This window comes from Haliotis asinina, chromosome 1 (assembly GCF_037392515.1).
Source record: "Haliotis asinina isolate JCU_RB_2024 chromosome 1, JCU_Hal_asi_v2, whole genome shotgun sequence".
Taxonomy (NCBI): Eukaryota; Metazoa; Mollusca; class Gastropoda; order Lepetellida; family Haliotidae; genus Haliotis; species Haliotis asinina.
The window spans coordinates 58,227,920-58,516,277 of record NC_090280.1 but is presented as its reverse complement, the minus strand read 5'-3'; the positions used below and the strand labels follow the sequence as shown (position 1 = coordinate 58,516,277).

At 39.1% G+C, this 288,358-nt stretch overlaps 6 protein-coding genes across 11 annotated transcripts; 2 read left to right on the top strand and 4 right to left on the bottom strand.

Moving 5' to 3' along the window:
* Nucleotides 1-15,759: 15,759 nt before the first annotated feature.
* LOC137281446 (potassium voltage-gated channel protein egl-36-like) lies at nt 15,760-68,877 on the bottom strand. Of its 2 annotated transcripts, XM_067812682.1 has the most exons (3): nt 68,298-68,877; nt 35,804-36,739; nt 15,760-16,210 (listed from the first exon to the last, which is right to left on the bottom strand). In XM_067812682.1, exons 1-2 carry the CDS (start codon nt 68,814-68,816, stop codon nt 35,804-35,806), a joined length of 1,455 nt encoding a protein of 484 aa, XP_067668783.1. In that variant the 5' UTR covers nt 68,817-68,877; the 3' UTR covers nt 15,760-16,210. The 2 variants fall into 2 exon arrangements, with proteins under 2 accessions (XP_067668783.1, XP_067668792.1); XM_067812691.1 differs by lacking the exon at nt 15,760-16,210 and having other exon boundaries at nt 35,740-36,739.
* Nucleotides 68,878-101,640: 32,763 nt separating this feature from the next.
* Nucleotides 101,641-149,091, bottom strand: LOC137295101 (switch-associated protein 70-like). 2 transcript variants are annotated; one of them, XR_010957560.1, is made up of 10 exons: nt 148,921-149,091; nt 134,325-134,924; nt 127,756-127,902; nt 114,416-114,527; nt 109,534-109,718; nt 108,138-108,200; nt 107,644-107,810; nt 105,363-105,561; nt 103,964-104,368; nt 101,641-103,176 (listed from the first exon to the last, which is right to left on the bottom strand). XR_010957560.1 is itself a non-coding variant. In XM_067826397.1 (9 exons), the coding sequence occupies exons 1-9, from the start codon at nt 149,014-149,016 to the stop codon at nt 104,156-104,158; spliced, it is 1,782 nt and encodes a 593-aa protein (XP_067682498.1). In that variant the 5' UTR covers nt 149,017-149,091; the 3' UTR covers nt 101,641-104,155. The 2 variants fall into 2 exon arrangements, 1 of the variants encoding a protein (XP_067682498.1); XM_067826397.1 differs by having other exon boundaries at nt 101,641-104,368.
* A 5,679-nt stretch (nt 149,092-154,770) lies between these two features.
* LOC137281435 (electron transfer flavoprotein beta subunit lysine methyltransferase-like) lies at nt 154,771-161,506 on the top strand. 2 transcript variants are annotated; one of them, XM_067812661.1, is made up of 4 exons: nt 154,771-154,851; nt 158,006-158,523; nt 159,791-159,921; nt 160,891-161,506. In XM_067812661.1, the coding sequence occupies exons 2-4, from the start codon at nt 158,021-158,023 to the stop codon at nt 161,232-161,234; spliced, it is 978 nt and encodes a 325-aa protein (XP_067668762.1). In that variant the 5' UTR covers nt 154,771-154,851; nt 158,006-158,020; the 3' UTR covers nt 161,235-161,506. The 2 variants fall into 2 exon arrangements, with proteins under 2 accessions (XP_067668762.1, XP_067668770.1); XM_067812669.1 differs by lacking the exon at nt 154,771-154,851 and adding an exon at nt 155,205-155,324.
* Nucleotides 161,507-162,834: 1,328 nt separating this feature from the next.
* Nucleotides 162,835-175,612, bottom strand: LOC137295108 (uncharacterized). 2 transcript variants are annotated; one of them, XM_067826424.1, is made up of 5 exons: nt 175,393-175,533; nt 175,114-175,205; nt 173,124-173,467; nt 169,556-169,829; nt 168,451-169,260 (listed from the first exon to the last, which is right to left on the bottom strand). In XM_067826424.1, exons 2-5 carry the CDS (start codon nt 175,144-175,146, stop codon nt 169,078-169,080), a joined length of 834 nt encoding a protein of 277 aa, XP_067682525.1. In that variant the 5' UTR covers nt 175,147-175,205; nt 175,393-175,533; the 3' UTR covers nt 168,451-169,077. The 2 variants fall into 2 exon arrangements, with proteins under 2 accessions (XP_067682516.1, XP_067682525.1); XM_067826415.1 differs by having other exon boundaries at nt 162,835-169,260; nt 175,114-175,612.
* A 4,249-nt stretch (nt 175,613-179,861) lies between these two features.
* On the top strand, nt 179,862-217,808 carry LOC137295088 (p53 apoptosis effector related to PMP-22-like). Of its 2 annotated transcripts, none has more exons than XM_067826384.1 (4): nt 179,862-179,999; nt 207,661-207,832; nt 208,577-208,714; nt 208,985-217,808. In XM_067826384.1, the coding sequence occupies exons 1-4, from the start codon at nt 179,961-179,963 to the stop codon at nt 209,215-209,217; spliced, it is 582 nt and encodes a 193-aa protein (XP_067682485.1). In that variant the 5' UTR covers nt 179,862-179,960; the 3' UTR covers nt 209,218-217,808. The 2 variants fall into 2 exon arrangements, with proteins under 2 accessions (XP_067682485.1, XP_067682477.1); XM_067826376.1 differs by lacking the exon at nt 179,862-179,999 and adding an exon at nt 203,029-203,111.
* Nucleotides 217,809-220,442: 2,634 nt separating this feature from the next.
* On the bottom strand, nt 220,443-221,447 carry LOC137274018 (beta-1,3-galactosyltransferase 5-like). The gene has a single exon (XM_067806975.1). It carries the CDS (start codon nt 221,445-221,447, stop codon nt 220,443-220,445), a length of 1,005 nt encoding a protein of 334 aa, XP_067663076.1.
* Nucleotides 221,448-288,358: the final 66,911 nt, after the last annotated feature.

Here is a 288,358-nt window from a genome sequence, read left to right as displayed (position 1 = left end):
AGTGCATGAATTTAGAAGGTAATGCCTATACAGCAAAGAGGGTACTTCTAGATAGCGAAGACGTTGAGCGCGATGGTGATAGGAGAGCCTCCGTGCCCCATATTTACACGTAGAAAGAAGTATCGCAACATGCTCATTTTTTTATAGTGAAATAACTATACCAAAGGAATAGGTCTAAGACTCAACTTAAGCTACCGGATATATTGTCACTAGGGGAATAATAAAAAGGCAAATGTAAACGCAAAAGGGCCGAAAACCCTTAGTTCATTTATAGCTGTATACAATACAAATAAACTGACTCACTTTCTGGTTCTGATGAGTGTAGTTGTATGACAACAAGTGCGGTCATCTTAAAGATTCTGGTATACATTCCTCAGCAAATAACATACGCGTCAAACACCGAGAACAATGTCAATACATGGTGTAACGTCTTTCAACTGTAATAACGTCCACAGACTTTACGTTGAATTTGACGTTGCGGCAATGCGTTTGATTCTTGATTGCGGGCAGTGCCATGATCATATACTGGAACACCTCTCAGGTGTATTCGGCAAGGAGTAATGTCCCAAACATATTCCATGGGATTGATATCTTGACTCCTGACGGGGCGAGTTTTGATGTACGAAATATACAAAATACTGAGGTCACATCTCTCCACAAACAAAAATCCGCATATAACACAGTTATTTGACCTGCAGTATATATGCTTTGGGGTTTCTGTTCACATGGTTACCATTAGCTAAGAGCCATAAGATAACATCCTTGAATATTGCCAAAAACACTATTTTCAGCGACTGTTTACTCACCGTTGTCATGGTACGTACGCCGTGTGCATCACCCAGAGGCGAGCGTACGCTAAACAGCATTCGGAATCGTTCGGGTACGTACTTGTTCGAGATAAAAAGTTCAAACGGTATGTGCGAATGTGCACTTTCGCGATTTGGTAAGCTGTGTTCTGATAGGTCAGTCTCAAGGAGACCTCCCATAAGGTTTTGTTAGACTCAGTAGTGGAATGTAACGAAGAGTACAGAGGATAAGTTTACTTTGACTGACATCACAAAACATGATTATGATATTACGGATATCTGAAAACATGACACACTCGTTGAGATTTTGCCCCCTTCTGTATACTTCTGTATACAAGTTGTTCTAATATACTACTTTGGATTACGGGGGTACTTTAATGAAGGTTATCACTGAGTGTTTTTGGATGGTTAACATTCGGCGGTAGGAAGAACATACATAGTATTTAGCGAGCCTAACACTGGAGCATCTTTAGAATTCAGCACCACAATTTCTTGCGAGAACCTTCTCAGCCGTAGGTCACATGTCATTGAGACAGGCAACCAGTTTGTGAGAACCCGTCAGACGCGAACCCGCGACTTTTTGATTGTTAGTCCGACAGCTAACCGACTGAGCTACGCCCATATTGTTGCACATTGTGCAAATTTAGCTAGTCATTCCTGTGACGTCACGGAAATGAACGGAAAGAATCGAATAGGTTACGGACAATTACGAAGGTTACGTGTAGACTTGGTGTCTCGTGCTTTCAATCTTCTGACGGTTTCCGAATGGCCCCGATACCATTTGGCACAATCGTCCTTATCCGTAATCTACAAGATACCATTTTTGTGGAATGAGCCGATATGGTTCAAACTGAAAATGGTTGTTGACGTCAGGCGTCACACGTCGATTTCACGGTGCATGCATGAATGACGTGCTTGTATAAAAATCATTAGGTGCTTTCGTGACAGAACACAGAAGTGTTGTGGGGAACACAGAAAGGATAATGTGGATCTCGCTAAGGAATGAGTGAGACATGGGCATATCTGGTGAGGGCACGGGTGTGTGTGGATGGGGGGAGTAAGACTTCGAATCATTACTGAAAATATGTAGCTCTAGATATGAAAGTGGCTGGAATGCAAGTTCAAGGCCGATTAGCCCAACATTTCTACATTAAAACATTTCATCGTTTATTTAAAGGTCACATGCAACGTAAAACACAACTTTGCAGATTCTGGTACCTTTCGGTGTGCACTTACCGAAACAAATCATAAAAAATGCCAATTCAACCTATAAAGTTGAAAAAAACGCAATGAAAAAAAAAGCCCGCGAAATCGGAGTTCAAACGTTTCACTAAATTCCCCCCAGCGCTGGGGGGGAAACTGGTTTCAACAACTGTGCTGCGCTGCGTCTATAACGCATGCGCAGTGAATAGTTTCGCGGAGCTTGGAACAGTATGCATGCCCAGGGTCTAAGGTCGTGAGCAGTAGTCTAATCTTGGTTGTGTACACAAACAAGTAAATAATCTACTCGTTACGCAAAACAGCTTGTTGATTGTGGTAAGCAGTCTCTGTCACAGAGAAAGCTCAGTGTCTGGTTTATTTACACCTATATGTCTATCTGCCTGTCTGCTAAAGACAACATGCAATACACAGCTTCAATCATTGACCACGTGCAATTTGAACTTAACACCTATCAGACTATACGACATAAAGAAAATGAGTTGATTTATGACTCGTGCACCCGAGTCCCGTGTCTGCCACATTATGTAATTAGGCACGTGTGATACACATGACAGGTTTTTATGTCTGTGGGTTGCAAACAAACTACATGTACATTCATTTTTCTCGGATGACTGGATCTGACGGAAACTGGTGCAAACTCTTGTCAGTTTCAAGTCCTGCTTTGTACTTGACGAATGACAGATTCCAGCCATGTAGTAGTTTACCATTTCTACTGACATGTTTTTTTATTGGATCGAGCGCAAATTCAGAGAACATGTATTTTCCAAACCCAACATCTCTATATACATTCTTCATGGATAACGACTTCTTTTCGTGTATATGATTTTGTTTGACAACAGTATATGAATCCATACTGAAACGACGCATCAAGTACACAAAAAGAAGTTGTTATCTGCAAAGGTTCTTACTTTCTTGTGACTGGCTATACTTCTAAAATGCCCATCAAACAGATCATCTTTCTGTACACACAATGAACCCTCAGCATATCAGCAAATGAAACAGCCAATCGGAAGCCGTCGTTACACTTGAGTGCATATCCACCCGCTATGACTGGGTTCGGTCTCCCGAGGGCTTCGTTTCGGGGGAAGTAAGCCCAAGTACAAAATATTGCACTTTTGAATCGCGATTGTACGCTTATAATTTTGTTTATTTGTTTTTTTAAAAGCAGCAATGTATATTATATGTCATGAATAAGTGATAATTGTGTTTTAATTATGTTTGATGTTTTGGTTGCATGTGACCTTTAACTTTTGCCGTTTTTGGTCTTCCATTTTGTGAACAAAGTATTACAATGCAAAAGAAAAACAAATGGTACTCATGCATCTACCTACTAAATTGGATTAGATCCCTAACCCTAAACCTAACCCTAAACCTAAACCCTTGAAATAATTCTCATAAGTAGAATACATTGACCGAACAGGCACGAAAATGGCTGACGTGTTCAGTGGGCAGTGTAATGCATTCTTACCACTTAAATAAATACGAATAAACTCCATTTCAGTGTAATGGTGCAAATTACTGAATGAAAAAAAATATTAGTTTACATTTATAATTCATTTGATCCAAGTTGTTACATTTGAAACCGAAATATAAAATACGGTATATTTAGATTATTTAAATTGACCAAAACTGCGAATAGTAGAATATGGCAAACTGTGACCAGTGTATGTAATTCTTACTAAATTTTAGAAATACAAAATGTAAAAATACACAAAAAATAACACCTCAGCACCTCTTAATAAAAGAAATGTGTAAAAACGAAACAAAATAATTTAAAACCGGTGTTTGCGAAAAATTGCGCATGCGCCGGTGAACGACTACTGGAAACTCGCAGCATCGGGGTTTATGCAATGACATGGCTGGTAGAGATGAAACATCAGTGAGCGGAGCTTATACGCATTTGCTGAGCTTGATGACCTGATTGCTATGCCGGCGTCATGGGGCATTGTTTCGAGAACGTGCTTTTGAACAAAATCATATGCAATTACGTACAAGAGTATAATGACGTGTTTTTAAAGTTTGTGGTGCTGTATTCTAAAGGTAGGCCCCAACACTGCGCTAACCAGGTCCTCCCCGTCCTCCCCTCTAGTGTCTCCCTTCCCAGGATTTGATGGCATCTGACGTTTGAACAATGTATAAAGTAGACAGTACAGACAAGGTATAAACATCAGTTGAGAGTGAGGTGGTTCCCCAAAATCAAAGGGGACAAGCGTCCTTCGACTTCAGATCAGCGTGTATCAGTGGAAATGTCCTGTGACTGAATAGTTTTAATGGATGATGTTTTACACTCACGACCAAATGTACAAATGAAGGCTGTTCAGTATTTATTGTTTTTCAACTGCTTTTCTAAAATGAGCGCCTTATCTGTTTACGTGCGTTAATGGACGTAGCAGTAAGAAATCGTCATAATAATAGAAGTCTGTGCGATGCGATCTGGTAATGTTGATAGTCTTTTGTATTGTAAGTTTTAGTTTGTAGATAGTATAATACGCCCGCGTGCTGATGTATGTTTGTTTTAATGTTCGACTTGTACTATTTTGTCGGTGGGTAACTTTGTTGGAAGGAATTGTCCAGTTGAACATTTTAAACTTAGCAGCAGTATATATGTACGTCATCCCACCTGACGTCTTCAATTCGCCTTCTAGAAGTTGGATAGAATAAGGATGAAGACTGTTTTCGGTGGATGTACAATTTCTGTATTCTGTAAATACAATATACCGCCCTGTATAAAACCTTGATTATTAAATGGTTACAATACTGCAACAAACGTGGGATGTGTTGCTGTTTTGGCAGTGGGTAGCAGTGTATGACAGTGTGTGGCAAAAACAGGCACTCCTACACGGCACATCCGATTTCCATGGACAAAAACAGGCACTCCTACACGGCACATCCGATTTCCATGGACAAAAACAGGCACTCCTACACGGCACATCCGATTTCTATGGACAAAAACAGGCACTCCTACACGGCACATCCGATTTCCATGGACAAAAACAGGCACTCCTACACGGCACATCCGATTTCCATGGACAAAAACAGGCACTCCTACACGGCACATCCGATTTCCATGGACAAAAACAGTTCTTCTCGTGTTCAAAAACAAAACAAAAACAAGTACAACTGGACCAGCTGTGTGGATTACGTTTTTTATTGTCACCATTCCCAACATGGAACAATAACCAAATTCTCGAACATAAAACCAACATTGTTCCCTCATAATGCCCGTCTAAATGTTTCAGCTTGTTCAAATTTGAGATTTGAACAAGGTCAAAGGTAACTGAAACCCGTCACGTAAAACCATACATAAAAAAACCTTTTTTTGAGAACAAATTCAATGTATAATTCCTTAGTCTGTGTGTATCTTCGTCATCTTACACAGAACAGAAGTACAAATGCATGAATGCATGTTTCGAAGTTTTTATGTGACTTGTATTTCAGACATCTTACAGAAGTACATGGTCTACGTATTTGACAACATCTGCGTGTATCTTGCAATCTGACACCTTGGAGAAGGACGCAGTCAATGTATGTGTCACAAGTCTGTGTACACACTCAATGTATGGGACTTAAGACGGTGTATGTCTTGCACACCTCACACCTTACCAAAATACACAGTCAATGTATGTGTCCCACGTATGTGTGTATCTGTGGAGGTCAGTGTGTCCTGTACATCTCACACCTTATAGGAGTAAACAGTCAATGTATGTATCAAAGTGCGTGTGTATCTTGTAATCTTACAAATTGCATAAGTAGATACTCTATGTTGATGTACCAAGTTTATGTGTATCTTGTATAACTGACACCATACAGGTGTACACAGTGAATGTCCCAAGTCTGTGTGTATTTTGTAAATTTCACACCTTAATGAAGTACACAGCGTATGAGTCAAAGTCTGTGTGTTTTGGACATCTCACACCTCGAAGAAGTCCACAGTCATGGTATGTGTTCCCAGTCTGTGTGTATATTGTACATCTTACACATCGTGAATGTATGTGTCAACATGTGTGTGTTTCATGTATAAATGACACAGTGTGTGTGTGACTTAAGCGTGGGTTTGTCTCGTACATCTCATGATCACATTGTGTGTTCACACTGAATGTTATTGACTTAAGTCTGTGTGTCTTGTACATCTTGCACCTTACAGATGCACGTAGTCAATGTATGTGTCCCAAGGCTCTCTGTATGTTTTACATCTCACCCCTCACAGAACTAGAAAGCGAGCGTATGTTTGAAAGTTTGTGTGGACCTTGTTTATCTCACACCTTACAGAAGCACACAGTCAATGCATGTTACGTTAGTCTGTGTGTGTCTTGTACATCTCACGCCTTACGGGCGTACACAGTCTATGTATGTGTTCGAAGTCTCTGTGCATCTTGTACATCTTACTCCTGACAACAGCACATGGTCACTGTATGTGTCCCAAGTCCCAGTGGGGCTATTGATCCAAAATGTTACTGGCCCATCATACACCTCACGGGTCCGAATAAATCATGATAAAATATAGACAATAAAACAACGCATGTGGGAACATTTCGAGTATTCCTTTTCACTATGTAATTGTTTCTGACCATTCACTCTTAGCCCCTGACATGGATGGGACACACTCTAAAAATGCCCATACATTTTCAAACACGGAGATGAAGTCATCAGTATCCCACACAATGGCAAAATACTCATCATGAATATGCCTAGTTATGATTATGTCAGATGTTTGGGCGCGACAGTTAAAGTCGGCCTTGAAACGGATATTGGGTAAACGCCATACAAATGCACCGTAATCAATATATCAGAAACAAAGAAATCACTTGGGAGAGTGTGTACCCTTACAGTGCCAGAAACCAAATTTCCCTCTCTCACTCAGCTACTCGTCACTCCGCGCTTTTTATGAAATGTCGCAGGGTCGCATTATCGCGCGTCGCGCTTTGTAAAATATTGACTACAGCAGTGTATTATAACCACAGGGGTTGTTTGGTCTCTCTTCGATAAACATCAAGAGTTTTTTTAATGACTCGGAAACAGAAAACGGCTCAGTCTGGTTCCCAGAGTCTGCTGCGCTGAAGCTTCGACACTGAAGAGGACATTTATTATTATCATCTCATTCTTTTTTGGTGTATTATGAGGAAATAACTGATAGAATTCAAACCATTGTTTTTTACCTGGGGTGTACTTGTAAAATAGCCGGCTTTCAGTAACATAATGCAGAAAATATATTCCTTGAGTTACATTGGTACAAAATTTTGTAATAAAATCTAATAGATTCATCAATGTACACACTTTTCTTCAAAGATTGTTGTCTGAGTCGGTTTGCAAAACACCATGAAAACCTTTTACCGGTACTATTCAGAAATATTTATGATTATATTTCACACTGGGAATCAGACGGTCTGAGCACAATTATACTGCTGAATACAATGGATTTGACACACTCTTTTGCTAAGATAAATACATGTATATAAAATGCACAACATGATCGGCATGCTAAGACACTACCATAAAAATACATGCAAGGCCTAAAAAGTCGAGTACTGTAGTCATTATGGCTTGATGCCTGTATCGGGATGCACATTTATATTAATATTTTAGCATGATAACCCCGGTGATATTAGAATAGATCTGATGCTTGATTGTTAATACTCGTATAATTTGATATCAACAAATATTAGGCAGTTAACATGTTTGATTAAATTCTGCAATGGAGTCTTTTTGTATTATTTATTATACTTTAGGGCTGTGCGTACAGACAGTTCAACATGTAATCAGTGACTTTACTGTGAAGTTTTGAGAATGACAGTGCTCTAAATTTGTTGACCAGTGCACTATGGATATTTTTTTCAAAAAAAAAAATTGATTATATGGAATTAAAACTGGAAAATGTTTCTTTTATAGATAAATGAGTGGCCAAAATAAATACGACTGCAAATTGTCAAAATAATTGTCAGTCTGTTTGAAAATAGCTGAATACCCATCTCTCGAACACAACATTTCTATTTTCAGTAAACACGTGCACTTGCATTTCGTATTTTGTGAGAAAACAATTTACATGATAAAATGGAAACTGTGCCGTATCAAATTAGGGTATGGGAGCTAAACGGGTTTATTCTCTTACACCATGTTAATCGGGTGAACAGCAGAGCAGAGGATGAGAGCACTCGGTATGTTACAGATGGAACAGACACAAGAGCTCGTGGTTAAGAGCATCCGAAGATTTGTCACACGTCTACGACAGACTGGCAGTACTGCAGGCCAAAGAGGACCAGACTGAAGGTCTCTACCTAACATGAAGAGCGGTATTTACGGTTGTTACACCTGACGAACTGATACGTCACTGCGACGTCATCAAGTGCCAACAGCACTTGGCATCCAGTCAGAAGACAGAGTGTGACCAGACGACTGTGCCGGTCGACCTTTCAAGGGCATGACGTTGACGTACCAGCACCGACGTGCCAGACTGAGATGAACCAGGACTGTGCCATACTGGCAGCAGCGAAACTGTCGTTTAGTGACTAAAGCAAGTTCCAGTTCTTCAAGATTTGTCCCCACCTTTGGGAATAGTCGGCTCGTCTTATTCCGAAACGCCCAAATCGGCCATTGACGAGGAACGCTTGGGCAGCTGCCCTGTACACGAAATGGCGTCGGATCCCTAACCAAGACGTCAGAAGACTCACCTACTTAGGTCGACGCCGGATTGGGACCTACATCCCCGCTAAGGGTGGCCACACCCGGCACTGAACAATAATATGTGCTGCCCAGAAACATATAATATACATTGCTGACTGTGGGAAAACATACAAACAAAATCATAATCATATATCACATATCTTATGCTGGTGTGCAGAACATTTAGTTTGATGAGCACTGCTTCATTGTTAAAAACCATTGGAAGTGTGGAATAGAGTATAACTATTCCTGCGCATTCGTACTATAACTGACTTTCTACGCATGCGCACTGGTAATCAAAAAGGGCGACATTGCGACATTTCCATATGTCGAATTGTCGCGTGTCGCGTGTCGCGATTTAGTAAATGTTTAGTTTTTTTCTTTACACATCTTAGATAGGGCGACAATGCGACGACGCGTTTTGACCTTGAAAATTGGAGGAACAGTGAAAATGTTATTCAAAACGCGACAGGCGACAAATGGGCAAATGCGAGTGATGACAGAAAGGTCAGTCACTGGCCTAGACCTTGGTGTTGTGCTGACTCAGATGAGAATTAAGACTCGTGCACATTGAGTACCTACGTTGTTGTCCTGAAAAACAAAATGTTGGTCAACGGCCGTACGAGACATTGTCACAATGCTCTCCCGACAGTACTGGTCTGTGCCACTCACTTACACAATATGCAATGGGATTCGCTCAGTCATAGTGATGGCACCAAACACCAACTGTACAGCCCTGTGACCCTCCCGTATACAGTATGGGATTCGTTCAGAAAACGTGCAAAGATATTCTTGAATCGTGTAAAACCATACCAAATGATTCTCCCGGTTTCGACTTTTGCACCAATGATTGTTCTGTGATGTTTATGTGCCGAACATGTTGGACACGCCATGTGACTGCCCCGGGTCGAGATGCGAAGCATGTCGACAATTTCTAATCCTTTGACTTGTACTCTGTTACCCCGATGAAAGCATGCAGCGAACTTTGAGTTCGATTTCAACACAAAAAAAGAAAGCGTTCAGGTCGATCGAGCCTGTAGACCTGTGGAAATGGTAAGACGCAAAGGAGTTCGATACCCAACACGAAATGCTAAAAGCACTAATGCATGCCTGAAATAACCTTTCAAAAGCAGAAACATTTTCTGTCCCGCTTTGTTCATTTCAGTAGGCACATTGATCTAAACAAATTGGTTGTTGTCTGTTTTGTTTGGAAACCTTTAGTGTATAATTGAACTGTAGAATGAAAGAAAAATGTTTCTCTTACGGATCAGTAATAGTATAAAGGCCTTAAGAGTCCCAACTGCAGATACGTGGATTGAACTGGGTCGTAACTGCTTGTCAAGCTTAAGAAATTAAACTCGTCACTAGTACATTCGTCAGAAGTGAGTGAGTTTACCTATCTGCCTCTATGTTCTAGCATTACCACGGCGGAGGACACCAGAAATTCGTTTGACACATTGTAACCATGTGAGGAATCGAACCCGTGTCTTGATCGAGATTCTCTGCACCACTAGGTTTCACTAAGTCTGAGACCTGACTACATCCGAGCTTTCCTTTAGCATCAAACAGACATGCCTGGATATAACGAGAAGATGAGGGTTAAAACTGGTCTTCCGCAACCCATGCTTATTGTAGGAAGCGACTAACGGGATCGGGTGGTCAGGTTTTGTGACACATGTCATCGACACCAATTGATGTCACCAGACTGATGTTGATCCGCAGCCATATGGATGGAATTTTACTAAGTTCAATACAGATGGTCCGGATAATCACCTGTGGTGAAATTTCGGTGTACAGATCACATTTAAAATACAAAGAAAATTGTTTTGAAATGGTACTATCCTCAGCAACATGTTCAATTGTCAGGGTACTATGTTCATATCTTGAAATAATTTAATACCGTCTTGTGTTAATGCAGAGATTGTTCCAACTGGGAACCAGCAAACCTGTCGCTATGTTAATGTACCACATTTGCTTGTAGCAACGTAATTCCGTGTGGGTTTCTTCTGACAACTCATTAATAAGCATGGTAAATAAATAGGAGGCGATTGCACAGCCTTGACTTACACCAATGTTTCATTAAGCCAAGTCAAGAATTACATGCTATATTTTACTCGAGAACGGAAATGGATAACCTGAATTCACGGCTTAGATGAAAACACCTGTCTCGGTTATGTATTCCACAATTATGTTCTGTCGAAAATTGCTCTGGGTAAAATATATATCTTAGATCTCGGTGTCCAAAGATCTTCTGAGCAGGAAATTGTATTGCAAATATATTATCAATAGTTAAATATTCACAGCTACAATATGCTTGTCAAACGATTATTCAACCAGGGAGATACGTATTGCTGAATATACTTAACATAGTATTTTTTGTTTTACTATGAAAACTTGCTATCCATTTCATAAGGAGTGTAACTTCTGCTCACCCATACGGTGACTAATCCTCAAGCATGAAAAGGAAGTAAAAGAGGCTTTGAAAGGCTACATGCAGTTTTACAACATTGTTGTGATCTGTTGTTACAACTGTGTGTCTAGAGCACGGACGGTGTGTACCCCTCTAATAAGTGCAAATTTTCACCCCAAAGACTGAAAGCAATGACTACACAATGTCATTTAGAAAGTTTTCAGCTGTAACATATGTAAGTGTTTCTGACTGGTTGTCGTCGGTTGTATAAAGCCAGCTCGCAAAGCTACCCTTTAGATTCCCGGCTGAAACTATATGTTTTCTCCGATCCGTCCCAATCATTTCATTTATACCAGACCCCACACTAGGAACAACAAGCACCAACGTGTAACGTCGTGAATAACCTTGGAAAATAATTCCTGACCTTTCGACGTGACGTCTCGGTATGTAGTCTGTAAGATTCGCCGAGTGTGTGTAGAAATAGGGTTATTCAGTTTTAATTGTTCATGGTTCTCTAAATGTAAAAATGTTATGGCAAACGTCAGTCTGAAATTAAATTTAAAGATGCAAATTATTATCAGTTTACTGATAAAGTAGAAATAATTCACATCAAACAGCCTGGCCCCAGTTCATCAGGTGTTGAATCGGGGATGCACATGAACATAAGGAAGAGACATAACAACGTTTGGTATGGATTTACAATGTCTTTAGTATCTACAACACGCTGGGCTTCTAATTGCCTCTTCCATACCATGCGTTGTTATGTTGCCTTACCGAAAATTCTAAATGCCCATCGTCACGATATGGCTGGAATATTGCCGAAGTGACGTTAAATATTAACTCACTCACTCTAAATCCCCCTCAAGCATCAGATAAGGAAAAGAGTTTTTATGGATGTCAACTATATTATGAGGAGCACAACAAATTTGGAGTATATCCTTACTCCTTCATCAGGTAAATGATTGGTATGAAGCAGAGAGCATATATATATATATGTATATATACATGTAAGAAAAGCAATAAAAGCAATAAGACAACAAAAAGTGAATTCTAACCAATGAAAGGCAGCAGTTAACTAGCGTTGATGCCTGAGTGGCATAGGGTAAATGGAAGCCAGGACTTTACAGGTGATTAGCGCTGAACTTTCAGAAAGCTGCCGTGTTAGGAAGTCTTCACGAGTTGCTTATAGCGCTGATGTACATGCATGTTTACAACAGGAGCTCATTTAGAGATGATGACGACGACGACGACGACGACGACGACGACGATGATGATGATGATGATGATGATGATGATGATGCCATACACCTGATCATAATTTAAGCTTTAACACAAGTACTTATCCCGTCGGTACTCCAGTTGGCACTATCAAACCATAGATGATCATTTCATTAAGCTTTTTCTTATGTATTCTTGTAACATACCACTGGGTAACTTCAACATATCCCATGACTGAGTAAGTGGGTTTTGTTGTACACCACACTCAAATTTATTCCAGCTATATGGCGGCAGTCTGTAAATAATCGAGTAAATAATCCGACAATACAGTGATCAACAACATGTGCTTCGTTCTACGCAATTCTGTTACGATGACATGTGTCAACCAAGTCAGCGAATCTGACAACCTGATCCCGTTAGCAGCCTCTTACGATAAGCATGGCTTACTGAAGATGAATTCTAATCCGTATCTTCACGGGTATATGAAGATATAAAGACGAAATTCCCGGATATTAGTGTCTCAAACTGTTTATTCAAAAAATACATATTAAAAGGACAACAACGCTTCACCATGTGGAGTTCGTGTCATAACTGGCTAACACTCAGTCAGCCCTGGTGTCTATAAAGCAAGGTTCTATTCTATTCATGATGTAGTACCTATATACCAATTGCCTTCTTGTAAAGGTGAGATGGGTTTTACACCACTTTTAGCAATATTCCAACAATACCACCAGGAATGAGTTTCAAAAATTGTACCCATGTGGGAATCGAACCAGGACCTTAGGTGTGATGAACGAACGCTTTAATCACTATGATACCCATAACCCATGTTAACATGCATATGGGCTCACTCATATAGGTCAGTAAACCGATACTATCGACGCAGCCAAAGACAATTTAACCCTATCTTGAAGTGAATATTTACTAATTCAGGTCGGACCAAACTTCATTTCCTGAATGCCACTGTCCTTTATATCTCTGTTAGAGTGTGGTCGTCATCACTATTATTAGCAACAGTACTTCAGAGACGTTAAGAAATGAACGTCTCTTAATATAAGAAAGGTCCCTGTTCCATACACTGGCCGTGGTGAAGACCTTTAGTTAACGTGTTCACTTGCTCCGCCTGATACCTGGGCTTTAATCCCAAAAGGGCTGATTTCTGATGACGCTTGTTCTACGTTGGGACTAACTTCCATATTTAGCGCAGACTTACGACAGCCATATCTCCAAGAAACCTTCCTCGTAGACCCTAACGTCTACGTTAACTAAAATATACTGAAAACCCATCTCATTAAAAGTAGTGTCGTGCGTGTTGTCTTTCAATAATTTGTTTTGAAAGATCGTGGTATCAAAATGTATTTTGCCGTTGTAGTAGGATACGCTGACCTAGTATCATCACTATTTCATAGTGATTCATCAACGTCCGTCGTATCGCATTGTGTCAGTCACTGCATTGTGTGGTCCAACATCGACTATTTCAAAAATAAATGCACACCTATGATATGGTCAGTGTAACAGTGTAATCTACGCTACTTTTAGCAGAGGTTTCTTGTGGATGTGGAAAATGTTTTGTCGCTTCTGTTCACCATTTTATGTCAATCAAAGGGGACAAATGAGGCTTTTGTTTAGATTGGCTACCCGAAGGTGGACAGGGTGGACTCCGGATTTACACCTCTGTAAAGGGAAAATATATAGAATTTCTTCATTGGAGTGACACATTGTGGATATACGTGAATTCGCTGAAGCATTAAGACAGCTTTCAAAGGGATAGTGGACGTTGACACAAATGAAACAAACATCACAATTCCGGTCAAACACACTGCGTCAGCATATCAAGTATCGTTTCTAATGATGTGTGTATATAAAAATATAATTTACATATCAAGTATGATATGTACCAGTGCATACACTAACACGTTTGCTGTATTGAAATGCAATAACAATACAATTATTATACAATACATTAGTATTGAAATACTAACAAGGTCGGTATTGTAATCAAAATAGATGAAGTCAACAAGGCTGATATATTGGAATCACGATAGTGAAGGTAACAAGGTTGATATAATGCAATCAAGTTAGATGCAGATAACAAGGTAGATATAATGAAATCAAGATAGATGCAGCAAACAAGGTTCTATGAGGATATACTGGAATCAACACGGATACAGCCAACAAGGTAAATATATTGAAATGAAAGTAGATGCAGTTAACAAAGTTGGTATATTGGAATCAAGACGGAAACAACTATGAAGATATACTGGAATCAACAGGGATACAGCCAACAAGGGAGATACATTGGAATCAAGATAGATACAGCTAACAAGGTTGGGATATTAGAATTAAGACGGAAGCAACTATGAAGATATACTGGAATCAACACGGATACAGCCAACAAGGGAGATATATTGAAATCAAGATAGACGCAGCTGAGAAGGTTGGTAAATTATAATCAAGACGGATGCAGCTGACAAGATTGATATTGGAATCAGTGTGGATTAAGATTGTAACTAAAAAAGAATATATATAGACGAAAGAAGTTGATGTATTGGATTAAGGAGGAAAATGCCATCATAGTAGATATATGATAATCACGCGACGCACGAAAGAAGATATACTGCAGTTCTGTGCTCATATAAAAAAGACGAATGCCGTTAAAAACTCAAATGTCATGAGGTCAAAAGCAAATATCTCATATTTGATATGGGAACATGTTTTACGCTAAAGTGACTGCACAGATAAGAGTTTGTATGCCAGTGGTCAGTGATTGTGACTTTTATCACAGGAGAGTGGAGATATGTAGTTTCTGTTCGTTGAATTACAGTCTAAATGTCATAGCAAACCTGTTAAAGAATTTCTCATATGTAAAGTGTGTCTATATTTTATTGATTTCCTTTTCTTTTTGCTATGTCGTGTTTAACCATGTCAGCTGCATACTGCAGTATGAACACTGATCACGACGCGTGTCATGCGATTAGGAAACCATTCAGTCGTCTGCAAATAAAGCATTGTTTGGATTATGCAGAATAGTGTAGTCTGATCGATAGGCTTTACAAAGCATTAAAACGTAGAAAAGCCTGCACATGAATACAACAAGACGGCGGCAGAGACGAAGTACAAAGTACAAAGTAACGTATGACAAGAGTAAACTGAGTGAACAATTTCAGTCTTTTTTTCATGACAAGTACATATTCTCCACGGAACAGATTACACTCGATGCGAGCAATATTTGTTTGGTGTTACGGCAAAGAGAATACACAGATTATACACAATCACAATTCTTGTGTAAATTCTTTACACATCTTTGACTAAACTTTATAGCAAAACTTTCAATAAATATCAAGGTGTTATGAAATAAATATCACTTCAACGTCTCATCGGCAAGAGTAGGTGAGACTTACTCCTTTTTTAGCAACATCATTACAAAATCAGAGCGCGGACGTGGGCATCAGCATCAACATGTTTGCAGAGATTCTGTCTTAGAAAACCACTTGTCAGAATAGGTCGTATTTACACATTGTCAGGTTTCTATCATACACATGACAGCAGAGGGACAGTTGTTGTTTCTGTCGACCTGCTACCATGCCATGAACAATCATTCGTCTGCCATCCAGTTTCGTTGTGCTTGCTGAAGGCGATGAGAGTCGCAGAACGAAGTTCGTACTGTGGAATATATACAGACTCGTCATTTGCACAGTCAGTCTTTCTTGAAACTGTTGTCTTGAAAACATTTGCCATCAGGTATCCTACAGCAAGCTTTATTCTGCTGTAAACACGGGGTGAGTGATAGGAAAGGCCATGGAATCCAGTTGTCATAGCAAACGAACCAGAGCTTTTGTCACAGCAAACGAGCTTCCGTGGCACTGAGCTTCCGTGGCACTGAGCTTCCGTGGGTATACTGAAATGTTAGATATGATCGACGTAGTAGTTAAACTTGATAAAGAGAATTTAAAAGTCGAATACATCATCTATTCAAATCCCCACTGACTACATAGCTGGGTCCACAAAAGACAGTTTAACAAATATCACTAACTGCAGACATTTATTGTCGACAACCCGTACCTTTAAATAATCTTTTCCTACATACTATCCGGATATGTCAAATAAGAAAGGATTATGTTTGCCTCAGGGTACGGGAAAAACGCAAACCGTTTTAAGCATTTGCGGAGAAAACGGGACAGGGATGTAGGAAAGTAACAAATTAGAGAGGAAGATGTGATCAAACATTTGTTTACGTCCATCCATATTAGTAATGGGGTCCATTTTGCTGTAGATTTGGTCTTGTCTCCAGATCAAAGTTTGATGTGGTTATATTTTATTAGCGGTATGGAAATAGTCTTATTGTAATATAAAGCTTGGTTATTATAAAAATGTGGATTTCATGGATGTTTAACTTTAGGTCGCAAGAGGAAATGATTCATATTTAAGTCTAATATGTTATACGTTCTATTTTCGTAACAAATTTTAATTTGTCGGCAAGAAAAAAATAAATGTAACAGTGTTGTACTTTCTAAATGGCAAATTGTACACAGTTTATCCTTTTTCAATCCTATTTTGTAAAGAAATTATTTTGATGGTGTGATACGGTGGATGAGTTTTTATCGGGAATAAGAACTTAAATTAGCATTTAATTTGAAGTTGTTTTTTCAAGACATTGAAATCTTTTAAGTGTCCTGTCTCAGTCATTAGGTTTTATACCTTTGTAGCTTTAGATCGCATTTTTACAACGCTCTTCGAAAATGTCAAGATAATGGAAGCATAGTCAAGGTCTGTGAAGGTCTATCGTGAATCAGTGTTGACTAACTGGAAGTTTGGAAAATGTTTCCAATCACAGTATAACCATTTGACGTCTATGAGCTGGAGAATCCCTGTCTGCATTTAACGTTTTCACGTACACCTGTTACTGAGCTCGGTATACCCGCGTCAGGCCAATAACTGGTAGACCAAGAGCCATCTCCAGTGCACAGCATCGCTACATCAGGGTCTGTCGCCTGTTTCAAACGCCGAGATAGATTAAGGGTGGTTACCGACGTCGAAATGAAGGTTTGGGGTCGAAATATGTTCAACTGATCAACATGTTGAGCATCGGAAGTGTGTTTGTGGGTCTTGCCAAATCCAACTCGCGGTGATCTAACTTGGTCGTGGTTCAAGGGGACTGACGACATAACGGTATAAACACACAGATAAACTCGATACATATGTACACGAACGTCTTCGGATCTAAACTAGAGCATCTCTGGGATAAACTCGATATATATGTACACGAACGTCTTCGGATCTCAATTAGAGCATCTCTGGGATAAACTCGATATATATGTACACGAACGTCATAGGCTTCAAGGCCTTCGGATCTTATCCCAGAGTATCTCTCGGATAAACTCGATATATATGTACACGAACGTCATAGGTTTCAAGGTCTCCGGATCTGAACTAGAGCATCTCTGGGATAAACTCGATATATATGTACACGAACGTCTTCGGATCTGAACCACAGCATCTCTGGGATAAACTCGATATATATGTACACGAACGTCATCGGATCTGAATAACAGCATCTCCTGGATAAACTCGATATATATGTCACAGGCTTCAAGACCTTTGGATCTGAACCAGAGTATATCTGGGATAAACTCGATATATATGTACACGAACGTCATAGGCTTCAAGGTCTTCGGATCTGAACCAGAGCATTTGTCGCTTACGATCTATAGATATGCACATGAACGTCATGGAAGTCCAGATCCTTGGATGTTAACTAAAGAATGTGTCGGTTAAACGCGATGGATGTGTACATGAACGTCTACACTCTCACATCTTTCCAGCGTGTTGCAAGAACAGTGGATGCAAATTCCATAGCACATGACACTATTAGTCTGCAACATGGAGGAGCTAAACACTCATAACTGTGGTCACACCAGGTTCTGACCTCTCGTGGATGCACTCTCGTGGGCAATCACTATTTCCTTGTAGTAATGACATTAAATGAAGTATGCACACTAGTAGTGAATCGATAAGTTTTACATTGTTGTATATCTCAATATATCACTTCATATGGACCACGATGTATCGATGTTTTACTTTGATTATTGCGATATCTGTTAAGAAGAAAAGACTTACGTCTCTTTGAGGATTAAAATAAATTCTTACATATTTTCCTTACATACATAAACGTTTTCTCGGAAATTCTTGCGTAGTGTGTGTGTGTGTGTGTGAGAGAGAGAGAGAGAGAGAGTGAGAGTGAGTGTGTGCATGTGTGAGAATGTGTGAGAGTGTGTGTGAGAGAGAGAGATCGTGTATGTATGTGTGTGCGTGAGAGAGAGAGAGATAGATAGATAAATAGATAGATGGCATTGGCGTTTTATCAACATTAAGATTTGGTCCGCGCATAAACTTAATTATCACTGATCCGAATGAACATTGAACAAGCTTGGCGGAATTTGACGAAATGCATCAAAATTGTTTTTCTGGTGATATTAAGGCTTTTCATAGGTGGTAATAATGATAAGAATTCAGTAGATTAGTTATCTACTTATCTACAAAACTCCAGATACTTGGTGTCTGCTCATGGCTCATTAACCTATTCAGGCAATGACCTACCTTTCAGCCGATCCGAATAGTTTCGTGTGAAAGTGAAACTAGACACCACAAACACCTCTGGTTACAATTCCATTCCTAGTTTCATAAGAAAACTATGAAACAAATGGTTACAAATGAATTTTGATTTCAAACTCAGCAGTATATCTATATATACTATAGATAAAAAGTAGTAGGTCTTCATTTTTATATTTACAATTAAGAATATTTAAGAGATTTATGGGAGCCAATCAATGTTGATATGATATTATTGAATGTTTTGAGAGTGCATCACCATTTGCACTTCCTCATAACCATAGTTATGTGGAATGTAGTCGCTTTTGAAAGATGATTGGTATACGGTATACAATTTGCAGGTATACGATTTTCATTTAAAATCAAACGACTAGAAACAAACACTAACAAATGTGTGGTGCAAGATGAGTGTCAAAATTAACGTTCTAAGTGAATTCTCGACTTTCTTGAAAAACTTCAAAATCAAGAATGGGACCCCATGCACGTGTATGGGGCTACTGCGTTGTGCACGTGCATATCATGAGTTGTGTTTAGGGGTGGTAACAGAGGGAAATGGTGGTGCGTTCATAGGATGTCTGTCCTTGAAATGTTTGTTAACGTTTACACTTCCTATCCATATTGAAAGTTCATTATGCCCTACTTTTTTTTAAAGAGTATATGATGTCGAGGTTTAGGCAGCATACTTTATCTAGGAAATCACAGACTGCCCCTTTTTGAGGAAGTCATAAAATAATTCACAATGCATCGGACATACTGGTAACACCTGTTATATGTTTTTGCGCTTATTCAAAGTAGTAGTATATACAATGACAGTTCTGGACCACTTTCAAGAAATGTCTCTACAAAGCCTTATTTAGTAAATAAGGCTTTGGTTGGGCCATTAGCTCTTGCTACTATTACCCCTACTACTTAACGTGTGTTGGAGGTAACACTGTGCCGTACGGTACGATCAATAATTCTTCTCTTACAAACCCCCTACCCGGCCCATCCCTCAAGTAGTATAAGTTAGGTTCGTCGGCTTTCATATCCACTTTATCTATGTTGTAAGTTTTGACTGACCATATAGGATCGGTGGCTCGCTTACGGCTATCACCCTCGTGTTCCCCCGGCTGGTATAGATACCTCACTAGGGCCCTATCTGGTATCTGTTTCTCCTTCCCACGCAATGGAGCGGCCGACTCTGCAACTATTGATTTTAGTTTGATAGCGTCTGCCGGTTTCTTACCGGTGAGACGGGTGACTTCATGGTTGATTGCCGACACCACCTTGGGTAACCTCGTGACCCATTCAGTCGATCGTTTTCCAGGGGTGGCCATCTCCCTAGCATACTGATGGCCGAACAAGCGCTCAGCCAAAGTCCTATTAAATCTCTCAACTATGGCTTGGCTGCGATGGGCTCCGGCCATGCCACGCCTGACCTTTGTATCGTGTTTGGCTAGCAGTTGTGACACGGCACCCATGAACTCCCGTCCGGCGTCAACTTGCAGCTCTGTTGGCCACGTCAGCGGACTGCGTTTGTATATGCGTTCGAATCCTCTGGCTACCTGGGCCGAATCTTTCGTGGTCAAGGGTTCGGCTTCCTTGTAACGACTGGCTACGTCCACTACGGTTAAGGCATACTTGTACCTCTTGTCGTGGGGTAGGAACAGTAGGTCTGCCTGGTGAACGCTATTAGGTGTGTTAATGCCGAACCTCCTTCTAGGCACGTAGCGTGGTGCCGGCAAATAGATCTGCCACAGGGCTTGTTTTTCAAGCCACGCTTTGGCTTCCTCCGGGGGTACTCGCGCTATTTTAGCTAGCTTATCTACTGCGCTAGCTCCTTTCCAGTACCCACGCGGGCTGTAGTAAATAGCCTCAAATTTTTTCATGTCCATACGCGTATGTGTTTATCCCATCAATAGCTATCCAACGTTTCGTGTCCATAGGCGACAGGGACGTCTTGTTTATAGTCAGTCCGTATATCTTATGTCCATCACTTCTAAGTGTGTTCATTTTATGTCTAAAGGTACGGGTCTTGAACAGGGCTTCCTTGAATCTGGCGTGTTTGATGTGTTGTTTCACCACATACTTCTTAACCCCCTTAGCCTTCCGGATCTCACTATTGTCGGCTTTCAGTATGGAGTACATCTTAGGTCTCAAACCTATGTACTCGGCTATGGGCGTGCCAGCACACTCGTCCTTCATCTTACCTAGGACCTTTTTATTTACCGTACTGTGTATGGCATGGGTCTTAGGGTAGTTGCTGGTGTCGTATAAATCGAGGTGTTTTTTCATGTCCTCGTACACGTCCTCGGTTCGAATCTCCATCAGCAGGGAATCCGTGTCAGTGTACAGCACTTCACACCTGTCACCGTACTGTTTCTTGAGCTCGTTGTAGTAAAAGTCGTACATCAGGTGTTTGGATAAATCGAGGATGCTCATCCCCACGTAAACAGGCCGGTTGAATTTTATGTGGCTTTTCTTCATGTGTAGGGCAACCAGGTTGTCTGTGAATATCTTACTACGGTTGAATGCCGGACTGGCTATCAATCTCCTGAGCTTGTCTTCCTCACTTGACCAAACCAGCTTCACGGTCACGCGTTTCCTCAGGTTCTCCATAGTCTTACCAAACACCGAGTTGTTCATGAGCTTGTAGAGATTTTTCTCAAAATCACTGGTGGCTTTTTTCCGTAGGTCTGTGTTCATTCTGATGTAGGGCTCCATCCATGGGCTCTGGTCGAACATGAGCACCCTGTGTATTTTGGTCAGCCTCATACCCAACGACACGTACAGCTGTAGGTTGCGATAGTGAACGATGTATTTGGTCTTATTCATTAAGTTAGGCACGAGTTTTTCAACGTCTGTCACACGCCCACCTGACAAGTTATGTTGGTACTCAGACATCCAGTCTGGGTTAACCCTCATACGTTCGGGGGCCAGGGGGTAGCTGTTATGTGATGTGTGTAATTCCTTGGTATACTCTAAGTCAACCTCGAGGATATACCCTTTGTTCGAATCTGGTGCAACCCCCATAACATCAACGTGGGGTACCCATTCGAATCCCCCTGTAGGTAGATACTGACTCATGGCCCAGCCGTACAGGTTGTTTGCGTCGAGGTAGAGAATGTGATTGGTTGGTTTGTTAGGATCGTAACCTTTCACGTATTGATTATTTGCTTTCGCGTATCGTTTGGATGCCATGGAAATCCCACCTCGCAAGCCTTTCTCAATGAATAGGTGCATGTCGTAATCTGTGAGCAATTCCAAATTAACTCCGGTCTTTTTAAGCAAGGCGTCCCACGACAGACCTGGGCTGGTGTAATACCATGCGGGGTCGAGTTTATACTGCTTGAAACACGTCCGCCTAAACGTTTCAAACACGTCGGCTAACAGCAGTACATCTGTCCTCAAGTACAGGTCGTGATAATCACCCAGGTTCTTACAACCCAGTTTATTCCATACGTTAGTCGCGTGCGAGTAATCATCTCGTGAGACGGACGCCACATTCAGCTTGCTATAAAAGCAGTCAATAGGGGGTAGTCTGGTCTCGGTGAACTTGGTCCAACTATCCATGTACTCATAGGGGTACACACCCTTTCTCATAAGCAGGGGTCTAGTCTCGGCGTCTGTGTATCGATCGGTGATAGGGAAGGTATTGTTGGCCTTGACCAGATTGTCGAGTGACGACAGGAGGAACTGAAACGAGTCAATGAACCTAAGTCCGTTTAAGCTGAAGGAGATGTATCTCTCCATGTTGTTGGGGATGCACGTTATATTACCATCGATTTTCGCGATGGCCTGCATGATCAAGTGTGAGTCGTACCCTCTCAAGTTGTGAAAGACAACGGGGATGTTTATTGTCTTAGGGTTGATTTTAAGCTTGAGGTTGCACGCGTTGTGAGCGGCGCCTCTATACTTACCAGTTATGTGGCAGTGATCTCTCACCGAATCACCGTTAAGTGGTGAGTCACACACGTGACAGTTAGTGCTACTAGCGTGAGCTAACTTGTCGTCTTGGGTCAGACGCATGGGAGCGATTTTATACAATACATTCCTAATAATTTTTTCTTCCTCCTGCAAACACTTTAGAAACCTTTCAGCCGCGTCAGGGCCCCTATACACTACCGGAGCTTTCGTTTCCCCGTCACAACGGACGACAATGTATCCAAACGAACAGGCTTTATGCTCGTGTGTCTTGTGGGTGAAGCTACCACTGGGGGAATCCCCACCCACAACCAAGGCTTCGAAGTCGGCGTATATGATATAAGGCACAGACATTTGGTTCTTGTGGTTACTGAATTTTAGGATATTATCACCTTCCTTAGGCATGTCGACTCGTATGGCCGTCTGCCCCACACCTTGACAATCATCCCGGTGGGATTCTAATAAATCAGCTCGACTGAAACCGTGTAGGCATCGTACACAAAAGTGTTTTTCCCCATCGTGTTTCGACTGGTCGTGCAACAACCGGCTGAGATGTTTTATCCACGTGTAGTGATACTTTTCACCTCGTTGGATCATGAATATATTGATAACTTGGCGATCCTTCACCGGGCTGACCCTGTGTACTATTGTTGTGTTACCTTCGTGCCCAAAGACATTTATAGCCAGATTATTCTGTTTTTCTACTTTAGTGATCTGGGATATGGGGGTGGGTTCATCTATACCATCCCAGTTGAGCCCATCGTCTTGGGGATAGCTAGAAAGCCTATCTGAATGAGTGCCAGCTGGAAATAAGGCTGACCTGATAGCTAACCTCAGGCAATCGTTTCCTCTATTCTTAACGTTTACTATGGCATGTTTGTTCCTATAGTAGGGAGGCAAGGCTAGGTATGACCCGCCTCTGAACGGCACGTAGTTAGCTATGTCTAGATAAACATTATCGATTTTATCTACAACCCACCCGGACCCCAAGTGTGTGTAGCGTTCTAGGTATTCTCGTATCTGCTGAAAACTGGTATCGATTGATGTATCAATGGTCTCTGTATGTGTGACGACCTCTTGTTGACCTCGGAAGTAAGGCTGAACATATTCAGTGGTACTCCCAACCTGCTTATCGAGCGACATTTTCACTGTGATCTGAAACTTGATACTTCCTAGGTTATTTAGTTCCTGGTTGACCTTATCAGCTATCAGAGGCTTGATATCTGTAATGTCTATGTTTCTATCAACGTGCATGCGCCAACCTCTCAAATAGTTGCCTACAGCGCGCTCAGTGCGCACGAACTGTAGGTCAATAGCTCTATTCTGTCGTAATAATTCTACAAGCTGTGGTTTTCTCATACGGGAATACCCGCCTAAACCCAAATCGTGTGCCTCGGCTTTCAGTTGTTTTACAGTGGGAGGTTTTGCTACGGGGGCATGTGATAACAATGCGGTTAACCCGGCTCTCCCCAGGTTTGAATAACCCGTGTATCCAAGCTGTTTTGCTTGAGCTTTTAATTGTGTTACCGTAGGAGGGGCTTCTAAACCTAGTAATCTCAACAATGCTGACTTCCGCATTCGAGAATACCCGATCACACCTCTCTGTTTTGCGACCCGCTTGAGCTCGCGTACAGTAGACATAGTGTTTACACCTAAGAGAACCAATGTCTAATTGGTTCACAGTAAAGGGAGATAACCCTTTCACGCATTGGAGTCTATCTTGAGCAGTCGCCTACGTTCTTTTATGTAGCCTTTTTTATTCTCGTAGATGAGTTGATGTCTGACTACGTTCGCTCCGTGAGCTTTACATAGACAGTAGTGCCCTTTAACCCCGATACCACACACAGAACACGTGTAGTTAGGACTTCCCATATGGAAACAACAGAACCCCTGATTCCTGCATTTCCTACCACAGGCCTCGGTCTTCCCCATAAGTATGTATTCGCATCGGTATGGAGCGGGTCTCATGTTTACTTATATAGGTATTTTAATTTAATTGCTTCGCAACCAACGCAGTAGCTGCTATACCCAACACTATGAAGCCCAGTTCACGATTCATTTGTCCCTTGGATGGTGTGTAGTACTGAGCGAGTGTGGGTTTATTGAGCGGTTCCAATTGTTTACCAGTTAGTAGGTAGTATTCTTTCATTGCTTCATCAACATCGTTGAATGTTTGAACGGCATGGTTTTCACGCTGGAGTTGTTCATTAATGAAATCGATCCTCTGGAGGCGTTTTTTAGCGTAATCGGCCTGTGCTCTTTGTAATTTCTCAGTAGCGAGATCGTGCCGCTTCCTTTCTTCCTGTATTTCAGCCGCGTGATCATCTCGTAGTTTCGAGAAGAGGAAATTACTCCCGGAAAATGCCAGGGCATTCACTAACGCCCCACCGACCATCATAGCTATCGTGGCCATCCCTATATTTATTTCATTATATTTTCAGGTATGATCCCTTGTTTTACTAGGATGTCTTTTGTGGCCATCGCCATACCAAGGTTCATTATGAGCATACCCATATCCTGCAGGTTGAAATCTAGCTTGATAGTTGGTTGTTTAAGCACCATTTTAGTCAACCGAGCGTACCCTACAGCTAGACTGGCTACCACTGTGGCGTGGTATGCGTCGTTGACGAACGTTTTCCCCTCAGACATTATGTATATGATATAAAATATTAAAATTATAACATGATATGCGGGTCTACCGTGGGGGTGGGGGGCTCACTGTTGGGTGGGGGCTCACTGTGGGAGGGTACCCCCACGTATAACCACGAGATAGCCAAGGCAGCAGTTACACCTACAACCAACAACAGTCGGGTTGGGTTGGTCACTTTATGTTGGTTACACCACTGTTTTTTACCGGCAGCTACTCTCTTAGGATTCTTCTGTCTGGTTACTGTTTGTGAAGGGGTCACTTCCCTCACTGTGGGGGTTTCCCCCAGTGGGGTTTCCCTCACTGTTGGGGGTTCCTGTGAAGGGGTCACTTCCATCACTGTGGGGGGTATCACCTCGGGAGCAGCATCCATCTATACTATTATTATTATTTTTTCTCTCAAATTGACAATGTTTTGCCGTGATAATCGCCGCCGTCACTGGAGCCAACAACATACCATATTTGTGGTACAGCCCGCAGCTGATAGAGCTCACGGCGTGTTCGATAAAAGGGTCTTTCTCGAGGTCTTCCCACAGGTAAAGTCGGCGCTCTGGTGGAATGGGAAAGAAGTATGATACAATACCGGTGTATATCTGGGTCATAGCCGATCCTATTGTCTTTGTCATTTCTGCTCCGAGCCGGGACTCGTATCTAGCGTACAGCTTATCGATTTCTTCGGCTGACATTTTGTGACTTTTATCCGGAGTGTAGTCTCCAAAGTAATGTTTGGCTTTGCCGCCAACAGCCAACGCCACCAGTTTCTCTCGCTTGTCATCAGTGGGGCCTGCCGGCGGCGTGGGGGAACCCTCCACAGACAATTGTTCGAGCAATTCCTCACACTCCATCTTATAATATAACAAGTAAGATTTAGTTTTAACTATATAATACCCGATGCAGACAAAAACACAGAGAAATGAAGGTTAAGTTGCACACGACAAACACTTCAAATATCATAGCTATATACTTAGCTTTGCTTAGCTTTGCTTAGCTTTGCTTAGCTTTGCTTAGCATACTATATATGCTACTGGTTGGTCGGTCTTTAGCACGAGCTTAGCGTGTTTAGTTTCAGCGAGTTGTTTCTTCACCCGTTCCCGTTCTAATTTACTCATCACATCGTTCTCTCTCAAACACTCCTCGAACGAATCCCTGTCCTTGCAGTGAAATAAGGCCACCCATCGCGTCTGCTCCCTGAGGTCTTTCAACACCGAGTTGAACTTCTGCGTTAGCACCCAGACGCTGTGATTTGCATGCCGGCCGGAGAAGGCCAGGTACGATAGCATGTCTCTCTTTTTTGTTATCTCGCGATTAGCGCTGCAGTCGTCCAGTATGAACAGCGTCGGCTCCCCTTTAAATTTCTCGTGAAGAGCTTTCAACCAGTCCTGCAGGCGTGTTCCAGGGTCGATTTTGTGTACGTCCGGGTCCGTCATCACCCAAGGTCGCGCGTACGTTTTATTCATGCTCAGAGTAGGGCACATGATAACGATGTTATCGAACACATTCTTGTAGTAACTCTCCAACATATCCAACACGAAAACGGTCTTCCCACAGCCAGTCTGCCCGCACACTATGGCGCAGTGTGGGTCAGTGGGTAGTTGTGGCAGTTTATTGTTGGGGGGTGTGGGGGGGTACCCCCCATCAGTAGATGGCTTGCACGAATCTCCCATTGTCTATATTAAGTTGCGCGTCCATAATAACGTACAGATATAATTTCAACTTACCAGCGGGTTGAGCCTTCTTAGTAAACTGGATGGTTATCCCTTCGCTGCCGTTATCTATACGGCGCCCGCTACCGTGCAGTTTATCATCATCCGTGGATCGCATGTCCAACCATAGGGCGTACTTGGTGGTCAGGTATTCACCGATCTGCACGGAGCCTAGGTCCAGGTCCTTTGTTATGTAGTCCCCCACTGGTAGCTTTTTTATCTCATCCCACTGCTGGTGTGGTCTCATACCATGACTGAACAGCTGGTTGGGCACGCCCTCGATGGTAACTTCCACCTTTTCAATCTCGGGGTTGAAAAACTTCTCGCTGTCCCTCCGGAATGGATCGTAATACTCCACGGGGACGACCAGGATACCTTTCATCGATCGCGCCGGCACGTTCAGGTTGATATTCCACACAGTGTCGCTCTTATCTCGCACGACTGATCTATGCCTCAGTACGCGATCGTACAGGATAGCCATCTTCCCAGAGTACTGGCTTCGAACCTGCCTGGCCAGCTCCGGGCTAGTGACCATGTCGAACTCCAGAGAGATGTTGTCTATGGCATAACTGGCCTCATCACCGTTCGGCGTACGCACTACTTTGCTATAGTCGTTAAACGTGAGCTCGTATTCGAGCCTATCACCCAACGGCGCGTGTCCCGTGAGCAACTCGAAGTCTAGCGGCACGCAGAATCGATTCCCGTATGCTCGAGCGATGGCCTTTTCACCGTCCGATAGCTTGTCTAGCTGGTCTTGCGTGAAGGCATACCCTATGCGCGACCGGGTTGATTTGCTGATACCCTGGTACACATCATTGACTCGTTCTCCCTCGCTTTTCCAGAGATCCCTGTAGCAGTGAAACACGTCGCTGTCGTCGATGCTCAGCACCTCGTTACCGCTGATCTTGACGGTCGTTTTCTTGATGATGGCTCGACCCACGTTCCGCACTAGCTCGCATTTGTCGTTGTTGGAGGTCAACGTGATATTGAACGCCAGTCGAACAGTGCCTGGTACAATGAGGTCATTCTCACCAAGGTTTGGAAATCTAACCAGCAGAGTTTGATTCTGGTCTATCTTGCTGGGATTGTTGGTGATGGTCACCGACTGTCGCACGGCTCTGGCCCCTAATGGCTCTCTCAATCTTCTGAAAGGATCTAATTTTCTACCGTACATTGTTATATAAATGAAATATATTTTTAATACTAATGGATGAAGACATAGATATGACGGAGATGTCGGGCGATAGTGCCCAGGCATTCGATGATGACCAGGAGACCTCATTCAGTACGGGCCTACAGCCGGCTGTCGACGCAGTTGAGACCTCATTATCGAAGCAAAGGGCCGAACTCATTAAGGGCGCCGTCGACGATTATTACAACGCAATTGAAACTAGAGACAACATCAAGCAGCCGGGAAGGGAACATTCCAAGTTTACCCTCATCAATAAAACGCTGCGTTTGAAGGCTCACCCGGATGCCGATCTCGGGAATAAAAGCACGGGAAAACCGCTTGCCTTATCAACATTGGCCAGAAAATATGGGATTGACTTTATCCGCGATAAACTAGGCTTAGAATATTACGGTGGCACGCGACCTAAGATTCCTCCGGAGTTAGTTCAAAGTCTGGAAGGCATCAGGGACGCCCCATCGGATCAAAACATGACTTATGATATTAAAAAGGTGTTGGCCGACTACGAGAACGAGCCCTTCCCGGGGCTCAAAAGTACCTTTAGGGAACTGCGGGGGTTGGACCTGTTAATGCAAACCATTCGTGGTCATCTCTGGAAAAGCACGGCCAAAATGAGTGAGATAGACGACCACATCGCCTATGAAAGGAAAAAACTCGGTGAAACTGAGGACGAGGCTCTGAAAGCCCCCATCGAGAAACGAATACGTGATGTGGAAGAGGAAAAGAAGGTCTGGCTGGAGACAGCATTCTCCTTCAAAGAAAAGCTTCGATCCCAGGTCAGCCGTATACGGGAAACCATCAATCAAGTCCTCCACCGAGACACCACGTTAGCAGACAGGATTCGGATATTATTCCGGGAGCAAGGCATCACCATCGCCAGTATTCTGACTTTGGTTTCATCATATCAACCCTGGTGGTGTCACTGGTGGGAGGAACCCCTGTGGGGCCTGCCGGCGGCGGGGGAACTCCAAGTGGCGGTGGGGGTGTTAAAGACTGGATAAAAAAACTCGGGGAAGGCCTAGCTAAACTGGCTGGTAAAGCCGCCGAAGCCCTTCCCGGCATCCTGGGTAGCATCGTCTCGTGGTTGTTGAGCGCTCTGTCTAAAACTGCCATGTGGCTCAGTCAAAACCTGTGGGCAGCCATCGTCGCCGTGGCGGGTCTGGTGTACGTAGCGGCTAAGAAATCTTTAACCAAATAAGTCCCAAAGTTACCCCACCAACCACCAGGGCCGTTTTATTATCAATATGCTGCTGATAGGGGGGTACCCCCACATGTATATGGGGGTGTGTTGGGGGCACATGAACTTTAGACTCCGGGGGTGGCGCCACTATACCCTTTTCACGTGGTGGGATGTGTGGGATATAGGGGGTGTTAATATCGGGGTTGATACCCAACTTTTGGTCCGCCGTGGCTATGACTATTTTGTTGTTATAACCCACCACTTTTTTTATTCTCAGTTGCATATCACTCGGAGCCATGTACAACCCCACGCCGAACACGTAATTGACTTTCGATCTGGCGTATTCTAACACGTTTTGGTAACGGTCGATGGCCCTCGGGAGATCAACTGGAGAATTGATAGCATCCTCAACGTTGGAAACGAATTGTGTCTGAGCGTCGTAAGCAGTTCCCTTACCGAGGATGTTGGAACGCGTCATCGACTGTGCACCCAACAGCGCCCACACGTACGTTCGAATCGAGTCGTTCAAGCGTATTGTACCAGCACGAGTGAATCCTTTCGATGTTTTTGAGATCATTTTAGTCCAGGCTGTGGCTGCATCAGGATTGGTTTGCTTTATACAGCTGACATGGATCTTTTCATTCGTTGTGGGGCCTGTAAATGTATGACGGTTTGGGTTGTATGAACCATCTTTAGAACCGGCATAATATGTTCCGGACCTGTAGAAGTACACGAGAACTATACCGAGACCATGGTTCACACCAGGAAGGCGAAAGTCTTTATTCGTTGGAATCTCAAACTCCCCACAAATACGTTCATAAGCGCGTCTATCATAGCCGTTATTCGTCATACTCCACCCTATATCTTGGGGAAGAGGAGCCTTTATTTCCTTTAATATTCGTCTCGTTTGATAATAAATATGAAACAAAATAACTGCCTTACTCAGTTCGTCTATACCGTAGTCTGGTGTCACACCCGACCCTGTCGTCGCACACCACACAGCAAAGTTGAGTTGGTTCTGCCAAAACTGCATTGGGTTTTGATTCCAGTTTACCACCGCCTGATCGTTATTAACGGACACGATATATTTTTCAAAGATATCAATAAAGGTTGTTTTAAACCCCGTACCATCTGCATTCACCACGATTTTCAAGTGTGCTAAATCCATATTATAATATATAATTCATATATTATAATATGTACATAACACTTCCAGGAATAACGAGCGGTGAGGCCGTTCAGCTGACGCACGCGATCGATAACACGTCAGGTCAACTCGAAGTCGCACTCTGCGATATCACCTACCTACCGCAATGGACTAACATTAATATCAGCAACAATAAGCTGTTCGTTAGTGGAACTCGCAGCCAGATAACTGACGGCTACTACAGCGTGTGCTCTCTAAACGACGAGGTCTTCAAACCCCTGGGAGCCGAACTCAAGATGAACGACTCAAACGGTACAGTGGTGTTAATCAACAACGGAAGAAACCCCTTGAGGCTCGGCCGACCATTAGCGAGGATACTCGGTATGTCTCCTGACGAGATAAAACCAACAACAACCGTCACAGGCACGAAGTTACCCGACCTAGTACCGTACCGAGAGCTGTACATTCATCTCGATCAGGTGAGCACAACGTATAACATTCAAGGAGGTCACCCTTCCACTATACTGAGAGCAGTGCCGGTGAAAACTGAGAAATACAACGACGGTAGAACCGAGTTGTTTTCACCACGACAGTATAAGAGATTAATCCAGGGAAACATACCTGAGCTGACAATATCGGTGTTAGATATAAATCATAATCCTGTAAATATAGGATACCTCAGCTTAACGCTTCATGTAAAATGACCAGCGCACAAGGGCCCGGAGTGAAAAAATGCGTCAATATCGGGATCTCCGACCTTGGAGACACGCGCGGTTTCGACGCTCCCGGAGTAGATGGTAAATCGTACGCCTTGCAACTGAAAAACAACATTTACAAACGCGTTGAAATCCCCTCCGGTGGAACCCTAAGTGATATAGTAGATACCACAAGAGCAACAGTCAACACTAAGTACGCCCTTGTCAACACCGGTAATAATAATTGGATAATATACCCATCGTTCGGGGGTAAACTGTTCGACTTAGACGATGTTGAGAGCACTACCGTCGTCCAAAACAAACCATATATGCTCGTCTTCACCGAAGATGACAAGTGGGTGTTGTTACCCAATAATGACGACTGGTTTCTCAATATTAGACTCGTCTCTCCCTACGTGTTTACTGATAACAAAGACAACCACCTAAACAAAGTCGTGAACAATGGAACCCTGCTCATGGCTTACGTCCCAACTCAGAGACGTAGCGTAGTCGTCAGCCCACTCAACACTATGGCAGCCCACATGCTATCGAGTAAACCAGCCATACAAAACGTGAAATTGCAGTTGGTGTCTGAATTCGAAGGTGTGGTCACTATACTAGAGAGTCTACCGGCAAACTCAACACTGATCATCAAAGTCTACCTAGGGGAACCATCGGGGAATGATGTCGAGATCGTGAAGGGGATCAAACTCGGGTGGGTGAAACGACACCAGTATCAAGTTTGCAACGTTTACGTGCGGGTGGGTGTCGGCTCAACACCAGTCTGCAGGGGGTCAACGTGATCGTGGAAAACAAGATATCACTAATCAATATCTTCCTGCCTGACAACATACACTTCATGGGTATGAAGTTCACCCCTGAATTATTATCAGAAAACCAGTTGGAAATTATATCGTAATAGTATAATAATGACCAGTCATCGTCCCAACACTACGCTTAACGACTTAGGAGATACGGAGGGATTCGATCAGCCTGGTGAGGAAGATGAATTATACATCCTGCAATTCAAAGACAACGTGTACAGACGGATGTTGTTATCAGATTTTAAAGAGCCCAAATGGCTGATCAACTTAACACTCACCTCACCTTATATCACATTAACCGAATTGGGGCGTATCTCTAAGATTAGGAACAACGGTATCTGGCCCGGGGATTTCATTCCGGAGAGGGGATTAAGAAAAACTTACAAAAATGGGTTAACGTCTTCATTCGAAAATAAATTAACATTTAGTAATCCTGAAATAATATTCCCCCCTTTCACACTCATCATAGAAGTCTTCTTTGAGTATTCAGACAATGGAGACCCCCCAATAGTACACCAAATTTTACCCGGGGTGTTAATGAGCTGGTTTAGCATACACAAAGGCAAATATTGTCGTATTGTTATACAACAGGATACCACGGGTCCTATAAACCACGTAATAAGCCTCCTGGGGGTTTTTATTACAACAGAAAAATCTATTAACCTCTCACCTATTACCCTGAGTGGTAGTTTAGAACTTATAGACTTCAAATTCATTGATAGGTTTTTAACTGAAACCCAATTAAAATATCTTTCAAAATATACATTATAGGATGGGTCTGTACCCAGTCGTAGAGGAAGTAGCGAAGACGCTGGAAACCGTAGATGGCTTCCGCTTGAGGCAGTTATGTGATGTGAAACGTCAACTAGAACAAGACCGTGACACGCGGAAAGCACTATGTAAAAAGTACAATAGAGCTTTCAATATCGTGGACGGGCTGACACTACCCTTATGGCAACCAGCATGGGACTAGGGGCGGCAGGCGTTGGGTTGTTAGCTACCATCGTGGCTGCACCTATAGTGCTAGGTATTGAAATAACAGCTGGGGTGGCAGGGTTAGCAGGATTGGCGCTTAAGTTAGTATCACGCAGACTTAATCGTAAGGCATTGAAACACGACGAGATCAGGGTTCTGGCCGAAGCAAAGCTGAACACAGTGAGTGAGCGTATTTCCACGGCACTCTCTGATAGTAAGATCTCAGAAGAGGAGTTTCGTTCAATCCTCTCTGAACTCAAAAAATATAACGGAATGAAACAAGATATTCGATCCAAGTCTCGTAAGTCTGCTATCAGCGAGGACGAGAAAAAAAAGTACATAGAACAGGGGATACAAAAAGCCCAGCAAGCCTTTATTATGAACACCAAAGAGATCGTAGGCAGTTCACGTTAAACTGTTTCATCGATATAAACGTGACATAGGCACAGACGTTAAGTAGTAGGGGAACACGAGGGCGATAGCCGTAAGCGGGCCACCGATCCTATATGGTCAGTCAAAACTTACAACATAGATAAAGTGGATATGAAAGCCGACGAACCTAACTTGTACTACTTGAGGGATGGGCCGGGTAGGGGGTTTGTAAGAGAAGAATTATTGCTCGTACCGTACGGCACAGTGTTACCTCCAACCAATACACGGTAAACTGTTTCATAGACACCCAACCTTTTTGTAGTAGGGGTAATAGTAGCAAGATCTAAGGTCCCAACCAAAGCCTTATTTACTAAATAAGGCTTTGTAGAGACATTTGTTGAAAGTGGTCCAGAACTGTCATTGTATATACTACTAAAGTAGAAAAATCTATTAACCTCTCACCTATTACCCTGAGTGGTAGTTTAGAACTTATAGACTTCAAATTCATTGATAGGTTTTTAACTGAAACCCAATTAAAATATCTTTCAAAATATACATTATAGGATGGGTCTGTACCCAGTCGTAGAGGAAGTAGCGAAGACGCTGGAAACCGTAGATGGCTTCCGCTTGAGGCAGTTATGTGATGTAACGCAGAATACGATTGCTCTATTATTATTTCTGTACCAGACCGCCAAGCCTTTCAAGCGGCAGTGCCTCGTTTTGAGATTTTGTCCATTTCCAGGTTTCCGTTTGTCGCTGTACGACAGTGCACGTTGTACGACGTGTTTGCAGGGATTGGAAGGAGCGTATTGTTGCAATATGCAAGTGCTTACATATACCAAATCATACTGATTAATACGTATGTATCCAGTTAAGTGAATTAGTCTACAAAATCTGGACTGGTTATCGCACTAAGTGGCGCAAATGGACGGAACCCAGTAAACAGGAAACGAGACTGGTCTGTAATCAATGTTTTGACTTCCACCACACCATGCAGACACACATACCACGCCACACCATTCAGACACACACACCGCGGCACATCACACTATACACACACACCACACCACGCCACACCACAAAATACACACGCGTTACGCCACACCACACACTTTACCATAAAGGACCCACACAGACCACGCCTGGGGATTCGTGATTTGAATTCGTTTTCAGCCTATGTTCGTCGTAAGAGTGAGTAAGTTTAGTTTTACGCTGCACTCTAAATATTGCGGTTATATGGCGGCGGTCAGTATATATTCGAGTCTGGACGCGACAGTCCAGTGATGAACAGCATGAGCATCGATCTACGCAATTGGGATATGATGTCATGTGTCAACTAAGTCAATGAGTCTGACAACGCGATTCGTTAGGCGCCTCTTACGACAAGCATGGGTTAATGAAGATCAACTCTAACCCGGAATTGATTACCAGAAACATCGAGTAAAGAAGCTTGTGTTGTTACATCGATGATGAATTTCTCCACTAATTCGGGGGAACCAACTGAAAAAAACATGTAGATGAACTGCACGAGCTCGAGGGTGATGCATCAAATTGCTGAAAATCATGTGCAAATATTTTGGGTTTTGTTTTGTTATGACTTTGCCAGTTTTCTCTGAGCTTCATACGCCAGTTCATGAACGTACACAATACCTTCAAACGGTAAGGATATTTTGAAAAAGCTACTTTAGAACAGCGATTCAAGTTAGTGGCTGCATTTACAATAGTGAGTCTAAACACTATTTTATTTAGTCCTAATTATCCTCTCGCTATGAATGAAATATTGTCGATGTGACGCAATAATTTAACTCATTCACTCTCCCGCTGACTAATATGAGAGCACACTTCATATGCTATTTTGACGACATTTAAATCAGATCTGTCCTCATGACGACGTAACTGAAGGCAATACAACCCTTTATACTTTACATTATCAGATGATCTCTAATAATTAAGATGACTGTGTTTATGAATTATTATCAAACAGTGATGTTTACGAACAGGTGAGCATGTCATGTCCCACCATAAGCTGTCGTCACAAACGCATGCAAAGGCTGATCAATTATTCAACTGGAAACATACAGAAACACCGCGTGTTCATGTGAAAACGGGGATGGCAGGGTAGTCTAGTGGTGAAAGCGTTCATACGTATGTTTTCGGGAGATCAATTGATCCGTTGTGCACGGGAAAAGTTAGAGAACTGGATCAGACATCAAAGTATCGTTTTGTATACGTCCCGTCAAAACTTACTCAATAGTTCCGGTTCTGTGGCTTCGTTGTTATCATTTTTATCTTGGCCTTTGTTGACAGAGAGTTGGGATCCATTGGATTGGATGTGTACTGGTGTATAACAGGAACGTTTGCCATCCATCCTATCTTCTTCAGAGGAGTGTTTTGGTTCCCCCTTTGCCTTTGCTGTCGTTCCTCGTTTCGAGACTGAAAATTGTTGAAATTGGCGGCAATGATAGCGATGGGCATTGACAACACTACCAAACCGCATATAGCACAGAAAGTCCCTATAGTGCGCCCGATACCAGACAACGGGTAAAAATCACCGTATCCAACAGTAGTCATCGTAACGATTGCCCACCATATTGAAACAGGGATGTCGTGGAAAGAGTTGCTGTGAATCTCCACCACGTAGATGACGCAACCGTAGATGGTGGCAGTCAAGAAGAACGACATCACCATCAGAACCAGTTCGTTAAGACTTGCCTTGATTGCAAGGACGATAACGTTGAGAGACGAGTAACGTTGTGATAGGCGAAAGAACCGGAGGATTCTGAGAACAAGAAGAAGCTTCAATGTCCCGTATGTCCAATAGGTGTAACCCTCCCCGTCCAGAAGCTCATCCCCCATCGTCATTTCCATAACGAATGCAGCCCATGCTACCAGAACAAGGATGAAATTGATGACGTTCGTGAAGCTCTTGTAGAACCTGCCTTTGTCGGGTACACAGATGAGATAGAGGAGAATCTCAATAGTGAAGACCACCACACATGCCACGTCCAACCAGTACAGCTCTGGGCGCATGTTTGTCTCGTGATACATGCGGATCTTTGGGTTGGTGATGTTGCGCATGTTGGGGCTGACATCGGTCCTGGCCACTCGGAATGTAGGATGTGACTGGGCGCAGAAGAGGCTTACTGAGATGAACACCAAGAACATGTAGAAGGTACTCCAGATCTGCAACAGACAAGGAATGAGTGACTGTTCATGACATAAAATATCTTGTTTTGTTTTGTTTCTTTGCTGTTTAAAGGCGGACTCAACTATCATATCTAACGAACCAGGGAATTGCGGGTTTTCTGTCCATAGTGAATACATGTCGTTAAGACCGACTGTTGTAACAGTGATCAACTGAACCACCTTCCAGAACGCCATCCTATAAATTTGTCGAAATCAGTCATGTAGTCATCGCTAAATGAAGAATACAGAATTTAGTGTTCACCAGACTGAATGTTTTGTCACCAAATATGCCAGTTTCTATATGCGCGCCTCGCGTTGTAAAAGATAGTCTATTAAATAGTTTGGATAGATATTCGATATCTGGTACGGAACACGCATTTAAGTCATTCAGAAGCATTAAACATGTGATAAAGACTAACACTTTTAACAAAATTAAACATGTGTTAAAGACGAACACTTTTAACAAAATATCGACACACATATACTAGTATTCACACACAAGCTCAAGTCGTCGCCCAATGCATGCATCCTTGTACTACTTTACCTGAATACATGCATCTCCGCCCTCTGTCCCACCTAACACACATACCTAACCATATGAACACATCTATGCCAAACGTCGTGTGTCCCTACACAGGACAAACCTGTCACACTGATACTAACACTTTAGGTTCTCTATTTATTTCATTAAAACGCATTTATTGCATGAAAATATTAATGACCGGCTTGGACAACGAGGAAGGTCATTTATAATATCACTGTTGATTGAAAAACGTTGGGGACAACACAGACCCTTGGTATATACCACTACGAACATAAAGTTCGTCAATGAAATGACCGTTTACAGAGTTAATAAAAACTCCTAACGAGTTAGGTTATTGGTGTTCCCTGCCACAATGACGAGTGTTTCCGTTACGTCAATGTCTAAAACACAGGTCTGGGTAGCCTCGCCTACGAATCGCTTCCATTTGTTGATCATGAAGTACAATGTGTAAATGTGTTCCTCGTTTTCAAAGAAGTTTTTTGAGATAGGCTAGGGCTAGTGGAACGCTCTGCGTCCATATACTTCGAACCTTTGTTATGGGTACATTTGGGTATTGAACGTCTCTTGAGTAAATGTCTGTTTTTCGTATAGCATAGACATTACATTTTGTTAATCATGATAATTACAGGTAAAAGATTTAATACCCATAGCTATGATAACAAATCGCCGGCGTCGATGTGTGTCCTTTCAGTGCAGTCGTTTGTTATATCGCTGATGTGCTTCGATGTGTCCCTTGAGTGTCCCATACATAAATCATGTAGTACATTACCTTGAATTCAGTTGCCACGGTGAACGACCTCTCAAGATCAGCGCTTTCACTTCTGTTCCGTTCGCTCATGCAGTACCAGGATGTTGCCTTCTAGTCGATATGAATTGCGTTTGAAGTCATGGAAAAACGCAGATCACAGATATAACTATGGTTAGAATTATTATGGTCCAACGGCAACCTCATTGTCAACTGTCACGACTGGGTCCTTAACACTGTTTGATAGTGGAACAGTGGTTTCGTCAAAGTGAAACGACTTGATATTGGTATGTTCCCGGCGAGGTGTAGAGGACATTCCGTCTTGGCCTCGTTGAGCTTTGAACAGCTTGTTGGTGAACATCCATGACTTGCAGAATGTCTGTCAGATGGATTTAGTTTGGAGCTGTTATATGCATCCAACTGGCTCCAGACTTGAAGATGATCAATGGGAGTCCCTAGATCTTTTGTGTATAGGATGAAAAGGACCGGTGCCAGTACCGATTCCTGGGGAACACCATATTGCAGATGAACTTTGTCAGAAGAGCTACCATATATGAAAACAGCCTGATGGCGTTCTGTCAAGTAAGATGTGAATCAATCCAGCACTAATCCTTCAATACCAAAGTCACTATCGTTACCTATAAGCTCACAAGATAGAGATTCACTTTACAACTCAGCGTTTGATATAATTACAGAGTGCTTTGAATGTTAACACGTTTCTAACTTTGTTATCTGAAAATTCTTTTTTGATTCAGATCAATAAAACATGCATTGCATCTTTATAGAAACATTAAATTAGAATTCTCAGATAAAACGGAAGTCATAGCTAATATAATCAATGTTTCAAAATGTACATTTCCTTTAAAATGTTTATATTTAGCCCATTTCTCTTTATCAGAAGGAGAGTGTTGGAATAATGAACGATATTGATAGTTTGATTGATCCACACATTCTGTGTTACAATAAATGACATTTCTGTGCACACCCAAACATGTTTATAGAGCATTGCTTGTAAACTAGTGGGCAAAAGACAGGGAACACCCATATTAATGATGGATAAAAACAAACGCAAACCATACGATGTGCCTTTAAGTTATACTACATTTAAAGAAGCCAGCATGTGGGACAATATCCAAAAATGTCTGTGAGAAAGTCATCACAGATGAAGAACAGGTGTCATGTAATTGACAGATGGGTAGGGATAGCACATTTCACATGTACAACAAGAGTCAATCATGGAATGTCTCCGTCATATCAAGTCTCTGGCCAAACAGTAAAGAGTGTACCACCTCTAGCAAACAATCCACCATACTCGCCGTCTCATCGATGTCATCAGCTGACGAATGATGTCTTTCGGAATCCTATTCCACATTTCCTGAGGGCGTCTGTAAGTTTTTGTCGGTGCGCTGGGGGTCGTGGTTGTCTTCTCACCTGGGGATTCAGGTGATCCCACATGTGCTCTATGAGAACTACGTACGATTAGCGTGCTGGCCATGCGAGAAATTGGATATTCTTGGCGTTCGAGAAGTTCTGGACAATTCACGCTGTGTGGGGACTGGCGTTATCGTACAAGTGTTCCCTGCTGTTGCCGGGGAAGAAATGGTTTGCCACGGGTTGACATGTACATCTCTGCATGTCCGAGCGTTCCGGTTTCCACGTATCATGACCAGTCGTGTTCGTTGATTCCCACAAATGCCAGTCTGGGACCCTTGTAACATGGCTGTTGTTGGCGCCCATCTGCCTCATACCTATGGTCCTCTTTTTCTTTCTCTTGCCTTGTAAGCCGTGGTCTTCTGTCAGCTGAGATGTATGGCCTTTGTATACCAGTTTTCGACAAGCATTTTGCAAAACCTCCAAGATGCACGTTTTAAGCATTTTTTTGCAAGTCCACATGCTTCTACACAGTCAAAATGCAGCATCTGGGCGCATGTTTAGTCAGTGTGACATTTAATTTGTAATCTTGTATGGTATTACCATAACTTATAACTTGACTACCAATCCGGTTCTCACTGACATCTGAAATCACATCGTAAGAAATGTTACATGAGACCTAAAGGGGTTTGTTGCAAGAATTTTACTCTCTCTTGGTTTTATAATCACTGAGAATTGTGCGGGCATGCTTCAGGTTAATGCTGGCAGATTAGTGGAAATAGCAAATAATGTCGGTTGTCTTGCGCAATGCCGAAATAACATGATTAGATACAATGTACTACTCATAATGGTTTAGTGGCTTTTTGGGGAGCTTTCTGGATATGTAGAGTTCTGGAAAGAATCAACGTTGAAACGTCATGTAATCATAAAACACCCACAGATTAGTCATAAATGGGATGTGTTCTAATTTATCGGGCTTTGTTTGTAATTGTACATCGTTGTGTCTCAAAATTACAACTTTGCAATAGGTACACACCAGTTTGCTCTTTAAGATTTTCGTAAACGGTATTTTTGATCTGTAGCTGTCTTCTCTATACATACGCATATCGCAAGAAACTTCGTTAAGTGATCCCTTTTGCAATGAACTAGAACGTGTAACTCAAAGGATAAGTGTTCATACTTTACTGATTTCGGTATATTGTTTTACTGTGATTTGTAAACACGTTCATTGGTTTAGATATTCGGACTGTGGATTCTGTAAATGCTCTCTTTTCTTCTGAATCTGTAATCTGTATTATACAATGGAATATAAACTGAACACCAAAACAAAAAAAATGAAATTCCATAAAAGTAAACTTTCATGTTTATGCATGTCTTCTATTTAAAAACTTGACCAAAAACTTGCGGGATCGGCTGGTCAGGCTCGCTGGCGTGGTTGAAACATGTCATCGTACCCCATGTCGATGCTCATAATGTTGGTCACCATATCGTCTGGTCGGTCCAAACTCGATTTTTTCCAGACAGCATCCATATAGCTGGAATATGGCGTGCGGCATTAAACGAGAAACATTTCGTAACCATTTATGGTTTGTTTCATTATCAACCACCAAGCATGATCAATACTCTTTTTCTTCGTCTTTGCCGACAAAGGTTACCGAACCAATTCTAACTCTGAAATGTATGATTGAATGCAATGAATTTGTGCATGATTGAATGACGAAAAGATCATATTGTTATGCAGGAATCCTTAATTATTCAAAGGAATTGGTTGCCATGCCTCTTCATACCACTCGTACTTGGGCATTATGAACATCGATATCTAATCGCTGTTCTCTTTTTCTGTTTTGAATGTTTTTATCATGTATCCTCCTATTTATTGCACATTATGGGTTTATGTGGTCTTAACGATACTGATGGAAACGGCAACGCAGCATTATTAACTTGTTCTTTCCTAACTTGATGGTATCCGTGAAGACGGAGGTTAGAATTGATCTTCAGTAACGCACGCGACTAACGGGACCGGGTGATCATCGTATCCCAGGTGCACAGTTATATAATAAACAGAGAAAGTAACAAACTGACAAGTCATCATATCCCAACTGCGTAGATCGATGTTTATGCTGTTGATCACTTGATTGGAGCAGAATTGGTTATATACAGACCACCGTCATATAGCTGGAATTTTACTGGACCCTGAACAAACATCCGAAAATTGTGAAATTCTACAATTCGTATCAGAGTCAATTTGACAGCGAAATAACATGAAAGAAATAGGGAGTCACCAGAATCACAGAAACAGTTGCTATTCAAAATTAGAAGTAACCTCAAAACTAGAAGATCCTCTTGTGAAACTAGTGCTTTCAGTTCAAATATGAACTGTTCACATTGCTTGACGAATGTTTCCCTTTGGGTTGACGGTATTTCAACGTCAATAAGTACAGTAACTGATTTTGGTATAGCGGTGCTTTGAATAATATTCCAGTTATGACATGGGATAAATGAATGTAGTTTTAGCAACAGGTTTCACGTTACATGCGGGTGGAATTTGTAAATATCACAGTCTAACCGGCCCCGTTCCTCTGTTTTATACCTGCCAAGGACCACATGTGATAACTCCGCTTGACAAATGCTGAGAGCAGCGATAAACAAGAAGAAGAAGAAGTGATCACCAGCATTAGACGGCTATCTCTTATTATGCTGCAGACTGCCGCCATATAACCGCCGGATTATTGCTGAGGCTCACTCACTCTTATTATGCTGAACTGGCTAGCTGTTCTCGAAACGTTCGTAGCCCTGCAAAGTTCTTAAGCCCATTCTTAACACATTGGCTACGATCAAAGTTAAGAATTCTTAGGGCTACGGACGTTTCGAGAATAAAGGCCGAGGTAGAGTTGAACTAGCAGATCCCAAGTGTATATATATGCATTTAGGGCAACGTTTATATCCGTTTATGTTATTCACAATATAACGTGTATTTGCTTCTGATGCGGAAGATCATATATGTTTTACCACCTTAGTGAGTGAATTTTACTATTGCATTGTGTTAGAAATCTGAACTGCCATTCCTTGTAACCTTGTTTCAGATTTATTCAGTGATTTATGCATCAAAGGGAACTCTTAAACATTTTGTCACGACAAATTATCAACCGTAAAAGTAATTACATGTATTAGAAATTTCAAACGTTTCTTGATCAGTGGTACATGATGCTGATATTATTTGTCAGCTATTTATTCCCACGGCGGGAAGCACTGCATTAGTCTGCCAATGGCGATTTGTTGTCCCGCTCCTCGTGCAGAACCTGGCCAAGTTCCGATAGTCGGTGACCTATGCCTTAACGCACAAGTGTCCTTGCCATATCCCAGATATTTTATAGACAAATTCTTTAAATGGGGCCAACGCTTTCTGAAACTCGAAAACATGGACGCGAACACCTTACAAACGGGGCCGCAAATGGCGTTTTCCTTCCTTCGGCAAAATGGAGAGGAGTTTGCTAGTCACAGTGCAATCTCAATGATGAAAATAAGTAAATCTCCACATCAGTTTTAATACACTTGGCAGGTATAATTATTCGTCCTCTCTTAAAAATGTCCAAACCATGTCCAGACTCCTGTAGGGCTGCTGTGGTTTCAGTTTTTATAGACATTAGCGTTCTTGCATATATGTTTGTGTAAACACTTTTTTTCTAAAATTTTATATTAACATCTATGTTTCATGATCACGTACTTCTCCAGAAGATCATGCTTGTGATATTAAGGTATTAATGCCTATATAGGTAGGCATCATGTGTAAATCACTCCCACTAAAAGTCACGAGTCCATTTAATGTTGTTTTTTCATTTTTAATCCGAAGGTCTGCCAAAAGAAGACAAAGAAATCGGTAGTGATAATTAATAAAAAAAAAACCCCAAAATACATCAACATTCTTTATGACAGTTACCTCGGACAAAAACTTATCACAAAACGATTTGTTCATAGTACATCGGTGGTTATCATCAGTGACGTCACATGGATCTAGTTGCCATGGTAGTAGAAGCGACAAAAGCATTTCCATAATCAAATGATCTGAAAATACGACCCAGCATTGTCATATGATCATTGTAATTGTGTGATTGTAGTGAAACGTTTCTTCTCGTTGCTATACGTAACTTGTTTTGTATCAGCAAATTTTGACCCGCTGTTCACCCTTGTACTGTAATACAACCCCAGAGCACAAAAATCGTTTTGTTTCTGGTCATTGTTTTCTATATTTTAGGACAATAAGTAAAATTTCATTGCATTTCCACGTATCTTCGATCGAAACTCCAAGTGACAACACGGTACAACATCGATTTACAAAGAATGCAATTCCCTTTTGATAACAAAGTTAAGGTCTTGTAAGGTGAATCCGTGTGCCAAATACTATACGTCCACAAAGAGGAGCTTCCATTTGTTGATTAGCTTGCATTATATAATTAGCTTCACACAAAGTCAGAGGCTATAAAGAAAAATCACACAACTCGGTTTCACGAATTTACGGGTTGTTCAGCTTGACCTGAGATACTCTTCACATGCATGACTCGGGAGGAAAAATGGCACAAATGACAAGTCGAGTTAACGTCATTAAATAGGGGAGCAGAGAATGTTATTATTGTTGCGTTCGTGCGAAAGATGCATACATGAATTTGTTACAGACCTTGCCCCGGAAAACAACTCGTCTAAAAAACGATCATTTCGTGTTTTAATTGAATTGTTTCTTTACAACATTAAGTCAGTTACTCTACTACTTTCACTCAGATACACTGCTGCTGCTCGCCGCCTGAAATCCCGAATAGGAAACATTAAACCATCTGTAATTAATTGGTCAAAGAAAGTCAGGACATTCCTGACGATTTCTCGACAGTGAGATGTCAAACGGCGACCTTGTCGTGGCTGTTCCGACATCTTGACAAAGGCGCACCCGTTCAAAATTATAGACCCAACCAGTTGTTACACGCAATGCATAAGTATACACTTGATCAGGTCATCCCGAACAACCTGTGTATCCCCAACGAGAATTAAGTCGGTATGGTTGAGTTGCAATGTGAGAAAGATTGTGTTGGCAGCACAAATGAATTTTCGATCTTCTCAGGAACTAGAAAAAATGTCCATGCAGTCAATTGGAAACCTCCCAACCCTTGGGCAAATGCCAATATGTGTCTTCTCAAGCGACTACTTACAATAGCTGCACTCTTCATCTTTGCTAATCTATCGGGCATTACTATAAACGTGTATTCTTTCTTTATTCTACAGAAATAATCCATCAAAGACAAAGGCTAACTAGGCTGAAGAATGATACGCTATGAACCACAACCAAATATTTTGAAAAGCCAAGAAATCACAATCACAAGTTGCGTTTCTGTTGTTGTTCAGTATGTGACGACCGATCTACTGGGAACTTTGGTAACCCAGAATTGGGGCGGGAAATGCTCTCTTTATAACCAGCTGTCAAATAAGCAAAGAGGAAGAATATGTGTTAACCAGTATCTCAGTCTGGACCAAACAATGGCATGGCTTTGGGTACGGGCATGCTCAAAGCGAATACAACATAATGTCCATGATGTACCTGGTTAAGAAAAGCTCGAAGGCTAATCGTCACATCACTGATCCCACTGGGTACCCATTCACAACTGGCTTAACAGAGTACGATGAGGTCGCCAAGTCTGAATACCCTATGCGTCTAGTCGCCCGTGACGATGACCCTTGCTCGAGGGGATCTCCCTGAATGTTGATTCCAATTAAACAATAAACTTTGCCTCTCGAAATTACGCTAGGGAAATTTGTCCCTTCATTTGATACAAGACATACTCTTATCATTGCCCACTCATGTAAAACAAGGTCAGCTTAACCTTCCTTTGCCTACATACAAAGGGACTCGATCAGTGTGGTAATTATTTTATAGACTATTGCCAAGTGATCTTGATTTTATTTTTTCTTGTGAAAATCCTTTTTTCTAATCTTCAGATTCTTTCACGGCAACAAACAAATAAAGATCCCTGCTATGACTCGCTGAAAATTTGAACACACGGTGACTACTGTGTCAGCCTTTTCGATGGCTGACGGGGGCGGTGGGGTAACCTAGTGGTTAAAGCGTTCGTTTGTCACGCCGAAGACCCGGGTTCGATTCCCCACATGGGTACAATTCCCGGGATCGATTCCCCACATGGATAAATGTGAGGCCCATTTTCTGGTGTCCCCCGCCGTGATATTGCTGGAATATTGCTAAAAGCGGCGTAAAACCAAACTCACTCACTCACTCACTTCAATGGTTGACGATCCTGAGGGAAAAAGACACATTGCTCTACAACCGTGAAAAATTGATCTTCAACAACTCCTGCTTGACGAAAGATGCTACTAACGGGATCGAGTACTAAAGGTCGTTGATACGGTCATTTTCAGCCCAGCTGCGTTAATCGATGGTCATGATTTCAATCCCTGTATCGTCAAGCGACCCGACTAACAACAGATCGCCTAGTGTGACGTCAAACAGCGAACAACAGAACACATCATTTCCGTCGCGGAACAAATGTCTGACACAGAGTCGCTGAGATTTGCCCTACAGACACAATTTCATGAAATGTGTTTGTTGAACTCTAGTTTGTGTGGATTATCTATTTCCTTTACCATTGTTAATAGGACAAACCTTTTAATCACTTCCAGATTGTTTTGTGCAAGTATTGTTCTGCGTTTTATAACACAACGGATGCACTAAATATTCTATATCTTAAGACTTCCTGTCACGTGATCACGCTGCATTGTCCAATGGCGACCCAGTTATCGATCATCCCCATCAAACACGTCATTTCATGATTAACCAATCAAGTCAGTCCAAACTTGTGGCCACATTTCGGTTACAATCCGTGTGACGTTTACGACAATCTGGACTTTACGATAATCGTAGCATTAATCACGACACACACAAAAAACAACTCCGAAACAAGTACGCAAGGTAACATAATGGTTTAACACAAATTTGTAAACGGGACTTCAACTGTTCGAACAGAAATCCCGTTTCCACAAAGACAGTCTCTCATTTTTCACATCTATAAACTGATCAGCTGGATGCGTGTGTTGTCACAACAAACAAGATACACAGTGTTTTCTGAATTCCATTAGAAATTACCTTTACGATGTAAGCATATCATATAACACACAAAAACAGTGTGCATTAAGTACGCTTGTGGTACCGTTACTCATTAATTGACACGATGCGTGATATCCTCTGAGGAAACTTTTGAACCTGACAAGCCAGTGACCAACAACACGAGCATCAATCTGCGCAGTGGGGATCCAATGACATGTGTCAACCACGTAAGCGAGACCGACCACCCGATCACTTTAAGTTACATAAAACATATGTTCAGTTCCGCGTGAAACCGGAAATTCGCCATGCTGTTAACAAACTTGTCCATGATAACACTGTTTGACATTGAATGTTCCGTACAGAGAACCCGAAAAAATACAAAGCAAGCGAGTTAGAAGTTTAAAATGTCCAAATATTCCAGAAAGACTAGACTCGGTCCTACTGGCAGCTAGGCAAATCAGTTAGGTCAGTTTTCAGTAAGTTTAAAATATCGACACTCAACTAACAAACTGGTATATAGCTGGAATAGACAAACCAATAATGGAACATAATTTGAGATGAACAATAACGTTATGTAACTTTTATAGTCTATTTGATTTCATTTGAGACCGATGTATTGCTGGGACAGCCAGGTGTCCAAGTTGCACGTGTGAAATAGAAATTTCAGTACACACTCTTGTAGATCACCTGGAAGTTCTGCCAGCAAGTGCCCCTGGTTTCAGTATCATCGCATTTGTTAAAAACAGATGGTAGACTCCTGTACACTGTAAAAGCAGATATAACGAAGCGTAATGCACCAACGTAATCTGTCTTGGAGCACGATGCATGATATGTGAGCCCAAGACCATAGCAATGACAAACTTCGAAATGCAACCTTGACAAAACTGGCATTACAATGAATTCGTGAAATGACTTCATTAAACAGAACTCCCTTTGAAAGAAGGGTGCAGTTCTATATCATGATGTTGTTGTTTTTTTTTCATGAATTACTATAAAACAATACTTTCACAAGGTATATGTGAAAAGGTAAGCGTATCCTGCTCAACCAGTGGTACCCATCACAAACACATGCATAGGTAAGTCAGTTACAAAATGTCTCACCTGGAGAGACGGGGACTATAAAACTCAACTTACACTTAGGAAAACACGTAGAAGGGTTGCCGAGGCGATTACCTTTCTATACTATCGATAGCTTATGGTATTTTCAATACAAATCAAGTAAAATATGTAAGTAACGTATATGTCATGTTTCTTTCAGCGCTAAGGTTCATAAACCACCACTAGCCTCTATTCTAGTCCCATTTTACAAAGGTTATCTAACAGACCAAGCAGACACATTCCAGTCCCATCTGACAAGGGTTATCTAATAGAACAAGCATACACATTGTGCAAGTATGCAATCCTTTTAGTGGAGAATGTGTTCGAGAAAGATTGTTGCATGTGTTTCCATCAACAGGCATATTTGTACCTGATTACATTTTCGTGAGAGCAAACACACTAGCATATTCTTGACAACGTAAATAATCCTAGATACATAAACAGAATTGCAAGCTTTTCCAGTAGAGACAATTCAAAGTACTTCAAACATGGCAACGAGCTGTTACATATTCGAGTGGTGCTTGGTGGTGAATATCACTATATGCAAAACATATGTATTAGCGACAAACGTCTGCAAACAGTAAACGGGGTGAAGGAGAATGTTGACAAAGTCTACCAGTGTATATAGACCGCATGTATTGGTTTCCACAGGTATACTATAAATCCACGAACCTAGGCGCCAATGAAACTAGGCAGACGCGAATATTGACAAAGTATTTTTACCAAAAGAAAAGATCGATCTCCGTCCCACAACAGCTGTGAGTGCTACATCAAGGTGTTTGAAAACTGAGAACTGAGAAGCTACCAAGTGATTTGCCTTGATATCATTCAAACACAATACCTTACTTCAATGACCATCTAACATCATCACTGGTTGTGACTAGTAAAACATGACCATGATACAAAAGGATCGTACAATATGTTGCTTTTAACAGATAATTATTGGCAGAACTGAACAATGATGACGTTACGTGAATGGCTACGGCATAACATTTCACTATTTCAGTAGGAGAGTGACATTTTCTGTTCGTACTTCTTGGCATCCTTGATGCTGAATACGAGTTCTCGAACACCGGTGACCTTTCTCAGAGTGGCTTATGAATAATGGCTACCATATCGCCACGGAACTGACAGTATATGTGTGTGTGTGTGTTGTGCCAATCCTATCACCCTTGACATCTACTTCCACCTTTCAGACACAAATAGGCATTTTACATGACGGATAGTAGGTGATGGTTCAATAATACGCTACCGGGCTGCAATTGTGGAACTTGGCATCAATTGTGGTAACATGAAAACCAGATCACCGGTATTCTCACATATTGACATCCATTGCTTTCGAGGCAACCATTGTGCCAACTTGACAACCATTGTTGCAGCTTCACAATTATCGTGACTTGACAACCATTGTTGCAGCTTCACAGTTATCGTGACTTGACAACCGTTGTTGCAGCTTCACAGTTATCGTGACTTGACAACCGCTGTTGCAGCTTCGCAGTTATCGTGACTTGACAACCATTGTTGCAGCTTCACAGTTATCGTGACCTGACAACTACTGCTGCATCTTCACAGCTATTGCGGTAACTTGACAGGAGAAGCAAGTTTCGAAAAAATGAAATCTCCTAAATATTTATATCTCCTATTTAAGAACGTAACTAAGACAGAATTGCGTATCTTCTACTGTTCAGTGTCTACTGTTGTACGTTTATGTACACACACACACACACACACACAGAGAGAGAGAGAGAGAGAGAGAGAGAGAGATATCCCTACCGGCTATGTATACAGTGATATGGCAATAGCGTTAGGACTTTCTAATATGCTATTATACTATACTTCTTATACTATTTTCTGTTCAGGTGTTTGCCGATTATCATATCAATTTTAAAATTAAAGGATTAAACAGACTGTGCATTGCATGTTTGTTGATACGTATCTCTGTTTTCTTGCCAGAAGTGCAAAGGAGAGCATAACGTGCGCGTTAGTCACATATTATGCATCTCTACATCTCTCCAACTAAGCCAGCACACATTAGAAAGTATCTCAGAAAGCAGGTAGAGGATAGCGTTCCATAGATGAAAATCGCGATGGTAATGCAATGGAAAAGATTTGCCGCTTTTAGTAGGAAAACTTGAGTGGTTTGTACATAATTGATTATAGGTGTGCTGACACTTTTCCATTTGTTTTCTGAGTAAATCATGATACCTTGATCACAAATAGATATCTCTTTCGCAACAACGACCTTTCAAGAAGCCTGTTCGGTGTACCCATGGGACGTAACTCGTGGGCATCCGTGCCGCATGGATGGTCGGAAACGGCTGTTTCTTTACCTTCAACATCTTTACTTTGAAGGTGCATGCATGCGTTGATAGCATACACATGTACATATACATGTGAGTGACAGGTAATATTCCAGCAAGATCACGCGGGGCAGCCGCAATGAAAATGACTGAAAAGGACATTGGAGTTAATGTTTAGCATTTGCAGAGCGAAGTACTAGGTACCAAGCACCAAGCACCAGGCACCAAGCAACACGAAACAAGCATCAAGCACCAGACACCAAGCACCAACACGAACCAAGCACTAGGCACCAGACGCCAAACACCAAGCACCAGACACCAAGCAACACGAAACAAGCACCAATCACCAGACACCAAGCACCAATACGAACCAAGCACTAGGTACCAAGCAGCACGAAAGAAGCACCAAGCATCAAGCATCAGGCACCAAGCAACACGAAGGAAGCATCAAGCACCAGGCACCAAGCACCACGAAAAAAGCACCATGCACCAGGTAACATGAAACAAGACCAGGCATCAGGCACCATGCACTAGCCACACACATACGCACACACAACGCAGCAACACGTACACCGCAACGGGCATCACACACGCTATGCCGAGAGCCAAGCACCAGCCACCACACACAGAGAGACACCACCCACAAAGGGGCAAGAACCAGGCACAAAACATCATGCATAGTGCACCAAGTATCAAGAACCATGAACCTCACACCAACCCTGAAAGAACAAACCTGGCGTACAGCGTCTGTGTATATTATGTACATAAACACATTTCCACAGTGTGCATTCCACTATAAGACTTTCTGAGCAAAATACTTCGGTTTTTTACCTGATAAACTGTGAATAATTAATAAATGTTGAATTTCCAAATAAGAGCATGCAAGACGGTGAACACCTCTACATGGTCTAGGGTAAAATCGATTTATCATTTCCATTATAACAAATGGATGAGGATATATTTGGGTAGCTACTGAAAAACAGACTATAAAATATGCATATTGTTGCTACCTCCACGTGTAATTAAGTGCGTCTGGACAAGCCAGTGATTGATATTGTGAACAATGACTTTTTCCGTCGGGCACAATGACAAGCAGCGAGCTGGACTCTACCACAGTCATATTGTATCACTAGGATTGGGTGGTCAGGCTCGCTGACTTGATCGACATATGTCATTCCTGTGCTGATCGACCCCCATGCTGCCCAATACTGGATTGTCTAGTCCACATGCATTATTTAGGCAATGAAATACTGCCGTACCGACTTAACATAATGACTTGTGAGCCATTAATGTATAAAAATTTAATGTTGTCATAATGGGGGCCGATGTTGGCCTTTCGTATTAAACGACATGAAGGCACTGTTTTAAGTAATTTTTATTCGCGTCCCCCAACACTACCGTAGTGTGATGGAATGCTCAATAAACAATCAAACAATCAAAAACAATACTCATTCCTGATGCATGAAATCCGTGAGGATCGTGGTCACAACTTAACTTCAGCAAACCATGCTTAAACTAACTGGAGCGGGTGGTTAGGCTCGTTGACTTGATTGATATATGTCACTGTGTTTCGAATGCGTAGATCATGCCTATGATGTCAGACTCTAAATTGGTGTATGAAAGGCATATACATGGAAATTCTAAGATGCTTCGGTGAAAGATCAATGGCGCCGACAATACTTTGTCAGACGATAATATGCACTTTTTGCATTACGTCACAATGTGTTGACGTCAATGCGCCGTTCCAGTCTGCCCCCTCGTAATCGAACTTTTTCGCATTATGTCACAATGTAACCGACGTCACGATGGATGTCAGTTGCCATCGCCTCGTACAGGCTTCCACAGTAAACTGCTTCGTCGCATCCCGTTTCTTGGTTTGCAGTTGCACCACACAGCTAACATCACTGGTGGAAACATTACGTTTATGTTTTATATGTTCCTGTACAATTCAATGACTTTATGTTTTTGCAAGATTTTCTGGTTTTCTGACAAGACAAGACTGATTTGAATCGATTCGAAAATGGGATGTAGACTGGGTATTTTATTTGATGCTGACTTTAACGAAATGGTAGTGAAACTGAATTACCATATGGATTCTAATGAATTCTCTAAACACATAGACAATGAAATGAAGTTATGTTCAATAGAAACAATCGGTAGAAATGAAAATACACTCCTTAAATATATTTTATCAAACTTGTTTCAGATTTGTTTGGAAAGACAAGTGAGGTAAAATCAAATGAGGTGTGTTCTCTATGCCACCCCAATAGGGGGGATTTAGTGCCCCACCAATATCATTTATGCACATATCATGGATTAAGAGAATATATTCCAGTAACTGCAAATGGAAAACATTAGTTTCCTAACTACAGAATACTTTGGATAGCTGATCCTGAATATGTAGAAAAAACACATAAAACCGTATGTAAGAAACCCTTTTAGCAGAGATGAAATCTCTGCATTGGGATCATATTTACAAAAGCCATACATTAAACTTAAAATAAACACGTTAAACCAGTTTATTTGGTTTAATTGCATGTTTGACATAGGTAACGAGGCAATATTTATAAATTATTGGTACAATGTTGGTATACGCTTAGTATATGATCTAATGAATCATACCACTGGGGAATTCTATAGTCATAAAATACTGCAAGAAATATATCAAGTGAAAACAAATAGCATCAGATCAGTATTAGATCTTCCATAATTGCCTGGTCAAAGAGAAGACAAATATTTTCCCCAAAACACTACCATTTTCCCCAATACTACCGTTCAATACATCAATATATCAAAACTTAATCTAAATGTTAAAGGTTCTAAACCCTTTCTTTCCTCATTAAACCCACTTTACAATAAATGGTGTGTGCATAAAAAGGGGAAAGAGTCTTTGGAATACAGTATGACAATATGATGTTACAAAACGTATATATGATGACAGGGCGATATACAAAGAGTAGTAATTTGAAATGGTTACAGATGGAGATACCATACGATATTATGCCTACATTTTCTTTTATAAAATCGGTGTCAGTGATACGCATATTTGTACATTTTGTTCAAAAGAACTATAAACAATTTTTCATCTATACTGTTATTGTTGTCATGTTTAAAAGATTTGGGAGAGTTTGACCTGGTGGCTAGTGACTGTAACTGAACTTCAGTTACAGTGTGGCAACAATGATTTTACGCCAGACAACATCTTACTTTCATTTGCATTGAAACATAATAATGTTGTAAACGTCGAATGTCTTGTGAAGCAAGTAATATGTACACAGAAGATAAGAGAACACGTTCCAAATTTAAAGTGTGTAGTAAAGGAAATACTGAAATACCAAGAGTGTTTTCCTGTATTTCTGTATTCTGTGGTGACTCTGGGTCAGCTCATCAGTTAAACAGGGGTGACAAAACTTGTACAAACTGAAAAACCTGTCCCCCTGAACATTTACAGTGTGACTAGGATAAACACTAATTCTAGACTAGCAGATGGATCTTTGGATGTCCACTTGCAGCAAGACCCCGTAAAGATGCAGCTTGAATTTGGTGTGCGAGTAGCGATATGGAGTGGCCCAGTTTCTCTGGTTTCGTTGATGCATATCATAGTTGGCTCAGTTGTCAAGTTGGATGCTCATGGTGTCACTCACGGGATTGTCTGGTCCAGATTAATTTCAAAGAATATATCGGAGTTGTACAAACCTATCGCACATGTTCTACTTCCAAGAACAGAGATGACATATGTACACGTAATATATAAATAAAGGTTTGCGGACACATTGGAGTGTAAGACATTGCGCTTTCTAGTTAGGTCGAGCATGTGATCTTTATAAGTGGTCCAGTGGTCAGCAGCATGAGCATCGATCGGGGCAACTGGGAACCGATGACATGTGTCAACCAAGTCAGCGAGCCTGACCACCCGATCCCGTTAGTCGCCTCTTACGACAAGCATAGTCACCTTTGGAGGCAAGCATGGGTTACTAAAAGACTACTCTACCCCGGGACCTTCACGCTTCAGTAGGAATATGCTAAGCAGTGAATAGCGGCACAGTGAGTGAGTAAGTTTGGTTTTACGCCGCTTTTAGCAGTATTTCAGCGATATCACGGCGGGGGACACCAGAAAATGGACTTCACACATTGTACCCATGTGGAATAGCGGCACAGAAGGTAACACTAATTTGGGTAATGTTGATTTGGAATTGATGCCCAAATACCGATGCTCCACGCAAGAGCCGGCCATTGGGATTGGATGGACGGGTTCATTTGTCTGGTTGACTAGGTGCCACTGTACCCCGGTGGCGTGGTTCGTTGCTCACAACATCAATCACTGGGCAGCATGGACTCAGCTATTACAGGTCGCTACCATATAATTGGAATATGGTGGGTGCAGAATTTACCAAACAAACAGATAGGCAACACTTTCAATATATACTGAGGGAAACAAATAAGGAAGTGTTCATGGAAATTATCCTTTATTCCTTTTCATATTCTTCCCGATATTGAAAGCTGGAGATCAAAATTATGAAAATACCAAAGGAACACGTTCCTTTGTTTATCATGAACTCAAAGAAACTGACTGAGCTAACATGATTCTGTAAGCTACATCTTTGTACGCAGACTTTGTTAAGCAGGTTTTAGTCCCCAAGGAAATTCGTCTTTTCATGAAACTGATACCAGCCAACTTAAAATGTCTACACATGAATATAGATGGAAATACACACAGAAATATCATATCCGGGTAACGAAACCGCCAAGAGGAACTTTGCCTTCTCAGTAAATATTAATGTGAATATTGATATTACTCTGGGAACTGACTGAAAGCAGAGGGACCTGAAATGGAAACCGGTTGTATTAAACCTATTGCCACCTTAGTTTGATTGTCTGTTTGCAGTCTCAGTTTTGAGGTTTTTTATTTTTATTATTATTTTTTTTTATATTATCATTATTTTCATTTTATTTTGTGATCGTGCTTGTTACTTTGCACTCAGCAATATTCTAGGTATATGGTGGCGGACTGTACGTAATCAAGCCTGGAACAGACAATCCAATGATCAAGATATGAGCATCGATCTACACATGTGATGGCATGTGTCAATGAGTCTGACCACCCTCTTGCGGCATGCATGGTTCCTGAAGACCAATTCGAAACCAGATCTTCACGGATGGAGACAAGCCAGGGTTACTGAAGACCAATTCTAACCGCATCTTCACAGGTCTCAAGAGCCAAGTGACTGATGTCATGAACACAGATCGTAACCAATATCACAAATCAACCGAGTCACTGACCCTGACCACCCCTCGGTTGTCCCCCAATGCCATGTGTTGCTTATATAGGTATTTATATAGCGCTGTAGTCCATCCCATCTATGTGCATGCTTATGGCACATCGTATGTTCAGTCTGAACTCCTTGGGTATCATACAGCCTGTGTAGCCACTGGGCGCAACCGAGTTACTGTCACAGTGTGTTTTCCCTTCCTTACGAGGCATTCATTCACAACTGGGAGGACTCGGATACGCTGCACACAACTAGGCGTTCACACGTATTTATGTGTCCACCATCTAGTCATTTACCAACTTATTCGTGTGTTTTTTTACATGCACAAGGTTGTGTACTGTTCACTAGCGGTTGTGACAACACTCACTGAAGGAGACTGCACAAGAAGCTGAGTAAAGGATGACTAACGGGTGGGCTCGATGGCTGGATAACTAGCCTGGCTGGACAGCTCGCCCACCACATGCCCCTGGGACTAGATTTTCGAAGCTGTCGTAACGGTAAGATAGTCGTAAGTTAATGCTAATGTATGACACTTACGACTATCTTAGCGCTAAGAGAGCTTGTAAAATCTATACCCTGGGCCTAGATTTACGAAGGTCTCTTAGCGCTAAGATAGTCGTAAGTGTCATACATTAGCATCGTACGACGATCTTAGCGCCACGAGAGCCTCTAAAATCTATACCTTGATCATTACATCTAACGGGATCTGTTGATGTCACGGGCGCAGTCGGTTGTGTTAGGTCGAATATTGATCACGTATTGTTTCTCATTGCCTGAAATGGTGTTTACGTAAAATGTGACGCTGAGCTTGACTGAAAACCTGCTTCAAAACTGACACTTTATCATGAATTAGTAATCATACACGGCCTGCATTTGGCTTGAAGTAGTATTTCACGTAACCAAGCTCGATACACGTAGCCATGCGAGTCGTTCATATTACGTAATTGACAATATCAAAATTGCCTTTAGTATTCAATGGTTGGGGTCAACTTGGTGCTTTTACAAATATACAATATCAAACTGCATTTAAGTTCATAAAATCCGTCTTTGCACTGTCTTTTCAAATGCTGTTTCGAAATCTGCCAAGACTGATTCCATCCCTTTGACTTTCACATTCAACCACACAGCTGAAATGGTAACCGGTGGTACCACAGAGCAGTGCTTGTGACAACGGTTGTAACCATAGCATTAAAAGACATACCTTGTTTAAAATGTGAGATTGGTATTCGTACCATACCAGAAACGTCATCGAAAATTGTAACCCATGCAGATTAAGTACCTATGGCACTTGTACGAACTGTACTTGGGAAGCTTCTGGACAGGCTTCACGGGAAGTGATTGTGCTACACTTTCCTACAAGTACACTTGGAATAAATATTTAAACGAACACCATTACCATACATATCATCACAAGCTAAACCTGCACATTGTTCTGATCGGGACCTACAGAACCTTTTTCCAGGTAAGAAAGAAGATTTTTATGGATATCAACTTCTTTATGAGAGAACACAACGTTTCGGAGTTAATGCTTACTCCTTCATCAGGAGTAAGCATTAACTCCGAAAAGTTTTGTTCAGGAGTAAGCATTAACTCCGAAACGTTGTGTTCTCTCATAAAGAAGTTGATATCCATAAAAATCTTCTTTCTTATGTATTTTCACTTCTAAATGACATTCAAAGACTTTTTCCAGGTGTTACACGTGAGGGAGTTCTGTTGACATTCATAGAACATGAAAACCAAATATAGAAATATACCCAGAGTAATAGAATGAAGTGGCTGAATAAAAAAAGGGCTACAAAGCCTATAACATGGTCAACCAGCTAAACACACAAACACGTAAACAAACAAACACACAAAGACGTAAACACGTAAACACCCAGAAGTGAGGCAGCCAAACACACAAACACACAAACATGAAATGAGTAAGCAAACTGATCTGGAGGCTAAGAAAACGACGGGTTTTCATGTGTCTGTCTTGTACACTTGTACAATAACTGAATAAAAGTAACCCACGTCACGACTCACATAAGCTCAACCCATCACCATCTGTCGACTGCAAAGTATTTGGAGATACGCGCCTACCAATTAAATGACAAGTAAGCGCTATTTTTCAAAACAATAACTTAAGGTCTCCAGAATTTTGTAGGACGTCATCAATCACGTTGGTAACAGCCACAGATGACCTTCACCTTGATATTCAGAGCTTCCTTGTGTTGTATGTGTGAATCTCGCTTACGTGCCTAGTTTAAGCAATTTATAATTATCTATTGATATCGTGCTTCAATAACACCCGGTAATTGGCCAACACATGATGTTTATCTCCTAAGTATAACTCCCAACGATATGGCCAACGTCTGTATGTTGACGGCTAATAGTATACTGTCATAAATCACACGTTATGTGTGGAATTGGAGTCTTCTATCTGACCTGACAACACTGTGCCAGCTGATCTCACCGTTGTGCGGTTGAAGTAATAGGTGCGTTGGAAACAACCAATCGCTTGCAAGCGATGTGCAGCGATTCCTCAGATTCCTAACTTTCAGCCGCTTGCAGTCGGACCAATCGCTGTATGAGGTCGCTTGGTTCTCAACCAAAAAGGCTGCTTGGAGAAAATTGAATTTGACGACTAAACAAGAATTGTCAGCTGGGAAATGGGAAAGACAGCTTACATCCCAGCATTCTCAGCTTGTCCCACAGGTTCAGTTTAGTCATCAAAAATCACTAATTCATCAGCTCGTCGTCGAAACTATTCTTATACCTTCTTCATTAAGGCCAGCGAGCACATGTTAACCGCTTTGGAAGAGTGAGAAACGCTTCGAGCTGCTGCAAGCCTGGGTTAAGTGATCCATTTGCTTACGCAACGCACCTAATGGTACGTTAAACGTAACGCATTCACGCTTCCGTTCTGTTGGGGTCTGAAAGCTTCTCGAAGCGCTCCTTCCGGTACCCGGCTCTTTTAGTGCACGCCAACTTGCGATTTGCGAGACGGGGCCCAGCTACTTCAGGTATCAGATTTCCGGTGACCAGCGTATGTTCAAGAACCAGTTCTGGTTCCAGTTTGCGCGAGCGCCTAATATGACATTAGTAGACCGAACCAAGTGTGCGTTTGTTTCTCAACAGGTCTCACTAAGTGCCATGGCCCTATTCAGGTGAAGCACGCTCCAGCAAGAACAGTGGGCGATTCAGGACTAATCAAACTAACAGTTTTAGTCATCTAACGCTTGAAGGGTCACGGTGCATGATAATGGCCATAAACACATGCACACTGTCTTCAGTTCAACTTTTCATCATGTTTTCATGTTGCTATTTGACAACAGCCTCAGTTTAAGGTAGAAAGCGAAAAGTGTTTTTTTAATGAATTCAGTTCATCGTGAAGTACAATCTCACTAAATGAAAACGTTGCACAATATATAGTACAGATACTGTTGCACGGCTTTGTTCAAATTACTGTGGGACGGTTTGTGGCCTAGCGGTTAAAACGTTCGCTCATCACCACGATGACCCGGGTTCGATTCCCCACATGGGTACACATGAGTGAAGCCCATTTCTGGCCCACCATATGGCTCGATTGTTGCTGAGTGTGGGGTAAAACTAAAATGATTCACTCACCAGTTTTTGGTGACCCCCGTCCTGATATTGTTGGAATATTGAAACAACGACGTAAAACAAAACTCACTCCCTACGAGTAGTGTGGGCGTTAACCAAATACAGTCTTGGTGAGGTTATAGAGCAGGTGCTTCATACGCACCTTTCACTGAAAACAACAGTTGCACCAGATGATTTTTCACCCTCGTTAGGGCTCACAAACTTCTAGAGACCCATGCAGGTAGAAATATTATGTATGAATTATGCAATACAGTCAGCGCAACGGGAGTTTGAAACAAGTCTTGATGGGTCTGTGTAAGCATCTGTATCAAACGGTCATTTATTTCTGGGAATATATTCGGGTGTCATTAACGCGTGAATGCACGAGACTGTGAAAAATGAATAATTTTGACACCTTGTCAAGCTATTTCGACAATAGTATGGACTGTAATATATGCACTGGAGCATATGCACTCACTGCTGCTTCCTATAACTTCAACAAACGACTTGATATCCCTACTACTTGACTGAAATCGATCATCTAAACTTCGAGGCGGACAGCTTCCACACAGATACTACTTGCCATATGTCGAATGTCAGCAACAAGTCTGTACATCGAAAACCTTCGCATGTGGTGTTGTCGCACCCGCCTAAAGCGTTCAAATGGACATAAGTCCGTGAGATTTGGTTCGGGTGGTAGAGGGTGCGAGAGTCAATGTAATGCAACGTTGCATTAATTCAGTGGAACTTTTTAATTTCATATTGAATTCTTAATAGAATATTTTCGGAATATATTAGATAGTAACTTCGCTGGGAACATATAGTTAGTATTAATAAGAGAAAGGCAATATGAATTTCAGAGAAGAATGACGTAATATTGTGCCAAGGTGCTACGTTCCACTTCACCCTCAGTTTTGGACTCAAGGTCTGCCCAACGTCTAGTTACGGGGGCCATTTATCGATGTATTTCAACTGAAAAGAAATCAAAACCCTTTGTGCATTGAAAATCTATGGGAATACGTGCGTTCATGTGTTATTGTGTCTATGTTTCTTAAACAATCGTCTTTGTTTAATAATTGACAAGTTTTCTGCATTGAAGCTGGGCGTGCAAAAGGACACACGGTGCAATGTACTGCGGAACAACGTCGTAACGTGTAGCGGAGGGAGCCCTCAACTATTAACCTATGGCATCTTTGTTCAAGCCAACCCGTAAAGAACAGGGTTACAACTAGTCTTCAGAAACCCATGAAAGAGGCGACTGATGGGATCGGATGGTCGGGATCGCTGACTTGGTAGACACATGTCATCGTATCTCAACAGTGTAGATCGATGCTCATGATGTTGACCACTGGCTTGTCTAGTCTAGATTATTTACAGGCCATATTGCTGAATACGTCTCTGTTGAGGGATAGGACTTCCGATCAGCAGCTAACGTCGTTTTATACAAAGGCACCCAGGTCACAAAAGGAGAGGTCGCTTCGTGCTAATCGTTCCTTCCATACTGAAAGAGTGATCTGATTATCCAGTCTCATCTAAGCACAGCCGTGCAGCTTAAAATTAAACATTTAAAAGCAGTATAACTTCATATTTCGATTCAGGAGGTAAAATAAGATTTATTAACCGTTTAAGCTGGTAATTATGCATATTTTGATTCCTGATGTTCCGCCAAAACATCAAGAGTAACGGATCCATGTTATCCGTCAGTAAAATATGTTTTTTTTGGGTAGGAGCAATGACGTCATGACGTCATGACGTCTAACGTATCCTTGGTTACAGTGTTTTATCATTACTGTGAGTTAATATTGGGCATTATCATCGTCAGTTATCGACAGAAGAATTTTTTCATTTCAATCAATGTGATGAATAAATATATACTATTTTGTGTGGAGACATAACTCCAAGATGATGCCACCGTCACTTAAGCACCACCCCAATCCCCATCCCCACCCCCATCGCCCCAGTCTAAAATCATCAAACAACTGAGAAAGTCGAATATGTTTACACGTGTCATTAGACCGATGAATGTAGAACTGGTCACCTGCTTGTCGTAAGAGGAGAGCTAACGGGATCTGGTGGTCAAGCGTGCTGACTTGGTTGACACCTCCCCCACAAGTCCCACTAATCCCCTTAATATTATCGTTGATCACTGGAATGTCTGGTCCAGACCCGAATATTTACAGACCGCGGCAATATAGTCGGAATATTGCTGACTTTTGGCGTTGTACAACAAACAATTATGATTATGACCTCAAAATTACCTCAAAATTACCTCAAAAAGCCATGCTGCAAATTTGACAACCCGTACGCACCTGACTTCCTATACTGACCACGTGAGCTCTGTTATGATGGTTATTATTATGCAAATAACCATATGTTACAGAGAAGTCTTCACAGTTTTAGGACTACTGAAACAAGCTTCTTCTTTGTCGAAATAATTTAAGCACTTTATTGGCATTCATATACATACTGCGCTAAAAAATAATTTTGCGTGCGTAGGCAAGATCTACATTTAGCTTCGTGTTTTATATAGAATATTAATCTGATATGCTTGCGTGATGAACTTAAATCAATTAGACGATTAGGCAGGAAATTTCAGCAGGCATGTAGCCAGATATGTATTGCTGATGGGAACCGACAAACGGTCTCCAACTGAAACAACACTCAACAACAATGTAGACGTGACATCAAGTGGATGAAAGTTTCCCATCCTTCCACCCCATACCATCCCAACCCCTCCTCTCCCCATTCCATCCCTAACCCATCCACCTAACCCAACTTTGCTTCGTTACAAGTTGACAGGGAGCTTTGAATATTATCCGTGGTCAAAAGACCTCTAAGTGTCACAAGTGTGTTTGGTTGGTTGGTTGGTTGGTTGGTTAACGTTGTACAAGTAATATTCCACATATGCGACGGTGGTCTGTGAATAATCGAGTCTGGGCCAGAACATCTAGTGATTAACATCACGGACATTGATCTACGCAATAGGGATCGATTACATGTGTCAAGTGTTACGGTTAATAATTTACCGTGACAAAAGGTATAAGAAATCCGATCAGGACCGGTAACATAGAACACAGACAAGTCTAAAATATTCAATAGTATGTGCTGAGCAGACAAGAGCAGCATGCAAAGATTCACAACGGAGATTTCAAGTACAATGCAACTGAATCAAATCTAAAGTAATGGGTCACAAACATAATTTCAACCCACCGAAGTCTTGGTTTTCAGTGGAAAACAGTTCTACTAAATCTTTTAGTGAACGATCTTGAATGTAGGTCAGGCTTGACGAACAGGAAGACAGATGCAGGTAGGCCGAATGATGGCACAACTCCTGTATAAGTCCATGAATGTGTTCCGTCAGCACAACAACCACCCTTATATATACACAGTCACCGATTCTTGAGCATTCCAGCTCTGAGTCAAAGCACACAAAAGGGAGGCAACTCTAAAGCGCTACCTTAAAGGCGTGCCTGTAAAACACTATTACCGATGATACGAAATGTGACCTATAATAACCATCACTCAAAACTCTAAACATTGTGACCCAATAATAACTATCACGTAATGAATAATAATACAAATTACAGAAAATACTCTCTCGTAACACAACCCAATCAACGAGCCTGTTCGCCCAAACCCGTTAGTCGCATCGTATGACAAGCATAGGTTACTGAACATCAATTCTAACCCGAATCTTCATGGGTCTGTGCCGTATGGATTTTGACATAATGCGATATTCCGTTTTCAATAACTAGCAATTTTGTTATCCGTAGGAATGACATTGAATTTTGAAATTAGTCGCCAGCTGCCTGCGAATAGTTACACATAAAAACAGGGATACATCCCATTCTGCCTACAGTCCCAATTTGATTACATCCCATTTTGCCCTCAAAAACTATTGTGGCAGATGGGAAAGGATTTTATACATATGGTGGAAAGGAGATAAACCCACTGTGGTGGAAAATCAGAGGTATATAACGAAATTATTACACCTCTAAATATTTTATTGAAAAAAGAAAGCTTAGAGCTATTATAATGTCACCATATACCTCTGACACAGTATGTTTATATTCTAAATGGACTTCTCATTCAGCATGCAAGGGCAGCTGTTCTACAACTGGATGCTTCAATCTACAACGCATCACAACTACACCCCATTAGAAAGAACATTCAATGACTACATGTATATGAAAACCACATGGGCGAACTATTAAACAGTCTATCTTGTGGGAATCTGGACACATTTCGGTTATACTCGGTCCAGCACGACTAACCATATTCGCGGCATATTGGCTTTATTACATTCCACTGAACGAAATGCGTTTTGAAAGGAAAGAGATGCCTCATTCCAAGAAACACCATTTCTTTTCCCATTTTACCTACAATTGACTTTTGGTCAGGTTCATTTTAGTAAACGTAGAATAGGTCATCACATTAACCTTACTTCTGTTTACTGGACTGTACCATGTTATTTTAACGTGTTGACAGAATGGGAAGAAACCGAAAATAGCAGGTGTGTTCAACGAGGATTCTTTGCCAACCCAAAGTGTGATAGGTTTACTTCAAATGAGGGAGCTCAAGAGATGCTCTCAATGTCGATAAGTCTTCAAACAAGATTATATCTATTTCTTACTGAAAACAAAACATTTCTCCAAACAAACACCACAGCACATATTGGTCTCGACCTTTCAATATAATGTTGGGTGTTAACCATCGTATCTTATAGATAACAAAGTACCTCCTTAAAACTAACATATTGTCAAAAATATGTTGAGACTGCTCCGGGTTACTTCTATGAGCTTGTCACAAAGCACAAGCCATCCACGTCTACGAGAACTACAAATAAATATCTATTGACAATTCCGCGGGGGCAACTGAAATCATGGTTTGCGATCATTCTGCCGTGGAGCACCGAAACTCTGGAACCAACTGCCACTGAGCGACGACTTTCCCCCTGTATTGAGCTTTCAACAGTTAAAAAAAAGTTTTTAAAGAAAATGTTACAAAGTCTAATGTAAACCTATCATCCTTCTGTGCACTGAAAACTGTTCTATTCATGTATATGCCATTCATAGTGAAACACTGCACATTGTATAAGACGATTCAGCCTAAATAGTATAGCGTCAAGGGTTTACATTCCGTTAACTTGATACACTAAGGGATGACAATGTGCAGACGTTGCATGAAGTCTTGTAATGTAGGAATAAACGCCAACTGCTTGTGCATGACGACCTCGGTGCACGGCCGCTCGATGAAGGACTGGAGGTTGCTGCAACTCTGCTCAGCTCATGCATAACTGTTCTGGAAACTCCGCTCATTGTGATAATGATGTCAGTGCAGTTTTCTGTTTATTTGTTTCGTTGTGTGTTCACTAATCCGGAACAATTATGCTGAAACTCCCCTGAGAACTAACCAAGCCCCAAGAGAAGTCACTGCATGCTACACGACAGTCACTAACCAGACCTTGATAGGTGTACGTGTGTGCAATATACTTCTCAAAGTTGACGAAGGATCACGCTTAAAATGTAATAGTCAAGCAGTGTGCATCTGCTGAACAATTGTTGAACATCTGAACAAAGGTCAGCGTTCCGCGGGTCAACTTAACAGAGTAGAAACGTTAACGGCAAAGCGTCCCATAAGCGTCATCGGGTTATTTCAATCTCTATTTATATATTCACGTATTTATGGACGATATATTCAAAAGTTCAAAACCAGGTCCTCACCAACATTTGAATAGTATCCTGACCATGAAAAGAAAGGCAACTCCGTTTTTAAGAGTTTTGTCATTTTTTGTTTGATTTTTTGTGTGTGCTTTTGGGTTTGTTTGGGTTTTTTTATTGGTTTTTTTGTTGTTGTTGTTTTTGTTTTTTGTTTTTGTTTGTTTGTTTTTTTGGGGGGGTATTTATTGTTTGTTTTTGTTATTTTTGTCTTTGTTATATATATTTGGGGTTTTTTTAAATCTTTTTTCCTCTTGTATTTGGGTTTTGTTTTGTTTTTTGTTTTTGTTTTTGTTTATGGTTTTGTATTTTTCTTCGTTTGATTTTTTGTTTTTCTTTTTGTTTTTGGTTTTGTTTTGTTTTGTTTTGTTTTTTGTTTTTTGTGTGGTTTTTTGTGTGTGTTTGTTTCGGGGAGGAGGGGGGAGTCGAGCTTTTAATTACAAAAAAACATAAACATGAACGCTTACGTTATCGAATCTCAGTTTTCTTTTGCTGTCAAGCATACATTACCGACAAGATCGCTTGACCTTACTTTCTCCGTCATTTATTTATCTTTTCATATGGTCTTACTTCAATATTCATACAAAGTGGCGTGTACTGCAAACATTGCCGTGCATTAAATCTAGCGAGACCACAAAACCTTTTCACATATGCTGATAATATCAAATAGCAAATCAATAAAATTTCTATTTAAGACAATAGCATTAACCTAAACGACAAGTCGTGTTTCATACACAGTGTTATAAATATCAAATGGCCAGTGACAGCACAGGATTTGTCCGGGGCAAGACGCGTTGCTTTGAAAACATCGAGGCAGCAACCGAGTATTGAAAATACCAAATGATGATTACGTCAACCAAAGATTTGAAAACATAGTGGGTGAATGAGTGAATATGGTTTTATGCCGCTTTTAGAAATATTCCAGCAATATGACGGCGGTGGATACCAGAAATGAGCTTCATGTATTGTGCCCACATGAGGAATTCGGTCAAGCGAACGTTTTAACCGTTAGGCTATCCCACCTCCGTCCCCCACCCTCCTCACCATATAAGCTAGCATTACCGACTGGTACAGTTCCTGTCGTAGGCGTGACATGTGTCATCCCAGTAATGTTCTAAGGATCATATGGTCATCTGTTGCTAGGGAAATGATGACCATGGGAGTGCAGCAATGTTCTGTTGTGTTACTTTACTTGTCGCAAACAATGATTATGTGCTTTCTGACTATATTTGTGAAGCCACCACATACATACCACATACATACCACATACATACCACATACATACCCATACATACATCATACATCAACAATTCCACTCCCAACATGATGACTTCGACTAACGCAACGGTAAACGTTCGCCTCGACCTTGGTAGAACCTGTAACATCATCTATGGAATACTCTAAGGGACATTCTCTCGATCTCGTCCCTTACAGTATTCCATAATCATCAGAGCGGCTCAGATGTTAATTTGGCGTTGTTTAACGTCGCACTCGGCAATGTTATGGCTATATGGCGGCGGTCTGTGGATAATCCTGTCTCTACCATACATACAAATTCATGGGTCCTGCTCCTGATGACATCAGTCTTGTCTTCGTGACCTAACACGACCAGTGTGACGGTCACATGGAAAAACAACTCGACGTATGAAGGTAGGAAAATTTGCTCCCGTAAAAGGTTATGTAAAGATGTGCAAGGACTGGTCTCAGACAAGGAATCGTAATATTGCAGTTGGGTGTAGAAGAGCCAATGGATGTCTTGCAGACATGGCGCAACCATCGGTCCGTGTCGAGTCAACACGCTGTACAAAACGTGTCAAAAGAAATGATATGGTGTTCCGATGAACATTGAAATACAAGCGGCACACTACGGTGCGTCCATCTTGATTTCATCAATCCATGGTCTCATGTACGATCAAACTATGTGATTTTAAGAGCATCTGAGAGGTAACAATCTTTATGTGTTGCTGACATTCAAATTCCACATGTTTTAGTAACAAATACTTAAATGAATACAATTCCATGAAAAAGAGACATTTGTTATGAACTTGAGACATGTATATTTCAAATTCATCTTGGTGTTTTATGAAGTGTGTATATTTCTGAGACATAAACAATTAAGACGGTATTAAAAAGTTAGCATTAAACAAAACATAATTTTTGAATTACATCTAATCGATCTCTTTTCTGAGGCATTTGGAATCTAACCTGAATCTTTTTACCGAGATTCAAGAATGGTATGCGTGCCGTACCAGTTATTGAATAGGGACTTGGTCTGCTGCTAACCGGTGCAACATCGCTGATGGTTGATGTTTGTCATTGCATACACAACAAAGTAAATAGATGTTCATCATGTCCCGTATTAAATCTCAATTATTACTAAGTGTGTAACACCAAAACCCGAGTACGACCCAACCGATCCAGTGTTTGTCATCATAAGCATCGATCAACACAAATGGAATACAATATCATGGTTCGCTCAGATCAGTAACACATACTGCCGTATCTTTTCACGGTTTACGTGGATTGCTAAGGGTCAGCTAGTGACAATGTATATGCAAAACCAAAATGTATTAAGAAAATCGATATTTGAGACATGCCACGTAGAATTCAATTTAGAAAATTCACCAAGGGAATAAATATTTTGTTTTAGACTTGAACTTAAACTTGCCTCTGTGATAACTTTCTTTTCAGACGATGTCTAATAACATCTTTGTGTAGCCTGGATGTGAATTACAATATTAACAAACGTTATGGATAACGTCTTTTATTTCATAAGTCTCACGTAAGATATAAGAGGTTGGTATCGATAAAGTTTGTCAATATTCAGTCTAATAGTCTTATTTTGTTCTGTGAAAATGAACTAATTTCTTACTGTTTAGGGGAAGTTATTCACTGAAATAGTGTTTTGAATAGTACAATTTTAAACTGCTTTATGGTAGTCTCAGATACCTGGATAAAGAGGTTATAAGATTTGACGCATCAGTGACAAGACTTGTATGTTTCTGTCTTTTCCCGGATCAACAATAGCCTTGCCAGCTATTCATCCACGTGTTGGAAAGTGATCCTTAAATGTGATGCATGATCATGATGCATTATTTAACGATCGACTCTGATTCTATTACAGATTTTGTCTCTATTATTTATTGAAAAAAAACTGCAAGGACTATTTCAATAGCCTTTTGCCCCTTCCTTATTTACTTGAAGTGATACTATCATTATATGAGCCCTTCAGGCGAACTGACACAGGTGTTATTAAGCAAAGGGAACCGGTTGCCATGCCATTGCATTCCAATTTGGTTACCTTCCCCAGGTGTGTCAAGGGCATGATGAACGCTAATGGGAACACCATCACTACTTGGGCTCTAAGAGCTCCAGCGGGTAGGGCCTTTCCCTAACGTTTAGCCGACATGACCATCATAACCGGATTAATGCCTAACGCATTAAAGCCTTTATCCATAACTGTGCATGGCAATATATCACTAAATACAAGGAAAATACAAAATATAACACTCTCCAAAAGACCTGGTATGGTTCTGTTTCATTGGGACATTTCTTGTGCTCTTGGTGAGCAACGATGAACTGGTACACATATTGCTCAGAATGGCTTACTAATGAACCATAAGTCGAGATAAGAATATCTAAGGTTATAACTAAGTAATAATTCTGTAGTGGACCTGGTTCAAGAAGGTTAACTATATCACTATCTTCCCATTTAAATGGAATGGAATTCATTATGATTTTAGGCAGAAACGATGCAGTTCATATTTGCTGTCAAAGATTTTCAAAAGAAATAAATTCATTAAATCATTATAAAACTAGAACCTACCTTCGCTGCACGAGATGAGTTGGGTTTGTCCAAGAGGAGCCATATTCGGTGCATCCAAAGTTCCATGCCATTCTTTCCTGATTCGCTCAGTCGCGGGTCCTTGTCAAGGAAGGAAAAGGTCTTCTTGAGGTTTCGGAATATCTGATTGTCCTGCTCGGCGTTGAAAAAGACTGTCCAGCAGCACTCGCTAACCAGACTTTCTGGAATGCGCCAGAAGTTGAGTTCCTCGCGAAGGTAGTTGCCGCAGAGATGGTCCGGAAAGTGGAGAGAGGATGTGCGGTAGAGATTCAGGATACACCCAAACGCCACTGGATCCCTGTCAAAGAAGTACTCTCCTGTCTCACCATTATACTCATCAGCTTGAGGATGAAGCGACGCCAAACGGGTCCCAGGGAACTTTTTAAGCGTCAACGATAATGTTTCAAACTTCTTTCCCCCAATATTGAGTTTAACGATAGACGGTGCAGCATTCGACTTGGCACCTGCTTTGCCACTCATACTGGATTCAGTCATTTTCATGGATTGGTTCTAGTTTCACCGTAGTGATGTGATAGCTGTCATTCCAGTATCTGCGGCTACCCCGTGGCCAAATACTTACTATGATATATTCAATCACTCGTCCTGTTTAGAACTAAAAGCCCACCATGTCTATTAAGAACACTATTCCCTCAGCAGAATCTTATCAGGGAATTGCTCCTGTCGACTACGACGGTGGACTAACACGAATCCAAAACATTTATCCACCCTGAACAAAGAGCAAAGACTTGCCACGGGGCCTCTCTGCTTCGCGACAACACCCAAACATGAGCCTCTGTCAATGTTTATGAACTGTGTGCGTCCAGGAGACACAGCACCCAGACAGCCAGCTAACCAGTTATTCCACCCTCATTCAAATGTCTTTACACTAAAGTCGCTGTGAAACTCACTAGAAGTGAATCAATACTGATCGCCGGTATATGCCGGATGCAGCTACGTCTGTAGGATGTATGTACATGTACAGTGTAACCCCTGGCGTAGATGAAAATGTCAGTACATCGATTCTTCTCATTACTTAATGTTATCTTTGAAAGAAGACATGCTTTACTGCGGTTGCGTTTTTGCAATATCATCCTATTGCTCCTAGTCCAGTAATATCCAACTACCGGGTAAATGTATTTTGGAGTCATACCCTGATTACATGTACAAAACATTTACTGTACTGACTGCAAGCAGAACAGTGTGTAGCACTGTTACTTATGCAATGATTTAATGCTCCGTTTCATGTAGAAACCATTTCTTGCTAATAAGCAAGTCTAATGGTAGCGAGCATAATCAGTTAAAACATGGGTTAAAACTGACGCTTGTCTAATCAGTTAACACCCTGTCTGTTGATCCAATCAATTGACACCTGTTTTTCCTTCCAATCATTTGGGATCCGTGAACGTCAGGGTTAGAATATTGGCCTTCAATAACCCATGATTGTAAGAGGCGGCTAATGAAGTCACGTTGTCAGACTGGCTGAATTTAGTTGACACATGCCATCGGTTCCAAATTGAGCACATCGATGCTCATGCAGTTGATCACTGGACTGTCTAGACTCCATTATTTACAGACCGCCGCCATATAGCGGGAATATTGTTGAGAGTGGCGTAAAACTAAACTCAATCAGATCAATTCCAATCGACTGACACCCGACTGCTCATCCAATCAGTTGACACCCCGGTTGCACTGCTAATCAACTGACACCCAAGCTGCTCTTCCGATCAACTGACACACTGGCTGTTCTTCCAATCAGCTGACACACTGGCTGCTCTTCCAATCAACTGACGCCCTGGCTGCTCTTCCAATCAACTGACACACTGGCTGCTCTTCCAATCAACTGACACACTGGCTGCTCTTATAATCAACTGACACACTGGCTGCTCTACCATTCAGTTGACACACTGGCTATTCTTCTAATCAAATGACGCGTTGGCTGCGTATCTAATCAACTGACATCCCGATTGCTGTTCCAAACAGTTGACAGTCCGCTTTCTGTTCCAATCAATTGGCACCCCTTTCGTTCTTCCAATCAGTAGATGACACACTGACTGCTTGTGTTCTAAGACGACTATAATTTCAATTTTAAGATAGACCTAGGACAATCGTGGAGCTGAGACTTAACGGAAAATTAGCTAAATTAAATTATAATCCGTGGACCATATCCAAATAATTCCTTTCAGGATGCATGAGCATAACAATCGATCAACAGTTACCGACATTTGGAAACTGTGTATGCAAAGCATGTTCCTGAAAAATTCATTAACGATATATTTTTACTTGAAGATTAGCGTATGGTAGATATTTATACACGCTCTTATACAAGGTAACTTTTCGTAGACAGGTGTGACATTTAGATGTTACTTCTGATTATCGATCACGGCAAATTAGGAGCCAAGAACAAGGCAATAGATTATACAGCTCTTAGTGAAGGCCACACATGACGATGGGCAAAAGCACGTGTATTGGTAAGACCGGTACCATACGTGTGTTTGAGTTAGTGCACACACGTGTGTTCAAGAACCAGTCTATATATTCTGCTGTATTGATGAGGGCGATAGGTATTGATGAGCTAAGGCACACACCTGGGTATAAGAACTGCTCTATGTATTCTGTTGTATTGGTGAATGCGATGGGTATTGTTGAGCTAAGGCACAAACCTAGATATAAAAACCTGTCTATATATTCTGCTGTATGGGTGAAGGCGATGGATATTGAGAAGCTAAGGCACACACCTGGATGCAAGTATCAGTCTATATATTCTTCTGTATGGTGAAATATTTATGAGGCACACATATGTGTACAAAGAGCAGACAATAAACCGTCAGAAATAACATTCGATATGAATAGGTAATAGCATTATGATCCGTTTACACAAATGCTGGGAATATACTGTCCTTGAATTTCAACAGCCAGTTAAGTAAATGAAACAACAAATGTAATGAATTGCTCTCCACGTTTAGAGAAAACAGTAGTTCAGTTTTCATAGGTTCACTATTTCTGTGGATCATTAATCTAGAACGACACTGAGAACGTCACTTTGAAAAACGCCTTCATTAAACAGTTTCATGTGATAAATGTCTTGTCTTTGGCTTCATTCAAGGTAACGCCCTGTTGACATTTATATACAGTGTCTCTGATCTGCTCAAGTTATCAGCTACAACAGGAGACAAGTTTAACTCCAGCCGGTACTTATGAATAGCAAGGCATGTAGGCCACTGCACGGCATGTGATGCAGGATGTTCATCTCTATGTATCGTCTGACAACGTTGGTGTCAGTACCCATGGCCTTAAACAAATATTAATTATTCTGTTGCAAATCGAAACTGCTCGGACGTATATTCTTAAATGTTTCAACTGCTTTAAGGATTAGAATTAAGCGCAAATTTTTTTCTGATATCTCCTGAATGAGGATTGTGAAAGGGTAACATACACGGCCATTAAGGCGTAAAGACCTGAAGCTGTATATCTATTCAGTGACATTAATCCCGCTGTCTGCTCATTGAAAGTGAACTTGACGGATTGTATTCAACCTGAATACCAGACTGCTTCAGTGGCATTCAATCCTGAAGCAAACAAATGATAATCAAACTAACTTTTATTCAACCTGCTTTTTACAAATAAAGTTCATCGTGGAGATATGATAATATTTAACATGATGGATATAATCAAGCCTGGATCAAAGTATCCAGTGATCGACGATGATCCTAGGGGGATGAGGGGGAAAGATAGCCGGAAAATACTATATCTGCTTATGAGTTAGTGAATGTAGTTTTACGCCGCCTTTAGCACTTTTTTTAACAATATCATGGCGAAGGTGTTCACAAATTGTCCCTTTGCGGGGAATCGAACCATGATCTATCTTAGAGAGTCACAATAAACTCGGTGCCCTTAGTGGCAGCAAGAGTTGTATTCTCCCGAGGGAGTTGAGATTGCTAATTCAATGTGACGTAGAGATTGAATCCAATGATCGAGGGAAACAAATGCCAGAGCCTTGAGGAAGTACTAGTTACATGGATATGTGCGCTATATAAAAATTAATATGCTACCCCGTCCTATGTGCGGTGTGGAGAGCGAACGTTTAAACTACTAGGCTACCCATCCGCCCTTCTTTGTTTAAAGGAGAATTGGTCGCTTCGCTTATCCAAACAAGGATTTTTCTCATATGTTATATAACCATGATATAGAGATAATATACTATCCAAAAAAGGAACTCATAGACAAGAAATCTGTCGCGAAAATTTTGTATTTTCAAACATGTATAAGTTCATTAAATTGTACACCAGTTTAGAAGAAGGTCAAAATATTTCTATACAACTAGATACTTTTAGATACTGGAGACGCTGAGCGCGATTGTGACGACGTAACATGTCCCCGGTGTCTGGTTTCCTGGCTCTCAGACCAATCTCTTTCAACCTGTTCCGTACAGTTTGGCCGGTGATATCCTCGGAAGTCCAGCCCCCCTGGCCGAAATTCTCTCACCCATGGGAGTACGATCACGCAACTGTAGTACCCGGATGTACAGACCTTGGGCTGCAGTGGTAACTCAAGGTCTGCCTGTCACTTGTTACACTTGTTTGGTTACAACGAGCTGCAAGCTCAGACTAACATTCTGACCTGACAACATTGGTTACCTCCAGCATGCTTTCGTTCAATGGCGATGTTCAAATGAAGACGTGACGAAGTGATTTGACCTTGAAACTCCTTCAAACCTAATGCTAATTTCTGAAAGTAATCTGGGTTTTTATTGCCAGAGTGTGAATGTTCTTTGCTGCACAGTTTCAACTGGAAGGTGATTTCTGTTGCGTTGTGACGATGTCTTTTTAATCCTTGTAAGAAATCTCACCAGAATCGACATTTTCAAGTAAAGTCAACTTTTTTTCTTGTCCAATTGTGTAAAATCATGTTATCAACCCTTCTGTTACATACAAATCGCCCATGCGTTTCTTTGTGGGGACAGTATACGTGTTCTCGAAAAGCTGGGACTATTTAGGACCACCGGTGGTATTCGTCAGGAATGTGAAACGTCGACAACCAACAGTCCACAGTCGTGCCTTGGATCGTGTGTTCGTGTAGTATTCGTGTCCTTTTATCCTTCCTGGGACTTTTATCATAATATCAATCAACGGTTCGTCAGGTCGGGGTTTGAATGACCACCACAATCAATTGTAACTTCGAGATACCCGTGTATTCTAGATAACGAAACATTCGAAACACTGGGGTTTAAGATATCATTGTATGGCCATATATTTGAAAATGTAAACGTGTTTGTAAACTAGCCATACCTCTAACATCGCTACATTTTGATAAGATAAAAATCGAAATTTTATTATATCCAGTCAGCAATAACAACTGCACAAACTCTGCCGTTGACAATAACATACAGAACTGTCCACAATTCAGAGATATCGTAAGGTTGACAAAAGAAGACAGCCAGAATGCTTGACTATTTCTTTGTTCTAAACATGGAAACACATGCTTCAAAAATATCACTTAGCCTATCGGTTACTGCGGAATCATGTATTTTATCCATGTTCCACCAATGAAGGCAAATGTTAAGGGCTTTGTGTTTGAGAATATGGCTTTTAAAATTCGAAACTGTCTTGTTATCTACGGTTTTTAGATTACTAATCGGCTCCCAATAAGATGTCATTTTCATTATAGTAATAGGTATTTAAAACCGAAGTAGAGTACTAAAGTAGAAATTCATTTATTATTCGCTCACCCTTTGCTTATCATCGAAGTTCAGCTTCAAGTATCCTGCCATAAAGCATCAAGATATAAAGATTTAAAGTGTTCTATCGAACCATCAACACAGCATTCAGTACCCTGTACGTCTACTCGCGGCCTTGAACTTCGTGTTGTAGTAGCGTCCCCTGGCGGCAGAGGACACTAGTTGGAGTGATTAGGATAATGAATTGTGTTTGAAGTTGATTTGAACTGCATTCCACTTATCCACTTGGCGTGTCAGGTAATTGTGGAAGACATGCCCGATGTGATAACCTCCTTCGTCAAACAGACCCGTTCCTACAAACATGATAGCAGACCCGTGAACATTGAAGGGGCACAACTTTGCGCAGCGAATCGTGGTTACATTTGACGATACACGGGTGACAAAACAAACTGGACACTCTTTACTGTTACTGTTTATGTGCCCGACTGGTTTGAAACAAATTCTCAGGGTGTGTAAGAAGACGTAATAAAAAGGCAGTGTTACAAATCTGAGTGTACGTTTTCAAAGCTGTCTTAGCGCTAAGATAGTCGTAAGTTAATATATGGCCGTTACGATCTTAACACTAAGGGAGTTTCGAAAATGCAGACGCTAAATCTGTTCGCATTCAAAGTTTCTGGATCTTAGCAGCGTCGTTGGATTGATTACTAAGTCTATTCTCGGCATTTACAACGTTGATACATTTCATAAAATATGTAGAGTCCAATTTGTTTAAATACAGTTCAGTGAAAGGCCCGGATTTGCATTTTATCGGTTGGCTGTTTAACGACGAGCTCAACAACATGGCTATATTGTTTGTAAATAATAGAGTCTGGTTCATACAACCCTGTGATCAACTGCACGATCATCGCTCTTCGCAATTGGCATACTGAAGAAAAATAAAAAGGGATCACATGAAAACACAAGTGTTTCTTTATTTGTTCCAATGGTTTCTAAACCAGAAAAAGGGAACACGTGTTATTTCATGTGTCATCTTTTATTTTTGTTTCCCTCAGTACATGTGTCAACCTAGATAGCGAGTCTGACCACCCGATCCCGTTAGTCGCCTCTTACGACAAGCACGGGTTACTGACGAACTCTGACCCGGATCTTCACGGGTCGGGTTTGATTTTAAGAGACTAACATTTGATTATTATTATTATTATTATTATGCAGTAAACGAAATACTAAATGTTATCTCCATCATAGCTGTATGAATGAAGTAATAATGTGAAACACCAAATATTACCAGCCTCACTTATTAACGCCCACTTGGGTTAGAAATGTTACACGGTAAATAACATTCAACATATAAGTCCGACATAAAATATTGATATACTATTGCATTTGGAGGAATTACTTTTGGTATCTACGTTGGTCTACCACTATCATCTTGCCTAAGCATATGTCATAAAATCACGGTGAACTTGCAACCTGCCATGGAGTTACGATATGACCTATCTATTTTAAAATACGTTTTACAAAAATCAAGTCTTAGATGCTCAATACTTTAGTAATAAGAATTCCCCCACATTTCTAATTCATACTATTGGTGTGATCAGGGAATATTTTATTAATAAATCTGTACAATTAATTTTTTTACGTACTTATCAGGTAAGAAAGCCAACATTGCCCACTTGATTGGTGCTTACTCAATCTTTCTCATAACAGTCTACATGTAAGTATAAAATATGACATTTAATCAAAAATGTTATGTTTTCCAAATATCTTCGGAAAATGATTACCTGATAGAATTGTCTATCTGGTTTTGAGATGCTCAATAGAATTGTGCCCTGGACAAAGGTGTTTCGGTGTAAATATATTGCCTTATATTTATGAAAAGATGCAGTTTCCCCATTAAAGTAACACATTTCATAACATCTAGGGCGTCGATGTCTAAGAACAACAACTTTCAGTCATGTGTCTTTACAAAATAATTCAAGGGCTTTCATCCTTTTTTCTGCAGTTGAAAACACAAGAGCTTAAACATCATTGACAACCACAATGTTATAACAGCGGAAATAAATATTCTCTTTATACCATCTTGGTGCTTAACTGGCCGTAATTGATTAAATATACGCGTGATATTCGAGGGCTGAAAATGCATCTCTGAAGGGTAAAACTTGGCAAGAAAATTGTTCAGAAAATCCCTGGGGGGTTCATACAGTCACAAGTGAATTATACCTATAAGTATGAATATTTAATAACTTTCCGTCTAACCCAACATTACGGAGAGCGTTAAAAGTTCATCATGGTTAAGTGTCTGAAAAGCTTGGTAAAATCCTTAAAATATGCATGAATATTTTTCTATGATAGAGAGAAGTGTACAAGTGTGGTCTGTTATAAGCTAGATTTCCCTGAAACCATCCTGATGTTCACAAATGGCATTATCCAATGTTAATCTTTTATTTAGAATTGAGGTAAATAATTTACAATAGGAAATAATGAAGGATATACCACTGTAATTGATGCCAGATTCTAACAAAGGTAAAAATGCCATTATTCCAACTCAGAGGTAAGAAGCAAAAGTTTTAATTAAAGTTTTATGAAAAGAACATTTGGAGTAGGAACAATGAAACGTCTTTACTCCTTTAGAAACGCTTGTGCAATTCCGTATAGATCAGGGGCTTTACTATTGACAAAGAGAGAATAGTTGTAGATATTACTTGTTCGGGGAAATTTCGGTTTAAAAAAGAATGTATGTTGCATGTAGATTGTGAAGGTGGAGGGAAATGTTCTTGTATGTTTTGAGGAGTATTATAGGATAAAAGATTTGAGAAGTAACGTCCAGTATCTTGATAAAAATGAAAAGAAAGGAATGAAACTTCAATCAGGTCCACAAAATTCAAACTTGAAAATTATGGAAAATGCTTACTCAAGTGAGTAAATGTGAACGTGTATGATAAAACTGACAGTCTAATTAATGCAAAACACAAAACTATTATGAGAGGACTGACTGACATCTACTACAATGACTATACTCTCCAGAGAGTATTTATATAGCGTCACTGTCCCTGTAATTCGAAAAGGACGTCACTCTAAGCACTTAAGCATTGTATTCAAATTTTAGTCCATGGGCTTCAATACAGAAAGAAATCTCATATTTTAGCCCACGAGCTATGTGCATTACGGCGCTAGGGAACTTGAGGGACTTATCGACTGTGCCTACATAAAAATGGTCGATGAAAGGAAATAATAAAGAAGAACCTAACATGTTACTAACAATACTGCAACCTTATCTACCATTTCAGACAAAAGTGCAACGAAATTCACCAGGTTTTTTCATGGGGAAGATCTACCCTTTCTCTGCTATATATTTTTAATGCCAGCTAGTTCTATCAATATTAATATTATTACTACTAGATGTTTATTACACGGTGACATTTTTCTTCTCTCTGTTCCTGCAAAGTACTATGAATGTACCATGTAACAGTATTCTTGCAATATCCTTAAATAACATGGTATACCTGCTGCCACTTTTTGTCATATGGGATATCTGTTACGGAATGACTTTCTTTTACTGCACTTGAAAAGTACTATAACTTTTCAGGTAACCATTACTGTGTTAACCTTTGATAATCATTCGTATACCTGGTACCAGTGCTTGACATATGTGAAATTTTGCAATGTGGCTGTTTTCATCTCTGTACTTGTAGAGTACTATGAATGTATCAGGTAATGGCACAAACAGCATTAATATTCCGGAGTGAGTGAGTGAGTGAGTTTAGTTTAGTTTTACTCCACACTCGGCAATATTCCAGCTATATGGCGGCGGTCTGTATAGAATCGTGTCTGGACCAGTCAATCCAGTGATCAACAACATGAACATCGATCTGCGCAATTGGGAACCGATGACATGTGTCCTTCCGGAGACACTGATATACCACAATCTAACATCTGTAATATTTATCGTTTGTGGATATGGTTTCTCTCTGTGTTCGAAAAACACTACAACATGATCAGGTACATGTACTACTGTATTAATACATCATTCCACCCAAGGAATTATAACCTCCTGTCGCATTCCCGAATGGCCTGGGAAGTCTCGGTTTTTACGCATACTTTTGACGACAAAAACATGAAGCACTCTTTCCGAGCAGTAATATTGCCAGAAATATTATCAAATATAGCAGTACAACTTTGTAATGAACCTGTTCTTTATTAAAGGAAATAACAACTGTGTCCATGGATATTTCCATCTTGAACCAACTGTACCCCTGGTGTACTGAAATTAAAAAATGAAAAAGGTAGAAAAGGGAAGGACGATGTGTAAAAAGCCAGTCAAGTTCACGTGTTTGCTCTGTATTCTGAGGTTAAGTCCAAAATGATTTTTGAGATGACATGATACAAAATAAGTTATGTACCACTAGGTATGGTCCGTATCCATCCTCCAGTTTGAAGGATTTTTGTCCACTCCTCTTGCAAGGCCAAGCCCAGTAAATTAACGCTATGGGTTTTTTTAAAGAAGAACTGAACCCCTGTGCAGTTCTTGTTGACTTCAAAGGTCCTTTTCATTTTGTCAGTAGGTCCAAATTCGGGCATATTTATAAATATAGGTGCTGTATGTGTGTTAGTCTATCTGTTTGCTCACAGAGTCTGCGCCAAGGATTTGTGTTGAGTCCATTGCTGTTTTCTTTCTCTGGTAATGAATTACAATTACCACCTCCTGTTGTAGGATTATCTCTTATACGACCTGTTCATTGCAGATTAAGACTTGCTGAAGGAGTATCTAATCCAAAAAACGTATTAATGTTTTAGAAAACTTTTGTGAAAGCTACCTGTAAAGAACACATATATATGTGCTATTTTGAAAAATGAGAAATCAGTTTGTTTTTAGTGAGAATCGTCTTTAGATTGTAGCATCCCAAATACAGCATATGTAACATCTTACAAATTGTTAGGCGTTTTGTTTTCTAAATTCTTGTCATGAGACACACATGCAAACAATGGAATATTACAAGTGGAAACGATGTGATGTATTGTTTAAGGCATTGTACACTAAAATGAATTCTATTCTTCTCTATGATACACACTCATGGACATGGGCGTTTCTTCATGTAAAGGTGATGGTGTAGCTTTGTATTTTAAGCGTCTGCCCTTTACGTAGACCCGGGTTCGATTCCCCACATGGGTACAAAAATGGGTACGTAACAATTTGATTTGTTCAACACGCATTAGCTACCACTTTTCAGTATCAAATTGTGAAGTTAAACGTATTCTTTACATAAGTAAATGTTGCCAAGTGTGGGGAAAACAGGTGTACATTTCTATTGCATACATGCGAGTTCCGTGACAAGAATGTAGAAAACTAAAAGCCTAACAATTTGTTACATGTTACATGATATATAAAATAATTTATTATTTTCAAATACAAGTTTAGTTGCTATTGTCTATGTTAACAATTATAACTTGGAGGTTTGTTTTACAGATTTGATGCATAAAGTGAGCCTGTTTTGCATACGACCCCGGATAGAAACTGTAGATATAAATCCTTTGATATTTATTTCATATTTCCCTTTAGCTTAGAAGGGTGCTTCACGAAAGCTCAGTGTATCAAAATTCAGAGCTACATGGGCTCAGTTATGATGCTTCTCATTAAAACAGGTCTATGTACTAAAGAACCAAGAGATGTCTTGCAATCAAATAGCAATACATTGAAATGGATACAAATTATTTAGTGCGTAGTGTATACCGACCTTTAGATCTTAGTGTTTCTGATACTTTACATAAAGTTAACATTATAATGTCGTATTTAACAATGTTTATATGTAATCCGATGAGACTTTAATGGTTATATGTACATGTTAAGATATGATCGGTCCATGCGTAATTTAAGTAGCTCGTCGTGCTATCTCTTTCGTAGTCATAGGTGTCCAAAACAGCGAAATAAAAATTCTGGAAAAATGTGAAAGTTGAGAATGTAGCATTTGTTCATCCTACTTTTCACAATAGTACATACTGTAACACAATCAGATTTGATCAATAATAAATGAAGCATGGACCTGTGGCCTCCACTATAACAAATAAGGATGGAATAAAAAATGTGTAAGTTGAGTCGGGGACCATATACAATGCAAAATTATTGTCTTCATGAACCACACGCAACGCCACGCCACCCCAGGCCACGCCATCACACCAGCGTCCTATAATAATTAATACATAAACAACATTTCAAAACTACAGTATTTTCATGCCTCCTCCTTCCCCTTTTCTGTTTTATCAATGTGTAATGTGTATCAAAATTTAGATCCTGCTTTACATAAATTTAACATGTAAATTCAAAAACAAAGCAAGATCTAGAGATGGTGTATGTAACATGGTGAGACTTAGATTGACATTTGCACGTACCTCGTGGTTTATTATAGAAGTACTATATGGGTCTATGAACACCACTACAACGAAATGCAAACAGAATAGGAAATGTGTGGTTTGAGGCGGTGATCCCCATAATGGTGAACCATTTGCTCATGCAATGATAATATACACATGTTGATATATCGTTTCAATCTGCAACTTGATATGACCTCTTTTACCGTGAATTATCAAAGATGATATGCCGAAAGGCAAGATATTAAATAGGTACAAGGTATACATTGTTACCTTGACAAAACTGATATCTACAGTAATGAGCGACTAAATAAAAGAGAAAGTGACGTATACGTTCTCACGGGTTTAGCGTTTACAATACAGTTTTCTCACTGAATATACACTCTTCAAAAAAAGAAAAGCAAAATGAAATTAAAAAATGATACTTACAATTTTGTGCACATATCTAAACTCAAACTTTCCTTAGGGTTGCACACTGTTTCTGGAACGTTTTAAAAGATCATGCTTGACCAAACGCAACCAAACATGATTTTGAACGGTTTTATCAATCAGGATTGCCATGATGTGCGTGGATGTCATGCAGCCTGAATATCAGGCAAAATAATTTTCTCTCAAAACATGAGGATAGCATGTGGCTATAAAAGACCCGAATGAATCTCACAATTTAATCCACGATCTTTGCAAGTACTGTATACGAAAATGGGACGTCTCAACGCTGCCGATCGAAAGCATACAATTGGACGATTGTGGGGTCGAGTTCGTCCAACAAATTCGCCAAAGGGCCGTCCAAGATCAGGAAGACCTAGTGTCACCACACCTGCCCAAGATCGGTGCATCTGGGTAACCCACCTACGTTACCGTCATCGTACCGCACAAGAACAGTTTGGAGCCCGGAGCGTCTCCGAGAAGTAGGAATATGTTCCAAACGTCCAAAAGTTGCCCCCTCCTTGACATGACTACATCGACGTCGACGAGTGAGATAGTGTAACACGGCGCTGTCATGGAATCTGGCAAACTGGAGGCACATATGGTTTAGCGATGAATCCCGTTATCTCCTCAGGCGACATGCTGGTAGACACCGTGTCTACAGACGACGTCACGAACTTTATGACCATTTTGCTCCTAACTGCATCAGGCAGCTGGACAGATTCGGTGAAGTGAGTGTTATTGTGTGGGGAGAGATCTCATACACCCGCAGATGGGAACTTGTGTTTGTACAAGGCAATCTGACGGCCAATCGATACATCGACCAGATTCTCCGTCCGCACGTCCTTCACCTTGTTGACCGTCAACGGCATCTCTTCCAACAGGACAACGCCAGGCCCCACACAGCACTTGCCACCGTGGACTACCTGGCCTATAGCAACATCAATACCCTCCCCTGAACCTCCAGATTCCCGGATGTAAACCCAATGGAACACCTTTGGGATGAGACAGATAGACATGTACGTCGACGTCGTAATCCACCACAGAATCTTCAACAGTTGTTCCACATGCTGCAAGAGGAACGGAGAAGGATTCCACAGCAAAACATCCAACGACTGATTTGATCTGTACCAAGGAGGTGTCGGGCAGTGGTAGCAGCTGGAGGTGGTCATACGAGGTACTAACTTCAACACCGCCTGGCGGACAGTAATAATGACTGTGATAACTGTTATTCTCGTGAAATATGGACAAGATAGCAATGCATTGCTCCACAAAATATCATCCATGTACCTTTGTTTTCCGCTGGTGTACACGTCCTTAAATAACACCAAAGTTTCATTGATATTTGGGTTTTGAGGGGGGTTTTTTTGTTTTTGATTTTTGTTTTGTTTTGTTTGTTTTTTTGCAGAGCGTATGAATATGAATATGAATATAGTTTTACGCCGCAATGTCCCAGCTAAATCACGAGAGGGAGGGGACCAGAAACTGGCATCAAACATTATGCCATGTAGGGAATCAACAGCGTGACGGGCGAACGCTTCAATCACAAGCCTACCCCACCACCCATTCGCTCTTAATAGCACTATTGTTTAAACATTGATTTCGTGAGGGGTATTTGCAGTCATCTTAATTGAACACACAGACATTATTTATTTACACATCGTTTAACCAACGATGTTCACATACACAGAGATACATTCATTCATTCATACATTCATACATTCACTTGCATCACAGACATGCTGTACAATATAGATTTGAGAACACTATCAGCATAATTACTGTACTTCAGCGAACCAAATCATGCCGAAGAGTCTGGGCGTTATTATATTACTTACTATTTTGATACTTAATAATGTATTGAAATATTAGTGCTTCATGGTCTAAACAATCATACAATAATTGGATAAATCACTAGCGTTCTTAACTGGTCATGCGTAATTATCTTCACACAGATATCAAATAATAACATATAATGCAATCAAAAACAGAAAAGCATATTTCAAAAACATGCAACAAATGATTTGTTTGAACTAAGCAATGTTAAAAGATCCAGTGATCAAGAGCATGACCACCGATCTCCGCAATGGGAGTGGACATGTGCTCATCAAGCCTGAGAACCCAATCCCGTTAGTTGACTCTTACGAAAAGCACGGGTCATTGAAGAGTAATTCTAACCCGGATCTTCACGGCTGCACGCGTGAATATAGTTTTACACATTAGAGCAATATCACAGACACCAGCATTGGGCTTCACACATTGTGCGGATGTAGGCCAGAGCTCCAGATAAGGCGCGTATTTGCCCTAAACCCGATAGCTCTAAAATACCTTCCGTACTTTACTCAGTGAACTAAATTGACTTGGGTGTGATAATTTGTTGTGGTGGTCAACCTCTACTGCAACATTAGCAAATGTTAAGTGATGATTATATACACATATACTGTTATGGCCGTAGTCACTCTACGGAGTTTACTGTACTAGTCACGTGACTTCCATGCTGAGTGTTTGAAAATGGCTTCCAAATATTTGGCAATACAAGAATTACTAAATACTTAGGCCTATTTTGAAGCATTTGTATTTATGCATTTAATAGTGTTACTTACCCAATAGGGATAAGTAAAGCTGTGTAAAAGTACCCAATTCTTTAAACTAGTGGGAGTACATTAAATGTTAGTTACTCCTCAAAACATGCAATTATTCATACATAAACAGACATGCGAGTAAATACCCAATTGCTTGAAAAATTATCTCGAGGACTGCTGTAGGGAATCGAACCTGTGTCTTCAGCGTGACGAGCGAACGCTTTAACCACTAGGCCACACCAACGCCCCATACAACATATTAAGTGAACCGGACTTAGACCGTCATCTGCCAGTGACTAGGGTACGGATAATCTTTGTTCAGATCTGTGCCCCTGAGGGTATCACATTCCTTTCGTCGTGGGGTCTCACATACAACGCTGCCCCCGATTTTTATCAAAGGTTTGCCAGTACTAAACCTATGTCCCTGGCTTCCATCAAACTGCTATGAGTCAACAGATATTTTGTTTTCCCTGGTATGGGTACACAGGTAGGGTAGGACTATACAGTGCCGAGTTTGGTATGAAAATACCTTATGTGTGTTCCAAAGACTCCTGCGATTTTACTGTATCATATAACGGAAAACGTGGCACAACAATCCTTAGGGGTACCATAAAACTGCATCGCGGGAAACGAAGTGCCACAACAATCTGCTGTAGTGCAGGAAAGTTATATCGAGAGAAACAAAGTGCCACAACGATCTGCTGTAGTACCGTAAAACTATATTGCGGGAAACGAAGTGCCAGAACAATCTGGACAGGACAGGCTCTCTGGCGTGGTTAATACACATCATAGTATCACAAATGCGTAGATTGATGCTCATAATGTTGACCACTGGATTGTCTGGTCATGAAGTCAATCATATTCAGACCATAATACAGCTGGAATATTTCTGAGAGCGTTTTTTATCAACAAACAAAACTAAAAAAGGGGGTATCAAAGTGCAGTAACATTCAGTAGTGATACCATCATTCAATACCTCGAGAAAATATAGCAACATGCAAATTTACTGAATACCGAACATCTTTCTGAGGTTGCGAAATGTTTCATCGATTGACAAAGGTAGTTTTCAATCTGTAATTTAATGCATGTAAAACGAGAAGAAAGATTAAAATTAACAGCTTTAACCATCAGGCTACCCCTACCGCACGTTTTGGATTATTATCGGCTTTACCATCTCTTGGGTTATAGTGCGCTTTTATCATCTTTTTGGTTATTTGGTTATTATCGGCTTGTATCATCTTTGGGGTTTCAATTGTTTTTTATTATGTTTTGGCTTATAATCGACTTTTATGATCTTATAGGTTATAATCGACTTTTATCATCTTTTAGGTTATAATCGACTTTTATCATATTTTGGGTTATATACGAGGGGATGTCAATACGTTTTGAGCCTTGAGCATTTTTCATACCCAAGTGTCACAGCCTATAGTACGACATTGAACCTTGGGGTGGGGCTGATGTGATATGTAAGTTTTGGTATCCTACTCTCAGAAGTTATTGAACAGCTCACATTGACAGAAAGAGCTCCCCCCTCACGGCAGTGAAAATGAATAAAATTGAGTATAGAGCAGCAATTAAGTTTTCAGTTCTTGAAGGAAACTCGGCGAAGAACAGTGAAGAAAGGCTTTCAGCAGTTTATGGAAAGTCTTCCCCTTCATCTGCTAGCATCAAACGATGGGTCAATGAATTTAAGCATTTAGAGAGAGTCTTGAAGATGACCTCCGTCCAGGTCGCCCAACAACAAGCACTAGTCAGGAAAACATTGACAGAGTGCATAGACTTGTGCTGGAAAATCGTCGAATCACACTCCACCAGTTAGAGGAGACCACAGGTATTTCACACGGATCCATCGAGACAATTCTTCATGAACATCTCGTCATGTCTAACGTGTGCGCAAGATGGGTGCCAAGAATGCTTACAGCTGAAATGAAGCAAACAAGGGTCACCATAAGCAACTCCATGCTAACCAGATACAACAAGAATCCAGAAGATTTTCACTTTAGGCTAGTATCCTGTGATGAAACCTGGATCCACCACTATGATCCTGAGAGCAAACAAGAATCCATGGAATGGAAACATGTCACTTCTCCACCAAAAAGTTCAAAGCCTCCAGATCAATGCAGAAGGTAATGGCGACAGTCCTCTAGGATAGCAAAGGCGTCATCCACATAGATTACTTACCAAAAGGAAGAACAATGAATGGGGAATATTACGCTAACTTGTTGAAGCAAGTGCGACAGTCAATCAAGGAGAAGCGCCAGGGCAAGATCAGACGTAGTATTCTTCTACATCAAGACAATGCTCCAGTACACACCTCTCGCGTTGCAGCCGCTGCTGTCCAGGAATGCGGGTACGAAATCTTGCCGCATCCCCCCTACTCTCCAGACCTGGCACCAAGTGATTACCATCTGTTCCCAAATCTCAAGAAACACTTGCGTGGTCGTAGATTTCAGGATGATAATGAGCTTATTGCTGCTACTGAGGCTTGGTCTGAGGACCAAAATGGCGCCTTCTACAGAGATGGCATCAGCGACTGGCAGAAAAGATGGAACAAGTGTCTTGACTAACAAGGGGACTATGTTGAAAAATAAAGGTGGCTCAAACCAATATTTTGTGTTTTTCTATGCAAGGCTCAAAACTTATTGACATCCCGTCGTAATTGACTTTTATCACATTTTGGTTATTATAGAATTTTATCGTATTTTGGTTATTATCGACACTGGTCATCGTTTTGCATATAAACGGCTTTTGTCATCTGTTGGCTTTCATCGCCTTTTATCAGCTTGTAGGTTTTAATCGGTTTTTGTCTTTGTGGTTATAGTCGGCTTTTGTCATGCCTTGGATTGTAATCGGTTTGGTAACTTGTGGTTCATAATCGACTTATATCACGGCTTTTTCTGTTAAGATATGAACGGAGATGGAAAGGACAACAATGTGCCAGTGGTTTACCCTAACCTGTTTCTTGAACAAAAACGTTGCCTACTTTTGACCAAAGTATTCTATAGAAGATTCTCCATATACAAGATGTTGGTAGATGTATTGATACTGTTTGAGAAATTAGAACCGTTTCAGTGAGATTTGAAGTGACCTTATTCTTTCCACAGAATGTGCCAAAAGAACTTCATATTTCTGTGGATTGACTCCATTGTATTAAATAATTATTTGTACCGATTGTATTTTACTCGTGGTTATTGAATTGTGAGAGACCTATTAGATTCTTTACACCGTATGGAATGTTTCATTAATGAAACAGATTTGGAACCTTGCGACATCTTATACAAGACACCATAATGTTGTTAAAGAAAAGGCACAATTTGTGATAAATAATATAGCTCCTTCTGCAGTAGTAACAATTAGCCCTCGGTCAATTTTAACCAGTAATTTATGACTTATAGTTCTGAATTTGAAATAGAAAAAGATAGTGAAAGAGCATGAGGTACTTTAGAAATGAAAACTGATTCGAGTCAGGGTAATGCGATTCTTCGGAGCTTCAATCTGCTGATGAATTTCAGATGTTAAGAAATAAACATTATCTACCATAGTGGTCAGCACAGGCGTGGAACGATCCGATTCAATTTGAAAGAGCTGTGATAGAGAGCAGTTATTAAATACATGGTTAATAAACTGTACGGCTGCTTAATTCACTACTCTCCTATTTGTGAAATGTTTACTTCTATTTTGAAAAGACGCCTTCAGAAATGGTATGATGTTAAAGAAATTATTTGTCCCAAGGAGGTTTTAGAGCTACTTGTTCTACAGCTGATCATATATATTCCATCCAGGCTTTAATTCACAAATAGTCTTGATTTAATTCATTTATTGCAGCAAAGGGGCCCCATTATATTGTGCACTGTACAACAGGATACTGATGGAGCGCCGTACAGTCGGCAGGTGATATATCAATAATCATGGTCATGTTGGCCACAGAAACAATGTACGTGTCTTCAATGCAAAAAATAAATGCTTCCCTAAAATTTCAATGATACGTGCATTGACTGATGTTAAAAGCAGATATAGCTTATATTCTGATGAATATTTCCAATGATATCTTGGTATCAATGATTGCCTTAATTCGTGATAAAATGGGCATTGTAGTGTAATTCTGTTTCTGCAGCTGGAACAATACATAACGGACATAGACGTTCCTCTCTCTTTAACCCCAGTTTCCGCCTCATGGCAATCATTGAGCAGTGATTAAAACATCTTAGAGAACAGAGTGCAGAACGATAGATAATCACTGATATACTAGACAGATAACCCTAAGATAACAAAATTCACCGCAGTTTTGACTGACCGATATAAAGACAATTTAGAGCACTGATTTAAACTTTCGAACCACCGCTGGTTATCAATATCAACACACCTGCTTGAATGTATGTATGTATGTATGTATGTATGTATGTATGTATGTATGTATGTATGTATGTATGTATGTATGTAGGTAGGTAGGTAGGTAGGTAGGTAGGTAGGTAGGTAGGTAGGTAGGTAGGTAGGTAGGTTGGAATATGTAAGTCAGCTTACACACACCCCTACTTTTACCATGACCCGGAAGGAAAATAGGAGAATATAGTGCCTTGTTTAAACAGGCAGATCTGTGTGTGCTAATGTTTCATGTATAACTTGTGGTAGCTTAAATGAAAGATCAGACACTGTACTCTATCTGTACATGGTAGTGATACCAACCTACCATGATGTGACCCCAAATTCAAGGTTGTTTGGCGAGTATCCGTTCGAAACTTCCGGTGACCAATGTTGACCATTGCTGGATACAACAAAATTGAACTGGTCAACCCAGTGTGATATTTTGCTGGTTAAGTGACAAGATTCATGTTGGTTAGCATGCAGTAGGAGAACAGCCTATGAACGATATTAATTATGGTGGAATTAATTATGGCATGTCACAGTAGATAGCAAAGAAGGAAAATAATTGTGGTCTGAGGTCGTCTGTCTATATTGCCAACCTCTTCATGGAAAGGGGGCGGTGAGGTAGCCTTGTCATAAAACCTCCGCTCGTCACATCAAGGACCCGTGTTCGATTCCAAACATGGGTACAGTATGTGAAGGTGATTTTTGGCATTCCCCGCTATCATTTTGCTGGAAGTTGCTAAAAGCAGCAAATATTAAACTCATCCACTTTTTAATATATTACTAAAATAATCCATTTCAGAGACTGGATGTTAATCTACCATCAAGATAGGGGGGATGAAGGAGTAAGCATTAACTCCGAAACGTTGTGTTCTCATATAAAGAAGTTGATATCCATATAATCTTCATTCTTATGCATTTCACTTCTAAATGCCCTTCAAAGACTGATATATTAAGACGACGAATGATCAAGTTGTACTTGTACTAGCTCCCGATAGAATCAAATTTCAGGGTAGGCGGGAGATAAGAAAAAGGGAAACAAAAGCCGGCAGAATTAAAGGTCACATATACTCTAATAGGGTACAAATGCAAAATCACTTGCTGACATAGTTATAAATGAAACCCCGTCATTAAGGCTGCTCATTTCGATCTTTAATTACCTTAGATCGACCTTTTTGTCAACAGTGCACAATTCAAAAGAAACATCACTTGGGAAATCTGAAGATGAATTATATATCACTGTGGATATTGATGGATATATTCCTCGAACAAGGTAAGAGCCTGACATTACTCCTATAACTTTAATTTGGTTTAATTTTAATATTTGCAATTTAATATTCTGTATCTTTCAACAGAATCATTGTTTTCTTCGTGAACTTGATACAGATGATACAGACGACATACACTAGGGCGTGCGTGCGAATTATATATATGATTCATATAGACAAACTTTAAAATGTCTAGACATTACATTCCTGTTATACATTCGCAGATTGCTTCTTTCTGTTAAGTTTCAAAACCCATACAAGATTCTAAAGTAATTAGGATCATGAGACCAAAAATAAAGACGTATATTAACAAGTGTATACAAACCAAGTACATTTAGCAAGTGTAGAAATTTATCACGCAGTATTTTCACGTCGACCTCAACCTCGCTTATGTTACGTTACAAGTTATGTCATGCAAACCCCTTTTGGCCATGACTCAAATACATATTTAACTACTAGTAGAACGTAGTTTCGAGTTTCTAACTTGATGAAAACAAACCATAATCTCATTAGTTTAAATGGACTCTCTGGCGGCTCCCTGTCTGAGAATGAATGCTATTTAAGTTTGTTTTCATCGACTTACAAAATCAAAATTACTTTCTACTGGTAGTAAAATATGTATTTTATTGATGGACAGTAGGATTTTGCATGACATTGCTTATAACATAACAATTTTACTCTTGGAAGCGAGGTGGGGGCAATCTAGCAATCTTAATGCCACATCGACCCCACCTTGCTTCCGTGGAAGAAGTCGTTATGTTACATGTTGTGTCATGCAAAATCCTTTTGGCCATGATTAAAACTACTGGGAAAAAGAAGTTTGGATTTTCTAACATGATGAAAACAAACCATAATCTCAATAATTCTAACCGACGTTTAGCCCGTGACTTCACCATTTTCAAAAATGGCTGCGCCCTGTCTTAAGATAAATGCTATTTAAGATTACTTCTCACTTGTAGTAAACTATGCATTTTTTTATGGGCATTAGGATTTTACATGACAATGCTTATAACATAACAATTTGACTCTTGGAATCGATGCGGGGGGCCGATATAATATCATTTACGTTAATATTGGCACTTCCAACACAACCCCGAGTCCGACGAAGAAAGCGTTATATTCATGCAAAACTCTTTTGGTCAGCAATGTGTAGTAAGCTGTCTTTATCTTATAAACTCGATGAAACTTGAACTCCCATTTTCTATCCTGGAGGCGTGGTAGGGGGCGAACCATCCGATTTAGTATATATAACAGGATTCCACAACGCTCGCTTCGCACACACAAACAACCAATTTAAGCACAAACTACGGGGTCCGGTGGAAATCTGTGCATAGTGACACCATCACCCAACCCCAAGGAGCAATGGACGGCAACACAGCAATTCGGCATGTCTTTGGTGACGTCGAGAAATCAGCAAAATGACGAGCTTCCTACACATTTTCTATACAATAAACTGGAAATCGTTCCTTCTATTACGTCAATTCCGCTTCTCTGGCGACAGTGTTACGTAACCTGTCTGTGGTTTCGTGTGCGGTCGAGAGAGAAGCAGACGCCTTTTTAGCAACTTTTAAGAGCTTGGTATTTATTAACCACAATTGTTTTTAAGAAAAATGGTGTTCCGTTTATGACTAACATAAGTCTTTCATATGCAGTGATAAAAAGAGTACTAAAAATTGAGTTTAGTGGTCCTTTAACCTTGAGGCTCAGTTCGGAGTTCGGTTATCAGAATTCAGACAGTCGTTTTCAGAATGAACGAGTTAATGGAATGTACACCGCATTCAGCAATATTTCAGCAATATCACGGAGAAGAAAATGGTAAAACTGACAAACGCATTTCCATCAAGTACCTATCCCATAGCTCCCACGCAGATCCACACTCGCTCTGAATTATATATTGACCGTGTGAAACATGATTCTAATTATACAAGTCTACAAGACTCAACCAGCCACAAGCATTCGAAGTAACGAGAGTCGAATCAGTTCAATGAGCAGTGTCATTCAATTACTGGAAATACACAAACTTTAAAACAATGAAACATGTGTTGTATTCATGGTGTCTGCACAGGACGTCGACCTTTGGGTAAAATGTCACGGTTGAGGTAAGAAAAAAGGTCGACGTCCTGTGCATTTGACCAAGTACCAATTAACTTAAAGAAGACAAAGAAATAATCCCGTGTTTTCACAAGGGGATAATCCGGATTTTGCGGTTGAAAGCGCATACAACAGGAAATAATACTATATGTCGACCAACATATTTATTGATCAATAAATATCATCCCACATGAAGAAGGTGAGATGCAGCATCTGCATAATCTCTCGTGCTCATGAGTCCATTCCCGAGGTTATGTCTCAGAACGTCCAGGCGACGTTCCAAATCCCTGTACTTCCTTTTCTTCTAGGGACGTTTTTGGCCACCGGTGAACTGCAAGAGACGGACTTCTGTGTGGGTCTGCTCCTTAGCAAGAAAATTTATGATCTCGAGTATATTGGGATGTGCCTTTCCCACCAATCTCTTCAGTCGAGAATGCCATCCTTCAAGGTCACACAGGCATCGGACAGAAACCTGAACATTCTTGTGTATGTGTCCTCTCTCTTGTCTGTTAAGAAGAAAAACACGAGGGGAAACATGTGTCCATCAATCATGGCATGGATCTTGTACAGTTGGTGAAAAATACCAGGTGTCACGTAGAATGTTCCGTCACAAAAGATCGTATCAGCCTCACTCAGGTGATGAAGGTTTCCTGGTGTTGTAAATCCGAGGATTCGTTTGGCAGTTACATCGTTGATCAGGAGGAAATCCTCACCAGATTCAGTCTTCTGGAAATCTTCTGGGATGACAAGATCGTCTCTTCTGAGGGGAAGTCGAGGCAGAACGGCTCCTCTGGCACGATAGAGGAGGGTTCTGGTACTATCGAATGTTGGCATTGATGAAACTAGGGCTTTGTTGTCATCAGTCCAGGGACCTTTTCTTAAACTGCCTATTTCTTCTTCATAAAGGGAAGGCATCGGGGCGAGGGTGGATGCTGCTTTCACTTTAAGTTTGTCAAGGGTTTCCTTCGCCTGTGAACAGGTATCAAATGTTAGCTACGTAAAACATGACTCAGGTCTGATATATTTATGGCACATTTATATTTTACTTTTTAACATTTTCATATTAGGGATTGACAAAATGCTCACCGTTATGTCTACTTCGACATTGACTATGGTCACCTATCACCATCGTAACGATGTCATTGACGGCTGATGCAGTGGCGTTACAGTTCTTCTGTGTACATTTCCATGATATCCAATCTCGCTTCCTCTTGTTCACACGGTACATAAAGCCACCAACACACAGACATCTGCCGCCACGAGAGGTAGGAAGAAATCGTTGATTCAACTGTGCATTCGCCATATCGAAACTGAATGTAATCTACCTCAAGTTCTGTCCTTATATATCAAATTTAATGAAATGTGTTCATGATTGTAAAAAAAAATCTCATATGATAACAATGATGACACTGATGACAAGGGTGACATTTTGGGTGAACAACGTGGGTGAACTATGTTCACCCTTATGGTACGGTACCAATGGGACGCCCAAGTTGTCGACAATCTTAAAACAACACCCACTAGCGGATTAGCGTGACTCTAACAACACCTTTGACATCAAAGTTAGCCGCAGGTCGACTTCGTGTGCATAGCAAAATTTCAAAAGGTCGACTTCGTGTGCATAAACCGTATTCATCCATGAGTCCCTCGAAGTTGAAGGCTAATTGCCGAGTTCGCAACGCGTGCGTGTAGAATATAGTCTTCCGTCAGATCACTGTCATATGACTGCTTTGTTCTAGGGTCAGAAGCATGTCAGCTCCTTTTGCAGAGTTAACACTTAAAGACACGGGTTGCGCATCAACCGATCCAAGCGCATATACACGGCGTTTCTGGTTCCGCAAGTCCGTTAACGAATGTAATTTGTCCGTTCTGTAAAGATGGTTTGAAGAAAAATGTCATGTGCTATTAGTTTGCCCTCTATGCCAAAACATTAGAGAGAAGTACATACCACCCTATTACTTCACACACCACGCTAGACTTAATTTTACAGTCTAATCTGTATCGTTTAGTAATGTTATCTATCTGACCCGTGAAGGTCCTGGGGCAGAATAGGCCTTCAGCAACCCATGCTTGCCATAAAAGGCGACTATGCTTGTCGTGAGAGGTAATTAACGGGATCGGGTGGTCAGGCTCGCTGACTTGGTTGATACATGTCATCGGTTCCCAAATGCGCAGATCGATGCTCATGTTGTTGATCTCTGGATTGTCTGGTCCAGACTCGATTATTTACAGACCGACGCCACAAAGCTGGAATACTGCTGACTGTGGCGTAAAGCAAAATTCACCCACTCACTGCTATCTATCTGGCCAAAGTGTTTACACTTGCGAAACTATGAAAGGACATACTTGTCATTATGATTTCCCCATAGGCCTCAGCGGCCATCATCTACGAAAGTAAAGAGTCTGGGATTCTGAGCCTTTTAAGTACTGGTGTTATTGTGTCTAATTCGGGCCAGTCATCGTCCAGATATTTCTAAAACCCGAGAACTATGCAGCCAAGCCATGTGAGACTTATTTGTTACCATTTAATCTGCATTCGTGATCTTTATCACTAACACGGTGTACAGTGTTTTGTCTGTCACCCTTTATCACTTCCATTAATTGCTGTATATTGCATTTATTGCCTTTATTGGTCATCCCGCTTGGCTGTGTCTGTCAACTGTACAAGGAAGTGCTATTGTTTCTGTGTCTGTCCATTGTTGAGTCTTTGCCTGTCTATTGCAGTTTAAAAAGTTATATTTGCTCACGTCTATACTGAAAACGTGGCGTCCGGTATGTAGACTGTCTGTAGGAACGACCGCGAGCAGGATTATGCCGCTCAAAGGAAACGCCCTGGGGTTGAGCTGAAACTCCGCTCGCCTCATTCATGTATACTTGTTTGTCATGTCCTGTGTAACCAACTGAAGAAGTTATGAGCTTTACGGTGAATTCGTCTTCGTCAACGTATTAGTCGTTTTGATTAGGAGCTAGTTCCCCAAAGACACATATACACATTGATACTGGAAACAGACATTAAACTTTATACAATGAACCATGTTGTGTATTCATCCGCGAGTGCCTCGAGGCTGAAGGCTGATTTGCCGTGTTCGCAGCGCGTATAGCATATCATCTCCTTCTGGTTACTGTGACATGGTTGCTTTCCTCTGACGTCAGTTAACCCTTAAAGATCCGGTTAGAACTGGTCCTCAGTTTCTCGTAAGAAACATGCCATCGTATCCCATTGCCGAATCGATGTTCACGATGTTGATCACTGGATTGTCTGATCCGGACTCGGTTATTTACAGACCGCCGCCATATATGTGGAATATTGCTGTGTGTGGCGTTAAACAGCAACCAACCGATCTCAATGTCATACGAGTTAGTTTGGAACAATAATATTTAATTCATAAACTCAGGACAGCGATGAGCCTCTTTCCTTCAGACACCTAAGCGTGGGAACTGCCTGCCTGTACAAGATAGGCCGAGAACAGAATAACGAAATACCAAGATAATCATTGAAAGAGAGATACCCGCACAACTGCCTATAACTGCTCATTTCCACTTGCACTATGCAACAGATAAATGCGCATTGACTATGTTTATCGCATTTAATATAGATTTTTCTTGAAAACACATTTTGAAATTTATTATTCATGCCATTAATGTAAATAATAATCTTTGGAGCTTGAATTATAAAGAATTTTTCTTAAAGAATTAAAGCTTATACCTCATTTCTAGTCAGAAGAGATTGATTGCAGTGGTCTTAAAGGTTCTGTTTTGATCTGGAAACGATCTCAACTACTTATATTTATTTCGTAAACAGGACCCTTATCAATTTGTTGTCTGATGGCTAATACAATACAAACATGTTTAATTTATTTTAATAATGTGTTGTATTGTGCGAGACTTTAGTAAGTAATCTCTCTCTCACGCTCTCTCCCTGCCCCCCCCCACCCCCCCCACCCCCCGCTCTCTCTCTCTCATTCCCTGCCCATTCATCATAAATAAAGCAGTGTTATTGTTTAACCTGTAAGTGTTTTCATCCATAAAAACCTGAGTTGGGCTTTCCGGCCTTTCGTGTTTAATAACGCACATTTTGTATTTCTGAAGAACGTTATTTTCCCATGCCAAACGTACAATTTAAATACTATATATACTGCCCGTGACGATCCGAGATAGAATAGGTCTTCAGCAACGATACTTGCCACAAAAGGAGACTATGCTTGTCGTAAGAGGCGACTAACGGGATCGACTGGTTAAGCTCGCTGACTTGGTTGACACATGTCAACGGTTCCCAGATGCGCAGATCGATGCTTGTGCTGTTGATCACTGGATTGTCTGGTCCAGACTGGATTTTTAACGGACCGCCGCCATACAGTTGGAATATTGTTGAGTATGGCGCAAAACCAAACTCACTCATTCACTATACGCACTTTAGTTTTGTATAAGCTTCAGTTCAATTCAGCATTTATGATAGTATGGATGTAACTATGAAACGACTTACCTAATTGGGTGTTGGGGATCGCTGATTTGATTTACAGTTTTCATGAAACATGTATTATCGTTTGTTGATGGTGTACACAAAGTTATACTTAGATGTATACTGAGTCAAAAAAACATTCTTTCTTCAGGGCATTATAAAAGAACAAGAGATTTTAAGATGGTAAAAATGTTATTATTTCATTGCTGAGATCTGTGTGATGTACTCGATACACTGACAGTGCCAAAATCAGTTCCATCAGGCTACACCGCCGTTCCAAAACGTGGGTATTCGAAATTTCTCAGTTCAGTATTGTGTATGTATTGTGTATCGACTGCCTGATGCTTGTGAACACGTGTTTGGGGATTCTGTGCCATTGCTCTTGCAACGCAGCGCCAAGTTCCTGCAAATTCTGAGGTTGGTTCCTAAAACCACGAAGCCTTCTCCCAAGTGCATCCCACACGTGCTCTATTGGATTAAGGTCAGGTGACCTCGATAGTCAGCCCATGACGTTGATTCCAGCTTTTTTAGGGAAATTTCGTGTCAACACCGCGGTATGCGGCCGAGCATTATATCATGCTGGAACTGTAGACCTGGGCCATGAGTCGTCATGAAAGGAACGAGTTCAGGGGTGAGCACTTGGTCGCGGTAAGCAGCAGCTGTGAGGTGTCCACGGATGACCAGAAGTCGGGAACGGTTGTTCCAACAGAAAGCAACCCACACCATGCAACTTCCCTCGCCGAATCTGTCGACTTCTGTACACAACACTAGGCATACCGTTCACGACGTCGTCTCCAGACTCTATGCCTGCCGTCCGCGAATCTGAGGGTAAACCTGGATTCATCGATAAAGACAACTCGATTCCAGTCTCTCTTGGTCCATCGGAGGTGACGCTGGGCCCACAGCAGACGTTGACGTTGATGAAACGGGGCAATATTGGCCCACGTTTTTTTTCAAATCTTGAGGCCCATGCAAACATGTGCAAATAAGAAAACTTCGATGCAAAGATCACGTGATCGACTGCATGTGCAAAAGCTGATTTGGCACAAACGTCATTTGCACGATGAATGGATGGGTTTGTGTGGGTTTTGCTAACATTTTTCTAGAGTCGAAAAATAGGGATCGCATTTCGGATACATATATGTATCATAAGAGAAAAAGTATTCGTTATTTTTAAAAATTACATTTTGTGAAGTTTCTTTTTTGACTCAGTATATATCTGTAAAATGTCTGGTTCAAATTTGCATATATACAGACAGAGACCGAGACTGACGTATAGACAATCAGGATTTAACAACAAACAAAAAGAGAGGTGAGGTGAAACGGAATTTAACAGTGAACTTATCTGCTCATATGACGACCTGCATGAGTGTGTGTGGCTGCTTGTGTTATCAAAGATATTAGCCCGTTTTATAGTGCCAGCTCACTGACATATTATGCTGCTGTTAAACATGAATTCCCTATTCAGACACATAAAGAGACATGAATGATGTGACGTATATTTAAAACGTGCCATAAAATAACACAAACAAATCATCACTTGTGTAATGTTTAATGCTTAGACATAAATTGCACAAAGCCGTGAAATACATAGACACCACAAGAAGAAAGCTATCTTGTTCATTTCTCTAGAAACATTTCCACACAAGACATTATTCTTTGTACAGGTATTATTATAACTCACAGTGTCAGGAGTGTTAATGTTTCAAGAGTTCATTATCATTATTATCCTCCAAGATCAATAGCTGATTTTCAAGTGTCATCAACCCAAGAATGCTGAAAAGGCAATGAACAATTCTGACCATGTCACAGCGATTATGTATGGCATTTAGAAGTGATGAAGGGGGAAAATCTATCAATGTCAGCTTCTGTATTATGATGAAGGATGTTTCAGTGTGTATTGATACTGTCACAAGAATTAATGTTATCACTATCACCAGTCAGCATGTACTGAGCTCTGCTAATCGTACCACTTCCATTTTTCACAGTTTTTAGCACTATTTTAGCAATATCATGGTGGGGACACCAGAAATCGAACCCTGTCTTCGGCATGACAAGTGAACGCTCTAACCCATATGCTCCCCAAGAACTCTTGTTTCACATGAACATATACAGCTATTATCTCCTCAGCCTCCATGCATCTGATGATGAAATGAGAACGTACTCAGAAAGCTAGCATTCCTCCATATTATCCTGACATCTGACATCCATAAACATTCCTCAAGTGAAGGAAGAGACGTATTTAGCTGTGGAGATTGTCTAAAGAGTTACATAACTTTCCACTTCCATTAATTTCTGTTTTCTGAGTAATTAACCATAGCAAGGATAAGTAAAAGCAAATGTCTCTTCAATACAATAAAGTTGAGATCTTACAGTCTTACAGTTGTGATCCAATTCATTGAAATAACTGACAATTGGTCACGGTGACTACATGCCCAAGCAGCAAGTCATGTTTTCTCATGAGTCATTCTCATTTACTTTTTGTGCTTTAGAAAACGTAACAAGAGAATTTGACAAATAATGCTACCCTGTAGCCATCAATGATAAGATCTTAACCAATTCCCAGCACTACTATATAACACTCTACTCAGGTATGTGAGTTGCAGCCCACTGTGATCGAGGTTGATCATATTCACTAAACATGTTGAATATTTTACAGACTAAAGTACTGTGAGTCCCCAGAGAAGGACAGTCTTCTCTCAGAAGATGAAATTTTATCTTTTGAACTGATAACTGATAAAATATTATCACTACAACACTCACACTTGCCATTTGTTAAATGGAAAGACCTTTGCAAATTTGGTAATCTTATTAAAAAAATCATATTAAATTGCTCGCTTGAATAACAATTGATTTTATTGTTGGACAACAGTCGATCTGTCATGATTTGCAGTCTTCCAATTGTGGGTATCTGCAGCTTGTTTTGTGGTATACTTCAGTGAATCATGATATAAATCATCATCAGAAATTTTGTCATTATGGCAACAGAGTTTGAAACTGTCACAGATGGTCACAGGTGTTAAATAAGTGATCAACCATTTTCCCACCTGTCAGTGACAATTGTTCCATAATTAGTGAGTGGACCCATGAAGAATAGGCCTTCCTAAATGAGTGAGCTGGGGTTTGTGCCGCTTTTAGCAATGGTCCAGCAATATCTTGGCAGGGACAACAGAAATGGGTTTCACACACTGTACACATGTAAGGAACTGAACCAGGGCTTTGGAGTGATGAACAAAAGCTTTAACCACTGGGCTACCTCACCGTCTGTTCAACAACACATATCATGTATTTTCAAAAGTTAATATCATGTATTTTCAAAACATGACATGACATGAGTCAGTTAGTTTTACAAAGCCTTAAGCAACATTCCAGTAATAATATGTTGAGGGACACCAGAAATGGTCTTCACACATAGACCCATATAGGAATTGAACCCAGGTCTTCAGCATGATGACTGAATACTTTAACCACTGGGCCACCCACTGACATTTGGCTGACATTTGGCTCAAGGTTGCATCAGTAAAAATACCTAGCATGAAATTATCAATTTACATGTTCCTGTTCCAGTAATAATTAATGTTGTTATTTCACCGAGTCGACTTGTATTTCGCTGATAACAGAACCAACAAGCACAAAAAGGTTTTAATTCACAGTTTCGCTATAAAAACTCAATGCAATTTTAAAAGACAGATACATTAACAAAATATCAATGTAATAAATACTAGGACGTAAATATCAAGATCATATTTGGGTTTTTCTTTTTGCAGTCTCCCTCAAATCTGAACTCAGGTGATTATCAACAAGTTGTACATTCATGAAAGATGGGTTGATGAAGTGGTCCTGTGGTTCAATCGCTTGTTCATCACGCCAAAGACCTGGGTTCGATTCCCAATGTGGTTACAATGTGTGAAGCACATTTCTGGTTAACCCGCCTGATGTTGATGGTAAATTGCTAAAAGCTGGTTAATAAACTTATATATAGGTGGGATGGGTAAGAAAACTGGTATCATGTACCCATTACTTACCCGAATCGGAATCAAGTACCCGGAAATGTAAGAAATACAGCATTTTGGACAACTTTCTGAATATTCAATCACAATTTGAGGGAGACTATTACACAAAGCTTCAACGGGAAACATTGAAACGAATCTCAGGTTATTTAATTACTTGCATTATTCTTTTAAACAAAAACTTTTCATTCCTTCTGTTACTGCAACTTCACTACTCACTGATCATCCACAGATAAATTACAGTCGATAATAATAATATCCATTAATCGAAGAATACCAATGATAAAATTGTGCATTATGTCAATACTGACAAAAAGTCAAAATATTATCTGACCTTGTCATTACAGAGTTATCTCCTTTCCTGGGTATTCGATTCCTAGAAATACGACTCAATTCCAGCTGTACCCGACCCGGCTTCGAGTACCTGTGCACCCATCCCAGCCATTGTCCTATATTAAAGAGGGACGATGGATCAGATCTCTCCACAACTCACAGATATCTCTTTTCTTTCAGGTGTTTGTAACTAGTGAGTGAGTAAGTATTTTTTCATACCGCCTTTAGCCATATTACTGCAAACTGATGACATGGGACAAAATGGACTTCACACATTGTACCCATGTGGGGAACTGAACCCAGGTCTTTGGCGTGATGAGCAAAAGTTTTAACCTCTAGGCCACCTCACCGCCCTGAGTAGGTAGAACTGATGTGATGCTGTTACATCTACAGACCACTTATAATGGTAAAGTGAGAGAATTTGATGATTTAATCCCAAAACACATTAGACCAAAATACTTTAAAAGATGGTACTTCCCTGCCTGGTGCTAGATTTGGGATTTAAACTCAACTGGATGGACTCATTAGGGGATATGGGTAGAGACTGGGGGTAAAGTAACTGTATGTAGTATGTTGGAGAGTGTTGGAGTGTGAGGACCAGTATCCCTGATGTGTTGAGGGCAGTGTTTGCAATGCTTAAATTTGACAGTTGGACATCAGTGGAAAGCCACCACAATCTACAGATCCTGAATGAAATCTGCAGGCCCATTTTCTCAAACCAATAAAAACTAAATAGACTGTACAGTTTTACACTGTTTCTACAAAACCAATTAGCAAACCCTTTGGCACAGAGACACGTTTTTATTTGTTAAAAAAATGGTTAAAAATATTTCTATGGGCAAAGCGCTAAAATGCCAGGAAGTGAAACTACGTTATCGGAACATGATGGATCATAGATCATTACCAAACGTTGATAAAAGGGAAAAAAAACAAGGAAAAGATTCCAGTTGCAAAAATGACTGATAATTTACTGAAGACCACAAGGGCCTGCAGATATCTGAAACTGCCAGCCCAATACAGTAACAACCATTGCTGGGCCTCCGGGCTGGCCATCATTTTCAAAGCTGGTAGTGGGGTGAGAGTCGGTATGTGTGCAAAGAGGAGTCAAATTCAGGTTGAGCAAAGAATCTCACATCAACCATTCGTATAAAGGATTTGGTTTTCACAAGAGCGAGTGAGCGAGTTGGACTTGACTCCTCTTTCAGCAACATTCCAGCAGTATCACAGCAGGGAACACCATGTGTGTAATCGAACCTGGGTCTTCGGTGTCACAAGCAGATGCTCTAACCACTAGGCTACCCCACCATCCATTCTGACAAGAGAGACACTAATAATGTTGACTATGGTAAGGACGTTTCATATTATGTGTAATGTGTCCTTGATCAGTGGCTGTTATGTCCTGTCATACAGCTGATGTTTCTCATGTGTAATGGGTGTCAGTGGTGTAACACAGGCAACGTACCTCTCCTCAGCTAGTTTTTATGAGATTCAAATCATCCCCAAGCTTATCTGATCTAAACTACTTAACACACTTTACATCACAAATTATTGTCTTATATTTAAAAATTATGCAAATTATTACATAAATAAATTCACTTTACAAAGAAAATATGACTTCCCAGTGAAAAATCAGTTCTGGAAGCACTTTGTATCCATCACCATGATCATCACCATGGCGATACATCATCATGATCATCATCATGATCATCATCTTCGTCATGATCATCATCATTATCATGACTTGGGAAGATCAAAACACTGCAATGACAATGCGGAATAACTGCATATCTGCACAAATGTGACATAAAAACTCATTTTACATTATAAAAAGATAAGTCCGTCAAGCACTGTACAAGACTAGTGTCGCAATAAAAGACTGTTCAGACAACTGGTTGCCATTGGTTCAGATTGGTTCTAATGTACAGCATGCATGATATAGTCAAAGAAACTAGCACCCAGTGACAAATACAGCGTATACCCCCAGGGCCATTACCACGGTGCTATCATGCATACAATCAGGTCATTGCGGGTTGGTCATTTACTACGGAGGATGGTGAGGATAGGAAGGGTTGTCATTAAATAACTGATCTAATTTTTTAGAAAAGAATAACAAGATCCTGTGCAAGGAACTGCGCTCCAAGCCGCACAGGAATGCTTTAAGCGCATTGTGGACATTTTAACTCCACTGACTCAAGTTGCCTGTGAGACACTTGAAGGTTAATAGTCATTACTTATCCCACCAGGTACCCATTCACTGCTGAGTAAACAGACGCAATTTTGAACAAACTCACTAGCCCCTTGAAGCTTATGTAGGGATCTTGTGATAGTTATTGGTGGGAGACATGAAAAATGCTGCATTAAATTGGATGACACAATCCTGAAAACAATCCCACTTGTCAACCCACCCCTATAATAAATGACCAATCCCAAAGAATGAGATGCTAAGATGAGTACCTTCAAAAAGAGGCTAATTAAAAAACATACAATCATAAGATTGTTTCCCAGTGTACGAATATCACACATTGCAACATATGCCAAATGGGAAACTTCCCATGCTTATTGAAAATTATTCTGAACATTCACAAAAGATCCTGTTTCATGGAAAAGTGCTTGAAATTCACTTCTAAAATATTGAGGGATCCAAGTTTTCAAATCAAAATAGAAGATTCAACCAGATAAAAATCTATGTAACCAAGGAAAAAAACATCATTGACCTTTAATATGTTTTAGCACTTGGGAAAATACAAACTTGCCCCATTAAGTACTTGTGCCTTAAAGGACCCTGTGGCATTGTGGGAAAAATTATCAAAATTAAACCATAAAAATGTTGACAAAACATTTGAAATATGTTTGGCAATCAATAACCATCATGCATATCACACATGGGTATCCATACAGATTCTATTTACATAGCCATATGTATATAAACATGTCCCAGACATCATACAGGCTTAATGCCATATTATCTGTAACAGAGCATAACAGTAAAAAATATATAAAAAATAAAGTCATCACAAATGCTGTATCCTCAGCGTCCACAGACTAAAAGCACATTTGAATATATACAGCTTCATTAATCATCATCTGTTCCGGTGGGCGGGATTGAAACAGGTTATATTCACATCAGAGATTCTGAGATGAGTGTCTTTGAAAATGTATTTACCTTGGCATCATTATTGTGGTCTGTTGTGTTCTGATGTATCTCCTAAAACTGTGTATTGCCCTATTGTGTTCTGATGTCTCAACTACAACTGTGTATTGGTCTAAGGTGTTCTGATGTCTCTGCTACACTGTGTATTGGTCTAATGTGTTCTGATGTCTCTGCTACACTGTGTATTGATCTAATGTGTACTGATGTTTCTATGTTCTGATGTCTCTGCTACACAGTGTATTGGTCTAAGGTGTTCTGATGTCTCTGCTACACTGTGTATTGGTTTAATGTGTTCTGATGTCTCTGCTACACTGTGCATTGGTCTAATGTGTTCTGATGTCTCTGCTACACTGTGTATTGGTCTAATGTCTTCTGATGTCTCTATGTTCTGATGTCTCTGCTACACTGTGTATTGGTCTAATGTGTTCTGATGTCTCTGCTACACTGTGTGTTGGTCAAATGCGTTCTGATGTCTCTGCTACACTGTGCATTGGTCTAATGTGTTCTGATGTCTCTACTACACAGTGTACTGGTCAACGGTGTTCTAATAACTATATCTGCTATAACTGTATTGGTCTACTGTACAGTGTTCTGATGTCTCTGCTATAAGTGTGTATTGGTGTAAGGTGCTCTGATGTGCTACAGCTGTATATTGGTCTGTAGTGTTCTGATATATCTGCTACATCTGTGTATTGGTCTACAGTGCTCTGATATATCTGCTATAACTGTATTGGTCTACTGTACAGTGTTCTGATGTCTCTGCTATAACTGTGTATTAATCAAAGGTGGTCTGATGTCTCCACTACAACTGTCTATTGGTGTACAGTGTTTTGATGTCACTATTACAACTTTGTATCAATCTAATGTGTTCTAATGCCTCTGGTACAACTGTGTATTGGTCCATAGTGTCTTGATGTCTCCACTACACTGTGTAATGGTCTACAGCGTTTTGACGTTTCAGCTACAACTGTGTATTGGTCGGTGTTCGATTGTTCCAACAGACAACCAAGAATATGTGAGGTGTATTAACCACGTCCTGTTCCAGTGCTCATGTGCCACTAAACCCACAACCATTTTTTCCAATGTCTCTGACATTAACCTGACAAGCATCCTCTACACTATAGCTGTGTAGTGGTGGGAGTAATGTGGGCTGTCTTGGCCTGGAAGTCTGCCTCTACAAAAGCACCTTTCCCCCTGTGTGTGGTGAAAGGGTCGGGATCAGGCACACACATGGGTCTGGCTAGTCCGATTGTTTTAGATTCCTTCACTTTCAGCCTCGCCTCCAGCTTGACTCTCTCCTCTTCGGCAAGTCGTAGCTTACTGGTAGCTTCCTGCAACACAAAGGAGACCAACAGTAAGGAACCTGGAAACAACTCCTTTTTGGCATTTTCGGGGTGATAAGGTGACATTCTGTTGGGACTGGGAGTTGGAATTTGCATTCCTGAAAATGCTCTGATAATACAAAGTACTTTGACCACTTCCTACATCCCAGTACACCTGGAGCACTCAGCCAGTCTCTCTGCATCCCTTCACACACACAACTGTAGTAGTGTTGGGAATTGGTTGAAATGTCATAACTGACGATTGGTTCATTTTAACTAATCAATCATTGAACAAACTGGTTATCATTTTTCATGTTTTACTCTAAAGGTTGTTTCTACAGACAAAATTGTTTAGAAAAAGAAATATGGTTCTCTGTTTCCCCATATTTCTTTAACAACAGTACAAAACGCATAATTTCACATCAACTTCTAATGAGGCTGCTTGCTACTTAAAAGTGATGATCAAAATATAATGAAAATAGTTCTCAAGAAATATTCAACAATGCTTGTCAGTAATTGAAGTGAGTTCTCTCAGAACACACGTTCTCAGGCGTTACTAACTCATAGGTCAGATGCCACTGCGACCAATCTTTGACCAATTCAATTCATCAGAACACCACTAAACTTATCAACAGTATTCCTTCTACATATCTGCAGTTTGTAAATAATCATATCTGGACCAAATAATACCATGATCAATAGCATGAGCATCAGCTTATGCAAATGGGATATGATGACACTGTCAGCAAAGTCATTGAGTCTGACCAGCTGATCCACCTTCTAGTATTGGTTGCTGAAGACCAGTGCTAACCCAGATCTTCACAGGTTCAAACAGTAGTGTAGTGCACTCTGTCCAACTCAGAGACAGTATTTTGTCTCCAACCTCTTGACAGGGAATAATTCAAGCTTCAGGCATCGATATAGGAAATTTCTGTGTACTTGTACTGCTGTCTATTTCTGACTTTCTAGTTGGTCCTAATTAGACAGGGTGCACTGTACTCACCAATAGCTGACTCTCTGCCTGTTTCCCCTCCAACTCGAGTTCCTTCAGCCTATCCCTGGCCTCAATTAGCTGATGGTCAGACTCTTGTCGGGCTTTCTCCATCCCAGCCCGCTGTCTTCGCTCCTCCTCTAGAAGCTGGTCCTGTTGCTCCTTCAGCTTCTCCAGCTCTGCCCTCTTCTCAAACTCTTCCTCCAGAATCCTGCAACAGCCACACCAGCCACATCAGGGAGGGACCATGCCCAGGAGGTGTTAACCCATAGATACCACATACATGCATGTACAACTTCCACCCATCACATGCTACTTATCTGGAAATATATATATGCAACTATTTACTGACATCAACATTTGTATGAAAAGAATGTACTATATATGTATGCTAAACACAGACAACAAATATGCCTTGAAATAACACAGTGCAAGAAATATTTTGCCTATTCTAAACATTTTTTAATATTGAACTTGATTTCATTGTTAGATACGCCTTTTATTTTTGACTGAACCAGATTTGATTTGATTTGATTACACACAAATCAATATACATGTCTATGGCTTAAGTGAGATGTTTGCAAGACTCAGATAGCCAGGTGAATAGGAAACTCAGTTGTATGATTCTTAAGCAGTTACTAAATACAAGTACATTTGAATCATGCAGATACACAGATGCACTAAATAGTGTACTATTAATGATTTACAGTCTTTCCCCCATAAATACATAACTATAATTAATGAATACATACATTTAACATGATTTAAGACTTGTCTTCACAGATATTTATGAGTGTGTATTTCCATGTGTGTATGAATCCATGTATCATTCTACGTAAACATCAATCCATGCATCTTTACAAGGTGGTATCAGTCCATGTATCATTTTATGTATGTATCAATTCATATATCCTTTGATGCGTGTATCAATCTATGCATCGTTTTATGTGTGTTTTAGTCCATGTATCGTTTTGTGTATGCATAAATAATTCCTTGACATGTATAATTCCTTGTATCCCTTCATCAATCCATGCATCCTTTCATGTGTCTCCCAATCCATGAATCATTTTATGTGCATATCAATCCAGGTATCCTTTCATGTATCAATCCATGTATCTTTTCATGTGTGTATCAATCCATGCGCCATTTTGTATGTATCAATCTAGCATCATTTTAAACCTATCAATCCATGTAAAATTTTAAGTGCGTATCAATCCAGACATGTATCAATCCTTATAATATTTTATTTGTATCGATCCATGCAGCATTTTATGAGTGTATCAATCCATGTATTTTTTCAAGTGTATCAATCCGTGCATAATTTAATGTGTGTATCAATTCATGCATTTTTTTAAGTGTATCAAAACATGCATAATTTAATGTGTGTATCAATCCATGTATTTTTTTAGATGTATCAATCCATTTATTTTTTTTTACGTGTATCAATCCATGCATCATGTAATGCGTATAGCAATCAATGTTTCATTCTGTGTGTGTATCAATCCATGTATAATATTATGTGTGAGTATCAAACCGTGTTTTATTCCATGTGTCCATTATCCATTCATGTAGGTATCATTCCATGTGCATCAGATATCATGTATCATTCCTCTTCAGTCTCGTTCCATGATTCTATCATTCCATAGATGTCCGTAATGTTTCATGACTGTCTATCTAAAGTCTATCATCCCAAGGAAATGTATTTCACAGGTGTCTTCATTTGTCAATATGTCTGACGCCTTAGATGTTTGCATCATTCAGTGCGAGTCTGTGTCACTGCATGTGTGACAGTGTCTCTGTCTTGCAATGTGTGTCTTTATCATAAGAAGTTTTTCTTCTAAAGCATGTCAACAAAAATAAAAAATACACTAAATGAGGACCACATTACCACATATATAGACACAAAACAGACATAAAAAAGAAAAATATCCAAAATATTTTCCTACCCATGAAACAAAGACATGACTATATAACTACATCACACACACCATTACACACATTGTTTCCCAAATCTACCCATTGCAATGAAGAAAGTGTGTATTTAATCTACAACAGTGTACAATAACAGTTACACAACGGAGGCATGTTGTCACACTGCTTTCTCCTCCCTTTCTTCTTCATCTCCTCAACATTATCTGGCTCATCCTCCAGCTCCTCCAGCTCCTCAAACTCTCGTCTGACTCGCCGACGCCGACGTGGACGCGGCAGTATGTCAAGATGAGAACTCTGACCCCCTTCATCCCATCCCCTTCTCCCAGACTTAATGGGCAGGGGTACAGCTCCTGGTGGGTACCTGGCTTGTAGGTTGCGGACAATCTCCTCATCCCGCTTGGCCTGGCGTTCCTCCTCAAGGAGCTTCTCCATCTGTTGTCGTATCTCCTCCAACTCTTTAAGTCGCTGCTGTTCTGCTTCTCGGAGCGCAGCCTGCTCACGAAGCTGAGCCTCGATCTCAGCTCTTGCCTGCAATGAAATTGTGAGGTCAAATTAGTACCTTAAAGCTCCAAAGATAATCACACAACAGGGTGTGACATTCAATGATGTCTGGCCCCCTGACAGGAGCATGAGCAAAGTCAATTCAGCCTGTTACGTTATGCTCTCGCCACGCTCTCTCATCTCTCATCTATCAGTCTTTATTCTGTCATCACTCACTCAAACCCTCAAGTCATTCACTTGTCTCTGTCTCTCACTCATAATTCTCTCATCACTCCCATTACCAATCCCTTGTCCCTCTCAAATCACTCAACACCTTCTAGTAACTTTCCCACCAGCACTGACCCCAACACTCACCTGTCTCTCTGCCTCCAGTTCTTGAAGATGCTGTTCCAGAAGAAGACGATCTCTATTGTTCCTCTGGAACATATACACTTGCAGTTGATCAAACCATAAAAAAACACCTAAAAATCCTCATACATCTTACAGATGTTATTACCTGGATAATAGGGATGACATATGTCATTATATTTTTATAGAACTTGACATAATCAGAGAACCTGTATTTTGATACTACCCATCAAAAGTTTAGATTCACTTAGAAGACTCACTATACATCATGTATGAATAAAAACAGTTACAACGAAGACGGATTTCTCCTCTAGCTTAGGGGAAACAGCTACATACTTTACGCAGATCAGTTACAAGAGAATCATGCATGAACATGCATGTGCAAATATCATGCATCTGAGCAGCTGTGTTATGGTGGAAAGTTTTGATAAGAATTCACCATTTTTGGCAAAGTTTCATCATTTATTGAACGTGTGACAATAATCTTGTCAACATTATGAATTTGTTTTACAATACACCAGTTCATGTATAAACAGTACCTTTAAACAGTGTGGATAATGATTACACGATGCCATTTAGAAAGAGGTCAAATGCAACATATGTCATATTTGGGATTTCACTTACTTAAAAAAGTACAAATTCTAGTACTTTTTTCGGTTGAGTCCCATCCAGGATTCGAACCCGCACCCTTAGAGTCAGGCACCTAATCGCCAGCACACAAAGTCAGCCGCCTAGCCCGCTCAGCCACCGCGACTTCCACAAAAAAAACAGGTGGGTGGGACTCAACCGAAAAAAGTACTAGAATCTTTACTAAGAAAGTGAAATCCCAAATATGACATATGTTGCAGTGTGGATAATGTTGCAAAATCTAGTTCAGAACAGTTGACTGAACTAAGTAGACACAGTTACACTAGTGACTCTAATTTTTTGATGGGTAGTAGACAAACACTACCAAAGACACATACATATATGATGCTATCCTGCACATGAAATTATATTGCCTTTGATGACTTGGCCAAAATCCACCCCTTAGGCTGCAAAAAAAAATTAAAATGTTTCTCGACCACATTTCTTTCAAGAGTGATGAGGGCGATAGGACTTTATTTTTAATTTTTTTTTAGGAAAAAGTGACGAGGGAGGAACAGATTTTATTTTTCTCTCAGAAATATAGTCAGGAAAGTTTAGCCTGTGTTAATGAGTAGTAGATTCAATGACATCCGTTCCTACAGACACTCATTCTTATAGTGGACAAATGGATGGGCGGGACGCGGCGATGTTAATTTGTTTTTTAAAATGGCAATAAAAAATTGTTACCCCCCCAAATGCAAGTGATGTGCCCACTCCTGAGAATCATAACACTTTTTTATTTAGCTTTAGATATGAACATTTCTGGATCCCATACCTCTTTCTCTTCCTCCAGCTCCTTCTGCTGCTTCAGCATGAGCTCCTGCTCTTCCTTCCTCCTCTTCGCTTCTTCATCAACCTCTTTCCTCCTTGTGGCTCGCTCCTTCCTTCTCTCCCACCATGACAGCCTCTGAATGGACTCGTCTCTGCTGGCATAGGAGTGGTCTATGGCCTTCTGTATAGCTGGCGGCAAGAGAAAATGAGCCTGTGAGTCCCTGAATGTGATCTGTACTTACACTGACAAAGGGTATCCATTCATGGTATTCCATGAAAAAAGGTTATAGGTTTGCACTGAGGAACAGGACCTTGGTCTTCATAACCCATGCTTGTTGTGTGAGTGAGTGAGTGAGTGAGTGAGTTTAGTTTTACGCTGCACTCAGCAATATTCGGCAGCCCACAGGAGCTATATAATACTTACTTTCTGATAACAAAACAAAGCACCCAGAACATACATTAGAATGTGAGTATTGCGGTTTAATTAGCTGCACATGATACAAATGTTTACAGGTATGGCAACCAATGGCTAATGCTTATGAGTAGTAAGCTTTATATGTTTGACATTCTGTTCTGTTTTATTTTATCTTTTTTGTTTTACTTATTGATTTTGCTTCTTAGTTCTGGTAAGCATGGGTTGCTGAAGGCCTATTCCACCCCAGACTTTCACAGGTCTCCATATTTAATACTAATAGGAACCTGCAGGTTAAATTATGATAAAAAAGGCGATTTCCACCAGTTTGAGAAAAGAACAATCAACTCCCAACTACTTAAGTAATGGTCAATCCCACCTCTTCCTGAACTCTAACCAATCATCTCAAATAATTCCTTATTCGTCCAAATTCTTGACGATCATTAAAATAATCATGTGTAGCAGTCAAACATTTCATGTCATCTTCTTCATAAGCCAATGATGGACAAGGCAATCATTTCTAAGTTTGAAATGAGACATTTGGCATTATTATATATCAATGTGAAATGTACCCACTGAGTAATAATTTTCACATCTGAAAAATTCCCAGACCTATTAATCCAAATATACAAATTATATTTAATAATGTATGTATTACCAGCTAACTGAGAATCATGAGGCAGCTGAGTATGGTGAAATGACATTCCTCATGTGTCATTTATCCAAATATCACTGCTTTTCTTCATGAAAGTCCATCTGGGTCTTGAAAACACTTCACGATGTCGCTGTTTCGACCAGCAATCAACTGCCATACAGCTGGAATATTGCTGAGTGTGGTGTAAAACTAAGCTCTCTGAACTCACCAGCAATCAAACCATGACGATCTGGGATAGTGTTCAGGCTCACACTGACTGGTAGACACATGTCATCATAGCCCAGTTGCATAGAGTGATGCTCATGCTGTTGATCACTGGATTCTTTGGTTCACACTTATCTAAAGAAGCCACTGCTGGGGTTGGGTGGTCAGACTAGATTAATAACAGGCTGCTGTTCATTGCTGAATTATTGCTGAGTGCAGCATTAAACAATAAACAAACAAGTAAGTAAGAGGGAAGATATCACACTCATATTCTCTTTCACTCAAAATATGTTGTAGAAAGGTGACATTAATCGCAAACAATGACATCAATTGTCATTTCAGGTAAATTTAGCTCCTGACTACCATGATTGTGTAATAATACCAAATAATTTTTTTACAAGCACAGATATAGTTATGGCTTGAATAAAAGTATGTTTTAGGCAGGATGCTTACATAACTACCAGACTTTGATTTTCGAAGTTCACTTAGAGCTAAGACAGTGATAAGTTTCAATGTATGGCACTTATGACATCTTAACACTAGCACAGCTTAAAAAATCTAGGTCCAGGGCATCACTTTTACTGTTACAACATTCTTAACTCTGTTGTATAATGAACTACAAAAGAAACGTGAGCATTACAAATTTTTAAAATTACGGAAAATATGAAAGAAGTGGTGTGCATTGTATGCTCAGGTAGCCATTGTTTTCTGAGAGGGCTCTGATGATACCAAAGTGGAGGCTAATGGATTCAATACTCAACACTGAAAAGCCATAACCCAGGACTCTTTTGTACAATCCTTCATCTTATGACATTATCACAAACAAGTCTGGTTATAAATATACATCACTTGTTAGGGTTTCAGCTCTCTAGTATATACCAGATTTTGGCCGTTAAAAATCAGGATCGATAAGTAAGCTATCAGTCACTGTGTCTGGTGAAAAAAAAAAACTACATTTTTCCCTCTTACAATGTTATCAAAATTAAAATAAAATTGCTAAATTAAATCTCCAATAACAGCATCAGTGACTTACGATTTGGATATGAGATGAAGTTTAGTTCTAAATTCATTATGCTATGCGCAATTTGATTGACAGGTTGACAGTCATTTGAAGATTTGTTGGTGGCATGTGGTCATGTGTACAGAGCTCAGGTCACGATTAGGAGAAGTTAAGCAACGCTGACCCGGACAGTGCTCTGATGGGTGATCATCATCTTGACTCCTGAGAGTTTCTAGGACTCATATGATCCATGGGGTCTCACCTTAGGCAAGTGAATTTGTTCAAAATTGTCTCTGTTCTCCCAGCAGAAAATGGGTACCCAGTGGGATAAGTCATGTGACTAGCAGGCAGATTGGGTTATCTGGGATAATAATATGCCTTGCTTCGACTGTTACATTCACCTTGTGAACGGAGTTTACCGCAATATACAAGCACATACTAAATGACAGATGTATTTATTATCTGGTACATAGAAATTTCATGATAACTGCCTGTGTGGTAACTTTGCGCACTCACATTGTTTTCAGTGATTGTTTTCATGAGCAAACATCAATTAGTACTTTCACCACAGTATCACGGTTTTACATGGCATGCATTTCTTTTGGAATTGAGTATAGTATGGGAGTTATGCACTAAGATCTTATGTCTTGTGATCAATTTTCCTCTTAACATTTTGATAACAGTACTTAACATCTAAAAAATGACAAAAGTCAGAAATTTATGTTACTGAGATAAGTTTGCTTTGAATTAGTCATCAACAGTTCAAGTATTTGAGATTGCCGATCTTATTAGCCACATGAAAATTCTCACAAACCACTCGTGATCGAATCAGTTTTATGGAACGAAAAATATGGCTATATTTCTGAAAATTGGTGTAGGGAATAAATAAACTAATACATAATCAAAACAGATTTGAACTCATATTTTTCTGTTTGCTGGTTTTTGCTCTTTTCTGTTTTATTTTTTCTATTTTTGGAAAAAATTCATCATGATGATAAAGTGAAAACACAGATGTTTTGACATTCTTGTGCATTCTTGTGCACTCTCTCTGCATATTTGACAAGGTGACTTGAATGCATGACGTTATTCTTTTGTTGATTTCTATGTAAGCACAGAAATAGAAGCTTCAGTGAGTGAGTGAGCGAGTGAATATAGTTTTACGCCGCACACAATATTCCATCTGTATATGGCATCGGTCTGTAAAGAATCGAGTCTGGACCAGACAATCCAGTGACCAACAACATGAGCATCGATCTGCGCAACTGGGAACCGATGACATGTATCAACCAAGTCAGCGAGTCTGACCACCCAATCCCGTTAGTCGCCTCTTATGACAAGCATCATCGCCTTTTATGGCAAGCATGGATTGCTGAAAACCTATTCTACCCCAGGACCTTCATGGGCCCAAAAGAAATTTAAACAATCAATGGAACTTTGCATTCATAGAGAACCAATACTGTATCAACAGCATCAATAGACCCATTGTATCAATAAAGCGCTGATTAATACACTGTACTGGTACATAACTAACGGTAGTTGTCTTACGATGATAAAAAATAATACAAAATCAATCGAAAGAAGGATCAAAAAAGGTAATCAATTGTGAAAAACATATTGTTGATTTATCAGGATTTTGTTGTTTAGCATAACACACTTGATTGAAAAGAACTCAGTATTAAATTTGACGAATATTCATGAACAAAAATACGCTCAAAACCTATGCACACTGTAATAATTTAACCACTTTTATTGTTCAATTACAATTCCTATGTCCTTGCTTGCATACGTTTCATTGCATGACAGTATTAGTTCTAAAAAACATAATTAGAAAAACCCTGGGGAAAAAGGCTCTTGAGAGGCATCTATGACTTGGTGTTCACGTCAAAGGCATTAAGAACATGGTTCAATTCACCTGTAGAAATGGCAAGGAATAGCCCAGAAATGTGACATACAATAAAGAAGTCATCATCCATATTATTTGCCTTTTAGCTGGGGAAAACCCCTAAAATTGGGGACTACCTTGAAAAGTATACACATATATATTTTTATTATAATCAATGATCATTTAACGCAAGTCTCTGGTGGATTTGGTTCTGATTCCCATTGCTAACCAGCAGATGTTGTATTGATACAGCACGAATACGACACACAGACATGTTGCATTAATACAACACGTACATGTATGTTGTATCAATACAGCATCAATAGACCCACTGTATCAATAAAACACCAATAGATACATTGTATTGGTACAGTGCAAACAGACACATTGTATTGATGACACACTGTATCAATACAAGACATACTGACACACCGTATCAATAGAGCAACCATAGTTACATTGTATCAATGCAACAATACATACACATTGTATCCGTACAGCATGAACAATGTATCAATACAGTATCAGCAGATACATCGTGTCAATACAGCATCTGGAAACACATCTCATCAACATATCAACATTCTGAAGTGGAACATAGTTACAGAAGGGTGAGCAGATTGACTATTAATTTTTTTAGTAATAAGATAAAACACACTGCCACTCTGTCACCAGGGCATGCTGACAACACATATGACCACTGACAGCTCAGCATCATTGCAAATCATTATACCTGAGATCCATTCGTTTCGGGACTTGAGATCAGGGGCAGACAACTCATACTGTTTGCCAGAGGTGTTCAGGATGAAACGGTTGGTCTTGGTGCCGATCTTATCTGGCAGGGGCTGGCAGAGGAAGAAAGTGCATGCAACATCAAACAACATTCATGCATTTGGAAACAACATCGAAACAACTCAAGGAAACATGTGACAGAACAAAATGGCAATGTAGCTCACCTTCAGCTAGAGCACCCTTCAAACTTTGTTTTTGTAACATTATTCTCTCATTTGAAATTAAAGAAGAGTGAGTTTAGAAGTTCAACTGTAGTAAATCATCCTGTCTCAAACCACAGTTCGAATCAAGTCTGGACAATACCAGAACTACAATAGAACTATAAACCGGCACTCACTGGGACTGAAGAAATAATCTGATTTAGACAAAGTGCTGGAGCATAGAGTTGATGATAAATGTACAAGCATCAGACATGACTGAGATTTTATGCCAGTGTTGACAACTTGCCGGATTGGACAGGTGCTGGTTTTGACTGCTTCCACTCTACATGGAAATCTGTTCTAAATCTCCTCCTTAATGACTATACCACGGCTCAAGTAAAGTCATATTGCTTATCTTGACTGACTTTTGGGGATTGCAAGTGATTCTGATGGTTCTGAAAAGTCTAAACTATCATATGATTATACCTTAAGAATTTCTCAACCAGTTACCTATAGCTCGGAGAAATAACATTAAAAATTGTGCATTGAAATTTCATATTTTTAACGTGTTTAAAATTATAGGTTTGGGTCTCTTAATTCAAGGATAATACATATCTAAATGTACAAGGACAGTGGGGTAGCCTTGTGGTCAAAGCATTCCCTCATAAATCTGAAGATATGTGTTTGATTCCTTACATTGCTGCAATGTGTGAAGCACATTTCTGGTCTCACCCATCGTGATGTGCTGGACTATTATAAATAGTGATTTACACCTAAATTCTCTCAATCAATCTAAACGTACCGGATGTTTACCTATTATACTGTGACCTCATATGTTACGCTATTCCAGCAATGCTCAGCCATAGGATGACTGTTAATAATTTAGTCAGAACCAGACTTATCCATAATCAATAATTTGGCCCTCTTTGTTTTTTGTTAGATTTGGATACTTATTTACAATTAACACAATGTCCATAATAAAAAAAACGTGGGTTGGCTTAATTAAGTTATTGTTATAGTGTAATATTACAAAAGCTATAATGGTTTAACCTATATGACACCGGTATGAACATAACCAAGTTTGGGCCAGACATTCCAGTGATTGACATCATGATTATTGATGACATGCATCAACCAAGTCCTCAAGACTCACTGACTTGGTTGACACATGTCATCGTATGACAATTGTGTAGATTAATCCTCATGCTGATGATGACTGGATTGTCTGGTTGGACTCCATAATTTACAGACTGCTGAAATATCACTGAGTGGGGTATTGAACTACAAACCAAGCCAAAAAGTCTAAGCAATCCTCAAACACTAATGAAAAACCATGAAGACAAACATGTTGGATATCCACCTCTCTCAACTTACTGCCAACATACTGTACATATTGCAGCACCTATAGAAGAAAACTGCACAGAAAACAGCACTTCCTTGGAATGTTGAGCCTCTCAACTTAGTTGTAACAACAAAAAAGGACATATAATTGATTTTTGTTCTCGACCCTACCTTACCTTATGTGAATCAACTTACAAAAGCATGGAAACAAGAATGTTCCATCCTGAGATCCGATGCTGCCTACTTGAGTCACATATATTGAATTTAATAGCACCAGTTTACAAGATTAAAAGCTTATTTTTCATTGACCGTGAAACATCATATTATTCTCATCAGAGGGTACATACTGGGGCAGTAGAAACTACGAGCAAGGATCAATTATAGGGTTTATTTGTTTGTTGTTTAAAGCTGCACTCAGAAATATGCCCGCTACGTGATGGTGGTAAATAATCATTAAGCGAGAACTACACAATCCAGTGATCAACAGCATGAGCATAAACTTACACAACAGGGATAAGATGACATGTGTCAACCATATGGCCTAGCCCAACCAACTGGTCCTGTTACTCGCCTCTTACATCAAATATTGGTTCTTGATGACAATTCTACTGCAGTGTGCGAAATTAGCACTGGACTGCTAGCTTGTGGCTAGTAAAAATCCAGTCAGGCCAGTAAATCTCCACAGTCACTGGTCTGGCAGGCTAGTGAATGTTCATGGGGATATTTTATAAATATATTCCTCTTTCCAACTTGTTAAATAATAAAACACATTTAAATCATGCAAGATTTTGGCCTGATAAAATGTTTATCACATTCACAGCTTAATGATGAAACCTGTGTCACACTGACAATATCATAGTCGTCTATTTTTGTAATATTTGGTATGATCCATCCACACAATTTTCAACACTACAATGTAGTTTTCTTTCCTCCTTAATGTGTTTCAGTGGATGATTGTGTTCTCTGTCACTGACGTTTGGTAATCAATTCAAACAATTTTCAACACTAGTTTTCTTTCCTCCTCCATAATGAGTTTCAGCAGATGATTGACTTCTCTGTCAGTGACAGATTTTTATCAAGTCTTAAAAGATGGTGATGTTTCTGCCAAAAGAGAAAAACAATGGAGTGATATCAGAGCAGCTCACCTGTGTGACAAGATTTGCCCTAATAACAAGCTTCTAAGAACCAAATTACACTTTATACTCATTGGTTTTACAACATCAACATGAACGACTCAAGGGTTGACCTACGAAGATCTGAGTTAGAACTGGTCGTCAGTAACCTTAGTTTGTTGTAAGGGGAGACCAGGATCAGGTGGTCAGGCATGCTGACTTGAAACAGGTCATTGTATCCCAGTTTCATAGATCAATGCTTATGCTGTTATTCACTGGACTGTCTGATCCAGACCCGATTATTTACAGACCATCGCCATATAGCTGGAATACTGCTGTGTGATTGTGAAGCTTATATATTCTATTGCAACTAAAAACTGTTCCAAACTCTCCAAAATGCATTCACATAGGACATAAGTGTTAATGTTGCAAACAAGCTATCTCCATATAAATAATATATGACTGTATTATTTATTTACGAGTCGTTTCATAGTAATCCATTTTGTGTCGAACCATCTGTTACTACTATTGGACTATTTTCGGAGCATGATCTGGAAAATCCATTACAATGACATTTAGACATGATTCTTTATGCTTCTATCAATCATCATTTTAAGATTCCTATATGTATCTGGCTTCAAACTTAATGTGTAACAACCCAGAAACCAAGAAATCGAGTGTGGGTAGAGTGAGCGAATGAGAGGTTTATTTGCTGTGTTCAAATTTTGGGGGAAAAATATTCTATGCGAAAAGCAACAAAATAAAACCTGCACAATATATAATATGTTTACAGTACATTACATTACAGAAAGTACAATTCAAAATCCATTTAAGGATGACACAGCCATACATCTTATCTTTACAGTACACTACATATGAAAACAATCAAGTTTATACTGAAATCACGGATTTAAGAAACTTGGGGGGTTTGCCTTAACCACTTGTATATTTAGGTTCAAATGTATAATGAATTACAGTTGTAACAAACTAAAATTACCAGTCCCTACAATTTTTTCACAGCAACTGTTTACTGTCGAAATTTTCTCCATGAAAGTAGCCTCACATATAAATTAAATATGAGGAAATAACAATTGATCCAGACTGAAACTGCAAATGCCTTTGAAATCTAAAACTGAAGATGTTACTGTTGTCAATGGCAACACAACCAAACACTTAATGATAACAAAGCTGCTGAAGAAGCAATTACATCATGTCAATATGATGAGGAATAAGAGCTTTAGTGGAAAGAGCATCCCTCCCAGCAGACAACAATGACTGGTCCCCAGAGGTTCAACAAGTTTGTTAACGGGTATGTTCTGTTTGTTGGATCAAATTGCTCACACTCAGGTTGTTCAATTATTCAGATGTAATCTTGAGTCCATAAAAAGTTTAGAAAAATGCATTGTCACTAAGGTGATATAATCCCCCGGTGCAAATTGCCAAATCAAACTTAAGAAGTAGTGAAAGTGTGTAGTCTAAGAAATGAAATGTCAAAAAATCATGATCAACCAACTGACACCTTCCCAAGATGATGCTTTGCGTCACATGTGAAGAAAATACAGAGAATGAGATGTCTCACTGACAAGGTGAAAATCTAGGTTAACAAACTGAGACATTCAAGGTGTTGCTGTGACCTTGAACAATAAATGAAGCTGACCAAAATCAGCTGGTCCCTGCACCTTCCCTAGATGAAGCTTGCTGTCATATATGACAAGAACATGAGATATCTCACTGATAAGGTTAACATGTAGGTTTACATGCTGAAATCTTCAATGTGTTGATTGTGACCTTGCAATGAAGGCCATACACCCAATCTGACTCGGGCCTTTCTCACACAGCGAACCTAGATACCAAACATGAAAAGAATCTAGTTAATGGTTCTTATGATATTCCAATTCGTACAGATGGACAGTCAGCCTAATCCCATATATCCCGTTCCGCGCTTAACACATGATGAGAGATAACAAGAGCGATCAGAACATGGAAAATTTCAAATTCTGTCACCTCCACCACATGCCTGCCAAAGGTCCACAAATTTGAATGGACAAACGCTTTTCATAAGAATAATAACTAGGATTGCCTCCTGGTGGCAACAAAATACTGATGGTCTTCAGACATCCCCCCTTACACCCACCGTGGCTTTCTTCACTTTCAGTTTCTTTTGACGACAGCAGGACCGTCCACTACAGTGTTTTTTAGATTTATTTGGCATTGGAAAACCAGTAAGTGGGTACTGTTGCTAATTTTCACTGGTGCTTCCTTCAATTATGACCATGACAATATACAAAAATCTGAATGTCTTTGTGTCGTGATTGTAGCATAATTATTGACTTTTACATAACCATCATGTGAAGCAAAGATGCTCTCCATTCAGTTATCTACAGTTTAGTACCTTGAATGATGAAATCCAACGTCTTTTTCCAGAGTTATGTCATTTTTATGAACCCTATGAAAATGCGTCTTGGAAAATTTTACCAACTTTCAAGGGCAATACCTCCAAAACTCCATCAGTGAAGGTGTCATATGATCTTTCTTGGACTTGAGGCAGACCATGCGAGCTGCTGAGTTCTGCAGTCTCTGAAGTTTCTGATGTTGAGATGAACTGATGCCAAAGTGCAAACTGTTGCAATAGTCGAGTTGAGAGTTGCGATTCCAAAGACAAACTGGCATCAAAATATACACAAAGATCTTTAGTGGCAGGCGAACGTTTAATATGAGATGAGGAAATCTTCACATTGCAGATGGAGGTATTCCGCAGCTGTTTGGGATTTCCAAGGACAAGTTTCCTTGCGTTTATCAAGGTCTTAATATGTCAGAAACACAACTGTCTATGATCTGTTGATAGCTTGTAAGGGATCATGTTTCTCAAACACAAAATTGAGCACATCTTTATATTGATGAGTCATTTTGGCTACATCTCCTGTACCATCACATTGAGATAACAGGTGTGACAAGTCACTCGAGAAATTCTCATGGTCAATGGCTTTCACATTCCTGGATGTGCTTATAGGGCTATGGAGTTTTGGTCTCTGCATAACTTGAGTGGACCTGCGAACACTATGAAGTGATCTGACAGGAGCTTGTCTTCACGACAACAGACTGAATAAGATAAATTTAGAACTAAAAATCCAGTCTAGAATGTGTCCTGACCGATGTGTTGCAGTGGATACATGCTGGTGCATATCATCAGATGAAAGTAGTGTCTTGACTACAAATCCTCATGGAATTCGTAGAATGTAAGTTTGTTTTTGGAGGACAGGGTCAGGACAGGATGGTACAGGCACATAATCTTGGCTGCAGTGTTAAAAGATGATAAAGTCACATCACTATGTTCAAACGATGTGAATACAGTATCTGAGTTCCTAAGACTTACACACATAATACACTTTTAAATATTTGCTACACCTTCACCTCTACCATCCAGTGGAAAATGTTTGCAAAAAAATACATCTGGCATGATACCAGCCACAAGGGTATCATCACCAGTTGGATGAAACCAGGTTTCAGTTAAAAACAGCATGTTAACATTCTCAAGATAAAGTCAGAAATTTCCTCTAACTTGAGAGAATTGCTATCTGACATTTCTGCCCTGTTGACCTAACATTTGTTGACAGTATGCGTAGGTGAGGGACCGTATGTGTCTGTGTGAACAAACTATTTGTCAGTTTGATCACAGTAAGTTGCTTTCATCACAGCAGGAGTCAGTGTTATCACAGTATGTGTCATTAAGAGGACAGTATGTGTCAGTTTGATTGCAGTATGAGTCATTAACAGGACAATAAGTGTCAGTTTGATCATGGCATGTATCAGTTTGATCACAACATTTGTTAGATTGATAAAAGTAGGTGTCAGTTTGATCACATCATGTGTCAGTTTGATCGAAGTATGTGTAGGTTTCATGATACTATATCATTAAGAGAACAGTAGGTTTGACCACACTATGTGTCAGTTTGAACCATAGCATGCGTCAGTTTGATTACAGTATTTGTCATTAACAAGACAATATGTGTCAGTCTGATTACAGTATTTGTAATTAACAGGATAATATGTGTCAGTTTGATTACAGTATTTGTAATTAACAGGACAATATGTGTCAGTTTGATTCGAGAACGTGTCAGTTTCTTTACAGTATGAGTCATTAACAGGACAATATGTGTCAGTTTGATCGCATGTGTCAGTTTGATCATCATATGCGTCAGATCAAAGTATGTGTTTTTTTAAATCATAGTGTCATTATGGGCACAGTATGTGTCAGTTTGACCAAAGTATGTGTCAGTTTGATCATAGTATATGCTGGTCAGGGGACAGCATTTATCAACTTGATCACAGTACGATTTAACCTGGGTACAGTATGTGTCAATTCCATCTGTACAAGATGACTACAATGAAATAGTAACTTCCACTGTGTCGGCATGGGTGATCAATAAAGACATAAAACACCAGATCACACATATATACTTGAGAAACTGCATGCACCCAATCGATAATCAAACAATGCAAACTTGGCTGTGTTATTAATGTATTACATAACAATATAGTTGTTATTGCAACATTACTTGGAGACAACACAACAATCAGAAATTCCTTTAGTTTCCTAAACTATGTTTGTCTTTACACTGTTGTCTTTGAAAAATATTATCATAGACTCAGCTGCCTTGTAGAATGGAGAAACAGTGATATTCCAAACTGTTACGTTTATGGAGGATTTTAATGGTTTCAATCAGAATCAATAAATTTGTGTTAGGTAGAGATGTTTAATTAATTGTTTAGTATATTCAATGTTGACCTATTCACAACTGATTCTGTTTGGTAGCAGGTATGATTCAGCAAATTTCTACTTAGAAGAAATTATACAAATGAGAACTGTAATAAATTAATTAATTTAATAAAATAATTACAATTGTTTGGTTCTTTTCATTTTATGAATGCTTCCTTCTGGAGGAAGATATTCACATGTATCAATAGTTTTCATGAAAACCTCAATATCAAATTTGGACACAATATATGTCTAATTTTCATGACTCACTTGTCCATGCCTTATGTGACCATGTGTTATTTGATGGTGTTATTTGTCCATGTGCTTTTTGAACATGTTAATATCATCCCATCTTAAGGTGTTCTTGTGAGGAAAGACTGTATGTTTAAGAGTGTTTTTCACTTGGAATTAGTTTGTCATTTATCTAAGTCTGACTAGCAAAATGGAATATGTCCAAACCATGCAGACACGTGAAGGTACTGGTTAGAATACTGCTCTTCAGCAACCAATGCTTGTTGTAAGAAGTGACCAAAATGATCAGGTTAACCACTGACTTGGTTAACACATGCTCATATTGATTGATGCTCATACTGTTGATCACAGCAATGGCTGGTCCAGACTTGATTATTTTCAGACCGCCACCATATAGCTGGAATATTGCTGAGTACATCCTCGATATCTCCAGGGTCTACGTTCCGAAAAGTCTCCACCATACCCTGGACGCATCTATGGCTCATCCCGATAAATTTATTACCTCCCTTTGCTGACTCCGCTTTCTCACAGTAGCCAATCAGAGTGGTCGCCGTTATAACCGAACTTGCCAGTGTCAACAAAGGTAGCAGTTGCAACTGCAAAGGTGTGCTCGCCGTACGATTAACAATTTGGGGAAATCATACATGCAACTTTATAGGTCCAAAACCTTTTTTAAAACATATGCAAGAAATCCATCTAATACTTTCAGAGAACCTACGCATGGTTTGTTTGCCAAATTTGATCGGTTAGAGAATTTAAAAAGCAAAAGTGAGTTGTGATTGGTTCGCTCAACTTCCCAGCGCAGACACCTTATTGGATAAAAAGCCAGCCAAGGGAGGTAATAAATTTATCGGGCTGAGCCGTAGATGCATCCAGGGTATAGTGGAGACTTTTCGGAACGTAGACCCTGGAGATATCGAGGATGTGCTGAGTATGGCGCAAAACTAAACTCACTTACTCCAAACCATGCAGTTGCATAAATTGTGCTATCCTTAGTAAAACGGGCCCACACAGCACTGTGACATAGACCTAGATATGTATGGATTAATATTCTTTAACCTTTTAAAAAAAACTGACAGTGTTGGCAATAAATGTTTCAAAGTAAGCAAGTGCATGACATGTTTGTTATTACAATTTCTACGCGTGAACCATAAGATTTTAATCAATAAATATTTTTGTACATAACCACATATTCATAAAACATGTCATATTTGCTTCTTAGTATATTCATTGCAGTCCACGTATACATAATAAAAAGAGATGTACCAGGAAATGATCCGACCTTGTTCACACCTTCTATGTTCACAATACAAGTACCCTGTTTTATACATAGCAATATTTGGGATTATTGGCCCCAATGTAGCCTGAACAAAACACTGCTGAGACTACGGTCCAAACATGACTCTAAGCATTATTTTTAGGCAATATTAATGCTATTATGTGGTTTAATATATCACTACATATCCTTCAATAACATCACTGATATACTGATATACAGATACATAGATTAGCATACAATATAGTTCAAAAGGCACACCTGACAAGACTGGTCTTAGCTCTGATATGCTCCTTAAGTTTGGATGATTTTTTATGAACACGTGGTGTTGTCATCTCGGACTTTCAGTGGTCCATTCATTTTCACAGCTATTTTACATCAAGTGGAACCTGTTTCTGAAAATATTCAAGACTGGGTATTCTTTTACCCAAGATTTGATATATTTCTTTCCATGTGAAATGGGGCAGTGCAGAAGCCTAGTGGTTAAAGCATTCGATCTTCATGCGAAAGACACAGGTTTCATTCTTCAGGACGGCACAGTGTGTTTCTCAGTGTCCCCCGTCATGATTTTGCTAAAAGCAGCGTAAAACCATACTCACTCATACTCTCAATAAATCCCTCACTCCATGTGACACAAAAATCATTGTGTATGTCAAGTGTATATTTACATACATCTATCACAACTATCTAACTACTGAATATACCTATCATTCGTGAGACAAATGCGCAAAGAGTCTTTTAAAGATTAGCGCTATGTAAATGCTATCCATTACTATTAGTAGTATCACTATATCAGAGTTTACCTGACCCAACAGAATGTTGATAAAAACAGGCTTCAAACCAGGACCTAAGTCACAAACTGATAATGTGATCCATTATACATGATTAGATATGCTGTAAGTAATGTAGAGCAACAGACTGTCATTTGGCCACTAACCCATATATAGAAAAGGATGTTTGTGTCCACAGACAAACTCAGGATCCACTGACTGCTCATTTATTTACGTCCTTCCTGTGTCAGTGCTGAGAGAAGTGAATGAGCAGCTATGCGGACACAGTCTGTAAATAATCGTGTCTGGACCAGACAACCCAATGAGTGATCAACAGCATGAGCATCAGTCTGTGCAGTTGGGAAGTGATAACATGTCAACCAATGAGCAAGCCTGGCCACTCGATACCCTTTTTCGCGTCTTGTGACAAGCATAGTTTTGTGGAAAGTAGGGTTTCCACACTTGACCTTCACAGATCAGTGCTGAATGGAAGGCTGAATGAGTGAGTGAGTGAGTGAGTTTAGTTTTACGCCGCACTCAGCAATATATTCCAGATATATGGCGGTGGTCTGAGAATAATCAAGTCTGGACCAGACAATCCAGTGAACAACAACATGAGCATTGATCTACGCAATTGGGAACCGATGACATGTGTCAACCAAGTCTGACCACCCGATCCCCTTAGTCGCCTCTTACGACAAGCTGAGTCGCCTTTTATGGCAAGCAAGGGTTGCTGAAGGCCTATTCTACCCCGGGACCTTCACGGGTCTGAAAGGCAGCGTTGAGGACAAGTGAAAAGACTCAGTGCAAGGAATTAACATTCTTCTTTCATCATATTTCCATTATTAATACACTATCATACATTAATGAGAAAAGACAACTTTTAATGACCAAATGTCCAACTTTGTTCTGGTTCAATCTTTTTTGATGTTCTTTGATACTTTTCTCAGTTGTTCCCTGCTGCTTTTGCTTACACTGCGCAATCTGTGTTATGGATCCAAAATTGCAAATTTATCAACATAGAAAATATTCAATATGAAAAAGAATAATCAGTCTTCACTATCCTCAGAAAGTAATTCTGTTTGGTGTAAATGGGAAAACATCTGTGGATGTTACATGACTGGACACTGAAAGCGTGTTCTCCCCTACTGGTGGCAGCTGATGTCATAAAATTTTCTATAACTACTACATTTTAAAATTCATAAATAAGTTAAGTCATATTTTGTACAAGATTCCCATACGCACTCCTAAACGGGCAAAATAAGTAGAATCAAACATCTACTCCTTTAGTCATCTTTCTGATGTAGAAACAATCAAATAAAGATGTTTCAATTCATGGCTACATGAAACACATTCGGCCAGTTTGCCAGACAACATGCCTCAACAATTGCTCACATGAACCCATCAGTGCAAATAAGCTGAACATGCAATGCACAAAACAGGATACAAAATGATTTTCACACAGATTTGAATCATCATTTATGACCTTTAACTGAGTTTTGTTTAGTTCTAATACTATCAAACAGATAATTTCTGCAAACAATGTATTTGCATTTCGAGGTAGTCACCTCCGACTCACAATTACACTCTAGGATCTGACCTTTTGTTATTCAGCTATAGGCTCAGGGGATGGTGGCTGGGGGTAGGGGTGTGTGTATGGGTGGTGGATTAGGTGGTAGTTTGGCTGGGATTGAAAAAAAACCATAAAATAGTCCCAATAAATTCCTGATGCAGACTATTATACAAAGAGCTTGTAAATAACAAAAAGTACATTAATGCCAGAGGTTTTATAGTCATTTAGGCTTGCTGAGAGAACAAGTATATATGGATGACAACTTCTTTAATCCTAGAGCACAAATTATTGTTCTAGAATGAAATAGGCTGTCATCGATATATACTCGATCTATTGGACTTCAAACTTCTCAACATGCCACTCAAACAAGGCTTATTAAGAGTCGTAATTAATTAGAAATCAGGAGTTCAAAAATTACCCCGATCAAAAGACAATCCACAAACTTAACACTTTCCTTTTCTCTAGAAAAGCAAGTGTTGAACGCTTAAATCTGTGTAGTTCAGTTTGGCAGTGTTAATTCAGCCTTTCACTAAATCACTAAATGTTCACTTCAGCTGACAGACCATTCTGTAACTATACCTTTCTTCATAGTCAAACCAAAAATACAACAAATTTTAAATGTGTTTTTCTCGGTCAATTTTACTGCCTTGCAATTACTTTTAACACAACTGTGCAATGCACAGTCTAAAGAGAAACTTCAAAGACAGCATGTACATGTAAGATATCCCTTTTTTAAAGATCAGTATTTTCAAGAAGAGGATGTTTTCTCTGATCTAATGTAGTTTTCAAAAGATAGTAGAAATGTAATTGAATATGCTTAACTGTCTGAATTGTGTTAACACACAGTGTTTTATATGTACTATCAGCAGTGATCACAATTATGAAATATTCACAAACTTCATGATGAATTACCAACTGTTTTGCTGTATTACGTTGACAAAGACATATCACAATTTTGTCAAACTTCAAACTGCAGGATTTCTGCACCATGCAAAACTCAAGTCAACAAAAAAGAAAATAATACAAATCTACTGTCATGAAGGAGCTCATTAGCTCTGAAATGTCATGGGAAAGAATTAAAAACCCACTCTCTAAAAAACTTGTCATGAATTTGCATGCTTTTGGATTTCACGGACTTTTCTCTTGTGTTTCCATAAACATCAAATTCACAGCAAAACAATATCTACCTGACAGAAATGCACAAAAGAAATGCTCCAAACCAAATGTTGCATAAATCATTCTGCATTTCCAAACAGTGTGAATTAAACTTGGTTTCACAGTCCACAGATTCATGTTATTTTCTTGTTTTCTTAAACACAAGAAGACAAGGTCATCAATATCCCACACAATGGCGGTATACCCTTCATGAATATGTCTGGAAGGAGAGTGCTGAAAGTTTTGAGGATTGAAAGGACCACCAAATTCAGTCGAAGAAAAACTTGTTGGCATGGAAACACAAAAAAATATTTTATTCTGAATTCCAAACATACCAAAAGCCACCAAAAGACCATCAGACCTATCTATGTGCCAAGTTTGGTGAAGAAATAGTATATGGTTTTAAAGTTGTGCTTTGGTAAAGGCTGAAGTCAAACTTGATGCCATGGAAAACCTAAAACAAAATATTTTATTCAGAATTATAAAACTACCAAAAGGTACCAGAACACCACCAGACCTATCCATGTTCAAAATTTGATGAAGAAATAGAGTACTGTTTTAAAGTTCTGCTCTGGAAAAGAACACTAACCCCAATTTTAGTCAAAATCAATCTTGGAAACTGGAAATGTAAGAATGTATTCTAAGAAACATCCAAAACTACCAAAAGGTACCTTTGCACCAGCAGATCTATCCATGTGCAAAATTTGTAGAAGAAATAGCGAAAGGTTTTGAAGTTCTGCTCCTGAAATGACAAATGTGCATGAACGGACACACAGACGGATGCATGGACGGAACGCATGTTAATAAAACCCACAAAAGATGTTGCAGGGGATAATTAGTATTCAAAATTATTTGTGGTCCGTACCATGTACAAAAATGGAATGCCTGACAAATGTCTGTTCTTACCTCAACCTTGCAGGACTTGCTGACGTCTATGGCTCCTTTCAGTTCCCTCTCGTCACACCCCGTGAAGTATCGCAACTCCTGGGCTGTCAGCACAAACCATCGCTCCTTCCAACTGGTCAGTCTGTTGCCAAATTTGACCATGTGACCCTGCCAAAGTAATCCAGTAGACTTTTTAAACTAGAGAAGCAACGAATATACTATGTGGTGAATATGATATGTATCATGAATATTGGGTCACAAATACGAATAATTATTCACAAATACAATATTCTAGTTAAGTGATTGATAAACAATCTGGAACCCCCATGTTGACTGTTAATTTGCCGCAATTATAATAAGTGATCTGACATGACACTCAAATTCGGTATGTAATAGACTAGTAGTTATCGTCCACAGTACCATGTGCAGCCATTGCAAACTATAATTACTTAACTGCAAGGCTAGTACATATTCCATTCTTGCCTATCTCACCTTGACAAAAGTACATAAGGACTCAAGTAAAACATTCTCTGTTAAAATATTGTAACTGTTTATTCATATTCAGTTCTGGTAATCACAAATAACAAATTGAATTCATGAAGGGTTACAGTTCAATTTATTAAATTTGTGAGTGTATTGTAACAGCCTAAAGATAAACCACATGTGAAAACAAACAAAGTGAAGGAATGTAGTTTTATGCATTCCAACATTCCAGCAATAACACAGTGAGGGACACCGGAAATGGGTTTCACACATCGTAACAGTGTGGGAATCAAAGCCAGGTTTTCAGTGTAAAAAAAACAACTGTTTTATCTACTAGGCTTGCCTACCGCCCTCAAAGAAAATATCATAAACTAACTTGAGTTATATGAATAATTTTGAAGCAATATTTTATCAGTAATACCCTTCGCAACAGAAAGAAAAGGGTAAAGTTGACAAAAAAATGAATGGAAATTGGAAAATTGGAAATAACAGCTTTGACAGCTCCACCCATAAGTATTCAATGTACAATTTAAAAGTCAACAATTTTGCAGGGTATCATAAAGCAAAATCAGCTATTGCCATGGAAACTGAAACATATATTTATTAATAAAAGATAACCATGATTTTCTAGTTTAGGTCTGGCGATTGTTTAAACATATAATGTTAAATGTTACATCTTCGCAAATGTGACTCAGATATCATGGACAACCAATCATGGATAACACCATGCAGATGGAATCAATACCACGTTATCTTCCATTTGTTATCAGTGACATGCTAGCAACCTTTACAAATAGCTCAAGGATTTGTTTACTTTTCATGACACCTTTATCTGAGATGATCAAGATGATGACAATTCATGAAATGATATTTAATAAACTGTTTCAAACATCAAGATCAGATGTTAGGATCAAGTGGCCGTATTAACATGTCCAAGTCCAATACTCTGTCACGGTCCTTCTGATCAAAAGTCGCACGCCTTATGCTCAAAATGGAATGGAAGCTCAATGTCTGGTTTACTGACACTATAAATGTCTGCCTGCCTGTCTGCTAATGACAATATCCAATGTGCAGCTTCAATCACTGACCACATGCAATTAACACCTATCAGGCCTCTAAGCCATAAGCAAAGAGCTGGCTAAGCATATTGGCAAATGAACCAGTGGCCGGCTCTGACTGGGTTCGGTATCACAGCGGCTTCACTTTTGATTTGTGATTATACGCTCATAATTTTGTTTTTTGCATTTTCTTAATCAGCAATCCATTTCATATATCTTGAATAAGTGATAACTGCATGTGACCTTTAAGTGGATAACCCTTTTGGGCATGTGAATAAGGGTCAGGACTTTGACCAAGCATGGGACTTGGACAGAGTCTGCTTATCACAATCAACATGCTTTTTTATGTAATGGGTAGATTATATACTTGTTTGTGTACAAAAACCAAGATTAGACTACTGCTCACGACCTCATACTCCAGACAGTCATACTGTTTCAAGCTCCATGAACTTATTCACTGCGCATGTTTTATGAGCACAGCTGTTGAAACCACTTTTTTCCCCAGTGCTGGGGGAAAATTAGTGAATCGTCTGAACTCTGATTTCGTGGGCATTTAGGTTTGTAGGATGAATTGGCATTTTTGATGACTTGTTTTGTAAGTCGATACCAAAAGGTATACAATCTGTCAAATTGTATTTTATGTAGCATGTGACCTTTAAGCATGCCAGCATGGCAGAGCAGGGTACTGAGACTTATTTTGATAAAATTTCATATAAAAATACTCAGCCCCCATGTAGGACCCCAATGTAGCGGCCATAAAATTTCCAAGTCCAAAGACCAAAGACCCAGGATCAAAGAAATTAACCCTGTGAGCAAGCTGACAAGGCAAGGATGTTACTTGTGGGATGACTCCACGCCCTGCTACAAAAGGAAGATGGGTTTAGATCATTTGTGACCTCACTTACATCAGTGTTGGCTCAAGAGAGGGTTTTGAAGTGTTTTGACTCAAATTCAGTGAGGACCCCCTCTGTTTTACATCTGCCCATCTAGTTAACATTGGAGGGGGTCCAGAAACATTATTTTCATCAATTTGGACCCACTCAAAATTTCACCCAAATCTAACACTGCTTACATATCAATGTCAACAAGAAGGCAGTGGGGTAGCCTTGAACCGTGTGCAAAGTAGCCACAGGCCTGCCAGCTAGTATTAATAAATATTCTGTCAGGATAGTAAATCTTCAAATCACTGTCACGACTGGCTAATGAACTTCCATGGGACCAATTTTTAAATATATCACTCTCTCCAACGTGTTAACAATGTACTTTTAAATCATGCAAGAGTATGACCTGATAAATCTTTATTAAATAATGCTTTAGTTTCTACATTTAAATCTGGGGCTTATTAAGTGAATTATTTTGTGGGCTAGTAACTTTCAGGCATAGTTAGCCTGAACGGCAAATCAAATTAGTGAACTTTTTCACACACTGGCCTTAAAGGTAAAAGCCTTTGCTAGTCAAGCTGGAAATTTTACATGCACACATTCTGCCATGGCAGAGTTCCCAGTTTGTGTTTGTTTGCTGGTTTTAGGTCTGTATACAAACACCTTTATTACAACATTTGGTGACCAATACCTAATGTTACCTTTTCCAGCTGATTTCAGGGTTGTTTTTTTAACATTAAAGAAGCCTGTACTAGGTTTTTCAGTATTTTTCAAATTGGTGGAAAACAAACCTGTAACGGTCTTATGGGTATATTCCCCTGCACACAGTAAGCACAACTTCCGTCATCTAACTTCCTAAAGTCCATGGAGAGACATGACTCAAGGCAGCCATTTTGAAAATAAGATTACAACATTTACAATTTTAGATGGCATCATAGTGGAGATAAGCATGGTCCTTTCATTTCTGCGGGGATTATTTTACAGTGCCAGGAAATGACTTATTGAAGAGTTCAAGAGCATGAACAAGGTTAAAAGGTCAAGGAAGGATAATGAATTAAAACACTGTGAAACACAGACTGTCAAACCACATATATGCTAGATTAAATTACAGGATGATTATGTTTTCAACAAAAATGATTCAGTAGTAGTTTTAAGTTTTGAATATTGTCAAAGATCATAGGTCAACTTCTAAATTATTGCAAATTATTGTGGGTCCAAATAATCTACCAGGTACCCAACCCCGATTACTCTACCCTACCCAGCTCTGAGGCTAACGTTTTGAGTTTTTCAACATATTAACGATGTATTATGTTAAAAAAAGTGACTGTAAATTTTGTCTGAATCTTCAAAGACAATACAACTTTTTAATAATGAAAGAATAACATATTACATTGTTTAATCTTTTAGTCACATGATCGTAATGGGTCAAGGTCATTACCCTCCCATCCCAGGTATTTGGGTTACCTGTCCCAGTCATACAAGAAACAGACCACAGATGATAAAATTCACTGTAGAACGGCTATAAAATATGTCTTTTGATATGACTAGCACTGTAGGCATTATTAAACATGTAATTTCAACCACCTGAACAAAATGGGGTGTCACTTTAGTATCAAAAGCATGATGCATTAGCTTAATTAGCCCTCTGCCTTCAAACTGTATCTAGTTCATAATGCCAGGAAATGAACTCAGGCAAAGTTTAATGGTCTAATGTATGTTTAAAAAAAATATAGTGAAAACCTCAACATATGTATAAGGCCATGAAATACAAACTACACATACTAAAAACTCATTCCAGTTTAACATACATTTCAGAGGAAAGGCTTTTGGCATCTCAAAAAAGCAAAAAAAATTCAAAATTCACACCAATTTGTTTACGCATCACTAATAGCCCATCAGTTTGCCAACTGTTTCGATCAAACCAAACCTCTTTCAGTCAAACACTAATTGAAGAATGAGGACAATTTTCATAGCTATAGAAATCTTTTATTCTGTAAACAATAGGCGACATTTCAACATAGATTTTAATGTTGTTGTCAAGCATATGGATGACATTAGACTATGTCAAACATTGCCTATTCAGAATAATGAAGTTTATGTCCATAAAAACTGTCTTCATTCTTCATCTCCTCAACTTAGAGACTTGAGGACTTCATTTGACTCCTTGCACACTGACCACTTATCTACAGTTGTGAACATCACTTGTGTCCCTTTACTATGTACTACGGGAATAGTTTGATGTTGTAATCAGTCAGAATATGTGATGATCAGCTGATGATTTTTTCATCTTTTGATCCATATGTGTTGTAGTGAGTGGGTGAGTGAGTTTAGTTTTACGCCGCACTCAGCAATGTTCCAGCTATATGGCGACGGTCTGTAAATAATCGAGTCTGGACCAGAAAATCCAGTGATCAACAACATGAGCATCGATCTGCGCAGTTGGGAACCGATGACATGTGCCAACCAAGTCAGCAAGCCTGACCACCCGATCCCGTTAGTCGCCTCTTACTACAAGCATAGTCGCCTTTTACGGCAAGCATGGGTTGCTGAAGGCCTAGTCTATCCTGGGACCTTCACGGGTATCCATATGTGTTGTAAGGTGTGTTGTAAGATGTGTTGTAAGCTGTGACTTTGTACAACTGATAATACTGAAGATGACACAGATGAAACATCGGTTGAGAAGAAATATAGTTAATTCATGTTGCTCTTAAACAATGCACATTTACATGAATTTCTTCCCTGATATGTACAGCATAAAGTAATGCCTGTGTTGAAGGCCCCCTTCTGAAATCAACCATCAAGGACAGAACAGTTTTATTTCTTGTTTTACGGATTTTTGTCCTCAGATAGCCTAAATGCAGGATGGAAAAGAGAAATAACACCAGTCAAAGTAATATTCCTTTTAAATACTAAAAGTATTTTACCTCTGAATACTAAAAGTATTTTACCTCTGAGTGTATATGGGAAAAAACTATCACAATAATTTTTCTTGTATGTTTACATTTTTGGCCATAAAAAACATAAGGATTATATTTTTTCAGACATGAAAAGAGATTTTTTATTTATTTTTTTTTTTGTCTGTTTATTGCAAAAACTGAGAAAGAAAACTGAATTGTTGGTTTCTCCCCTCCTACTAAGTGAGTGAGTGAACGAAATTAGTTTTGCGCTGCTTTTAGTAATTTTCCAGTAATATCACAGAGTGGGGAAACCCGAAATAGGCTCCACCACCAACTGGAATGATTTTGGATATGCAACATTTCAAAAGTTTTAGTCCAAACATAATGCACTTTATCATCCAAAACTGTGTTCCACAGAAGATATCACTTGTTTGAGATCAGACAATATCTCCTAGGAGATATCGCTTTGACAATAGATTATGCATGATACCCTGACAATGCTATGATGCCATGAACTGGATGACGTCACAATGCTATGACATCATTGCACTGCAAATCTAATGCCAGTGCTGCATTCAGAGATGTACATTTTCCATTGAAAACTAATGAAGAATGATTTTGGATGATAAATAGAATCTTGTGTCTACTGATATCAATTATATCAACACTCGTTGATAAAGGTATTTGTTATTTTATCTAGGTTTAGAAAAAGACAGAAGATATCTTGAACTTGTTAACAACTTGTTGACCCAAATCCGACTTACATTATTTTATTAATGCCTTATACATGGGGATTTGAACCAGGGTCTTCGGCATGATGAGTGAATGCTTTAACCACCAGGCCAGGGGTTCAAAAAAACCATTGCCCGAAGCCTGGGACAAGTCAGTTTTCATTTCGGGCAATCAAATAATGGTACCTTACTTGTTCATGGACTACCAGATAATTTCCACTTATGGTTTCGAACTGAAAATAATCTTGCATTTAATTTCATGTCTGTTCATAATGAAGCTATTAAAGTTCACAATAATAATAATAATAACGTAGAGCTAGTAGAGAGTGAAAATATCACTCTTTGATAAATAGTCCAGTAAACATTAATATCACACATAGTACCATAAATTCAGGGCAAGTGGAATATTAGTCCAGACAAGTTATTTTCTTGAAGTCACTTGCCTTGTGGCAACTGGCTTTTAAACATATTTTTGAACCCCTGTAGGTTACCCCACCACCTGTAAAACTTTCACAAAACAAGGAGAAAAAAGTTACATACCTTCTTCAGTGTATCTCCAATAATCATATCATGCACTTCATGTACACCTTGTGAAAGGTCCATTGCACTCAGATCGTGAAAGCAAGCCTCTAGTCCATCAAGAAAAGCAGGAAAATCTACCACCTGATCACCTAGCTGTGGATTATCTCCCTTCCTGGAAAACTCTCGCTTGCGGTCGGCAGAGAGCCCCAGACTCCGGGACATGATGTTGCACACATGCTGTGCCTCCTCCACATCAATTGTCAACGGGAAAACTACCTTCCCATCATCCTCATTCACTTCCACACAGAAATTAAACACTTTGACCAATTTGAAGATTTCTTTGTCATAGAACTTCTGCACCTGACCAGTGTCGTTGTTGTTTTTTTTCATGTATTTTGTTTCACATAGCATCCAGCAGATATTGTCTATTTGTTCCAAGATGTGTGATGTGGAGCTGCTACTGAGGTTGCCGTTGAGTTGAAACAGCAAGTTGTTTTCAATGACCTCGTAGAACTGTGTGAAGGTCAAGGACTGCCAGGGTGTTGAGTATTCTACGTTGTCCAGCAGTTCCTCCGCCTTCTCCAGATCAAACACACGGCCGATATTGTTTGTTAACACCTATAACAAAGTAGTTGATAAATCAGTCATGCTTCCTGATTCATGAAACTCAAAAGAAGTTTAGAGTCACGACAGATTACCAAACACAAAAGAAGTAAGGGACCGTCCTTAAGTTTTGGCATGGGATGAGATGATTATTTTTATGTAGAAGCATGTACAATGAGACTGACTCCTCCAAACATTTATGTACAAAGCAAGTGACCCCCCTGCATGGTATGTACAATATCAGTGCCCTCCAACCCCTTCCCAATTCCCATATTTTTTAAAGCATAATTATAAAATCTTATGTACAAAACTGATGATCCCCCTTACCTCCCCAAAACAGAACAGGTGACCCATCCACACTTAAAATCATCATCACTCTCCCTTGCCAAAAATTATGAATGGTGCCAGATTGAATATTTTAACCCCTTTTGGTCATGACAGATTAACAACAGTCATTTCATGTTCTATAAATTCTTTCTTGTAGTATATAACCTTGCTAATCTAGACTTACTTATGATATAATCTATAGTGAACTTGGTCTAAAAAGTCAGAGCACCATCAGAGCTGATGGTGTGGATAAATTCTTTGCTGTTTGGTGCATGTGCATGTTTAAGTCTGCATGTATCACTCAGCTAGATTCCAGCTATTTGACAGCCATCTACATAAAGTCCATTTTCTTCCCACCAAAGTTACTCAAACCATATCTTCCTGCATCAAAAAAAAACTGGAACCTCCTCCCTTGCATGATGCACAAACGTTTCTATTAGACAAAACTCAGTCATGTAATGGCAGATCAATGGTATCTCCATCATGCTCTTTGACAACAGATTCTCAAATTCACCTGCCCAATGGTTGGAATAAAATTTAGATATGTATATGAAGATATTTTGCTAGCAGTATGTTTTGCTCAGGGCTTCAAGTTTTAAATTTGACCAGCTCTGTGGTCTGGGTAACATTTTTTAGGAATTTCACACCCTCCTTTCCACCAAAAGAGGTTGCAGAATAATTGTTTTCAAACCCAGAATCCCAAATTAATTTTTTATCCATAAATATCCAAGATAATCATGGTTTCCTATATCTTAAAATAAGTTTAAAAACCATCCATTTTTTAGGACTATGGTTATTCTGATGCAATTTTATCTTTTTAATGCCAAACATATATCAATATTTGTTGGTATGAAACAGCGCCATAAAGATTTCGAACCACCCACCGGCAATTTCAAGGAAGGTACTCTATCCATTAGTCTAAAGCAGTCTCTTAAAGTTTGCGATCAAAGCAAAATCCTAATATTTTTTGTAACTGCTGCTGAGAATAATGATCCGTCAATAACATCAAGACCTATATGTAATGAGTGCAAACAATCTCTACTGTGTGTACATAGTGCCTCTGGTTAAGTTTAACTTTAAAGAGTAATCTCTCATCTCTTGTCAGTTACCTTTCTTCACATACAAACCCACGCACTGTATCTCTAAGTTAGTCTAACACAGAGCTTGTCACTGTCAGCAGTGTTAAAGCACATTCATAATTTATTATCAACAACTGCACCCGAACAACTTCACTGAGTGGCATTTAAAAGTTGGTGTGATGAACAACAGGGGGAGTTACAAGGACATTACAACTTCATTATTATTAATATAGTCAGGATAAAGGAACAGAAGTGCATTTCAGTCTCGTCTCTACCATATTTCCTCTAACAAGCCCCCACGTGCTTAAGGACTTCCATACCAGTTGTCCATAAGAGGCATGTCGCCTACTGACGACACGGTGCTTTTTGTGCTTGCTGGGTGTGCTAATTATTAGTGAGCATTACGTCAAAGGGATCATTCCTTTATAAATCTATGTTCAGAACAAGGGAGAATACATTTATCAAAAACATACCTACAGTTTATTAGAGACCAGGTGCTTATTAGAGGCCCAGCTTTTATTTCTTAAACTACTGCTTATCCACGGTGCGTACTAAACGCCTGCCGCCTTTTTCTTAAACCTTTGCTTTACCCCTGGTGCTTATTAGAGATCTCTCGCTCAATATTAGAGATCCATTATTAGAAGAAATATAGTATTTAAGTCTGTGCCTACAAACGAAACTACTCCATTCCAGCATTCACAAAATCAAAAAAAACAAAAAAACAAAAAAAACCAGTATAAACAAAAGCACTTCTCCTTCCAGCAACATAAAAAAAAAAAAAAAAAAAAAAGACATCATTTTCCACCCTAACACTTAACATTTTCCACTTATCCAAAGAAAACATACAGACAATCAAATGACTATCTAACTGTTTTTGAACATATCTGAACCTAATATAGCAAAAATAACATTTGGTAAGATCTTTAACACAATAAAAAAAACTCAATGTACAACAAGAAAAAAATAGGATCATGGAATCATGGCTCAGTTGAATATATAACAACAAAAATATGTGTACTTTCATAACACTAACTTGATACACTGGTTTGTTATGACCACATGACTTATCCCACTGGGTACCCATTTTCTGCTGGGTTGAAAGAGGCATGTTTTAACAAACTCATTTGCCTGAGGAGACGACACCACATGTATCACATGTGCTTCGTTGTGGGGCTAGGGAAGTCTCAGGAGTCAAGCTGCCAAACATCACCCCTCGGTCACCCATCCAAGAACTCTCCAACGCCGCTTAATTTCAATTGATTTGTGACCTGAACTCTATGCACAAGACCACCATTGTGTAATGTATCATGAAAAAATATTTCATACCAAAATTCATTATTAATTACAACCAATCTTTTCAGATATTAGGACAATATAAATACAGAATATAAAGTTTCATCATGTTTCAGTAATAGGTTAGAGAAAGACTCCAGTCAAAAGTAGTAAAACTCATGTCACAGACATGCTATTGGTACAAGTTAGGACTTCAACAAATCCACATTGCTCATTTCTGCACTAATCTCTCCTCAGAAAAGTTCTTTTTCCAAGTTTCCTATCTCCCAGCCATTAGAACTGTTACTATAGTTAGGCTGAACTTAAACACACATTTCACACTTTCACATATCAACTACATAAACTGTTGAGAAAAACATGAAAAATCAGTTTTTTTCCTAATTCCGACAATACATTAGCTTTTAACAGCAGAATCTGCATTGTGCTCCACAGAAGTTATGTCATGTATGTTTCTCTCCTACAATGCTCGACCTGTGGAGATCTGGTATAGAACTGATCTTCAACAACACATGCTTGTTGTAAACAGCTACTGATTGGATCAGGTGGTCAGGAATGTTGACCTAGCGGACCCAATCCCATGTCAACTGTGTTACAACAAGCATGAGTTGCTGAACAGTAATTCCAACACAGATCTTCACTGGGTACAGAAACCTCGATGGCAATATATTGCTCTACGATGTTTTTTTGGTTTTTTAATCAAATACATTAGTCCTGCCAATGATGCTATGATCTGAAATAGAAAAACGAAAAAACAGGACAGGAACATATACTTGGCTGAGAAAGTGTAGTTTCAGATACAACCTATGTTTAAAAAAATTATTACGCAGTTAGCATAACTTTGCACATACAAAGGGTCTGATGACAAAATTAAATTCATTCCATTTTTGTTCTTACTCTTTTTGTTATACACAAAATGAAAAGGACAAGAATATAAACTGAATTAATTTAATAAGTAAATATTGTTGAAAATATTACTCTCCCATTGGCATGACATTGTACTGTGACACAAAGGTCATGATGACAAAACTAAAACAATTCAGTTGTTGGTCTTATTCCTTTTGTTTTGTAAGTAATGGCCTTTCATTTCCATAAGCTGCCAGCCATTTGACCCTCCATTAATCTTGCGGTAGGACATCCGTCAGTCACGCTCCGCGGGTCATGTTTACACAGGCTTTACCTAATGCTAAAACCTTCTTACAATACTTATATGAACACACAAACAAGTGAAGGAAGTGACCTGTGACCTTTGCTATCCTGTCCATGGTTATGCTGTTGGATTGATGTCTTTTTTCTTTTATGAAAAAAACAGTAGTTTGGGAATTTGTTGGATAATTATTTTGATCCAAATGTGAAAATGAAAGTATTTAGGTGTCCCAGATAAAATCTAAGTAACATAAATAGTTACCACTGCACTAGGGCTCCAGGTAACTTTTGAGAGTGTGGGTGTACTTACACATCACATTGCAAGTGGAGGTGTACTGAGAATTTTGAAGGAGTACAGACACACTTTACTGTCAGTGCACTAGATATGTGGTTTGTTATTTATAATATCAAACAATTTTTCACCTTCTAATCTCTATACATATTTAGGTATTTATGTGCATAAATGATGCCACTGAAATCTATAAATATGTCGTACATCATTGATTTTTAGGTGTACTCGCCTTATCTATAGCAGTGCACTTAAATGATTTATTTGAGAAAAAATAGGACAATTCATATCTGAATATATTATTGTTAACATTCAACCATGGTATTTACCTACTTTTTTGCTTATTCCAACTGTTTAGGAACTGTGTTTACAGATATCAAATCAGAGATGGGGTGAAATTGGGCTTAATGTTGCACTTATGAATGTTTAGCACACACAATGACATGCATGCATGTGTATGTATGGATGCTTGTGCTAGCCTGTTTTTTAATAGCGTTAGCTCACTGAGATACCATGCCACAGTTATGCAAGAATACCCTCAGACATATTGTACTGACCCCAAGCCAACCAGTCACTGTTGTACCCATAAATGCCGAGCACCAGTCAGGGACCAACAAGTACCATATTTCAACATCTTTTGGTGTGATGCAGCCAGGGATCAAAAAATGTAAGATGCTCTAACAGCTACACCACAGTGGCAGTCTAAGATTTGAGAATCTTATATATATCATAGCATGCATCCCTGTTGAATCATGCATAATTATCTCAAATGTTTTCTCTTAAACTGAGCTGACTGTGGAAAAGTCATCACCCAATTAAAATTGCATTGACGTTCATTATATGGCCATGATTAAGCCTGTGATAAATGGACTTGTTCACATTTAAACTAGTGTGTGAGTGAGTATGAGTATCAGCAATATTTGAGCAATATCATGGCAGGGAACAGCAGAAATGACCTTCACGCATAATATGCCCATGTGGAGAATCAAACAAGAGTCTTCGGCATGATGAGCAAACGCTTTAACCACTTGGCTGCCCAACCGCCCCATATCTAAACTAGACAAGGAACATGAAAATCCATGCTTGCCACTAAAGGTGACTATGCTTGTCAAAAGAGGCTACTAACAGGATCGTCTGGTCATGCTCTCTGACTTGGCTGATACATGTCATCAGTTTCCCATTGCACAAATTGATATTCATGCTGTTGATCACTGGACTGACTGGTCTAGACTCGATTATTTACAGGCCACCACATATAAATGGAGTGCTGCGTAAAACAAAACTCACTCATGAAAAACTCACTAAACTAAACAAACATACATGATTGTGAAAACATGATAGCTCAGTACTTCATTATTCATGAAACAAGAAATATCACTGAGGCATGTGACATCATTCCCCGCTGCATATTATCAAATCAATCTTAAAAAATAATGAAATTGAAGGTCATAGTTTAAGCTGAAGTTAAATGTTAACAAAAACATGACCAGTCAACCTCTCTTGATCTTTTGATCTGTAGTTGTTCAAACACACAAATATTTTCAGAACTCACTTTGACCTTGACATAAATGTCATGGTGTATGAAATATGCAAAAATAATAATAAAGAGAATCTATAAAAAAAAATGTCTTCAAAGAAAATCCAGTGCACCATTCTTGAGATATGTTACTGACAAACATCACATGCAGGTTAACATGCTGAAATCTTCAAAGCTTTGTGGCAACTTTGAAAGTTATGTGAAGGGCGCCAAAAGTGACTGGGTTCTGTGTCTTCCCTTGGTGAAGTTTGTTGTCAAATATGAAGAAGAAAATCCTTGTGACCTTGAAATGAAGTTCGAGGCCACCAAACCTAATTGGGACCTTTCTTACAGTGTGATGAACCTAGTTACAAAATATGTAAGGAATCCTGTCAACTGTTCCAATTCGTACATATGGCTGGCTGGCTGGCCGGATCCCAACACAATATCCTCCTGCTTGGCACTAAGAGCACAGGGGGGACAATATATATATGCGAATTCAAGGTATGAAATATCAACTTTTACACATCCTCAATCATAAGGACCCAGTGATACTTTCTAAAGTACCAGTACAGATTATTTTTTAAAAATCAGAGACTAAATAGACAATTCAAAATATATTTAACATTCCAAAGGTCAGAACTAACGCACATAATGATTGCTTGATGACACACTTGATGATTGCTTGATGACACACTTGACAAAAGTTGTTTTTAGGACCAAACTATGAGTAGATATATTATCAGTGTGCATGAAAAAATGCATTTCTGCTTGAATGAACAGTAACCATAGTAACTGGAGCATCAGTCATGTCGAATAACTAGTCTTCATCAACTTGTTCAATGTCAGTCAAACAGATGACATTATCAATGATCCTCCTGCGATTCAAACACAACCTGGTATTTCTTAGAGCCACAGCTCAACATAATAACAATCCTTCAGAAGACTTTTCTGACATTGCTCCTTATTAAAAATGAAACAAGCTCTTTGACTCAGCTCCGACTTTAATTTTATTTTGCCAGTAAGGGTTTGCTGCTGCCTTCAGGGTTTTAAATCTACAGGCCCTGATTGAAATCTGCAGGGACAGTTTCATACAACCTACACTGTACACAGTTTTACAGTTTCACAAGATCAATTAGAGAAGCGACTGGCATACAGAGATGGTTTTATTTGTTAAAGACTGGTTTTGACATTCCTCCGCATAAAGCACTGAAATACCAGGAATTGAAACTGAAAGTTATCCCAACATGATGGATCACTGATGATTCCTGAACGTTAATAAAGAAAAACAAAGAAAAGAATCCAGGTTTTTATAAAAAAAAAGAATGATTCACTGAAGGCCACATGAGCTTGCAAATATTTGAAACTGTCGGCCCAATAAAATAAGGAGCGTTGGTCTTCCAGACCGGAAATTATTTCGAACACGGGCTCAGCTTCAACAGATTTCATTCCAGCCCAGATGTTACTGGTACTGTACTTCATTAGACCTTGGAATCTGTTGCAAGTTCCCTTGAACAAGTCAAGAGTGTTGCCCTCTCTCTATGTGGAACAATTGTGAAACATTGAGAACTGATCCAGAATTATCGCCCTCAAATGTTACTGGTCGTTCATATATATCAATGAGGACTGCCATCTTTGAGGTTTCACTTGTTAGAAGAAAAGCATGAATTATAGGAATGCATTCATGTATATGAACAGTGTGAAACCAACCCTGTCAAACACCATCACAGTTCTACTTGATGATATTTATTCAACAGATCAGACATTATGTTACATTATGTGGTTCGTAAGAGATCTACAACCATGATCTACAACAGCAATACTACCTTGAGAAAACAAGGATCTACAACACAGATATATATTCAACAGTCCAGTTGCCATATTGCACATTTTTTTTCTAACAAAGATCTACAACAGCGATATTTTTTCAACAAACCACTTGGCTTGTTACTCTGTGTTGTCAAACAAGTATCTCCTAAAGCAAAAAGTACCTATTTTTAATATTATTTCCTACTGAACAAATTTGGATATAACCACAAAATGTCCATCTTTTCAAACTGAAATGTATTTCCTGACTCTCTGACAATACTTCCTGCTTTGAATCACATGAAAGAACCATAACTGGTCGGTCAAACACATATTTCAATTTGTCAGTTCCAGACTGTTTGAAGTAGTGTGCCACTGAGCAGCTTATACCTTATAGTTGTAAAACCACTAGCAGTCACGTGACTACTGATTATGTAACAGGGTAGATAAAATCTGAGGACCACATTTTTCCTTCCGGTTACAATGCCCCAGTCTCTTATCATTTATAATCAACACTGCTTTGTGCAGCCTTCTGCAACTGACTGCAAGTATTTCAGTCTCTGACAAACAATTTAGAAATTTATCATTCTGGACTGTTGGACTAGTCCACAGGACTGGTGCATGCATGTGTTTTTGAGTGAGCCGGTGTGTGAATCAGTTGAATGAGCGTCTTTTATGCAGCACTAAGCAATATTGCAGATATATGGCAGCTGTCTGTAAATAATCAACTCTGGGCCACTCAATCCAGTTATCAACAGCATGAGCATTGATCTATGCATTTGGTGTCAACCATGTCAGCTGACCACCCGATCCAGTTAGTCACCTTTTACAACAAGCTTAAAAGACTAATTCTAACCTGGATCTTCTTGGGTATCCAGAAAACAAGAGTAATATAACTAACATGCTAATGCCAAAGAATAACCGGTCTTGATTATCCACAAATTCAACTTTTAGCACAACTAGCAGCATGACGTTCAGCCAAAATATAGTATACTGCATTACACACATACGTCACTGTTATTAAAAACTTCTGTCACTGTCAAATAGTTTTTCTGGGCAAACTTTGCAGCTTCAAATTCCGATGGTAACAGGCTTTTAGTGAAATTGTTTTATCATCAAGGAAAACTGATAGGGAAGACAAAAATGTTCAGTCAAAGTCAAAGGTTAAAAAGCACTGGTTTAATGCTTGATAAAAAAATCAGGTCATATTATAGCATTTAAAAGCATTTAGTACTTAACATGCATTTAAAAGCATTTAGTACTTTTAATTTCACACATACAGTAACATTTTTGGAACACTGCATTAAAATAATGTATGTAGAATAAAAAAATAATAATTCTTTGCAACAGAACGCCTTGCAATACTGACACAACTTCATGGATAACAATGCCTTTCATTTCTTGAGTGTGAAGTTTTTATAGAGATTCTTGTATCATTGTCAAAGGCGAAGAGTCTGTTCAAAACATCTTATTCACAAAACAAAAGATGTTGCTATCCATAAAGTTTGTCAAGCCCTGATAGGTTGTTCAGGTTGTTTTACGTCGCTTGCGAGTATCAGCAGATCAGTGAGTAGACCAGTTAGCAATGTCAGTGAATTTATCCAAATTACATGATGAATGACTTGAAGTAGGCCACCATTATGGTCAAATGACACTCATATGGTTGTCATTTGGACGCTTTGATCAGTTTGGATAAGTAAAATACCTGATAAGAAAACAATTACAAGAAGTCCCTTGAAATTTTACATATCACGTTTCCACTGTCTTGTATTTAAAAACTTCTAAATTGCCAGTCACATAAAATCACCTTACCTGCACAATAAGTAATAGCAGTTTGTTATAGACAAGGATTCTTTTGAAGTTTACATGAACACTGGCTCCTTGTGTATCAAAGGGACACAACTCTTAATGCTTTAAATTAACACCAAAATCTAGACCTGCTCAGAGGTTGGTACTTAGTCACAATTGCAGCAGCAAATGATATACACAATTCCCAGACAGGCATTTAATAAATTGTTATTTCCCATATCAAATAATAACACATAATTAACTGTAGAAATGCTTTGTAGAGAGGCTCTGTTTTACACAGATAAAAGAGAATATTACAAAGAGAGAGGTTTATGATTATTCTTTTTAAAAAATGCAATATTCAACCAGCATTGTCACTAAGGTACCATATTTCCATGCCGCATATTATCATATCAAACTTATAAACAAATGAAAGTTAAGGTCGTAGTTTCAGATGAAGTAAAATCACACCAAAAACACTACTCTCAAACTCTCTTGAGTTATTCAAACGCAAAAATATTTTAAAGAGTCACTTAGACCTTGACCAGTGTATGAAACTCCTAAAAACAGTTGTCATGACCTTGAAAATCAACTGAAGGTCACCAAAATGGTCTGGGCCCTGCAACTTCCCTAGATAAAGCTTGGTGTTGAATAAAGAAGAAAATGCAGGGAACAGTTCTTGAGATATCTCGCTGACAAAGTAAAATGCTAAAGTCCTCTTGTGACCTTGAGATCTCTTGTGACCTTGAGATGAAGGTCAAGGTCATCAAACCTGTCTGCCACCTTTCTTTTACTGTGATGAACCTAGATACCAAACATGAAAAGAATCTAGTCAACGGTTCTTAAGATATTTTAATCTGTCCTTCTTACGTACGTAAGTACAGATGGAGCCTAATATTACATCCCCGACTTCATGCTAAACGTGCAAAACTTATTGATAAAAATATTGGCACTCTTTGTCAGTCTGAACCAGAAAATCTCCACAATGTGTTTATAGAATGCAAATTTGTACATGAATTCTGGAGATAAGTTGAACATGTTTTCAATCAGTACATCCGTTTTGATATTGTAAATACAGATTCTGATATTCTCTTCCCCTATGGTCTGTTGACATCACATATAATATCATCAGCCTAGAAATGTATCCATATCACAAGCAGAAAAAAAATATGCTATCAATAGAAGGTTTTAGAAAATTTCTCATAGATGCTTTTATTGTTGAAGAAATTATTGTTAAGAAGAATAAAGATTGACCTCATTCCATGCAAAGTTATTTGATCGCTGTATTGCAGTCTTAATGTGGCTGTCTATTAATCTTGTCTTTTATCAGTACTGATAATATGTATCTCATAATAGTTTTTGATGTTCATACAAGCAGTTTCACACATGCTTCAGGAATCTATCCAACAAACAATGTATTGCTGCCATACATAATTTACATAGAATTGATATTTTTACATAATACAAGCATATCTGTTGGTACATTCCAAATTTACTTATTTCACACATACTGAACTGAAATTAATAAAAAGATACACATCAAAAATACAAAATCAAAACAAAAATACACATACATATTTTCTTTCCCCAAACTGCACGTGACAAACATTTAGTTAAGAATCCTCTTCTAATTATGAAACATGTTTCATGCTCTGTTGTATATCAAAGCATTGAATGCAGTCCTAAATTTTATTGTCCCACACTTATGGATTTATGACAAAAATAACTTGGCAAAAGATCCCATTTATGATCATAAATAGTTTTTTCAGAAACTGCCTTCCTTATGCACTTAGTTTGGTAGGACAGATAACTCCACCCCACACAAGAGCTCTAAACACCATGTAACCTCTCACATAACAAAGCTATCAGGCAACCCTGATAACCTGTTTCCAGTTTCATCTTAAGCATTTTTTCAGACGCATTTTTACTTCCAATGAGATACTAAACTTCATTCTGGTAACAGAGACAACTGGACGTGATGAAAGTTTAGACTTCATTGCTAGAAAAGTAAAACATGTGAAGTTATAATGTCCCTGTGATAGCCTTGGCCTAGTTATGTAGATTAATGCCGTTCTCTGGTTCAGACTTGATTGTTTACTGCAACAATATAGCTGGAATATTGTTGACTGTGGCGTAAAACTAAACTCACTCACTGATAATCTTGGCTTGTATTTTATTGTATAACTACATATCACCACACTCAGCAATATTCCAGCAATATGATAGATGCCTGTAAGTAATCGAGTCTGGACCAGACAACCCAGTGGTCAGCAGCATGAGCACTGTTCTACGCAATTCTGTAGCATGTACGAGTCGTACCATGGGTTTGAGACTGCACCAGACAAACCATTCACTGATCGATATAAAGAGCAATGAAATACATCAACAACCATGTCTTCCCCTGTTCACCTGAATCAGTTGCTAGTGAGATCCGTGCTATGATGAGGCTGAAATATTGCTGATGTGATAAAATTTAACACACTCACTTGGGACCCATCCCACCTCACCTCGGAGAAGGAGTAGTAAAACCCATTTATATTGAAAAAGTCATCATATTACTAAAGGGTTTCTTCTTTTTTTTCGTATGTACAACCAGAGCAGTGGGGTAGCGTAGTCGACAGCAAAGACCCGGGTTCATTTCCCCACATGGTCATGATACTGTAAACAGCCAAATTTTCGCGACCGTTTAATTTTCGCGAACTTCGCACCAGACTTCACAACGCGAGAATAAAAACATGTGATAATATAGATATATCATACACTCTATTCAAGTCAAAGACACAAAAACAATACAGGTGTCATTGCTCAATCATATGTCACCGCTGGGCTAATCTGGATTAACACGGCTCAATCACGTTCTATTTTCATTGCTCTAACACCTAATTAAAAAGGGTTAATTTTTAAATCAATTACATTAATTTGTTGTTAGATCACTTCGCAAATCTGTTTATTTTATAACAGCTCAATGTTCATGCACCTACGTGTCGTGTAAAAACATTTCGAGACGCCCCTGTAACAAGATCACCTTGCGAAAATAAGAAGGCGCGAAAAGGTTTAGTGACCATCACTCACGAAAATGTAAAGGCACGGAAATAAGACAGTTTACAGTATATGAAAAGCATTTCCTGCAATGACATTAAAGGGAGTATTGTTAAAAGTGATGTAAAACTAAACTCACTTACGGTATAGAACCATTCACATCAATAGCATTTGACATTCAAATACCTGAAGGAATTTCAGTGAGGGCATTCTTTTCAACACAGAAAGGTTATTAAAAACAGATGTGTACGTTTCAACTTGCCACCAGTTTACACTGAAATACACACTCATCTGGGCCTCTAAATGCTTTTCTTAAGACAGTGGGTATTTACTCACTAGTTCTCAATCACAGTTGTCATTGATAGGCTTCTTCATTTATTCAATATATCTTTCACTTAGTTCACTACGACTTTTATGTCGCTGAGTTGAGTTTTTAGAATAGTTCAGCTTAATATGTTCCTTCAGGTAACTGCTTTTGATTGAGTTGAATGAATGAAGTCGTAAAATTATCACATATGTCTAACAAACAACAAAACATCAGTTTCCTCTTACATGTTCAAAGGCACACTGTCACACATTTTGGACAAAATTTATGCCAGTGTTATATATACAGGGACGTGCACAAACTTTATCTTCCTATTGATGCAACAAAACACATATTATCCCTTGTCATGTACAGCTTGCACTGAAAATGATAACTGAAACCTCAGGGAAGACACCTTCAAACCAAGAACACTTACCATATATGGAATGTAAACAATTATTCCATATGTTGAAAACTGTTTTCTGTGTTTGATGAATTACTTTCAATCACAAGCTGTACTTTGGATATTCATGAAGAGCACTCCATGGGACGGGTTCGATTGAAATAATGTTCAGCAAGTAGCTAGAGGATGTGAGGGTTGTTTTAATGCAACATACATTACACTAATTCAATCTAACTTTTCAACTTAATACTATAACCTAATTGCCCAATTATTATAAAAAAAATTAAATGGTAGATTCTACTCTCCCAGAGGACTGAGAGTCAGTATTCAAAAACTTGAAAAACAAAGTCAGCAATTTAATTAGATAATTCTTATGCACTTGAGAAAACATGCAACTTTTGAGATAACAACATCTCCTTTGTTTCATGTGGCAATTGTTTAACATTTTTTTTAGCATTGATCTGTACACCTTTCACAATAGAGAGTAGCTACAACCAACCATAGTTGAGAGTTGTTTACAGGGTCTATAGTTGCTCTCACACCCTAAACATGAGTTTGGTAGATTACGAACTTGGCAATAGTTGTGTGCCAACTCACTGTAGGCTCATTGGGTCAGAATTACAGTTTTAAAGTTACAATGGGTTTTTTTGGTTTGTTTGTTTGGGAATTTTTTCATATTCGGATGTCGTCACCGACAAATTGGGTCATAGATAATGAACGTCGCCTCGCCTGTTGCTTGTCCTGCTGCTGTTTGTGACTATTCATGTAATCCGTGTAGTTACACAAGACCTGATTTGCCAGTTTCAAACAACATCAAACAACACAAGACAAGTTTGTACTCCCGCTGAAACCATAGACCATATACCCTACTGAAACGTACATCAACTTTGATTCTCTTTGGTGTGCGACCACATTGTCTAACCCAAAATGGGCCCCACGCAACGAAGAGTAACGCAATCACGGCTAAACTTTTTCAAAAGCGACGCCAAGCAAATCTGAATAAAAACAATTGAAAACATCATACCTTTAGACGTGATTTTTGTACAATCCCTGTTTGCTGTACATCTAAGGCATTGAATGCGTGCCACAAACTTTTCTGGATATCGCCAGTGGTCGCCATCTTGACATATTTTGATCATGTGACTTGTAGCACCGGTAAGAATGCCCCGAACACTTTCGCCCACTTCACCACAATAAACGTCAATGTGACGCGTCGCGGAAGTTACACGTTTGTTGATAATTACGCACAGTAGGGCACGAAACACTAAGAGTAAAGTGGATTCTTGATGGTATCAAAATACTGATTTTCACGAAGAGCTATGAAAGTACCATAAGAACGAAACGAGGAGATACAAAGGATCGACCGGCGAGAATGATATATAAGGAAGGATAAGATTTATGGATGAATGATTACTTTATTTACAATGTGGGGCGACCGTAGTACCATTATCAAGCATGCGATGTTCACTGGAATGCATGGAGGCATAAGTGTGTGTGTGTGTGTGTGTGTGTGTGTGTGTGAGAGAGAGAGAGAGAGAGAGAGAGAGTGAGGGAGATCGAGAGAGAGAGAGAGAGTTTGATATGCTGGAGTATGGGACGGACTTTACCTGTCTTAAGGGAGATGCTTTTGATATTCTGGAGTACGGGGTTCTCTTTTACCTGTCTTAAGGCAGAACTTTGATATTCTGGAGTATGTGGCAGTCTTTTGTTTGTTTTCATTGAGACACCTTTGATTTTCTGGAGTACATGACAATCTTTGGTTTCTTTTCATTGAGTCACATGCATATGGTATTCTGACCTATATGTCAGTCGTTTACATGTTTTGTAGTCTTTTGCTTGTTTTCATTGAAACACCTTTGATATTCTGGAGAACATGACAATCTTTGGTTTGTTTTCACTGAGTCACTTGCATATGGTATTCTGACCTATATGTCAGTCGTTTGCTTGTTTTGTAGTCTTTTGCTTGTCTTCATTGAAACACCTTTCATATGGTATTCGGACCTATATACCAGTCGTTTGCTTGTTTTTGTAGTCTTTTGCTTGTTTTCATTGAAAAAGATTTGATATTCTGGAGTATATAACAGTCTTTGGTTTGTTTTCATTGAGTCACCTATGGTATACTGGAGTATGTGTCCGTATTTCGTTTGTTTTTATTGAGACACAGTGTTAGATCTGGGTGAAATTTTGAGTGGGTCCAAATTGATGAAAATAATGTTTCTGGACCCCCTCCAATGTTAAATAGATGGGCAGATGTAAAATAGAAGGGGTCCTCACTGAATTTGATGAGTCAAAACACTCCAAAACCCTCTCTTGAGCCAACACTGGAGACACCTTTGATATTCTGGAGTATGTGACAGCCTTTTGTATGTTTTCACTGATACACCTTTCATATTCTGGAGTATGTGACACTCTTTTGCCCTTTTCATTCATACACCTTTGATATTCTGGAGTATGTGGCAGTCTTTTGTTTGTTTTCATTGAGACACCTTTGATTTTCTGGAGTACATGACAATCTTTGGTTTCTTTTCATTGAGTCACATGCATATGGTATTCTGACCTATATGTCAGTCGTTTACATGTTTTGTAGTCTTTTGCTTGTTTTCATTGAAACACCTTTGATATTCTGGAGAACATGACAATCTTTGGTTTGTTTTCACTGAGTCACTTGCATATGGTATTCTGACCTATATGTCAGTCGTTTGCTTGTTTTGTAGTCTTTTGCTTGTTTTCATTGAAACACCTTTCATATGGTATTCGGACCTATATACCAGTCGTTTGCTTGTTTTTGTAGTCTTTTGCTTGTTTTCATTGAAAAAGATTTGATATTCTGGAGTATATAACAGTCTTTGGTTTGTTTTCATTGAGTCACCTATGGTATACTGGAGTATGTGTCCGTATTTCGTTTGTTTTTATTGAGACACAGTGTTAGATCTGGGTGAAATTTTGAGTGGGTCCAAATTGATGAAAATAATGTTTCTGGACCCCCTCCAATGTTAAATAGATGGGCAGATGTAAAATAGAAGGGGTCCTCACTGAATTTGATGAGTCAAAACACTCCAAAACCCTCTCTTGAGCCAACACTGGAGACACCTTTGATATTCTGGAGTATGTGACAGCCTTTTGTATGTTTTCACTGATACACCTTTCATATTCTGGAGTATGTGACACTCTTTTGCCCTTTTCATTCATACACCTTTGATATTCTGGAGTATGTGGCAGTCTTTTGTTTGTTTTCATTGAGACACCTTTGATTTTCTGGAGTACATGACAATCTTTGGTTTCTTTTCATTGAGTCACATGCATATGGTATTCTGACCTATATGTCAGTCGTTTACATGTTTTGTAGTCTTTTGCTTGTTTTCATTGAAACACCTTTGATATTCTGGAGAACATGACAATCTTTGGTTTGTTTTCACTGAGTCACTTGCATATGGTATTCTGACCTATATGTCAGTCGTTTGCTTGTTTTGTAGTCTTTTGCTTGTTTTCATTGAAACACCTTTCATATGGTATTCGGACCTATATACCAGTCGTTTGCTTGTTTTTGTAGTCTTTTGCTTGTTTTCATTGAAAAAGATTTGATATTCTGGAGTATATAACAGTCTTTGGTTTGTTTTCATTGAGTCACCTATGGTATACTGGAGTATGTGTCCGTATTTCGTTTGTTTTTATTGAGACACAGTGTTAGATCTGGGTGAAATTTTGAGTGGGTCCAAATTGATGAAAATAATGTTTCTGGACCCCCTCCAATGTTAAATAGATGGGCAGATGTAAAATAGAAGGGGTCCTCACTGAATTTGATGAGTCAAAACACTCCAAAACCCTCTCTTGAGCCAACACTGGAGACACCTTTGATATTCTGGAGTATGTGACAGCCTTTTGTATGTTTTCACTGATACACCTTTCATATTCTGGAGTATGTGACACTCTTTTGCCCTTTTCATTCATACACCTTTGATATTCTGGAGTATGTGGCAGTCTTTTGTTTGTTTTCATTGAGACACCTTTGATTTTCTGGAGTACATGACAATCTTTGGTTTCTTTTCATTGAGTCACATGCATATGGTATTCTGACCTATATGTCAGTCGTTTACATGTTTTGTAGTCTTTTGCTTGTTTTCATTGAAACACCTTTGATATTCTGGAGAACATGACAATCTTTGGTTTGTTTTCACTGAGTCACTTGCATATGGTATTCTGACCTATATGTCAGTCGTTTGCTTGTTTTGTAGTCTTTTGCTTGTTTTCATTGAAACACCTTTCATATGGTATTCGGACCTATATACCAGTCGTTTGCTTGTTTTTGTAGTCTTTTGCTTGTTTTCATTGAAAAAGATTTGATATTCTGGAGTATATAACAGTCTTTGGTTTGTTTTCATTGAGTCACCTATGGTATACTGGAGTATGTGTCCGTATTTCGTTTGTTTTTATTGAGACACAGTGTTAGATCTGGGTGAAATTTTGAGTGGGTCCAAATTGATGAAAATAATGTTTCTGGACCCCCTCCAATGTTAAATAGATGGGCAGATGTAAAATAGAAGGGGTCCTCACTGAATTTGATGAGTCAAAACACTCCAAAACCCTCTCTTGAGCCAACACTGGAGACACCTTTGATATTCTGGAGTATGTGACAGCCTTTTGTATGTTTTCACTGATACACCTTTCATATTCTGGAGTATGTGACACTCTTTTGCCCTTTTCATTCATACACCTTTGATATTCTGGAGTATGTGGGGCTCTGTTTGTATCCTACTTGCATGAATTGATGCTCATGACGTCAATCAGCTAAATTTCATGTCCAGACAAGAATATTTACACATTGCCATCATAAAGCTTGATTAATGCTAACCAAACTCAACAAGCAAACAAACAAAACAAGTTATCTTTTGAGAAATGAGTATTAGTATGATTTACGTTCAAGAAATGAATACAAAAAGAGCTTTGTCTGACTCATGTGCATGTTCTACTTACAAATGCCGGTTCTGATATTGGCTGAGCAGATGGTGGGCGTCAGTCTAGCAGTCCATTACCATATACTGTGAATGGTTGATCCCAGAGTTCTTGCAATGCAGTATGCACGTCAATTAACGTGCCATGCTCGTTGTGCGGGTAATCTGTCATACAGATGCAAAAACGAATATATCGAACACAGTCGGTAGCTCATAATGCTAATTTTCCTGAACATAACTCACAGCTGAAACTCACAATTACTTTGTTATAATTTTTGGACTAGATTTTGTCAAATCACCCATTGTTGCCTCAAGCACAGTTGCAGTGATCTAACCACAGACAGATATAATCGACATGTACATTAGGAAACATCTATGTGTCCATGTGGTGATTGCACCGGTGATTGTACTCACGACCTTTTTACATGTTGGAACTTTTAAAATTTAAGAAAAACTGTGTATTTCCTGCTTTGACTGAATAAAAATATGTATAAGTCATATTAAACTATCATATCTTCATTGAGCGGTCAATGGCGGACCCATCACAGTGTTTACAAAGTAATCAAATTATTATTCAGTGGAATCCGTCAAATCCGGACTCTGTGCAATGAGGGTTTCTCCAAAATCCGGACACCTCTCTGAGTTCTAAATGTATCATTAATGCTTGCTTTATATTGCGGACTCTCTCATTTGCAGATTACGGACTAAAATAGCAGTCCCGACCGCATAAAAAAGCACAATAGCGTTTTAATTCACTTAGTGTATATGATATGCCGTGTAACTCAGTGTAGCATGTGTGTATTTGAACTCTTCTGCAAGAGCGACCTACGTAATTAGCTGAATAAACATTTTATGAACCGGAACAGTCAAACTGATGGAGAGGAGAGCGCTAGTAACTAAAAAACGCTTGACTGGAAGGGTAGTTAAACTGGAAGTAGTCATAATGGAAATGCAAGATTATAATGTATAGCAAATCCAGATGACCACAATTAAGAATTATAGTCTCTGGGGTCCTCGTTTAGTTGCTTATCAACTACACCAACATAGAACTGTCTTTTCTTGTTTGTGGCCTTATCAATCAGCGTAAGGGGTGAATTTATTCTTTTCACTGAGGACTGGTGGGGTGGCCTCGTGGTTAAAACGTTTGTTCGTCACGCCACAGACACGGGTTCGATTCCTCACATGAATACAATGTATGAAGTCCATTTCCACATATTTCCACACGCCATGGTATTGCTGGAACTTTGCCGAAAAGCGGCGTAAAACCACACTCACTCACTTTTGATCGGCATTTCATATCCCGATTCACATTGGTCAGTCAGAAGTTTTAAATCGCGGTGGGTTCAAATTTCAGTTGAACGGGGTTACATCTACTGGTGAGCTAAACCTGTATTAAAACACAGTGTGTCAGTTTCATTTTACACATTCAAAGTCTAAGACTGAGTGGCGTTGCGATAGCCTGGTAGTCTAAGCGTTCGCTCGTCACACCGAAGACTCGGGTTCGATTCCTTACATGGGTACAACAGGGGAAATCCGTTTCTGGTGTTCCCACCTATAGCTGGAATATTACAAAAGGCGGCGTAAAACTAAACTCACTCACTCAAAGTTCCTTGAGGTCTGTACGTTTGTATCATTTGTATGTCCACAACACCTTCATAATCAAGATTTCGTAACACTGGCCAGTTCTCATAACACTATAATACGATAAACTGAATGAGTAAGGTGTCGGTTACACATGGAATATGTGCCAATCCGATAAGTAAGGAGATATTAAATTCATGGACTATGATTAATCTGTTTACTCATGAGAAAACAATATGACTCAAAGTCCCAAAACAGGACCCGCAGTAATTGTATTTGTGCAATGAATTTCACTCAAATATGTAAGGCTTGACGCTTTGTCCTTACGTCCTCAATAACTTTTCCTTGTCTATAAAACGTTTTAACATAATTTACCGATATCCGACGGTTGGGAAGATTATACGAAGTTGGATTTCTATGTCAGTGTAAGTTGAAAGTCATTTGATTGTGCCTGTTTAAACGCCACTTATTCTTCTTTAAACCATACTCTGTGGCTGCGATTCTTGAGAGGCATTTAGAAGTTGGTGAATATACTTCTTGCGCCTTCATCGGGTCATTAGAATGAAGGGCGATTGGCAAAATTAAGAAACGTACGCATTTTTCGAAAAAATGAAATCTCATTAAAGTAAGCGTTCATTTTTAAGTCTTCCATATAAAATCTGGTCAGGAAGCCTGAGTTGCGTTTCTTTAGCTGTTCAGTATAGTTAAAGTGTTTTATGCACAAATTTAAATTCAATCCAATATGAGGTCGCCTTGACGATGACCGCAATAATAACACGGGGAACTAATCTTCATATTCACCGGTCGACATTCCGACAGGCGTGTTTCACACAGAAAAACCGAATTCGGATGTTTATCAAGCCTATCCTCCCGCTAACAAGGAAGTGACGTGAAATAGGTCAGAGATATGTACTTAGGTCAATCACGTTCGTGTACGAATGGTTGGGATATGTAGGGATTAAATATAATAGTTATCTCGGACCCAAGATCAGCTGGAGATGGCTAGCGATCTCACGCTTACACTTGGACTCCTCAACAGGCATGTCCAAGCTCAAAAAGTACCACACAGGCGCTTCCAGCGACTGATTCAGTTCTGGTGACAACACTACGGGTCAACGTTACTTTTATGATCACTGACTCCATAAGAATTAGACTCGCGGTACTGTGAACAGGATGTGTCGATGTTGATAAGCTCCTACATCGAAACACAATGAAAGTTATTATACGGGCGCTTCCACCAACAATTTTCTACTGGAGTTGTGGCTTGGTGCATCAGTATTAAGTCGTTTATACACGCTTCAATAAGGATTTTCGTGTTTATGATATAAAGGATGTAAGTTATTTACCAACAGCCAAAACATTGAGATAATTATTTGACCATAGTTTCGGCACAGGGACAAGACGAAAAGGGAAATAACTCTTGTATTATTTTTGGTGAACACTTTTTTGGAACTAAACTGTTAGGTAATACTTTGGTTTTCAGACCATTATTTAGCTACTGGATTCTTTTCTGTTTGTTTTGTTTGTTTGTTTGTTTTGTTTTGCAGTTGTGGTTGCGTGCATATGTGCTCTTAAAGGGGCACTGATGCGGAGCATTTTCCGTGGACTGGTGTAAACTTTTGTTATTGTTTTTCTCCCGTGAGTACCCGGATGATATCCCAGAATTCGTGACTGGTTCATGACCTCTGCTGCGCAGTCCGTAAGCGCAGTTGATAGTTTAATTATAGACAGATCAACTGAGGTGAAGTCAATTGTACTTCATTACAAATGTATTATGAAAACAAATGAAACACTTTGAAGGTTAATCATCTGCCAGTGGTAGAAATGGTAAAAAACTATTAGGACGGAAAAATAACGAAGCCAATGTACGTCTCTATATTTTGTCTCATAACCCTAATTAGTTTATTGTCATATTTGTATGATTCTGAAAATTAATAAAAGAACACGTGTCGCGTGTCTTACAACTGTCTCATTTGCGAAAAAGTAACACATCGTTTCACGTCTTTCGTTGGTGAAAACTAGATAAACCTCTCATTGGTCTCCCAAGATAGCACACCTGGCAACTAATTTTATGATGTCCACTATTCTGAGTAATTTAGTTGACCAATATTGAGCAATCAATCAATCAACGCAAGGGTGGTTGATTCTTTGAAGGGAGGATGTTGTTTTTGCACTCACACTTTACGACAGGGTGTAGTCATCTACACACACTGCCTTTTGACAAATCCGCTAGAAGAACAAAAGTAATTAATCAATCAGTGTGTTAACGGTTAATCCTTTGATCGATGTTTGTTTTTGTAACTCAGGTGATAAACCCTCTTGCATCACTTACATGCACATATTACATAACATACAATACATTTGTCATTACAGACCTTAATTTATAATGTTGAGTATTTACTCCAGACAGGAGAAATGCCAAATGGGAACCTTTGTTGAGTAACCGAAGTGGTGTTGCTACTAATTATACCTGTTATAAATTCATGAATTGACCATCAAGAGAATGATGACAAATAACACGTGTAGGTTTACACCATCAAACGTGAGTTACAGCAAGGAAGATGTAATCTTTGTGTCGCATGCAGCCTGAAAACACTTATGGGCCGAAACTGTTTTGAGGATACCAACGGAATTTCGTTACATAAGGAATACACACAGGCATTTGCTGTGTACTTTGGTAAATAAGTGAAATAAGTTTTTTTTACGTAAGACAATTTTCAGATTTCTCTACCAAAGCCAAGGTCATCGTTTTATTGTTTACGAATTCAAATAAATCAACTGTGTGTTTTATTATCATAAATAATAAACCATTGTAGCTACCATAGCTACCAAAATTTACGTATGCTATGTGCTATCACAGCTCAACCAACACTCAAAACTACCTAAATATAAAGCTTTGCAATCTTCCGTACTGAAACAAATGGGTTGCTACGTGCCTGTAGACATCATATTTTCATGTAACATGATTAAATATAGAGGTTAGAAACACAGAAATAGGATCAAATTGGATCAGTAAGTATACCATCCAAGCATCCGAAAAGAACTACACTGCTGGGATATATGGTTACGATCAGACAAGGAATACCATGGATATTTTTAAACAAATGGCATGTGATGGGCATCCGGCCTCCTGACTGTTTAAGTGAAGAAATTTTGCTAATATGGACAGGAGCCCAGTTCCTTTGTCCGTCACGGTCGAAGGAGTGGGCGCTGACCAATTTGCGGTCTGCTTTCGTAATTAGACCATTGGCGAGAAGCATTATTCGCTCCGCATCAGTGCCCCTTTAAAGAGTGCAGTGAGTGAAGCTAGAATATTGCTATCTGTAAAACTAAACTCACTCACTCGCCCATGTGCTCACTGAGGTTTTTTGACGGTGCATGTTGGTGGCAGCGGGGCGGCCTAGTGGTTAAAACATTTGTTCACCATGCTGACGACTTGGGTTCAATTCTCCTCATGGGTACATGTGTGAGGCCCGTTTCTGGTATCCCTGTCATATTGCTGAAATACCAAGACCTCAATCATTCACTCACTCACTCTTTGTTCAATTTTGTATTGAAATATTGTTCATTATTCCACAGGTACAAGAGAAAGAAATGGTCATCCGAAGACTTTGTGCACACTACAGCCAAATAACAAATGCTGTAGCATCAGCAAGCACTGGCCATATAAGCCCTATAGTTTCATGCAACTTCTTAAATAGCCAGACTGTAAAAGTTAACAGACAATCCCAAAACAGTTCCAAATGCCAATCAGGAAGTGCCACTTTCAGACAATCACAAAATTTCTCAAGCAACAAATCAGGAAGTGTCTCCAACAGCCAATCGTCAAGTGTATCCAACAACCAGCCAGGAAATGGCTCCAACAACCAATCAAAAACTCTGTGCAATGACCAAGATAGTCAATCTTTACTCTTCGAAAGCAGCATGAAAGCTGAGATCATGAAACATACAGAGCTTACTAGAGATCACCTGACTCCAGAGATACAACTACACCTAGTGACGAGACAGTGTGAACTCTGGCATAGCAGGGGAGATAATTCTCCCTTTGTGGATCCCTTCTGGGCCTTCTTCTGGCCAGGAGGCCAGGCAGTGACAAGGTATTTGTTTCTAAAATATCGTGTCTGTTTAAGAATGTATTAAAGTTAAGGTAGACATTGCTTCACCTCAACTCACTAACACAGGGGTTCCAGGGACTCCTAATTAATAGTTTTAAGGTTTCTTGCTGGCATTATAAGAGTTGCGAGAAGTAATGGTGCAGAGAAGTGTGTAGTTTGTTGGGGTGAGTGTAGGACCAAGAATATATCTGATCATGTAGACTGATTGGTGATGGAAGGTGAGGGTCTCATTATTCAGCAATGTCATGCCAAGAGATGAGGAAAATGTTACTTGTTGTTTCCCTGCCTGTTTATCATTAAGGGTACAAAATTATGGGTCAGCTTGGAACTGTTTCTGTTTTCTGCTGGGGTATCTGTGTGAATTGTTACCTTAGTGTAAGTGTCCTCATTCTTTTCCTGAACCTTTGCAGTCCACATTCGTACAAACTAATCACTAACGTGGTATTTGTACATTTTTACATATTTAGACATATTCTGTGCCACTGTGGATGCGTAAATCTACTGTCATTGCGTCTGTTGTCAATTTTTATGCGTATTAAGGATGCAGGAATTTGAGTCTTGTAAACCCCTGGCCTTAATTACATGTTCATATATTTCCATATTCCTGATATGAACATATCACATAGCTCCATAAAACACCATGGGGCACAGTTTTCCTACCAAATTATTCAAACACATTGCCTCCATACTGAAACAACAATGGATGACCCCTGTCAAGGGAAGTAACTCTTCCAAGGTTTCATATGAATACCACCCAAAATAAATTTTAATTTAATTTATTAATTGAGATTAGTTCAGGGAAATATTTCTTGTTAGTCAGATTATTCAAAATGTACATCAGAGATATTGTCTCTTTCAAGCTCACAAATCTTTATTTCCAGAAAAAGTATCAGTCATAGATTAAGATTCTGTATACAAAGACAGCCAAAATCCTGAAATGCTCTTTAGGATATTTTGATATGAAAGTATTATTGCAGGTGTAAAATATATTTTGCACCTGCACATACAATGTTGCCTCCCATATATTGCATTACATTTTGCTGTTAGTATAAGCCTAATGCGGCTCTCTTGAATGCTAGAGGCGTTACCGTTAGCATTTGGAGATGGACGAGACAAGCATGCCATTATTGTGCCTTCAGCCAAGTTGTGGATGATGTCTGACACGGTAAAAGATACGAAAAAAAAAAAATGTTGGGCGGGGGGCATTCTTAATGTAGTAAATTAGCTTAACCAAAGATAACACCTGCAGGTACATTCTGGACAACCGTGATAAGTTCCGACAGAGAACAGTTCTGGATGTTGGGTCAGGATGTGGGGCTTCAGCCATTGCTGCTGCTCAGTGTGGCGCCAAGAAAGTGGTGGCCAATGACATTGATGCAGGTACGTGAGTACCCAGAAAGTGGTGGCCGATGACATTGATGCAGGTACGTGAAAGTCCAGAAAGTGGTGGCCAATGACATTGATGCAGGTACGTGAGAGCCTAGAAAGTGGTGGCCAATGACACTGATGCAGGTATGTGAGAGTCTAGAAAGTGTGACCAATGACATTGATGCACGTACGTGAGTACCCAGAAAGTGGTGGCCAATGACATTGATGCAGGTACGTGCAAGTCCAGAAAGTGGTGGCCAGTGACATTGATGCAGGTATGTGAGAGCCCAGAAAGTGGTGACCAGTGACATTGATGCAGGTGCATGAGGGTCAAGACAGAGGCGATCAATCAGACTGATGCAGGTACGTAAATGTTAAGAAAGTGGGTACTGATTGCACTGACGCAGGTATATGCAGGTTTCGAACTAAATCTGAAAATCAAGGAGCTGTTGAGACAAACAGATTGTATTCACACAATTCAGTATTTACTTTGGATTCATTTTCAATTTTGTATTGATCCATTTAAAAAATTATGGAAATAAGTGGATGTCTGTATGCATTGTAGCTCACCCTCATTAGGTACTCTTGCCATGGTAACCCATACATGTGACATTGTAACCATGTTGACTTTATAACCAGGAGCATTATACCAAGGTTGGCATTATGACAATGATCATATTATAACTAGGAACATTATCAAACTGATGACATTATAAATGGGTTGGCATTATAGCCATGTTGGCACTGTAACTAGGGCCATTGTTGACATGTTGGCATTATAACTATTGACATTTTTAAACCGTTGTCATTATAACTGGGGAATTACAAACATGTTGGCATAAAAGTAATGGCATTTAAAAAAATAGTATTATTACTAAGAACTTTGTAGAGATGTTGGCATCATAACTAGAGGCTTTGTTAACATGTTGGTGTTATAACCAGAATGGCATTATAATGAGGGTACACTGTCTATCATTTCAGCTGCAACAGTGGCAGCCAAGCTGAATGCAGATGTGAACCTCTGTGACATTACTGTTGATTCCAGGAATCTGATTGGCTCAGTCTGCAACCAATGGGATGTTATTATTCTTGGAGATATGTTCTATGACAGTGAGTTTGTAAGCTGCATCAGTGATTGGTTGAGTCATTATCTGAAGGCTGGTACATGTGTTCTGATTGGCGACCCAGGCAGGCTGATGTTTAAAAATCACCAAATGAAATCACAGCTAACAAAACTGGCTGAATATGAACTGCCAGAGCAAAGTCGACTTGAGAATAATGGGCTGAATACAGCAGGGGTCTGGATGCTGGAAGTGGGTTCTTGATGGAAGGGTGTGATTTGGGCTTTTTTTCAGTACCTGGACTGAGTGCAACCTGGCTTACAGGTTTGACTGCACCATGAAAAGTTTGGTTCGAACATAAATTAATGTCACTGGTTCTAAAAAGTAACATAAATACGTATTAAGCAAAAGTCGTCAGTTTTAAATACATTCAGCATAACCAGACCCTATGATGATAAATGAGAAATGATTGTGCTGCTATTTTGGCTTACCTTTTTATATATGTATCAGGATCCCCATTAAATGATTACTCCTTGGTTACTGATTTATGACTACACAAATGTTTCTGCTTGTAACAAGCTGTGCTGAGAGCAGTGTATCACTTAAAGTCACTTACTTCCCAGTTTAAACACATAATGGCAGCTATAAGAGATAATTCATTGCTACCAGCTCTGGGTGCAGCTTGTAACATGCACCAGTTAAGGTTCTTCGTAGTGTAATTGCACCCTGTGTTGGATGCGTGATGTGATTTAGCTGCACAACCAGGTATCTTTGGTTGTTTGTTTCCCTTTCAAGGCTGCATATAGTCTGTAAATAATTGAGTCTGGACGAAACAATAGTGAGTGAGTGAGTTTGGTTTTAAGCATTCCAACTATATGGCAGCGGTCTGTAAACAATTGAGTCTGGACAATCCAGTGATCAACAGCATGAGCATCGTTCTGCGCAACTGGGAACAGATGACAGAGTCAACCAAGTCAGCATGCCTGACCAACCAATCCCTTTAGTCGCCTCTAACGACAAGCATAGTCACCTTTTATGGCAAGCAAGGGTTGCTGAAGGCCTGTTTTACCCCAGACCTTCAAGGGTCTCATCTTCAGGATACCACCGTATCATGTCATTTGCCTAGTTACTACAACAAGGGCGGAGGGGAAAGCTTGTAGTTGAAGTGCTCAGATGTTGTGCCAAAAACCTGGGATTCCCCATAATATATGTTTCTGGTCTCCCCTCTGTTCTCTTCCCCTCCTAAAGACAAACTCAAACCCACATCTTCACAGAGGAAGAGCACATGCATATTGGAGTGGGTTTTGCCAAAGGAACTGGAAGATCTGGCTAATGCAGTGAAGTTCAAATGGAACCGTGCCATGGACTAAGTTAAATACCAACTCAGTGGAACATTTATGTCTTGAACCGTCTGCAAACCCCGGTTTTGCCATGTTGTTATCAATACCGTGTCAGTCCCTAGAAATGATCTTGCATTCTTCCTGCACTTGTGATTGTCCACAAAGGCATCTGATATTTTCATCTGTGATCCGTGTGTGAATTACATCACAGGTTTGTAAATTGTTAGCTAATACCTAATTCCAAATTAAATAGTGTGGCAACTTGGAAAATATAATGGTACTTCATTCAAAGTGGAATTCATTCAATGCAATGAAAAAAAATGCAAAACATTCTATCCTATTTTAATGTTCCTGAAGTCAATGATATCGTTTCTCCCAAACAGTCAGCTTTAACTGAGAAATTCTTACCAACATCATTTGGAAACCTTGGGCCAAATATTGGCAGTTGTACAGAAGCAGAGAAATCCCTTCTGTTATCAAGATTATTTTTTATCGTAACAATGTGAGACAAAAGAACGCTAAGATATGTATCAATATCTTTATTCTTGAATAAGATTCAATATAATGCATAATTGGAAAACAAACATGTACAAAGTACACAGGCATATATGAATATATTTGCATATTTCAGTATTTTGGATACAACTCATATATTCACAATCAGAAATCTATCACATGTACGTGAACCGATACCGGTAAATAAGTGCTAAGGAGATCATTACACAAACTGATGCAGAATCACTAAGGAAAAGTTTCATCAAAGTCAGAAACAGAGGAAGCCCTCTCAACCAACATTTGTTGGTACTGTCCAAAAATGCCGGTTAGCTGTTTAGGGAACCTCCCCCGTTCATTCTCTTGACTGGTGGAGTCATCTTGACACGGAGCAACTGACAAATTGTGACACGACAATGAATTTATGATACAAGTGACACACTCAACTTATCTCACTTCCCTAGGCCTAATCCTTATCCATATTATATTTAGCAACATCAGTGAGGATAATGCCTATGGTAGTCCATTGTGTTAATACACGTTCAGTCAATCAACAGAAGAGCCGAGATACAAGATGACAGTTCGAGAGCATTAATTACTGTACAAACAGTCAGTTGGGCTGTCTTTGTTGTGCTGAGATACGGAAGAGCCTGATGCTGGATTAGAGGGCATGTAAATCATCATACATTAAGTACCTTCTGCTGGGACAAAGTTCTACAGCTCATATTGAGAGCATTCCGGATTGGATGGAACATTGTTCTAAAACTACATTGTCACAGACAATTGTCAACAATATTTTAAGACTATGAATTTCCTGTACAACTACCCACAACCAGAATGTGTTCACAGAATTTGTACTGAACTGTTACAAATATACCACGGATCATAACTCTAACACTAACTACTGGAAGATCAAACAGTGAAAAGTGACAAAAAGTGGTTTGGGCATATCTTCAGAGTTGGCTATAGTGCTGTACAATATCATCAAAGTAATACTATCTGCTGGAAGATCATAATATGACTAGACACAGCAAGTAAGAATATTAGGGTTACTTTGAATACACTTCTCTGTAAAATCTGTAAAACTAAAACTGGTAAAATTAACTGTATAATTGCAAACTGAACATAAAATTCAACTAAACCTTAAGGCACCAGGCACAGTGTAACGAAATACACTGAGACTAAGTTTACTTAGACTGAGTGAATAGATGTAACCCATTAAAAATTGCATCCCATGTGGGTTACATTTGGCAATTTTTTGGCAAAACCGTTACTAGAAGTAACACATTCTAGTTACGATGTTGATTATGTAAGTTTAAGTCATTATGGGTCCTTTAATTATGGAAGTGTCAACCTCTGACCTACTTGTATCAAGAAATTTGATCAGCCACACTTTTCTTTCATCTTTATTTGCAAAGGGTGAAAAAAAAAATTAATGATGTTTCCTCAAGTGGTTCATCACAGTTTGTTCTGTATGACACTTCTGAAGATATGATTTCAACATGTAACCTAAATTAAATTGTTCATTGTTTCATATTTGATTTCAGGATGACAGAATACAAAAAAGATATGCTATTAATGTTTCATTTAACCAGGGTCACAGACTGTGCCAATATGCGTCACTGGTGACCTTAATGTTTTACCCACGAGTCGACTCAACCGCCCAAACGTCCAAATAGAACAACCAAACATACCTTGAATTCCAAAAGGTGTTGTCCGATTCTCCACATGGTTACAATGTGTGAGGCCCATTTCTGGACTGGTCAGTAGTGATTTTGATGGAATTTGATGGAAGTGGCATAAAATCTTTCATCTACCATGTCTAAAGACACAATACTGAAGAGCTGGACCAGGCAAAAGTGACCCCACAAGATAGATAAACAAAGAAAATTATAATTAAGGCTGTTACGATTAACTGGCATATTTGGTACATTGAACTATATACATTGTATTCATGATCATAAGTGTTGAATATTCATGGATTTTCTCATGAAATATTGGGAGTCTGAACATAAGAATATTAAGACACATTTCAACAAAAACATGGTTAAAACAATTGGCACATTTTCTAAACACTTCTAAGAACTATGTAATGTTGAAAAGCAGTCTAAGTAAACTTAGTCTTAGTATCATTCGTTACACTGCTTATGTTGAGTCTAACAAAGCATAAGAAGAATGTCGCATCAGCTAGACTTTTCAATTGACCAACCCGCACACAGCTTACCAAATTGCAAAGGTTAACATTCACAAATACCTTTTGAGCTGTTACCAAGAAAATGTTTGGATCAGAATGATTCCAAATGCTTTTTTCTGTACCAATCACTTCCATGTGACATACAAGGAGCACTGCACAGTTACTGAAAATAGTGCTTTTGATAATAAAAATATTTTTTCTTTTCTACCTCCCTCAAAACAAAGCAGCTGCGATACTGAACCCAGTCAGGGCCAGAGCGTGTGCACTCTAGTGTAACGAAGCCTTTTCATTTGCCACTGGTTCATTTGCCAATACACTCAGCTAGCTCTTTGTTTGTGGCATATATGCCCAAAAGGTGTTTAAAAAAACTGAAATAGGATGTGGTCAACGATTGAAGTTGTGCATTGTAGACTGTCATTAGCAGACAGGCAGGCCGATATATAGGTGTGAATAAACCAGACATTGAGTTCTCTCTGTGACAGAGTCTGCTTATCACAATCAACATGTTTTTTTATGTAACAATTAAATTATTTACTTGTTTGAGTACACAACCAAGATTAGACTACTGCTCTTGACCTCATACCGAGGACAGGCATACTGTTTCAAGCTCCGCGAACCTATTCAATGTGCAGGCATTATGAGCACAGCACAGCGCAGCATAGCTGTTGAAACCACTTTTTCCCGCAATACTGAGGGAAAATTAGTGAATTGTTTGAACTCTGATTTCATTACCATATTTTGTTATCGCAGTTTTTTCAACTTTATAAGTTGAAATGGCATTTTTTATGATTTGTTTTGGTAAGTACTGCAAAGTTGTGTTTTACGTTGTATGTGACCTGTAAATCTGTTTGACTGTCTCGCATTTGATTGGATGGTCATTGGTTGCTCAAAGGCTAGCTCACATGATCTTCTACCAGGCTTTGTTAGACTCAGTAAAAGCAGTGTAACAAATAATACTGAGTCTAAGTTTACTCATACTGGCTGAAAAGAGACCTGATGGTATAAAGTTTCAGGTAATGTCAGAATGAACTTTCACAGGGCCTATAAGAGGGCTGTTTAGCAAATTAGAAAAATGAAAGTTGGAATGTATTTTCTGATGATACAACCTTGAAAATGTAACACTGTATGATAACAGTTTCGAATGCAAGAGTATTTTTGTCAAAAGCATCAATTGTTTCTTATTTCAATGCGTTCAAAATTTGAAAGTGAAGAAACTTTCTTCTAGAAACTAATGTGATAACTCTAAGGCATGAACTAGGACATTCCAGGATTTTTAAAATTGAATTTTCAAATTTCAAGTGACAAAAGTTCACATGAATAATACATTTTGAGTAGTCAATGTCAACTTGTTATTATTCTGTTAAGTTCTGTTAAGTTCTGTTAAGTTCACAAAGCATGATTCTGATGTGGTCTATAATCACGATAACAAGACATCTTCAGGTTGCTGTGAAGTGGTAGGGAGCATGAAGACTGACGTTCATGAGACTGCCATAAATGGCAATGTCATATTGTCTGACTACACTGTAAACAGGTTTGTTAGGGGTATCAAACTGGATATATTAAGAATGAAAATGGTATTATTCATAAATAGGATTGTTAGGGTATCAAACTGGATATTAAGAATGAGAATGGTATTATCCATAAACAGGATTGTTAGGGGTATCAAACTGAATATTAAGAATGAGAATGGTATAATCTTTTGTTACGGGTATCAAACTGGATATTAAGAATGAGAATGGTATTATCCATAAACAGGATTGTTAGGGGTATCAAACTGGATATTAAGAATGAGAATGGTATAATCTTTAAGTAAATGTGCACATATGAACTTTGAAAGATCAAGTAGTGGCATTTACATGCTAACAGACACAAAACAACATCACCTTCTGACCTCATCCAATTTAGGGTAACACCAAGATTAACAACAGATCTGCAACTGTGAGCACCAGTAATCAACAATATTCAAATGGTAAGTGTACCGATGTCATTATTGCATTAGACAACCTTCAGCATAATTATAGTCTGTTTGCAGTACAAACATACCAATGAATTTCATTTAAAGCAAAAAAGTAAACCAAATAAAGTGAAATTAAGATTGTGAATCTCCACAATTTTACCTTGCCAAATGAACACTTAAATCTCAGAATTTTATTCAACTATAGATAAAAGTTCCTTATCCAATGATCATAGACTCAAATATTGGTTTTGTATTACATGGGAGTAAACACAGTTGATGGAACAGTGAAACAATTGCACATGCAGTATGTGATGAACACCAACACAGACTGACCCTACTTGTTCTCTGTGTTTTGTTTAACGTTGAATTTACTTGTTTATAGTGAAATTCATTGATACTTTCAGTGAAAATAGACTATATATAATTATATTCCTCATTCAAGGAATCATTACAATCATTAAAGCAGCATTCTTCATTCAACACATGAACAGATGACAGTTTATCATTCAACACATCAACAGATGGTGACATATATACAACAGATAAGACTAGGTAATCAACTGATGGTGGACATTCAGCAAATCAACATGGTGACTAATTAGTTAACTAACAGATTGAGACTATTCAACTGATCAACAGATGGCGACCATTCAGAACTCAACAGATGGCAAAATTTATCAAAAGACGACACCCATTCATCAATGCATCCACTAATTGTGATAGTTTATCAGTCAACACATCATGAGACACAGAGTTCATCATTCAACACAATATCCACTAGTATCATTTAACATGTCATCTCGTGACACAGCACCAATCATTCAAAATATAATCATAACACTGTTTCTCATTGAATATTATCATGGTCTTTCATAGGACACATCAACACTATCATCTGATTACAGTGTTTGAAATTCACTTTTTCTGAAGTAGCAAGTACTTCCTACCCGGTTTCAAAATAAGCAGCAAAGTCCTTTACCTGGTAGCAGCATTTTTTCCTGTTGCACATAAATACAACATATAATCAGTACAGCGAGTTAAGTATCTCGGCATACTGGTATTTATCAAATCTTGCAAAGTGATACCTTTCCTTGTATTTGCAGACAATGTTATTTCACTCTTATGCTTCAGGCTGCAGTAATGTACTTCTGCACATGTGCACTGACCTGACTGGTTCTCTGGCACAATCATAGGATTATTGCAATGCATAAGTGACCAAGGAAAGCTACAATGAGCATTTTTGGAAATTAAAATACCAGTGTTGGTAAGTTTACAAGGGAAAGTGCACAATTAGAGATCTTTCCTTTGATAATGACAACTAATTGAAGAAAGTAAGTGGTTTCACTAAATCATAACAGGTAGCAAGATTACTACCTTAAAGCATTAATTTTGAACCCTCAATACAATACCCACAATACATTATGTTGAGTGAATATTCCACACCTTACCAGTGCAATACAGGAAATAGGAAGGTAAATAAGGGAAGCAACTATGTTGTTTAAGATAGTTTATACAATAAATCAATACAATTATTCAATTTCCGAGGACAATGCCATCTAACTTCAAAGTGACTGATACCGGGGTTACAACAGAATACGTTTTCTTTAGTTCTATCCATTGATGTTTTTCTACATCAGTCAGATCTAGACTACTTGTTATTAGTCTTTCATCACCAAAGCTAAGCTCTCTCATTGGCCAATATATTTTCACAACAGGGACGAAAACTGAGACAGGAAAATTTTTGGAATAAAAATTGATCACTGAAAACTAAACATGTTGAAATTCCAGCAGGGCAGTATGAACTTTATTGTATCAGAAAGCTAATATCTGACTGGCTGAAAAACCCACACGTTGATGTAGACTGTTTGATAGGACTTCATACGGGGTGTAAGGTAGCCCAGTTGTTAAAGCATTCACTTGTCATGCCAAAGACCCAAGTTCCATTCCCACATGGGTACAATGTCTGAAGCCCATTTCTGATGCCCCCGGCCGTGATATTGCTGGAATATTGCTAAAAGCAGCCCACGCCTATTTACTCACTCATTCACATGATGTGACCTAAAGATGTGTGCTCAGATCGTCACAGAGAGAGGTTCCATTAAACATCAGATTCTGTCACCATGATCACTTGTCATCTCCTTGGAAGGGCATGTGTTCAAACAAAAAGTTCCAGCCCAGTCTGTTGAGAAAGCGATATCCTTTTTCCTCCAGGTAATTGACAGTGGTGATGATTGGCTCGCTGTTATGAAGCTGTTCATATATGATGTATGCAGGCTTGAAGCCCAGGTCCATCCATTGGTGCAACAGCTGAAACAGGTATCAACACGAAACATGAAAATGAAAAAAAATGATCTTAAAAAGTTTATCATTTTGAACTGACTACAAAATAAGATATTGCTGTGAGACATCAAATGATATTTACCAGAAAACTGCCTCACAATGCTTTGCATACCATTGTGATATCATCACTTACAATGACATTACATTGAAACAAGTAAGAAGCCCATTTGTGACATGCCCAGCATTGATATTGCTGGAATTTTCTTACAAGCTGAGTAAAAAGCATACTTGCTCACCCACTTAAAGGCAAAGCTGAAATTACCTTATCTCCTAAACCTTCTGCATCAAGGGAGAGAATTCCAAACATCTTGGGCACATTGTATCTCCTTGCAAATGTTCTCACTGTGAGACTAGGCACCTTCACTATGAATGGATTTCTATTTCTGATCTGTTCATATTGGAAATCCTTCATGGCATGGCTCTCCATTTTGTCCACAGAACTCGACAACACAAAGTCTACCATGCCATCCTTATCAGACAATATTCCTTGAACAAGCGTCAGGTTCTGTTTACCTTCATTGTATGGGTCAAAATGCCTGAAAAGAGATCACAGAAAAAGACATGAAAATATACAATGACTAGAGTTAAAAAATTCTTAATTTACTTGAAATTGCCAGATAAGACAATTCCACAGACATGCTTCTGTTATGAAAACAAAAAAGCTTTGAGAAAGTAATGCCATAAGCTGTATGTTAAACATTTTTCATTTGTTTTACATTGTAGTAAGGTGACAAAATTTTATACAGATATGTTCATGTAAATACACAATGCAAAGTGGCTTGCAACAAGTTACATTTCTCACAACCCTTTCTTGGATAAGTACTACTTCTAGTACTTTTTAGGGTTGGCTCTAATTTAAAATTAGCACCTACACTCAAATAATTTTGAAATACACCACCACACACACAAATTTCCTTTACTATTCCACACACGCACCGATGCTGATGTCTCGTTATTGTAACAGGGTATTATTCGTTATATTAGAGTAAGTGAGTGAGTTTAGTTTACGCCCGCACTCAGCATTATTCCAGCCATATGGGGGCGGTTGGTAAATAATCGAGTCTGGACCAGAAAATCCAGTGACCAACAACATGAGTATCGATATGTGTCAACCAAGTCAGTGAGCCAGACCACCTGATCCTGTTAGTCCCCTCTTACCACAAGCATAGTCACCTTTTATGGCAAGCATGGGCTGCTGAAGGCCTATTCTACCCCGGGACCTTCACTGCTCTAAGCAATCAAGGGGCAGTGGAATAGCCTTGTGGTTAAAGCATTTGCTTGTCATGCGAAAGACCTGGGTTCAATTCTCCACTAGAGTACAAAGTCTGAAGCCTATATCCATGATATCTGGTGTCCCCTGCCATGGAATATTGCAAAGGGGGGTTTAAAACCATACTCACTCACACCAGCAACAGTAATTTGATAATATCTGCTGCCTGTTTTGTCACTTTCCTCTGTGACACATGAATGGTCTAGAATATCCAATGGAAGACAAGATGCTAGCCTAGATGATGATGTTGAAGATTTCATTTCGCACATGGGGATGGAAGGGAGACTGTCTTGGTGACAAACTTGTGAAGATCTGGGTCAGAATTGATCTCTGTTGCAAAAGCTGACTAACAGAGGTGCGTGCTTGCTTGACAGCAACATTAGAATCTATGTCAAACGTCGCTCTTAACAGAATATAAGATGTTGTATATCCATAAAAAATTGTCATCATTCCAATTTGACGCTCCCAGAGTCAATCACTAGACATGGTTCTTTACAGACCATTATCTCATAGCTGGAATATCGCTGAGATCGGCACTAAAACACAAATATGAAACCATTAATCTGAACCTACATCCCAACACAGATAAGTATGTCTAAGGCCTAGTTTTACCAACTCACACAATGAAAACACTTCATCAACTAAGGAAAAATCACCTTTACAAAATTAAAAAAAACCCCTTAGGCCATGCCAATTTTATTTCTTGTTTTATGGATCTGCCTTCCATATTTTTCCAATGAGAAAAACAATTTAATTTCCTCCTAATGTTTTATTGGCTAAAAATGTAAACTCACAAGAAAATACTTTTTACAGTAGAATACTTTTATAACAAACACGGATATAACGAACTGACGGCTATAGCCAACTGTTTTAAAAGTCCCGAATAAACCACTATATGTTATCATATAAAAAAGTCGTGAATAATGAATTCTCTATAACGAACTTACCGGCTACAGCGAACTGATTTGCAATCCCCGCGTGTCCCAGGTAACACTAATCTGAGCGAACTCAATCAGTATCATTGCCATTTAGCGATGCTCACTTTGAAATTCTCGACAGTTCCAGTTAACACTAATTAATGGTGTGAATAGTCAATTGAGCAAATTCAATCAGTGTCAATTAGCGGCGCTCACTTTGAAATCTGACCAATAAGTTAGCATCAATGGCTAAGACTTTTGTGTACAAAACACTCCAGTTTTTACACCCATGTGAAGTTGTAGTTTGCATTATTAACCAATCAGATTGCCGGAGGCCGTAAAGCCCATCGCTGATGACCTAGTTTTGTATACTTCCGGCACAGCAACTCGGTCTTTGGCGATTTAATAGAAAACAATAAGTGCATCCCCTCAAAAGGCCTGTGTATGTGCCTCCCACACACATCAGAAATGTTGACAGAAGCTTTTGATACTCGTGAAACTTTTAATATACGATATATTCAATGACGAGTGCGTAGTGACAAGTGACCTGTGTAAGATTACTGACTTTGTAGTGAAAAGAACGTAATATGAATGAATGAATGTACGAATAAACTGAGTAGGAATTGTTTGGGGTTTTTTTTAACCCACCTGCCTATAGGTTTTTAGATGACAAAAATCCATAAAACAAGAAATAGAATTGTTGTGGCCTTACATGGCGTTCATACAGAGTGTCACTCATCAAATTTCAGGCGCTTTCCATATCTCAGTCAACAAAGGAACCATAGAAACAAATATAACCCATACTTGTAGCTAAAATGGATAGAATTATCAATAACTGAGCACATTATCAGAACTGAGCAGGCCACTGCAACTTGATAATGCCTACAAAATGCTTGCTGATGGGCCATTATCAAGCCCATTGTCAGGGGACAACATAAGTAGCTCAGCTGTTGATGTTTAATCACCTGTGGCTCATTTGAACTTGGGTTCATTATTGGCGATATTTCTGACTTACATTCGTCTCAAGTACCAGTGCCATTATGTACTTTTGTACCTGTGCCAACCATAACAATTGTACCATAAATTACAACATACTGCAATGAAAGCATCAACTGGAATTCTAATGTTGTTAAGCACTGAAGACAATGGCAGCTTATAGTATAGGCAAAGGTCAAAGTTGAATGTCGTCTTTCTCAACAGTGATGTCATCTGTGTTGGACAAGATGTGTCCATACTTGTAAAAAGTGTCAGTGACCTCCACTGACTGTAAATGCTTCAAAACCGATGTTGTTGTTTTTGTTCAATAAAAATTAGTATCCATTTTAAGTAGATTAAAACTGTTTTTCAGGGCATTATCCTTTGCAGAAGTCCAAGGTCTTTTATTAACTGCCTGACGAGGTTAGTTATATGTGGAAACAACTCTTACATCGCTGCACTGGGAAAGTTTTGCTTTGCGATGAGATCAATTAACCCTCACTGATGTATGAGTTTCCGGTTAAATTATATCTTGACAAGTTTCGCTAAATATAAAGCTGAGGGCAATTAGGATTTTTCAGGCCTAAATTCAATTCTTTTTGGGATAAAATGTTCCAATTTCAGATTTTTTCAAGCACTGATGAGTTTTCAGACAAAATAATCTGTACCTCTTGTTGTTTAACTTCGCCAAGCTGATTTCACGTGACTGTGGCTCCACAAGTATCGCACTCCATCCCCACTGAATAAAGTTGTACGAGTTACTGGAAACAAGGCCATCATTGGCGCCAATGTCAACAATGAGACGTGTATAGGGAAAGTCAGGCCGAGACTGTATACGTTGGTACAGGTACGTGGCCTCACGTGCATTTGATACATCGATTCCAAGGAAACTCAGTTGTGGCTGTGACAGTTTGTTGTCCTGATGGCTTGGATGTGATACGATGTACATTCGACCAACTGTCTCCTCCATCATTTTGGCAAATCCACCACTCCGCCCCACATCCACCAGTTCCTGGAATAAATATTCAATCACAAAATAGTGAAAACAGTTTAATGCCATTTTTAGTAAACTTCAAGCAACATCCAGATGGGATATACAAGAAATGGGCTTCACACTTTGCACCCAAGTGAGGATTCGAACCTCAGTCTTTTGTGGGGTGAGCAAATGTCACAACAAATTTTGTATATAAATCTAAATACATTTACATAAAGAGGAGACACAGGATAATATTCATTCCTTCTTCAATTACACCTTTCATGTTCTCAGCTGTTCCAAGTTTCATATCGCTAAAAGAGAACATAGCTTTGTATCACTGAAAACAAAACAAAAAAAGTTTTGCAGTACATAAGCCTAGTGATTTATCAAAATTAATATGCTTGCAAAATAATATTATTCAAATATTTATACCTGCTAGTGACCAGTTATCGCCATATTTCAGTGGTCTTTCGAGATTTCCCCAGTAGTTCCTCAACCAAAGAAGTTTTCATGATGATAGACAGATGATGTATCCAGCTGCTTGTTTACAGCTGCTGATCGTGTATTTTTATTACGCTGCCAAAAGGAAGCGTGGTAGTACATATTGTGCTTTCCAAACAACTAACAGGAACAGTTATCGCCACTTTTGAATAGTTCACGTTATTCACCAAATATTACATAAAATTCGTAAATAAATTAGAGTCCTTCTAACCTTGACATACTGAGCACATTTCATAATTAGTATTTTATATTTAAAATTAAAATTGAAAGAGCAAACCCTACTCTCATTTTGAATGTGGAAGAATGCTGATATGAGCTGATTTTGTGGACGTTTTATTCACCTCATTGAACAGTTTCTCATTGTCAAATCGAACTGAAATTTTATTTGCAGATATGTGTTAGTGAAAGGAAACCAAAACGTAAATCATATCAGATTATTTAAGCCGACAATGCAGTGATTCGTTTCGCTGGTTGACAAAAATGTGGAGATGTTCCTTTATGTGAAACTTTATACAAAACCACATAGGAAAATTTTGCTTTGTAACTAGAAACACAAGTTATATGTCGGTGTAACTTTTTAAGATTCTTTTTAAAAGTTACACCCCACTCTGTCGATCAAGTGACATCCCCCGCTATTACAATTTTAGAGAAAAACAAACTTCTATCTATTGGTTTGAATATTTGTTTACTTACCACAGAAAGGTTTAGGGTATGCAACATCTATCTGAAAATTACTCTTGGAAAAACAATGAAATTGACACGGTCAGATCTGCGCATGCGCTATATCTAGGAAGTGGCGATAAATAGTATGTGGCGATAACTGGTCACTAGCCAGTACACGTCTACGAATTCACCATTTACGAAAGAGTCTCCCACTCCATCGCCCCTCATGAGGTCAGGGGAGAATGGGGTCTCACTCAACGTGGGTGAGTGAATGAATGAGTGAGCGAGCGAGCGTCATGGGCAAACACCTTAAATACTAACTATAGCAACTACTACACCACCGTCCCTTGACCGAATACATAATTTTCTGTGTGTATAAATTTAAACGTTATCTCTTCACAAAATTTTGCAACACAGCATTGATGACACATGTCATATCACTGATCTTCGATCTTAGCCAGCCTTGCCACAAAACAGCGAAAGGATGAAAGCGCATAAAATAAAATGTTTCTTCTTACCTGAAATTTCCTATTGTTCATTAACTTGTCCATGAGTGAATTTCCCGGAGCGTCCAACACCGATGATAACTCCTTCCTCACAGAACTCAACGCTACAAACACAAGAGCGTTGAACACAACGATCTCCGTAACAACAATAACAAGAAAAGCATAACACAGACATTTGCATATGCCGCGTTTACGGCAGATATTCCTTAGCTGAAACGCCATTACACCACTGTGAAAGTTAAACGTCGATCTACGGAAGTGACTGATTGTTCAACATTGAGATTCCTTTACCAAACAAGACTGTCAATCCCTCCAACTCGCTACATAGTGAAGTTCAGCTCATTATTAATACGCAGCTGATAGCTTTGTCTCAAATTGCAGCTCGAAATGACAAATACAGTCCCTCATCAGCCCATGTCATTGCACCCTAGAACACACTCCTCTTTCAGTCCATGCTTTTTAAGGCTTGTTGAAATGAAAGCTCAGTCCCTGTTGGGTACGTGATGAGAGTGACCTCCCCTGCTGACAACTCCTTACTTGTATATTGATCGAGGGACCACTGTCTTGATTAAATTATTCTGTGGAAGAACATATATATGTTTCCCTATATAACACAGCCCATACTTCGAAAATCAAGTAGTCACTCTCACGGGGTTTCTTCAACAGTAATTAATCGGAAAGACCTGTTAAATTAGAAAATATATGCTATATGGGTTCGGAGATGGGATTCGTGAATATGTTAAGATATAAGTGGAAATGGCAAATGCTGAATATCGTTGTCGATAATCCAGTGTTATATAATGTTTATTAAATATAAAGTCTCTCCAACATGTTGAAAAGGTGCTTGTCTGAAAAATGAATGCTTGCTATACCTGTTAAAAACAAAGTCATATCTGTGTACCACTTCTCTCGGAATAAATTACTGGATGAGAAAATCCGTTAACTGTTTCAATATAACCACTGTAATAATTCCATGACGTTAACGTGTTACAATATAATTTTACAAAGAGGAATCGGATGGACATTACGAACTTACAATTTAGCAGGTTAGATATGAGAATGAAGAATTTTATGGATATCAACTTCGTATTATGGGAACACAACGTTTCGGAGTTAATGCTCAACTCCGAAACGTTGTGTTCCCATAATAAAGAAGCTGATATCCATAAACTCTTCATTCTTTTGTATTTCACTTCTAAATGCCCTTTAAAGACGAGGTTAGATATGACTTAAACATCTTTTTTTCTGAAACGTGGGTTGGAGAAAACGTGTTTATGCTTACAAAAATACTGCCTCAGCAGCATAGAAGGTTAGATTGGATTGACGCAACTTATTATTATTATTATTATTTAAAACAACAACAAAAAAAAAACAGTTGAAGTGAGTAAGTTTGGTTTTATCCCGCCCTCAGCAATATTCCAGCAATATCAGGACGAGAGACACAGAAAAGAATACCAGCTGTACTGATTAAGTTACAGAAACCACACGAATGTCACTCGGGAAGTATAGTTTACATTGACCTATCTATGGGCCCTGAAGGGCCTTCATATCAATGTATACTTCCGGATTCTGCAGATTCGAGTAAGGTTTGGATTGCTGAATAGAACGAACGAAGATCGTGGCGTTGGTCAAATAGTTTCAACAGCTGAATACAGTCTCCAAAATGGAGCTTTGCAGCATATTTTATTATGAATCCATTTGGTAAGCACTACACGTGCTAGCTATGGTCTTACATTTCTGTACCAAATCGAGATGGTAAATCGAACCAGTGCTTTATAATCTTTGGCGGAGGGTTATCGTTGCTAACGCGCTCGATTCACCGTGTTCATGGTCGTTTGAAGCTCATTTCATGTATCTAATGTCGTGATACTGGTTGCAATATGCCTAAATGCGGCGTCCAACTAAACTCACTCACTAGCTATGCATTAACCGAAATGACGGCGCAAGGACGCTTATCTAGGCTTCTCCACGATCGAAAAGACGGTTAATGAAACCAGGGATTTTCTACAATCAAATGCTGTTACTAAAGAGACAGCATCTAAATGTCCAACATTTGTTTTATGTTTGTTTCCAAATTGTTGATGTATCTGTGATGATCCGGATTAGAATTGATTTTAAGTAACCCATGCTTGTCGTAAGAGACAGGGATACTCTACCTGTACACAGTGAGTGAGTTTAGTTTTACGCCGCACTCAGCAATATTCCAGCTATTTGGCGGCGGTCTGTAAATAATCGAGTCTGGACCAGGCAATCCAGTGATCAACAACATGAGCATCGATCTGCGCAATTGGGAACCGATTCTGTACATACTCTCCATGTAAGAAGCGACTAACGGGATCGGGTAGTCAGGTTCACAGACTTGGTTGGCACATGCCATCGTGTCCCAGTTGCGTATATATCGATGCTCATGTTGCTAATTACAAGATTGTCTGGTCCAGACTCGATTATTTTCAGACTGTCGCCATATAGCTGAAATATTGCTGAATGCGACGTAAATCTAAATGAGTGAGCGCACTAAAGTAGGCAATGAATGGTCTTTAAAATGGATTATGAACTCACGAAAATGTTTTAATGTGGTCTCTCTATTAAAAAAGAAATAATGAACTTCGTTATGCCAATGTTCGTTGATACATTACTTTTTGTGTGTAGTTTACATCAGGAGATGTTGACTGGTATAATGCAGAAATAACGAGACTGTATGGTTCCAACATGTGTCATACTTGTATGTTTAGCTACATTCTTCTGATTCTCATGCAGCACACATACTCAGACATGCGTGGTATGTATAACCATTCACAGATAAACAGATATCAAAGTTAATTACACGCATATATCGTTGAAGCGTTTATTCGCTTAATGCACTATCATGAACACACCAACTTTATCTGGACATTGTAGGAGGCTCGCGTGTTATCGTGGCTAGATTAGGGCATGCTATACATTTTTGCATATGAATGTTTAACCTTTTTTAAACGCGGAAGGGCTTTTAACCCTCTGTCAATAACACACCAACGTTATCGAGACATTTTAGAGGACGTGGCATCATGACAAGTAAATATCTTCCTTATTTACTTGTACATGTATTTTACGCTCTTAAGTGACAGTTCCAGAAGTACTTCTTAACCCTCTCTTATTTCCTTTAGGCGTGTATTGCAATGAATGGCAGGGATATACTGTGACAGTTCAATCAGTATGAGTGCACATGAAGTACCGTTACATAATCTACCCTTTTTGTTAGACACACTCCATTAGCAACACGTGCCTGCAAGGGTCAAGCACCCTGGGGAGGCCGGGGTTCTGATCCCCTAATGACAGTATTCCGGTTACAGTCACTAAGCTTAAAATTGGGGGTGAAAGGTGTTGGTAGCCTAAAGGGAGGTCGGTGTATTGGCAATCCGGGACTAACGGGATTCGAAACCAGATCATAGGTGTCTGGTGGCATTCACTAATTAAAATTCATCTGGGTCACCCGTGTCCTCCTTTCATTTTCACCTTATGCCGAAGCCGAATTCGGATTGTCGGGAAGAAGCACAATGCCTAAGCAAGCATCTACTCTTTCAAAAATATATTGTATCGTAAAAGCTATCAAACTTATTTATAGTTTCGACCGGTGGAATCGTTTGTTTTAATATCAGCTTACGATTAACTGTTTAACAAACAAAAGCAAACGAAATATGTTCATTTACACCAAGAAAGAATTGGTTAGACAAAGAGGTGTATTTTACACTTCAAATTCTGTCGAGAAAAAAACGAAGTCCAAACATGCAGTAAACTTGGAAAATACATGAATTCATGTCAGGAGCACGTACTATATATAACATCTCATATAACATAAATTTGCCGGAAATGTATGTTGAACGCACACCCAATGCGGCTGGGGACACTATGTAGAAACCCCAAATCGGCTTCTTAAACAAATGAGTGAGTTTAGTGTTACGCCGCTTTTAGCAACACCAGGAGGTATCATATATGAATGGCTTCACACATTGTACAGATGTGTGGGAGTAGAACCGACTATAAAAAGTTAAAAATAACAACACATATTAATGCTTTTGCTCTCTTTTTTAGGCCAGTCCTGCAGAATAAACAAACGTATAAGTCCGCTAAACCTGATCAGCCACATCCGTTCAAACTGTCCTTAAACAAAGTTTGTTCACTTAAATAATAAATAAAGTAGGACTACACACTGTCAGATTGTCTCTGTTCAAAGAAATAATTAGTGTATAACTTAGAAATCGTGTCAAGCCGTAACACTTCATCATTTCAAAAGTGTAACTTAACAAGGAATCCGCCCGCTGTTTCAAACATCAGTGAGATATCACAACGGTATGCCACAATTCTGACCTCTGACATGCGGAAGTGTGTCAGCTCACAGGTATGGAGTACTTTCCGAACAACTTTCAACATACTCTGGCTAATTCGGGTTACACATACCGAAAGATCGTGATTGGCTGAAGCCGTGTGACTGATAGTACCTTATTTAGGTCCCAAGAATATGCTTCGCAACAAAACGTTGAAAATCGCTTCTCCGTTCGTTGTCATTCGAAAGTGAACAATATTCAAAATATATTATCCTACCACGTGTGAACTAGGGATGCATGTATTTATAATATGTAAAGACCTATGGATTCAAATACTATACATGATATAGTATACCCAAAACATATACTCCCCTTTTTAGTTTGACTTACCGAGAGGGAGACAACAGAGGGTTTCGAAATGCACTGATATATATCATTAGTTGTGATACATATAACATCAGGTAAATAGTGTAGTCTTCAGCTTGACCGTGCGCCAACTCCAGTTATTTCACTGTTGACATAAGACTTACTGTGTTTGAACACGTAATCAACAAAGACATGGTGGAAGTAGAAGTTGTCAAGTACCGTCCCATCAAGGTAAGAACTAATTACACGGCATTATGACAATCAAGGTGCAGAACGCTTCAGGTGCGACAGGTGAAATTACTTAAAGTCATGAAATGATACATTATGTGAGAGAGAGAATATGTGTGGCTACTTTTCATTGTTTTATATGTGTGAGGACATTTTCTGACAGTCCATATCCTCAGTATCTAGATACAACAGTTATTAGGATGTCAATTTTATTTTTTCTTGTGGTCTTGTGTTTTTTGCAAAACTTGACAGGTGAGAAACTGGATAGCTCGCGAAAGGTGTTTACACAGGGGTAAAATGTTTACAGAGGTATAAATACATGTATATACTATACAATGAGGTATTTAAAATCTCCTAACTCACATAAACAGCGACCCCTTTAGATGGTGCAGGTCAAACTCACCTAACCCTTTTTATTGGAAATAAGAGGGAGTTTTGCCCTGAAATTCAGCTACTGCAAGCAATGCCAAATTTGTCCAGTAGTGATTACAATGAGGTAATATGTCACAGTTGATTTGAAAATAGACAGGTTATTGTTTGGGCATTGCAATATTGCACCCTTGTGGACCTAGGTCTTCAGCATGAAGAGCAAATGTTTTAGCCATGAGGCTGTCATGCAGTGTTTGCAATACTTTAATTTGCCATTTGACCATCAGGGCCTGCTTCCGTCTGCAGGCTTAGACATCTACAGGCCCTAAATGAAATCTGCAGGTCCATTTTGCTCAAATCAAATCAATAAAAAACAAAACAGACTACACTTATACAGTTTCACACTGTTTCTATTCAATCAATTAGCGAAGCCCATGGTGCAAAGAGCAAGTTTTTTTAAAAAAATATTAGTTTTGACATTCCTATGCGAAAAGCGCTGAAATACCAGGAGGTGAAGTTTAAGTTATCGTAACATGATGGATAATGGATGAATCATAATAACAGGTGAAAAACATATGAAAGACTGCAGTTATGAAAAAAAAGGGACAGCTAATTCACTGAACGCCATAAGGGCCTACATGTATTTCAAACTGCAGACCTGATGCAAAAACCACCGTCGCTGGGCCACTGGGCAAGCGATTGTTTTGACCACTGCTATCATGCGGTCCCCATATGCATATTACTGTAAATCATGAATTAATGCGAACATTTTATTAATGCGAAAAATGCATCTGTACATGTGTCGCATTATTAAAATGACGCATTTCAGTCTGGGGGTGTACTTTTGAATAAACGTCAGAAAACGGAAATCTCTTCCTCTCATTGACACTACTTAAATTAATACCTATTGAAATTATTCATCGGCAAATTTTGTCACTAAGCAGAAGTGTTGACACTTCACACTACACCAGTCAATACAGGTCACTTTCTCATTACGGGTATCGCAAGTCAGTTATCACTGGTTACAATAATCACTGTCAATTGTTCAAAGTCATTGAAGCACATCAGCCAGACCGGACATTCTCCAGCCACGCAGGATCGTTTAGCGATCTTTGCTCACCTTTGCAATCGCGGCCTCCATCCATTTGGCATGTAGAGGCTTCATCACACTTATTCATAAATCCACAAGTGTGTCCTTTTTGGAACCTGTCAAATTGTCTGACACTTTGTTGGCATACCAATTAATAGATTGGTTCTTCATGGCCACCTTGAATTCACCATTGATTGTTGTCATCATAAGACAAGTAGTAGCAAGCAATCACGTGATCAAACATGGCAGCGTAATCAAAACATCGTCAGCTCTATTCCATTCAATGCTTAACAAGTTCAATTCAGGTAATTAGTGTGTGGTAATAAGAAATGAAAAGAAAATGAACAACAAAGAATCAGGGTGTCGCATTTTCTAATCGACACAGCTTCCTGAGCTCGCATTAATGTCATGACGCATTTTAGACAAGACCTTTGCACTCGCATTAAATTCATGGTGCATTAATTTCATGATTTACAGTATATGATGAGATGTTGATACATATGCAGCAGGGCGTGGAGTCATCCCACAGACGACATCCTTTCTTTGTCAGCTTGCATGATGAGGTTAACCTCTTTGGTCATGAGGACAGAAGGTCTGTGGTTCGAATCCCAGCAATGGAATCAGAAATTTTTAAGGCCACTACATTGGTGCCCAGTGTGTGGCTGAGCATGTTCAAGTTAAATTTGACAAAAGTAGGTCTCAGTGTTGCCCAATGTAGGCTGAGCTTTTTCATGTTAAATCTGACAAAAATAAATCTCTGTGTGGCTTGAGATCTGCCTTCTGTTGATGCCGGAGTGTGTGGCAGGGTGTGAAGTCATCCCACAGGTAGCATCCTTACCTTGGCATCTTCCAGAGGGGTTAACCTCTTTGGCCATGTGCACAAGGTGTTTGACTTCAGATCAGGATGTTTGTGGTTTGAGTCCAGTTTCAGACATTTTTCAACACGAGCAGTATCATAGTTTCAAGTTCTATGGCAGTTACATGCATGCCTTCTTTATTCAATTGAAGAGTTGGAGTTACAGTGCTGAAAGGAATTTAATGGTGTGTAGGTAATCTCATGTTTCGTTTTATATGTGCACCACAACATTGCTACTCTTGTGTAAACATTTCAGTGAACAATAAAGCAAACTTTTTCAGATAAATACCTCTAGAAATGATTCTAAGACCATACACCATCGCTGTGATGCATATCTGCTACATTTTCTGATTTTATTCCTACCATATCGTGTATATATTTTTCATCCGTACAAATGCCGATACTGCCCTTATCTAGATCCCTGTTGTATACAGAGATTCCTGGAAGTTCCAAGGGAGCCAAGTTTATTCAAATTTTCGAGTATTTACTGGTTTCCTATAAATAGCAGAATCTGCACAGTGTCCTCAAGCTTATATGTTCTGAAAAAACTAATCAAGGGTTGTGACTTGTTTGCAAAAAGGGAGAGTAAATTAACTTGGAAACACTGTATTGTGAATCATAATGTGATACAAATTGTATCTCACCCATATTAGAGTAGAACATAGATATGTTTTGCATTTATGAGAATAAGAACATAAAAATGTGGAAATATAAGGAGGCAAATGTGATGTTTGTGCACTGTTTGTTATGTTTGCATGTCTAACTCCATAAACGTAACATGCTCAGTATATATACAGCCATTGATAATCTTAAAAATTGTTTCTAAACTGTGGAATATTCTGTGTGCTATTTCTGATAGTTATAATGAAACTTAAAATTTGTCAAATACCTGCTAGCATGAAGCAGGTATAAATTATGAATATATTGATATAGTTAATTAAGGTAATAGGAGGCAGCTAAACAAGATTAGTGTTTAGATAGTCAATGCCCTGGCTAATTGTCAGAGCTTTCTGCAAGATGACAATGTCACTCTAATGGAAAATGGTACATTTTCATCAACATGTTTATTAACATTTTCTCCCCTTCTCTATTTTCAAGAACATATTGATCTTTGGATTTGTGAAATGTGTTATTGCAATGTATTATGTATGATAATTTCATGGGCTTATCTATTCCTGCAGTGAGATCAATACTTGGCCCTGCAGAAAATGTCAGTATAATTCCCCAAATGTGATCAAAAACTGCCTAGTTCATGAAAATAGTATACTGGGTATTCACGAAAATTTTGGTTCCAGTGATGAAACATTTGATAAAACAGAAACGAATCAGGATTTTTCAAAACTTTTTAATTAGGAAACTGGTCTATAAATTCAAAACCGAACATTATGAAAATGTTTACTCACTTGAGTAAATGTGAACATGAATGATAAAGTTATCAGTCTAATACAAAACACAAACTATTATGAGAAGACTGACTGAGGTCTAAGACAATGACTAGACTCTGTAGACAGTATTTGAAAGCAATCCTGTGCTTTTGCCCACGGGCTAACTTTCGCATGAGCCAAAATACGGGAATTCGGTAGCAAAGTTATTGCCTCAAGGAGGACAGTAAAGTTCATCAAGAAGAAGATCCTGTATTGCTTAGTTAAGGATTATTGCACTGAATGCAATGCAGTAATTGAGCAAGTGAGTTTAATTCAGTTTATCCCACTTTTAGCAATATCACTAACACCCACACATAATACCCAGATGGTCATTTGAACCATGATAAGCAAACACTATAACCACAAGGCTAAGTAACCATACCGCCCTGCATTGCATTAAAGCCAATGTTTGAATTTTAAAAACTAGGCATACCAAAAAACATAACCCAATAGTAAAAATATCTATTCAGGGTTTGATTCCCCACATGGGTACGGTGTGTCAAGCCCACTCCTGGTCCTTCCTCCCAAGATAATGCTGGACAATTCGGAAAGACAGGCTTACAAACACAACTCACTCAGGCAGGCTGAAAAAGTTTTAAGCATTTTCATTCAGTGATTCATGTTTAAGTTGTTGGTGTAAACATAGCAATGGGGGAATGCTTAAGTATTTTTCCTGGTTGATAAAATATCGTGAGGACATGACAGTGGTGTTACTGAAGTTGATTCAGACCCATTAAGATCTAGGTTAGAATATTGGCCTTCAGTAACCAATGCTTGTCATAAGAGATGACAAGTGGGATCAGGTGATCAGTCTTGCTGACTTGGTTGACACATACAGCAGGAATATTGACAAGTGTGGAGTAAAACTAAACTCAAGCGCTCAGTGGATTCGGACTCAGAAATTCACTGTTTGTTCTGAGTGTGCATTTAAATTAAGTTTTATTTGCTCTCAACAGTGTTCCAGCAATGTTTTGGTGGTCTTTAAATAAGTATGTCTGTTCATTAGACAATCCAGTGAACAACAGCATGAGCATTGATCTATGCAATTGGGATATGAAAACTTGTGTCAACCATGTCAGCAAGCCTGACCACACAATCTCGTTTGTTGCCCTTTATGACAAGCATGCATTACTGAAGACCAACTCTAATTTAGGTTTTCACAGGTCATTTGAACCTGTAAAAGGGATTGAACTATTGTCCATTACTCCATGTTTTCAATGGCTTATATTCAGAAATTCTATTTCAACAATAACAATAACAAGGTTTATGTCCAAGAAATCACTTGAATCTGTCAGCAGTATACCACAGTCTTTCTTGGAATAAGATTCTCATGATTTTTCTGTTAGTACATATTATTCTAATTTTGAACAAGCTGATTTGAAGGGGCAGGACTACAGGTATTGTTGGGCAGGTGGGTAACGGGTTGGACCCGGATACTTACTTCAGTACTTAGACCCATTATGATCATGTGATTAATAAATTATACAATCTGATATGGTTTGACAGTGACCTCTGATTGTACATGTTGATGCTATTTCCTACACTTTAAGTCCCAAAGCGTGTTATGATTCTGATAATAGTAATATCAAATTTGTGTTTCATTGCCTGGGATTCTATGTACCTTTTTCATACAATTTATACTGTTACTATACGCCATTTTGTCATCGAATAACAAAAAGGAAAAAATGTTTGCAAATGAAATTGTAATTCAAATCGTGACAGTTATCACCCCAAAGATTCACATGTTCTTTACTGAGTATGTCATATGTATCTTTTGAAAAGCATATTGCGATATACCAATTTATGACGGTAAGAAGGTACTGAAGATGCAGCCCTACTGGTCACACATGTTCAACCATCCAACAAAATTTAAGTGAATACCTGAACTAATGTTGAACATACTGATCAGACTATCCTTTAGACCATACCACATCCAAGTCTTGCCAATGGGTGACAAATCTGGGGAATCTGAATTATCTCCCTTAAACAGCTGCCATGAATCCGACATGATTGCTGCCATCTTTCAGCATCATACTCTGCATCACCTTGGCACCCTCCCATATAAATAGGGGCACTTCCTCCCCACTGATGAGGGATTTACAACATCGACAACAGTACATCGGGAAGTTGTTATCCTGTAGAACATGTGGGCATCTTTCAGTATGGCAGAGTTCAACAGCATCGCTTTACACCATCTACAACTGGATATTATGATGGTGTTAATGACGGAAGTACATATGTTCATCTTCTGTATACAGCAGACTTGGGATTTACTTATACATCGTGACATTGTAAAATATTACTGTCTGAAAAACGTCTATGCATCTTTGGTTGCGATTTAACAGTTCTATGCCACACTCTGCAACATTCCAGCTATATTGTGGCAGTCTGTATATAACTGGATCAGACAATCCAGTGATCATCAGTATGAACATTGATCTATGTGATTAGCATGTGCTGGCATGTGTCAAGCAAGTTAGCAAGCCTGACCACCTGATTCCTTTAGACAAGGGTTACTAAAAATAACTTCTAACCAGGACCTTCACGTGTTATGGGCACTACTATCCAACATTATCTGTTGACAGAACTTTTGATAGGAAGTCATGTTCATGATATTTTTGCATAGAAATATAGACTTGAAGTGACATTGAGCTGATCTGGATTAATTAGATGAAAATAACTCAGTTGTGCTCAGTACCCATATGAAATATTCTTATAAGTTTCTTATAAGATTCTTATAAGATTCTTATAAGTTTCTGATAAGATTCCTATAAGTTTCTTATAAGATTCTTATAAGTTTCTTATAAGATTCTTATAAGTTTCTTATAAGATTCTTATAAGAATTTTGTATGCAAATTAGATAAGAACTTATAAGATTCTTATACAATTCTTATATAAATCTTATAAGAAACTTAGAGGATACTTATAAGAATCTTATAAGAAATCTTATAAGAAACCTTATTGGTTCTTATAAGATTCTTATAAGATTCTCACATACTGAACCGAAGTACCAACCAGAATTACAGCTGATGACCGTTTGCAGTTTTTATGGGGATGGCCATTAAGAAACCCACTGGTTCTAGAAATAGAAAGCTCTGAGTTTTACATTTATGGTCACATAAGCAAAAGCATAATTCAACAAACATCAACAGCACGGCATTAGAAATACTATTCAATTTTAATTACATCACAATTCAGCAAAACCTCACCCAAGAAAACATTTTCTTACATTAATGGTAATGAAAACATTCATACTTCTTGATACAGTATTTTTAAATCAATATCACTACTTAAAACCTTGAAAAAATACAAAAAAAATATTGTTAGTCGGGAAAGATATGCCTGTTACAGGAAAGATAAAAAAAGGTGCTTAACAATCCATTTATCACATTATATAAATATCAATATACTGAACCAAAAAGTGTGAGTTTACACAGGCTTACACCTAAGAACATATTAAGACATATGCATATTTTATACCAAAATTCTCTGTGAACTGCTGTTTTTTCTCTACGGTAACATAAGCGTTCTTTACAGTAACAGAATAAATTCTTTACTGTAACGGTTGCATTCAGTGTCTGTACATCCAGCAAATGCTGTTAATTGCATACACATACATTAGAGAATAATATTCGTGTAATGATTACTCCTACATGGGGTAAGATGTTAGTAAAACCTTGAACATGATAATCACAGTGACAAATATATTCTTTCCTGCAACAATTACCATTCTCTGCTGTAATCGTCTGAGGACAAATATGTAACTTATCATCTCTTTTTCACATTGTATAAACATAATAATATATTGAACCAAAAGTGTGACAGGTTCACACTAATAATATATTAAGATACAAGTTTATATTATACCTAGTTCCTGTTTAAATGTCTGAGTTTTCTTTCCACAGTTACCATTCTTAGCATTACAGGAAAGAACGTTATAGGAATGTAGTACATCAACACAAATTACATTATGAGGAAAATTAATGCCCCCTCATAAAAATTGGACTTTTCAAGTTTCAAATGTTTCACAGTTCGGATGCTATCATGGAAACAAAATTTTGCAATACTGTACATGTCAGTGCAACAGTATTGTTACAGGAAAGACACTTAATAAGTACATGCCCAAAGTCCTAATATTTTAAGTCCTTTCCCCACAACTCTCAGTCAACAGAACATCTGGAACTTTTGTCATCATGAGAACACAGGAAGTGCCAAAGAGCATGCAGAAGTTTGGGTATGTTGGCATCAGTGATCATACATTATTTCAAATTTGACACAGTCGTTATGGGAAAGAACAATATCTGAGGGACAGCTACAAAACATGTCTTAATTTAGAAAATATGAAGTCAAACATCTTTCAATCCTTATGTGTGTGAACTAAACAGCTAATACACAGGAAATCAGACCCCGAAGTTAACTAATTTAGTGAATTTGTATCAACAGAGATGAAAAACAAACAACACCCTGACTGAGGGACAATGAAAACAGCTCAATTTTCGCCCTTTTAAGGACTGTTACGAATAAGAAATCAAAACACATTTGTCCACAATTAAACATGGATATACAAATATAATGCCTTAATTTTCTTCTTGGGCTGAAAGAGTGCAATAAATTTGAAAAAATATTTATGTAACTGAGCAGGGACAAGAATTCCTGCATTTTTTTAAAACGACTCTTATAGGTCTGTAGTGATCACTCTATTTTTCATTTTCTTTCTTGAGTCTGCACACTGGCAGTTCATAATCTGAACTAGCTCTCGTTCAGTTGTCCTCGGGCTCTTTGATAACACGAACCCTGTAATGAAAAGATTGATTAAATCATTTCAATTTATCTGTATTATGTTGTACAATTTTGACAATGTTTATATCACCAGTGTTAAAATATTTCATTTGAAAACTAGTTCAAAAGAAGCTTGAAATTTAGAATTGTTTAACAAAAGATTTTTATCTATGTGTACATGATTAAAATAAATAATTAATAAATAACCGAGTGGAGAAAAGGGATCATTGTTTGATGTATTCAAGTAATAAATATGAATTTTGAATAATGAACAAAATTTAACTACATGAAATCCAAAACCACAACATTACTCACTTTAACACCTACACACAATTCAACATTTCCACAGAAACATACTGCTCAAGATACTTTCATGAATCTAGTTTTTACTTGAATGATAGTCACAATACTTATCTATTGTATAAAAATGTACAGAGATGTTCAATTCTATATTTTCATATGCTTTTTTACACTTGTTTGGTTCAATTTTTCAAGTTCTCTATTAGAATTACCTTTTATTGCTGCGACTGTCTTTGTTGGCAAAGCAGCCTTCGTCCCTTTCCCTTCTGCGGAGGATTCCCCAAGCTCCTGGTCAGAAAAAAATGCATGAAGCAAATTTCTCACGAGCTTGGAGGTTGATCCCTTCGCAGAAGAAATGCAGGCGTCCAGGACAATTTTCTTTAGCATCACCCCTCCGCCAAGGTCAACGAGATCAGCATCGCATGTTGAGGGTGATGGCAGAGTACTTGTCCTAGGTGAAACAGGTGATAAAGATGGGGAAGGTGGCGGCGGCGCTGGTGGAGACATGAGCATAGATTGCGTAGGAGGGGAGAAAGCAGGTGTTCGGGGAATTGATGGGGAGGTACTTGGCTGCGGCAGAGTTTCGGTGGCTGGATTAACTGGACATAATCCAGCCAGCTGATTAATAAATCTCTGCACTGATTCTGACATCAAAGAGGATGCAAGATCACCATTGCATGGACAAGGTTGAACTGTCCTTGCCTGCAGTCTTGCCAGGCTAGCTTTCGTGGCAGCAAGTTCCTCTTCCTTGTCCTTTAATAGCTGCTCTTTGTCCTTTATAACCTGCTCCTTTTCCCTGATGATTTGCTCCTTCTCCTTGATAATGACGTCTTTCTCCTCTAGGCTCCTTGTCAACTCCTCTACCTGGTCTCCATGGCCGTACTGCACCACCAAGAGCTCCTCCACCATCTTCTCATGGGCTCTTATCTGGGCCTTCTTTTCTGTTTCCGAAATCTTAGGTGCTTTCTGAAATATTATTTTTAATAAAATTAAATATATCCATAAAAGCTTAAGTCAATATAACAATAAAACAATACTCGAATTACTTCATACAAACATCATGATATCTCTTTATAGTGTCAAGAATTCTTCACCTTGAAACAGTCTTGCTGTCAATCATATTTTGCGATAAGTAAAGTGAGTTTTAATTTGTTTTATAACAGTTGTTCCAACTATTGTTTTCAATTCCCATAGGCCCTGGTCATTTTTAATACACTTACCCATAAAGAGCTTGTAAATAATTGTCAGTAAATTACATTAATTTCTGTAATTTCACAATCACTGGTTAACTGCCCATAAGTAGTGTTTAAGTAGCATTAGTCAGTATTGATAGTTATATCAAGTAACCGCTTGTAGTTGCTTTGGTTTTATATGCACACTGTCACTCTAGGCAAAATTCATTCTTATGTCTAGTCCCAATTAGATCCAAATTAGACTTCGTGATGCAAGATACCCATTTGGGTTTTGTTGAGCTGATTTTTCTTAGAGTCCTTTTCATGAACGTGTACAGTAACAATTATCGTTTTAGCAATGTTAGGTTTTAACTAAACTGAAACCTACAATTAACAATTCCTCTTTCCTTCTTTATTTGATTATCTTCTTTCAAAGTATTGCATACCTTTGTAGGTTCCGTAGCTTTGTTAGGGTTGGCCAGTTTTCTCTTTTTGGTCTCTACTTCCTTATCAGAATCTGCTTTCTTCTCCTGCTTCCTGTCAGGATAGGCCACCTTCAGCAGAGTTGCCTGCTTTGCAGCTTCTTCTTTGTCAGCTGAAAGGATAAACATTTGACTTCAATGCAGGAATGATTTCATGGAAAACAAATGTCAACTTCACAATTTGTAACCTCTCCAAGGAGCTACTGGAAACTATAATCTCTTTCCTTTTTATTTTCCATTTCTAAAATATTTCAAACTAAGAAACACTTCTTTAAATATCATGCTTTTCAAATAGTGATCGAAAATCAAAATATGTTGTGAATGAACTAATGGACTAATCTTCTACTGGGCATGGACTAAGGCTAGACCCAGCCTAAGTGCTATGTGTTTCAGACGAGTTGTTACATAATGATTACATACGGATATTCATGATGTATCTTCTATTTATGGTATCATTCAAAGACATCATGAAATGTAACATAGGTGAAAATCTGTTTCATCGATCCAATCTGTTGTTGTTACCTTGCTCTTTAAAATACAACTCAGACTTACAAACTTTAAACTCTCACTTCAATCATGAATGTTTCTTATTATTACACTTACATCCTATGAAGAGAATCTTGGCCTTGTACATTTTCTTGTCAAGCCACTTGGCCATGCAATAGTCTCCTTCCTGCATGTAGCCCTCTTGGAGAGTCAACCCTGTCTCTTCATCTTCCACTTCTGTTCCCTTCAGGACTCCACTCAGCTGGCCATCGAAGTATCTCACAACAGCCCATTTCACTTTAATAAATTGAAATAACAGGTTTAAAACCACTGTATCACGGTCACTCAAATCTGAACAAATAAAATCCAATGACAATATTAGAAATTATACAGACTAGACCAATTATAATAGTCTCTGGTGCATCAGTATATAATATGTCTGTGTGTCTTTATAAGTAACATATTACCATGATTAAGTCAATCATTATCAAATCTAAGATTTATTGAAGCAAATCTGAGTTATTAAAACAGTCTGATCATATGAAACTGACTAACTGCAATTGTTACCTAATAAGTGTTGAGAAATTAATCCCAAAACAAATCATTGTACTGAGATTTAACAACTGTTTAAAGATGAACTGGTGTCACATTGAAATCGAATTAACTCGGGGCATTCAACTGGCATTAAATTACGCCATCATGGAGCTGATAAATCAAATAGTCCCTCAGTCACTGTAGTCTCATTTTAGGAAGGTTTTATTTGTTATGTCAAACTGCAATCGTCTGGATATAAATACCCTGGACTGGAGACAGCAGGGTAAACGTAATTTTACGTTCAAACTTCGAATTGGACATGAAGAATCATCGCCACCCACGAAATTGTCACATTTTAAATTTCGACAAAAAGTGTTACAAAGTTTGTTGACGACTAGCGAAATAGATACTCAGAATCGTCTTCATATAGTGTTTTCGTCATATCAAAGATACGTGTTTGGTCATTATCTGAAAAAAAACTTTTAGGCAATTAAATTATTCCTCGATACTTACATTCATCGAAGTGGTATGTTCTCACAGCACGGCGATCGAACGTCTTTGCCATTTTCAAAATCAGGAGTCAAGAATGGTACACGAAGAAACAAAATCGCTCAGTGTTTGACAAAGGACGTGAAAATTACTGGAATCGGGAATGGTAAATGATGAGTAGTTGAAATTCGCGGGGTCGTAGACAATGGTGAAATGAAAAATACCGCCAAATGGAAACATTGGTTATTTCCACATATGGAATCGGAAATGTTCAGGAATCGGAACCAGGAAGGCTTATGGTTTATTTTTGTTAATACCAAACTTCAATGGTTGGTTGTTTCATTATTCAGTTATATTTTTTATATCTTTCTTTTTTCAAAACCGATATTTAATTCAGTATTTTCCTACCCCTCCAATACGATTAAATTTAGAAATCAACTGTTGCATTCCGACCCCGGAACCATTTTGGAATTCCCATTTTGGCGCATGCGTATTAAATGAAACGGAAGCCGCCCGCCAATGGAGCTGAAAGGGAGTCATTCAATTTGGTAAATGGTCAACTTTGGATTTCAAGAGAAAATAGCCCAAAAAAGGTAAGAGGCTGTTGAATTAACTGGTCTTATTGCAGCAATACTTCGTTTTAAGCATTTGTGCGTTATAATAGATAGATTTTGATGTCCTTTTACCGAATTTTACGATTCACGACGGATATGGAATTTTTAAATGAAAGAGAAAGACAGTCCCAAATGAGTAATGGTATGGTAACAAGATCACGGTATTTTATTTCTAAATTATGATATGATTTTCACTTTATTGAATATTACAATTCTTTGAAGTTTAGAATAGTTCAGCTATCTAAAACATCGTGTTCCTGAGTCAAGGCATACATCGATGCTCATAGCTCGCTGAACTAGTCAAGTTCAATAGTATGACCAAAATGCGTAATGTCATTTACACACGCGAGTACACGCTCAATTTATTTGTCATAAATGATTAGTAATTCACATTAAGGGTGACCACAAACATGAAACATTCTAACGGAAATTAAGCAATTTTCAGAAGTGTCATCGTGTCAGTTTGTTTTTTCATCACTAATGGATAAAAGTAGCATACATATCGACACAAAGCAGTTAGATTTCATGCATAACTCTTTCAGTTACTGTCTGTTAGTGATTAATAAATATGGAATAAAATCATTAAATTCAAATTTAATAAAACATGTTTGATTTTCAGTTTCTCAAAGGTTGAATAAATTACATTGATTATTTTCAGAAACATCACTTGAAATGGCAGACCCACCAAGAAAGAGAGTTAGTACGTCTTACAAAAGATATATCAAGGAGCACACTGGAAAAGAGGGTGTCCCACCCAGTTCCAAAAGAGCATTCATGGAAAGTTACAACAAGATTATTTCTCATTTGCCAAGCTCTCCTGATGCTGTTGATAACACAAAGAGCCAGCAAACAGGGTCTGAATCAGGGTTATTTGAAGATGAGGGCGAGTCATCTGCAGATAATGATATGAATCAGCCTAGCTACCATGCAACAAGTAGTCATTCTGCTGACTCAGCTGACATTGAAGATGATATTGGAGAAGCAACTCTGTTGCAAAGTAATTCCACATCAGGACAACAGTCACATGTGCCAGATGAAATTGCAAGCAAGATTCAGGATTTTCAGGAAATGAAGTACAACAGGTGTGAATTCAAACTTTATTTCAATCTTCAACTTGTCCAAAGAAATTTGAGAAATCTGCTATTGAGAAAAAGGAGAAGTAGTCAACCTATTCTGAAAAAAAAATAATTCATTTCATTTTTGTATTTCAGTCTATATAACTTGATATTTCTTAAAAGCACACTTGTTCACTTAAAAATGCGATTTACTTGGGTTCTTCATTTTCTTATTTATGCCAAAAGAGACTGAATATTCACTCTGTCCTCTGTTAAAAATAACAAATGACTTATGGTGTCATCTTTACAATGGTATGACATTACGATTGCTATCAAAGCATCATCATTGGTCATTGGTAGGTGATGCAGCAACAATAATGATGTAGCCAGAAATTGATGAAGTGGACCGATTTGAAAACATCAATTTCCATCACTGAAGCATATTTATAAGAAGAAAACTATCACTTACCCAATAAGATTATCGTCCTAATGCCTGCAGTTCATGAGGGATAACTGATATGTAGTGAAGATACAAAAATCTATTCATATCCTGTTCTTTATTTTTTCAGTGATGATGATGACATGCAAGAAATCCCACAGAATGATGACAGCTTTCATTCGACGTGTTCAAGTGATGGATTTGGTATTATTGATGATGAACTGTCAGAAGAGGATTGCCCAAACAGTGAGGATGAGAATTTCGGTGTAGAGTCTGACTTCAATAGTTATATTTACAAGGGTGCACAGATAACTTTATCTGTCAGCATACTACTGATTCTGGCCTTTGCAACAAGACATTCACTAACATCAGATGGGATAACAGAGTTGTTGCATCTGCTTGCTTTGCACTGTACGGCAGGACACTGTCTTCCAACTACACTTTATTCTTTCAAGAAATATTTTCACAATGTTAACCATCCACTGATTTTCCATAAGTACTGTTCATTTTGTTTGCTTGGCATTGAAACATCCATAGAAATGGACACATGTCAGAATCCGCTATGTTCCAAGAAACTAAATGAAGAAGGAAGTGTGTCTGGCTTCATTGAAATTCCAATAGAATCTCAACTGCAATCTATGTTCAAACGCCCAGGGTTCATCACCAGTTCAGTACATAAATCAAGAAGTCGCAAGAGAGATGAAGATACAGTTGAAGATATCTGTGATGGTTTACAATACAAGAAATTGGTTGCCGATGGGATACTGAAGTCAGTGTATGATTTGACATTGACTTTTAATACAGATGGTGCTAAACCATTTAGAAGCTCCAAAACCAGTTTGTGGCCAATTTACTTAATGATAAATGAACTGCCTTATGCAGAGAGGAGAATGCCAGAAAATATGGTATTAGCTGGGATTTGGTATGGTGCCAAAAAACCATCAATGACAGGATTTCTGACACCTTTCATGAAAACGTTGAAAGGTTTGGAACAAGGCTTTGTGGCTTGCACACCAGATGGAGAAGTGGAGTGTAGAGCTATACTGATAGCAAGCACCTGTGATCTTCCTGCTAGAGCATGTGTTTGTGCCATGAATCAATACAATGGACAGTCATCATGCGTAAAGTGTCTTCAGACAGGAAAGGTTGTTAAAGTAGGAAAAGGCCATACAAGAGTCTTCCCTCCAAACATGGATTGTTTGGATGGACCAGCTAGATCAGACAACTCAGTGACTAGAGATGCTCTTGATGCGGTACGATTAAAGGTGCCAGTAAATGGCATCAAAGGGCCCTCGTGGTTTTCCTACCTCACATTTTTCAGTTTTGTACATGGAACTGGCATTGATTATATGCATGGAGTACTTCTTGGTGTAACTAAACTTATGCATTCACTGTGGTTTGCTAGTAAGCATAATTGTCAAGTGTTTAGTGTTGCTGGCTTCATAGATAAAGTTAATAGACGACTGCTCCAAATAAAACCTCCCAACTACATGTCAAGATTGCCCAGATCTTTAATGGACTCAGATTACTGGAAGGCATCTGAATGGAAATACTGGTTGTTATTTTATGCTCCAACAATTATGCATGATATTCTTATGCCAGAGTACTACAGACATTTTTTGCTTTTATCAGAAAGTATTTTCTTACTATTGCAGGATTCCATTAAACCTTCAGATATCCGCCACAGCAAGATACTGCTGGCTAGATTTGTTGCAATGTTTCCAGTGATGTATGGGGAATCAGTGATGACTCTTAATGTACACCAGCTTCTGCACTTGCCTGATAATGTTCTGAATTTAGGTCCTTTGTGGTGCTTTTCATGCTTTCCCTTTGAAGATGCAAATGGTTGTTTGTTGAAGTTATTTAATGGAACACAGCATATTGATAAACAGATAGCTCATGCCGTTGCAGTTATACAGAAAATGCCTGAGTTGATTCCTGCCATAGAGAAGAATAGTGTGGCATATGATCTCTATTGTAGGCTGAAAAGCAAATCAAAATACAAAGGTACTATGTTAGATCCTGGCATTTATCTCATTGGAGCAACAAAATTCCTAAAACAGTTGTCACCAGAGTATGCTCAAGCTGTGAAGGAAAGCGTGTTAAGTCCTTTTGAAAGGCTTGTGACTTTTAAGCGAGTTAAAGTTGATGGAGATGTGTACTTCTCAGAGGCATACAGGCGTGTACTTCTGAGAAATAGTTGTACTGTGCTCTATGAAAGTAATTCATCACATATGTACGGCATAATAGAAACTTTCCTGCAAGTTTCACCTGTGTGTCGGTGTGAGGATCTCAGCAGTTGTGTCTGTGTGACAAGAAACTTAGCCATGATTAGGTGTTTAGAAGTGAGTGATAACTACATGGGTGTCAGTTACATCAAGGAAGTGAAGTCCACTAATGACAAGAAAATAATTGCTGTGAATCTGAAAGCTTTGAAACGGAAGTGTGTGTTTGTCAAAGTTCATGATTCTGATTCTGCTTTTTTGTGTAATGTACCAAATGTTTTGGAAAAAGATTAAAGTTTTAGTTTATCATTTTTAATACACCACCTTTAAGTTTTGATTCCGATCTCATAAAAAGTCAATCATTTCAAACATTGCAAGAACTGTTATGATTGTACAAGTTACAATTTATGAATCTTAAACCTATGAAGTTTGAATTTTCTTTTGCGTTTGGGATTATTGTTGGTAGTGCTTGAATCATGTTTTTTATTGCCTATCTTATTCTGGATTATATTCATGATACCATCCAGTTATTCATATTGTTCTACTTTGGGATGTGCATGTATTTTTACTGTTTTACAATATTTTTAACAATGTTCCTTTTAAGTTCAACTTAATTTGGCATTAAATGTTTTCTTTGAGTTCTACAATGGAAAAACTGTCTTTTATTTTCAGTACTCTGTAATTTCTGTTTTGGTTTTTCAGGGCAATAAATCTATTATGATTGAAATAGTTTGTAAAGAATGACTATTTTGGATGTTATTTTACAGTGTCAGTCAAACACAATTATTGTGTTAGACATTTCATCAACCAATTTAATGTTAAACCAATGTAATTGTAATATTTATCAATTACACAAAATGTTTTGAAAGGATTATGACTTCAATGTAACTGCAAAACCCTTTACAATTATGTAGTTTTAGAAGAACAAATTTGTCGATCATGTTCTGTTCCATGTACATTTTGTTTGTTGTAGATATCAGAGAATAAATTTTGTAAAAAAATGAAAATTTTACTTCTTATAAGTTTCTCATACTAAGTAAGAAAAAGATGAAAAAATCTTATAAGAAATTTTTGTCGCTAAGAAATGAGTAAGATTCTTATAAGAAACACCATTTTCATTTCTTATAAGTTTCTTATTCCCAGTTATTTCTTATAAGAATCTTATAAGAATTCGTCTTCTTATAAGAATCTTATAAGATTCTTATAAGAATCTTATAAGATCTTATAAGGTAAAACCGTACGGGTAGTAGTCCTCGTATATTTTTGCACTGAAAGTACTTGAAATAGTAAGCAGGAAATGAGCCTTTGATGTTGGCTACTAGTGTTGTCTGGTGACTAAATCAATAAATAGATGTAGATGGTCATGGCTTAATCTGCTGGGACCATAATGTCAAATTATGTAGAAAGATATTTAATAATAAGCTGTTCACTGGTCCCTCAGGGTTGAGGTATCTTCGATGTTTGTGTCAATTTTCTTTTTGACGAAAAATAAAAAAAAGGTTTTGTGCATAGGCAGTAATGAGAAACAAGAATATTTTTATATGACGGCCTTACATAAGCTTGTGCACATGAACTCACACACTACATCAATGTGCACGCTTGCATACACATGTGCACACATGTACACACATGGGCGCTCTCTCACACACAGAGAGCATGGCACTGCAGATCGTTATCATGATTATGCAGCTTTGTAAGTAAAATTGTTCTTGCATCTATTCGCACCACATGTATTAATCATACAAATATTTCTGCATTTATCCAGAACATATTTTTCAACAAAACATGGGGAGCAGAGTGACCTACCTTAGCTAAGTTATTTGGTTTGGCAGCCATATGTTGAAATACTTGCTGTATGTGTGCCAGATATATCCTCAGTTTCTCATAGGGCCTGTTAACATTAGTCAGCTATTAGCTGATTAGGAAAGGGAAAGATTCTATGGAGGTGCCCTTTTTGTTGTACAAAGTCACTTCCCTTTGCCACTCCAGGATCTGATTCCCAAATCAATGGTTTCCATGGTCTGATGTATCATATGGATATGTCTTTGAGTGCCTGATGCCAATTGATTAATTCACAGCTGTTGTACCAGAAAATGAATTTGCTATGTCCAGTCTGCTCTAGGGCAGGTATATTATTACTAGTGCAGGTAACTTATATTGTTACTTGTACACGTAACTTTAATAGTCAGATTGCACAGACGGCAGGTAACTGATTTCCACAAAAGTGGATGGCAGCAATTTTATTTCGTTCATATTGAATTTCCTGTATTAATTAAGTCATCTGTTAAGGTGCGTAGCAGGTGAATCAATTACTTGAACAAAAATTGTAAGCATGTCTACTTTCATGCTCGTTAGTCATGACTTGGTGGGCGAGCTGTCTAAGACGCCAGGCTAGTGATCCAGCGATGTTGAGGTTTCAGGATCGAGCCCACCTGTGACCGGGTGTAAAAACCTTGGAGTCAACTTTGTGTGCAGACTCTTTCAGTGTTGTCACAACCCCTAGTGTACAGTACACAACCCTGTGCACATAAAAGATCCCACGAATCCGTTGGTATATGACCAGATGGTGGCCACATGAACACGTGCATACACCTAGTTGCGGGTACAGCAATGTGCAGTAAACTTGGACAAAGTGCTGTGACTATGTGTCCCAGTCCACCCAACTGTCAGTTGGGTACCTCGTCAGGATGACAGCCACAATAAACTCGGTGCGCCTGGTGGCAGGAAGAGTTGTATACTGTCCAGGGAGTTGAGATTGAAATATGATGTGCTGTTGAGATTGACATCCAGTGATCGAGGGGAAAATACCAGCACCTTGAGCATGTACTAGTGCGTGGATATGTGCGATATATAGATATCCCATCTATCTATTTATCATACTCGTTAGTCAGTTACGTGGACTGTAGGCATACCTGGGACATTTCATGCAACTCCAGATATCACTGAGTAATACGTTGTTAATAGGTCATTAACGATGCATGAAACTACTGACAGACTGTAATTGTTAGTCTGATAGCAAGTAATCAATGGTCGAAAAGACAAAATGTGATGCATGGATGATTTGTGTGACATTGAAAGTTTAGTAACTGGCTTCCATTAATAATTGCGCAACACAAAATACAGGATGTTTGAGTGCAGACTTGCAGCTCTGTTGAGTTTATGTTTTAGTTGTTTACTTGAATTGTGTTTCAAGGTTCTTGTCAGTTTTTGAAATAGACTGAAACAAAGTCAGTTTATTTCTGTTTCATATAAACTGTACATTAGCTTTGGCAAAGGACTTCAGTGAGACAATTCAAAGTTGAAAATCTGGATTTTAAAAGTCAAGTATGAGTTGAAAATGTTACAATAAGTATGAGAAGCCTTCATCATTATCGTAGTGAGGTATATCAGTCCTAACATATCATAATATCAAGTAGCTCATATATAGTCATAAACAACATCACATTTAAGTAAAACCGAATCAACCTTTATAATGGCGCCGTGCATGTCATGGCTGCCTAATATTGTCTAGACAGATCCAAGTCGAATTAGAGTTTTTCAGGGCATGAAGGTCGAGGTCGTTGTGTTATGAACTGATTGTTTTGGTTGTGCCCCAAACTTCAAAGTGAGAAAATCCTCCCCAATCTCATAGCAAATGAAGAAATCGCTCTGTCAATAATTGTGTTTACATGTTGAAGCTCAACTTAGCACAACTTTTATCCCTTAACACAGGCAAGAAACTGCTGATATCAAATACATGTGTCTTCCTAGGCATTCCAGCTGTTTAGAATTCCAGCTTATTGTTAACCCTAAAAGCACAGGGGCAGTTTATTCATTGATTTTAAAGGCAAAATCCTGATGTAAACAAGGGAAAAACTTCAGTGATGGTCCCCTGGTTGCTGACTACCAGAACTGTATTTAGGCTGTTGATGAAGTCACCGGTGTGCCAGTCTGGCACTGGGATATCACTTATTTTGAGGGAATAAAATTAGGGGAGATAATTCTGTCATTAAGTTTTTCTGTTACAATGGTGATTGTAAATATTCAATTTGAACATAGATGTAACAAGCAAGGCTGATTTTCTCCCCCCACTACTACTTACCTGTCAAAACTGTTAGTTTATCTTGATATCCAGTGCAGGAGCTCTTGAGTCATTATCTGTATGCAGGTAAAAATCTGACCTTTTGTAAGTACAACAGTGCAACTAAGATGCTGACCAATGAGAGCCATGCTTTCAGTTCACCTAGTGTTCAAATATCAATTATCCTGTGATATAAGGTTGCTGATATGGTGGTCAACTTAGTTTGAGTTATTCCACATAGGCTTTCGAAAAACAGCTAACCATTCATCATTATGAAGTTTATGAATTTGTCTCTATGACCACATGTCACTGACTAATGTTTAGGTGTGATTTGGGAAGAAATGTTGATAAAACAACTGACTTGGGAGATTCGCAAAGGTGACATTTGTCCACTGTTCTGAAAATGTTAACATATTATTCCTTTACCGAATACCCCATGAAGATCTGGGTTAGAATTGGTCTTGCATAACCCATGTTTATTGAAAGAGGTGACAAATGGGATTGGGTGGTCAATTCTTATGCATATAGGGCACAGGATTATGGTCCAATACAGCGACAGATGAAACATTGATAGCTCCAAACATCCTCGGACCAGGTCAGAAAAGGTCAAACCATCACATTAATGAGCCGTGTTCACGGGTTCCCAGTTGCTTAGATCAATGTTCATGCTGTTAGTCACTGGATTGTGTCATCCAGACTCAGTTTTCACAGACTGTTGCCATATAGCTTGAGTATTGCTGAGTGCAGCTTTACACACCATACTAACCAACTACCTTTTAGCGTAACACATTACAACAAAGCTGCATTTATGCTTGGATTCCCTGGTGTCATTAAGTGAGTCATTCATTCACTTACACTCGTCGTGATTATCTTAGTCATGCATGTTGAAGGATGGTACTTGAAGAGATTTCGCAGCTGACAGTTAATAGAGACGTTTATACATGCTGTATTTGCTCTGAGAAATGTCACTGCTGTAAATTATAAATGATAAACTGGGTTTGAATATAATCACCTCAATTTGTTGTAGAACATTTATATAATCCACCATGATCAGTAACAACCTTACAGGAAGGAATGGTGGGCACTTCAGGAATGTTTGTCTCATTTATTTTAAAAGGAGAGATATGGTTTAGCTTTACGTGAAATGCTGCAGGTCATTTTAAATACTTTTTAAGAGGTGTTGTGGCTGTGGATATGAATGTTCTTGCTGATCAAAATGACTGTGCAGGTTATGCTTAGTAATAGTAGGGAGTTCTCTATGAATGAAAACATCCTTGTTTAACCCATTTATTCGAATGTATTATCTCTCCAAATAATGTGGTTTTTTTGTAACCAAGTATGAGCCAAAATGTTACCAAGTCAGTTTCTGATTTAGCGAAATTCTGTGTTCCTTTGTTTACAGGGTAATAGAGATAATGTCAGTATGAAAATATGCTTTGTTGTTGCAGGTTAATAGAGACAGAGATGGCGTATTGCTCATCCTAAATAGTACTTGATAGATACAGGTTAGAACTGGTCTTCGTCAGCTTATCAGCTAATGATGCCCCAAGAGACAACTGGGCCATGCAGGCACTCCTTTCATTTACATGTTATGATGAATTTGAAATTGAATACACACATGACACAAAATACTAAATCAAGATTGACCAGTTTTTTATGAATCAGCTTTGAAGATCCTGGTTGGATCTGCGATCTTCAGCAATCATGCTTGTTGTAAGAGATGACTGACTGATGGTAACGCGTGGTCAGGTTCGCTGACTTGGTTGACAGATGTCGTTCTATTCCAAGTGTGTATATGAATGCTCATGATGTCAGTCACTGGATTGTCTTGTCCAGACTTGGTTATTTACAAGTTACAGACTACCACACTATCCTTTCCATGTTGTTTTTAATATTGATTAACACTGATTACTGGGCAGTGATAGTGTAGCCGTATCCATGTTTATGTGCTCAGTCTAAGAGAACTTATAACATGACACTGATAGCCACATTCTGTATTCCTCACTTATAAATTATTAATTCAAGTATGTGAAATATCCTAGATATTATATTTTTGTTAGCCCAGGCTAAACATATGTTATCTGAATTCATATATTCTTTAATAGCTGGTGTACACATTTTTGGGCCTTGTATTAAACAGAGGTGATTTAAAACATATCTTCCTTAATAGTGCCTAATAAATGGACAACAAACAAGTGGTAGCATAGGAATACATACCGGCACTCACTCACTCTATCACCTACTCACTCACCCACTCATCCACTCATCCACTCACCCAATCACTCATAACCAACTAAAAGTAACAGAAAATCTGACCTAAAAGTCTATTGATCACATTCTTGATGATTGTTCTTCTGTCAGCTATCTAATCTATCCCAACTTGGCTTTGAGCTTTCTTAAACAGCAACTCTCAATATCCTCAGTGCACATGAGATCAAAGGAGATGGTTTGCAGTGAGTTAAACTCAAAATATGTCATATATTTGACTTAATAAATGTGGCAAACAGAGAAAACAATTCCCAAAGGTCAAGTTGATCATCAGCATCTAAAGGGTAAATATGCAATACAGTTGTGAGTGGGAGGGTTAACACATGGACTGATACTCAGAGGGGGAATGTTTTGGCAGTGTCACAACACAGTGCATCCCTCCATCTCGCAGTGTGTGGAAGCGGGATGCTGCTGCTGCCGTTGCCGTTTCCATGATGACTTATATGTATCAGATTCAAACATGTGGATATAAGGTGAGGATTGGCTGGATGTGATGTAAATCTGTTATGGCTCTGGTGGAGATTAATGTGTGATGGTTTGACCTTTTCTGACCTGGTCCGAGGATGTTTGGAGCTTCTTCAACATATCGCCCGTCTCTGTACTGGACCAGAATCCTGTGCCATATATGTGTTATAACTGAAAATGGATACAAAATATGGAAATGTTTCCACTGGGATGCAGAAAATTCCTGCTTGTTTAGGTTTGGTTTGGTTGTTGTCCAACTAATATTCCAGCTATATGGGTCAGTCTGTAAGTAACTGAGTCTGGACAATCAGGCAATCCAGTGATCAACAGCATAAGCATTGATCTTTGCAACTGAGATAGGAGGAAATGTTGTTTTATGAATAGGTACAGTGTTCATATCATCCTATGTTAGTATGTACCATGTCATTGAAACATTCAACACAAGGTTTCAGATTTTCTTGTGCTCAGTAACTTGGAGAACCAGGACAATTTTCATTGATAGACGACTTCTCTGTTGCAATACATGTGGCACTTTGGTGTAAATACTAGCAGTGTCACCCACCAAGTGATAATGGCGTCAGCATCTACACAGAAATGTCCATGTATTACAATATAGAAGTTGTCTATCCATGGTAATTGTCCCTCTTTATTACACCAGCTTCTGAATGCCTCTTTAATAAGTGTTAGTTAACTTGTAGGATTGGTCTATTTCGGGATATCCATATCTATTTTTAAGAGCATGCCTTAATTGCATCCATATGTGACCATCTTTTTCCGTCTTCAACAAGTAACATTATTGTTTAACCTAGGACTTAACTATGCTGTGATAAGACCCCAAAATAAATGCACCAAGTGTATTCCTGGTTGTGGAGTACCAGAATCGTTATTCACAAAGTTTTGTGAAGTATTTGTATGTTAATCACATTTGCTGTGGTCATGGTTTAATTTATAGTGAGATGGTACATACCAAAATTACAAGCTATGCTGTAACTGCTTGATGCTATTACTAACAAAATATGCATTGCATATGTGTGAATGTGGTCAAGTTGACACACTGCATGTTTGTTTGGAATGGTCCCAGTCAGCCACTGCTTGTTGAAAGAGGCAATTATGATTTCTATGGACTGGAGGGTCAAACTCTGTGATAATGGTGATGTATGTCATTAAATGTCAGAGAGGTGAGGTGGACAAGTGGTTAATGTGTTTGTCCCGAGTTCAGTTCTCCATATTGGTACAATATGTGATGAACATTTCTGGCGTCCCTTGCCATGATGCTGCTGGGCATTCATCTTGAGTTATCCAGTGTAGTAATCAGACAGTGCTTCTTATTTATGTTTTGTAATACATTTATTATTATCAAAACTGGCGTGAAACCATTCTCACTCACTCATTAAATGTCATTTAATAAATTCAATTGATGTTGGCGTGGACAACATGGAACAATATCAGCAATGTCCAGTTAGTATGATTACGAGGCATCTGTAAATATTTTTCTCTGGGCAATGCAGTGATGGGAAATGATGCACAAACTGAGCCACAATCACATACGGTGGTAGCCTTTAAGCAGGCTCTATGACATGATGCACAAACTGAGCCACAATCACATACGGTGGTAGCCTTTAAGCAGGCTCTATGACATGATGCACAAACTGAGCCACAATCACATATGGTGGTAGTCTTTAAGCAGGCTCTATGACATGATGCACAAACTGAGCCACAATCACATATGGTGGTAGTCTTTAAGCAGGTTCTATGACATGATGCATTGAACAAGTTTTGCCTCTTGAAGATCTGGGTTAGAACTCGCCTTCAGTAACCCATGCTTGTCATAAGGGGCAACTAACAGGATCAGGTGGTCAGGCTCGCTGGCTTATTTAACTCATGTCATATGTCAGCTGTGTAGAACAATGCTCATGATGCTGACCGGATTATCTGGTCCAAACATGACTACCTGCAGGGTCTGATACAGCTTTTTGAGAAAAAGAGGAGTGCATACTATTGAGAAAAGGGGGTGCACATTTAACAAAATTTCAGGACAAAAATGGGAGTGATTCCCCCCCCTGCACGCACACGCACCTCCTCCTCTGGGTATGTCTGCTATAATGCTTTCCCTGGGAACTTATAATCTTACTCAGTATTCTCACAGATCTACTGGTTTTAAGTATCCAGTACAGGTGTAAGTAGATTTGTTTATATTGAGAAATATGTATTACATCATAGTGAATACATTTGAACATGAGGGAGCACTGTGTTGATAGTAGGGTTTATGGCAGTGTTTAGACAGCGTCTCAGTTACAGTGTTGTACACTGTTAAACACTGAGCTGGTAGGCCCCAAGCATTCCAGCCTGTATTACTCAGACATGTAGCAATTATGTGAAACATTTCACAAACACCATGACATAATGAGCCAGTTATGAGGAATATCAACAGTAGTTTTCTATACTGGCGGACCTTGCATAACAATGTCTGAAAACAGAAATCCTAACCACTCACTGAGCATGTAAAACCACATCTTTTATTTCTCATGTTTGCACTGGCTCGGAAAAATCTGCTTTTTATTAAAGAGTGCTGAGAGGTATAATGAATTTGATCCCCTTTCTGTGCTATTTGAGGATCTGACTGTGCAAATTAGTTCATGTTTTATACTTTTTAATTTTACGAGGTTCTCACCAAGTGTGGAAAATTGATCGAATTTCTTTTTGTTTTGGGTCTGTTTAAATTTCAATTTGTCAATTGAGTATGTGTTTCACTGAGTCTGTTGTTACTGTTGAATCCATCTTTGATTGTGTTGGTAAAGCAAAGTATTTACATTTTGTCACTTATGATAATTTACCGTACTGGTGCTGGATATGTGTGTAAGATGAGTTAATAATAATTAATGATCACCTTAACGCAGCATGCCAAACATGGCGCTTGTTGAAGGCAATAATTAATTATCACGTTAACGCAGTATGTCTAATCTTTCAACATGGCACTTGTTGAAGGCAATGATCCTTAATCCTTAAACATTGTCAGATCTTTAAACATTGTTAAAGACGGTGCTTGTTGAAACTGATCATTAATGATCACCTTAACACAGCATGCCAGATCTTTAAACATGGCGCTTGTTGAAGCCAATAATTAATTATCACCTTAAAGCAGTATGTCAGGTCTTTAAAGGTGGTGCTTGTCGAAACTGATAATTAATGATTACCTCAACGCAGCATGCCAGATCTTTTAACATCATGAACATGGCCCATGTAGAAGCATGAAAATTAATGATCACCTTAGTGTAGCATGCCAGATTTTTAAACCTGGTGCTTGTTGAAGCTGATAATAAATTAATGATCACCTTAGTGTAGCATGCCAGATTTTTAAACCTGGTGCTTGTTGAAGCTGATAATAAATTAATGATCACCTTAGTGTAGCATGCCAGATTTTTAAACCTGGTGCTTGTTGAAGCTGATAATAAATTAATGATCACCTTAGTGTAGCATGCCAGATTTTTAAACCTGGTGCTTGTTGAAGCTGATAATAAATTAATGATCACCTTAGTGTAGCATGCCAGATTTTTAAACCTGGTGCTTGTTGAAGCTGATAATAAATTAATGATCACCTTAATGCGGCATGTCAGATCTTTAAAGATGATACTTGTTCTTATCCTGCCTGACACGCAGTGTTAATTATATATTAAAATGGTGCTTGTCAGAATCCATACAGTGGAGGGCCTCTAGGTGTTCCGTGGTATTCTGTGACATTGCATTTCAGCTTATCTCAGTTATTATACTACTATTATACTATGCATACTTCTTCATGCAGCTGAACTCAGTATCATCTTAACCATTGTTCATTTAAATGTGTGTTGTTGTTTGCTTTAGTTATCTTACTGCTGTTATCCACTTGTTAGTGCTCCCCTCATGGACGAAATGGACTTTCATAATTTGCCACCTATGAAGTCCGTATTCAGGGATTGGGAAAGAGAACTTTGACAATGGGTTTGGATTCAGGATTATTAGCCATTTGCTGAATTTTGAATGAGCCACTGCCCTTGTGTCAATAGTAAACTGACAAATTGTAATGGGCCAGTTTTCGTTCTAATGTACAACATGAGCCATGGTCCGTTCCTTTCCCAACATCAGTATATTGCTCACAGAAGAGGGCTCTAGGTTACTAATTCTACGTTGGGGGCAGTGAGGTAGCCTAGTGGTTAAAGTATTCACTCATCACCCCAAAGACTCAGGTTCGATTTCCCACGTGGGTACATTATGTACAAAGGTGTCCCATGCTGTGATATTGGTGACATATAACTAAAGGTGGCATAAAACTAAACTTATGCTCTCATTCACACTTGTTTGCTGTGAATGTGATAAGGTTTGCAAAGTGAAGTAAAACTGTAAAGTGACTTGCTTCTTCTCGTCCAGCCCTGTTCTGCATCTGCTGCATAACAATCACCCACCAAAACAGCAGACGTACAACTTGACAGTCTTGTAAGGTACACACAATCATCTAATTGGGCCCATCACTAATGAGCTGATGCAACATTGCTTATCAACTGATTGATATATCTTGTTCTACAGCTACTAGCTGTGATCTTCACGGGGATCGCGTTGCTGCTCCTCATCATCGGTGTTGCAGCCGCTGATTGGGTGGATGTCAAGTTCACGGCTGTGAAGGATGGCTGGCAGTCCTGGGGGCTATGGGAGCATTGTTACGTGATCACGTCCTCCCTCACCGCTTGTGTTAAGAAAGGTGAGACATCTGTTTAGTTAATGTCTGCAATATTTTGTTGACAGTGAAACTGGGAATGCTGTACTGGCAATAGTCCATCAAGTCTTCTAAATAAGCCTACAGCTGCGAACGAGTAGGGTAGATCCTGTCCTGTAGAATGTCACTTGTCGTAACTGAGAAACTTGTTTAGTTGTTGTTTAGTACTGCACCCATCAGTAGTCTAGCTTTATGGCAGCAGTGTAATCATAAATTAGTCTGGACCAAACAGTCGAGTGATCAACATCATAAACACCGATTAACACAATTGGGAAATCATATGACATCCTGTTATGCGCCTTTTACAACAAGCATGGGTTTGCTGAAAAAACAATTCTTACCCAGGCCTGCACGGGTTCCAAACTTGTCAGGGATGACCAACAGGATAGTTGACCCAGTTCTGTGATTTGGTTGATGGCCATTCAACGCACCCTTATGATGTGAATCTTTCTCAGTGATGGGATTGACTGGTCCAGATCGTTTAATATGCATTATCCATAATAAAACTGATACGATGCAGATTGGAGTATTGAACATGTTGAAGGACTAATAAGCAAACACAGACTTTAAAAACGCAATGTTTGACATATTTGTCAGGATCCAATAAGGACATTTTCATGTAAGTTAAAGGACTTGGAGTAATTTTATGGATATCAAATTGAAAATGAAAATTAATTGTGATTGATGTGTCTGTATTACTTTATTTTAAAAAAATGGTTTCTGTCTCAGACTGGATGTCAGCCTGTGCTGCCCTGACCCTTCTGGCCTTGATTGGATCAGTGGGAGCCTTAGGTCTCGGCATTTGTGGCCTGTGTACACACAAGAGACTGTTGTACATCATTGCAGGAGTGCTGACTGCTCTTGGAGGTAAGTAAACGTGTCATGAACCCATGAAGGTATGGGCTGGAATTTGTCTTCAGAAGTCTTTCAGCAATCCATGTTTGTCTGCCATGAAGATCTGGGTCAGAAATAGTACAAACTTGATTATATGTATACCGCTGCCGTTATAGCTGGAAAATTGCTGAGTGCGGTGTAAAACTGAACTTATTCAGAGTTAAGATTACCAACTCCAATATAGCAGACACAGATTTGTGGAATGAATCAAAGGACTTATGGTACTTTATTGTTTCGTTACAGCTTTGTTCATCCTAATATCGGTGATCATCTTCCCAGTGAAGTTCTCTGAAGACATCACGAACGCTCATCGCAGTGACCTGGAGCGTTGGGACATTGACTGGACGTATGGCGTGACACTCGGTGGGCTCTTCTTCCTTGTAGGGGCTGCAATCTTCTTCTTCCTCAAACAAGAGAACCAGGAAGTGAGTCGAGAGAAGACTTCCATGCCGGCATACTACAACAACAGCTACTAGACACAGGCATCATGTCATCTCATTGATCCACTTCTCATTATGGATAAACATCTCATGAGCTAGGTGACACCCGGAACCCAGGTAGAGTAGAAGGGCAACGTAGATCATTATCTTGTCTTTGTCATGTTTGGGAGGTGCTGTAGCTGAGTGGTTAGTGTTTGACCAGGAAGGTCCAAGTTCGATTCTTCATGCTGTTTACAATGAGAATTGGTTCCTTGGTGACCTCTGCCATCAAATGCTAGAAATGTGCTGTTGAATTAACTCACTCTATTATCTTGATGCAATAATTGTTTCCAGTTATCTACATGATGTGAGAAATGTTTATGAGAATATTACCGCCTTCAGATACCGGAAGGGATGATTAAAAATTTGGGTCAATTTTTTGTTGGTCCAGTTAGAAGGGTACAAACAAGATTCGCATCTGGTTATTGAAAACTTGGTGTCAGTGTGATTGTCCATTTCATCTTCTGTAAATGATGTTCACAGATTTCATCTCCTCTTTTGGACAAAGGTATTGATTGGTGATGACACTGATGTTTCTCATGCAGAGCAGACAATTTCATGGCAAGATTCCACTCAGACACATGCTAGATACAGATGTGTCTGTTCAGACACATTTGAGATTTACGACACATTCAAGATACAATATAAGACTCAATCAGACACATTATTTATGTGATCATGTCTGAGATACAGACCCACAAACACATGTGCTATTCACATTTTTGTAATATTCACATGTTAGTACTCATACAGAACAGATCAGACATATTCAATCTAAGGTATTCGGTTGTCCAAGAATTTTGAGTCATGTGGAACTTGTATAAGACACAGACACACACAGATCAGACAGATATCATCTGGACACATTGTTGCCTTTTGAAACACAAGCCAAACCTGTATAAGACACAGATTATGATTTCAACTACGCTAAGATACAATATTGCACCAGAAATATTAATCTCCATGTGTCTTTTGCTGAATCCTGCTCCTATTGAACACAGGGAAGACTTTTTTAGAAGTAATTCCCACCTAACAAATGAGAGAACATTGTAATCAAGTCTTTGAAGGGCATTTAGATCGTTCTGATTGCCTTATTTAACCTTACTATGCTTAATGTGAAACACATCAGACTGAAAGTGTTCAGCTTGACATTTCTGCTAGTATGACACAGGATCATTGTCAGATGCCTTTGTCACAGATTGAAAGTGTTCAGCTTGACATTTCTGCTAGTATGACCCAGGATCATGGTCAGATGCCTTTATCACAGATTGAAAGTGTTCAGCTTGACATTTCTGCTAGTATGACTCAGGATCATTGTCAGATGCCTTTGTCACAGATTGAAAGTGTTCAGCTTGACATTACTGCTAGTATGACTCAGGATCATTGTCAGATGCCTTTGTCGTTTGATGTAGGTGTATACATGATCATTTTTGTAAGATTTTTTTAACCATTCTCAGCCATGATTTTGACAACTTTATATCACGTATGTTTAGACAGTGTTCTAACTGATAATGTACGGGACTGTTCATAATTTATGGCTGGGTTTGATGATGACTGGACGGGAGGGTGGCACCAATTTTGTTCTGGGAAGTTCAAGGGAGTAATAAATTTGTACATATATATTTTAAGGGTTGGGGTCTGGGGATCATTCACATTGTGTATCCTTCTCAGTAAAAATCATCATCACTGTCCCAGCAATACATTAGGAACGATCCCTAAATTCTGTGAACATGACTGCACAGGATATTTGCCCATACCAGGTGCTTGTGGTCCATTTACTGTAGAATCATTTTAACCCTGTATTGTTGTCATCCTTTTACTTTGGATGATGACAGGTGATGTCATACTTTAAAGATCTATGTATATGTCTGCTCATCATAGTGCTATTTGTAACCGTGTGCTGTATATATTTGTATTTATGTTGCTATGGTTACTGGGCATTCTGTACAGGGTTGGGTGGGGGATGTTGTTATATTTCCGGACAGCTGAATGTTAAGGATTTTGGAGTTTTGTGTGGCACCATATTTCATAATACCTAGAATACTTTATCATCATTCCGTCATAGCCAGGATCACATATTTTAGTTGTTGTCACACGTTTTTTTTTATGGCCACATTAATATTTGAATGATTTTCCTTGAGGACCAGTTTCTGATTTTTGTGTGAAATGATTGGCCAGACCAATATAAATCTAGTCCAAGCAAGGTGATATTATGAAAAACAATCCTATAATATTTTTGAGTGGCAGTTTTGGAAGTTGGAGAGTCAGATAAGGACAAACTTTATGGATGAACAACTTCTTTAGTCAGGTGATGTGACATTTTGATACTGATTCTTGTGTCTTTAGGGGAAGTTGGGTAGCTTAGTGGTTAAAGTGTTCACTCGTCACACCAAAAACCCAGGTTCAATTTCCCACATGGGTACAATGTGTGAAGCAATTTCTGGTGTCCGTTGCTGTGATTTTGTTGAAATATTGCTAAAAGAGGCGTAAAACCAAAATATCTCACACACTCATTGACAAGCTGGTATGCAGGTATTGTACCTTACTTGACAACGATACATGAATCTGTATCAAACTTTTGCATCACCTGGATAAAGAAGTTGTCCATCCCTAAAATCCTTACATAACAAAGATCTGGATGTGAAACGTGGTCAGGACTGACTTGAAGGATGTTTGAAAAAAATGTTGAAAGCAGAAGTTACAATGCACATAAGCGTGTATTTCATTTGCTGTATCTAGATAGAATGAAATGTTATTGGTCTGGCCTAATACCAAAAACATATATAAAGGAACGTTAGATATTTAAAGAATAATGTGAAAAATGAGAAACCTTGTTACCCTGTTTCCACTGAGAAACAAGAATAAGAAATCTGTCTCTAGTAATTACATGATGATGTCCCTAAAAATACGTCCATTTTTATGTTCATGTGTATGTATGTCCATGTATATAATCGACTCAGCTAGGTGCAGGTGCCTTCCTATTCCTTTAAGCTACAATATGCAAGTACAGCCTTGTGAAGAGGGGAACCAGAGTTATGTCCCCTGAATACACGTTTGAAGTCAGTTGAAAGTAGCATATGTATATGGTTGTTAGATTTGTTGGATCTGTAGATTTGATCGTTTGATCCTTTGATTAACTCATTTATTAGCATCACAAACTGAGTCCTGTTGTTCATGTTATTGTTGGGATAGATTTTTGGGTTGAAGTGACCTAAATGTACTCCTGCATTCAATTTCAGTATATTCCTCATTTTGTGATAACCTCATTAAAATCACATTCATGCTTATATACATGTATTATGAATCTGCAGTAGGATCTAAGGACATTTCACTTCAAGGTTAATCCTATTCTCAGAGACCAGTATCTAAAGGATCTAAAACATTTACCTTGCCCAACGTAGCAAATGGCCCTGAGGACTGCATTCAAATTTTTACCGGTCCTTACGAGAAATGTTAGGGTCCTTTCATCTTCTTGTGTTTAATGCAATACTGACAAAGTAATATTACATTATCACAGCTACTTAATGTTTCTTGTTGAGAATTTGGTACAGTGAATATACTGGCGCATCGCCGAGGGGGATGTGATAGTTTATCAAATGATCATTGAAAAGAGGTGAAAATGAAGTGTGCGCTCCCTCTTTCTCAAGAGTGTGCTCCTCCCCTTTCTTGAAAAGGTATATCTAGCGCTGACACACTGATTCCGAGAAAACTATTGCCTTGATGCTGATTGGCTGATCAGTAAGTTTACCTTCACCTGTGGTGTCCTTAGATCCTCCTGCTGAAAATCATATTTAAGTGAAAGATCTGATAACAGTGATATTTACTTTTGTAGTTTTATATTTTTTTCCTGTATCATGTAACAGTAGTTTCCTAACTGTTATTGATGGTTGTGAGTTTCAATCCCAGATTTGCCAATTTTGATCCAATGTGGATGCTATAGTTACGCTGGTGACCATGAATAGACAGTACTACTCTGGAATGTTTTCCCACATTAAGTGGACATGTCATGACACTGAAATAATGTCGAAGGCAGTGTTAAACAATATTGTCAAGGGTTTGCAAAGGCTAGAAAAAGCCTGAAATTTTGACATTAAAAGGCCCTAAGTTTGTTTTAACTGGGAAAAAGTGAAAATAGGCCCATGATTGCCTTATATTGAGCAAAACTTGTGAGGTTATTATTTTAATGTTTTCAGAATAGATGGAAATGAAGTAGCATCATTGCCCTACTAACCAAGGAAGTCATGGATATTACCCAGTTAATGTCTTCAAACATTCCTTTCGATGAACTGCTGAGCTAGTGAATATGAACTCCCGAAGAGGTCTGACGAGAATGGTCAACCATTTGATAAGCCTAGGGATGGGGCTGAGATTTGAATAAAATGTACACCAAGGCAGTAAATTCTTGACAATGTTGGGACTCACATCTTCTTTCATAGTTACTTTCGGGGACTTGGGTAGCCTAGTTGTTAAATGAAAGTCCAGGTACCAGTTCCCCTCATGGGTACAATGTGTGAAGCCCATTTCTGGTGTTGCCTGCCATGATACTGCTGGAATATTGTTAAGAGCTGCATAAAACTTAACTCTCTCACTGACAGTTGCATTAAAAAATTTGGTGAAACTGAAAACAAGTGACACGCTGATGTAGCTGGAATACTGTTGGAAGCAGTGTAAAACTCGCTGGCATAGAAGAACACCAGCATCTGTGGTCATGGAAGAAAGTACCACAATATCATATTCTCCCTCCACCATAGCAAATGTGATTTCTCACTGCATGTTTAGATTCCATGGATATTTTTTTGACATCTTAATGTTCTATTTTTCTGCTAAGTTGTACAATATGTCCATATACCACTGCAGTGTCTTCACTAATTATTTAGCATAATACTTCCAATCCTGACTGATGTTTGTTCTCTGTGAATTCATTTGTTTCTAATGTTGTATTTTGGATATATATCTTATGGTGCTTGGCATTATAACATGTTAAAGTTTCTGATGTCAGTCAATCTTAGAAAGTACAGTCTTACAGAAAGTGACTTCTGTGGTTGTCATCGCTGTAGTCATCCATGCTATAGTCAGTTTGGGTGGTGGGGTAGCCAAATGTTTAAAGTGTTCACATCAAGTCTCAGGTTGATTCCTTCTATGGGTGTCATATGTAAAGCTCGTTTTCTGGTGTTTGCTGTGGTGATATTGCTGGAATATTGCTTGAAATGGCACAATCCCCACCTCTGTCATGCATTATCGTCAGTTGGGATTGTGGGGTAGCCTGTAGGTAAAAGTGTTTGCTCATCTAGCTGAAGGCCAAGGTTCGATTCCCTACATGGGTACAATTTGTGAATCCCATTTACTAGTGTCCCGTCCTGGATTATTGCTTGGATATTGCTGAAAGCGACATAAACCCCATGTTTTACCACCACACTCATTTACTATGGCAGTGGCTAAATACAAATTTCAAATAGCTTGTAAAAGAAAGATGTTTGTTGGCATACAAACTCATCTTGAACCTTTGGAACTCACAGATGAATTTGAGATTCAATTCTCACACAGCTTACTAGTGTTAGCCTGAAAGGACTCAAAGTTGAGTTCTCAGTCATCTTGTTGCTTGTTGTTTCCAACGTTGACAGTCCTTTTTTCTTCTCTGTCTCATAAGCTGACTTACAAGGCTTTGTTAGAAACCCTGTATTCATGTGTTCAATGTCTTTACTTTTATGTGTTTATTATAGCTTACTGAACAAAAGGCTTGATCTGACAAGACATATTCTACTTACTGTGCAAACTGCCTTTTTTGTTTGGCTCTGTTAGGACAGGCGCACTGTCATTTATTTTCTTTTTAAGTACCATATTTACTCTCTTTAAGCACCCTACTCCTATTAAAGCCCCCTGACAAATTTAAAACTAGTATGCATTTTCTTGTGTAAATGGTTGTAATGTTTAATTCTGGCATAAATGTTTAAGAAATTTATTTGAAATAAATCTTTTCCCCACTGCTTCATTTCTTACAAAAGTTTTTAATAGAATAAGTTAATTTGCCCCAGCCTATCCCTTTAATAAATTTATAAGCATCCCAGTGTTTATTACTGTAAATATGGTACTTTTAGTTAAAGATGATATTTATACATTTTTGTTCTGTTTAATGTTTCTATGTACAAATACTATTCAGGGTAAAGTTTCAGAAATTGTCTACATTTACACATTTTTTTCTTTATTTGGTTGGGGAGGGGTTATTTTATCTATGTCAAGCAGGCATATGTACAAACACAGTGCTCTGTCTTGACTAGAGCCACTTCTGCTTGATCTGAATGAAAATACAGAAATTCTCCACAATTGACATTGATCTGAATTGAATGGCCAAGCTAAACCTGATATTGACTAGACAATATACTCTCTGTGTTTTAATATGAGAAAAAGTGAACTAATATTTAGTTGCAGTTATTTTTTAAATGTATATGTACAAAGTAATAAATAGTGTCTAAGTATTGCCCACAAAAATACTTAAATTTGTACCTGAATTGGGACATTCTTCCAGAAGTGAGCTGGATTTATTTCAGTTTATATTTTAGGATCTCAAAGAAAGACAGCAGGTAAAATACCAAAAGCAGCCTGTACCAAAATATTACTTTGAACAAATTGGTCAAATTCCGTATGTCACTTCACTGTCCATGGATTTTCAGCTTTTCTTCCACTTAACTGCCTGCTAGAACTGCACAGATTGTCTTTTCATGGTAATGTAACTTATATCATTTTACAGCTTCTGTTCTTCTTCAAGTAAAACCGAAGTGAGAGAACAGATTTTCTGTTAATGCTGATGTTATGTATGCAATTTATAATATATATTTTTGTCCAGTCCAGGGTATCTGAGCCTAGATTTCCACATGTATTCTAGGGCTGATCAAAATGTGATCACGGCCAAACCTGGTGATCTAAACCATTCCATGGTGTAATCTCTACATATGTAGGAGGATGGATGAATGCAATATGGCAAATGTAACTATTTTGTGTTATTAAATGTTTAACAATTATTATATTCACATACATATATTGGTATGTTTAATATTCACTTAATACTAATGGTTTAGGCTGATATTTTCAGTTCAATTTAATCATGTCATTTGATTGTTATGATCAAGAGGGCCCTATTACATAAACCATTCTTGGTGCTAGGATGACCATAAGCCAGTGTGAAAGTATGGGAAATGATCACCCTAGTGTTACTGTTGCTTTGTGGAATGTGGCCTTTTAGGACTCTTCCCAACATTAAATGTGGATTGTATGCAGGGCCCTGCTGTATCAGCTTGCGGAGCTTTTTTGTACGATTTGGCATTTGGAGAATCAGCTTAGTATCATTAAACTGTGATGGCTTAGACATTTACTCATTCTCAGTTGGTTGTTTTAGTTTTGGGAGGGTCTTTACAGACTTGTAGACAATGGATGAAGTAAGGAGTGTTAAGATCCACCGTTCAATTCGTGACCTTATATTTTGTTTATACAATGACTGAAATACGGGACAAAAATGTTTGGCTTTCATTTTTTATAAACAAGTAAAGACACTAAATCCTGTAATTTTTATAACAAAACTGATTAGAATATATTTTGTGCCCAAACTCTTTGTCCTGCAAAAGCTACATTTATTTTTTGTGACCTTTTTAAAATAAAAGGGTCATGACATCGTGAAACATGGCTTTTCAAAGACTAAGGACATATTTGCTAATTGTCTGATAACAACACGTGCCTGAAGGTTTACACAGACCCTGGTATAGCTTGGTTGTGACCTCATGATTGTTTAATATATTTTATATTTTGTTCTCATAACATCATCGGGTTGGTTTGCTATTTAGGTATGATCAAGTACCTCAGATGTTTTTTGATCAATTATGTAAGTCTTTCTTATATTTATATTGTACACTCCTGTACATTGTATTCCTGGTTGTGATCACCTGAAAGTCTGCAAGTCTTCGACATGTTAAGAATGATTTATATGGCCAGAAAATATCATCTATTCATTTCCAGGTAAATCAAGCCTAAGTGGAATGTAAGAGATCATATTACTAAAGCAGTTAACAGACCATCTTTTTGTATAGATTGCAATTTTGTATTCTTTTATTTCATGAGGAAAGTTAAATTTGATTTTTTTACAAAAAATGTTTTGATATTATTCTAATTGCCTTTATAGTATCTCAACAAATCTTACTTCCAAGTTTGAAAATTACAGGACAAATGTTTCACATATTAAAAACATCTGAAATGTGATTAAAAACATCAGAGTTGAAAAGGAGACATATATGCTTATTATGAGGAGAGCTTCCTGGTTGTGGTTATAATGCCATAGGTTGAGTTTAATGTATTTAAGCGCTTTAATTTATAACTTGAGGACAATTGAATATTTGTGAAAATAAAGGTGTAAAGAGCAGCAAAAGTAAATTGTTTTCATTTTGATGCACAAGGCAGTAGGTATTTTCTATTAAGACATGGTATGAGATGGGTAGATTCAGAATATGATTATGTAGCAGCTACCTAGAGATTCACACCTATCTATCTTGATCGCTGTTCTGTTTGCTTGTTTAGCTATGTAACAAATAAAGCAATACATTTTCTATTTATGTTCTCTTGGTTTTCTTGTTGATGTTAGACCACCTGTGTCTGTAGGATAGAGCCATTGTATGGGGGAAAGGGAGGTGGGGAGGGGGGCTCGAGGATGGTGGTTTCATTGCTTCATGTGTCTCAAAAATGTTATTCATGGTTTGATCAGTCTTGAAAAAGCCTGGAATTTGGTCACTTAGCCTTAGGAAGCCAGGAAAATCAATTTTTGCCTTAAAAAGCCTGGTAATCGACTTAAAAGCATTGAAAAAGCATTGAATTACAAGTTATCGCTCGATGAAGTGGAAATTGTGTGTGTCAAGTGTGGGTGTGGGTGTGGGTGTTTGTAATATAGATTGCTTACAACTGTTTTTACAAGTTTGCTTTAAAAGGATGAAGATACTTTCCAAATATGTTCTTTCATTGCTGTTCGGATGTTAACATAGTGATGTCTGCTGGTCCTAAACCTTGATATCTATGTAGGTAAGGTTTTGCATCATGCTGTTATTCAATTTCAGATTAAACCAGCAGTGCCCAGTTATTGGGTGATTTTTAATTGTATTAGGTTTGCATATATAATTGCTTGTCCAGTTGGTCATAATTTTGTCAAAAAAAAAGCCTTTAAAAATTTTTGGCCTTGAAATTCCGTATTATAAGGGATGCTACTTCTTGTTGACGTGCCTGAATTTAGAGGTAAAAACTAGGATGTGTTTCCTCGAGTCAGTACACTATGTCTTAGAGGAGCGACATGTTAGACGTGGTATCTCATTGAGCTGCCGCTATAAAACCTGTGTTACCTTTCAGCACATGACACATGAACACATGCATGAATGCCACCGCAAGTGTTGACGGCAACTCGTAACTGCACATCACATGCTTACTTTGCACTGATAGTGGTTGCAGGATGGAGGGTCAAACATGGTTTGCCAGCAGCTGCCACTGAACTGTACATTGTAGGAATTGGGTGGGGCTGTGGATGAAGGGCTTCCTCTCCATGACAAGGACGTGGTTCATTCCCTACTTCTTCGCACCGCTGACAATTTTCATTATGGTATGGTACAGAGCAAAGACATACGCTCTGTCTGTAGTGCATTCTGAGGACATGCTGGACCAATTGTTCAATAATGATATGCCAATATATATAACGTGACTATACAGAATGTAGTTTCTTGTGTAGAATGCTATATTATAAAAGCCTATATATCAAACCAAAGTCATTATTCTCTCATCTGTGCACACACAAATAGATGATGATTCTCCCTGTGAAGTGAATCCATGCGAAGACATGGGAGATAAACACTGGCCAATAGTTCTTATATGGGATGGCGACGTCATCATCTACAAATGCAGTATCAAATGGTAATACGTAAATATCCGGGTATCCGCGAAGATCCCAGTTACATTTTGGTCTTCAGCAACCAAAGATCAACGGAATTGGTCCAGCCTTCAAAATTAACGTCGGTCCTTAAGTCCGACTGTCTCCTTGGATCTTGACATGGATGTTGTTTTTGTTGTAAACGAAGAGTCGTCAGTCACCCAAGTTAGATTATACTCTTTATGTTTGTTAGTTGCCACAATTTTTGTTTCCTTGGAATTACGTATAATGAAGACAAATTATAGGGCCTAACACATTCTGATTAGGAACCATAACATTTGATCGTTCTGAGTCCTTTTCGCTGTTGAGGGCCTGCAGCTTTTCAGGGTTGAGGGCAAACGCTGGATCGGGTGGTCAGGCTCGCTGAGACTCATGTCACAATATCTCAGTTGCCTGGACCAGTGCTCACGCTGTTAATCACTGAATTTCCTGGTCCAGACTCGATTATTTACAGACCGCTACCAAAATATGAAAGGAACTGGTGGACAGGAAAAATAAGGTGTGAAAACTGCGAGCTTCTGCAATTCGATGTCTATCGCCTGAGCATCTGTCGGCGAGAAATGGAGGCCCGCTGGTCTAAGCAGATATCTGTGCATCCTGGAGTACTGAGCTTTGCCAGCATTTTACAACTGCATGTAATCTACAACTGACAGTGCTTATATTCACTTGGTATTAGTCTGTTTAGACATCCTTGTTGTGCTCTTCGTTTTGGTGCCCTTACCAAAATTCTAGCTGCAAGAGCCAATTTTGGGGGGTAACACTGTCAAATGTCGTAAGAGGCGACTAACGGGATCGGGTGGTCAGGCTCGCTGACTTGGTTGACGCGTGTCATCGGTTCCCAATTGAGCAGATCGATGCTCATGTTGTTGATCACTGGATTGTCTGGTCCAGACTCGATTATTTACAGACCGCCGCCATATAGCTGTAATATTGCTGAGTGCAGCGTAAAACTAAACTCACTCACTCACTCACTCATTCTTCCCCGACATATAGCTTTTGAAGGGTGGAGTCAGTTGTGTTTCTTTAACATCAACCAAAATGACGGAAATGTGTAAGGATTTCCCTGCGTTGGTCGCCCTACATTTTTCTGTATCTTTAGTGTAAGGAGACACTCACGCTCTGAACACATACCGTACCTGTACTCATGGCTTTGTTTCACCAGGGTGGCTTTGTTTCATTTAGAGCTGCTTCACTGAAAGCTCCCCTCTCTCAGCAAGACTGAAGCTGACACAACTGAAGTAATGTTCACGGAGATGTTACACTCACTCATCCATATTTACTGATAAATTGGAGTGATTTCTCTTGTTTTTCTCCATAGCTCTTTCATTCCAGTGGGTGTATATCCATGAAATGTTATCTGGTTTGGGTACCAGTGGACATGCTCCACGTTAACATGTCGAGTGGAAAAACCGCAGTCACCAATAAGGACAGCCCCTGCTCGCTGCGCACAGATTCCATTGATGAAAACATCCTCCACGTGCACCAACGGCGAAGTCGGTATCGCTTCCAGGAGTTCACGTGTCAGTAAACCGGAAATGACGTAAGCAGCACCGGCGACGTATGGTGGATACACGTCGTCAGGATAATCGTTTCTTGAAACGAAATATTTTGACTTTGGTCTCCTCTTTGGCTTAGTACCTCTGTTTATCTGCCCCATGATAAATTTCGGCTCAGTTTCAAACATATCCAGCGTTCTGAAGAGCTGTGCCAAATTTACAAACACGTCATCGTCGATTTTTAACAAGAAACTGAAGCTTGTGCAAAACTCTGTCGTCCACTTTAACAAGGCCACGCTCTTCCATACAAGGTTCTGATAAGAGTCGTCTGTGTTTATCTGAACAACGTCACCATATTTCTTGTGCTCCGTTTCCAGCATCTCCTGCATGGACGAATGGCACAAACCAACAAGGAATACGAGACAAACATTTCTGCTTCTCGATCGATGGACAGATGAACCCCAAGTGTATCGTATAGCATGACGTCGTTGGAAGTTATCTACCCGAGAGATGACCCCAATGACCATCCATACAGGTGCTCGGTGTCTACAGTGGTCGGAGTTGAGGATGAAGTTAGTGTTGCCACTGATGTTGTTCCTCCGGAAGAGGTTTTTGGAGGACGGCGGACTGGTTCGCTGAATACAGCAGCACCGGGTCAGGTTTAGGAAACTACAGGGGGATTTCAGAATAATGGTGCACAATATTAAACTCCCTGTAATAAGCAAGATAGCGTGGCTTACCCAGACTCTTGGTAGCCGGGTGTGATGGTACATAAATCTTAACATCGCTGTGATTTATGGATTTTGTTTTTTGTTTGCAGTCTTAGATAACTGGTATAGATTCACAGACTGAACAGTGTACATGCATTCAGTCATGTGCTATGATGCGTCATTTTAAAATACGTGTGATGTGAAACTCCGTGGATTCTGGCGTGATGGTTTGACAACACTTCAAATGTCACGAGTCAAGTCATGTTATGTCTTTTTCACCTAGGGCGACCACACGACCACTCTTCCGATTCCATCGGAGGTTCATAGCAATCATTTCTGTATGCATCCCTATGGTCCTGGAACATTTCACTTGCCTGAGTATTCCATGGCTTCCTGAAATATATTTGCATGTAAATGTATCACAGGCGTGCTTTAGATTGTGGATATCGAACATATAAACTCTGAGCTCTGGGTACAAGACGAGTGTTCATCGGTTTACTTCCACCAATTACGACTGAAGTGCTCTGCTATGACTACATATGTATGATTGGTGACATGAAACAAGACTGAATGGTTTGTGTGTCAATCTTTCTCAAGTAAAAAATATCGGGAAAATGGTAATCCTGTTTTAACAGAAGCATATAGTTTCAATTCCAGTCGATGATGCCCTGACCGTGACTGAAATTGGAAGCCAGGTATCGAGGGAGGGTCATGATTGTTTAGTTTATATCACAAAACCAGCAAGTTATTTTGGGACAGGCCGAAGATGTTTGATCCATTGTGTCGCTTGCGTAGTGCCACATTCTTTTGAAGTGTCATAAAATATGTCTAAACCGTTCTCCCTCAAACACGTAAATGCAGTCCATTTACCAAATATGATTGTGCAATTTAGTCATCTAAAATAGCTCCGTATTCTCGTAAGTTTGTCATAATATGTAACTTCCTATTCGATTGAAGTTGGCCATAACAGCTATCTCTGTAGTCTCGTACAGTTAATAATAACATACAGCTTCCTGTTATCTTATACCTTGTCATAACAGCTAACTCCATATTCTCGTACAGTTAGTCATAACAGATAATGTCTTGTTATCTTATACTTTGTCGTAACAGCTAACTCCATATTCCCGTACAGTTAGTCATAACAGATAATGTCTTGCTATCTTGTACTTTGTCATAACAGCTAACTCCACATTCTCGTACAGGCTGTCATAACAGATAATGTCTTGCTATCTTGTACTTTGTCATAACAGCTAACTCCACATTCTCGTACAGTTAGTCATAACAGATAATGTCTTGCTATCTTGTACTTTGTCATAACAGCTAACTCCACATTCTCGTACAGGCTGTCATAACAGATAATGTCTTGCTACCTTGTACTTTGTCATAACAGCTAACTCCACATTCTCGTACAGGCTGTCATAACAGATAATGTCTTGCTATCTTGTACTTTGTCATAACAGCTAACTCCACATTCTCGTACAGGCTGTCATAACAGATAATGTCTTGCTATCTTGTACTTTGTCATAACAGCTAACTCCACATTCTCGTACAGGCTGTCATAACATGTAACCTAGTCTGGCTCACAGACCTAGTATGTCACACAGACCCTGAAACAAACATATCCAAGAACTCCCATGCAAGTCTACAATATGTGGCACGTCTAGATTTTCGCAGTTTATGAAAATGGACTCCTTTTCGTTATGTTTATGGTTATATTCTATTAACAGTTTTCCCCTGTAAAATACGTTAATTTCAGTGACTAGATGTTAGTCTATCACAGTCCCCAAACTGCATTATTTTCCCTGCAGCCTAGCCCTACCTGCAATGGTAAAGCCCTGCAATGGTAAAGCCCTACATGAAGCAAGTCTAGATTTCCTCATTTTCTGAATCTCCCATCAGACTGCCGCTCTTTTCAGTTAAAAAGAATTTATTTCCAGCTTATAGCATTATAATTATATATTCAGAGAGTAAGCTTTAGTCTACATACCAGTTTGCTTTCCGGTTGTCGCAACAAATTACTTCGTATTCCATATTCTTGTGTAGATAGGCACCATAGAAAGCTCAGTATTCTGATACAGTTAGGTGCCTAGTTTTCTCGTACAATTATTGCCAAAATTAACTCCCAGACCCTACTGCTATAGTTAGTACCACAGCTCCATATACATGCAGTAAGAACACGAAACCTCCTTTATTAGACACATAAACACATTAATTACCGTTGATATAAGCCTGCACTTGAAGACCCGAATTACTTTGAAAAGTCTTCTATTTGATTGCCTCACTTAATAGGGAAGATTAAATGCTTTGTTTCAACTTCAGCCAGGTAGCGAGTTTGTAAATACCCCTGAGATCTGTGACCCAGCGAGACTGTGTCCAAACACACGGTGTGTACATGCACGGCACATTAGGTGTGCTTGATAGACATTTGTTTATCGTGGTTGTTGAGTTTGTCATCGTTCCAAAGAATATGCTGTCAACGACAGAGTGATACAATTTGAGTTGGTCTAAGAATAGGAAATGACAGGTTGTGTTAAAGTGGCCTATGAAATATTAACACCCTTGGTTCGAACATTGATGTGCCGAATATTCCGTTATCTCCGAGTAAAGCTAGCGTGAACGTCCGTCTTCCTTTATAAACTATTATTTTTATGTTGCTCTGAAGATCAGATGACTCGAATTAATGACGTAGGACGCGTTGACTTCGACACAACCGAGTTTGTATCTTTTGAAAGTCGACCCTGTTATGCCGAACTATTAATTGCCTCAACACTGAAAATTCTTCATTCAACAGATTCTTGATATTTATGTCTTTCCCATTATGTTGACGTTCACAAACGATATGAATTGACTGATGAGGTTATAAAATACAAATTATAATCACAATAAACAATTCGAACCGAACAAGAAAACTGTTTCTTGAAATATCGTAACCGTTCTATTCCGCTTAAACTACATGGCGGTTTGGACATGGGGAAAGTCAAAGCAAGGGCAGATCATAATCAGGCGCAATATGTAACATGCCACAGGGCTCTCTTCTGTCCAAACACATGTAACATGCTTTCGATACAATGGGGTTTGGTCTTTATGTTTATGTAAAACAAATATCGACAGTTTTGGAAACTTCTGAAACGCTCGGAGGTCCCAAAGGTAATATATCATTGCTTCAAATAATAGTTTCTAGATTATATATTACATAAATAGTAATAGACTGTACTTTTAAAATACATCCTTAGACTGTCGGCTGATGGAGACATACTCTTTGAAGGATCATTCCTTATACATCCATGCACTTAACGTTCCTTACAGTTCTAACCCGCGAAGGTCCCGGGGTAGAATAGGCCTTCACCAGCCAATGCTTGCCATAAAAGGCGACTATGCTTGTCATAAGAGGCGACTAACGGGATCGGGTGGTCAGGCTTGCTGACTTGGTTGACACATGCCATCAGTTCCCAATTGCACAGATTGATGCTCATGTTGTTGATCACTGGATTGTCTGGTCCAGACTCGATTATTTACAGACCGACGCCATATAGCTGTAATATTGCTGAGTGCAGCGTAAAACTAAACTCACTCACTCACTCCATACAGTTTTAGCAATGGTAGTGGAAGCATGTTGAGCGTCATTGCCGCGTAAGTGACCCTATTTAATTGTTTGCTGAACCGATGTTACCAAACCAGTGGAACTGCTCCAGCTCGGAATCATTCGGAAAATACACCGAGTCCAGTTTATTTGTGTATATGCACATAACCTGAAAGATGTACTATAGATTTCTTCGTGCATATACTCGTTTACATTACCTTTAAAATCATGTTCGGCATAACAGGGTGGACTTTCAAAAGATACAAACTCGGTTGTGTCGAAGTCAACGTGAGAGAGAGACAGAGAAGTAGAGAGTTTTATCATTCTCAAGAAAAAGAACAATTCAGCTTTTATCCATACCTGTTAAACTGAGTGGAATCAATGTAGCCAAGTTGGTAATGTGGTCACCATTTAATCCCAGTTCGCTTCTCAACACATGTATAAGAAGTAATCTCCATTTATGGTATCTCGTTCCGTGGATGGAGCATAGCTACGGACTGCTCCGTCTCGGCAACACCTGGTTGTCAGAGTGAGAGAGACAAGGAAATATATTGTGGCGTGGTTGAGTGCCAGAGCGACCCAGTGGTGTGTTTGCAGCCATTGCATGCTCAAGGCAAATATCGGTACTTTTTCACCTTGTTGGCGCTTATACCTCTCGTGATAGTCTCCTAACGTCACAGAAATACGTCAAGCAAACGGGCTCAGTTTTAACGGTATTTCATTTTAATCACAGCCTGTCAGCTAAATGGGTGGACGGTGAAGCAGATAAGTGAGTGAGTGAGTGAGTGAGTGAGTGAGTGAGTGAGTGAGTGAGGTTTCACAGCACGTTTAGCAATATTCCAGCAAAATAACGGCGGAGGACACCAGAAATTTGCCTCACACATTTTATGCAGGTCACAGTGAATAGTCATTTCAATGAAATCCATGATAAGGACGGGATCTAGTATTCTAGGATTCGTATCCAATATTAGCGGATCCTGACACGGCCCTGGGACGCGACCCAGGACGCTTCAAATTAGTAATAATCAATACATTTCAGTAATGCAATCGATGTAACAGTTAAGGACCCTCCGATTCTATCATATTACTGTAGTTAATTTATTATTCCAGACCTACTACTGTTAATGAAAGAATTCACCCCTTTGAGTCGCACAGGTCACGACATGTGGCTTAAGTGTAACAGGCACAAAAAGCCGAAAGTTATATGGTCAGAAATGTTTGCTAGTTTGATGAAATCCGCGTGGATGGATATCTGTTTCAGTCTATTTACAATTCCGAAGGTCGAATTTGGTTTTCGAACCAGTGAACGGAAAGTTTTAAATCGACGGTTACAGTATCTGCCATATCTATTTAATTATAAATCAAGTCAACATGTACACATTAGTGGCACCGATTATTAAGGGGAACGGGTCACAGACGGATGAAAGTTACGTCCCTTTGGCGGATCAGCAACCGGTGTTCATATGATAGAATTTCATATTTCACTCTTCACAACGTTTGTCAGCTGCACGTCTCTGATCGTTGGTGGCACAAGGAGGTAAACATCAACATCGACATGCTGTCCAAAGCGGCATTAATCTCACTCACTCACTCACTCATCCACTCACTCATAACCACCTAAAAGTAACAGAAGACCTGACCCAAAACTACTGATCACATTCTTCATGATTGTTCTTCTGTCAGCTATCTAATCTATCCCAACTTGGCTTTGAGCTTTCTTAAACAGCAACTCTCAACATCCTCAGTGCACTGGAGATCAAAGGAGATGGTTTGCAGTGAGTTAAACTCCAAATATGTCATATATTTGACTTAATAAACTTGGCAAATAGAGAAAACAATTCCTAAAGGTCGAGTTGATCATCAGCATCTAAAGGGTGAATATGCAATACAGTAAATACGCAACACTCATTCACTCACTCACTCACTCACTGATATGTGAATAGAAACATGTAACCGTAAACTATTTCTTCCTTTATGAGGTTATATAAACAGCAACGGTATTTGAAATGGAAAACAAGTAAAATATTCCTAGTCTTCACTGCTAAAGTGTACCGCCGTGATATTGCTGGAATATTTCTAAATGCGGAGAAGAACTAAACTCACTCACTGACAGTGAGAAAACACCATTCTTACTGGAAGCTTCGATAAACCGGCGTGTTGAATGTGTATCTTTGTTCTCGATGTCATCTTGGCTCAAATAGTTTCATTTCGTGACCTTTCCACAGAGTTGATCAGTAATATGGCCATGACATCAGCTCTCAGACCGACGTTTGCTGTGATAAGGGCGGTAGAGTGGTTACATGCTGTCGAGAAAGTCGCCATGTTGTGTGACAAAAGCTCATTTGAACGAAAACGTGGAAACGTTGCCACAGCGGACGACAAAGGTGGATGAGTTTACAGTTTCGTTGTGTTGAAACATGTCTGGCAATATTGACTGAAGTGATGTTTAGACAATTGGGGGTGGATGGTGGATGGTGGAGATGAATCGATGGTGATGGTTGCAAGCCAACCGGAGACGACATTCCCAGGATACCCTGCCAAAGCAGACAATCCAGTGATCAGCACCATGAACATCGATCTACGGAATTGGGATACGATATGTTTTGTCAACCAAGTCAGCGAGCCTGTCTTTTCAATAAACATGGGTAACTGAAGATCAATTCTGACCCGGATCTTCACGAGTTCACATGGGTAGAAAATGTGAAGCCTGTTTCTTGTGTCATGTGCCTTGATATTGCTGGAATGTTGCTAAAAGCAGCGTAAAACCATACTCACTCACTGATAAAAGCAATCAAGTCGTAACGTCTAACTATGGAGCCTATAGCATCATCATCATGGCGATAACTTGTCATAGCATCAACCATGCCACTATGACGAAATGAACCCTCCATCGTCCTGTGATGAGGTCATAGGGAATTGAGGTAAGGGAAGTAACTCGTGTCGTCTTCTTTGACACAGTGTCTGAAGATAACAACCTTTCTCTTCATGGGGGATTAAGTCATTTCAAACAACTGCTAACAAAAGAATAAAAGAAAACGCTGTAATTATGTGATTTGTTGTTTAACCGGCAATGGTTGTTGGACAGATGTTCTAGCTATTAACAAGGCACTGTGTACAAGGTTTCATCACTTTGCACCGGTTGGTTCACTGCCACGGTCTGTGTGTCTGACTCGACTAGCTGGTTCGTGATCACTCCGTGAAATTCGCTCGTTAATGAGCGTGTCGAGCTGGTGCTAGATTATTGCGTTAGACGCGCAGTCTTGGAGGATCTAGATTCTATATGAGGTACCAAACTGATCTGGAATCTACTGCTTCTGAAGTGGAGTCGATGCTACTGTCTTGTATGACAGTTTACCCTTTTTTCAAGCTCTCTCAACCATATTTCGGTATGGTACCCAAGGTGAGGATGAAAACCATGACACTCCGCTGAAAAGGAAGACGCCTAGTCCATTAAACTGCGGCAGAGGACGAGTGAGTGCCTATTTTTCTCATACGATGCGTTAATGGTATGAGTGAGTGAGTGAGTCAGTGAGTGAGTGAGTGAGTTTCACGCCACATTTAGCAATACTACAGTAATATGAAGGCGGGTGACACTAAAAATAGGCTTCACACACTGTACACATGAGGGGAATCGAACCCGGATCTTCAGCTCGACGAGCGAACACATTAACCACGAAGCTACTCCACCAGCCCCGTGTTTATGGAATGTAGTTGATCAGTTGAGCATATATCAAAGACAGTGGATATAGAAATTATTCCGGAATTATCGTAGTTTTCGATTCTATAGGTATGAGGTATATCATTCCTGCAATTCGTTGAATTAACAAAACAATGTTTACACACTGCCGCCATATAGCTGGAATATTGCTTAGTGTAGCGTTAAACTAAACTCACTCACTCACATTGTATAATTTGTATGTATGGTTCATATTCTTTATCTATCTTTCATAAGTACATATAAGTGTATTATTTCATCAGTTCATGTTACCTGCATGCATGTTTTATCTGTTACTTTTATCCGTGGGTAAGTATTTTATCTGTTGAGTATGCCTTCATGAATGCATAATATTTACTGAGTTTAACGACATGTTTGTTTATAAAGATTTACCATGTAAATTGCTATCTGATGAAAGCATGCATAAGGCTCAATTGGAAATATCTGCTAAATTCAGTTTTTGTTTGAAATATATGGGAATGGTTGGCCTATGTGAAGCCTGATCGTGAATCTAACTCTTGATTTGTTGTGTCACTGCCATATTCGTGTTGGATTCCACCAAAGTTGGACATTATTGTTCAAACAGCATTAATTCAAAGATTGATGGATTCTCACTCACTCACTCACTCACTCACTCACTCACTCACTCACTCACTCACTCACTCACTCACTCACTCACTCACTCACTCGAAGGTTAAGACTTGACTCCGTACGAACGTCCCTGTCCCGGCACTAATCACCTCAAGTACATATTGACACAGTGTTGACCATTGTCGATTCTCTAAGGTCCAGTGACCAATTCCAGTCTAGACAATGCTTGCCCTGTGCGGAATTCGCACATTGTCTCTGCTTAATTGGGCTGTCCAATTATTGTCCAATTCAACTCGACAATAAGATTTTAACTTCGTGAGGTTTCAAACGTCTTGTTAAGGCATTTTGTTAAAATAAGGAATTTCTAAATAAAGCGTCACTGATCACATTTGTGACAATTATGTCGTCATGTTTACCCCGTGCTGCCGCAAGTCTGTCGAATAAATGTTTACCCAAACCTTTCGAAAAATACAAATTCCTCCAAGAAAACTTAAAAACCTAATCAGCGCCTTCCTCTTCACTCACGAGTGGCAGTTCTTTCACAAGCCTTCCTAACACATCTTATATATACACTCATTGGATTCCGTATTATGACGACATTGTTTCTAAATTATTTTATCTTTCAACGTAAATATAAAGAAGATCAGAAAACGTCCACAGAAGAAATTCTTACTCCATTCCACTCCACTTGAGCAATAGCGGGGCAGGGCAGGGCAGGGCAGGGCAGGGCAGGGCAGGACAGGGCAGGGCAGGGCAGGGCAGGGCAGGGCAGGGCAGGGCAGGGCAGGGCAGGGCTCAAGGGAACGGAGCAGGGCAGAACTGAGGAGAGCACAGCAGAGCAGGGTAGAGCAGATCTAGCTGAGGCAGGGCAGAGCAGTTAACATCTGTTGCCTTCATCTTTTGATGCATACTTTCTAGATGAAGATGTCATAACTGGAGTAATATTCAAAGGTACCTTGATCTCAACCCGCTCACGGATTCCGTGTAATCACACGTATCTTAAATGCACAAACAATGCCTGTTGAGTTTTCAGAAAGATCCTACGATCCCTATTTCTTGCAATGAATTCTATTAACAACACTGGCTGAGAATATTCCCCAATGGGATGACAAATCCTGGCTTGACGATCTTTGGCGCCCTTTGAATGCTGAAAGGATATTTCAGTTTTGGATAGATATGAAGGCATTCAGTCCACACCGATGCTGACAATGACATCTTTTCTGTCATAGTCAAAACCTGGTCCATAATTCGCGACGGTTACGTTTGCTTGCTGATATCTTCATTACCATGTGTGCCCTCACAGCTGTGAATTGAACAAGGTGTTATCTAGCATATTCACTGTTATTATCTAGTATCTACCATTTATTTATGCCTTGGCTGTACTATATTGTATAGCAAAAGAAACACAAGTTTCGAAAAAAATGAAATCATATGCAAGTAAACGTTCATGTTTATGTCTTCTATACACGTTGCGTTTTTTTGCTCTTCAGTATATTTTCAGTTGTGATTTACTGTCATTTGTGTATTACTGGAGCCGTATTTGTATAATTCACAAGATCTGTTTAAGAACCCGGTCCCTGTACAAGACACAAGTATGTTAAACCATTCGAACATTATCGTTCTGATACCTTCTTCGTTAGCAAGTGCAAATGAAAATGAAGACTGAAGATATTCCGTTACCAATGGAATGAAAATCAACAAGAAAAGTGAACCTACGAAGTGATACGTTTCGTAACATTTTGACGTCAAACGTACACAAGACACCTGCAATAAAGCCCTTGGAGGTTGTATAAATAGTGTTTAACGACGCGGGTTTTCAGAGACCACTTCAGTATAGTGTGAGTGGGTTGGTGCTTAATGTTAGTATTTCAGTTACTTCATATGAAAGCTTCTATTTGTAGCGTTATGGCCACGCTGAGCACTATCCCGCCTAAATGAATCCTGTCGAACCAGTCTTCAACCAGTATAACAATTCGTGAAGTCTCACCCCCAATTGCATATCTGGAGTGAAGGTTATTCATCCAGGTCTTCATAGGTGCTTTCAATGGTGCCTATTCGTTCAGGCTTTAGCTGATGTTGAGTCATGCCGCTTTCAGTGCTGACTATCCCTCTTGTGATGCAATAATGGTCATCCATCTAGTTCTGCAACGACGGCCAGCCACCTACAGTTCTGCAATGACGGGCAGCCATGTACAGTTCTGCAATGAATCTATAGTTCTGCGCCGCCATATAGCTGTAATATTGCTGAGTGCGGCGTAAAACTAAACTCACTCACTCATAGTTCTGCAAGGACGACCAGCCATCTACAGTTCTGGAATGACGGTCATTCATCTATAGTTCTGCAATGATGGCCATCCATCTATGGTTCTGCAATGATGGCCATCCATCTATAGTTCTGAAATGACGGTCAGCCATCTATAGTTCTGCATTGACGGTCATTCATGTAGTTCTACATTGACGACCACCCATCTGTAGTTCTGCAATGACGGCCAGCCATTTATAGTTCTGCAATTTGGGTCATCCATCAATGTCGTTATTGGTGGTCATCCATCCACGTATTCAAAGGTGGCCATTCATCCAGGTTTTCAATAGCTACCATCCATCCAGTTCTGCAATGGTGGCCTTCCACCCAGGCTTCGATGCTGACCATTCGTTCAGGTTGCCATTAGGAGATAAACATCATGTGCTGGCCAATTTCCGGGTGTTATTGAGTATTTGAAGCACGGGACTGCATTTGGAACCGACGGCGTTGAATTAAATAACGTTTTGTTTGTGGCCATGTCTATTTTTTATTTCGCGATGTATGTTACACGTAAACCTACATATACATTGTGTAGTATTCTAATGTATATTTGCTCATTCGTAAGCCCGTTTTATTCCTACAGTTTAACTTTAGGTATGTTTCATTTAATCTTTATCATTTATCTCTTTCATTTAATCTTGGAACACCATTCTACAGGTACTGCTTAATTCATTTCAGAAAAATTCATTACGCATTCTCCTTGGGTCTCGTTTCAGATAACTGTATTAAATCAAATTATAAATTAATTCACCAAGTGGGGATTAACATAACGACATTGTGGAATCAATGCAAGAGCAAGTTCTATTGTACCTAAGCACGGGAGACTGTAGCCTGCTGATGTCGTTACTCGCCACCAATGAGCTGTCGTACTGTCCAACCGCTGATATAGCACAGGCGGACGATAAACCTCTCATCTCCCCAATCGCATCTCGCGTCGGCATCAGTAACACCATCTTCTTCCTGTTTCGCGTTCCGTGACCACTCGACGGCGCTAATCTAATAGATGACCGCCTCAATATTGGTCCTTTATTGGAGGCTACGGAGGGAAAATCCACATTTGTAGTGAGTACGACTTTCACCGTCGTAATTGCATTGAGGAGATCATTAAAGTTAATGTAGCGGGCCTACAGGTGAATAAAAACGCGTCTCTTCAGTCGAGATCGGGCAACGAGATTTGACAACATAATCAGCTGGCAGTTGCCGACATTTTGAAGCTTCCATGCTTAGAAAAGGTCCTGCCTGCTTTTGGATGAACGCAGCGACGGTAAGGGCCACTTTCTGCGTGTTGAAGGCGACGCCAAGTGCCGAGTGTTGCAAGATACGGGCGTTTCATTTTGGATACAAATTGTTAGTATTAGTGACATCAGTTTGTAAAGCGTTTTGCATATAATTTGTATGTATATTGTATTGTGTTTGTGAATGGCAGCTTTAAAGAAATTTCCAATGCAATTACAATACGAAGGAAATAGTGATAAAGAAATACCATAAAAATGATTGATTTTAAGTATCTACATGACGAACATAATACGTTTATGCATTTTAGATGATGTACGATGTGGAATAGGTTAGGGTCACGGGATGGTTTTGAAACCCCATTCAAATTGTCAGCTTCATAAGAAACTGTATCTGACCCAGGAGCCTTCATGTTTGAAAGGAAACCTAATCTTTTAATCCTACATGAAATACGTAATTGTTCAGCTTCAACAAACAGCCAGTTCATACTATTTTTGTGGAGCAGATGTCTAGATCTAGTTGTTAGAAAAGCAGGCTTTTAGCTTGATGACTGTCGTAAGGACAACACAACTTCTGTCCCTGCAAAGTATTAACTAGTGTATTGATCAAGGATTACATAATTGTATCGCACATTGCATCGTCAACAAGATGAAGAAACGTACATCCATGACATTAAGACAGCCTCAGAAATTTTCAATATTTTCTTTTCATGGATTGAATTACTGGACGAATTATTGTGATATGTAGTTTGTCTGGATTATGAGTAGTAATATCAAAGATCTGTTATCTGTTCTTGAGAAAGCAAGCAAGCAAATGGTGCATTGAACCTCCTCTCGTCTACATCAAAGTCTCGCTAGAGCCGGTTGTCTGCCCGCATAGATCCTCAGAGGCGATCCGACTGTGGTGTGTTGATACACCGGTCACGTCAGTGAAACCACACCACTCTATCACATCTCCAAGCGAGCATGAAGCACACGGTATTTACAGAACGCTCCTTCTTTTTAGAGGCGATTAGAGGTCCATATTGATACAGCCACTAAAAATGTTCATCTCAACAAGAGACAAGAACATGCCAGAGAAAAACAAGTCACGCATCGATCTTTGCACAGAACCGGAAATGTAAGTCGACTACAAACGGAAGTGACCAAGTGGCACCGTAAAGAAACATTACGTGTTACGACTAGAGCTTAATTCAGTCAAATACTTCGTCGTCCTCGGTCCATCTTGTTAGTTGGCTCGGCATACACGTCATAAAGAAGATCCCTGGATACGTACCTTCTGTAACCTCCTTAACACAGAACAAGCACTTCTGGGGGTGATCCTACCTTTGATGCTCTGTGATCTTCTATCAACTCCCAGCCCCGGGGGTGCCGGCAGACAGTGTAAGCTAGTATTTTGTCTGTTTCATAGTTGGCATTGACCGAGCCAATTTATTTGATTTGATTGATAGACAATTACTTACCCGATTGCTTAATTTTGAAATGTTTGTTAATGTGACATCGATGATTTTGCTTCCATCAATCGTTTGGTTAACATTTCACTTTAAACTATTCCCCTTAAAAACTCCTAGGTGCATTTTCAACGCTGATATATTGGAAAAGGTGAATTAACATGGAAACTCTGCGTACTTTTCACATCAACATCGCATCAAAGTGTAGATACCAATAAAAATCTGTAATTAGAATTAGTCTTGAGCAACCCATGCATGAGGTAAGAGGCGACTAACGGGATCGGGTGGACAGGTTCGCTCACTTGACACATGACATCGCATCCCACTTGTTTAGGTCGATGCTGTTGCTGCTGATCACCGGATTGTCCATTTGCAGACCAGCACGAGAAGGGTAATAGTGACATTCCATCTTATCCTATCGGGTACCCATTCAGTGCTGGTTGAACGATGGCATATTTTAAACGCCATGAGCTGACTTTTGCGTGCATCGACAAACCACTTGGATCATACAGTTTGGCACGCGACACCATTTCACCCATCCACCTTCTCTCAGCCGCAGGAGCTCTGTATATACTTTACCCTTGAGAACGTTGAGATGCACAACAGGAAAACCGACGAGTTCTCAGTTATGAGAGAGTAATCGAGAACTAGTTAATCAGCTTAAACATACATAAGCAAATATACAGGATGATTTACAATTCTGAAAATATGATCCTTTAATTGTTATCAAAACAACTACTTTCTAACCGCCATTTTAAATCTGCCAAGATATTCTATGTATATTTTATTTGTAACTTGAATAATATTGTCATATGCGTAAAACGTTGAGTGATTTCCTAATAAGCTCTAAAGGAAAGCATTGTAGATCATTAGTGTATCTAAGGCAACATATATACTACTCAAACTTTGCTAAGAATCAAATTATGTATAAGTCACAGCAACACAAAATGGTTTTCCTTCGAACGTTAGAAAAACAAACAATTTAGAATACATATGTTTGAAAAAAATTAATAGTCTTAATACATACCCATGGATATCCCCAAGGAGTAATTACAGATCTCTGACATACAGCTGGGCTACTGTTGATTACATTTTTATACAACCAAACTACATCTGAACTGAAAAAAACCCAAACATGTTCCTAAAGCATAATAAGAGCATTTTCAAGACGTAACGTGTAATGAACAGAGAAAAATCCAGTCCTCCCAAAGTATGTTAAGTTGAACAAGCAAGTAGATGGTTATTTTATTCAAAACCGTAATTAACCTGTATGAGAAAAGCAGCTGCTTCCACGCGAAAAAGTTAGAATGTCCATATTTAGGAATTCTCTCATCTGCCTATCTATGTGTCATAAACTGATCCGGGGAACAATACAACTGATAGCTTTGTCCGCCAATGATGAATGAAGTCCAGATGGCTCTCTGGAGGCGTTGGCGTGTTTTCTACTTACCTTTCAAATGAATATTGACATTTCTTGTAAAGGGGTTTGTTAAAAGTAGGATTCTTATAAATTCGTTATAAGTTTTAATAGCAATAATTCCGCGACGTTTTTCTTCAATAACTACTGATAGTTGTTTCCACAAGGAACACAGTGTGATGGTTTCGTGGGATAACATTGTTAGAATGTGACAAAGAAATATTAATGGCAGTAATAGTGGGCTATGAGGCGATTATTGGTGTTTGTGTGATAAAGCAGAGGGTGTCAAATGATTTATTTGAAAGTCGGAAACTTAAGAGATATCACGGAACTTGCACGATGATCAGACATGACCAGTAGTTGTCGTAGTCGTTGGAGACGAAGCAATAACAGCAGTTGCACACGTACTATAATGTATTAGGTGTAGAGTATATAGTATTTGGTATAAAGACCACAAGCACAAGTAGTAATACCCGTAGCGGTAGTAGCAGTTGTTGTTGTAAATGTAGGGGTAGTAGCAGTAGTAGTAGCAGTAGTAGTATCAGTATCAGTAGCGGTAGCAGTAGCAGCAGCAGTAGTAGTAGCAGCAGCAGCAGTAGTAGTAGTAGTAGCAGTAGTAGTAGTAGTAGTAGTAGTAGCAGCAGCAGTAGTCGTAGCAGTAGTAGTAGCAGTAGCAGCAGCAGTAGTAGTAGTAGTAGGAGTAGGAGTAGCAGCAGTAGCAGTAGTAGCAGGAGTAGTAGTAGCAGTAGTAGGAGTAGTAGTAGCAGCAGTAGCAGTAGTAGCAGGAGTAGTAGTAGTAGTAGGAGGAGTAGTAGTAGCAGCAGTAGCAGTAGTAGCAGGAGTAGCAGCAGTAGTACTAGTAGCAGTAGTAGTAGCAGTAGCAGTAGCAGCAGCAGTAGCAGCAGCAGTAGTAGTAGTAGCAGCAGTAGTAGTATTAGTAGCAGTAGTAGCAGCAGCAGTAGTAGTAGTAGTAGCAGCAGTAGCAGTAGTAGCAGCAGCAGCAACGGTGGTGATGGTGGTGATGGTGGTGGTGGTAGTAGTAGTTGTAGTGGTGGTGATGGTGGTGGTGGTGGTAGTAGTAGCAGCAGTAGCAGTAGCAATAGTTGTTGCTGTGAACATGTTGCGATGGCCATAGTATTGGAGTATTGAGTCAATATAGGTAATTAATATGAAATAAGAGAAATAGTAACTGTTGTAAGAGGAGCCATGTCAGTGCAACCTGACACAGCAGGGGTGGTATTGTATACAATCATATTATTGATAACAACGTATGTATTTTCATCATGCATTATCACAATACTATCACATAGCTGTTGGTGAAATTGTTGCCATATTCATGACAGCTGTGACGTCATCACAACCATCCGCTTAAGATAACACGTGTGCCATCTGATAACACTAAGCACAAACACAGCATGTTTTATCATTTCATTTGTGTACAATTGTATAAAAGTGTTTGTTTTACGAGATATTCGTGTCAAATTCTCCTTCACGACTACCGGTGTATTTCCGGACGGACTCAGCGGGCAAGAAATTTCGCCTTCGGACGGTAGCCGCTTTCAGCTTTGGAGCTGAGTTGCTCCTCAGCACGTGCCTTTTGGCAGTGTCAGGTGAAGTGGTCAAAACAAACATACAGCATGTCAGTCTCTCTAGTTGTGTTTTGTCTGTCTCACTCCGTGAACCTGCCCATTCCGCCTAATCCTAAAAGAAACAGTGCGGGATATTAATCTCAATGGGGCATCTTCTAGTTCAAAAGGAATCGTTTGTTTCTACCAAAGTTAAATGTATTTAGAGACAAGCGTTATTCCAGCTTATGTTATGTAGCCGCATTCTACATTCACGCAACCACACTACACATGGACTCTTTGAAAGACGAGATTGCTTCAACGATTTTGTAGGGCTAAGGGGAAGAAGAGTACTGGTGTACTGGTTAGTCTCTGAATACACATAGGTGTGAGTTGAGTGTGTGGTGTGTGGTGTGGGGTGTGTGGTGTGGGGTGTGGGGTGTGGGGTGTGGGGTGTGGGGTGTGGGGTGTGTATGTGTGTATGTGTGCAGGTGTATGGGTGCTTGTATAATGAAGTTGATGAGTCAAAAATGAAGCATACAGCTTTATGGATTACAACTTATTACGTTGAGGGACGTTTCGATGTAGATTCTTACATCATTTTCAAGCTAAATGTGGATACAACCAAATAGTAAGAAGCTTATATACATGGTATGTTGTGAGAAACAGCGGATTAACATTAACAACAGCATGTGATAGAATAAACAAGTGGTAGCTAATTGGAGGAGGCCAGTAGGGAGCTAAAACAACAATCAGCACGAGTGATGAAGCCAATGAGTGGGATGAGCAGTAACAACAAACAAACACAATGCTTAGATAGTGGGGTGTGGGGTGTGGGGTGTGGGGTGTGGGGTGTGGGGTGTGGGGTGTGGGTGTAGGTGTGGGATGTGTATTGACTTGTACCTGTATGACCATACAGGTGTGGATTTGAGCCTGTGTTTTGCTGTGGAGAAGCGCTGGCGCCCTCAATTAACACGAATTTCATTCGTTTTTGTTACGAAGGTAGTTTCCTGTACACTGAATTATTGGCTTTGTGCCAAATTTGTATGAGCGAGTGAGTTTATTTTTAAGTCACTTTAGCAACATTTTAGCAGTATCACGACGCGGTACGCCAGAAATCTATTTCACACATTGTACAAATGAGGGGAATCGAACAGTGTCTTATGTGTGACGACTGAACGCTTAACTGGCAGGCTACCCCACCGCCCTGCAGTCGAAGGAATCACCTTGGTGTCATTGCCTGTCTCCAGTTGTGATTGTTAATCTGGACGAGTCTAGTCAAGTCATCAGGAGTCTGTCCATCCTGTGGTCAAATGTCAATAAAACATTTTACACAAGAACACGTTTCCCTTTTCGTCCTAGATGACGGTGCGAGGAGTTTGTTCAGACATCTCCTAGTACTAACTTATATATCCCATCTAAATAATGCAGAGGATTTTATTTATATTCTAACGCTATACGAAGTACGTTTCAAGACATGGGCCGAGCCAGAAACGAACGAAAACTGGACGAAATGAATTAATGGTGTAGTGAGGTCGACTTTAACCTGTGGGTGGTTTTGGGTTTTGAGCTAAATGGTATTTGGATATCACACTCCTTATTTGATTTGCTGTTGATATAATCTTTGCCACTGGTTAATCACTTATGAATGGCCATCAAGAAATGGGTTTACTTACTGCCAAACAGTTGGCATACAACAGTCATTACTTATTCATATATGTACGATATGATGGTGAAGCTGTAATAATAATAAAAAAATTGTCAACTAACCCGGTTTCGTTTCCGAATACCGGAAGCTAATCACATCGACTCAAATACCGCGCCGAATATCTCCTGGTTCAGCATGTTTTGGGTACATTCAGCCTAAGGTATTCTGTTAAAGTATATAGGGCTAAAATACCGAAGAGTGTTTTAATTGCTGGAAGGATTTACATTTCAAAAGCTTAAAAAAATGTCACATAATACTGTCCAATCACAGCTGCCCAATGTTTTCAGTCTACATCCGACTGTTCACGAAAGATACTGACCGAACAACGGATTCTAATTTTGTGTGGCAGAATCCCACTTTGAACTTCTCTTGTGTCGACACTATTAGTGATTCATAAACACATGCGTATGATATAGCTCGAACATGATGCCGTAATCTGACATTTTGTTTTAATTACGGAAATTGTTTTGTCCATCTCTTTACTATCTAAAGTCTATTATATCAAGTAGTGTGCAGACACAGTTATGCGATCGTATCAGAACAGCTATGCCATTCCAAAATTTCAAAACATAAACGCAGACACAGGTCATACATAACAAAGGTTTTTACAAAACATGAACTCAGACGAAAGCGGAGTAACATGTTACGGTAACAGTGTACATAAAAAATGTTTATTTATCTTCTATTAAGGGATGAAGTTCATTCACATTGACTGCATAAAATCAATAAATTCCACTTAATAACATCTTGATAAAGAAATACTGCGTGGCAGTAACTTCAGCTTTACAGTTTAAGCTGCCTGTTCTAAAAGACATCGATTTTTACATACCGTGGATTGGTGTCATATTTACACAGATTATTGGAAAGTTATTGACACTTTTTCCTCGTAATATGTCGCTGTTTGTACAAATCATTTCAGACTGTCGACAATAATCTAATATCCAGGCCCTTGAAATGTATCCAACCACTTCTAAAACGCAAATATTTATAGTCTTCAATGAGAGGTGTGTTGACTGAAGTGAAACATGAATGCCGGATTCGATAGGACATGTCTTGAGGCAAGCAAAATTGGTTTTTAACGTTTTATAACGCTGCACTGAGCAGTATTGCAGTTATATGACGGGAGCCTTATAACAATCAAGTCTGGATCAGACAAACCAGTGATGGATATTGTGAATAAGGATACGTTTTGTTGAGGTATGATGATACGTCATCAACAACGTCACCGAGCCCATGCAACAAGACAAACGTCTACAACTGCAACCGCGTGGATGAACGTCTATGACGGTGGGTAGCCAAGTGGTAAAATCGTCCGTTCGACACGCCACATGGGTACAATGTGTAAAGTCCATTTCAGGTTTCAGTGATATTACAGCAATAGTGCCATAAGCAGTGTAAACAATGCTCATTCACTCACTGATAAACGGCTACACCTTTTTAGTATGCAACATGACAAACGTCTACACCTCCAACCACGTGGTTGAACGTCTATGACGGTGGGGCAGCCTACTGATTCGAGCATCCGTACGTCACGCTGGGGACCCGGACTGGACTCCCAACACAGGTAGCCTACATTGTGTGAAGCCAATTTCTGGTGTCCCCTGATATTGCTGACATATTGCCAGTACCCCTACGCATTCGTCTGCACATTTGACGGAGAATATACAGTTTAGGTTTCAAACGAAAGAAGACACCTTTGAAATAAATGTTAAAATTGAGATGGACTGAATAGCATATCGATACATCACTGACAGTCAGTTTATGACACCAGGTGTTCACGCTTTAGCGTCAAACAACGTGGTGTTAGCAACTGGTGCGGGAACGTAGTACCAGCACTGATCGATAGATCGTTATATGTGCGCTGGTTGATGGACATTAACACAGCCTATTACCTGAAATATCGCATCAAAGATGACAAAACCCAAGATGTTGCTATTGTTTAAGTGAAAGTGTTGTATCTCGGTTTTTCTCCCCGTCTCCTAATGTTTGATGTGTCCGTTATGTAGCGTTTGTGGTAGATCGCTCATTCCTTGAGAATTACTTTTAACTTCAGTTTGTTTCAAGATGGGTTTTCCTCGGTTGGTCTTTGATGTCCTGTCACGTCGAATTTGCCTCCATTTTTATTCCTGACACATCGCTTCCACAAAGGACTCCCTCCTTTCTTGTATAACTCCTCCAATCTGTTCTTCATTCTCTTCGTTTCTTATATCGTTTCCTTTTGCGGTACCCTTCTGTCATATCTGATTTTCGACCTTTTTAACTCATTTTTACCAGTGTAAATACCTATTTTAGAATAACTTAATCTACACTTTTGGTCAACCTCAAACCTGTGATGACCCTGGTTAGAAATGGTCTTTAGGAACTCATGATTGTAGTAATAGACGACTGAGGGGTTCGAGTGATCAGGCTCATTCACTTGGTTGATACATGTCATCGTGTTCCAATCACTCATGCTGTTGATCACGGGATCGTGTGGTCCAGGTTCGTTATTTACAGAGCGCTGGGAGATATGCCAATATACTAGAAGAAAAACATATTAACACACATTCGTTCATGGATATTGTCCACACAGCCACTGGATTGTGATAGACGTTTGTACATGTCACGGGCTCTCGTAACTAGGAAGTTCGCCGTTTGGTGTTAAGTGAATCAATTTCTGTCCCTTATTGCGTAATATCTAATCAATGTAAAAGTGTTACAAGCCTCAATTGTCGTTAAGTCTTGTTTGTTTGGGGATTTTTTGTCAGTTATTGTACTTGCCAGTTCTGAAATTCGGTTGAGGCATGTGTCATCGACAGATATAACTAGTATTCACGACACTTCATCAGGCATATCAGCTGGGAACCTTGCTGGTATTGTTCAATTTATAATTGCAGTTCCCATTAATCATATCTGCATTGTGACAAGGGGCTAACCTACCCGGCCTACATCAGTACCAAAACAACTTACCCCTTTTCTAAACTGACCTTCGTTTACCCTGCACTCACTAATCTTTATAGCGCAATCATTGTGTCACAACTGTTAGAACATGTTTAGTCGATATAAACTCTCTTCTGAAAGAATCTTCGTTTCATAAATCTGTCAAATATTTATTTAGAAACGTTTCGTTTTGAGCTAGTGTCCATGACGAATGTCTGTAGATATCAGTTTTAACTGAGGGTGAAAAGACATAAGCCTACTGGAAGTAAGTCATGTTGGTTGCCGCCGCGATGCAGCGATCTGTTCAGTACATATTATGCTCTCATTTTCCCATCAAGAACGAATAAAAGTGTCACAGAAAATTTGTGGAAAAACAATTATTGTCCAAGGTCTTTTTCGTTTTTTTATCAAATAAATCCATACATTCATTTAGATGTCAGGGACATTGGTTACTAGTAATCCGTGTTTGTACTGGGATAATATACAGTCTTCGAGGTATGCCGTTGAATATAAATGAAAAGTCAGGTCATACTGCTTCCTGAATTAACACATTCGACTGCTCCAATTGGCAAAGGTTACACAGTGACTGAAAAACATTATGTATGATAGCATGTCAGCACTAGAGAATGTACCATGGGCTGTGTTGACTGTCCTCAGAGAGGGAAATATGCTGAGAAACTGATGTAAACGGAGCACTAAAAATTGCCTACAGTTGCCTAATGTATTTACTGCACAAGTATGAATGTTTTATTTGTTAAAATGTGAAAGGCTGTTGAAGCACCACTCAGAACCAGGGTAGCATAGCGTCACCACAACTGCTTAACTGCATACGATGTCACCTAGCAAATCGTGAGCAATGTTCTAGATAACTGTCTGGTTCAAGACTGGCGATCCAGTCGGTCCAGGCAGGACCTGAATGTTAGTATGCCATTGTGAGGGGTACCGTTCTGAGTAATGAGAGTGACATGTGACTGCGGAGCTTTATCACGGTTGAGTTATGCAATTTACGTGCTTGATATCAAATCTGCTAATCGAGATTGCCCGGACAGTACCTGAACGTTGCTGCCTATGACCGCCCAGTTCTGACGTTTTGAGTAATGGGAGTGACGTGGCGTTTTGAGTAATGGGAGTGACGTGTGGTTGCATGGTTGTGTTAAGGCAAACGATAGTGAACCGGATTGCACCTCCATTGTGTCACTTCCAGTTCATCGACAATATCGCCTGATTGTTTGTTGTTTGACGCCGCACTCGGCAATATTCCAGCAAAATTGCAGTCTTGGACATTAAAAGACCGACATCTGCCGCCACCTCTGGCGATATTGCAGTATCACAGGACCATTGGATGGGAGCTACCAAACGAAAATAACGCAACGCATCTCACACGCTTGAATGTCCTTTTGTTCCTGCCGAAGCAGTGATGGTTTGAAATATTTGTGTGATTAACTTGCGAGAAAAATGTAAGGAAGATACAAAATGTATTAACAAACGCATTTGTTCACACCCTAGCGCGTCATTCCCACTAGTATGAGTGATGACTGGACCAATTTCTTTCTTGAAGAGTAATGATAACAAGTGGCAAACATAAATATTACTTGAATTCCAGAAGTGTCAAGTATGAAAATTGACATGAACAGGGAACCTAGGTTTTCATACAAAATCCGATAGTAACAATGTTTGGCATCTATTAGATCTAATAAGACACAGAAACTGACACACTTAGCACCAAACGGTGAACGTACTAGTTACATAAGCTCGATGGTTCCAAATCTCTGTCAATATCCCCTAGTTGTGTGGAGATTCCCCGTGAGGGAAGGTGGGTAAATATTTACCAGAACCACGAGCGTATTGTTGATGACGTTTAGGGTGTCTTCAGGATCTTAGTCCTGTCGGTCGCTGCCTTGCTGATGCTAAGCAGAAGTGCTGTCTCAGTCTGTATTCAGATTGGGAGACAGGGCAAACAAGCCTACCACCCCCAAGGGACTTGCTCTTTCAGCATGTGTAACAGAACCAATGGACAAGATGGACCACACGGGTTTCCAGTGTTGACTAAATTTAACACTAAACGTATGACTAAATTGTTTTGGCCATCTGTCTAACGTGGTAACTTCCGTTTCAGGCTAATTTACATTTCGACTCGTGGTAGGAAACTGTTTTTCCAGCGTCCATTTTGCTTTCGTATTGAAAAGAAAGTTTTTGCTCACTGTGTCAACAAGATGACTTGTTTTTTTCTGAATGCAGGCGACAGAACGTGTGTGAACTCAGTGAGAAGCATTCTCGGTGAAAGATGAGATCGCAAGGTGGGAATGATCCTTTTTTTCAACAAGGGACAGAGAACATGTTTAACATAAATGATGGACGTGCGAGAATTACCAGTTCAATAATCATTTTCCATTTGGCTTAAAAGACAGAATTACTTTACAAGCATCACTGAAAATATATTATAGCAGAAAGTAGTGGTCAGTATTTCTACTTTAAGACAGACAAGGCAACGATCTACTGTCAGCCCAAGCAAGATGACTTCAAGTGCCTAACATCCTCACACCCGAACCCATCGCTTTCGCCTTCCACCAGCAGAGCGGCGACCATCGCGAGTCAGACCCTGAAGACACCCTCTTCAAAATAATCTCCACACAACTTGGGCATATTGATAATTATGTTTGCAACCAACGACCTCCCGTAACTAGCCTGTTCACTGTTTGGTGTGAGTCAATTTCTGCCACTTATATTGAAGGCGTAAGATCTAATCAATGGCAAAACCGTTGCAATCAGGTTTTTGTGTTATGAAATCTATATTCCTTATTCTTTTTCGGTTTCAATACATTGCAGTTTGAAAATCCAGTTAAGGTAATATTTTGCCATTTTCTTGTCATTAGTGTTCTTGAAACTGGTATAGTCATGACACATATTTGTGTGAATGACGTTCATGGGCGTGAGCAAATGCGTTTGTTAATACATTACAGAGCTTCCTTATGTTTTTCTCACAACTATTTACACAAATGTGTTTACCATCGCCCCGTCGATAGAAACAAGGTGACATTCAAGAGTGTGAGAGTGATATATTACGTCAGTTTGTGTTGGTGGTTGCTATGTTTCTCTGATACCTCTAAGCTTTCAGAGGTGGTGGATGACAATGATATTGTCGACAAACAACGAACCCGGGTCACTTTTGTGCTCGTTATTGGTTCACTATTCACCGGTTCACTATTGTGCTTGTTGTACTATTGTTCAAGACTGTGTTATTGTCATTGTTATATTATTCGCATAATATAACAGTAATAAAGCTCCGCAAGCACATGCCACTCTCATTACTCACAATTGCATAGCAACATTCAGGTCCCGTGGGGACCATATCGATCAGCAGCCTTAAAGCCAGTATTAACATCTGTGAGACATCGCAGACAGTGAAACATTTATGATGACGTCATGCTATTGTCGTTCTAAGACGTACTAGATAGTCTTTCTTACAATATACGTATACTGTAAATACACGTTTGACGTGCTGTAAACACATTTTAGGAAAATTGTGTAAATGGTGGGTGCCACCAGTGGGTCCTCGAACACCTGGTGTCATTGATTTTTTGGTCCGTTTACATGATATAGCCAAGTTTTTTACCTTTCACACCAAAGTGGAATCAATTTCTAAGGATAATCAAAACTGGCCATGGGTATTCTTTTGCGCTGACATGCTATGTTCATTAGTCACTATGTTTTTACTGTGCCGGTCGGTGCAATCGAATGTGTGAATTCAGGAAGGAAAATTCTCAAGATGTCAAGACTTTTACTGTATATGTTCCTATATAAACCACCAGTGTCTAAGAAGAGTGACTGAATGAGTGAGTGAGTGACTTTTGTACCATTTATCGAATAGAACACTGCATCGCTGCGCTGAACAGCTCGAAATATTCACAAACAGCATAAGTCCCTTCACCGTCAGTTAACTAACGAGATCGGGTACACATATCATCGGTTATCCTTTGCACAGGTTGTCTGTAAGTTGTTTTGGTAGTGATGTAGGGTAGGCAAGTCCATTTTCACAATGACATAGAGAATGGGAACTACCAACATAAATTTGAACCACATCATTATCTAACCCCTAAGGTTAAAGTCTGTCAACGTAATTTCCTGCTAATATGTCTGATGACTAGTACTGTATTGATGTCGTGAATGCTAAATATATCTCAATCGCAAAGATAAAGAATACCTCAACTCAATTTCAGAACTGCCAAGTACAATAACTGACAAAAGTGAAAATTAAAGGCAATTCCAAAGAAACTGTATATTAGATATTACGCCCCCGCAACAAAATGCCAAAACTCAACGCAAAACGATAGTTACGGAGCTAACGCCTGTATCTCGTAGTTGTATGGGGCTTCTCCCTGTGAGCGACCTTCTGTAAATATTATGAAACGAAGAATTCAGAAGAGAATTTATATCGACTAAACGTGTTCTGACTGTTTGACACAGTGGATGCGCTATCAAGATTCAGACTGTTTTATAAGTGCTGAGAGTTAACGAAGATAAGTTTAGAAAAGGGCTCAGCTGTTTTGGTACTGATGTAGGTCCCGACTGGTGTGTGTGATAATTGCATCAGTGTCCTGAGTACTAATTCTCAAACACAATAAACACGTTAAATGAATTCCGGGACTTCCAAGTATAATACCTGACAAAAACAAAGATTAAAGACGCTTCCGGGTAAACTGGATTGCAACAGTTTTGACATTGATTATTACGCAATAAGAGACTGAAACTGGCTCACTCAATACCTAAGGACGAATCTAGTTCGAGAGTCCAATGGGTGCATAAGTCTATCACAATTCCCTGGTGTTGAGATTATGCATTAGTGTAAATATTCGAGTGTTTTCAGAAGGGCGTTGTTTATGATCATGAGGTTTCTTCAATGTCTGATACCTGCATGAAGGTCCCTTTCCTGCTGATGGTAGGCGGAAGTGGTGGATTCAGATCGGGAGACGGGTCCAACAACCCTACCATCTCCCAAGGAATGTGCTAATGCTCTTTCAGCATGTGTACAGAGCCAACCATCAAAATGGACCACATGGGTTTCCAGTATTGACTAAAACAAGACTAAAATGTATGTCTCAATGTTTCTTAACATTTGCCACTTAGCAACTTCCGTTTTAGAGTAATTTACATTTCCGATTCAGTGCAGTGGTCGAGCTAAGGTTTTAGCCACCATATTACTTCCGTGTTCGAATGAACGTATTGGCTCACTGTATCAACAAACACACCTGGTCGTTTCTGAATGCAGGCGACAGTTGGTCAACACTGTGAGAAACATTCGCTTTGAAAGATGAAGTAAAGTAGAGATTGTTCGGTAGCCCATGCATCAACACAAAAATGGAACAGGACAATGGGACAAGTCAGCATTCGACTGTCCGCTGGAACATATTCCCAGCGGTAAAGGTAAAGTGATAGAAATGATATACCATGGTCGCCAAAAATATCTGATGACACGAGGTGATTGTCCAACAAAATGAAATGTTTGTGCATGTCAGGCTTACGCCATCAAAACCTGGACGCAAAATATATAGGTTGTGGCAGATATAACAGAAGGGTACAGCAAAAGGACACTATATTAGAAACGAAGAGAATGAAGAACAGATTGGAGGAGTTATACAAGAAAGGAGGGAGTCAGCGATGTGTCAGGAATAAAAATGGAGGCAAGTTCGACGTGACAGGACATCAAAGACCAACCGAGGAAAACCCATCTTGAAACAAGCTGAAGTTAAAAGTAATTCTCAAGGAATGAGCGATCTACCACAAACGCTACATAACGGACACATCAAACATTAGGAGACGGGGAGAAAAACGAGATACAACACTTTCACTTAAACAATAGCAACATCTTGGGTTTTGTCATCTTTGATGCGATATTTCAGGTAATAGGCTGTGTTAATGTCCATCAACCAGCGCACATATAACGATCTATTGATCAGTGCTGGTACTACGTTCCTGCACCAGTTGCTAACACCACGTTGGTTGACGCTCAAGCGTGAACACCTGGTGTCATAAACTGACTGTCAGCGATGTATTGATATGCTATTCAGTCCATCTCAATTTTAACATTTATTTCAAAGGTGTCTTCTTTCGTTTGGAATGTATATTCTGTGGTGTAGACGGTCAGTATGTAGAAGGTGCAGGAGCATTTACGCCGCTTTTAGCAATATGTCAGCAATATCAGGGGACACCAGAAATTGGCTTCACACAATGTAGGCTACCTGTGTTGGGAATCCTGTTGGGAGTCCAGTCCGAGTCTTCATCGTGACGAACGGATGCTTTAACCATTAAGCTGCCCCACCGTCATAGACGTTCAACCACGTGGTTGGAGGTGTAGACGTTTGTCATGTTGCAGCATGCATGACGTTGTTGATGACGTGTCATCATACCTCAATAAAGTGCATCTTTGTTCACAATATCCATCACTGGTTTGTCTGGTCCTATCTTGTCTATTAGCGTGTCATATGGCTGGAATACTGCAGAGTGCAGGGTTACAAAACATCGAAATTAGATTCTGTCCGCCTCAAGACACATCTTATCGAATCCACCATCCATGTCTCGCTCTAGTCAGTCCACTTCTCATTGAAGACCATAAATATTTGCGTTTTATAAGTGGTTGGATACATTTCAAGTGCCTGGATATGAGATTATTGACGGCAGTCTGAAATGGTTTGTACAAACAGCGACATATTACGAGGAAAAACTGTCAATATAGTTCCAATAATCTGTGTAAATACGACACCAATCCATGGTATGTAAAAATCGATGTGTTTTAGAATCGGAATCTTAAATTCTATTGCTGAAGTTGCTGCCACGGTGTACTTCTTTATCAAGATGTTATTATGTGGAATTTGTTTATTTAAAGTAGTCAATATGAATGAACTTCAACCCTTAATGGAAGGTAAATAAACTTTTTCTTACGCCACAATGTTATCGTAGCATGTTACTCCGCTTTCGTCTGAGTTCATGTTTTGTACAAACCCTTGTTATATATGACCTAAGGATATTACCCCCAATAGAAAACGAATTGGGAAAACTAAAACGAAAAGGGATCATGTTGTTAAAGTGTGGGGTAAATATTAGTGTTCCTCTTGCCTTCGACATTTTCTATATGAACACCAGTTTGGATACCTCACATACGTATCATGTAGTACAATTATTAACTAACTAAAGGAATTTGGAAACGAGACTGATTTGGATTTAAATGCCATTTAAAGTAAAATGACATAGCTGTTCTGAAACGATCGCTGCTCTACAGCTGCACACAGCTTGATAAAGTAGTCGTCAGGTTGTGACGAGGGATAAAACAATTTCTGTAATTAGAAAATGTCAGATTGTAACATCAGATTCGAACGATATCACAAGCATGTGTTTATGAATCACAACAGCTGACGATACTAGAGTTGTTCAAAGTTTTGGGGACAAAATCAGAATCAGTCGCCGGCCAGCACCTTGAACAATGTTATGGACTAAGAAGTCATCTGTGATTGAAGAATATCGGGTGAGATTTTTATGACGTTTTTGAAAATGTATTCCTTTGCAGTAATTAAAACTTTCTTCAGTATGTAGCCCTCATTTCATCCAGCGTTTCATCAACGTTGTGCCTTGGCCCATGTCTTAAAACCTACGTCGTATATCTTTCGAATATAAATAAAATCCTCTGCATTATTTACCTGCATTATTTAGAGGGCAAAAGGGAAACATGTTCTTGTGTCAAACGTTTTACTGACATTTGACCACAGGATGGCCAGAGTTCTGATGGCTTGACCACCCTGGTCCAAAATAACAATCACAGCTGCAATACAGGCAATGAGAAGAAAGTGACTGTTTTTAAGTGCAGGACGGGGGAAAGGCTAGTGATTAAAACGCCGATGACCTATGTTCAAATCCCCACATAGGTACAATGCTGCCCCCAGCCGTGGTATTCTTGAGATACTGGCGCGGCGTAAAGCTAAATTCACCCGTCACCCCTTTAACTGCAACACTCACAAGAACAGATATGGCCCAAAGCCAGTTTACATGTTCAGGAAACTACCTGTTTACCGAAAAAGTTTGTAACGTACAGGTGGATATCTCGAAATGTTTCTTTGTCCCGACCTTATTGTGGAATTGTTCAGTCGAGTTGCGAAGTATAAGGAAATACAGTTATTACGAGGTACAATTTGAGTTCGTTATAGCCGCACCGGACCATGTGGACAGAAACTGATGTATGCAGAAATCTATTATGGTGCAGTCAGGATTTTCTCGATATTACGTTGTTTGGTGGAAATGAGGCTGTAAATGGCGTCCACGGTTACACATTTGTTATCCTATTATCTCCACTGCAGTTTCCCTGGCCGGCCTTTGGTGGTTACATTATACACGTTTGTGGGAAAGTCAAACATGTTCCTTTTGACAATATTTCAATGATCCGTCCAGACGCTAATCGATCAAGATTCGTTATTATATGCCTCTGTAAATAAGTGCTGTAGGAATATTTTGTTGACTTTTATTAAGCTATAACGACATCCATTATATCTGTGCGTTCAACACAGTGACTTAAATGCATAAGCTGTAGAATATATATAAGTTATAACTGTTTCAAGATTTTCTAGAAATTGAATGTTGAAAAATTTCTAAGGCACTGATCTGTATTAATCCGAGGCGATAGTGCGCACGTACACACACACACACGCACACGCACACGTACACGCACACGCACGCAGACGCACACACACACACCCAACCAGACATCAACAGGAAATCACAGATTGTTTTACAAGATACCACACATACGCACGCACACACCACCACTTCCCTCACAATCCTCAACAAACACTTCAATGGTCCAAGAGCAGTCAAAGTGTAATGAGATTGCGCGAATATCGAATTCGGCTAAAAACATAACCGGACAGACTGACATGTTATATATTTGTTGTGACCACTTCACATGACACCCCCAAAAGGCATGTGCTGAGGAGCCACTCAGCTGCGCGGTTGCAACCGAGGGCGAAATATCTTGCCCACTCATTCCGTACGGAAATACACCGGAAGTCGTGAAGGAGAATTTGACACGAAAATCTCGTAAAACAAACACTTTTGTACAATTGTATACACATGAAATGATAAACTTTGCTGTCATTTTTCTTAGTTTTGTTTCAGATACCACACGTGTTATCTTCGACAGACAGTGGTGATGACGTCACACCTGTCAAGATTGTGGCCACAAGTACTACAGCATTATGATAATATTATGATAATGAATGATGACAATACATGCGTAGTCATGAATGATATATTTATTGTACACATTAGCATCCATGTTGTGTGACGTTGCACCGCTGCGGCTACCATTACTGAACCTTTATGAAGTCAGCCTGTAAATAGATCAAATCTGGGACACGTGACTGATATTATGACCATTGTCAAATGATACTGTGGTGAAGGGACACTAATCATAATTATATGAGATGTCAACGACTTCTTCGCCAACAGGAAGCGTTTGACATCCTCTGAAGCAATGTCTACAAATGTCGTAACTTACTGAAGTCTTCATGTAGTAATATCGACATGCCCGTGTCCATCACAGGCGCTGTTAAGATATTATACCAGTCCCTCCTGGATTCCGCGGCAAATATTTAAGAATTCCGCGGCAAACTTAAGCAAATTCTGCACCCTATTTTTGAATATTCTGCAATGAAATTCTGCGGCTAAAACATTTAAAAAAAACAACAAAAACATTACACAGACCTTCATAGTTTAATTCTCAGATACAAAGTGGGGTGGGGTGTGTGTGTGTGTGTGTGGGGGGGGGGGGTTTGGGGGGGGGGCTGTTGTACTTACTGTGAAGCGTTTCAAGTCGGGGGCGATCTCAAAATGTTCATGTTTTAAAAACAATCTATAATCCTCGCAGTGACACTAGCGCCTGTGGTATTGTGTTATCAATATCAATACAACCATAACACCATTGTAGCACGCGTACAGCTGCTCTTACAACGTCAACACCATCTATCGATTGTATGCTCTTACCTTATCAAGCTACATGGGAATATATTCCCATCTACCGATTGTATGCTCTTACCTTATCAAGCTACATGGGAATATATTCCCATCTACCGATTATATGCTCTTACCTTATCAAGCTACATGGGAATATATTCCCATCTATCGACTGTATGCACTTACCTTATCAAGCTACATGGGAATATATTCCCATCTACCGATTGTATGCTCTTACCCTATCAAACTACATGGGAATATATTCCCATCTACCGATTGCATGCTCTTACCTTATCAAGCTACATGGGAATATATTCCCATCTATCGATTTAACAAACTTTAAATGAATCATTTCATACCCTTTGTATCCCAAACAATCACCGTCTATCCGACTATGTCGACAAGAAATGGTCCTCCGTCACATTCTAACAAAGCATTCTCACGTAAACCAACACATAGTCCTCCTTGTCGAAACAATGACAAGTAGTTAATGATGAAGAACGCTAGTTTTAAGAATTACGATGAATTTATAAGAACCAAACTTTTAACATGACACTTTGCAAGAACCGTCAATATTCATTTGTAAGTTAAGGACAAAAAACAAACAAGCGCCTCCAGAGCGCCATCTCTACGTCATTTACCATTGCCGGACCAAATTATCACTCTTCTTGTTTATCACTCATCTCGGTTCAGTTTATGATACAGAGAAAGGCAGATGAGCGGATTCCTAAATGTGGAAATAGAACATTTTTGCATGGAAGCAGCTGCTTTTCACACGGAGGTTAATTACATTTTTGAATAAAATATCCATCAGTATTCTTACAGTGAACCCACAATGACATTCTTTGGGAGGACTAATTTTCACTAGACGTTACTTCTTGAAAATGCACTTATTGTGCTTTTATCAGTTTTTTTTAGTTCATTTCTACCTTGGTCCAGTTGCATATCAGTGATCTGTGAATACTCCTTGAGGAAATCCAGAATGTTGACACTTTACATTTTTATGACATGTATTCCTGATATGCATGTTTTCGTACTTTGGAATGAAAAACATTACATGTCAGTATACCTTGTCTTTCAAGGACAACAATAAAACTTCAAGTTAGTACATATCAGGAAATCACTCAAAGTTCAAAGATAAATATCATTCAAGTTACAGAAACTTCGTTCGTGGATATGCTGGGAGATTTAAAACAGTGGTTAGAAACTAGTTGTCTTGATAATTATTAGAGTATGATATTTTCAAAATTGTGAATACATGTAATCCTGTTTATTTGCATATGTATACTTCAGTTAAGTAATTATTAGTTATAATTTCATAATCTCTTTTTCCTCTGCACGTTTCAACGTGCGGCGGAGAGAATGTTAATGGGTGACCTGGTGTCATTTCTCAAACTGTGCAAACTCCTGAACGTTTCCACTGTTTCGACACTGGACAACAGGATGGAAACTCTACTCATGTCGTTCAAAATATGCCAGTGTTAACCCAGCACTGAATGGGTACCCGGGTACGATAAGATGGAACGTGACTTTTACGCTTCTAGTGCACCACAGGCTGGTTGCATTGGGTACAGTTCTTGTAGCTGGCACACTGATCCATAGCCTGGGGTGCTAAAAGTGCAGCTCTTTGAATATTTGCTTATTCTTTAACGCCACGTTCAACACTATTCCAGCAATACAGCGGCAGTCTAGAAATATTCGAGTTTAGAAAAGACAATCCAGTGATCAACATCATCCGCATCATTACTTCGATCTTTCATTATAGTCTGAAAATACTTTACAGTTATCAGGTTGGTGTGATGAGGTAAACAGATTTTCACATTTATTAAGTATTTTAATATGTCCGCTTTGAGAGTGCGCTTAGTACTTTTCAGGTGGAATAATTTTAAGTGAAATGTTAAGCAACGGATTGATGGACCAAGAATCATCAATGTCACATTAATAGAGATGACAACGTTATTCCCATCTATCGATTTAACAAACTTTAAATGAATCATTTCATACCCTTTGTATCCCAAACAATCACCGTCTATCCGACTATGTCGACAAGAAATGGTCCTCCGTCACATTCTAACAAAGCATTCTCACGTAAACCAACACATAGTCCTCCTTGTCGAAACAATGACAAGTAGTTAATGATGAAGAACGCTAGTTTTAAGAATTACGATGAATTTATAAGAACCAAACTTTTAACATGACACTTTGCAAGAACCGTCAATATTCATTTGTAAGTTAAGGACAAAAAACAAACAAGCGCCTCCAGAGCGCCATCTCTACGTCATTTACCATTGCCGGACCAAATTATCACTCTTCTTGTTTATCACTCATCTCGGTTCAGTTTATGATACAGAGAAAGGCAGATGAGCGGATTCCTAAATGTGGAAATAGAACATTTTTGCATGGAAGCAGCTGCTTTTCACACGGAGGTTAATTACATTTTTGAATAAAATATCCATCAGTATTCTTACAGTGAACCCACAATGACATTCTTTGGGAGGACTAATTTTCACTAGACGTTACTTCTTGAAAATGCACTTATTGTGCTTTTATCAGTTTTTTTTAGTTCATTTCTACCTTGGTCCAGTTGCATATCAGTGATCTGTGAATACTCCTTGAGGAAATCCAGAATGTTGACACTTTACATTTTTATGACATGTATTCCTGATATGCATGTTTTCGTACTTTGGAATGAAAAACATTACATGTCAGTATACCTTGTCTTTCAAGGACAACAATAAAACTTCAAGTTAGTACATATCAGGAAATCACTCAAAGTTCAAAGATAAATATCATTCAAGTTACAGAAACTTCGTTCGTGGATATGCTGGGAGATTTAAAACAGTGGTTAGAAACTAGTTGTCTTGATAATTATTAGAGTATGATATTTTCAAAATTGTGAATACATGTAATCCTGTTTATTTGCATATGTATACTTCAGTTAAGTAATTATTAGTTATAATTTCATAATCTCTTTTTCCTCTGCACGTTTCAACGTGCGGCGGAGAGAATGTTAATGGGTGACCTGGTGTCATTTCTCAAACTGTGCAAACTCCTGAACGTTTCCACTGTTTCGACACTGGACAACAGGATGGAAACTCTACTCATGTCGTTCAAAATATGCCAGTGTTAACCCAGCACTGAATGGGTACCCGGGTACGATAAGATGGAACGTGACTTTTACGCTTCTAGTGCACCACAGGCTGGTTGCATTGGGTACAGTTCTTGTAGCTGGCACACTGATCCATAGCCTGGGGTGCTAAAAGTGCAGCTCTTTGAATATTTGCTTATTCTTTAACGCCACGTTCAACACTATTCCAGCAATACAGCGGCAGTCTAGAAATATTCGAGTTTAGAAAAGACAATCCAGTGATCAACATCATCCGCATCATTACTTCGATCTTTCATTATAGTCTGAAAATACTTTACAGTTATCAGGTTGGTGTGATGAGGTAAACAGATTTTCACATTTATTAAGTATTTTAATATGTCCGCTTTGAGAGTGCGCTTAGTACTTTTCAGGTGGAATAATTTTAAGTGAAATGTTAAGCAACGGATTGATGGACCAAGAATCATCAATGTCACATTAATAGAGATGACAACGTTATTCCCATCTATCGATTTAACAAACTTTAAATGAATCATTTCATACCCTTTGTATCCCAAACAATCACCGTCTATCCGACTATGTCGACAAGAAATGGTCCTCCGTCACATTCTAACAAAGCATTCTCACGTAAACCAACACATAGTCCTCCTTGTCGAAACAATGACAAGTAGTTAATGATGAAGAACGCTAGTTTTAAGAATTACGATGAATTTATAAGAACCAAACTTTTAACATGACACTTTGCAAGAACCGTCAATATTCATTTGTAAGTTAAGGACAAAAAACAAACAAGCGCCTCCAGAGCGCCATCTCTACGTCATTTACCATTGCCGGACCAAATTATCACTCTTCTTGTTTATCACTCATCTCGGTTCAGTTTATGATACAGAGAAAGGCAGATGAGCGGATTCCTAAATGTGGAAATAGAACATTTTTGCATGGAAGCAGCTGCTTTTCACACGGAGGTTAATTACATTTTTGAATAAAATATCCATCAGTATTCTTACAGTGAACCCACAATGACATTCTTTGGGAGGACTAATTTTCACTAGACGTTACTTCTTGAAAATGCACTTATTGTGCTTTTATCAGTTTTTTTTAGTTCATTTCTACCTTGGTCCAGTTGCATATCAGTGATCTGTGAATACTCCTTGAGGAAATCCAGAATGTTGACACTTTACATTTTTATGACATGTATTCCTGATATGCATGTTTTCGTACTTTGGAATGAAAAACATTACATGTCAGTATACCTTGTCTTTCAAGGACAACAATAAAACTTCAAGTTAGTACATATCAGGAAATCACTCAAAGTTCAAAGATAAATATCATTCAAGTTACAGAAACTTCGTTCGTGGATATGCTGGGAGATTTAAAACAGTGGTTAGAAACTAGTTGTCTTGATAATTATTAGAGTATGATATTTTCAAAATTGTGAATACATGTAATCCTGTTTATTTGCATATGTATACTTCAGTTAAGTAATTATTAGTTATAATTTCATAATCTCTTTTTCCTCTGCACGTTTCAACGTGCGGCGGAGAGAATGTTAATGGGTGACCTGGTGTCATTTCTCAAACTGTGCAAACTCCTGAACGTTTCCACTGTTTCGACACTGGACAACAGGATGGAAACTCTACTCATGTCGTTCAAAATATGCCAGTGTTAACCCAGCACTGAATGGGTACCCGGGTACGATAAGATGGAACGTGACTTTTACGCTTCTAGTGCACCACAGGCTGGTTGCATTGGGTACAGTTCTTGTAGCTGGCACACTGATCCATAGCCTGGGGTGCTAAAAGTGCAGCTCTTTGAATATTTGCTTATTCTTTAACGCCACGTTCAACACTATTCCAGCAATACAGCGGCAGTCTAGAAATATTCGAGTTTAGAAAAGACAATCCAGTGATCAACATCATCCGCATCATTACTTCGATCTTTCATTATAGTCTGAAAATACTTTACAGTTATCAGGTTGGTGTGATGAGGTAAACAGATTTTCACATTTATTAAGTATTTTAATATGTCCGCTTTGAGAGTGCGCTTAGTACTTTTCAGGTGGAATAATTTTAAGTGAAATGTTAAGCAACGGATTGATGGACCAAGAATCATCAATGTCACATTAATAGAGATGACAACGTTATTCCCATCTATCGATTTAACAAACTTTAAATGAATCATTTCATACCCTTTGTATCCCAAACAATCACCGTCTATCCGACTATGTCGACAAGAAATGGTCCTCCGTCACATTCTAACAAAGCATTCTCACGTAAACCAACACATAGTCCTCCTTGTCGAAACAATGACAAGTAGTTAATGATGAAGAACGCTAGTTTTAAGAATTACGATGAATTTATAAGAACCAAACTTTTAACATGACACTTTGCAAGAACCGTCAATATTCATTTGTAAGTTAAGGACAAAAAACAAACAAGCGCCTCCAGAGCGCCATCTCTACGTCATTTACCATTGCCGGACCAAATTATCACTCTTCTTGTTTATCACTCATCTCGGTTCAGTTTATGATACAGAGAAAGGCAGATGAGCGGATTCCTAAATGTGGAAATAGAACATTTTTGCATGGAAGCAGCTGCTTTTCACACGGAGGTTAATTACATTTTTGAATAAAATATCCATCAGTATTCTTACAGTGAACCCACAATGACATTCTTTGGGAGGACTAATTTTCACTAGACGTTACTTCTTGAAAATGCACTTATTGTGCTTTTATCAGTTTTTTTTAGTTCATTTCTACCTTGGTCCAGTTGCATATCAGTGATCTGTGAATACTCCTTGAGGAAATCCAGAATGTTGACACTTTACATTTTTATGACATGTATTCCTGGTATGCATGTTTTCGTACTTTGGAATGAAAAACATTACATGTCAGTATACCTTGTCTTTCAAGGACAACAATAAAACTTCAAGTTAGTACATATCAGGAAATCACTCAAAGTTCAAAGATAAATATCATTCAAGTTACAGAAACTTCGTTCGTGGATATGCTGGGAGATTTAAAACAGTGGTTAGAAACTAGTTGTCTTGATAATTATTAGAGTATGATATTTTCAAAATTGTGAATACATGTAATCCTGTTTATTTGCATATGTATACTTCAGTTAAGTAATTATTAGTTATAATTTCATAATCTCTTTTTCCTCTGCACGTTTCAACGTGCGGCGGAGAGAATGTTAATGGGTGACCTGGTGTCATTTCTCAAACTGTGCAAACTCCTGAACGTTTCCACTGTTTCGACACTGGACAACAGGATGGAAACTCTACTCATGTCGTTCAAAATATGCCAGTGTTAACCCAGCACTGAATGGGTACCCGGGTACGATAAGATGGAACGTGACTTTTACGCTTCTAGTGCACCACAGGCTGGTTGCATTGGGTACAGTTCTTGTAGCTGGCACACTGATCCATAGCCTGGGGTGCTAAAAGTGCAGCTCTTTGAATATTTGCTTATTCTTTAACGCCACGTTCAACACTATTCCAGCAATACAGCGGCAGTCTAGAAATATTCGAGTTTAGAAAAGACAATCCAGTGATCAACATCATCCGCATCATTACTTCGATCTTTCATTATAGTCTGAAAATACTTTACAGTTATCAGGTTGGTGTGATGAGGTAAACAGATTTTCACATTTATTAAGTATTTTAATATGTCCGCTTTGAGAGTGCGCTTAGTACTTTTCAGGTGGAATAATTTTAAGTGAAATGTTAAGCAACGGATTGATGGACCAAGAATCATCAATGTCACATTAATAGAGATGACAACGTTATGGATTATTGTCAATATGCTTGAAAACGGTATAAGAACGTATACCGAAACAATGCAATTGTTAAAATAAAAAAGTTGATAATTATAACCTACTGTCATATCTACACCAGCAACTTCTAGAATGCCACTCAGACAAGTCACATTAACAAACAATTCAAAATTAAGCAGCTTGGGCTTATTGATCAATAACATCACTCCAATCAAAAGGGGCAGAAATTCGGTCAGCGTCAATTAAGACCAGATACCAGTGTACACTGTCAATCGACGCCCCCGAATCTGGAGGACAGTAGAAGATCACAGGACAAAAATGGAAGGAACCACCCCCAGCAAGTAGTTGCCCTGTGTTAAGGAGGCTGTAGAAGGTACGTATCCAGGAATCTTCTTTTATGAGATATATGCCGAGCCAACCAACAAGACGGACCGTGGACGACTAAGTTGTTGACTGTATTAAGCACCAGTCGTAACACGTAATGTTCTTCACGGTCACTTCCGTTTCTAGTCGATTTACATTTCCGGTTCTGTGCAAAGGTCGATGCGTGACTTGTTTTTCTCTAGCATGTTCTTGTCTCTTGTTGAGATGAACATTTTTAGTCGCTGTATCAATATGGACCTCTGATGGCCTCTAAAAAGAAGGAGCGTTCTGTAAATACCGTGTGCTTCATGCTCGCTTGGGGATGTGATAGAGTGGTGTGGGTTTACTGACGTGACCGGTGTATCAACACACCACAGTCGGATCGCCTGTGAGGATCTTTGCGGGCAGACAGCCGGCTCTCGCGAGACTTTGATGCTGACGAGAAGAAGTTCAATGCACCATTTTCTTTCTCAAGACCAGATCTTTGACATTACCACTCATAATCCAGACAAACTGCTTTCTGAGGCCGTCTTAATGTCATGGATGTACGATTCTTTGTCTTGTTGACGATGCAATGTATGACACACTTATGTAATCCTTGATCAATACAATAGTTAATACTTTGCAAGGAAGGAAGTTGTGTTGTCCTTACGAGAGTCATCAAGCTAAAAGCCTTCTTTTCTTACCACTAGCCATCTGCTCAACAAAAATACTCTCAAGTGGCTGCTTGTTCAAGTTACGTATGTTTATGTAGTAGTAAAAGATTAGGCTTCATTTCTTACATAAAGGCCCGTTGTTTAAGTTGAATCCTCCAACCCACACTTTCCCCACATCCCTCCCTCGTATGAAGGTGAATATATTCTTAATGTCAATATTTAAAAGAAAATATCTTCCTGGTAAGCCTTGTCACTATTTTCTACGAGTCGCAATGTCGTAATTTTATTAGCATTGCCCTTCTCTGCGGGTAGGTCAGTGCATTGTCATAATGCAGACATAGTAACTAGGAACTACTAATATTAACTTGAACCACAACATATGTCACACATATGGTTACATTTTTAATGTCATTCCCAAGTACTATGTGTGGTGATTCTGATTGTGTCTTAGACACTAGTTCTCAAAGACAGGTAAGAAATACCTGATGAGTCTCAGAACTCCCAAGTGTAACAACTGTCAACAGCAAACTTTTAAGACTATTCCAGGAAATGGACCCGGATTGTAACTGTTTTGTCATTGATTAGATATTACATCTCTGCAATAAAAGACAGAAAGGGACTAATTTAACACCAAACTGTGAACAGGCTAGTTACTGGATCTCGATCAATACCCCCCCCCCCCCCCCCCCCAGTTTTGTGGAGACTCTCCTTGAACGAACGTGTTTAAATATTCTGTCACTGAAAGGAGGGCGTTGTTGATGACGATGAGGGCGTTTTCAGGGTCTGATTCTTGTAAGTCGCCGCTTGTTGATGGTAGGCGGAAGTGGTAGATTCAGATCGGGAGACGGGCCAACAAGCCAACCATCTCTCCAGGGACTTGTTCTTTCACCATGTGCACAGGGCCAACGACCAAGATGGACAACAAGGGTTTCTAGTGTTGACTGAACGTGTGACTCAATGTTTCTTTGCAGTTGTCACTTACTAACTTCCGTTTTAGAGTAATTTACATGTCCGATTCAGTGCAAATTATTTAGTCACCAGCTTACTCTCGTGTTCGAATGAACGTTTGTGCGCATTGTGTCCACAAGCCGGCCTTTTTAACTGAATGCAGGCGACTGTTGATCAACACGTTGAGAAGCCGTCTCGGTGAAAGATGAAATCGCGTAGTCCTGATTGGTAGCAACCAACACAGGACTGAAAATGTTTTTGAAGTATGGAACGTTAATTTTCGATTATCCGCCGTTACGGATTCTTATGGGAATGAAAGATTTACAAATTATATGCAGGGTTCACTGAAACCAAGCATTAACGGCGGATATTTGTCCATCAAAATGAACTGGTTGGGCACATGACTTTCTCCTTCGACAGTGGCAAAGTACAGATCGATGTTTATCTCAACATTTCACCTTAAAGAAAGACACCTCCACGGCCATCTGTTATTCTTAGCAAACCCAGTTTAGATTTGACGTCATGTCACCATACTTACATCAGTTTCAATCAGCGATCGTTGCCTGTGATGCTGATCAAGATTCAGTAATCTGTCAATACCATGAGGAGGATCAGCTTCTTCTTGATCTCTAGTGCAAAGATTTTCTTGTATGCCGTGCAGTTCTATAACAAGACATACTGACAGAATTATGGATAATATGAAACCTTTACTTTGTACATGGACTATAAACGTAATGTTTAGTGGTGTACATGGTTTCACAAACCTGAACACATTTATCCATTTACCAAAATATTTTATGTATTTTCCGCTCAGTCATGGCAATAATGAATAGAATAACAGTGAGTTCAACACACACAACAACGTCAGTGGCACAACTGTGTAAGCTGCACGTGTGTAGGTACTCTTTAGGCTATTGGCACCCTTAACCTCATGTCTGTCAATAGATCTCGCTTTTCATTCAATGAAGAGGATGGTGGTGGTGGACTGGAAGACACACAATGGGGATAGTTCGATGTGGACAGTTAGCAGGAACGCGACCGCGAATACTCTTGTAATCCCAGCTGAAGTCTGTCTTTGCAGAGACCGGTAGCCAGCAGAGATGTTTCAGAAGAGTGACATGAGGTCAATGTCGTAGTTTAAGGGACAATTGGTGGTGCTGCGCTCAGAATTAGCTGTCGTCAATGTTGCTATTGCTGGATGGCATCTACGCCGCTGCAAGAGTCCAGACGAGACATGGGGCCTTCAAGACACCTCAATTGTTGCATATACAGATCCTTATCCTTTCAGTGTTGCCAAGATGAAAGCTGGCACTTTCATTAACACCCAAGAATTGAGCTGTCATTTCTGATACTAAATCACGATTATAGTGCATCTGCCTACTTCACTGTTGAGGATGTCATTGGCGCCGATGATGTTTGAAGATATTCCAAGTGTCATTATTTACCTTTTTTAACCAAGCACTACACAGTAATGTGTCTGGTGATTTCTTTTGACCGAAGTAGGGCGTATTTGACCGTTCTGTGTCAAGTATGTGCTATGTTCTAATGAAGTGCTCGCTGGTAGCAAAGAAAGAAAGACATTTTGTGATACACTTGCTTTCTTAAAGGCTTAACCGAATGCTTCATATGTGCTATCCAAAGATATTTATCTTGAGCATTGTAACATCTCTTTTGACTGCCGTCAGCGATCTTTGACACGAGAGGAGATGCAATGCATTATTTGTCTGAAGAAAAAAACTGATTCAGAACGTTTAGTATCCTGCCAAAATTGTAGTATATACGTTAATCTTTCCGTGGATGAGGAAAGATTGTTTCAAATAGGCTAAAAGGCTGAGAAATTATATGCCATTCTGTAGGTATTCTGGAAATGGCATAGGCACGTTTAATGTAATTGTTTTATGATGGATACTGGTGTATTGGGAATAACGAATTGGATTGAACAAAGACATCAGTCAGCTTATGTGAGACGGCATCCTTGTATTGGCTGTACAAGATGTGCAGTGTGAATTTGTGACAATCCAACGGGCACACACAAGAATGGCGACATTATAGTAGCACATCGGTGAATGAAAGAGAATTTTGCGATATTGAGAAATGTACAAAAAAAATAAAAAATGTGTGGATCCATAATATTTGTTGGTACCATAATGTTCAAATATCCTAAAGGTCTATCGATTAGCCGATGCGGGAATATGAAGAAATATCTGTTTGGGTATTTACTTTCAATGTACATCACGCAAGAGTTCGGTCATTGTTGGCGAACTTGATTCGGGCGAACGGTTCGTGACTATGAGAAATAGATCACTGTTGGAGAGTCTAGACTGTGATAGAGAGAATACCAATAGGGAGATTGACCTCTAAAGTTTATGACAATACATTTCACATTAATGTCTTTGGATTCTATGATCGTGTTTATGTAGAACATAACGGCTCCATGCAAGAGACCGCACATTCATCTCCATGCCTGATTGTGTATGCTCTTGGATTCTTGTTTAGAAAAAGCATGAATATGTGATGGTCTTATATTTGTTTTATTTAACCGTTCCTCAGGGGAACAGATGCATTTAGCTTCACATTTACCTTAACAATGTTCTCATCTTGGCCATATCAGGGTACTACACTATACAGGTATAGATGCCACTACTGAAAATATGCGACGATACCAGGTCTCAGCACAAAATCGAAATGCATGGTTTTCTTACCTATTTCATTTAGCCGTTCTGTCCGTCATCCTATCCGTCAAGTTAAGCGGCCAGTATCATTTAGAATGATTTCTTTAATAGTGTAGGAACATGTATATTTAACTGTGAAAGATGAAGATGTAGTTGTATTGGTAGTAAAAGCAGTAACAGTAGGCAGAGGTAGCATCTACATGTGCTTTGACTTCCTGCCAACCATATATAATCACGACTCTTCTGACTTCTGTCTCCTCCTGTGCACACCACAAATGACCACGTCCAAAGCTTGAGCTGACATTAACAAGTAATTATCAACATCCGGTAAAAGATGAATGTTGGCTATAAATAATGCAAGGAAGGTTTGATTTAGAATGTGGAATCTGTGGGGTACGGAATGGACTTGTTTTACCGGTCCATAGACTGCTGACCTTGACCAACGGCGATGCTGATACAAAATGGACTTCTGACAAGGCATCGCTGTCAATAAATGTCACCCTCCTGCGTGAGTGGTTCGCTCTTTCTAACGCGAGCGTCACCTGGTTGACGTGAGATGCAGGAGACGATGCTTGTGGGATGCCTGAAATACATCAGACTCAACCGATGTTCGGTGTTCGGTGACGGTGCTTTATTCGGACTGTAACAGCGCCATGACTATTGCCGACAAATCTGCGAAAACCAGGGATATCATCTTCTGGTTTATAGTGGATTCTCCAACGAGTCCAACGTTCCTGCCAACTGGTGGTTATTTGGCGTCTTTGCCTCTATATCCATCTCCATTGGTGTCTGTTTGTTACCAAGGATACCAGATTGTGTTCCTGCGCACCTTAAACTGGCGTTGTGCTTCCCATTGTGACGTTCCAGTTGCCTCACTGATCATTTTCGGGCAATAATAGCATCTCCAATTACGATAAATTTGGATGTATAAATGTACGGCACTTCCCAAAGAACAAAAATGTTTGCCACCTAAATACAGGATTCTGGATCATTGTCGTTTAAATAATCGCGGAAAAATATATTTGTTCGTCATATCATCATTAACACAAAACCACGACAGCATTTGTTGTTGGGTAAGCTATTTCATGTCGTTTGTATCGAGCGCCTATAACACAACTTGAAAAATAATATGAGAATGTTCTTGTGTTGTTGATTTTTTTAGTAAGTGAGCATTTATTGTAAGCAGCCGAACTCAATTTTGTTTTGGAGAAAGTAATTTTTGTATTATTAAAAAAAACATCATCTGAATTTCAGATTTCTATATAGACTGAATGTCAACAATACCCACAGCACTGCATTTAATGATCGAAAAACTTTAACTCTGATCTCTACTTACCAAACAATCATCATTACCCTTTCAGGGTTATCAGGTTTGTTGACAGTTTTTCATCTTCTCTTCGTAATTTGTGAAGGTGGTTATCTTTGGTGTCAATAGTTGTTCCAACTAGAATCAAATATTTCAATTATCTAATGTTTACCGACTTTGTGCATTTCGTAACAGGAGCGGGTTATGGAATTTGAGCCCTTGAAGCTTTTAGGATGCAACAAAATCAATTGCGTAAACGAACGTGAGCACAATAGACATAAAGAAATTGTGGTATGGATCGCGCTCAAGATTATTGCACTTATATAGCACTTGTTAATGGACATATGGCAAAATGCATGTTGTGTGCTGCTTGTATCTATCTTGACGAATGTCGATTTTATAGTGCAGGCACAAGAAGGCACGAATCCATATTTTGGACTCGAATATACCTCTGAGACACTACATGTACATTCAGACTGTCAGGAGTTCTGACACTACTCTACCTCCTTAATGGCCCAATAACAAAAATGGTTTTTAACTGCTTTGTAACCAACTGACGCCGTTTACGATCTTCAGTGCATCAGTAGTTGTATTCAAAACGTTTTATCGTGTGCACTTATCCCAGTTTTCATTATGTGAACAATTTGACATGTTTTTGAATGTTTTTGCTATAGGCGCAACCAGTGTATACCTTATATCTTCAATATTTCAGAGAAATTAGATCTGCCTCCAGTCGAATATAATTCCAACTAGACAGTCAACTATGCTGAACAACGAAAGAAACGCAATTTCGAAAAGAAATATAATCTCATAAAGGTTTGTTGTCATATTAATTTCTTCTATTTACAACCTTGATAAAAACAGTTGCGTTTCTTTTGCTGTTCAGAATAGTCACAGGTTAAGACAATGAAACACGGACACGGCATTACTAGGAATCATCCATATATATATATATATATATATATATATATATATATATATATATATATATATATATATATATATATATATATATAATCACATGGGCAGATTTGTGAATTTATACGTCTTTAACTTCAAAATCCTGCCTGCGTGTGTGGACAACTTGTCTATCTGTCACTTCCTCCCGTTCCTTGTCATAAGTAAGGTGTGATGATTTACTATATCATGATGTGACTTATCGGCACAGGTTCTTATACCGTTTTCAATATAAAAGAACTACATGTATATCTATACCTTATCATATCTTTCTCCTTGTTTATCAACTTCTAGAATTCCAATCAAACAGATCATTCTTCGACACTTAATTATAAGGTCTATATCTATGTCAGTCCATTGCCTGGTCTGATTTTATGTCACTTGAATCTCCAGCCAACTTGTTTGTCATTTGATTTGTGATCTGCTTGTAACACAAAAAGTTCAATCTATCCATGGGCAGTACTGCGCACCTAATCCGATTTATGAACTGCAATAATTGTCTTCAGTATAAATTATAGCAGCATGTCATCTATTTCATTTTTATCCCCCGACATGAAATGCGGGGGGATATAGTCGACACATCTTCTGTCTGTCCGTCCGTAATCATTATGTTTCAGGAGCATAACTCCAAAACCGTTCAATATTTTCAGACCAAAATTGATATATACAATAATCTGAACCTATGGTTGCGGATTTTTGTTATTTGCAATTTTTTGGTATTTTTATTTATGTATTTATTTAATTTTGTTTGTTTTTCCGTGAAACGCTTAAGTCTTAGTCAAATGGTGGGGCGTGCTTCTTTTCCGGAACATAACTAAAATAAGTGTTCAATATTTTCATGCAAAACTTAGTAGATATATTACCTAAAGTGGTGCCTTTTGGTGCCTATTTACAGGTTTTTGTCATTTCTTATTTTCTTGGTTTCCATGGAAACTTTTTGGACTCAAAAGTGATAGGTGTGTTTTGTTTCCGGAGGATAACTCAAAAACTTCTTAATATATGTCAGTAAAACTTAGTAGATAGACCCCAAAGTGGTGCATTTTGCTATTTACAGGTTTATATGATTTATCATTTTCCCATTACCCATGAAAGCGATTCGGACCTAGTCTAAATAGGGAGGGATGGGTTTTGTTTCCGGAGCACAACTCGAAAACTTCTCAATATCTTTCAGCAAGACATGCCAGATATGTGAGCAGACCTTAAGGTAGTTCCTTTTGCATTTGCAGATTGTTATGATTTATCATTTTCCATGTTTCCATAGAAACGATTCTGACTAAATCTCAAACTGGAGGGATGGGCTTCATTTCCGAAGGACAATTCGAAAACCATTTGATATCTTTCAACAGATCTTGGCAGATATATGAGACAGATGTTGAAGTGGTGCCTTTAGCTGTTTACATATATATGGCATTTATATTTTTCATGATTGCCATAGAAACGATTCAGACATAGTCTAAAAAACATCGAGAAACCTTCAGATGATTTGTACTTTCAAAGATGTGGGGGCTGGGGGGATATATCATCTTCTGATGACCCTTGTGTTAACAACGAATAAATGTTACCTACAAATATTGCGAACCACAACCGGGAAAATTCCAGCGAGACACCATGTCGTACCAGTTTGAGCACCATGTCATTTCCACTTGCACTACGAGTCCTTTTCTACAATTAAAAGACTTAAAACCTCACAAAAAGTAAGCTGGTTAGTTGAGACAATAGTTGTTATTGTGACATGTTTTTTTAAAATATAATTATAACATTTTTACAGAAAATGTAAAATACACTTACTATTCACCAATATGCTGTCTGGTCTATGTATGACCACTTCCAAATGGAACACGTCACGTGTTGTCATTCCACCGATCTGTTTGAATGTGATCAGTTGTTGGTACTTGGTATGTAACATTTGGGCGATAAAATGTACATGCAAACACAGGTTATTCTGTGTGATGTCTTCGTAAAAACAGCACAGGAAATGTCCAGACGCGGCACACGTATATACATGTACTGTGGTCCTTTGCACTTGAACTGAGGATGTCATTCACTAATCTGTTCATTTGTGGAAACAGCAACATAATTAATGGTGGTTGTAGGTAACGTGATTTTTTCTACCGAATCAGTGAGTGAGTGAGTTAACATTTAACGTCACATCGGCAATATTGCAGCCATATCGTGACGAGAACATACGTGTCAAAAAGAGTATATATGTATATTATGAAGACCCTGTCGACGAAGGACAGTAAAACCACTAGACTATCACAGTTAGTATTAAAACTAGTGTGGAAACTTAAAAAATGATAGTATCATTATTTGGACAGTACACTATAAAAACAGACCATAGATCGCCAACAACAGAGGGTAGATCACCATACCAGGGACCATGGGGACTTACAGTACCTCTGCTACCTGCATGGTCCCTGGCTGGATTTATATCATCCCCTCAGCTGTTGGCGACTGTATGCAAGATTAGCCACAAATTAAAATGACACATATTCTACGATTAAATAAGTGGAAGATCAAATCTGACTTAAACCGTTTTGGGACGTACGTACCCTCTCAGGAGGACAATATTTTTACGGTACTTCAACGCCCTTCGAGGATACAGCCACTAACAATCTTAGTTGCTAATTCAACTTCCAATCATAAAATATTAATCTATTTACAAGTCATGTAACAAGTCTAATTCTTTTAAAAACGCAATGATTAAATGAGCACTGACATTACTAAAAAGATCATTCATAGTTCTTGATTTAAAATACTGATCCCTTGTGATGGAATATTCCACACAGTCAAGCAGGACATGCTTGACTGTGATTCTTTCATCACAAGGGATACAAAACGGAGGATCTTCACCTTTAAACAAATACTCATGTGTATATCGTGTGTGGCCAATACGACATCGTCGCATGATGACCTCTTCAAATCTGGACTGACAACCCAAGTGAGTGTAACCAATGTAGGGTTTTATTTCATGTAGTTTGTTGATACCTACTTGAGTGTCCCACTTCTTCTGCATCAGATCACGGATGTAAGACCTAATGTTAGCTTTATAATCAGTGTAGGGAATAAGAAGTGGTGTCACAGATTGTTTGAGTGCTGCCTTAGCAGCAAGGTCAGCCAGTGTATTCCCAGAAATGCCCACGTGGCTGGGTAACCAACAAAATACGATATCGTATTGGCCAGTAGCAAGATCATTATGCAATTCAATAATTTCTATTAAAAGTGGATGTTTGCAAGAAATATTTTTAATAGCCTGAAGGCAAGAAAGAGAGTCGGAATAGATTGTATATTGTTTACGTTTAGGGTGTCTTTGAATATATTTAAGAGCCGTTAGTATGGCGTTTGCTTCAGCTGTGAAAATAGAACTGTTGTCTGGCAATCTAGAAGATATTGTTCGGGATCCAATGACAGTGGCACAAGCTACTGCGCCACCATCCTTGGACCCATCTGTAAATAAGGGTTTGTAATTGCTATATTTAGTTTTTAATTGGTTATATTCTTGTTTATACTGTAATTCATTAGTTTCTGATTTTTTAAATGAAGTTAATGTTAGGTCGACATGAGGCCTAACCAACTGCCAGGGAGGAGAAGAAAGAAGACGAGAGGGAGCTATGTTTTTCAGCTCAATGCCGGCCGAAGAAAGAAAGGGTTTAATTCTGTGCCCTAGAGGTGGAACCAGAGAAGACTTCTTGTCATACAAATCCCCATAAAGAGGATTGAACACACAGTTATATGCAGGGTTAGATTCATTAGAGTATAATTTAGTAATGTATTGTAAGGATAATTTTATACGACGTTGTGTAAGAGATGGTTCATCAGCCTCAACGTAGAGACTGTCAATAGGTGAAGTGCTGAAGGACCCAAGACAAAGTCTTAGACCTAGGTGATGAACAGAATCTAATAGTTTCAGGCTGCTTTTGCAGGCTCCACCATATACAATGGAACCATAATCAAGTTTGGATCGCACCAATGATCTGTATAAATGAAGGAGGGTAGTTTGATCCCCTCCCCACTTAGAATTGGAAACAACCTTCAGCAAATCTAGTGCCTTCAGGCATTTAACTTTAAGAGATTTAATGTGTGGTAAGAAGGTTAAATGAGAATCGAAAATTACACCCAAGAATGTAGCCTCCTTTACAACTTTGATTGGAGTGCCATTTAAAGATAGTTCTGGGTCTTTATGCGGTTTATATTTTCTACAAAAGTGTATACAATTAGTTTTTGTTTTAGAAAATTTAAAGCCGTTTTCAAGGCACCATTTATTTATTTTATTTAAACACAACTGTAATTGCCGTTCAATGGTGCGCATATTTTTACCACGACAAGAAATATTAAATTCATCCACAAAAAGTGATCCATCGATTGAATCAGTTAAAACCTTTGAGAGACTGTTGATCTTAATACTAAACAGAGTGACCGACAAAATACTGCCTTGCGGGACACCCTGATCCTGAGTATAATGGTCAGACAGGGTTGAACCCACTCTGACTTGAAATTGCCTGTCATTTAAAAAGTTGGATATAAATTGAGGCAGGCGGCCTCGTAATCCAAAGTCATGTAAATCTTTTAAAATCCCATGTTTCCATGTCGTGTCGTATGCTTTTTCTAGATCGAAAAAGATTGACACAGCGTGTTGTTTATTAATTATGGCATTCTTAACAAAAGATTCTAAACGCACTAAATGATCGATGGTACTTCTATTTTTACGGAAACCACATTGTATATCTGTTATTAGGTTCTTAGTCTCCAAGTACCAAACACGTCGATTATTTATCATGCGTTCCATGGTTTTGCAAACGCAGCTCGTTAGTGAAATTGGTCTATAATTCGATGGATCAGTATGATCACGTCCAGGTTTAGGGATGGGCACAATTATGACATCTCGCCACGAGGGAGGAAATTTTGCGGTTGTCCAAATGTCATCAAATATATGTTAAAGTGCCTCTAAACAGGATTCTGGCAAGTGCTTCAGAAGTTGATAATGAATACCATCAGCTCCGGAAGCAGTATTGTGAGCTTGGTCAAGGGCAGTATGAAGTTCATGTATTGAAAAGGTTTCATTGTAGTCTTCCCCATTCTCTGAAGTAAAATTAATATATTGCTTTTCCTGCTGTTTTTGATATTTTTGGAATTCAGGTACATAATTTGACGAGGAAGAATGTTTCGCCAAAGTCTCACCAAGTTTATTCGCAATATCTGATTTATTAGTCAATAACTGATTCCCATCTTTAAGATGGTGAATACTAGGTTTCGAGCCCTTACCTTTTATTTTCTGGACCATGTTCCATACCTTTGAAATTGGCGTACGTGAATTTATTTTTGAAACGTAATTTTGCCATGACTGGCGTTTATTTTGTTTAAAAGTACGCCTTGCTTTAGTATTTAAAATTTTAAATTTGTTTAAATTATGGACCATAGGATGGCGACGGAAATACTGTTCAGATTTCTTCCGGGCCTTCCTAGCTTGTTTGCAGTCAGCAGTAAACCATGGTTTACGTATGTGTGGATTTGAAGAGGACTTCGGGATACATTCATCAGCTATTTGAAGAGGTTCTTTAGAGAAGATTTTTATCGGATCAGAAACATCAACAAAAGCATCAGGTGTTAGTTTTGCAGAGCAGCGAATTTCATACAAATCCCAGTCAGCTTTAGCAAAATTCCATCGTGATGATGGAGGGACATCAGAAGGTGTCACAGATTTTAGAATGGTAGGAAAATGATCACTTCCACAGAGGTCATCGTGGACTGACCATTCGAATTCTGTAAGCAAATTAGAATCAACTAGTGATAAGTCAAGGCACGAATACGTGCCAGTGGCAGGATGTAAATTCGTGTGAGAACCATCATTAAAAATGCACAAATCATTATTCAAGGAAAACTCTTCAAGTACTTTGCCCTTGGTATTTGTATCATGAGAACCCCAAATTGGGTTATGACCATTTAAATCACCCATGATAACACATGGCTTAGGGAGCTGGTCATATAGAGCCTGGAGTTCAGACTGTTGAAGTGAATAGGAGGGTGGTATATACAAAGAACAAAGAGTAAACACTATGTTTAATGTAACTCGGACTGCAACAGCTTGAAGGGGCGTAGCTAGAGGAACAGGACTATGAATCACACCCTGTCGCACTAGTACTGACGATCCACCAGTAGCTTTAACTCCCGCGGGAGAATAGTGATGATATGAATTGTAAAGCCGTAAATCAAATTTATCTGTTGTCTTAAGGAAAGGTTCTTGTAAACAAATTACCGATGGTTTGTAATCTTGAATTAATAACTGCAGATCATTGAAATTATTCTGAAGTCCCCTACAATTCCACTGTATAATGTGACTTGCACTCATGGTAGGTTAATGGGTGAACGAGAACGTGAAGGAAGAACATTCCTTTTGGTTTGAAACGGAGTAGTAACCTCCATTTCCAGCGGTTCAAAAGAATTTTGAACCTCTACAGGTGGTTGCGAAGAAGGTGGCGCCTCCAAGTGTTGAAGCACCTTCGTCTTTTTTTTCTTGTGTTTTTTTTTTCTTTCCTTGTTTGACGAAGAACATTGTTCTCAGTGTCAGAAAGTTCTGGAGATTCTGGCTCTGTGATCTTCAATGGTGGGTTTTCGGTTTGAGAGGCCGAAGTATTTGTCATTTGACTTGATAGGATACTTTCACTTACAGATATTTGTTTATCATGAATCCATGAAATTTCAGTCTGGCACGATGTAGTCACTGTAGTAACTTTTTTCATAGGGGCAGGAGAAGATGCTACAGCTGAAAAGGATAATGTACTTGGAACTGAAGACGGATCTGGCACCAACTTTTTGGCTTCAAAATAAGAAAGATTGTTTGTGCATTTAACTTTCATAATTTTTGACTGATAAACGAAGACGGGACAGGACCTGGACGAGGCCAAATGCTCACCATCACAGTCTGCACACTTTATTGCATTGTTGCAATCAGAATTGGCATGAGTACCACCGCAGCGAGAACATATCTGAGTGCGAGTACAAGTTCTGGCACCATGACCAAATTTTTGGCAATGGTAACACCGGAGAGGATTTGGAACATAAACATCAACTCCGATGTTGAAGTATCCGGCTTTTATTGATTTTTGGATAGTTGGCAGGGCAAACGTGAAAAGGTAAGTGTTGGTTTTTATCACAGTGTCATTTTGTTTCCTTGTAAATTGCTTAACAGCAATTACTCCTTGGTTTTTTAATTCGACCAGAAGCTCCTCCTCGCTCATGTCAGAAAGACAACGAGCACGATCTCGAATTATTCCACGGCAGGAGTTAAGTGTATTGTGTGCTGAGACAACAACCGGGACATTTACAAACTGCTTTAATCCAAGCAGATTGACGGACTGTTGTCTTCGTATACATTCCACAAGAAGTGAGCCAGAGCGGAGTCGAGTGACGTTTTTAACTTCTCCACAGGCACCTTTGATGCCCAAGGATATGGCAAACGGATTCACCTTGATCGCATTACCATCGGAAGATGAAATGACAATAAATCTCGGCCAGTAATCATTAACTTCAGGTGTAAGTTCCTCATCAGATGATACACAATCAACATGACGGCGTTTGTTCTTCGACGAACCAGAGTATTGGTGAGAGAATTATATTCGGCAAACTTGCTCCCCACCCGCCATCGAGTGTCAACAAAGGACGATGTTGCAGAGGAATCCAGTCTGCGTCATCAGGGCTACAAGTCTGCTATACTCCAGCAAATGTAACACGAATAGCTATATTTGTCTACCAAAGTGACTGTCCAGCTGGTTCTGCACATGACAGAAATTTGGAGACCTACAGAATTCGGAGGTTGACATTAACCAGATTGGCCCATGAGCCACCGCCTTCTGACGTAGGACTCTAGGCAAAAACTGTAGATATTTTTTACAAATGTGAAGCCCAAACACAAAAGAGTAGGATAGTGGACTCAAAACATGGTGTGTCCAACACAGGGCTTGACATGACCAGCCGATTGATAGAATCGGGCCCATTCTACCACCTGTCTAGGTGAAGACAGGGCCAAAGTGGTGTGTTGAGCAGTAGGAACACGGTTCCAAGAACCCACTGCCCTCAACCACCAGGATCCCCTCCTCCACCGACACAGGGCCGCAACCCACGGCAAACGGGTTGGTGGACCAAATATCCCCCCGGGTCCACTACGGGGGTGTCGGCGAGCTCTTAGCGTTACCCAGCACCCACCACGAGGAGGTGGCTCGCCACGGGTGCCTCTACCAAATCAGACTTATTTTTGTTACATTGTTTTTAAGATTAGTACGTGTAAGAAATATTATGTAGCACCATTGCATTTGAGCACTTTACATATTAATGATGTCAAAAGTAATGCGAAACATTAAAAACATTAAAGCGTCATTGAAAACTTTATTCGTACGTAACGGCAAAAGTGCTACTTGAAAACAAATTACCAAAATTACGAATTAAGCCCTAGATAAATTTATTGCAGGGGAATTATTCACGAAATATTTGGCAATCAGAAAATAAACTTCTGCTCATCCAGTGTGACTAGTATCTGCCACACAACGAAACCTTTGTACAATTTAAGTCAAAATGAATACAAATGACTTGTTTCTGTCTCCATGAGCCTGTTTTTTAACTGAAAATAATTATGTTATATATGGTCCGAATTGTCGCACTTGTGATAAGCACCCTGACATAAATGAAGACAGTAAGGCTCAAATGTTATGGTCCCAAATATGCTGTGTACACATTTTTAGTTGGAATAAACCGTATGGACGTTTTCTGCAGTGCCGTACTGGATTAACGTTAATGCGCTTATGCTACCAAGAGCGATACATTCTTCACAACCGCCATACAAATATACCAGTCCTATCTCTGAAACACAACGGGTTTTGCTTTCGTCCTTCTCTGTTTGTCCTATATTCATTCCATTCATTTCATTCATTATAAATTACTATCCATGTAATTTGTATGAGACGAGATAGTTCGCTAAAGTTCTTATCGTTGAAACATTCGACTGGAAGATAGGAGAAACTCACCAATCATTTCAAGAATACAAGAGCTGAACACAGTGAACTGAAAAGGAAAATCAATTTATTCATATTCTTCATGTAGGACAAAGGTTTTCTGAAACTTGGGCAACTGTCTTTGAGGTAATGCCATCATCACAACTAAAGGCTGGCCGTAAAACGACCGAACGGAAAGCAATCTTGACCCGTCTTGACCAAGAAAGAAGGGTCCTTAGATTCCTTATCCTTAGATTCAAAGAACGGATGTAACTAAAGAACACTCAAATGCAAGTTTCCAATAGTTAAGATATGAATAAATATTTTCATACTGAAGTTGAAAATGCATCAGGCTGCTTGAAAATATCAAACAAGCACTTGTGCAAGAAGTTGTGGAATATTGATTATGTTGCCTGCAATGTTATTTATATTTCCCAGAATATAAGTCGACCAACACAGTATTTGAAGTTACAGTGTGAAGCCAGGAGGCAACAAAAATAGGATCGCTCCCTCAACAGTTCTACTCATCATGGGGTACCAGTCTTTCTATCATCAAGCAGCTCGCGAGGAACTTGCTCTTACAGACCGTATGTGGAGTCAATGAGACAAGTCCGCTGTGTTTATTTGTGAATGTTTTTCTGCACATTGTCTGTCATTTACATTTTCACTTCTTGTTTTCTGCCAATATTTAAGATTGCTAGTTAGAACCGCTTTCCTCCGTTCAAACAGTGGACTCTGTGGGGAGATACTTGATAGATTGATGTGGTTTGTAGCCGTGACTGGAATAGAAACACGCGACAGTCGGGCGGAGGAAAATGTAAAGAAGATATTTGTTGCCAAAGGACTCTCGCGAGACTTTGATGTAGACGAGAAAATTCAACAGACTGTTTGTTCGTTTGAAGTTATCAAGTAGAAACAAGAGCTGTTGATGTTGTTGCTCAAAACCCAAACAAACGTAATAATACAATATTACTTTCATAAAACTAATATGAGAATAGGATCATTTAAATGATTTTTAAACGGGATAGACTTCGCTTTTGACGTTGTTGGGAATTCCGCACGTGGCTGTGTAATCTGCAATCAATTAAGGTCCACTACTTCGTTTGACAGACAACCCTTGTCGTACATGAACAATTGTGAATGCAATATGAATAAATTGATTTTCTTTCCTGTGTAGTGTTTAACAGACTCGTGTATTCTTGGAATTATTGATTTCTTTGTTCCTATCTTCCATCAGAATATTTCAGCGATAAAGAGGTAACGAACCATGTCTCATAAAAACCTCATGGATAGCATTTAATAATGAATGATATAATGGATATAAGCGAAACAGTGAAGCAAAACTCGTTGTTTTTCAGAGATAGGACTTGTACATTTGTATGGTCGTTATGAAGAAGGAATTGTTCGTGATAGGTAAATGAACGCATTAACGTCAGTCCTTGAGGATGTTGTTAAGCAGAGCTCAGCCACCCAGAAAACCCATAGAACACAAATATCCTTTCACCGTCAGAAACCTCAGTTAATAGTATTACTTCAGACATTCATCACTGATGTTTGCTTAAAACAAAATTCTTCTAAACAGATAACTGACAGCTATGGATAGAGGATAAGTGTTATAGACAGTTTAAATTGATTTAGCTTGTTTTGACTGTTGTGACACAATAAGTGCGCTGTAAATGTACAGTCCAGGAAATCAGAACATAGATTAGCTACGTGATATGTATGGATGGTTCATGTATGCATGACATGCACTTCCACTGACATGAAATAACAGACCATTAGGAAACGAGATCAACTGCCTTACGAGTAGATCAGACTATCCCATGACAAAAACGTCGGGCAGAGATTCAAGTGACGTGAAAGCAGACCAGCGAATCAGTTGATATATATGCAGACAGGACTGTCAAGTGACGAAGAGTGATCTGTTTAATTGGAATTGATGAATAATAACTAAAGGAAGGACTGATATTCTACAGGTATAGGGTCCTACACTTGACAGCGGTTTTCTAACCTCAGAATGTCGTGAGAAACCCATGTCATCGTAAATGACATTAAGGGGCTAAATAGATCTACGCGTCAAAAGTGTCCCAGAGGAGTATTCTTGTCATACATATGGACTGGTATGTTCTTGCGCTAGCACTATAAAACTGGCATTCGTCCGGAAAATACAAGCAGCCATGACGAAATACGACATGCACATAAATGTGCAGTAATCTTCAACGCCATCCTGTTATTTCGATTTCTTTTACGTAGTCTACACAACTGATCTCATTGCATCGTAAAAGTCTCAATGGCTCACATTTCGTAAACCTGCTCCTTTTACGATATGGTTGTTCGGTTGGGAGAGATAGAGCTTTCCAATCTTTAAGTGCACAGCTATGGATATCGTTGACATCCAGGCTTTAAACACATATGAAAAACAAATAAATAAATAAATAAATAAGTAAATAATACAATAATAAGTTTAAGTTAACAAACGTTCGAGTTCATCTGCTTAAAATGAAGAATCACATTGCAAAACTACTCAACAACAAAAATGTATACCAGTAATAATATTTTGTGGGTTTTATTGTAGGTCCTCGATACAAATAGCATGAAACTGCTTTCTGTGGTTTTGATTTCAAGATGATATGACAAACATATATATTTTGTCCACGGGTTATTATAACGAAGATGTTCCAGAATTGTGTATTTGAGTTGTGTTTTTTTTTTGTTCAAACACATCGTGATGGGAGATGATTGTCCAAAAATGACCTTTCAAAGCAAGTGGCGTGACTGAAGCAGGAACACTATCCGGTATCAGAAACAACGTTGGCAAACAAACTACTCGGCAGTAGATGGGTCTAGATATACACATTCCGAGTAGTCACCTGCCGACAGGACTGCTGAATTCGATCGACGAATTGGAGGATCCACTATGAACCAGCTGCTGATTCAGCAACATTTCGGTGGACCTCGATATACCGCTGTGTATACGCAAACAGGGCACCATCACCGGACACATAAGATCGGTTGGGTCAGATATACTTCATACATCCCATAAACACCATCTCCTGCATCTCACGCCAACCCTGTAACGCTTTCGTTAGCGTGGACCCCACACTCAGCACAGTGACATTTCTTGACAGCGATACCTTGTCAAAAATCCATTTTGTATCCGCAGTGTCCGTCTTCTTGGTGATGGTCAGCAGTCTAGGGGGTATTATAACGATTCCAGGTGATACTCCACAGATACAAGATCCAAATCACACCTCCCTTCCACTATTTATAGTCGACATTAAACTTTTACAGGACGTTGGTAATGTCAGCTCAAGCTCCGGACGTCGTCAGTTGTGGAGTACACAGGAGGGTATTCAAGTACAGAGCAGTCTTGATTTTATGATGGACAGGTCAGAGGACATACAGATAGACAAAAATACCAGAGTAAATAAATACTCCTGCTACTGCTATTACCACTGCTACCGTTACTACTTCTGCTATCAATACAACTACATCTTCAGCCTTAACAGTTAAGTACGCATTTTAGTACACTATTAGTCTTCTGATGGTTGTAACTGTCCTTCTGCAACTGATGCTGGTCACGTAACGTGATGGCTAGGATGGCGGACAGTACGCCTATATGAAATAGGAAAACCATGCATTTAGGTGCTGTGCCCTGACCAGGTATCTTCTCTTTTTAAGTAATACCATTTAATACCTTACATTGTAGAACCCTGTTATGGGCAAGATGAGAACATTGTTGAGCTAAATGCGTACCTAAAGACATATGTTCCATTGGGGAACGGTTAGGTGAAATAATTACCAGACAATCACATGTTCGTAGTTTTGTTGTCAAAAAATCTAAAAACATACGTAATCATGCATAGAGATGAAATGTAAGGTCCCTTGCCTGGAGCCGTTATGTTCTACATGTGAAAACGATCATAAAATCCAAAAACGTTAATGGAAAATGTATTGTCATAAACTTTTAAAGGTCATTTTTCCTATTGGTCCTGTCTAGACACCCCAACCGTTATCTGTTTCTGACACACACGAACCGGTCGCCCGAATCAGGCTTGCCGACCATTACCGAACTCTTTGAGTAATGCACGTTGAAAGTAAATACCTAAAGAGATATTTCTACATATTCTTGGATCGGATAATCGATATACCTTACGGATATTTAAACAATATGGTAGAAAGAAATATTTCGTCTCAACACTTATTTGTTTTTGTTAATTCATCGATATCGCTAAATTTACCCTTTTTCATTCACCGAAGTGCTGCAAATGCTGACGCCATTTTCTCTGTGTACATATGTGATTGCTAAAGTTCCACTCGTCACATCTTGTGCAGTCAGTACAAGGATGCCGCCACTCATAAGCTCACTCCTGCCTTTGGGAAGTTACATGTTGTTCAATGCAGTTCTTTATTCCCAATATACCAGCTTCCACAATTTGAACAATTACATTTCAAGTGACGTCATTGCCATAATGATAAAGCATCACTTCTAAAAAACAGACCCCTACTGTATAGCGACCATGTGTTTGTGAATTACTGATAAATGCTTACTGACACCAGTGTTTGCATAAAATCAATATATCAATACATGACATGATTGTGGTCACATTTCGCAATTTAAGTTTTATTTGAAATAGCAAAACTGCAAATTTGTTAATTTAGTTTTGGTTTTAATAATATAATTGCGACCCGTGAAGGTCCCGGTGTAAAACAGACGTTCAGCAAGCCATGCTTGCCATAAAAGGCGACTATGCTTGTCGTAAGAGGCGACTAACGGGATCGGGTGGTTAGGCTCACTGACACATGTCATCGGTTCCCAATTGCGCAGATCGACTGTTGATCGATCGTTGTTGATCACTGGACTGTCTGGTCCAGACTCGACTATTTACCCACCGCCGCCATATACTGAAATATTGCTGGGTGCGGAGTAAAACCAAACTCACACACTCACTAATTGTATAATTGCAATATATTTTGACAATGTTTACAAGGAAGCCTGCCTTGTTTCCTTTTTTGTCTTATGTGTAATTAACTAGGTTATCCATCACACAGACTGACGCTAATATTTACATGAAGGAATTGCGAAGGGTTTAATCTCGGATAGAGAATGAAATTTGTGTCCGGAAACACAATAAATTTAGGAAGGTGACTCTTGTGAAACATGTACATAAGATATTCCCTAGAGGTCTATTGTAGAAAAGTCCTCATTTATGATATGTTCAATAAAATAACATTAATCTCATTGGCCTCTTTTCTAAGTAGTCGTATCAGGTTTAAACAGAAACGTTCTAGGACTGTTTATGAGACATCCTCTACATTTTACTTTTTCTATTTGAACCAGCCTAGATATGCTTTCTCATCTTGGGCAGTTAATAGCATATATAGTTAACACATTCTTAGAAATACTCGTTATTTGTTTTTCATATAAAAATATTACACAAATAGTGAAATTCATCTCAGATGTCACAAGACTGTCAGATCTGGCCTGTCGGCGTGTATTGAATAACTTGCAAAGTTCGATGACGACTACCAGTCGAGATACTACCTGCTTTCACTTTACAAGATAAATATCTTTGGACAGAACACATAAAGCCCATAGGTATGCCCGTATGAAAACAGGCGTATCTTAAGTGTTTACCCACTGCAATGCAGCTGTTCAGTCAGCCTGTCCTTTCCAACAACCAGCTATTATGTGTAGGTCTTTCTTTGCTGCCAACCACATCGTCAATAGAATATAATATAGTCTGGATATAGAAGTGTCAGTGACATCCTACTCTGGTCACCAGAAAGATTAATGTGTAGTATGTGGTCAAAAAAGGTGAATAATGACAGTTGAACGTCTTCAAACATCATCAGCCGCGACGGTAGCCTAATCTGTGAAGTGAACAACGGAACTTTAACCGAGGTTTAATATCGGAACGACAGCTCAGTTCTCGGGTATTCATAAAACTGTTAGCTTTCATCTTAGCAAGATTGAAGGGATTAGGATCTGTATACGCAGCAATTAAACGTATCCTGTAGGCCCCTAGCCTCGTCCAGACCGTTGTAGTTGCGTAGATACAGTCCAGCTATAGCAACATCGAGGACAGCTAATTCTGAGCGCAAGAACCACCAATTGTCACTTACACTACAACATTGACCATATGTCACTCATCTGAAAGCATCACTTCTGACTACTGGCCTCCTGAGGGATAGACTTCATTTGGGATTACAAGCGCACTCACGGTCACCTCCCTACCAACTGTCCACATCAACCTATCCCCATTGTGTGTCTTATAGTCCTTTATCTTTATCATTAATATCATCGCCGTCATCATAACAGTTAGCCTGGATATCTCTAAGAGTGTACGCACACTAGTTCCAAAGGATTTTAGAATTAGAATGCTTCTCTGACGCCCCTCGCATGTTCGGGGTCGTGCTACTGATGAAATTCTATCACATATACCGGTTTAGATCATTTACAACTAATGTCTAATGTCCATGTATGAACAGAATGGACACAGGTTGATGAATACGTTTAATCAAGATGAAATTGCTAGTTATTATTTATTAAGGTGACATTTTAGACTGACTATCCATTATCAGTTATGATGACATTACGGGAAAACTATTCATCATCAAGATAACACTGCTGGCTGGCTATTATTAAGGTGACATCGCCAGGTGACAGTACATTAAAGGTCACACGCAATGCAAAACACAACTTTGCAGACTCTGAAACCCTTTCGGTGTGGACGTACAAAAACAAATTATCAAAAATGCAAATTCAACTGATAAAGTTCAAACAATTAACTAATTGTCCCCCAACGGTCTGGGAAAAGGTGGTTTCACATGCTCCGCAGCGCACATGTCGCATGCGCAGTGATTAGGTTCGCACGGCTTGACCCGGGAAGGGAAACACAGCAAGTGATGTGTGCAAGGGTAATCGCTACGTTCGAACTTTGAGAACAAGAGATGTTTCTTGTGATTGTAAGCATCTTAGGTCTGCAGTAATAAGTATACACTGCTCCCATATATGCAGATTTGCAAATCGAGTTTTCAAGAAAGTGTAGCATTAGAATTACTAATTTCATTGCTAAAATTGCTCAGCTCGAAAACTGAAATGTTTTAATACATATCTATGGCAACATAGAAAGATATGTTGATTGTGACAAGCTGTCTCTGTCTTATTGACACCTATATGTCTGCCTGTCTGTCTGCTAATAACAATATGCAATACACAACTTCAATCACTTACCACATGCAGTTTGGACGTAACACCATGAGGCTAAACAACATAAACAGAATACATTGATAAATGGCTCGTGCAACTCGGCAGGCAGGTGTGATACACATGACATGGTATTATATCTGTGGATTGCAAACAAACTACATCTATTTTTTCCTGATGACTGTGTCGTTTCTTTCAGTAGGGGTATCTTTTCAGCGGAAATATTTTGTCCCCAATATAGGGTTAATTAACAGTAGTGGTAGTGGTAGACATGGCGGTGGTGGTAGCTGTGTTTGCAGCAATATTTGTGGCAGTATTAAGTACAGTATTGTTGTTGCTGGAGTAGTAACCGTTTATAGTAAGTTTAACATTAAAAAAAATGTTGAACATAACACAAAGAACTGCCCCGGGATGAGAAGTGGAAAGCATATATTAAGAAAAGACAAATGTATGGATGTAAATTTCTTTATTGAGGATAACACGATGTTTCGGAGCTCATCACCTGCTGAAAGAGCAAGCATTCGCTCCGAAACGTCATGTTATCCACAATAAAGAAGTTGACATCCATAAATCTGGCGTTTCTTACCCCAGGCTGCCACCACACATAAAACCAATCTGACTCTCATAGAGTCCGTAAGTAAGTACAGACATTGTGCGTTTGACCGCATTTCCATGATATGCAAAATCAAAATCGCTTTGATTAAATATTATCAATCTTACTCCAGACAATGAATTCTTCACGTGTAACCACACATGTTCGGCTATGAAATTCCGTAGGATGCGGATCTATTTGTCAAACACTCATAAAAAAAACCAAGATACCATGTGTGCTCACCGATTACCGGAACGCGCTAAACATTTTTTTAACTTCCCATTCTCGACTTCCCCATTCTGCACCTGAACAGGTGGCATGCAGGCTGGCCTCGCTTTGATCACGCCACTCAGTCCATGACGAACACATCTATATTTTCCCCAGAACACTAGCCTTAACGTCCACGATGACATCAAAGGCAGAATGACACGAAGGTGGTGGAAGAGTACACACTGACATTGGTTTGATGTATTTCCGTACACTACACGTTGTTATTAGTAAGCTACTTTCCATTCATAATATATTTTGCGATTTCTCAGGCTTTGAATGGAAACTGTTTGGGTCAATGTGGATCTAATGACATTTAAATGCGGAACTACTGGAAACATATTTAGAAAAGAAACGAACTATGTATTTTGACTGTTCTGTCCTCACTACTTGGAGGTGCATCTATAATGGTTGACATTGTTTTGGATAAATGTGTCAAACATCAATATCATCAACATCAGGCGTTAATGGCGAAATAGGTCTTAAACATATATAAATGAATTGTTAAACTTATCAACAACTGACTTAGGTAGGAATGTAGCCCTAATGAATGGATGGATGTTAACACAGCTTATTACTAGAAATAAGGCACCAAAGGTGACAAAAGCCAAGCTGTTTCTGTTGTTTAAGCGAAAGAGTTATAACCCGTTTGTCTTCTTGTGGCTGCTAGGGTGCAAAAGTGGTTGATGGTATTTTTCTTGAGAATTACTTTAGAGTCAAAATGGGCTTTCCTTGGCTGGACGTCATTTGCCGTCATTTCTCACCATCCATCAAAAAGCGCTACACACACACACACACACACACACACACACACACACACACACACATTATGTTCACTCATAATATGTTCACTCTATATTATATATTTTTACATGGTCTATATCTAGTCTACTCTTCTACTAGCTATACTTTTCTCATCCGGATTATCTGTTCTTACTTCATACAATGTGCACTCATCTATAATATCTGTTCTAAAAAATTCAAACTTAATGAAAATGCAACTCCGTTATTCAGGTGGTGCGACGTAGGTTTCGATACAGATTCTTGGGTCGTTCTCAAGCCTTAATAAAGACGTTGTTATCCATAACGTGTGTCTTTATCTGACTCTCCAACTTCTTAATTGCATCTCTAACAAATTATCTATGCTGCTTTCCGTTTCTGCTGTTATCACCTACTCCTCTTACCAAGAATCAAAAAGGGAGTGTAGGGGAATTTAACCAAGTTTACTAGAAATGGCAAATAGCAATGGGAGTAAACTTCTGTAAGGTGAAACATTTGAAGATGAACGTCGATCTGTGTCCAAATTAATGCCATTTACATACAGTTCAAATTTGTGGATGATCACCTTGTGTCATCACTTATTTTCAGTGGTCCCTGTATATCAAGTGCGCTAGTTTGCCTCTTACACTCAACTGAATCTGTTTAAGTAGATAATCGAAAGTTGACCTTTCACTTTGCAAAAATGTTCTCAGTCTTGTGTTGATATAATGGCTACCAAACAGCACTACTCGATTTACCGAAAATGATTCTCACTGTGTTGACCAACCGTCGCCTGTATTCAGAAACAGGTCTGGTTGTAGACACAGGTGAACAAAAACGTCCATTGAAACACGAAGGAAAATGGTAGCTAAGAAAAGATTCCGAACATTGCACGGACTCCGAAATGTAAATTACCCTAAAGCGGAAGACACCAAGTGACAGCTGTAAAGACAGATTGACTCATACATTTAGCGTTTATTTTAGTTAACACTGGAAACCCACGCGGTCCATCCTGTTGGTTGGGAGACTGTAGGATTATTGGACATCTCTCCTGATCTGAATCTTCCTCTTGCCATCAGCAATTTAGCGCCCCGCAAGAACGCGACCATGAAGACGCCTTCATCGTCAACGACAACCCCCTTCTGAAGTCATGCGAATATTTTCATGCTCACGGCGACTCTCCACACAACCAGGGGATATTCATAGACGTTTGCCGGTATCGAGCTCCCGTAACTAGCCTGTTCACCGTCAGGTGTTAGGTGAGTCAATTTTTGTATGTCATTACAGAGGTGGAATGTCTAATTGTAAAAAACTGTTCATATTAAAACTATATGGTTCTTGTTTTTTGTCGGTTTTCTAATGTATTTATATGTTTGATATTGCGATTAAATGTTTAAGCAACTTATACAGTTACACTCAGTAGTATGGATTGACGTGCAATCGTTCGTTTCAATGCATCCAGGTTCTACACTGGTCATTTACACCTGCACATTTTTTAATTCTCCTTTCACTGGATTTTTTGGATATGTTGTGGCATAATGAACCGAACCTAGGGTAGCAGATAGCATACGCTGGTAGCAATCCTCAGAAACATTCAAAGGCAAGACAATTATTGACCTCACATGGATCGGTTCACTGGTTGAATATATTTATTGATCAGCGATCGACTTTCGCACTTAGTTTTTCACAAAAACGTGTAACATTTGAGATCGCTTACATATCAAAGATGATTAATCACAGATCGGGACAGTTATTAATAATACAAACTACACTTGTAATTTTCGTCAATCCTCTCTGTAAAACGATGCTGTCCCGTATTCACAAATAATGAAGACTCTTAAGATACTACTTAAGATTCAATGAAAGGATGTAACTAAAGAGCACTCAACAACAGGTTGCCAGTAGTTTAGATTTGAATAAATATTTTGTCCAAATTGAAGTTGAAGATTCTTTGGGCTCCTTGAAAATATCAAACAAGCACTTGTGCAAGATGTTGTGGAATATTGATTGGACTGCCTGCCAGTTTATTTATATTTCCCAGAATATACAGCCAGTATCTCAATGTGCAGTGTGCCTCTGCCTCTGCCTGAGCCCAAAGGGTATCAAAGACAGGAACCCGGAGGGGATTGCTCCTTACACAGTTTCCCATGGCAGACTGACTCATCATGGAATAGCAGTCTTTCCATATCTTCAAGCAACTCGTGAGGAACTCTCACTGGCCACATGTGGAGTAAAACAGAAGGTCCGATTGTGTATGTTGTGAAATGCATTTTTGCGATTTGACATTTACATGTTCTCTTCTTATTTTCTGCCTAATATTAAAAACCCTTATTTAGAACCTCTTTCCTTCGTTAAAACAATGGAGGTGTGGGGATACTTGATAGATTGATGTGGTTTGTAACCGTGACTGGAAAAGAAACACGCGACAGTCGGGCGGAGAAAAATATACAAGAGATATTTATTGCCAAAGGACTCTCGCGAGACTTTGATGTAGACGAGAAAATTCAACAGACTGTTTGTTCGTTTGAAGTTACCAAGACGAGACAAGAGCTATTGATGTTGTCGCTCAAAATCCAGACAAACTGAATATCATAATATTATTTTCTTAAAAGCAATGTTTGAAATTATCTGAAATATTTCTAAATGGAACAGACCTCGTTTTGACGTCGTTGTGAATTCTGCACATGGCTGTGTAATCTGCAATTAATAAGGTCGTCTACTTTGGAAGGAAACCATTTGACGTATATGAAGAATATGAATAAATTGAGTTTTCCTTTCACCACACTGTGTTCAATAGACTAGTGTAATCTTGAAATAACTGATTTTATCTTCCAACAAAATGTTTCAGTGATAAGAACTTTAACGAACTATGTCTTATAAAAATTATAAGGGAAGCAATGAAGCACGAAAGCAAAAGTCGTTGGGTTTTTTCAGAAATAGGTCTGGTATATTTGTATGGCAGCTATGACGATGGTATCAGTCTTGGTAGGTAAATAAGACCATTAACGTTAATCCAGTACGGCACAGCAACGCAGAGCTCAACTTCCAGAACACATACATCCTTTCTCCGCTAGTATTCCCAGTCAATAGTATTACATCAGGCATCCTCGGTGACATTTCTTTCCACAAAATGCTTCTACGCATACTTCTGACAGTTGTGACTCACGGCAAAATGCTGTAGACAATCCAAATCTATTTAACATGTTCTGAATGTTGTGACACAATACCTGCGATGTAAAATGTAGAAATGCAGATAGAGAAATCCGCGCAAAGAGAATCCACGTGATATCTAGCTTATCTTGGGGCGAACAGTTGATATATTTTCAGAACTGTAAAATGTCAACGCCAGGTTGATATCACTCTCTCTTACCTGCCTGTACATTATTTGTACAAAGCAAACAGTGATTGAAGTCATGAGGACATATCACTGAAATAAGCAATGACACCAGCTGCTTGTGAAACGTTTAAACCTGTCTTGAACTGGCGGCATTCGCCTAAAACAAGTAAGTTGCCTGTTTGTTGTCAAACCCAACACTAACTTAGATCAGAGTGCATAGAGTCCATCCATAGAGTGCCATTTCTTTCTCATTAAAAAGTATGGGAGGAGACATTCAAAGGATGCCCAAGCACAGTACACTATGTAATGAGCTACATGTTGGCCAGACAAACCAAACACGCAGGCATGAAGTTATAGATGTATAAATTTATAAATCGTCCCACGCGCTGATAATATTGTTGTAGGAATTTGAAGTTAAAGATGTGTTGATAATATTTATATAGAGATAATTCATAGTAATTCACACAGTGGCAACCATTAACGTGTTTCCTTGACTAAATCTGTGACTGTTGACTGTCACTAAGTACAATACTGACTATTATACTGATAGTAACGCTCACAGAGGCTACCATTAACGTGATCTAGATGTTGCATTGTCATTGACTAAATCTGTGACAAGTGTTCTATCATAAACTACAATAATGGTGATTGTAATCTACTGGAGGCCTGTCTCATCCCTTGATTCCGACTTTAAACATACGTCTAATAATCATTTTGAAATATTGATGACACCAGGTATATGCTAGAAGCACCTGTAACAAAAAGACAAGTCAATTGTTTGAAGAATACTGGGAACATGTCTTGTAAATGCACACCATAAAACATTTTGAAAACAACTACTGAAGATAAACAACGGCTTCAGTTGGTCACGAGGCAGATACAAACCATTTAGTTAAAGGTCATTAAGGGGATAAAGCAGGGACAGAACTCCTGTCAGCCAGAACGTAGTGTCTCAGATGTGTATTTGTGTCAAAAATAGTGATTGGTGCGTTCTTGTGCTTGCACTATAAAATCGATATTTGTCCGGATAAAGACTAACAGCCACGTACACATCACTTTGCCATATAAGTGCATTAACAAGTGCTATATAAGTACAGTAATCGTATACTATATCGATTAAACTCATGTAGTATACACAACTGATTCCACTGCATCGTAAACGCCTCAAGGGCCTACACTCCATAATCTGCAACGGTTATGAAATGTACATACTGGATAACCATTAGACAATTGAAATGTTGGATACTAGTGCGCGTATGACTATTGACATCAAAGCTGTCTTAAAAAATAACGGGGAGAAGATGAAAAACTGTCTGGTAACCCTCAGAAGACCATGATGGTTGTTCGGTTAGTAAAGTTTTCCGATCACTCCGTGCAATGTCGTGGGTGGACGTTCAGGCGGTATAGAAATCTGAAATTCAAATGATGTTTTATTAATAATACAAACATTACTTTTCACAAAGAATGTCGACTTCATCTGCTTAAAATGAAGGATAACTTACTCAAATAATCAACAACACAAACATCTTGTCACATTGTTTTAAGTACGCGCTTTCTACCAATGGCACGAAACAGCTTCCCAA

Bases quoted from the DNA above. Each gene is read 5' to 3' on its own strand.
- LOC137281446 (XM_067812682.1), bottom strand. From the start codon at position 68,816: ATGAAAATGACTGAATCCAGTATGAGTGGCAAAGCAGGTGCCAAGTCG. The intron at 36,740-68,297 runs GTAGGTTCTAGT...TGTCTGTTGCAG, and splicing joins ACTCATCTCGTGCAGCGAAG to ATCTGGAGTACCTTCTACAT.
- LOC137295101 (XM_067826397.1), bottom strand. From the start codon at position 149,016: ATGGCGACCACTGGCGATATCCAGAAAAGTTTGTGGCACGCATTCAAT. The intron at 114,528-127,755 runs GTAAGAACAGAC...TTCCTCTGCCAG, and splicing joins GCAAGTCCTGCAAGGTTGAG to CCCCTGCCAGATAAGATCGG. The intron at 109,719-114,415 runs GTATAATGATTT...TCTTGCCGCCAG, and splicing joins CCGAAACGAATGGATCTCAG to CTATACAGAAGGCCATAGAC.
- LOC137281435 (XM_067812661.1), top strand. From the start codon at position 158,021: ATGGTCATCCGAAGACTTTGTGCACACTACAGCCAAATAACAAATGCT. The intron at 158,524-159,790 runs GTATTTGTTTCT...TAACACCTGCAG, and splicing joins GGAGGCCAGGCAGTGACAAG to GTACATTCTGGACAACCGTG. The intron at 159,922-160,890 runs GTACGTGAGTAC...CTATCATTTCAG, and splicing joins GGCCAATGACATTGATGCAG to CTGCAACAGTGGCAGCCAAG.
- LOC137295108 (XM_067826415.1), bottom strand. From the start codon at position 175,323: ATGGCGTTTCAGCTAAGGAATATCTGCCGTAAACGCGGCATATGCAAA. The intron at 169,830-173,123 runs GTACAGATTATT...ATCTCTTTTCAG, and splicing joins GCGAAGTTAAACAACAAGAG to GCATTTTGACCCATACAATG. The intron at 169,261-169,555 runs GTAATTTCAGCT...TACCTGTTTCAG, and splicing joins CAGAAGGTTTAGGAGATAAG to CTGTTGCACCAATGGATGGA.
- LOC137295088 (XM_067826376.1), top strand. From the start codon at position 203,070: ATGATGACTTATATGTATCAGATTCAAACATGTGGATATAAG. The intron at 203,112-207,660 runs GTGAGGATTGGC...CTTGTTCTACAG, and splicing joins TTCAAACATGTGGATATAAG to CTACTAGCTGTGATCTTCAC. The intron at 208,715-208,984 runs GTAAGTAAACGT...GTTTCGTTACAG, and splicing joins AGTGCTGACTGCTCTTGGAG to CTTTGTTCATCCTAATATCG.
- LOC137274018 (XM_067806975.1), bottom strand. From the start codon at position 221,447: ATGTTAAGATTTATGTACCATCACACCCGGCTACCAAGAGTCTGGGTA.